Here is a 262,757-nt window from a genome sequence, read left to right on the forward strand (position 1 = left end):
AATTCTGTAAAAATGATTTCTTTGCCAATTTAAAGCCAAATTTTTAAAAAATTGCATTTTGTAAAACCACATTGCAATTACATCAATCCCTAAAAAATAACCAGCAACCCAATTCGCGTTTAAAGCGTAAAACCAAAGTGAATACTAGAAACCGACGCCTCTTTGAGTTTTCTTTGAGTATCAATGCCTGCTTCAACATAGTTTGGAGCAAATAGTACAAAACATTCGAGATGACCAAGGCCAATATTATTTAACTTTTATTTTTGATCAATAGTTAAAGTAAGAATAAGAAGTATAAAGCTTAGTCAGTTAGATATGTTTCTAATAGCACAAGATGAATTATAAAATGGATGAAATGTTTAAAGGACTATTGACAAAAAGTTTGACTTTCAAGTTGAGAGTTTACATGCGATGTGTTTGTAAGAGCGAAACTCGAGTCCATTAATGCTAAGAATAAACTTGTCCGATCAATAGTTCTCGAAAAAATAGAGATCAAAGTTTGAACTTCGATCGTCTTTTGTTCCCTTATGGAAGCAGACTTTTGCATAAAACTCATTTGCCTGATCTAACTTTTGATAAGCAACCTGAAAATGAACTTATTTCAAGAAATAAGATTCTCCATTTTTGTAAAACCGATCAATTCGATTTTCATTTAAAACTGGCCGCATCCTGTGACCGTAATATTTAGAGACCTAAAACTTATTATTCGTCAATAAAGGTTGTTGCTGTACATAATGCACTGAACACTTTTGTCCATTTACCAACAGTTCTCTTGATTTTGGCCTTTTGATGTAAAACTTTGAGTCACGATATTTCGAGAATGGTAGTGTCTAAAGTGATCATTCTGCGAGCATTCATTAGGTTTTGTTATTGGCTTTTATACAATGAGATTTTAGATCATTAAAGGCCCTACTAAAAAGATAGTAGCATTGATTACTTATGTACCAGATTTTATGCTTGATTTAAAAGGTAAATGATTATTCAAACACAAAATCTTATGATGTATTAGCCAAATAGTCTGCTTTGCTTTGCATTTTTTAAAGGCTATTGACAGAAACTTAGACTTTCGCATTAGGAGCTGAGAGCTGAGATATTGTGTGTATGTAGGAACGAAAACTGAGTTAATTAATGCTAAGAATTAACTTCTCCGATCAACAGTGCTCAAGAAAATAGAGATCAAAGTTTAAACTTTGATCGCTTTTTGTCGCCTAATGGAAGCAGATTTCTGCGTGAAACTCATTTGGCTGATGAAACTGTTGATGAGCAACCAGACAATGCACTTGTTTTAAGTTTTAAAATTTTCTGTTTCTATATAACAGATCAATTCCATTTTCGATTAAAACTGACCGCATTCTTTAATCGTGATAGTTAGAAAGTTTAAATTTATGATTCCTGGATAAAAGTTATTGGTGTACATCAGTGTGCGATAACATTGTTCAATTTACTAACAGTTGCGTTGATTTTGACCATAAGCATTAAAATTTCGAAGCTTGATATCTCGAGAAAGACAGTACCTAAAATTATTGTTCTTTGACCAATAAATAGGTTTTGTTATGGACTATAATACAATCAGATTTTAGATCATTGAGGATTCTAAAGAAAAGGTTATAGCATTCATTACTTACGATACCAGATTTTATGCTTTATTTATGAAGGTAAATGGTTTTAAACACAAAGCAAATGGTGCTTTAGTCAAATAGTCTGCTTTGCAAGCTTCTTCATGAATCAAATGTTTAAAGGATCATTTACAGAAATTTTGGCTTTCAAGTTAAGAGTTTTAGTATGGAATGTTTGTAGGAACAAAAACTGCATCCATTAATGTTATGAATAAACTTCTCCGATGCACAGTTCTCGAGAAAATAGAGATCGAAGCTTAAACTTCGATTGGCTTTTATTCAACTGTTGAAGCAGATTTTTGCGTGAAACTCATTTGCCTGGTGTAACTGTGGACCAGCAACCAGAATATTCACTTATTTTAAGTAATAAAATTTGCCATTTCTGTATAACAGATCATTTCGATTTTTGACTAAAACTGGCCTCTATCATTGGACATAAAATTTAGAGAACTAAAAGTTATTATTCTACGATAAATTTTGTTGGTGCACGTCATGGCTGGAATACTTATTTCAAATTATCAACAGATCTCTTGATTTTGGGCTATCGGCCTTAAAACTTTTAGTGTTAATATCTCGAAAACCATATTACCTGAAAGCACCATTTTTTGCTCAATTATTAGATTTTAATAAATAATATTGGCCTGTAACATAATATTACTGAACAAAGAGACGATCTGACTTAATTCACTCAATAACGAATATCATTCTAAGACATCATAAAATTTGTGTTTGGAAAACCATTTATCTGCAAAAATCAAACATAGAATCTGGTAACATATGTATTCAGTGCTATAACTCTTTATGTAGGAGCTTTAATGATTCAAAATTTCTACATGTTTTAGCGTCTAAAAAAATCTATTGATTGCTCAAAGAATGGTGAATTTAGGTAATATAATTCTCGAAATGTCGAGATTCAAAGTTTTTAGACCAATGGCCGAAAATCAAGAGATCTTTTGAAATTTTGAAAAAAGTGTTCTAACCATCATGTGTACCCACAAATTTTAGCGTAGAATAATAACTTTCAGTTCACTAACATTCACGGTCAATGAGAAAGGCCAGTTTTAATCGAAAATCGAATTGATCTGTTATTCAGAGACAGAAAATTCTATTACTTAAAATAAGGGAATTTTCTGGTTACTTATTCACAGTTAGGTCAGGGAAATGAGTTTCACGCAAAGATCTGCTTCCATAAGGGAACAAAAGCCAATCGAAGTTAAAACTTTGACCTCGATTTCCTCGAGAACTGTTGATCGGAGAAGTTGATTCTTAGCAATAATGGAGACAGTTTTTGTTCCTAAAAACACCACACATCTTAACTTTCAGCTCGGAAGTCAAAGTTTCTGCCGATGATCTTCTAAACATTTCATTTATGTAAAAAGTTGAAAACCATTTGCATTTGACTAACATATCATAAGATTTTGTGTTTAAAACCATTTACCTTCATAAATAAAGCATAGAATCTGGTAACGTAAGTAATCAATGCTATAACTACATCCTTAGAGTTCTCAATGATCTAAAATCTCATTTTATTATAGTCCATAACAAAACCTAATTATTGGTCAAAGAATAATGATTTTAGGCACTGTCTTTCTCGAGATATCAAGCTTCGAAATTTTAATGCTTATGGTCAAAATCAACGCAACTGTTAGTAAATTGAGCAAAGTTATCGCTCACTGATGTACACCAATAACTTTTATCCAGGAATCCTAAATTTGACCTTTCTAACTATCATGATTAAAGAATTCGGCCAGTTTTAATCGAAAATGGAATTGATCTGTTGTACGGAAACAGAGGGTTTTTATTCTTGGAACTAGTGCATTTTCAGGTTGCTCATCAATGGTTACATCTAGTACATGAGTTTTGTGCAAAAATCTGCCTCCATGAGGCGACAAAAAGCGATCGAAGTTTAAACTTCGATCTCTATTTTCTTGAGTACTGTTGATCGGAGAAGTTAATTCTTAGCGTTAATGGACTCGGTTTTCGTTCTACATACACAAAACATTTCAGCTCTCAACTCGAAAGTCAAAATTTCAGTCAATGATCTTTTAAACATTTCATATGTGCATCAAAAGTTGCAAAGCAAACTATTTGACTAAAACATTGAAAGATTTGTGTTTTAAAACCATATACCTTTATAAATAAAGCATAGAATCTGGTAACATAAGTAATTAATGTTTCAAATTTTCTGTGGGAACTTTAGTGATCTAAATATCATTTTGTTTAGTCCATAATGCACCCTAATGATTGTCAAAAAATAATGATTTTAGGTACTATCATTCTCGCAATATCGAGATTCAAAGTTTGCAGATCAATAGCCAAAAACAAGAGATCTGTTGGTAGATTGACCAAAGTGTTTACTTACTAACATATGCCAACAACTCTTGTCGACGAATAATAAATTTTAGCTTGCTAACTATCACGGTCATATAATGCAGCCAATTTTAAAGGAAAATCGAATTGATCTGTTCTGCAGAGACAGAAAATTTTCTTATGTAAAATAGTTGAATTTTCTGGTTGCTCATCAAATTCCAAATCAAGTAAATGAGTTTCACGCAAAGATCTGCTTCAATAATCGAGTAAAAGCCAATCGAAGTTAAAACTTTGACCTCAACTTTCTCGAGAATTACTGATCGGAGAAGCTAAATCATAGCATTGATGGACTAATTTTTTGTTGCTACAAACACAACATATCTCAACTCTCAACTCGAAAGTCAAAGTTTCTGTCAATGATCTTTTAACCATCCACTAACTTTAAAACTTCAAAAACTTACTATTATGCTATTATAATACCTGACTAAGCTTTCCAGTTGCTACTATTGATCAATAATAAAAGTTGAATTGCTTAATATTGGGAGAAAATTTAATTCAATAGATTTTTATGCAATTATTGATAGATCGTTTGAACAGACAGAAGACTTTCTCAGCAAAATCTTTGCAATCAAGTGAATCTATTGAGTTATTAAATGTTAAAAATGACTGAATGGACAAAAGCTTCACCTTGACTATCAATAAAACATTGAAAAGCATCATTTAATTGAAAATACTTGACTCTAGTTACCTGCTCATTCCAAAAGTTTCATCTTTTTCGAAGTTAATCACTCAAAAAGATGTTAATCATGTTCAAATGTTACCAAACTTTGAATTAAACTCAACCATAATCAGTCTCTTCATCAACTTGTCCCTTGTGCAAAGTGTAAGTAATTAACTTCAAGTCATTTATTGTTACCAAGTGTAATTTGCAATTGATGTACAAGTCAAGGTAAATATATAATACATTTTGTATGAAACACAAAAAAAGAAACGAAAAAAAGGCGAAAAGTTCAAAAAAAAATCTCACATCAACTTGGCCTTTGAAGGCAAAACAACAATGTTGATATTAAATACAGAAGGAAAAAAAAGTTATAAACAAATAACATAATGAACATTTGAAATAAGATTATTTTCACTGAGAATGAATAAAAACATGGAATGAAGAGAATACGATTTATATTATTCTCAGCCAACTAATATTCAACTCCAAGCCTTTCATCACCTTCCAGACACTTGAGAATTGAAACTTTTCCTTCTATTACAAGCTTCTTCATCATCATCATCATTTTGTTTTTTACTTCTTCTTATCATCATTTTCATGGTTAGTAAAGCTGAGCATTTCAATATAACACTATAAATTTCACTGGAGACTTTACTGGATTATGTCTTCATGTTATCTGCTTTCTTTGTCTCGAGATTTTCAATAGATTCAAGAACCAGAACCTAATCTGGATATCAATTTCAATCAGTCAAAAGAGTATCAAATTTACCCACAAAAGTGATTATTTTACCGTTAAAAGGCAACAACAATTGACCAGTTTTCTTGCCTTTAACCATTCATTATGTCGTTTCCATTTTTCTGGTATCAACTTATTCCATTGAAATATATTTATTATTTAACCTTATATTGAGCTTTTGTTCAGTTATTGGTATTGGATTTAGCTTATTAAAAGGTTTATATTTTCAACTGTCGACTTATTGATTAATCAATTAAGATGGCTGAGAAAAAATCAATTGTTCAAATTGGGTTTATGAAAACACTTGATTGTAAATATTTCCGCAGCTCATTCATCACAATCATCATTAGCATACAACCATGATCATGATAATGATGGTTACCAGTTGGATTTGAGGAAAATTTGTATAAAGTTAACATCTTTGGACTGTTAAATGAGACAAACCAGAAGCCATTTAACCCAAAATGAATTAACTTACCAGACTAGATTGTAAGGCTGTAGCGACCATCAAATATTCAAAATACGGTTGGACAGTAATTTAATAATAGTAATTATACCAGAATCAAATTTAGTCAAAGTAGTCAACCAAATGTCTGGTTTAACCAGAAAATGTCTTCATACAATAGCAATAATTATACATTTTAATCGCCAATAATCAGTGTTTAAACATAATAATTTGATCGGAAAGCCAACAATAAGACCAAAATATAACAATATAATCCCATTTTATTGGGTTAGGCAAACAAAAGCAACTTTTGAACCAGAAAAAAAGCCAACTTTTCTGGTTATTAATTTGTATTTTTGTTTACTTTTTTTGTTTTTACCAGATTGTTGTTACTTGTTATTAACAATTGTAATTTATTTAATTATTTATGTTATCACATGAATTAATTATTAGCAATTTGGTGGTCAGTAAAGGTGAAAAGTAAATTAATTTAATTGCTTTGTTATCCATTCAAGTTCATTTGTAATTGGGGTAAAAAGGGATTGTTTCAAGTATGAAAAAAAGGAATCAACTTTTTTTAGTTTAATCATCAAGCTAATTGTAATTACATTGAAAATGGGTTGGAGAAGGGAAAAAATAACAATCAATAAATTTGGTGAAACATGAAACATCTATCAATTAACTGGTAAAACTCAAATTAACAATTTCAATGTAACTGTTTCACCTTTCTTTTTGTTATATTAATAGCTTATTTTGTTATAGAAATAAAAATTGATCAAATTAACGTGTAAATAGTCATTATTAACATTGATTTTTTGGGTTCTTTCGCAGATTCAATAGCAATTGCTGGACAATTGGTTAACTGAACCTTCCACCATTATTATCAAGAGGATCACAAGATGTTTCAATTTCAGTCTTTGTTAATTGTCCTAAATTATTGTGTTGATCAATTTTGTTGAGTTTAGTTTATTTCTTGAATCCAACAATTCAAGATTTTAAGCATTCCTTGTCGGATAAAATAACTGGTATTGAATGTTGTTGAACAAACTTGAATCTAAGATTAATTATTAGTATTATTTTGAATTGATTCATTTTTTTTTTGGTAGCTGATGGGATTAGAAGAGGTTAAATCAAGGTTTAATAGTAAATGTATTAAATTAATGAGATTAAATTGGAGGGAATTTTGGGTGAAAAGAAAAGAATGCGAAATGATTGAATCAGAGAGGAAAATGTATTATCAAGATTAAGAAGAAATCATTTTCACTATTTTCAATGTCTTTTCTGGGAGGTTTTTGTTGTTGGAAATTTTTATTGTGCTTTAGCTTTGCATTATTGATAACTTTAACGTTTCCTTCCAGGTCCACCAGCAAACTCAGCATTAGCCAATCCAACAAGATGTTTGGCTGCTCTTTGGCCTGATAATCCTCGTCTTAAGCCAAGATCTAATCCACGTTTTTCACTAAGCAAAAGGAGAAACCAGAGAAAAAGATAAATCAAAATGTAATTCACCAAAATCAAGGCAAGGTAAAACAAAACTGTTGACGTAAAAAAATCTCAATCTTTCATCTTAAGCTCTATTGATTCAAAATTATCATATCGTTCAAATTATTATTGATATTTTGAAAATAAAACTTGATAATCTTTGTTTTCCAGCTTCAACAGCAAAAAAACTTCATTGCAATGAGAATTTCTGAAATAAAGAATTCTAAAATCTGTAAACTTCCTCAATTGTCTTGATTCTCAAGAAATATTGGTTTCAACCAAATTTAGCTTCTTGTTCAACAAATGAAAGATTATTTCTCAAATTGTATACTTGAAGTTCATCAGTATTGACCATGAATATTAGAATGATTGAGAATATCTTTGGTTAGTAAATATGATGCTTGATATAAATCAGATTTTTCTCATCTTGGAAGCTTAAGAAACCACTTTTCGAAATGTTCAACGACAAATTGTTTCTTTTGAGCCTAAAATTGTAAAATTTTAGCCTTAGATTTACAATAAGGTGCTTTATCGATGTAATTTCATTGTTATTGTTATTTCCAAAGGCTATTTACATGGTTGGGAGTTTTTTTTTGTCTTATTCTCCACAATTTATTAATTCTGATCAAGGTTGTGATCATGTTTTTGTTTGTCTCTTCAAAGTTTCATCAATTATTCATTAATCTGAATTTGCTTCGATCAGAATTGAAGACTACTTTCCTAGTGATTGAATACTTCGATAATATGCAGTAATACAGTTTAATATTGTTTTACAATTCCTATGAGCTTTCAATAACTATTAAAATGCTATTCATATTGTTATTACATTATAACTATAACACAATAAGCTAACAATTTTATTAACTTATCAGGAAATCGAAGCGTCAAGAGTTGAACTAAATTTATAAATTAATTGTAATCAAGTGATAATGGTTGCCAGTCATTGATTTACTCGTCAAAGTTAACCATTAACCTTTCCAATGATTAACCATCTTAAAATGTCAACTTATTGAATGATTTATCGTTGAATTTATATCGATATTAGCAATCAAATTAACTTTAATGATCAGGTTACACGCTAAAGTTGAATGTTATTGATTTGCTTTTTTTAATCATTTTCATCTTCTTTTTTTGCATTTTCATAAATAACTCTTGATTAATTTAATGTTTCAATCAACATTAATTGCTATTGAAGTTAATTTTGCGTTGAAAGAAGACGCAAAAGTTGCTGTTTAATTAAAGCTAAGGTTTCAAAGCAATTTATTGCTGCTAAATGAGACAAAACTCTGAATTATTGATCAATATGTTGAAACAATTAGAAGCTGTGAAATCAAAACAGGGAATTGAAATAATAAACAAATTAACAAATTCATTGAAAATGAAGATTAAGTTTTTGCTTTTGTTTCCATTAATGAAGTAAAATGAAAATAATTAAATGTATTAATGAGCAAACAATTACTGTTATTGAGATGCAAAACAAACATCTGACAAGGTAAAGTATAAATTTTTTAAGGTTTATCCTTTAATTTGGATGAAATTTAGATGCAATTTGTGCAATTTGAATTTGACTTGAATTATTTAGAAGAGAATCTTTTTTAACATTTATTTTCTTTCTTGGACCATTAATATTCAGATTATTATGAAGGATAATAACAAAATTACAATTTAAACTGATATGGAATCTTGTTTTGTTTGAAATATTATAAACTAAATTATTGTTGCTGGGAGAGGAAAGGATTGTATTGTTGCATGGGAAATGTAATCTAAATCATTTGGAATGGAATGAATTCTCAAGTTTTTTTCAATTTTTGCTTTCTTGAATAAGTTCATTGGGAACGACCTTTAAATCAATAATAGTGAATAAATCAAAAAGTGTGTTTTATAATACAATTGACTGTGTTAGTCTGCATGTCAAATAGATTTTGTCTGTTTCTTTATTAATTTCATCGCTATTTCAATCCATTTGCAATTCATAATTTAACGATAAATCATTCAAATTTTACATTCGAAGCTCTTTTGAGGTCTTTTTTGTGTACAAATTTGACCATTTCAAGACTTTGATTGCTCATTAAATCTGTAAATTGCTTGCAATTAAAACTTTCTCAAGATGTTTATGATTATGAGAATTTATTTGCATCTTGAGTTTCTAAAGCAATAAGACTTTGATTGTTTTGTGTGACAATTTCGAGCTAATTTATGCGCAAATTATAAAGATATCAATGATTATTCCTATTATGATTTATAATATTTATGGAATACGATTAAATATTGAAAGGTTGAGTTGAATCAAAGCTGGCCAATCCTCATTAGTAGCTACAAATGTCTTCCTTCGGGGTAACTCTTATTCAGAGACAAGATTCAAGCGGTTATTAAGATGTATTGAAAATACTAATGATGCAGGTTCAGGAGCGGAATATATGGTTAATAATTCAATGAGATACATTGAATTGGGTAAACAAGCAACGACGGAATGTTAATGAAATGGAAAGCCGTCTATAAAACTATCAAAGGAATCTCGAAAAGAAATTGATGAATTGCTGGAGGAAATCGAGGAAAGTGAAGAAAAATCTAAGAATAAGAAATTATGAATAGTGGATAGTAGAAGAGCTTCAGGGTCAATATGGGAAGAATATGAAATTGAAACACAAGAGAAAAGCTGGAAAGTTACGTAGATTATTATATACTTAGTAAATGTACGCATGGAACGATATTTTGAGAAACTTTATGAATGATGCAAAGATTTATGAGCACTGAGCCGAAATTAAAACAATGGAAGACCTTATGAAATGTTTAATTGCTTGAGAAAACAAATCTTGCCATTGTTCAACTTTGATGCGTAAAAAAGGCTTTCAAAAAAGGCTTTTTTCTTATTTAAACTTCAAAAAGCTTGAATTATTTGTTTCTAAGGGCGAATCGAGTGAGCAAGAGTGTCTACATTGGCCCATGATGGAGTATAAACCACTCTCATTGATTGTAATTGTTCCAATGAAGTTCAATCCTCTTGTAAATTACTTTAAACATTGACCTGTAACATTTATTTGTTAGTTAAAGAGTTAACTTGAAATCAATGAAATGATGAACATAATGATATTCTCGCAATTCTAGGTTTATTATAATATCTACACATTCAAAGCGTTTAAAGTCATACATGCTGATGAATGTTAGATGACATATAATATGTTAATGTTTAAGTTGCAATTGAATATCAAATGCGAGACAGCAATATTATAAGATCTGTTGCTTTTTCATAGTAACTTCGATGTGGAAGGCAGGAAGGAAAAGGAAGAGTCTTCTTCCAAGTCTCATGATTTATTGATTCACTTTCGGCAAAGAATAGGAAACCCTTCGCAACCGTTTGACGTCTTTACTTGTCTACTGCTTTTAATTGCATCGCAATTTTCTATTATTTTACCAAGAAAGACATTCCTTAGATCAGATAATAGATATTAGTACCTGAAGCAACAAGATAAATGAAAATAAGGTGGTTAAATGCTAGGGAATCAGCTCAATCTCTTTATATGGACTTCTGTAGCTGGCTCGTCTGAAAACTAACTTATTTCTGTAGAAAGGAATATTTCTTCGTGAGCATCGCTTTTTTGAATAACTTTTGTGCTCACAATTTGATCTTAACTAAACTTACAGAGCTCATCAGAACTCTTTCCTCCTTGCAATGAATATGTTTTCACATCAATAATGTGCAGCCAACTATCAACTGTGTGCTAACTGTGTGTGTTACAATATTTTAAAGAGACAAGATCATGAATACAACAAGTAGGACGCTTGTTCAGTATCAACTCATGTATTCAATGTGTAATTAACAATCTGTAAGAGAGTGGCACACAACAAAGTTATCATTGTTAATGTTACTCCAAACAGCTCCAAACTTAAAGCTTTTTACATTTTCCTTGTTCATTTTACGATTTCACGGATTTTACGAGACTTTAATCTTTCAGATCGTGAAAGTTTCTCAAGATTTATAAACCTAAATCAACTTCTCTTCATCTGTAAATCTTTCCTTTAAAAATTGTGGTCTTTGAGATCAAAATTTTAATCACATAGTTCTAACATAGTTATTCAGTTTAATCTTCACGATTTCTTTACTAGTTTTCAGCATTTATCTCGGAATGATTCGAATCCAGGACTTTTAATTGTAAATGCACCAGTTAATGTTGAGTTTATCTTATTTCTAATCCCAAATCTGAACCAATCCATCCTGAATCTTCCACAAAAATTGAATTCTATTTCATGTCCATTAATCTAAATAGACAGCCATGGAAGCAAGTGCATCCAATGAAATCAAATTTCGTTTCTTAAAGTTCTAAGTTCTTATATTCCTCAAATTCTTAAACTACTGATATAATATATAAAAGATGAGACGCGATTCATCATTCGCAGCAATATAAATATTAACTTACGATTGCAAAGTTGACAATTACTAGACTGCGTGTGAGAAACTGAATTCGTAAAAAATGTAAGTTATCGAAGGTTGAAGCATTTCTAAATGATAAATTCCCAGAATTTTGAAGCAATATTTCACGAAAATGCTTTAAATCTTTATCAAGGAGTGAAAGAAATAATATGATTATCATGATTTCAGGATATGACAATGGAAAGAGTTGCTTTGTTCATTGGCAATGGCAAAATAAATAGCGTTTTGTTTGCTTTTCGTGGGCAAAAGAAATGGATTCAATTTTTCATTCTGTAAAATGAATAGTTTTCAATTTGAAAGACGATCAAGATGGTGAAGTAAGTAGCAGTTGACTAAGATCATCAGAATTCTGGTTTGGTGTTCTATCCTCATCTTTCATCATTTTGTCTAGCACTTCAATAATACAGAAAGTAAACACTGAAAAGCTTTTGAATATGTGAAGCACACACACATTGATAACTTTAAACATGTTATCTTTAATATATTATGTATTTTGTATATAAAATAGTTTCCATCTGACAAGTTGTCATTCATTTGATTGATTTGATTGATGAGATAAATCTTTACATATTATTAACATTATCACCGAGCATTTAAAACTCCCTGAAGTTGGAGGTGAAAAGGTTAATGGTGTTTACACCAAATCAATTCAATTTATAGCCATTCAATATTTCAATGAAATAAGTAGCCATCAACAGGGAATCTTTCAAAACAAGGTTTCAATTTTAGATTCTGGATAACATTCAAAAGACTAAAAATATTGTAAATTTGATAAAATTAAGCTTAACAAGGATTGATTAAGTTGGTGAATATTCAATTTAGTTGATAAAAATTACAAGTTGAATAAACTTATTAATAGTAACCAAATTGGTTCCAAAGTTGAATGTTAACATTTCTATCTGATAAAGTGCGATTTAAAAGCTGAATAACCTTAAAATTGTTCAGTGGGTTCAGTTAATTGCACTAATTTATTGGGTTAACTCTAGTTGATTGACCAATTTGATTGACCTTTGAAAAGGTTTCAAGGGAAGCGTTCATTGTTAATCCTTTTTCATGTTGTTGTTGAAAACTGTAAAAATGATGATTGTTTTAATGATGATGTATTGACAAGTTTCATACAATTTTCAACTCAACGTCTAGTCCATCGACTGAAACCAAAGCAAATAACCAAAATTGCTTTTAAATCCCTTTAATCTGACCGTATTTTAGGTTTCAAAATATTACAGGATTATGTTAAACGAAAACATTAAATTGTTCAATTGATCTTTCAAGATAAATGGTCAATCTCTTGCCAACAAATGATTTATTTATGAAAACAAAGTAACTATTGACTTGAAGTTCAATGATCAAATCTGTTGGACTTGAAATTTTTGCCAACCATCAAAGAACGATTGAAAGAAGTAAAGAAGATTTAATTTTACTTGTAATTACTTTAATATTCAACAATTACTCAGCAAATTGCTTGGCTGTTCCTAAGAATCGTTAAATTATCTTATAAAAAGGAAAGGAAATGAAAATTGTTTCCTGATTATCCCTTTGATTTGTGTACTTTAATATCATTATTTGAAAGGTTGGCTGAACTGAGAATCAATATTAATAGATAATTTGTATTACAAATTGTAAACTGTTTCAATTGTGACGATCAAAGTAAATTTTGATTCTCTTGAGATGCTTTATAATAAACTGATGATTGTAATGGTAATAAGATTGAGAGTTTATCGGGATTTGCTTTTTCTTATATTCATTTCAATGTTTACAGTTGACTGAATTGTTAATATAATTTAACTTACTTTGGAATTGAATCCAAATTTGATTGTCGTTGTTTTTCCAGTTCATTCAGCATATTTCTCCATTGAATCCATTCCTTACTGATTGATTCCAGGTTGTAATTGGAAGGTGAAACTCGATCATCACCGTTTGATTGAAAGGTAAGATCATTTGAATTTGGTAACCAACGGAGAGATGAACAACCAACTAAACTAATGGAAGCAATGAGATACAGGCAAAGTGTTAGGTTGATCAAATTTAACCAACAAATGGTTGATAATTTGCAAGTTGAGATCATTCTTGATGCGCTTTGATCTTTGGATGTTGAGATGATTTCAGTCGGTATCAATGGTTAACCAAGGGTAAAACAAATGAACAAAATTGAAACAAATGAGACCAAAAACTCAGCCAAAGGTAAAGTCACAAATACAATTTGAAGTCACAGTTTGTTTGGTTATAGCTTGGGATTGAGGTTAGTTGAAATAGCCAAAAAAAGATAGGATTTGATTGTTAGGACTGCAACTCTGAAAGTAAACTGAAAACTTGAACATTTATCTGTTAACTAAATAAGCTGTAATTCCTAAGTTATCAAAGACTTACTTTATTATAATAAAAGGTGGGACTTTGATGAGTTATTTTATTCGGCTTTGCGCAATTCCGATTAATATAATCATCTTAAATCAATGGTATAGGTTGAAATAGTTTAAGTTTATACGTAGTTGCAACTGGGCTATAACTGAATACCAATGACCACTTTCACCAGAAGTGCAGTAAAAAGATGTCCAAATGATACTTCGATTTGAGTCAATTGCCTAATTTCCTGAGTGACTTAATGAAATCAAAGAGTTTCACTGAAAGTTTACTTGGTTTACTGTGGTACAATCCTTCGGTGATCTGCAGGCCAATATTTAAAGCACATTGAAACGCAAAGATTGATCGATTCAAAATATTAACTTAACGATAAGATTTAACTTGTAAAGTTGTATTTCGATGATATCAAGAAACCGATTGCTTGATGATAGCGTGTTGATTGTTACTTAACAATGATACTTATTTGGAAATCTTAATTTAATTATTGCTTGGATTAAAACACGATAATCAAAACTTAAAATATTAATTCATTTTAAAAGGTTAAATTAAAAATTTACTATTTGACACCAGTGTTTTCATCAAAAGATGGCGTTAGCTTGGCTACCATTGTTTCATTTTTGATTTAAAACTTTCAATTAGTGTTTATTATTACACAATTGTTGTAATTATTGAATTTCATTTCCATTGACTTTAGCTAATTGATTATGTGATTGCTCATTTCATCGTTTACATCAAATTTTCAACAGAATCTTTTTTAAAAGTCATTTTGATCAAAATATTCTGACTTAGCAGATTGTTAAAGATGAATGGTTTTTTAGTTAATGCTTTTAATTTAATGATCTTTGATTGTAATTTCCTGGTAAAATTATTAAAATATTTGATTTGATTCATGTGATTCTGATTGAGATTTTTTATTCCCGGATTTTTAAAAATGATTGCAAAGAAGGTCAAAATTCAGAATTGAAAATTGTAATTATTGACGATTATAGTGCGAAAAATGATTATTCAATCATTTTTCTTGATTTTTAAATATTAAAGGAGCAAATGAATTGAGAAAAATATAATTTTATTGCTTGTTTAAAGTAAAATTAACATTAAATTCAATAAAATAAATTGAGCTTCAAGTTGTTCAAATTCAAATTGGGCGGTATCATTTCTATCACCTTGGTTACTTTCTGGAAACGGAAATTTAAGTCGGTCTTCAAGTAAGCAACTTCTTACTAGTGAATTAAAGAGGTATTTTAGTTTTGGTTTTGTTATTTAATTTAATAAAATAATCAATTCTATTTGATTAATTAATTTAGGTAAGTGTTATATTCATTTTTGGTGTTTTTAATCTATCAATACTAATGTTATTTCTATTGTGAATGTGTTCCTTTTAGTGCAGAATGGAAAAGAAAGTCGCAGAGAAACCAACCAAACCAACCAAACCAGCAAGTACTGTTGCGGTTAAACGTAAACGGATTGCAGCCAAGCCAGGTCGATTGTATTCAAAGGCCATCTTCTTAGGATACAAGAGAAGCTTAAGAAATCAGACCGAACACACTGCCTTGTTGAAAATTGACGGTGTTACCAAACGAATTGACTCTAGATTCTACGTTGGAAAGAAGTGCTGCTTCATGTATCAAGCAAAGAATAAGACAACCGTTCCTTTGAGGAAAGGAAAATATTCAAAGGTTAGAGTTATCTGGGGTAAAGTCACTCGAGAGCATGGTAACTCAGGAGTTGTTCGTGCTAAATTCCAGAAAAATTTACCTGCTAAAGCAATGGGAAGACGAGTAAGAATCATGCTTTGGCCAAGTTTAATTTAGATTTCACTATTTCACTTGAATTAAATCTCTTGTTTAATTTAAACTACTCGAATTTTACTTGCTTCCGCGTTTATTTCTTCAATATTCAAATCCATAGTGTGTTTGATATTATTAATGTTTCTCCTTGATTGTGACTCGGCTGGCATAAACAGATAAGTCAGGTAACTTCAAAGTTAAGTTAATGCTACATATGTGCTACGTTCTAGACTTACATGATTATGTTCGTTAACTTTCTGGTAAATCGAGTATAATTTAAGTACCCAGAAAAAGATTCTTGAGTTGAAGGATTGGAAACAGATATATGTTTAGTGTAGCTTTGAAAAATCAAGAAATAAATTCAGTATGCATACTAATACACATCGGTTCTGTCGATATTGTTTATTTAAATCAACCACTTCTATTTGAGATTATCACAGTGCATCGTTTAATGACTGAATTCAAAGATAAATCACAGTGTTTATATTAAAAGTGTTTTCTTTCAAAACATATGTAAAAAAATTGGTACGAATCATATGCGGAACATTTTTCCGTGAAGTCTTTACGAATTTTTCAAACATTTCTTTCTCAGTTTTACGATGTCTCATTCTCAAAGTTCCGAGTTGCTTGTAGATGGCTTCGCTTATTAACCATTTTATAAAATTTAATGTAAATGGACAATCGATTAAACCTCTCGCAATCCATTTTTCTTTTATGGCAAATAAATGCTTTGCAAAACCGGTTGCAAATTTTATCCAATACTTGGGTACCTGCAGAGAACGGTATTTTGGCGAAGAAACAAGATAACAGGATAATCTGGACGACTGTAATAAAGCTCTCTGGTAAATGTTCAGTGCAACGGATTTATCATCATTCATACTGCAGTCGAGATCCCAGGGTAACATCGATAAATTAAGCTGATCTGTGAAGAGAGAAAAGCTGAAATTGAATAAACGAATTCAGGAACATAATGGATACTTACTTATTAAACTTTTGCGAAGCTCATTCTTCGGAGTAAAAGGGTTACAATTAAAGAAATATTGGCAGCTCTCAGTTTGATATTTGTCATAATTAGAAAGAACTTTTTTGGAATTCAAATAGATATCTCGACCGAAAAATGTGAAAAATTCTGATTGGCAAAGACCGTTTGTTGGAAAATCAAAGTTGAATTGTAATTTCTTGGTGTTTATCTCCAAACCATGCTTCGGAAAATCATTCAACATTAAAGACAAGTATCGTTGTGCTCTTTCAAGCGAAGAAGTAACAAAGACTATATCGTCTTCAATTATTAAACGAGCTTCTTCATTCTGTAAGCCAAAATCATCAATCACTCGATCTAATACGTGACTGATGAAAAACGAGCACAAATCGCTCGATAATGCTCCTCCTTGACGAATTCCTTTGAGAAGTTGATAATAGCGATTCGGTCCAAGACGCAGATAAGGTGTTAAAATGTAACTCCGAAATAAAGCTCGTATATCTTGCAGAAAATAATTAGTTAATGAACGCTTGGGAACAACCACACAATTATTTTGGTTAGATGAAAGTCGATTTATTAGTTCGGTGAATTGTGTCCTGCTTTCATTACTAAAATGGTGTTTTTTGACAGCTAATTTAGTAACACATGATTTAACCAAATCAAATTCTTTAATTTTCAATGGATCTTTCGTTGTTGCATAGGAAAACTGCTGTTCGAGTTGATTGCAGACTAAGTCAAACAATTTTCCTTGATCGATGGAAGGGTAACAATTGACGATATCGACACGAACAAAGTAAAGTTTTTTACTTTCAGACAACTTCATCATTGTTTGAAGTTTAGCAATATTTTGTCGATGCCTTTGTGATGCTGAGGAACAAACCATTCGACCGAGAAAATAAGATAACACCTGAAGACAAGTACGAGTCTCATTTTTACCAGCTATTCGTAATCTGTTGATTATTCTTAATTTACGAGATCGAGGTATAAATCGAAGATTCGAGCTTCTTAATAAAAGCTTGTCCATGTGAGTTTCTTGTTTAATCTCTTGAATTTCAACAGGTTTAAGTTTACCTTCTTTGACTAGTTTATTGATGTATTTGTCCTGGATACTATTCCAAACAGGATAAGTGTAAAAATATAATTTTGAGCTTGTTGACTCAGTAATATAAAAATGATTCTTCAGCAGATTAATGAAATATTCGACCAACCAGAAAAGAAAGAAATCAAAAATGTAAATTTTTTTGTGTATACATTTTAAATTGTTCATCCAACCACAAGAGTCTAGATCTAGAGATGGTGGTCTGAAGTTAGAGACAATGAACCGCACTTTACTCCCAGTGGTCACCAATAATTTCAATCTTTCAAAAATGCCTTGACAATTAGAACGAGATCCAAAAATTTTTTGAGGAAACAAATGATGATAAACACTGTACATGAAAGAGATGACTTGATTGTGATCATTGTAACTTTTTAGTGAGCTTTGCGTTGCTTCTGATGAATCCAAAGATATCGTTGTGTCAACAGCAGGACAGAATTTGTGCAAAAGATTTATAAATTTACAACGTTTGCTGAGTTTCAAGGTTTGATCTAAAGTACTTGTCAGTGGTTCCAATGGTAGTTGATCTTTTACTTCAGTGTCAACTGAACTGAAAATTCTTGAGGTGAGATTTCGAGGTGTGACATCAAGGTAACTATTAAAATAACGATAATTTTGTTTACCGTACAACATTTTCTTCTTGGTAATTGGAGGTAGACTGTGACGATCTAAACTTTTAAATTTGTTACACCAATTATCGCAGGCTGGATAAAGTTTCTTGCGCGGCAAGTCATCTGTTTCAATCTGTCTTTTGGCACTGTCTTTGTTGGGATTTATAAATCGCGATGATTCCAATCTGAGTAAAGAAAAAAGATTAGTAGGCTTTTACTTTTTTGATGATCATTAATAGGTTAATATCTTACAACTTACATTGGAGGATCTTTATTCCATACGAAATCGCAAAAATAAGGGCCAGTTCTTTGCAAAATAAATGAATCATCGATAAATTCGAAGAATGAGCAAGCACGAATCAGGTAATTTGTAGAAACTGGATCAAGCATTCTTATAAATTTACTGAATGGTGGACTCGAATAGTAACTAAGAACATAATCTAGCCTAATGGAGTTGCTAGAAACATTTTGAGAATGGTAATATGCTCCAAGACGTTCTTTCAAGTTTTCTTTTAACCTTGACTGATCAATAGGCTTGATTAATTTGAGCCTCTTGATATCAAAAACTGATTTGGATGTCAATATAATTCGATTGAAGACACAATGGTAAGATTGATTAAAGTTACTTTCCAAATTAAGTTCAGAAATCACTTGACTAAATGGAGTCACTGTTGAATAATACATGTGAAAATGTTCAAGATTCAAATTAAGATGAGAGACGATACTGTTGGACATTTCGAATCTTTCAAAATTAAAATACGAGTTTAATTAAGAGAAGAATGCTGAAAACATAAACTGTAGCTACACTCAATTCGTTGAGAAAATTTCAAATTGAGTTACAGTCATCCCTCTCAAAGTTAGCTGTCGTGAGAATAGCTAGTGCTCTATTTTGCGGTCAAGTACGCGTATTTTAGTCAAAGGTTAATTTATTTGGTAAACCAGAAAGTTTTAAACCTCTGACCGCAATTATATTTCAAAAGGACAATCAACATGATAAAATTTATTTAACTGTTAATAATTGATCGATATTTGCTCTTTGATTTACTCTTAATTTCAAACTGCAAAATGAAAAGCATGCAAGTCTTACCTGGTAATACACCGATTTGAACACGGTTTTTTGGATTAAGGCTCTTTCTAGGTTGTTAAGGAATAATTTAATGTATAGACTATAGATAATTAAGTTAATTAATTAGAGTTAATTAGAAAAAAATTAAATGCACATTTTTATGTTTACATTTACAACGCCATCTCTTGTCAATATCATCAAAATCATATGATCGCATCTTATTTGTGCTTTTCTCAGTTTCTTAAATAAATGTTAGTTTACTAGCAGATTATTTAAAATTATACCATCGTAATTAACTTAATAATATCACTTCTGATAGAGCTGTATTAATGAAAAGATAATTAAAACAACTCAAGTGATTCTAAAGATATTTACATACATCTTGTTTCTACTCCCCATCTTGACTACCGTTGACAAGATCTTTATTTCGAAATGGATAGTTTTATTTTGAATGTGTCTTAACAAATTACAAATCTATTTTTTGTTATTGTTTACTGATGGCTTTTATATTGGTCAGTTTATTTAGAAATGATTTGTTCAAATAAACAACTTGTCTTGGTAAGTTTTACAAGTAACAACAACATCGATAGATGTCTTACATTTTTATTTATCAATTCAGTTGGTATAAACAGTAATATTCAAATTCATAGTCATGTTATTACATAGGTTATTACATTAGATTATTTCAACTGTTATATGCTTTCTACAGTCATTTGTCCTAATTAAATTAATTGGGCAGTTCACTGAGAGAATGTCGAAGTTTGGTTTTGATGGTTTTTCTTCTTTTCTCCTGCAGGCTTTTTTAATCTATTAATAATAAGTAGAACGGATGGTATTCATGGTGGTATCGTTTGATTGGTTCATCAAGTGATGTTTTTCTTGCTCTTTAATCGTTGGATCGACTAAAATTATCGACTGTGAATTTATCATTTGAATCTGATATCATATGTAAGATGGGTGATAAACATGATCTTGCTAATCCATCAACTTCATCAACCTCCGCAACATCAGCCGCAACGAATGTACCTGTTGGTGAAATTAACCATATCACTTGTTTAGCTGATAACTTAGGCCATCTTTACATGAATGATGAATACTCAGATATTGTCCTTGTTGTTGCTGGTGAAAAAATTCCGGCTCATAAAGTTATACTTGCCTCCAGAAGTGATTATTTTCGAGCTATGTTGTTTGGTGGAATGAAAGAAAGCCAGGAGAAAGTGATTGAACTCAAATCAACCTCATTAACCGCTTTCAAGCACCTTTTAAAATATATTTACAGTGGTCGTATGTCATTAACATATTTTCGTGAAGATGGATTATTAGAGCTGTTAGGTTTAGCCCATAAATATGGTTTTATTCAACTCCAAGATTCGATTGCAAAATTCATGGAAGCTGTTTTAAATGTTAAGAATGCTTGTCTGTTTTATGAGGCTTCTGTTCTTTATGGTCTCTCATCACTTGCTGAAGTTTGCTCCAGTTTTATCGACCAACATGCTCTCACTATCATTCAAAATGAAACTTTTTTAACTTTAACTCCAACCACAGTTAAAGCAATCCTAAGCAGAGACTCATTCTGCGCCGATGAAATTATTATTTTCAAAGCTGTGAAATCTTGGTTTGAGGCTAATCCAGATGCACCTATAAATGATATTATTTCGTGTATTAGACTGCCTCTTATCAAATTGAACGATTTATTAACCATTGTTAGACCCAGTAGCCTTGTTTCAGCTGATGCTATTTTAGATGCCATACAACAATACCAGTTATCTCGTAATACCGATTTAAGATATCGAGGTCTCCTCAGGCCTGAAGAAAATGTCGCCAAGCCTAAATTAAAAGCACAAGTTCTCACTGGAGACAATAAATCAGCTTTGTTGGATGGTGATATTTCAAACTACGATACTGAGAAAGGATTCACTCGACATTTAATTGATGACGCAGATGGTCAAGGTATTGTGATTGAATTGGGCGTTCAGTGTATAATCAACCATATCAAGATGTTACTTTGGGACAAAGAATTGCGAGCTTACTCGTATCATATTGAAGTTTCTATGGATCGCGTTGATTGGGTTCGAATAATAGACCATACTCAATATTTATGTCGTTCTTGGCAGCAAGTTTACTTTGAACCTAGAGTGGTTAAATATATTCGTATTCGAGGTACTCAAAGTACGGTTAATAGGTTCTTTTTACTCGTTTCTTTTGAATGTATGTTTACCAATCGACCCTTCCTGTTGGATTCTAATGGACTTGTTATTCCTGATCATAATGTTGCCACCATTGAAAACTCCGCCCTAGTCATTGAAGGAGTGAGCAGAAGTCGCAATGCTTTAATAAACGGAAAGTACAACGAATATGATTGGGAAACTGGTTATACGTGTCATCAAATTGGCAGTGGAGCAATCGTAATACAATTAGCTCAACCTTATGTGGTTGATTCAATGAAGCTTCTGCTTTGGGATATAGATAAGCGAACTTATAGTTACTACATCGAAGTTTCAGTTGACTATCTTAATTGGCAAATGGTTGCTGATCGTCGTGATGTGCTTTGTAAATCATGGCAACTTATTTCATTCTCTAAGCGTCCAGTCGTTTATATAAGAATTACTGGAACTTATAACTCAGCAAACGAAGTATTTCACTGTGTGCATTTTGAATGCCCGGCCTCTGATTTCACTCCAAGTCCGGCATCAGACTCATTAAGGGAATCGAATCTCCTTCCACCTCCCGCTATTGCGTCATCACTACTTCGACTATGAACTAACAATTTAAATCAAACTTTATCGCCACATTCATATGACAATCAATTGTCAATAATCTTTCACTTTTTTCGTCACAAATTACGCTTAATTTGCTTTACTACATTCGTCTTAAATTTTTATTTGTTTTCAATTTAAAAGCGAAAATATTACATAGAAAGGCACAATGCCTCTTAATACATGAAATCTAATGTAATTGGGTTTTCAGTTATTTTTGTTAATTCTGTTTTTGTTGATTTAAATAATAATAAATGAAAATTTCAAGGTTTCGAAATTCCTCTTTTAATTTTTATTCACACTTTTATTCAGTTGATTCAACATCTGATTCAATTCAAGAAATATCTCAGTTCCAGAGCGAAAAGTCAAGCCAGTCATCAAACAGGTGATAATATAATACATCAGTATAACTTTGAGTTAAAGCTGGTTCATCTATACAAACTAGATTGATGTCAAATTGACTTTCTGGGTGCTTATATTTTGTTAAAGTACAAATAGATTCAATAGAATTCGTAATTTTGAGGTAGATTTAGTCATTTTAATTATTATTCAAACATCTATCTATTCAAATAATGACAAATGGAAAATCTCTTGAACCATAAATGCCTGAAAAGAGAAACAGGAAATTAAATATTTTTGATTGTTGAATTATTATATTATGATAATCGACTATCTCAAGCTCTTGAGATTCAATAAAGTCTTCCTCTCAACTCAATAAAGATTGATTTTGATGGCGATAAGTCAACTATAGTTGAAATAACAGTTGGATAAAGTTAAGAGAAAATATTGCACTTCTGTATTTTATATATTGTTGAGCATATCATAATAGTTTAAAAGCAAATTAAAATATGTAATTTTAAACAAAAGGCTATCAATAATAATGTCATAATAGTCTGTTTGGCCTATTTGCCATCTGGATAGATTAATGCATGATTTTAATCTGTTAAGATACTGAACCGTAACTTGGAAATAGTAACGGTTTAGGGATAAAACAAGGTAAACATTTGACTGAAATGTAACATTCAGTAATCAGGTAATTTCCCTCATCCATTTCCTCAGAATATTTAACGATTCAACGAAAAAATCAGAAAAAAATGAAACAGAAATAATGATTTCTCACCAATATATTTAATGTAAATATATACACTTGTTAATTTCATGATGGGAAAACAAACACCGTTAAAGTAATAAATAATAAAATGTGAGCAATGAAACACAAACAAATTAGAGAAAGAGAAAGAATGAGACATAATATGGGATGACAAAGATCTTCTTTAGCTACCAGTAGACATTATTACATTAATGAGAAAATCAAGATACAGATTAATTATAGATGTTTGATTCTCTTGTCCCATTATCAAGAGATTTTCTTTCACTTCTTTTTTGTATGCTTTATGTGCGTGATTCTCTTACTGCACTTTCGGGGTTGATTTGTTTGAGCCTTGTAGTTTGAAGCAGTTAAAAAATGAAGGTGATCCGAAATTGGGTTATTAATTTAAGAATCGCTGATAGAAAAAGAACCTTAAAGGAAAAAGAGGATTATTAATTATCTTATTATATAATTGTTATTGATCAAGAATGGTTTTCAATAAAAAAGGTTTGAATATTCAACCAAGTTTTGGTGGTTTACATTTACTCGCTATTTAGGTGAATTATGTCCTTTGATTTTTGAGACGAATGATTAAATGCAAGAAAAATGAGGAAAATAAACTGATCATAGACAGATCACGAAAAAGGATACAGAGAAAAGTGCAAAAAGACGAGAGGGAAAGTAAGGATGAAGGTGGAGGGTAAGGGTGAGAGATTAAGACAGACGGATGTCAGGTAATACATGAAAAAGGTTGGTACAAGTATTAACTTGATGATTAGACCACTTCATAGTCTTGTTTGATAGAATGAGCAAAAGCGCAAGATAAAATGCATCCAAGTAATTGAATTACAGCCACTCCAATCAAGATACCACCGATGGGACCGTAATATTTATACATCAAATCCCAAAGTTTGTGAGCGCAACCTTCCGTGAAAGCTTCATTTGGAAGGCAAGTCTCATTGCGATCAGAAGCTCCAACAGTTCTGGAGTTGTAGGGAAAGAATTGAGAGCCAGTGGTGTTTGTTTCCAGATCGGTGATTGGCTTGAGTGCTGATACAGCTCTGAGCTTACCACAACAAGATAAGGGCAGTTTATCAAATCTACTTAGGAAATCGGTATAATTATAAACTCCGCAGCATTTAACATTCTTCTGTAAATCATCGATAAGCCTGGTAGATGTTGAATTTTCATCATCCATAACATACGAAGACATGGTTTTATTCATTGCTTGGTAAGCAAGCTCCTCTACTTTGTTACTATAAAGGAAGGCTAGGGTTCCCACAGCAACCTCTACTAAAATAATGATGAGAAGAAGAACTCCATAAGAAACCAGCATACAATGGTTTTCTCGAAGCGCACCCCAACAGCCAAGGAAAGATATGATTAAGAGGACGACAGAAGCTGCTACCATAACAATCAAGTGGCGATTATCAACATCCAAAATCTTTTCTGCTGATTCAGGCATCCCTATGGATCGGACACACAATGTGATGATACCAATAGATGACAAGAAAAAGGCAAAATTGAAAACACCAAGGAGGTATTTAACACAGGACATACCGCCTTGAACCATTTTTAAATGCGTTGAGATTAACAAAATTTAAAATGACACTAGAAAGATTAATTTAAGATGATCAATAATTAACCAATAGACATAAAACTCTAATGAAAGCGAAAACAAAATAATAATAATAATAAAACTTGGGCGTCTTTTTATTTAGCATCAGCTCCTCTGATTGAGAGAAAAAGTAACTTGAATGGCGCAATGTTTAAATTCTATAATACATTCAATAGCTTTCCGTAATTCACTCCAAATAGATTAATGTATGTAACCAAATATGAATCAGAAGAATTGCCTCTGATGGAGGTTCCCATGCTAGAACAAGTTTTTCTAGAAGATTTAAGGCGATTTCTGCTCTAATTTCGTTTTTTATTGAGATTCATATGAATCTCGATGTTGATTGACCAGCCATTAGCATTTAATTTAATCAAACATGGCCAGGACTAAAGAATAAACATTTATTTAGATTTAGTATTTAGATTGCAAATATTTAGTGAAGAAAGTGTCGAAGTTTGGTCTTAAGGGTATTTCCTTTCTTCTTTCCTACAGACTTAAAGATCGACGACTTAATGAGTAGAGCGGATGGCATCTACGGTGATATTTTTTTTGCTCTTAAATTGTTGGAGTGACTAAAATGATGTATTTTTCATTTGAATCTGATATCATATGCAAGATGGGTGATAAACATGATCTTGCTAATCTATCAACTTCATCAACCTCCGCAACATCAGCCGCGACGAATGTACCTGTTGGTGAAATCAACCATATCACTTGTTTAGCTGATAACTTAGGCCATCTTTACATGAGTGATGAATACTCAGATATTGTCCTTGCTGTTGCTGATGAATCAATTACGGCTCATAAAGTTTCACTTGCCTCCAGAAGTGATAATTAATAAATGAAATTTTGCAAGGTTTCAAATTTATTTCTCATTTATTCACACTTTATATTAATAGTTTATTTCTTTATTCATAACTATTATCTCAGGCACAGATTAAACATTTTAACATTACATTTAGTTAAATCAACATCGGATTCAATTCAAGAAATCTCCCATTTCAAGAACGAAAGTCAACTCAAACGAGTGATAATTAGATCAGTATAACTCGGAGTTACGTAAATAATATTTACGTTTGAATAGTTAGCTAGGTATTTTGAATAAGCAAAGATCAAATGAAACGATCTGTGTTTTATCGAAACTGTTAATGGATGATTACTGTGCACTAACAAAGATAGTAATTCTAGTAGTTAGCTTATTATATTTGGATACCGTCGGGATTTGATCATTTCAAGATTTGTTTAACCACTATTACGGTCCGAATAAAACAAAAATTAACTATTCAGGGATCAGAATAAAGCTCAATCAGGAATTGAAGCTGTTAGTAAAGCTTTAATATGAAATAAAGTCTCTGATTTTTTTCTCGAATCAAAAGAGGTTTTCATAATTTCAAGTTAGAGTATTAACTTTCTCGAATTGAAATTAAAAGTAAATAAAAAAAACTGAAGGAATGAAAAAGGCAAAAAAGAGAAATTCTTTTCGTTTAGACGGACATTGCATCTAATGATATGGAAACAGTATTTCCTCATTGAAAAAATGGGGAAAGAGAAAAGTTTAGTTGATAGTTGAAAGATGATGAGAAAACTTTGAATTATCAAATAGTTCAAGGGTAACAATATTGGTGGTTAAGTAAAGTTGAAATGAGTTGTCTCAGCTAATGTCGGTTTTGGAGTGTTTTCTTTTGTGTTGTTTTGTTCTTGCGTTCATTTTTAGTGGAGGCTCAATTAAGAGAGAAAAAATGGAATATAATTTGTTTTTCTAATCAACAATTTAATCCTAGAAATAACCTCAGGATTTGTAATTATCCATCAGCCAGGTTAAACCTTCATATAATCCATCTCCACTTGTCGCACAAGATGATTGAACATGCCAGCTTCTTTTGGTTAAAGCTGTCAACCCTAATCTATCTTGAATTTCTTGAGGTTTCATAGCTGTAATAGAGAAGAGAATGAAAAAAGAGTTATTAAAGTACAAATAAAATAATGAAATCAATAAAAAGTAACAGACAGAAAAAAATTTAGTTTTAAACTGATCAGCTCTTTCAACCGATAAGACGGTGCTGAAAATTTTTCAAATAAGTATGCAGTTAAATCTATCTATTATCGTCGTATTTTGAAGGATATTTCTATTAAAATTAACTTGTTAGAGATAGAATTGGAAAATTATGAAGGATACTGTGCTTGACACATTATTGTAAGAATGAAAAAATACAATATAACAACTTAAAGTCTATCAAGATAAAAGTGTAATAGCTGAATCAGTCAAAGAAGGACTTGTAATTAAATTAAGAAAAGTTTCTTGCGAATATAAGATAGTAATAAATAGCATGCACGATGAGATAAAATGAGATAAACTAAAGCTAGAGACGACAATAAACGAGAGCAAACATAAAGATCTAATGATGAATGAATAAATAAACTACAATTATTTCACCATCTGAGGGAAAACAATCGAAATGTGTAAATCGGTTAGAGGAAATTGATATGTATTGTTGAATTTGATACATTACCTTCTGGGAGATCCTGTTTATTGGCAAAAATTAAAATAATAACATCCCTCATTTCTCTATCGTTTACAATTCGGTATAGTTCTTGTCTTGCTTCTTCTATTCTGTCGCGATCAGATGAATCGACTACAAAAATTAAAGCTTGAGCTCCTATATAATAATGCCTCCAAAGAGGTCTAATTTTTTCTTGGCCACCAACATCCTGCGAAGAAAAGTAAATAGAAAAAAATTAGAAAAAAAATTATTGAACTGGTAACGACAAAAGAATGAAACGAAAAAAACAGCAGGAGATTATGAAGTTTAATTATCAGTTGCACAAAAAAAGTTGATCAGATTTAGTATTACTACAGGCTTCACTCGGATTCAATTAACTGAATGAATGAAGCTTGATTAACAATTGTTCAATAATGAACACAAATAGAACATAAAACAAGAGAAACTAAAGAGAGCTAAAAAAGGAAGATCAAATTATTGGTAGCTTGAAATGTGGTGTAATATATTCTGTTTCGATAATGAAATGTGATTTTAGATAATCTCAGGTAACTTAAACGTAAAGAATCTGGTCTACATTAATGTTTCTTCATTTATAAATAACTAATCAAAAGTTCGCAATCTTTACAAAGCTCATTATGTTTATCATTTCCGGCAAAATATCAGACTACTGTATCTTAGAATCTGGTATTTATTCTGTATTTTTCCAAAAATGAAGCGCAAAAGAGTTTTTGATAACTTTCCAACTAGCTTAACAAACCAAAGAGGTTGGCAAAAAATTAAAATAAACCAAAAAACGAGAAGAGAAGCAAGATTATTAAATATACATACCCATACACTGAATTTAACTTTTTTATAAGTCACAGTTTCTACATTGAAGCCGACAGTTGGAATGGTTGTTACAGATTGATTTAACTTTAATTTATACAGGATAGCTGAAAGAAGAGAAAAGAGATAAAATTAACACAAATTAGGGTGGAAAATGAAAATTTAGTCATAACAACAACAAAAACACTAGATCAGTAGCAATAATTATTTTATAGTTGATAGACAATTGAGTATAACAAGAAAGAGTAATTCAATTTAACGTACTGGTTTTACCGGCAGCGTCCAAACCAAGCATTAATATTCTCATTTCTTTGTTGCCAAAAATTTTTGACAAAAATTTTCCCATGATGATTAATAAAAATAATACACTTAATTAGTAAACATTTAGATTAAATTTACAACAAATATTTCTGTTGAAAGATTTCAATAAATTGACATTTTCAAACAGCTGAATGTTTTACTATTTTTAAACCCATAGATGGCGTTATTTCATTCCTGTAATTTAACGCACAGTATTCAGAGCCATCTAGGTGAAAGTTAAATATCAATAAAAATAATTATACTTTTTCAAATACATTATTTGAATAATTAAGTAAATAATGACCAACTTAGCGTCGAAACGACAAGCTCATGGAAAATAAATGAATACTATTAACAATTCAAAAATATTGAATCGAAGTTTTGTTGAAAACTAATACACGTCTAATTCTTGATGGTAATAGATAGCAAAATAAGGCAAAAGAGTTAAAAATACTCGACAAATAACTTCATGTTGATAAGGGTCGATTCGACAGATTTTAACTAAAATGTCGCTCAATAATGATTAAATATCTGTTTTTATAAAACATTGTAAGTGGTCAAAATATAATTAAAATTATCAATTTTGATCTATGGTTAATATTTACCAGATTAATGCATATCAATCTATGGACACTTGTGAATTGAATGACCCTTAAGTTCAAGTTCAATTTCAATATAGATGGATTAGCAATGGTTGACTTGTTACGGAGAAGAGTCATTTCAACTCTTTGAGAAGAGTGCTTTTAAAATAAGAAATCGAAATAATGAAGATAAAGAACAAGATAGCATGTTAAAGCGGGTTGAATTCAAATAAAATGATTGTTGAGAAATACAACAGAAGATTAATGATTTACAAATAACGACATTTTATTTGAAAGACGTTTTCCAATAATATCAAAATGAGCTTCTCATTGGTCAAAGATAAGAGTAATTTCTAGAAAATTAAATTTATTCTCCCTATTTAAGCTTTGATTTTCTCTCCTTTACTCATTGTGTCTAATACTTTATTGACCTGACTTGTTCTAATTTTCAACTCTTGTTACTTTTTCTGTGATATTTTTCTCTGTTTTTACTGTTAACCTTCAACCTACGACAACAAAGATGACTTTAATCAAAGAGTTAGATGTTGAAAAGTGCAATGGATCTGACCAGGATGTCCTGAAGCCAGGGACAAACAGTAATCTCAAATTAAATACTAACTTTGTTCGATCAGTCATTGAAAAATATAAAAACTTCAGCTTTATTGGAAAGGCATTGAAAAGTGACGATTCGCCTGTTATTGTTAAATCTCCTGTTGGTCAAACGAAAATCTCTACCAAAATAACCCCAGAAATGAGTGATGTGATTCGATCTTATATTGAGGAGGACTGTTTATTAACCATGGAAGAAATTAATTCTAAACTGGATTCACATTATAATATTCGTTATGACCTGGAAAGGATTGCTGGTTGCTTGCATAGCTTTCATTATTCGGTTGGACGTGTACCCGATCTTACTCCCAGTAACCCGGTCGTAAAATATATACCAGTGATAAGGCAATTATTTGCCAGGCGACTTAAACCACTTGCTGACGAACCTGATCTCTATTTTCTTGGTTATACTAAATTAAACATTAATACTAGAGTACATCATGGAAAGAAAGTTTCACCTCGTTGGTCAATCAAAAGTAAAACATTCACAATTTGTGTTGCAATGCAAGCAGATGGCTTATTTATGTACGAAGCAGAGGAAGACCCATCACCATTCTCGTCTTCCCCAAATGTATCACCAGCCAGTTCACCTGAAGTAAAGAAAGAACCTTATAAATTTATCGACTTTTTCAAGAAGTTTTTGGTTCGCATTGGACAGAAAAACGCAAAGAAATTCTACTGCGTGCTGGATGGACACAAGCTTGGTGAGCTCCGAGAAGACCCCACCATGGAATCTATCAGCAACAAAGTATTTGTCAGTTATCCTTGCGAATCTACCTTTTTCAGTCCAACCGAACTGTTTTTTGATCAAATGCGATCTTACATTGCCAAATTTAACCCAGCTACACCACAAGATGTTTTCACAGCAGTCAAAAATATTCCTTCAGTTATCGATGAAGTCGACTGTTCATTATATTTCGATGACATTATGAACCATGTTGACGTTTGGAGTTCAATGGATTTTGAATATGCTCTAGCAAATGTGTCTTCTCTGAAATGATCTATTCATTTTATCCATTAATCAGTTCATTTAGATTTATAATGAATTTTAATTTGTTTTTTATCTGTACAAGCATTGTCAATAAGTGGCTTTGCTATCAAATAATTCTAATAGTTCTTTTGTTAAACACCAACATTCGAATCTTTTTGACGGAAATTTAATGTTGTAATCGTTCAGTTTTATTAAAACTTATATCACCTTAAAATCTTTTCAATGTAATTGTATCCTTAATCGTATTAAAATTCATTTGATTATTTAAATTTGAATTCAATTTGTTTGAAAGTCAATCTTTCCTGACTGAGCTCTACTATGAAAACTTGATTGGATTAGAGATTTTGAATTGGTAGAGTAATACATAAATTTATGCAATAAGTCGCCGTTTCTTTGACCAATAGGTCAGCATAGAAATAGCTTTTATCTTAATACAGCACAGATTGGCTAACAATTGTAAGATCTTTGAGATTCTCTGCATAGCGTAGCTCAGGATTGGTTAATCTTCAAAAAGGGAACTTCATGAGATGTAAACAGATAATTTCAACAATTGAGAGACAATTTCAACAGATGAATAGTCATAACCTTTATGTTTGCTGAAAAGTTAAAATACACATTATTCCGGAGATTGATATGAGACACTTCAAAAAAATAAGATTCAGATAACGAATAATGTACATACAACAATGAATGATAACTCATTGGGGTGTCATTGCACAAAGATAATTTCCATGTAAGTGGGGAAACTTGAATTGATTTCAACATGTAAAAATAAAAGTTTATAATTTGAGTTTACCAGATCAAAATTTCGTAAATTAAATGTAGATTAGAAAAAATTTAACAGACTATTGCAACTCAATTGATAGCTTAGCATTTATGATCAATATTAGAGTTGATAAAATAGGATGCAAGGAAACATGGGGAAGATGAAAACAGGAAAAAAAACAAAATTTGTAAACGAAAAAAATTGAGTTAAAATAGTGACTAAAATTGTCAGAATTAAAATGGCTAGTGTTGAATATCACTTGGTAAACTTGTTGACCATTAATTTGTTGCATTTTTGTAAAATAAAGATCGATAAGGAAAACGTGTCTCAAAACACGATAGTTCGGAGGATGTACACATGTTGAAGACCCAAAACAAGACCAGAAACACAAAAAAAATGAAATGGAGATAAGCTTGTTGATTTTTAATCTCGTGATTAAAGTCCAACTTGTTTTCCAGCAACTCCAAGAATATATTTTCCATAAGCTTGATTCATTTGTTCGAGGAAGATGAAAGTCAATACAGTGTGAGGGCCAAGTCTTAGATAGTATGGAGTAAACCCTTTCCATAATGCGAAGAATCCTTCATTTTTGGCAACCTTGGCAAGAACATCCTAAAATAAAAAGAAAGATAAGCAATTGATGAATGGTGAAATTAGTTAATCTGAAAGTGAAGAAAAATCAAAAGAAACTTACGATTGCTCCCTTGTATTCGGGTTTACCATCAATTGTTTTCATATTTTGTATACGAGTCTTGGCAATATCAACAGGCATACTGGCAGCTGTTGTGATTAATCCTGAGATCATTGAGGCGACAAAATGGCAGAAAATGTTATCATTGAAATATTTTGTCGACAGTAAGGACTGTTTAGCTTGTGAATATGAAGCTAACTGAGCAGCGTTAACAACCATAGCTCGACCAATAGTGGGTACACAACCTCTCCATAAAGTTAGAACACCTTCTTCCTTTGAGATTCTCAAAAGAGCATCAAAAACATTGCGATAATTCCTTCTTTCGGCAATAGGTAATCTCCCATCTGAGGTCATACGAATCAAAGAAACCTCGGCTGGAGTACCAAAGAAAGCTCCAACAGCTCCAGCAGTCATACCAATAGCAGCTTTGGTCAAGAAACCTGGAGGTTTATCAGATGAGGAAAATTTTTCAAATAAACTAGAATATACACCTAATCTAACAGTCGTATAACATGCTTGGCGGAAGAGACCAGCTGAAAGTCCAGTATAAAGAGCTGGGATTCCCTCATTTTTGATGACCGATCTGAACACATGAAAGCTTGTCTTGTGTTCTTTTGGTTTTCCACCTTCACCTGAAATAGAAAGCGATACAATAATCAATGAAAATTATTCCTCAAACCTTGATTTAACATACCTGTCAATTGCATACGATTTTTTATCAAATCAAATGGTTGAACAAACATTGTTGCAGCCATTCTGTAAAAAATAAATAGTTTGATTAAATTATATGACCATAAATCATAAGTAAATAACAAGTAATCATAGTTAAAGTTATTACCCAGCGGTTCCTCCAATTACAAATTTCATTGCTTTTGGTATGGTTTGTGTTGGCTTTTGATTGTCTTTAGATGCCATGATGTGTTTGTATGGAAAATTTGATGAATAGTTTGTAGAACTGAAAGCTTCAAAAACTGTGATTGCAGGGTTGATGAATTAACGGCAATGAAAATTTCTAAAGGTAGATCACTCAAAGACAGAAACGGTTACCTCCAGTGAGTAAATTATTTGTGATGTATGTTGGAGAGTAAAATGAAACCAAGATAAAGATTCAATGGTGGTGGAATGGTGATTGATATCCACAAGAACACAGCCTGCTGATGATAAAAAACAACTCAATATTATTGCCAAGTTGACAAGTTGGTGAGTGAGAATGAATTAAAAGACAGAAACATGAAAGACTTAATTGTCAACTAAATGAAAACCATAAAAATTGTTACTAAGTTAATGAATGAATAAGAATTGATAAAATAAATTTCACATGTAAAAAACCATCTTTAAAAAATAGTCAAAAATTGATTGAACACATGAGGTAAAAAACAAATCAGAGGACAAATTAAAAGTTGAACAGCTGAAAGGAAGGTGGCGTTGAGTTTAAAATTTAATCTGCCAATTGAATTAAATCTTGGTTAGGCTATAATTTAAAATTAATCAGAGTAACAAGAGCACTGTCTAGTTATTTTTACAAGCTGAATATTGAGATATCATTACAAGCTGCATGGAAATGACAGTTACCTACCACGTGAGCTCGTAATAAATCAAGCAAAAAATGAAAAATATGAATCGAAGGATTGCTTTCAATGCTTGATATTGTGCTATTTTGATTCAATGTAAATCTTGTTGGCACATAATTTTAAATCGACATGGTTAACAAATTTACTGCTAATGAAAAGAGGAAACAATCTGGTAATAAAGCGGGTAAATTTAATATCAATTAAAAGCTACAATCTGATGTACTTGCATTTTGAATCACGTACGCACCCAGTGACTAACTGTAACTCGTGAGTTAGAGGGTTAATGGAAGTTATATTTCCATAGGTTATTTAATAAAAAAATTACCATAATTACATGTATCAAAGATTAAAGATTGTTGAATCGCAATAAGAAATTCTCATAGTTAGAATAGTCTTTGAGGTAAGCTGCTAAATTCAGATCCAACTGAATTCAATCGCTTATTACAAATATTGTTGAGTCCAGAAAAGTTCAAAATTTCATCCAGTCACGGCGAAATTCTGGAAATTCTCATATTGGATACAGCAAAGTCAGCTGAGAATGAAGCATCAAGACAACATTAACTTTAAAGATTAGTGCTGTGATTACAATTATACAGGATGCTATGTATTATGAATGACCATCTTTTCATTATAAACTCAGAGCACCGCAGAAATAGTCGCCCAAGTGCTGGTCTTTTGCCGTTATTATAACTTAATACAAATATTGCAAATGGCACTGCAAGGAAAAGATCATTCTGCATCAAGAATACATGTAAATGATAGCTATGATTTTTAATTTATTTGTTACAAATGCAATGACCATTACATTTGTTTGGCTACAAAATTGTCGTTTATTATTTTAAAAGTAGTTTTTCCGGGAGTTTCAGTGCAATTTCACATTGACTAGAAAAGTATCAACACAAGAAATTGCCTCAACAATATTAATTTGGCTTTAAATTAGAGTAGCTGAAAACTTGTAGTCGCCTATGAATCGTATGTTTGTTATTAAAGTTTACAGAAATATAATGCAAAGTGATAGCATCTTTGTTGGACAAAACAAAAGAGCCTAAACAATACAATAATATTTAATATTATGTAGTCTATCTGATCATTTTTCAAAATCTAATGCCTCATAGGCTTTAAGGTCATTCATAACTGTAAGAACAGCTGATAAAATTTTAGCATCTCTACTGCATTATATTTCAATTCTTGTTCTTTCTATTTCAACCTGAGAATAGTTTTTACATTTTTAAGCAAAAAGAGAGGAAATTTATCTAGTTCTGACAGCTGATTTAACACAAGGTTGGCAATGAGGATTGATACGTGGACAAAATTATAAGGAACACAAAAAACAGTCACTTACCTTTGAAGTGAATTACAGATATTATCACTTACGTTTTGAAGATTAGGTGAACAAAGATCTGTAAATTCAGTAATGTTTATTTTAGATTGTCAGAATGATGATGGAAATCAGGTTCATCAATGAATTAATATTTAAATAAGGATCAAAACGCATTAAAGGCATAAGCTGAAGAGGATTTTGAATGTCAAGCAAAACAAATATAAAACACAACTATATTATATTATTGAATGGTGGAGTTGACACTTGAATTATTTTTAACAATCATTAAAATTTAATTGAATGTTGAAAGGTTGATCATATCAATAGGTAAAACAACAATTGATTGAGATGTTAAAATAATGTTACTTTGTTGATATCGTTATTGTTGTTGAGGAACAACTGTTCAGAAGTGAGAGCTTGAAAGCCTTGGAAGTTTGGCAAATTCAAATATTTTTTGTGTACAGTACATGATTTGTGCATCAAGTAGAAGCTGAAAGCCAGATTAATACCTGAATTAACCCTTTAATTAGTCCTATTCTCTTTTACTTACATCGCTACAAAGGATATTTTGATATTTGAGACATCACAATCAATTGGTCTAACACTAATCCAATAGACCAGTCAATAGTTTGCAAGTAAAACTGGTAATCCAAATTAAGTTCAACTTAATTGACTTTTTAAGAATGTAAAGTGAATTTATCATTTATCTAAACGAGTCATAATCTGCTTCTAATAATAAAAGAAACAAGGTTAACAGTCACAATTATTCTGATGCTTATTATTAAACTGGATCCAAGCCAGTAACAAATCTCAATTAAGTTATTGTCAGTCAAGATTACACTATGAGAAATAAAGTTAATTCAGTTCAAAAAATTGATACTCAGTTTGGGGTTGGTCGAAATCAAGATTATCGTGCAAATAGTCCCATAATAAAAATTATTAGATAATCAAAAACGTGAAGAAACGCATAAACCGTTTATGGTTAACGTAATAAATTGTAGCAATAAAGAATTGATTGAGTTTGTAATTAATTACCAAAAAATTGACTGTAATGTATTGAAAGTTGTTTTAGGTCTGATTTTCTAATTCGGAATTTATTTTTGAGATTAAGTGAACAAAAATTACATTTGCTTAAATTGTTATTAACTAACTACAAATTGTAATCTGTCTACAACTCATGTAATTATGTTAGAAAATTAAATTTGATACTGGATGGCGCTTTCATCAGTGGTGGAACTTAAGAACACTTTAGAAATTCTTAATTAGAATTATTTTAACGCCATTAATTTTTTTTGATTTTTCTTGTTTATTAGCGTTATTACATTTGATTTGATTAATCTCGACCAATTGGTTGTACAGTTAATTGGTAAGTGAATTTATTATTGTATCTTTTAAACTCAAATGAGACAAAACTAATGTTTTTGTTGTGTTCGTTTATTTTGTTACTGCAGCGTAATCATGTTTCCAAATGAGCCTAAAGAAGACACAAGAAATAAAGTGGCAATATTCATGCTGAAAGCTCAAACCAAAATTACGGAAGATGCGATAATATTAGTGAATAGTGAATATGAAAAACTGACAGGAAATTTAACAAATTGTGAACAACGATTAACAGAATTAAGAAGCAAGTTTGCAGATAAAGTAAACAATTTTTTCGAAAAATATCATTACAATGAAGATTATCGAGAAAGATTGGAAGCCACCCGAGAGATGAAATTGAAAGAGATCGATAAAATTGAATGTGAAATACAACTAAATGAAAGTATATTCAATGAATTGGCCCAAGAGAAGGCAAAACTTACCGAAACAATCGATAAGCTGAAAAGGTCAGGAGAACATGCAAAGTTGCAGACTAGGATAAACAAGTTGCATATGTCAATCGAACATTCTACTTCAGATGTTAAAAGACTTGAAAAGTGAGTAGAAAAAAATTATTTTATTTAAATGTACATGTTTATTAATATAAAATTTGATATTTACTTTTATTCAAAGAGAGCTGCAAAAAACGACAGACAAATTAAACACCAGATGATGATCGGGAAAAACCAATGTTGACAAAGCTTTGATAATCTTCATCATCACTAGTCGAAAGAGAAGAAACGTCTGAGTCATGTTGACCTGTTTTGGTAACTTGGAAGGATGCTGAAAGTGGACAAGAATTGATATTTTTAGTCGAACTATTAGGTTCAACTGTTTCCATTGGAGATCCTTTAATTGCACTTGTATCCAAATCTTTTGTAATCGATGAAGCTTCAGAAATTAAACTGTGAGCACAACTTTCTCTGTTTGAATCACTCTCACTTGTTTTTGGTATTTTAGCATCAACGTGAGATTTCAATCCTTTTCCAAATTTTCTCTTTCCTTTTCTATTTTTTCTTTTATTGTTCTGATACCGTCCCTTGCCATTTGAATTTTGTCCGTTGACTAATTTAGATCCATCTTCATTGGCAACTATCTTTTCTTCGTTTGTCTCAATTGGAAATAGATCTTTGAATTCGGTCAAAGTTACCACAAAAGTTGGATATTCAACAATAGTTTTGCATTCAAGAATTTTGGCCAAATTCTGGTTCATGTCAACTTCGTGAAATTTCTTTCCATTAGATAATAAAACCACAATCGATGAAGGATCAGTTAAACGATATGATGTCAGGAATTTCCATAAATTTATTCTTTCCATTATGTCTGTAGGATTTAGTATACTTTGAATAATTTCACTCAAAGTTTTCTTTTCACTCATTCGGTTGAGAGTAATTGACGAAGGTTTTTCGATAAGATTTCCTTTAACGGTGATATGAGTGAAGATTAATTCGATATCCCATAGTATTTCTTTTTTATCATACATAAATGTTGTTTTGCTTTTGTTTCGTTTCTCAAAACCAGCAGGTAATATCTTGAGACGCGTTCCCCTGCAACGAGCTTCATAGACCAACTTTTTCAACCAAGGTGGCAACTGATCCTTACTTTTTATGATATTTTGACGATCTCTCTTCAGGCAATCTAATAGTCTTGAGCCTTCTTCCAAAAAATTAAAGTCTATAAATACAGAGAAAAAGTTATTAATCATAATTTATAGTCAGAATTAGAAAATAAATATTGCTGAGAAAATTGGTTTACCTTTGAAAAATTGTTTATCATCAAAATCTTCAATCTTCTTGAAGGGAATTTTAACTTGTTTACCATCACAATCAAGCTCATTTTTATGAACCTTGACACACTCGATTGAACAGGTTTTTGTTAAACAACCAGGGCATTTGTATTTAAAAATTTTTTCATTACATACAGCACATAATTTCGATTCATCACAATTTTTAGTAGGCAAATTAAAATTTGCTCCGCCAATTGGCAAGTCCATCATTCAAATTTAGTTAAAACTAATAAATTTTTATCAATAAAATAACAAAGGTAAATGGCATGTTGAAATTATAAACTATTGTTTGAAATCCATAAATCAAAGTTTGATAATCAAACTAACGAGGAAAACATGTGAAAAAACAGCTGAGCCAAAGTTATTAGCTGGTTACTATGAGATGGCAGCACAAATCTATTTAAAAACTAGTTTTTAGGTCCGCCTTAAAGTTGCATTGCTATGCAATTTAAATTTTGATTATTCAATATTTAAAGTGAATTAATGAATATCGGCATTATTAAAGTACCAAACGAAGAGAGTTTTTTACAAAATACAATAAATTTGAATAATCATCAAAACTCAAGTTATTGACTCAATTGAAAGGAAGACAAAAAAATCAATCGCATGTAAAGGTAATTCAATTGAATTTAGACAATGTTATGAGCGATTGTGATGTGAATAAGACTATCAAAAGCAGTCAAAACAGAAACATAAACCTGTGGCTTTAGTAAAATCTTTGCAAGTTCGAAATAATCCGATTGAAATCGTAACTATCGATTATTTGTTGAACAGTACAAAATGTAATCTGAAGTTGATTTAAAGTAAGAAACAGTATTTGCTGGAGAAAATCCGCAAAAATTTTGAAGTTGAATGGATGAAATTCTGTCAAAATGGTGGAACTGCATCTATTAATAATACCTTGGAGAAAATATTTGCTGAATCTTTGATTCAGAAATTTCGAAATTTCATTGAAAAAATTACATCACATAGCTGTTAGCGCCATCTGCAGCTACTTGCTATATGAAAGATTGGATGACTGAAGTTGTTTGTTGTTATATCATCGGGCAAATTCCTTCTCACTTTAATTATTTGTAGCATTTTTCTACATCTAGTCTCAATTATTGCCTTATTATTACCTTATCTATTACTACCCTTTGACTAATAATGCAAAGTAATCTTGCTAAAAGTTTTCTCTCTCGTGGGCTTTTTGCCAACCCATTTCTCAGGTCATCTTTTCATGATTATTCACCTGAACCTTGTTACCCAATTCCAAATCGTAAACCCAAAAAACTGACCGCTGAAGAAGCTGTATCTGTTGTGAAATCTGGTAAATTTATTTTTATTAATCTTTATGTTTTTCAAGTTATTTGTTTATTGATTTTTATATCCTTCATTTCCTTCATGATTTTCTTCTTGTTTTCTGAAAACTGCTAATTTTCTCCCTCTGAATATTTGGTGTTATGAAAATTTTTGTTACCCGGTCATTTTTTGTTTTTATTTAGGTGATACTGTTTTTATTCAGGGTGCAGCTGCTACTCCAAGAGGCTTAATACCTGCACTAGCTGAGCATGGACGTAAGAGCAGTTTAAAAGGTGTCAAAATCCATCATATTCACACCGAGGGCGAAGCTGAATATAATGCACCTGATTTAACTGATGTTTTCCGATCCAACTCTTTATTTACTGGAGCTAATTGTAGAACACCAATTGCTGAAGGTCGGGCTGATTTCACTCCTATCTTTCTCGGTGAAATCCCTCAACTCTTCTTCAGAGGAATCATCAAACCTGATGTGAGCTTGGTCCAAGTTAGTCCAGCGGACTCCCATGGTAATCATTCATTGGGAACTTCGGTTGACTGTGTGCGGGCTGCCTTAATCCACTCTAAGTACATCATTGCTCAAGTTAATTCACGAATGCCTCGCACCAATGGAGATGCTGTTATTCATGAATCCCATTTTGATGCTGTAGTTCATTGTGACAAAGAGTTACCAGAACATAAACCCAAACCTCTTTCTGACATTGAAAAAATGATTGGAAAACATATAGCCGAGAATCTGGTTGAAAATGGAGCAACAATGCAAATGGGTATTGGTGCCATTCCAGACGCTGTTCTTGCTCTTTGTGGTAACCACAAAGATCTAGGCATTCACTCTGAAATGTTTTCAGACGGTGTCGTAGATTTGGTAGAGAGAGGAGTAGTTACTAACAGGCTGAAGAATATAGAACAAGGACGAATAGTAGTTAGTTTTATCATTGGTTCTCGACGTTTATTCGACTTTGTTGATGATAATCCTTTTATTAGTAAGTTTTCTATTAATTTCCAGCGTTTTCTGTTCATTTTTATTATTTGAAGTAGAGTCAATTTCCTTTATGCTGTCACAATGCATAATAAGAAATTTCCTAACTTCATCTTATCTTTTCTCTCAATATTTTCAACTCAATAATCTCTGAGATAATCCTTCTTATCTTATTTTACCGATCTTTTTTAGCTATGAGGACCATAGACTTTGTCAATAGAGAATCAGTAATCGCACAAAATCCCAAGGTTACTGCTATCAATTCTTGCATTGAAGTTGATATTTGTGGGCAAGTCTGTTCAGATTCAATTGGAACTCGAGTTTACTCCGGTAAATATTCCCTTCGATTGTAATTATATTGAATTTACAGCTAATTACTTCTTTATTTACTAGGATTTGGAGGTCAAGTTGACTTCTTACGAGGAGCTGCTCTTGGATATGATGGCAAAGGTAAACCAATTTTGGCTATGCCTTCAACAACCAAAAAAGGAGAAAGCAAGATTGTGCCATTCTTGAAACAAGGTGCTGGAGTTGTAACAACCAGAGCTCATGCACATTATATTGTTACTGAACACGGTATCGCTTATCTCTTCGGTAAAACATTAAGACAACGAGCCTATGAGCTGATCAACATTGCTCATCCTAACCATAGAGAAAGCTTGGAGAAAGCTGCATTCGAAAGACTTAAATGTATGCCATCCAGAGATTAAAATTCAGGTGTTAAATGACGATAAACAAACCAACTGTGCAACTAAGATTACTCAAAGAACTGGGCAAGGGTGATATTCTTGATTTAATCGAATCGAGGAAAATTCAAGACCCATGACATTCTCTTTATCTACGATTCATTCATTCGCAAGTGAATAATTGTCAAAGTCATGATTAGATCATAAATTTAAAAACTTTATCAGAGAATAATAGCATCTATATATCTACTAAGCTTCTAACATTACTTAGTAAACTTTTCATGATTATCTCTTCCTCGAATGACTCAGAATTATTGCAAAATAAGTTAAAAATTTGTACTCGTACGAAGCAATAAGCATCAGCAGCACTTTAAGTTTATCGTAAAATAACCACAAAACCGGGTGAATGACTGAAAGAACCAAGTCATTTTAATAATTATTGTCCGTTTCATTTGTTTGGTATTGCAGATAAAAATAGTCCATTTAAAGAATTTATTAGAACTTATGTAAATTCGAATCTTTAATAACTTTAAGCATAATTTCATAACAAGATATGATAAAATGTTCTTAATGACTAATCAGACTGTAATCAGCAAGGCATAATAAAAGTAATTATATCGCAATTATGATGGAAAATGATAAATTATCTGAATGAATCAGACGGTAAACTATTGAATTAAATCAGAATTATTCAGTGTAAAGGTTAAATTGTAAGTTATTACGCCACAATTTAATTTACTTCGTGTAAAACAGATTGTGCCACAGGACTTACAATAATAAAAATTTTAATATTTAATATTTAATAGACAAAAATACAAAGAGTAACTCTATTACTCTTTGCAAAAATAGTAGTTTATTCTGCGACTGCGCACTACGCTCTGACTGATTTGAAGTCTAATTCTGTTTACATCGTGTTTGTGTATTTGTTATTGTGTTTATAAATTTGTTTTTTTCAGAAAATTGAATCTCCATCATGGCAAACCGATTGATTGCTCAGAAAAACATCAAGCGAGCTCTGGAAGAAGATCCATCAATCTTCGAATATGATGAAATTTATAGTGATATAAAAAAGGATAAAGAGGAAGAACAGAGTAAGAAACCTAAAACGGAAAACAAATCAAAGTATATTTCAAATTTACTCAAAACAGCTGATAAAAGGAAACAAGAAATGGAAAGGAGATTTGAACGTAAAGTGCAAGCTGAAAGAGATGCCGAAGGTGATCAATTTGCTGATAAGCCAACGTTCATAACATCAGCTTACAAGGAGAAACTGGAATTGCGAAGAGCTGCCGAGGCGAAAGCAAAATATGAAGAAGCTTTAGAAGAAGCAATGGATGTGAAAAAGCAAAAAGATCTCAGTGGATTTTATAAATATTTTTTTAATTCTGTTACCGATGGGAAAAACAAAAATGAGAAAACAGAGGACGATAAACCAAAAGATAGAAAAGTCGAAGATAAAAGACGAAAAGATAGAAAAGTGGAAGACGAAAAACGAAAAGATAGAAAAGCGGAAGACAAAGAATCGGAAGATGAAGAGGAAGAAACAGAATTGGTAAACACAGAATTGGAAAACACGAAATCACAAGATTCTAAGTCAAAAAATATGAAATTGGATGGTTCGAAATCCGATGATAGCAAATTGGATAACGAAAGATTAGAAGATGAAAAATTGGTTGATGGAAAATTAGATGATGGCGAACCGGAAGACAAAAGAACAAAAGAGGAAAAATTGGAAGCCATTTTCAAGAAAAGAACAGTTGCAGAAGTTTTTACAGAAGCTCGAAATAGATATTTAGAAAGGCTTAAAAATCGTTCAACTATAAATAGTTGATTTGTACCAATTTTGAGCACAGAAATGTAAAAATTTTTGTTTATTTTTTAATTGATTAAAATTCAAATATTTATATTGATAATTTCGTTGCCCGTGGATTAGAAATTTTTTTATAACTTCACAGTCATATAAATAAACGAATTTAATGATTAATATTCAGAAATTTGGTGTTTATTAACGAAATCTCATATCTGCTAATTAAATTGGATGTAAGAAAAATATGAAGATCGTGAAGAGAAATTAATTGTAAGTCATATATCTTGGGGTAGCACTGAATTTAGCATTATTTTTTATGACTTTGTTGATGGCTTCTAAAAAGTCTTTTTCCGTTGCTACTTTACGCCTAGATCGAATTGCAAACATACCAGCTTCCGTACAGACACTCCTAATTTCAGCACCAGTGCTGTTAGGGCAAAGTCGAGCTAAGAGCTCGAATCTTATATCTCTTTCAACGCTCATTGATCGAGCATGAATTTTGAATATATGAGTACGACCCTGTAAAAAATAAAAAATTGTTACAAATTGTGAAAAAATTCTCAAAACAATAAATAAATTACACACCTCTAGATCTGGTAAACCGAATTCAACTTTACGATCTAACCTTCCAGGTCGCATCAATGCTGGATCTAGAATATCTGGTCTATTAGTAGCCATAAGAACTTTAATATTACCACGAGGGTCGAAACCATCAAGTTGATTAATAAGTTCCAACATAGTTCTCTGAACTTCATTATCCCCACCAGCTCCATCATCGAAACGAGCACCACCAATAGCATCAATTTCATCAAAGAAAATAAGACAGGCTTTTTTACTTCGTGCCATTTCGAAAAGCTCACGAACCATTCTAGCACCCTAAAAAAGAAAAGGCCCAATTTTTATTAGCTTGATGAATATATATAGTTTTTAAAAGCAATAAACTGACCTCTCCCACGTATTTTTGAACCAATTCAGACCCAATTACTCTTATGAAACAGGCGTCAGTACGATTTGCAACAGCCCGTGCACATAAAGTTTTACCAGTTCCAGGTGGACCAAACAATAAAACTCCTTTTGGAGGCTCTATTCCTAATTTTACAAATCTTTCCGGCTATGAAAAAAATAATAAATTTAAATTTTGACTCGAAGCAAGACATAATAGATAGCGATGTAAGGATACTCACGTGTAATAAAGGTGTCTCAACGACTTCCCTGAGTTTCTCAATTTGTTCTTTACAACCACCTACATCACTATAAGTTACATCGGGTTTCTCTTCCACTTGCATCATAGTGACAGTAGGATCAATCTTCGGAGGCAACGGTAAATGAATCTGATATTTGTTTCTGTCAACACCAACTCTCATTCCTTCTTCAATATCTGCTGCTGCAACATTCTCAGCCAGATCTACAACAAATTTAGCGAATTGCTTCACATTGATAATGTATTTTGGACTATCTGAATCAGGATTGATGATTTTAGTGCACCGGGCAACTTGTAAAGGCTGTTCATTCTGTAAAGTTTGCTTATCAGCTGCTAAGTCCCATAGAGCAGGAGGTGCAAGTCCTGTGTCTGATTCTTTAATTCCTGTTAATTCATTTACTCGTTTAAGTATCGTTTGGATATCATCTTCAACTTTCTTAATGGCCCGGCTATATTGACCAGTACCCTATAAGAAATTAGAAAAAAATTAGCAAAAAGTAAACACTAGATGACCAAAAATGTTATCCAATACATGGGCTTGAGGTTGAATTAAAAATTTCACGATACTTACATATGTTTTTAGAAGCTGTATATCGACTTCATCCAAAACTAAATTTTTAAAATGAATGACATGAATCAACAATAATTTGAATAAGAAATGAGTATAAACAATATAGACAGAGTAAAGATTTTATAGTTAAGACAATAACAAACCTTTAATGTCTTTCTCTTTGTCATCATCGTCTTTTTTAACTTTTCTTTGATCAGCTCCTAGATAATCCATTTTAATTATTTCAATAACAAGATTGATTTACTTAAAACTAGATCACAATTAATAGAAAAATTAAACGTAATGGGATTTAAAGAGTAGGATAGATTAAAACAAAATTTATAAGGTGAGTTTGCTATTACAGAGTGAGTATGCGAGCGCCACACTCAAAAATTCTCAAGTCATCATTTAGCACAAAATTGTGTTTCCATTTAATCAGAGATGGCAGGATCAGCGATTTTCAAGCTCGATCTTCGGATCGAAAAAATTAAAATATCGACTCAGAGATCGATCCAAGATCGATCTTTCAATGTTTTGATTTCAGTTTGAATACAAAGTAGTTGGAATAATAATTAGATAATAATTGAAAAGAAAAGTTAGAAAATGAAAAAATGAGTATAAGAATAGATAGAATGAAGAAAAGTATGTAAAGTGATGAGAAAAAAAGATATTCTGGTTAATTTGAATCTTTGATGTGAAAAATCATTGATACTATTTCACTCAGGAATTCAAAACAAAAGTCTAGGTCTTTTTATGATGAAAGTACTAAATTTCATCTTGAACTTTCCAGCTATGTATTTAACTGGACGTCTGGGATGTTACATATATTTGCAGTTAAATATCAAATGAATATTAGTCGGGCTTATAGAAACCAATATCAGATTGATTTACCGTTGCCTCCGAAGATTGACCATACTGTCACTATGGTGCAAGTGGAAGAAAAACCCGATGTAACTTATAGTGATGTTGGTGATTGTAAAGAACAAATTGAGAAACTCATTATCGTTGAGACATCTTTATTACATGTGAGTATCCTTGCATTGCTATCTATTATGTCTATTATCTATGTCTAGTTTCGAGTCAAAATGTTAACTTTATTATTTTATTTTCATAGCCGGAAAGATTTGTAAAATTAGGAATAGAGCCTCCAAAAGGAGTTTTATTGTTTGGTCCACCTGGAACTGGTAAAACTTTATGTGCACTGGCTGTTGCAATTCGTACTGACGCCTGTTTCATAAGAGTAATTGGGTCTGAATTGGTTCAAAAATATGTGGGAGAGGTCAGTTTATTGCTTTTTAAAAACTATATACAGCCTTTTTCTTTTAAATTAGTCACTTTTAACAACTGAAAAGAGTGTTAGGGTTCGCTCAGATGTAAGCTTCTTCAAATGGAAGCTGCCATTGGTTTTCAAAAATAAAAATTTCTTTCACTATTGAAAAAGCTCGGTGTCCTGTAAAATGTCTAGATAGCAATTCTTTTTCGAACTGATACAACAAGTTACCAAAATTAGGAAACTTGATTAATTCAGTTTGAGCTTGATCGCTGTGCACGAATTTTTTAACCAAAATTGATAATTTACTTGCCAAAGCAGCAAATAATTAGTGACGAGTTTGCTTTAAAGTTGTAAAAGTTTTGAACTCTCTGTTTGTCTTAAAGCTTAAATGAGTTTAAGCGAGTTTACAGGTACCCTTCATAGCCTCAGCTCTTTAAGATACCTAAGAGATAAGCAGTTAAGTGTCTGAACCTTTGCTTTGAGTAAAACTATCTCAAAAGTTGTTTCAGAGACAGGCTTTTTCATTAGTGAAATTTTTTTTTTAAAAACCAATGGAAGGTTGAACTTGAAGAAGCTTAAATCTGGACGAAGACTAACAATTTTTCATTTTTTAAAGTTTCCAATTCAAAAGAAAAAGACATAGTATGTATTAATATATTGTAATATATTGCGTAGCAAAATTTTTAACATCAAGGTTGCTGAATCAATCTAGAAATAAAACTTTTAGCGCTAACGCCCTGTATATTCGAAACTGGGAAAAGGTAAGCAAAGGTTTAATTATCCGAGAAAAATCAGAAAAACTAAACCGACTACTGTTTTATTGCATGTTGGCTCATTTTAGGACATTTCAAAGATCTTCGATGTAGATCAAGCTCATGAGCGGTCAAGAATCGATCACGGTCAAATACAACAAGAACACGTTTCACGTAGAAGTATGGGAGCTGGAGTTGGCTCGCAAAAGATAAATTGTTTTGTTCTTGAAATGAACCAAAATTCATCAATTTTTTGATCAAATGAATTTAGATCATTCACGTTTGAATAAAGGCTTTCATCTGAACGAAATCAACATTCAAAAGAGTGAAATGGAACGATTGTTAAGACTTAGTTTCCATTAATCCACTTGCTTGCTTTGATGTTGGCGATCGATCGTCTGACCTAGTTAAGGTTAAGCGTTCATACCCAGCCTCTTTACTATAAGGGGTGTAAGTTGTAAGAATTCCGGTTCTGCTGTTCTGGCATGGACGCCATCTTGCCAGTTCTGGATACCTGCTCCAGTACACCTAAATCTTCTCTCTCTCTCTCTCTCGCTTTCGTGTGCGTTTTTGTTTACCATCATTTTTTTGATTGAGATTAGTCGTCACCAATAATCAAATTTGGATCATCTTTAATTATTGCCGTAAAAGTAAAAGTAAAAGCCCCATCGACCGGAGGTGTTAAAAGACTTTTTATTTACCGGGTCTTTTTATCTCAATGGCTCGTGAAACAGTTAAAAAGTGGGATGTTTTTGTTGAATCGCCCCCACCAGATGACGATGAAACTTCAAGCTCCGAATGGATTGATGTGATACTCAAAATATTAAAATTATGTGCCTATGTGATTACTTTCATAGTTGTTCTTGCTTGTTCTGTCCTATCCAAAGGATTAGTCTTATTTATGACCTCAATCATCAAACCAAATCGAACGGGATTAATCATTTGCAGCCATGGAATACCAAGTTTGGATCGAGATAAAAAATATGAAGTAGTGCTTAATTTGTCCGATCCAGAAAGGGTCGCTTGGATCTGGGCTTTAATAGGAGTTCTTATAGTTCCAGAGTTAATGACACTTTTTCGAGCTGCCAGAATATGTACCTTTAAATCAATTAGAAGACCAAGCAAAGCCGTTTTTTCATTAGTAAGTTTTGCTATTTTGATGCATTTTTAAATATTTTTGTTTCTATTTCTAAATTTTGATTTCATTCTTTCTCCAGATTTTTATTGTTGAAACATTACATACCATTGGAATTGTAATGCTTGTTTTCCTGATACTGCCATCATTAGATGTTACCAAAGGTGTTATTTTAACAAATTGTTTCTGTTTCATTCCTGGTTGTTTGAGCTTATTTTCTCGTCATTCTGGTGAAGCTGGACGTGGATACAAAACTCTTCTTGATCTTCTTTCCGTTGGAGCTCAACTTTCTGGTTTAATACTTTGGTCCGTTGCTGAGTCAACAGACAATCCAGTTGCAATTTACATTCCTATCACTTCATTGTTAATTTCAATTGGATGGTGGGAAAACTACATTGATAAGAAATCTCCTTTCCGTGCTATCCAAAGACTGGCTCAGATCAAAGAAGGCCTTCAAAAATCTCGTTATTTCATCTATATTTTCATTTCAGCATGGAAAATTATACTCATCTTCATCGCAACAATAATTTTACGACTTTTAGTCGATGGATCAGCTTTATATTTATTCACTCAATTTAAATCTGCCTTCACTTCTCACAAAATACTCATTATACGCGACCGATCTGATCTTTCTAAATCTCTATCTGATTCAAATGTTGGCATTGAATCTGAATGGCTTGAGATGCCTGCATCAACCTCAGCACCAATCTGGATGCTCATCTTACAAATTAGTGCCTCATGGTTTTGTTATGTTTTTGGTAAATTTGCTTGTAAAATTTGTATTCAACGTATTTCTTTTGCCTCTCCGTTGATTCTCTCAGTTCCCGTTACTGCCATGACTTTAGCCCAGTTTTGTGTTCTCAATTTTGAAAACAGTTGTTCTCTTAATCGTTTCCTTCCTCGTTATCTATTTTGGTCATGTCCAAGTGCAGATACGTTCTTTACAGATGGTGTCTTTTACAATCTACACGGAATAATTTGGGTCATCATGTACATCAGTCAATTTTGGATTACTTTCCATATATTCAACCCTAAATGTGAACGTTTGGCGACAACTGAGAAACTGTTTGTAAATCCTATGTACTGTGGTTTACTAATTGACGCATCAATGATACTTAATCGACGACGGGATGATAAAGAAGTAATCAAGGCAGGAGACATTGACAAATCCGTGAGAGATCCTGACAATGTACAAGACCCATCTCTACATTATGAAACGATTTCAGAGCATCCAGATGACAAAAAATCAACAGTCCAATCGACAGATTTCATAACAAAAATTTTGGTTTGTGCTACAATGTGGCATGAAACCTCTGAAGAAATGATCCAAATGTTGAAATCAGTTTTTAGAATGGACTTTGATCAATCAGCTCGTCATAAAGCTCAGAAATATCTTCGAGTTGTTGACCCAGACTATTATGAATTTGAAGTTCACATTCTTTTTGACGATGCTTTTGAATTGAGCGATGACAATGATGATTATCAAGTGGTAAATCGTTTCGTTAAACAGTTTATCGAAGTTATTGATACAGCTGCAAGTAACATTCACCAATGTGAGATCAGATTAAAATCACCAGCAAAATATCCAACTCCTTACGGTGGTAAACTGGAATACGTTTTGCCCGGAGGTAATAAATTGCATGTCCATTTGAAAGATAAAATGAAAATTCGTCACAGAAAACGATGGAGTCAAGTAATGTACATGTACTATCTGCTTGGACATCGTTTGATGGAATTACCAATTGATGTTAATCGAAAGGCTACAATGGCTGAGAATACCTATATTTTAACTTTGGATGGAGACATTAATTTCCGTCCTGAAGCAGTGCAACTTCTTGTAGATTTAATGAAGAAAAATAAGAATCTTGGAGCTGCCTGTGGACGTATTCATCCAGTTGGTAGCGGTCTCATGGCTTGGTATCAGAAATTTGAATATGCTGTTGGTCATTGGCTTCAAAAGGCGACTGAACACATGATTGGATGTGTACTTTGTAGTCCAGGTTGTTTCTCACTTTTCCGTGCTAAAGCATTGATGGATGATAATGTCATGAGAAAGTATACGACAAGATCCGATGAGGCCTTACATTATGTACAATACGATCAAGGTGAAGATCGATGGCTTTGTACACTTCTTTTACAACGAGGTTATCGTGTTGAATATTCAGCTGCTGCTGATGCTTATACACATTGTCCAGAAGGTTTTGGTGAATTTTATACTCAACGACGTCGATGGGCTCCATCCACAATGGCTAATATTCTTGATCTTCTTGGTGATTACAAGCGAACTGTGGCAGTAAATGATCACATCTCTTTACTTTATATTGTTTATCAAGGAATGTTGATGGTTGGAACGATTCTTGAACCAGGAACCATTTTTCTTATGTTGGTCGGAGCTATGGTTGCTGTCTTTCGTATATCCAATTGGGACTCGTTTCTTTTCAATTTGATACCAATACTCATATTCATCGTTATCTGTTTCACATGTAAAAATGATATACAGATTCTGGTTGCACAAATAATGTCCGCTTGTTATGCACTACTCATGATGGCTGTCTTTGTTGGTACCGCTATTCAAATGGCTGAAGATGGTGTTACTTCACCGTCTGCCGTATTTTTCATAGCTTTATCTGGGTCTTTTGTAGTGGCGGCACTGCTTCATCCACAAGAGTTTCACTGTTTATATCCATGTTTACTTTATTTCCTTTCGATTCCATGCATGTACCTTCTACTTATGATCTATTCTCTGGTCAACTTGAACGTTGTTACTTGGGGAACACGTGAAGTTCAGTCTAAAAAGACCAAGGCTGAGCTGGAAGAGGAAAAGAAAGCTGTTGAAGAAATCAAAAAGGGCAACTTATTGAGTTTCTTGAATCTTAATCCAAACGCTAAAGAAGAAGAAGGATCTATTGAATTTAGTCTGGCAAACTTGTTCAGGTGCTCTTTCTGTACATATCCCAAACCAAACGACGAAAAGATTCATCTACTTAAAATTGAACAACATCTTAGTGAAATGACTGACAAACTTGGTGCTCTTGAAAAGTATCTTGACCCACTTGGTGGCCCCAGACGTAAAGGATCTTCGATTGGACGTAATGCTAGATTTTCAGATAATTTATCTACTGTAACAGAAAATGAAGAACATGAAGACATGGATTCAATTGGCTCAGAATCACAAACTGATGATATGTCAATTAAGGATAATGAAGAAGTTGCTCCACGATTTGATGAAGACCATCCATACTGGATTGAAGATGAAGATTTGAGAGATGGTGAAATCAAGCAGCTTGCAGAAAATGAAATCGCATTTTGGAAGGAACTGATTTCCAAATATCTCTATCCAATCGACCAAAATAAAGATCATCAAGCTCGTGTAGCTGTTGAATTGAAAGAGCTGCGAAATAGAGTAGTTTTCTCATTTTTCATGTTAAATGCTCTATTTGTTTTGGTTGTGCTGATACTTCAATTGAATAAGGACATTCTTCATGTAGATTGGCCTTACGGTATTAGAGAAAACATTACATTTATACCAGAAACTAATGAAATCCGTATTGATAAGGAATATCTTGAAATGGAACCAATTGGATTGGTCTTTGTTGGTTTCTTTGGTCTTATTTTGCTCATCCAATTGATTGGTATGCTGTTTCATCGATTCGGAACTTTATCTCACATGTTAGCCTCAGTTAATCTATTCCAAAGTAAACGTGATGACATTTCTGGTGAAGATGATCTTAAACGAAATGCTATTGATATTGCTCGTCAACTCCAGAAATTGCAAGGTTTCAATGATGGTGAAAGCTCGGAAGACAATACTTATGGAATCGCAGCTAGAAAGACTATCCAAAAATTAGAGATGCGTGGCAGACAAACAATTAAAACCGGCACTTTGGATGTTGCGTTCAGAGAGAAGTTTATGGCGATTTTGGAAGCTCAAGAAGAAGGAAGTAAGTATTTTTTAAATATTCAACAAATTTTAATGTAATATTGAATTGACATGATAATTAACGTTTATTTTCATTATTAAAACAGCTACAACTCCTGTTCTTGGTGGTAAACGAAACAGAGAAACTATTACTGCTCTCATAAAGCGCAGTAAAAATATTTTAGGATATGATGATCATGTTGGAATGCAGACGCTTGGAATAAAAAATGAGTTTGTTCGTAATCCTGCAAGATCAACACTAGACTCAAAACAAAGACGACCACCAAATCCTTATGGCACTAATGGTATGGTAAATCAAGCTTTTGATGGTTTATCTTCAGACGAAGAATTAGAGCCTCCCGAAGTACCTATGTCCACTTACAGGGGAATTAATCGAAAAAATTTGAATGGGAACTCAAGTCAACAATTATAATAAATTAAATCGTTAAATTTTAACTTTCCTTGAATAACATTGCCATATTTATAGTCGAGAGCGTCAACATCTTCAAAGAGACATCGACTTTTCACCTAAAAATAACGCAACGCTTTTTTTTATGAAAAATACAAATTTTAAACTCTTTATGTAAATTTTACGTTTATGTCAAAATTTTAACTTAACAATAAAGATGCTTGTTATACAAGCATATCTACTTAACTGCCCAAAAATGTCTATTATAATTGTCTTTTTAAAACCTCTTTTTTGTCTTTAATTGTTGAGTTAACCCATATGGAGACTGGTATTGATTTGGTTTGAATTTCAGTTAAACAACAAATCAAAGATTCAAGCTCTAATTCATGACTTATCATCCAATTGCATTCTCAGATTAACTCAGCACTGATTAGTTTCTGATTTAATCCATTACATAGGTAAAATGAATGAGAGCTTCAAATTGTATTAAGTAATTATTAAATCATAATCTCCTTGGGGTTTACCTTTAAACAGCCTTGCAATAAACGTAATCTTGATCTTAATCAATGTTATTGAATGAAATAATGAAAAGGCATAAAAATGTATCGCTATTTTAATAATTTATCAAAGTCTAAACGACGTTGGTAACTTGGATTAAACAATCTTATCTTAAGACTGTTTATTGAATTATAAAAGATAATATTAAGAGACTCTTCAGAATGGACTGATTGGTGGAAGCTGAGATCTCTGATCAACTCAGAATAGACAACTTTAAATTGTAAAGGTATAATGAGTGTTAATAAGAAACGAATTGCTTTTAGTGGCCTTATTTGTTGTGACGCTCTTTTTACAGTTGAAGGTTACCCACAAGAAGACGCTGGAATACCGTAAGTAAATCAATTAAAAGTCATCTAATTAAACAAGATGTGTGTTGATAACGATATTTTTGTTGAGAACAGATGTGATAATTTTCGATGGAATTTAGGCGGCAATGCTTCGAATAATTCAGTCGTTTTCTCAAAGCTTCGCAATTGGCACCTGAAAAAGTGTAAAAATGGCAATTCTAAGGATGAGGAGATTGAAATTGAACTTTTAGGTACCTTGGGCAATGATTTTCCTGCAAAGTAAGCTTTTTTTAATGGTACAATACGAAGGTAACTCAGCATTTTTATTCAACTTTTTTTCTGATTCTTACAGCTTTCTTCGAGAGATTTTTGACCGGGAAAATATTCGTCACGATCGCATGTTTTTTGATCCATCTGTGAAGACGCCAGTTACTGCCGTTATCCTCAATGCATTGAATGGCTCTAGATCCTACTTTCATTATACTGAGTAAGTATGTTTTATTTTGCGTTTGATTGTTGAGTAAATCTTGAAATATTGATTTGTTTATTTTCAGTCACTATCCTGACTTGTCGTTGGAAAAATATGTGAAATATGATTTGGTTAATTATGACTGGATTCATGTTGAAAGCCGAAACAATATCAAAGGTATCATTGATATGGTACGTTATGTAAGAAGCAAACAAACAGCTGGTTCATCTAAGCCAGTTATATCGGTTGAATTGGAAACAGATCATGAAGGATTGTCTCAAGTGTTTGATGAGAAAATTGATTATTATTTTGTGGAACGAGATTTTGGACATTTGAAAGGCTGGAAAGATCTGGATGAGACTATCCAAGAAACATGTAAACTGGTTAAAAATGAGGCTTATGTGATCTTCGTTTGGGGTGATGAAGGTTCAAGAATAGCCAAGGTATCTAATGGTAAAATAATTGGACCCGTCGGATCAACACCCATTTTTAACCCAAAATCAAAGGTCGTAGACACATGTGGAGCTGGTGATACCTTTCTGGCTGCTACAGTTTTTGATATTTTGATTAGAGGATCCAAGCCTGAGGATGCCATTGTTTTTGGCAGTAAAATTGCTGGTGCCAAAGTTGCTATGCAAGGTTATCATGATTTGGAAAATTGGGAATCTTACATCAACCATTGACCATCAAAATAATGGTAACAGTCTCGATATAAGGACAAAGGTTGGGCTTTTACACATGTTTTATATTTCACACTCTGAATAACTAAACAAATCAACTCAAATCAACAGCAATTGTTATCCAAGTAATTGATTGTTTTTCATATATTTTAACGTTTAGTTTTTCCGAATTCGGATTACTTAAATTGTCTATTAGTCTGGGCCTAAAAATATGTAAATTGCATTCAAGTCTAATAAATGTACTATAAATATCTTTTTACAGCTATTATCTAATATTAATATTAATTGATGCGTTTGTTTGGGATAAAATATTATTAGTAAAAGTTGAAGAGTAACATTGAATCAGCAAAAAAAATTGCGATTAGAATGAATTGAAACTAGTTATTGAGTGAGTTTGTATTAAATTAACCGGGTCACTGACTTGATTGACCAACTGGTCTTTACCAAAATAATCAATTTACCCTTGGAAATACCCATAAATCAGTTTCACTTGTGTTGATATTTTTACCTCTGCTCACCTCTTTACCATGGTGGAATCAGCAACAATCAAACTTCATAAGATACAATACATTTCAATAATTAGTCCACTGCCAATACGGAAGTTCAGTTAACTGCGTGAACACCGTTGATGGGCCTAGAAACAGAGAGGAGGGAAAGGTATAACTCGGCATTGTTTTGATGAGCAAACATATTAATTTAATAATTATCATACCAAATAACGAGTAAACGAAGCAACAACGGTTATATAAATATGAACAAAAATGAAAAGGTAATGATAATTTGATGAAAGGCTTTGTCCAATCAAGTCGACAAAATGTTTCGTTCTCAGGTTAAATCAATGTTTCTCGTTTTAATATGGACTTTACTCTGTACTTCACTGAATTCACTGTCGATCCCATCCTCATCTGATTCCCTTTCAATGCCTCCAATGTTATCAAATCAAGTCCAGAGTCTGGTCATGTCCTCATTTGAAGCATACAGACGATTACTCCGAGACTCAGGAGAAATTCAAGACTTTTTGCGTGAAAAAATGTGTCTTCCTCAAATGACTCCAGTTTCTCGATTAGATCCACTTCCATTGACGGATGTACTTACCTTAGAAGACTGTGATCCCATTACACCCGAAGTAGGTCGTCTAGTGACAACAATAAACAACATTCGCTTCTATGGATTGTCTGATTTTCGGGTTGAAACCGTGGAAACATCAGGCTCATATCTTCACTTTCGCCACAAGGTTCCCAAACTTGATTCACGAGCTAACTACACTGTTGACTATCATCTGTTTGGATCAATACCTTTACGCATTTCTCAGGGTGAAATCAGATCAACCATTGTCAATGCTCATATCAATGGTACTTTTCAAATGTTTCCCGATGTCTTCCGTTCATGGTTTAGGGTTTCCCATTTGGGCATTCAAACGGCTTGCCATGAACCAATGGACTTGACTGTTTATCCTGAATATACAATCACTGATCGATTTGTCGTTGATCGCCAGAAAATTGATAAATTTTCAGATGCTATGAGGTCCATTTTACCCAAAGTTGGTGATTACCTTAAATTTACTTACTCCAAAGCAGCTGAACTTAAATCTAAAGCTTAAATATCGTAAAATATGGTATCGATTACATTGAAATTAAAATAATTGTATTTAAACTCTTGACAAGAGAATGGAATGAGAATAAATGGTTGATTTAATGTAAATTTCATGTTAAATTAAAATGCTAAAAAGTTGAAATGAAATATGAAAACGAAAAGATCTTTTTGCAAGAATAAAACATTTTATTTAATGAATAAAAATCACGTTTATTTCAATCAATTCAATAAAAAGATGGAATTAAATTATGAAAAATATTTTAAAATTATATAAATTTAATTTCATTATTCCACTTTGTTTCCATCAAAAACAAAAGTGTCGTCAATTGCAGTCTAAATTAAAATGGAAAAGATTCAAGCACAATGAATAGGTAAAATTTTGACAGATACAAATTATCTGTCAAGGTAAACAATATCTATTTTCGGATATTCACAGCTCTTTAGCAATCAACCACAACTATAAATAAAATCGAGATTGCATCTTAAACTGTAATAATCAATAGATAAATTGTTAAAAGATTAAACACTACGAATGAATCTGATTTCACGAAAGTCCATATAAAATAGGAATCAAAGCATTTATAATCACCAACTTACTTGCCATCCATGCATCAATAAAGCTTGATGAACAGGCTTTAAATCAGTTTTCAATGAGACTCGACTGTCTTCAATCAACTAGAGAGGCTAAAGAATTTGCTTTATTGGATTTAACTCCATGGCTTTTATTTGTTAAAAATCTATTCAGATGTAAGGCTCCATTAGCACCATATTTTAATTGAAAATTTGGTGGAAGCAGAGTGATATCGGTTGTACCGGGTTGAAGGTCGCAATTGTTGACAGACAAGTTATCTTCGAGGATGAGATGCGACAGAAAGATCATCTTGGTAGGATTGTTACCAAGTATTGTTTTTGCTTGATTACGAATATCACCGATGGTTCTATCCAGTTTAACAGAGTCAGTCATGAAAGTAGCACTTTCAGATTGAAGAATTAATTTGATTCGATTAGCACCTGGTTGAGGTGACATGTTATTTGAATAGAAGTTGATTAAATTATTCTGTTTAGCGTCATCATTCTTTGCTTTTTGAGGCGATTTAGGCGAGAAAAGGTGCAACTTGTAGCCCGGTTCACTATAATTTGGGGCTTCATTGGGAATTATTGTGATGACATTGTTACCTGGTTGGAATCCACAAAATTTGACGACATCTTTATCCTGAAGAACTCTGTGTCGAATCAGTAACATAAGACCGGGTTCATGGCCCATCATGTCAGTTAGAAGAGAGCGGAATGTTCTGAAGGTTAGCGTTACTTGGGCCTCATCAAAGTTGAAAGACTTGTCACCATAATGAAAGATTAAATTGATTCCAGACGAGCCAGGTTTGTTGAGGTAATTATTGGAAAAGAAAGTTACTGTGAACTTTTGCTCCTTAATGGTTGTACTGGTTTTATCAAGAGCTTTAGTTCCACCGGTGGGTTGATTATCCGACGATCCTGATGTTGAGGTATTTTTTGCTGGCTTTTTATCCTTTTTACCATCCTTCAACTTTTCACCAGACTTTTCAATTTTAGTTTGCTGATTGCCTTTGGTTCCAGCCTTTTTGCTTTGCTTATTGTCATTGCTCTCCACATGGTCAGACGATACTCCTTTAGCGTTGGACTCTTTCCTGCTAATCTCTAAATCTCGGCGTAGCTGGTCAATTACACCATTAAGTTTTACCACTTTGTTATTTAATGATTCAATTTTTTGCCTCATCTCGTTGAAAACGATTCTACAGTCATGGACTCCAATTGGATTGGTTTTTGTAGACTTGCAAATTTTGCACAGATTGGCTGGATTAGCGGGACATTGGACTCGATGAGATAGATAAATGTAGTCAGAATAAGCAAACGTCGATCCACATGAGAATGGGCATTTCATCTTTAGACCATTCAATCGGGTAGTATCTCGAGAGCCAATTTCCCTGAATGCAGACTCATCAAAACCAGATGTTAAGCACCCTGGTGATGGGCAGTAACTTTTACCTGATTTAATCCAAGAAAGTATACAATTGTAACAAAACAGCGAAGTACAAGTGTAAACAGCACCGGTATTGTGTTCCCTTGGATCAACCACGATGAATTGGCAAATTTTACAAACATAATCTTGGGCTAAAGATTGATCCTCGAAATAATCCAATTTTAACTTGTCTTCATCTTTGTTTTTGGTCTCAATTTTTTCAGCTTTTACATCGGCACTGGTTAGACCTCCATCGTCATCTTGATCAAACACAATTAATGGATTACTATTATTTGATTGAAAATCTTGAAAAATATCCATACTTTCAAAATAGTGGTTCAATAATGACTTTCAAAGCTAAACTATAGATGTTATTGAGCCTTAAAATAAAAATTTGCAACAGTTTATCAACAAGTGTATCTTTGAACGATAAATATAATTACAACAAGTAGTATCAGATGGCAGTATAAAGTAGGCTGCCACAAAATTTGAAAATTGATTTTTATTAATTAAAAATAAGATTCTTGACCCAGAATGTAACAGTCGCATTACGAAGTTATGAAGAATCATGATATTCAGAGATAAAGAGGTAAATAAGATGCTAACAATTGTAAGCAATGAATATAAAATGACTTTACTTCAATTTTCAAGAATCTTTATTTTGATAGACCTAAATAAATACATTGATAATACCGTATTTCCGAACATATAAGCACTGTGCTTATGAACAGAAATTCCTCACTGCGAAGTCCATGTTTATCTTCATAAATAAGAACACTGATAAGCAATTACATAGAAGTACATACAAAAAACCTGTTTTTTAACGAGTGTGGAAGCACATAGTGCTAATCTAAAGTGAGGAAAAATGCGCTTTTAAGTGAACGTTTCATTAATAAGCCTCGGCTTATATGTTCGGAAATACGGTACATTATTTTGGTCAATGGAACCGTCAAATATCAATTACAGAATGTAATAATAATAGTAAAATTGAGATTTTCGTCGTAGTTTATCAAAAGTATCGCATTTTGATGCAAATAGATTGAAATTAGTATAAAGTCGATTTTTTAATGACTTCAGGTTCAATTATTTGAATTACCTTGTTTTAAGCATCTTGCTAGCATCAGACTTTGATAGTCTTGATGTGATTTATTGTGATATATTAAGAGTTGTGGTTACGTGTAAATTTATCAATGAATCACGAGAAACGATCTATCATGGAAGATATCGATTTGTCAATGATTGTGAATGAAATATGCCTTGTTAATAGATTGAAAGCGGATGTAATTTTTCAAAGGTAGAACGAGAAAGGTGACCCATAGAGTAATTAATTGCATGAAGTACAGATAACTAATCATATGATGTTATTGACTGCCATTTTAATTAATAGACATGACAAATTCAACAAAATTCATTTCTGATGAACAATTGAAAACAAAATTCAGTTCTATTTTTTAAAAAAATTTAAGAGTATAAAAGATTAATTTGATTAATTAGCGGAAATTGGTTGAACATCAATGATCTGCAAGTAGAATGATTATTAACCTGGATTTAATTCAATTAAACAATTGATCATCCAATCAATAGTGTATAGTAGAAAATGAAAGACAAAAACATTGGTGATTTATTATTAACTGAAAATTAATTGCATTTTGCTTGAATCATCTTCAGGTGCATCCTAAGAATCATGGAAAGTAAAGGTTAAAGATGATTGAAACGTAGCATCAGAAATCGTATAAAAGAGATGAAAATTGTTCAATTAAATCATTCAATTCTTGCTATCAAACTAGTAAACAACTCTAATAAACTAACTTTCAATTAACTTGTGTTAATCACCAACCCAACAAACAAAACAATGGAAGCCCGAACCATCATCGTTTACATCGCCGCTCTTGCCTCAGTTGTCGCCATGGCTTACGGTGAGTATTCATTGCTAGACAATATTCAAGTAATTAACTAATTGATATGTATTTTGTCGTTTTATTTACAGCTGATCCTGAACCAAAACCAGAACCAATCATTGGCGGCCTTCTTAACAGTGTTCTTGGTGGACGATGATTCAAAGGCTTGGTTGGTTTATCAGTTTTGTTAACCATCCATAGTTAATAATTGAATCATGACTGATATTGAATCAAAAATGAATTAAATAAAGCATTGAAAAAGCAAATTATTGTCTTTTATATTTATTATATTTATAATATTTATCATCAATCTGGTTAACCATTTGCTTATAAGTTTAGAGTCGTGTATTCCTCTTTTGCATTTTTTTGCGTTCAACGCAATAATTTTCATCTGCAGTTAAAACTATTAATGCTTGCTTCCATAATGCTATTGATAAATTAAAAAATAATTTGTTTAATTTTTCGAATCGATTTCTAGTTAAATGGATAAAGAGTTGTCAAAATTAAAAAGGACACATTAAAGGAGCGGGATTGGATGATTAATCCTTTTGCTATTATTAATAGAAATTTAAATGAACTTATAACGTGGATAAATTTTTTAAAACGCAAAATTTGCTGAACATTCGACCCTTCCCTTATGTGCTCGTTTTTATAACGACTTCAACTTCTGGCTGGGTCGACTTTGAAAAAAAACTTAGCTTATGAATGAAAAGAAAGCTTAAATTCAAATATTTGAAATAAACAAGTTACCGATAGACGGACTGCAATTGCTAATGCTTGTTTCTCAATGACTGGGTCATCTAACGAAGGAACCCTACGAATTGACAAATCGATATCCAGATTTGATTAGCAGCTATTGATAAATCAGATCTTTCGGAAGACGAATACAGCTGCGAAAATGGAGTTAGACCTCGATACCATATCTTTGGCGCATTGGTTGGTATCCAAGCATACCGATAGTCAATTTTTTGAGATAAATTAAGCACAATCAACATTGATTCAATGCCTTGACTAATGAGTCTTGAGTTGATGTTGATTAGCAAAAATTTATCTCAAAAAATTGACTATCGATATGCTTGGATACCAAACAATGCGCCAAAGATATGGTATCGAGGTCTAACTCCATTTTCGCAGCTGTATAATGGAACTTTTTTCTTGAAAATATGTTCGCATTTCTATGGTGATTATTATCGCTTTTTGTGAAATAAAGAGTACGAGTTTGTTGTTTCAACATGTTACAAATGAAAAATAATGAACTTACAGATTCCTCTAATTTTTACTCCACCCACAAATACAAGAATATCAAACTCACCCAAATAGAAAAAAATGCAAATATTATTATTATTTATAATAAAACCTGAATATGTCACACACTATTTGACTAAAATAAGTGCATTTTCTGATTGACGATCAGAAGTGGCATCAATAAAATGAGTTTCATGAAAAAATCCGCTCTCATAATTGTACAAAAGTTTAAACCACGATTTTCTCGAAAACTGTAGATCAAAGAAACTTTTAAATTGCTAAAATGGACTTAGTTTACTGTCCCTACAAAACGTTTAGGCTCAGAACCGAGAAGAACAAAACAGCGAAAGACAAAATAGAGAAAGTCAAATGTGCGAAAAATATCGATGCGTATATTGCTGTATATCAGTTTAATTATTTAGATTCTTTATTTTACCCTTCGCTATTTCGCCTTTCTCTGTTTAGACCTTCTCGTTTTTGGCTTCCGCTGTTTTGACCCTTTACCAACACAAGGTCAGCCTTTTCTCTGGTCGATTTTGAGTCAGTTTGGACAAAATTCCCACAACTTTGATGATAGCATCAGCTTGAAAGATATTTAACGAGATTTAAATGATTAACACTAATCGTCACAACCAGATTTCGACCAAAACTTCACCAAAATTAGAAATCAAAAGAAAAAGAATCACATTTTACTATTTCAATGTCCACCATTGAAAGATTAATGTAAAATCAATGGAAACCTGTTCCAATTTGCTTTCATACATACTCAAAATATGTGTAGCAAAAAAGTCATTCAATGGATAGTTCAACTACCAAAGAGTTTCCCTGACAGATTGCATGACAGTCATTGGCTAACAAGGCAGACATCAATGATCGTCTCCAGATATCATTATTTCACTTAATGCAACGAATTTAATTTAATTAAACGATTGATCATCCAACTGATAGTGCAATATAGTAGGACATGGAAAACAAAGTTAAACAATTGGTGATTAATTATTAACTGAAAATTAATTGCATTTTGCTTGAATCATCTTCAGGTGCATCCCAAGAATCATGGAAAGTAAAGGTTAAAGATGATTGAAACGTAGCATCAGAAATCGTATAAAAGAGATAAAAATTGTTCAATTAAATCATTCAATTCTTGCTATCAAACTAGTAAACAACTCTAATAAACTAACTTTCAATTAACTTGTGTTAATCACCAACCCAACAAACAAAACAATGGAAGCCCGAACCATCATCGTTTACATCGCCGCTCTTGCCTCAGTTGTCGCCATGGCTTACGGTGAGTATTCATTGCTAGACAATATTCAAGTAATTAACTAATTGATATGTATTTTGTCGTTTTATTTACAGCTGATCCTGAACCAAAACCAGAACCAATCATTGGCGGCCTTCTTAACAGTGTTCTTGGTGGACGATGATTCAAAGGCTTGGTTGGTTTATCAGTTTTGTTAACCATCCATAGTTAATAATTGAATCATGACTGATATTGAATCAAAAATGAATTAAATAAAGCATTGAAAAAGCAAATTATTGTCTTTTATATTTATTATATTTATAATATTTATCATCAATCTGGTTAACCATTTGCTTATAAGTTTAGAGTCGTGTATTCCTCTTTTGCATTTTTTTGCGTTCAACACAATAATTTTGATATAAGCAAAAGTATTAATGCTTGCTTCATGCATGCTCAAGGTATTAATTTTAACAAACTCTAACGTTTGAGTTGAGATTTAGTGAGTTTGTAGGGACTTTGGGGCTATTAAATAATTCATCCGATAGAAAGTTTTCGACAAAATCGAGTTCAAATTTGAAACTTCGATCGCCTGTGTTCAGCAATGGAAACAGCTTTAGTCATGAAACTTATTTTACTGATGTAACTTTTGATGACCATCCAGAAAATGCTCTTATTTTTGGAAATAACATTCTCAGTCTCTGTAAAACCGATCAAGTTCAATTTTCAGTTAAACCGACCGCATTCTGTGATATTAAGAGCTATCAAGCTGAAACTTGTCATTTTTCCATAAAAATTGTTGGTAGACATCATTGATTAAATATAATACTTTTTTTAATTTAAGAACATTTCTCTTGATTTTGGGGATTGCCTCAAAGTTTTGAGCCTCAATATTTTAAGAATGGTTTCATCTATTATAAAATCACAATTCTTGGCCAAACTTTAGATTGTGGGCTATGATAAGTTGAAGCATTCAAGATCCTAGTAAAAAGGTGTAGCATTTTTTTCTTAATACTGGTAGTCAGATTTGAGACTTTATTTATGAAGTTGAATGGTTACCAAACACAAATCTTATGCGTTAGAAGAATCTTCATTATTAAATAGATCAGCTCAGATTTTATTCAGTATTCAGTCAAATACTGTAATAGTCCACAATAAAATCTAATGTTTGGTGAATGAATGACGATTGTAGGTGTCACCATCCTCGAAATATCGAGGCTCAAAGTTTTAAGGCCAATGGCTAAAATCAAGAGAACTGGTGATAAATTGATAAAATTACTCAATCCATGATGTGAGCCAACAATTTTTATGGGCAAATGCTAAGTTCCAGCTCTCTAAATCTCATGGTCATAGAAAACGATCGGCTTGACTAAAAATCGATCTTATCTGTTTTACAGAAAACATGAAATTTTATTTCTCAAAATAAGTGCATTTTCTGATTGACAATCAAAAGTCAATGAAAAAATCTGCTCACATAATAGTACCCAAGGCGATCGAAGTTTCAACTTTGACCTTGATTTTCTCGAAAACTGTCCATCAGAGGAATCTTTAAATCGCACAAATGGACTCAGTTATTATGTCCCAACAACCAGTCTAAATGTTACAGAAATTAATATCAACCATTTTTGCTCATTTGTCTTTCAGTATTTGGGCAGAAATGTAAAAATTGTGTCTTGAGTAACAACCATATTTACCTGTCTGAAGGTGTCTTAAACTATTAGGCTCCAATACATTGATTTTCATATATTAACAGGTTTTGCGTGAAATTATAGGCAAAGTTTGTTTAAAATAAAAGTATGAAAAAAATTCATTTAATGGACAGTTCAATTACCATATGATAATTTCCCTGACAGATTGCATGACAATCATTGACTAACAAGGCAGACACAAACTCGAAGAAATATTTTACAAATTTGATTAATTTGCGGAAGACATCAATGATCTGCTTCTAGTATCATTATTAACCTGAATTTAATTCAATTAAACAATTGATCATCCAATTGATAGTGCAATATAGTAAAATATGAAAACACATTGGTAATTTATTATTAACTGAAAATTAATTGCATTTTGCTTGAATCATCTTCAGGTGCATCCTAAGAATCATGGAAAGTAAAGGTTAAAGATGATTGAAACGTAGCATCAGAAATCGTATAAAAGAGATGAAAATTGTTCAATTAAATCATTCAATTCTTGCTATCAAACTAGTAAACAACTCTAATAAACTAACTTTCAATTAACTTGTGTTAATCACCAACCCAACAAACAAAACAATGGAAGCCCGAACCATCATCGTTTACATCGCCGCTCTTGCCTCAGTTGTCGCCATGGCTTACGGTGAGTATTCATTGCTAGACAATATTCAAGTAATTAACTAATTGATATGTATTTTGTCGTTTTATTTACAGCTGATCCTGAACCAAAACCAGAACCAATCATTGGCGGCCTTCTTAACAGTGTTCTTGGTGGACGATGATTCAAAGGCTTGGTTGGTTTATCAGTTTTGTTAACCATCCATAGTTAATAATTGAATCATGACTGATATTGAATCAAAAATGAATTAAATAAAGCATTGAAAAAGCAAATTATTGTCTTTTATATTTATTTATCATTAATTCGGCTAACCATTAACGGGATAAGAAATTATGAATATGAATATGAAAATGAAGTTGAATTGCGACTCGAGGTTTTCATCAGAAAAGCCTGATTCATACTATACTATGATCCATAATTATTTGAAGCTATTGAGGGACGAATGATACTGTGCTTTGATTGAGGCATTATGAACACTAGATGTCCAGTAATAAAGTGTATCAAAAATCACAATTTTCATTGACATGCTATGGATATCACAAATATCAGAAAACATTCAAATTCCGAAATACAGTTTCGAACAGTGGATGAACTTTGGGACTGCGTTCAAGAAATCTGGTACAACATGGATCCAAGTTACCTACAAACACTTATTAGGTCTATGGACACAAGAATTTTTGAAGTGATTAAGGCTAATGGATCGCAAATCGATTATTAATTGCTTTTAATTTCTGTCCTCATAATTTTTGCCATGCGCAAAATTAATTTTCTCAAATTTTTTTATCTAATTTATTTTTTTTTCTCTAATTTTTTTAACTTAAAATACGTAATTTTGCATCGACTTCCAATTGATACTAACCAGTAAACAAGCAATCATTTCACAGAAAAATTATTCAAAAAAAACTACTGTCCTCATACTTATTGCCAGCAGTGTATTTTCAGCACTGTTGGTACTATTGAATTTCATTGATGAACATCGTTCTTCAAGTCTTAAGGCAAAACTCTTATTAATATTACTTTATGTACTTTTTATTAGTGAAACCAACAGATGGAGTTGCTTTGCTTTCAATTTTTTCGTGTTTCAAGTAAAATTGAATCTGTTTGAATAATGTTTTGTGTTAACATGACGAGTTTTATTTCTGCGAATACACAATAAAGCTTTATACACAGTCGATCCAAGTCTTGTAGCTAATCGAAGAGAAAGTAAATCAGCGCATAAAATGAAACCCGCAAAATCGTTTGACTCTTTGCGTTTTTTGCGTTTAACGCAACAATTTTCATTCAACAGTAAAAGTATCAATGTTTGCTTCCACAATACTATTGATGAATTTTGCTCGACTTTTTTTAAATCAATTGCTATTAAAGAGTTGACAGAGTTAAAAAGCATTTATTAGAGGAGTGAGAAAGGGCGATTAATCCTTTTGCTATCAGAAATTCAAATGAACATGAAACTTTTATAAACTTTATCAAACGCAAAGTTTGCGAAAAATTGGACCCTTATCTAATGCACTCGTGTTTATAACTCGTCTGAGTGCGTAGACTTTGAATAAATACTTAATCCACGAATGAAAAGAAAGCAAAAAGCCAAATATTGGAAACAAACAAGTTACCGATAGATGGACTGAAATTGAAAATCTTTTACTCTCAATGACTTTATCCATCTGAATGATTTACAGTTAAGATGAAAATTGCAAGTTATAGATTGACTAGCTTTGTAAGCTTTGGCTGAATGAAATTTATAATACTTTTACGCTTAAAACACAGAATAAATGTTTTCAATTGAATTTCAAAAACTAAAATGAAGCAAAAGACTGAAAAATCTCAATCCTAAACATTCTCAACCCATTCAACCCACTGAATTGTTTAATTTGTCCAACTCTTTCCTCTCAAAAAATGAGCATTTATTTTTTTGATTTTTCTGAAACTTTTACACTTTTCAATTCCACCCACAAACACATATCAAAGCTCGGCTTATCATGAAAAAGAGAAATGTAAATATTATAAACACTGTATACAGTATACTGTATAGTCAGTTATAAGGTTTAACAAAAAGATGAATATTTTCTAGAATTTGTTTTTCATCGAATATTAGCCGTTGAGAATTGTGAATCCTAGAACGAAGTAAAAGGAAATAAAAGTTTACCTTTAAAGTGATTGTTGAAGAGGTTATTGCTCTTTGCCAGTCTCAATGTGTCTTAGCCTATTGGACTCCAACACATTTACCTTCATCTATTTAACACAAGGTCAGCCTTTCTCTGGTCGATTTTGAGTCAGCTTTGACCTTGGTCTTATCAATAGGACCTTTGTTACTGTTGTGGTTTGGCCAGGTTATTGGTTCAAAAACAGGTAATTCCTCATCATCTTCAAGACCTTTTGTGCTTCTTTATTTACATCTTGTTGTGACCTCTTTTGACCAATTTGTAACCGCTCAGAAAATGAAATTTCAATCCATGTTAATTTTTTACATTTAATAGTTGATAAAATTTCCGGTAATCATAAAAATCTTGTTAAACAATTTGAGTCCAAGAAATTTCATTCAATTTTTCTTACTAACAGATGTGTAAAGGCAATAGAAATGGATTTCAATTTTTCATGCTGTAAAACTTAGGTTTTTATTTAGATTTAATGGCCATTTTATTATTCTGATCCAGAGGATAGGGTTAATAATTTGGTATTTGGGATTGTTTAATGGATTCTGTACTGGGAAATGGCTGTGCATGATAAACAAAAGCACTGAAATCTTTTGATTGTAATCATTTGATCTTCCTCGTTCTGCATAAGAAAGAATCTTATTCCTGTTTAGACAATTGGATTTCCATGCTTACATGATGTTACAGTTGATTGTGACTCAAATTTTCCAGTAAACTCTCAATCCTGTTATGGAAGGTGATTTAAAAGTTGATCATTATTTTCACCATTTTATTACTTATTTCAAGTTTATTTCAAATACTTGACTTCTCTTCAATCATTTGATAAAATTTACACAACTTTGATGATCATTAGTTTGAAAGATATTAACGAGATTTCAACGATTAACACTAACAATCACAACCAGATTTTGACCAGAATTTTGATTAATTAGCGGAAATTGGTTGAACATCAATGATCTGCAAGTAGAATGATTATTAACCTGGATTTAATTCAATTAAACAATTGATCATCCAATCAATAGTGTATAGTAGAAAATGAAAGACAAAAACATTGGTGATTTATTATTAACTGAAAATGAATTGCATTTTGCTTGAATCATCTTCAGGTGCATCCTAAGAATCATGGAAAGTAAAGGTTAAAGATGATTGAAACGTAGCATCAGAAATCGTATAAAAGAGATAAAAATTGTTCAATTAAATCATTCAATTCTTGCTATCAAACTAGTAAACAACTCTAATAAACTAACTTTCAATTAACTTGTGTTAATCACCAACAACCCAACAAACAAAACAATGGAAGCCCGAACCATCATCGTTTACATCGCCGCTCTTGCCTCAGTTGTCGCCATGGCTTACGGTTAGTATTCATTGCTAGACAATATTCAAGTAATTAACTAATTGATATGTATTTTATCGTTTTATTTACAGCTGATCCAGAACCAAAACCAGAACCAATCATTGGCGGCCTTCTTAACAGTGTTCTTGGTGGACGATGATTCAAAGGCTTGGTTGGTTTACCAGTTTTGTTAACCATCCATAGTTAATAATTGAATCATGACTGATATTGAATCAAAAATGAATTAAATAAAGCATTGAAAAAGCAAATTATTGTCTTTTATATTTATTTATCATCAATCTGGTTAACTGTTTGTTTGAAGCTTCGGGATTTGGGTTTTGTCAATTTACATTGTAAATGGTGAAAAATGAAAATTGATTATCTTTTTGTTTGACCTGATTTTTTGGGTTATTACTATTGGTTTTATTGTTTGGTCGCTGTGATTAGGGCTTATTTGGTAATCTGAATAGGATCTTGTGTTGGTTGAAACCAAAATTAATCAACCTGTTTAAGTTACTCGGGCAACTTGGGAACTCGTTTTTGCAATTTTTCACTTGCAAAGTTTCCATGAGAACTGAACGGGTTGATTGAAAACAAGATTTAATCAACCCAAAAGATGGGTCACTTGCGCATTTTTGCACCATTCATTGGTTCAACAATTACAAAATTAACTTTACCTAATCAACCAATTTTGTCTCATTTTCAATAATCAACTCAATGTTATACCTTGAATTTGATTAGCGATTAAACATGATAAATGAAAGGTTGTTTACAGTTGTAAAAGCCCAATTATATCATTTACAGTTGACAATCAGGTTAATGTATTATAAATGACAAAGTTAATAAACTGATTGAGCAGCAATAACATTGTCCTGTTAGCATATGATTGAGCAGTTGAAAGCCAAACCAAACAACCAAATGAAACGGAAATCAACATTTTCCAACCTTTTCAGGTAATTTTATAATTATTCAATGAGATGTGACATTTAATTGAAAAAAAGCAGAAGCAGAAGAAGAAAGGTTTTAAAAGGTGATTGAATAGGATTGGAAAAAAATGGTTGAATTGGAATCATCAATTGGCATGAAAGACACAATACAGTAAATGCACTTAATATCATATCTTAAACTGTACTTTGCAAGTTTACCAAAATATGCATACAAAATGAAGGATAAAAAGGGTCCGAGTTTAAAGTGAAAGATATCAACAAGAAAAGGTAAAAGAGTCACAATTTTTACCCATTTGCTTCCAGGTGAACCCAACTGCATATAAATATAATCACAAGACATTTCCCAAGATATTATTTGTGTTCCCTTCACCTTGTTCAATGTTTTTTTAACCTCATCATCTTAACCATCTTCAAGAAAAAGGTCTTCCTGTAACCTTTTTAACTCCTTTTTCCTCTTCCCTACTCTATGGGCACCTCTTTACTTTTGGGGTGAAAAACTAGACAAAATAATAGTTGACAGCAAGGAATGATAAAATAGGCAGATTTGAGTATTGAAAAGACCCAAAAATAAGAAAAGTTTGTGACCTCCGAAAATAAGGAAACACGGAAATCCTTTGGACAAAAAAGTTGGAAGGGCAAGAAGGATGAGAACGAAGGTGAGGAAAGAGGCAAAAAAGAAAGAGATGAAGATGACGAGGAAACCCTTCGAGAGGAAAAAAGGAGAAGAAGAAGTAAAAGAATGGAAAAAAAGTATAATAAAAGAAAGAGAAGGATAAAGGAACAAAAAGAGCATAAAGAAGAAGGAAGAAAAGGACAAGAAAAAAGATGAAGAGGAAAGATGATGAACGGATGGGGTGGATTTGACCTGAGAAGTTGCATATTTTTTTGTGAGAGTTTGTACTTGGTACCAAGATGTACACAAGACAACAACAACACCAACATGAAGAGTATTAACAAGCTTCGATCACGGAACTTACCTGGCCTAAGAAAAGAAATGATCAGGGAGAAGAAGAAGAAGAAGATGGTAAAGAAGATGAAGAAGAAGAAGATGAAAAAAAGGAAAAGAACGAGAAGAGAGGAAAAAAGAAAGAGAAATACGAGTGAGTTTACCGACGGTACCAAAAAGTACCAGCCGCAAAAAAATACCTTGACACTAACCACTATCCAGGTCAACTCCACCTTTTAATTTCCCCAAAATTCATTCCCTTTTCTCCCTCTCATTCATTCATTCTTGCCACTCTCCACCCCATGAGTCTCCTTCATCTTCATTCCTTCATCCTTCTCACTGGAAACACACACTTCACACTGAGTTGAAATGCTCACAACTCACTCTTCTCTCACCCAAATCTCCTTCTCTTCTCTTTCTTCTTTTCTCTCTCTCTCTCTCTTTCTATCTCTTCTTCTTTCTCCTCTTTCTTGTTCATCTTCTTCTTATCTTCTTCTGTCTCTCTTCTGGTTACAAAATTTTCTCTTTCTCTTCTCTCGCCATTTAATGTTGGGCTTCAATACAACGAACTTAAAATAAACCATGGATTAGATTATTTCGCCTCTCTTTTTATCTTCTTCTTGTCTTCTTGTCTTCATTTTGTTTTTTAAATGAAACGTTCGTACAATTTTCTCTTTCTTTTTTCTTTCCTTCCTTTCTCTTCTCTTCTCTCTTTCTTACCTTCAACATCTTTTACCTCTCATCATCTTTACCAACAACCTCATCTTAACTCTCCTTCGATAACGACGACCACGACGACGAAAACGTAGTCTTCTTTTTTCCTTTCTTTTTCTTTCTTTTTATTCCCTTCTTCTTCTTCAATTTATCTTCTTCTTCTTTTTTTGCCTCTCTCTCTCTTTCTCTGGTCAACACCGTTGCCTTTGATTTTTCACCTTTCATCATCATCATCATCATCATTTTCATCATCTTTTACCTTCGATTACCATCGACATAAGCATCTTTAAACGCATCTTTTAATGCATCTTTACAAAGTCAACCTTTAAATGAATCTTTATATGAATAAATCATAACAACATTACTGTAAATCGTCGCTTTAATTGTTGTTGTTATTATTGTTGTTATTGTTTTTTGCCTCTGGAGTTGTAATTTTTACATCATTTCAACAATATTTTTATGTTTTTATGGAAACAACTTTACCAACGTCAACTTCATCTTCATCAACCTCATCCCATTCATCAACATCATTAACTTAATTTAAATTAATACACACACACAACAATATACAAGAGTTACCGGAGACTTACAACACTTATTTTCACTTCTAAACGTTTCATGATTTAATTTCAACCCAATCGTTCATCGACAAATTGTGCTTATTTTTGTGCATATGTGTGTCTGTGTTTTATTAATCACTCACTAACAATTGTGATCCCAATATACAGTCAAATTTTTACACCAATACCTTTTGATTACAACAATTAACCAACACAAATACAAACCATTTTGTAGTTACAATGTTTGGGAATTACTCTAAAATAGAGTCACCTCACAGTGGCTCAATAAAAGGTGAGAATCAACAATTTACCCAAAAAATCCTGAAAAAAACCAAAAAATGAAAATGCCATTTCCTATTCAACCAAACCCAAACCCAATCCATGAAAAAACCCAAAAAACCCAAAATTCATTGCAAGTCCATCGACATTTAATCAGCCATAACCAAGACCATCCTCAACAAGATAATCAAATTGTAATCCAATAACACTAACCAGGAAAACCTATGAAACCCAAAATTGAAAATAATAAAAAAGCCAAAAATAAAAGCCAAAATGTAAATCCTTTGAATGTCAAAAGACCAGAAAAAATTAGTAAACAAATGCGTTAAGATGAAAACAATTAAATTTTGACATTTTTCCCTAATCATTGCAATTATAATCAATAAATGTTAAATTGTTAGAATAGTCAGAACGCCAAAAGACAATTCGCAATTGACAATTAACGATGAAAAAAACGGTACTGTAAGTAGTTGTAAAAAACAACCGTATATATGGTCAATAGTGTTACTTGGATCAGAGTAAATGTTGAGACTTCTTCTTCCGGGTTTTTCTTCCGTGTTTAAACTCTCCTACAACTGGGTCAACCTATATAAGTGCATTGACCTCGTATTTCTGCTTCTCTCTCTCTCTCTCTTTCTCATCCTTATCATCATTATCTCTCTCTCTCTTTGCTCAGACTCACTCCTACCTTATCATCTTCTCTTTCTTTTTCTCTCTTTCTCGGTTTGTTCATCTTTCTCTTTCCATTCTTTACCCAATATTACAACATTTTTTTCCCCATCGATTCCTATGGTTATTGGATAATGATTTGTATTGATATTGTTGTTGTTAATCAATCAAATGGGTAATAATTGTTGTAATTATACAAACAATTTTAACCTTTAAAAATGCATTTTTCAATTGAAACTGCTTCGGTTTACTCCAGTTCAATGTTTAACATCCTTTTCGGTTTCTCTGGTTTTTTGGGTTTTCCTCTTTCGGCAACCTCTTTCTTTGGGTTTCATAATCTTTCCATTTCCCATTTCATTTTATATCATCATCATCATCATCATCTCTCTCTTTTCAACCAAAAATCGTTGCATTTGTTGCGACGCAAACTCAATCTACGAATTACTTCATCTGAACTCTTTTCATCGTTCGTTAGCTTTTTACTTCTTTTTTTTCTCATCATCTCTTTTTTTTCCTCGTCATTTTACCATCTTCATCTTGCATCAAATTTTGCTTCACTCTTCATCTGGTAAATGCTAATATTGAGATTCTTATGTTTCATTTTTGGACAATTTTTGCATCTTGAAATGTAATTTGGCTTTAATTGCATTTAGATCACCTTGAACATTAAATTTAATACAATTTTTTTCCGCATTTATAAATACATTTTTTGTTGTTTTATTTAGTTGATGCTATTTTTATTCTCAGTGATTTAATATTAATCAAAGTTATATTACAAAATAAATCACCAGTAAAGATAAAAGGCAAACAGTGAAATGGCAATATAATAGTAATTATTTTGATACGGAAATCATCTTTTAGCCATTATTTTCTTACCAATTCTTTGTTCTTCATCTTATTCTTTCTTTTTCTTCTTCTTCTTCTTCTTCTTCCTACTTCGTTCTCATCCGCTTTTCAAATCATTTATCTTCCATTTTGTTTCTTCTTCTTCTTCTTATCATCATCATCATCATCATCATCATCATTCCAATAAAACATATTGAAACTCCTGTTTGAAGTTACCTCTCTTCGTTTACCCAATGGCCTTATTTCCGGTTGAATTTCATCTTTTTTTCCCTGACTCAACCACCCACATCAACTTCCTGCATCCCTTGAACACCATGACTGGGGAAACCCTTTCTTTCTCTCTCTTTCTTTTTCCATCTTCCTTATCATCACTTCTCTTTCTTTTCCAATTTACTCACGCATTCGTGACGTGCTAACACAACTCAACCCTAGCTAAACCTGATTTTTTTGTGAAATCAAAAGCTCCTCTATTCTTGAATAACCATGTAAACAGCTTAATGGCACGTTCTGACACTAAATATAATTATTATTATTACTATTATTATAACGATAACTATTATTTTCTTTTCTTTTTCTTCTTTATTTCTTCCTTCTTCCTTCTTCTTCTTCTTCTTCACCATCTTAACCATCTTCTTATTAGCCCAAATTGAGATAATCCCATGTAAAGTTTGTGGCGATAAATCATCTGGAGTTCATTATGGTGTAATTACGTGTGAAGGTTGTAAAGGTTTTTTCCGTCGAAGTCAATCATCATCCGTTAATTATCAATGTCCAAGGCAAAAGAATTGCGTTGTCGACCGAATAAATCGAAACCGTTGTCAATATTGTCGTCTTAAAAAATGTCTCACTCTGGGAATGTCCAGAGATGCAGTAAAATTTGGACGAATGTCCAAAAAGCAGCGAGAAAAGGTTGAAGATGAGGTTCGCTTCCATCAGGCTCAAATGGTACGAACACCGGGATCCGGTGGAGGCGGTGGTCCAGGAGGTGGTGGCAATGGACCAGGGTCAACGATAGGAGGTCAAACACCTTCCCATTCAATGCCATCCTCAAATACACCAACCCAATCATATCAAGCTGCTGAACCTTCACCCGATTCATCAGTATTTGATCAACAACCTCCTCAACAGCCATCTTCATCCTCCAATCCTCAACCCATCGTTTCCTTCCCATCAAATGGTGTCTACCATTACCAGACCACAATGAGTTCACCTTACGATCAACTATCCAATGGTTATTATACACCAAACATGGTGGGATTAGATTTAGTTGGATCTGCTGGTGGACCTTCAACAACCGAACCTGGGTCAACATTAAATGGTTCAACAAATGGTTCCAATAATGGAGGTGGAGGATCCAATGGTACAGCCAGTGATTATGCTGATTCAACAACCTTTACTGATCAGAAACCTTGCCTTGATGTAGTGCCCGATAGTTCACCATTAAATAACAATGGACTTATAATTGATTTAGAGAAGCCTTTGGCTTCCCTTGAATTGGATAAAGTGATACAAATAATCTCAAATGCCTATCGCAATGCCAATGGTTGCTCTTTTACCTCGGAAGAGATTGGTATCTCATGGGATATGGATGAAGAGGTTGTTGATTTTAAGAAATTGAAACATGAAGAGAAATGGTTTAAATGTGCTAATAAATTGACCGAAGTGATACGAAGAGTTATTGAATTTGCTAAATGGATTCCCAATTTTCACAATCTGCCTCAAGATGATAAAATTATCCTCCTTAAGACTGGTTCATTTGAGCTTTGCTGCCTCCAGATTAGCCGTTGTTATGACCTTAACACGGGCCGGGTCATTTTTAACAATCGTTCAATGTCGCTACAAGATTTTTTGACCGATGATAACATTGAAAATCGTTTGGTAACAAAGGCTTTTAATTTAGCTGAAAGTATTGCTTCAATGGAGCTACGTGAAGAAGAGTTAGCGCTATTTTCAGCCTTTACTTTATTATCTCCAGGTAAACCTTTTTTCTTAACAAATTACCATTACAATAGACTATTAGCCATCAAATTAAACAATTACCATCATAAATTAAAACTCCTTATAGCATTGATACATGTTAAATTCACAATTTTCAATTGTATTGTTAAATTGAGTTTAACTTGCGAGATACTTTTAAAGCATAATTCAAATAGAAACTATTATTTGATGGCTAATAATCAATTTAACGGCATTAAATTGAATAACAGTTTTCAAAGCTCAATTGTCCGACTAAATAATGGCAATCAATGAGTTTACTTAAAAACTGTTAATCAATTGTGATTTTTTTGCTATTCCTTCATTGGACTTGATTTGATGAGTTTGTATTTCTTTTTCCGTACCATGTTCAACAAATTCAAATGACCACCACCATGATAACAATGAAATGATCGCTCCACCAATATCAACCATTAAAATGTAAAAATTAAATTCTGGACTCAATGGATAAACTTAAAATCATCTGGAATCAACATTAATCCATTGGAATTATTGTTTCTATTGTTAAATTGTTAAATCTTGTTGCACGTGAATTTGTCAATCCTTGGTCACATGTGATTCCTTGGATATTTCATTGCTTCTCATTGATTGGAAATTGTGATTAATCGTGCTTCCTTGATACTTTCTTGATGTTTTCTTGGTGTTTCCTGGTTCGGTTTATCATCCCATAACCGATTGTTGGCATATTTGGCTTCCTCATCACCGTGTTGATCATCAGAACGTCCTGGTCTTGGTAGTATACATCGTATTTCACAGATGAACAAGAACCTGAAAGAGGCATTAAGAATGCTATTAAAAGAGAATCAACATGACTCGATAATGCCTGATTTAACAGCCAAGACCCAAGAGTTGACAATGTTAAATAAACTTCACATGGATGCTTTGGTTAATTTCACCCAAACCTGCCTAAAATCATCCATAGATATACAATTCCCAGCGTTATATAAAGAATTGTTTTCTTAAGTATTTTGTATCTAAAAAATCATCTCTTTTTCCTCTCTTTCTCTCAGTTTTCATCGCTTTCTTCCTCTCATCTTTCTCTTTTCCTCCTCTTCTTCTTCATCTCCTTCATCCTCTTCTGCATCTTTTTTCTTCTTCTTCTTCTTCCTATTTCCTTTTTACCTTTTTCGCGACAAACTTCAACAAACATACATTTACTAAGCATACTTACACATTAGTTGGCAAGACACAAAAAAAACAGCAACCAGAAAACACTAAACTATACAGTAATGATGATAATAATGTTAAATTAATAGTTAATTGAGAAAGATAAATTATACAAGCAAAAAAGTGAATCAATAGATCATATATTTAGTTACAAAATGATGTACCATTGGTTAACTTTTTTTTCAGCTTCTCGCTACTAAACACATTCATTTTTGGTGTGTAACTTTTTTTGTATGCCATTGTTTGTTTGTTTCAATTGTTTGTCTGTTGATTATTATTATTGATTAAATTAACACAAAAAACAAAATTAAGAATGAAATTAAGATACTAAATACTTAAGAAAACAGCATCCTTAAGCTATTTATATATATATAAGATTTTTAAGACACCTTTTCTTCTTCCTCTTCCTTCTTAATTTTTCTTCTCCTTCTTCCCTAAGATCTTCCTTTCTCACCTTACCATCTTCCCTCTTCTTCATCTTCTATCTTCCCTAACCTTCTTTATTCTCACTATCGCTCTATTTCCAAAATCTTATGTTATTTATTGAAATCTAAGTTATTTGAAACAACAGAGCAACGCATAAAAAAGCATTCACAAAAAACTATTGTTGTCAAACTAACATTATTTCATTTTACGGTAATCATCATCATCATGATCAAGTTACATTGTATCAAGTTGGTAAAATTGAAATTTTTGTCACAAACAGATATTTCAATTCTAAACTTATCAATTCTCATTCAATGAGAATTTCTTTATTTTCCTTTTCTTTTTGAGGCTTTATCATGGTTGATAAGCAAATGCCGCAAAAAAGTATATAACCAACAAGAACATTGTCTTTAAACTTTTGACCACAATTACGAGGATTGTTGATGTCAAGAGTTCGAGTGATGGACAAAAGTCTAAGACTAGCTAAGATGAGGGAAACGTAGAAAGGCCATGTTTGTTCAGTCATGAATCCGGCAAGAGCTAAGTTAGACATCATTGCTCCATGGAAGACGTTTAACCAGGTTTTCGTGTTCTCTCCAAATTTGATTGCAGTCGATTTAAGGCCTATGGAAAGGTCATTGAGTCGATCCTGGTGAGCATAAATAGTATCATACAAAAGCGTCCAAGACAAACAGGCAAGATATAACGGGATTGCGCCAGGTAAGTAAATATTACCTTGGGTAACCACAGACCAACCCAAAAGAGCTCCCCAATTGAAGGTTAGCCCAAGGACAAGTTGAGGCCAATAAGTGAACCTTTTAGCAAACGGATATATACAGACAAGACCAACTGAACTTAAACCTAAAATTATACTGTAAAAAATAGAGAAATAAAAATGTGATTAAAATTTTGATAAATAAAAACCTTGATTGTTATAAGCATTGATCAAATGACTTTTTACTCGGGTTTAGACGAAATGATATCCACATCTACAACAATTGATATATCAATATTACATCAAATCAATGTTATTGTTTTCATTTTCAATTAATTAAGGCTAATCAAATCGTGAAAATAATCATAATAATTGGTTTTCCCAGAAGTTGAAGAGGGAAAAGCCAATATAAAGGTCAATCATCTGATGAAACTAGCTGGGTCAAATACATATTGAAATACAAACATAGCGGGAATGTTGAGCAAGGTTTATTAAATTTTTCACCATTATTTATGGGTTAGTGAAATGTAATGATCAGGAGTCATCAAAAAAATGAACCAATAGGATAAAAAAATGTCATGATAAAGGCAAAAGAAGATGAAGAAGATGAAGCGAAAAAAAATCTATTTCCAGAGTTAATTTAATTTACTTTCTTGGATCAATACAATTAACTTTTCAATCAACGAAAATGATAAGGAAAGTTTGGTCACCTCAACATAGATTGAGAGAGGTAAGATGGAGATAAATATTTTTGGCAATAACTAGCTTTAAGTTTGGTATTTTTTTGTGGCCTACATTCATTTGGCTTACACCGTTGTTGATGAAACCCTTTTATTATCATCGAGAATTGACTAGTTCATCTCTTTTACTTCATCACCGTCAAGTCTTCATCAACATGATCATCCTTTGAGCAATCTATGGATCGATGCCAGTAGGCTTTTGGGTTTATAAGAAAGAATAGTATTGAAGAGTTCTTTGTATCTCAACTGAACCAGGAATGTTTTATGTCTTCATATTAATCTAAAGTAATAATCAAAATAATATACATCATAACAATCGTCCTCATCATCATCATGAGTTCAACGAGCTATATTGTAATTAAGGCGAGTATGAACAGAGGCAAAAAAAGAGTGAATAAAAAAAGTAAATAAATATGCGAGAAGCAAAAGAAACAATAAAGTGAAATATCAATAGAGTAACATTGGATAAAAAATGTACAAACAAAATTGTTATTCTCTGAAAATGATAACACCGTCATCATCATTATCATTATACATAATTACAACGTAACAATTATCAACATCATCATCAACTCACTGCAATCAAAATGTTTGTCCTCGTTGAATGACCCTAAGAAATAAGCTATCAACATAAGTAGATAATGCTGTTTATGATCATGTATATGTATACACACATTCACATAATCACAAAGTCAGATACATTTTAATGGTGAAAAACAGAAAATTAGGTCAATTTAAGTTCCCTTCACCATTTGTCCCCCTCATCATCACTTATCATCACTTATCATCGTCATTCAAAAGCGAGAAAAGAGCAACAACTTTTGTCAAGTGAGTTTACCTGAGTAAAAAAGTGATCAGCATCTTCACGATTCCGACTAGACTAGAGTTATATCATTTAAATAATGATGGTAATGATAGGCAAAAAGAGACCATTTGAGGTAAAACAAAAATTGTGATTCTGTTAGCATTGAAAGTTATTCAGTGATCTAGTCATGATATTGGTTCATCGACCGAGAAAAAAGTGACATCTCAAGGACCTTTTTGCACTTCATCTTTATCAGATGATGTAGTTTCTTTTGCTTTCCTTTCAACTTTCAAAGTTTCCTTGAAGTACATGATGATGAGGCTGATGAACAAGACGATAAATGAAATAAAGATGATAAATTATATCAATTGATGATATAATAATGGTCGTTGTTAAGCAACATTAGCAGCAAAAAAAACGGATTCATAAGGATAACGTTGGTTGTCAAGGGTAACTCAATTTGACCCAGTCTCTTGTTTTTTTGGTTGTTTTTTATGGTTCCTTGTTTACAGTTATTTCAACTTGTTAACTGTTTACTAATTTACACTTACGGAATTTTTAAGTTCGACCTTTTCTTTGTATTGCAAATATTTCAAGAATGTGAATATTTGCACTTGGCAGTTCAATGATCTGTTTCATTAAAGTTGTCACAATAATTGTCACTATTAACATATTATGCTGGTTAGTATAATTTAGGTTTTTTTTTGCTTCTGGTTTTGGGTAATGAGAAAGAGTTAATCTGAATTTTGCTGAATTTTGGCAATAGCTTTTGAGACAAATTACTGTCATGAACATTTTAAAACCACCAACCAGCATTATCATTATTACCAGCATCATGATTGGGTTAATCTTAATATATCAAGTGAATATTTTGCTGTGTTTAGTGAGAGTACCTTTTAATCAAGTAAACCTTTTCCTTAAGCTTATTTAAATTGATTGTTGATTGAATTTTGTTGTTGCATTTTGATTAAACGCCAACTTACACGTTAAGTTGAGTTGTTTTTTTCTGGTAAAACTGTAAGTCAGTCAATCTGTCTAATAATGATGACAATTAACTAACATCAAATAGGAAGAAGAAGAAGATTGAAATTGATTTTAGGCAATATTATAAAGTGAAAAGGGTGATTGGTAAGAAAATTTATATTAACAGAAAAATTCTGACAGCCATTCATTGATTTTCACGTGAATAGCAAGGAAGATACTGATCAAGATGATTTGGGGAAGAGGGAGAGTCGATAATAAATCATGATGAAATTCAAACGTTTACACCTTGCAATTGGATAATAATAGCGACAGGACAAGACGGACACTTTAAGGCAATAAATATTGTCAATATGACAGTGAAATGAAATGATAACATTTAAATTACTGAGGGAAACACCGGGATATTGAAATAGGTCAGATAAGAAAGAGTGATATTTATCACTCTTTTTTCTTCTTGTAAAATCTTCTTCTCATTCTTGGGTTCCACCGGAAGAACGAAAGTTTAAAAATAAGAAAAAGAAAGAAAAAAAATGGGAAGGAAAAAAAAGGAGAGGCTTAAGCATTAAATCAAAATGTTGGAATCAACATGAATGGATAATGGATGAATGATTGTCAAGTGAGTTTAAAACGTTTCTCATCATCTGGATATTCATCTTCATTTTCATCGATCGTCAGCTTAAAAAATAGTCACAAAGTGAAGATGAATCCAAGTTGAATCAATGATGCGGCTAGTTTAACATGGTTAGTCTATGGTGGGATCGTTACTGTGTCTAGGTGTCAATGGACTCTATGGTTACTATGGTAAATGGTTACATTTTTACCCCACATTTTTTTCCCTGTCATCATCATTTATCATCATTCAGCTCTCATGCATGAGCAGATCAGTTGGGTGGGTTAATCAAAGTTTAGATCAATGGTTTCCACGAAGTTTTTTTGTTTTATAAAACATGATATAAAACAATTGATCTGCTTGTGTGTGTGTGTTTTTTTTCACTTGCACTGTTAAAATAGTTTAGCTTTTTTTTATGAGTTTTTATCATAATCAAATCCGAATCGATTTATGTTTAGCTTAAGGTGTGAGTTACTTTTATATGGTTAATTTGATTGCTGCCTAGTTGATTACCATGACAATGAGGAAACTTTCTGCTCTTTGTGTTATAATATTGAGTGAAAGTGAACACAGTTGTATTGATAACGGTGACATGATACCTTGTGATGTTTAAGGGTATTTGGGATAACACAAGTAAACATAAAATATTATCAATTAGATGATTGAAGGGATTAGAAACTTGACTGATCACAACGATCACTTTCATTAATTAGGCTTGTTGACATTTTGATACGAGTGTTTGGTAAAATATTGTTGAGGTATTTTGTCAAGTAAACATTATCAATTGCAGAGTAAAATAACAAATATAATTGAAATAACAATTGAATTAAGAGTTGACAGCATAAGAATATGGATTATGGAATCGATGGGAACTTTGAAGCTCAGGCTATAAATACTGTGGTCGCAATCTATTTCTAGAAATATTAGGACTGATTAAATACTATAAATTAATTCAATACCATACTGAAAGACAAATTATGGAAAAGGAAAAATAAGAAATTCAAAATAAAAGCAATTATTAATAGCTAAGAAACATTAATAGCAATCAAGTTGAAAATGAAAAACTAGAGCACTCAAGAGACATCTGTTGGACACGAAATACACCAAAAAGGTAAACCCATTTTAATTTTTTGTTATTCTTAATTTTACTTCATCCCCATCAAGGGTTTGATGTAATCAGTCAAATGAAGGGTGCTTTATAGCAACTCGACACGGCAATTCGACACGCACGCTGGTCCGAAAAATCTGCTAACTACCGCCAAAGTTTTGATCAGAGTCTTGGGAGATGTATACAATCGATTTGAAGGATTGTCTGCTTTATCACCCAGGATGATTGATGCTTTAGCTCATAATTCGATAACTTTTAGGAAGCCTCAACAATTATAAACTCTTCATTTGGCCTTTTACAGCTTTTGGCTGGTGTAGTATTTTCGCCGGGATCTACAGATAGTTCAGACCCTTATTTGCTCATTTGTATTTCAAATTGCTTATTTATAAGACAAACTTGGTTAATTGCATGGACATAACTTACCTAGTTGTATCAAATTTTAACAAAATAGATAAAGCTAAACTGGATTGAAGAGCTAGAAAGGCCATTGCTTTTGGAACAGTAATCTCTCCACTCGCTAAGGGTCGATTTTTCGTCCTTTCAACATTTTTATCAATCTTACGGTCAACAATGTCATTTATGGTGCAACCAACACCTCTCATTAAAATAGTACCAACGCCAAACAAAGCAAGGTGAGTTGGATTTGGATATCGCATTGCGTCAGTTGCAAAAGCTGTACAAGGAAAAAGAAAACAAATCGGTAAATATTCTATATGAGCTATTGATTATCAATGATTAATAAACAACAAACCTAAACCAAAATAACCTGGCCACAAAAGTAATAATCCACCAGTTGGTGAATGTAATCTCATCAATTTCAGGTAAGGTTGTACACTATTAGGAAACTTGGCAACAATACGTTCAGCTTGTGTTGGGACTGGGACATATTCTTCGATGACTTGTTCTCGTTTGATTTGAATAATATTAGGGCTTTGTTTTCTTGTACTTTGATTACTAAAAGTTGCACTGAGATGAGAAGTTAAAAAAGATGTCCAAGGTGAGCTTGAATGGCGATAGCATTTAAAAAGCAGTGGACGAGAAGTGATGTTGATCATACTGACAATAGAAAACCAGAACAATTTGATAAATTTATCGCAGATATCACCCGAATCAATAAATACTAGAAATCTTAACATGGAAAAAAAGGTAGTTAATAATATTGTTTACATTTTTTACAGTCACCTACCAGAAATTGCAACAATGTGGAAATAGCTTATTCTCACTATTCATCGAGTAACTCAATCTCATGATTTTCAATCTTGTTTAATGAACCAAGTTTCTTTCAGGTTTTGATATTAAATTGGTTTTATGAGTTTTTGGTTGATATTTCACTAATAAAAATTAAATTATGTCCACTAGGAATTAAATAAATTGAAATTAAAGATGTAACTCCTCCTCAAAAGGGACCATTGATAAAATTTTGTGCACTTTCTTACTGTAATGTTTGCTTGATTCCAATGTGATTCAAGCTGATTATGCCAAGTTTGAAAGGACATGCTTTTTATGCTTTCTCTGTATCCTAGGCTGCAGTCAACAAAACTGAAGCCCAGTCTTAAAGCTCTCAAATCCTGAAATATCTTTTTTTCAGTGTTTTTTCTTGCCCATCATATTTTTTAATCCAGTGATTTATTCAGTGATCAATTAGTTTCTAATATTTTTGATTTAAATTCATCATGGAAGACTCAGGAGATGATCTACCTAAAGGGTGGCAACAAAGGAAAAGTCGGTCAACTGGACAAGTATATTACTTGAACATTTACACAAAAGAAAGTCAATGGGAAAAACCAACATGTGAAGCAAGTACAAAAGACGATGAAAAGATTCGCTGTAGCCATTTACTGGTCAAACACACGGAAAGTCGTCGACCCTCGTCTTGGAGAGAGGATACTATTACTCGGTCCAAAGAGGAAGCTCGTGAGATGGCTGAAAAATATCGCGAACAGATTGTTTCTGGTGAAAAGGACATTGAAGAGTTAGCCTCCAAATACTCAGATTGCTCTTCTGCCCGTAAAAAAGGAGATCTTGGATATTTCACCCGAGGAGCCATGCAAAAACAATTTGAAGAAGCATCCTTTGCTCTTCAAGTTGGTGAAATTTCTGATCTTGTAGAAAGTGATTCTGGTATTCACATTATCAAGCGAACTGGTTAAATAGCAGAACATTGTCCAGGATAAAGAAGTGTTTAGTGTTTCGTTGATATTTTTCTGAATAAAAGTATCGATACTTTAATTTGAGTACTCAGTACCTAAAAACGCGTAATCTTATGAAATTATCCCATAAATTATAACAGAATTGAGAAAAAAATATAAGCTTTCAGTTGTTTCTAGAGACCCTGAGAGTGACGCACAAACCCATTCTTTAATTGTACTCATTAAATCCTCGATACCTTTATGATTGATACTGATTCTTTCTAACAATACCTTTTTTTCAATATCACGAAACACTAGTAGTGATGTTTGATATTAATAGCATCATGTTATATCATCAACAGACCAGATTCATCCTAAAAATTTATTGTAAACTGATTGCGCGATTTTTTTTTGAAATTTTACGAAGAGCAAAGTAATCTGGTCAATCTTGTCTCCAAATCTCAAATGGTTTTCGTAAATTCAGCATTATGTCCTGGCACTTTTGACGCTTGTGTATACAGTCTTGCTTTATGCAAAAAAGCAAATTGTGCTTCAACAATCATTTATTTTTCACTCTTATTTTCCAGAATATTATTATTCAGTGCTCATATTCAATACTTCCAACACTTCCAAAATTTCAATTTCAATATTAATTCAATATTAGATAAGACTAATTGTTTTTCTTGAAAAGCATTAAGCTTTGATCTCAACATTTCTTTTTATTTCCATTTTACTAAAATATTGTTCCTTTGTTGAATCTTGCCACAATCAATCTGTTCAATAGCATGTAGCTCAACTATTGAATTTCTATTTCTGTTTATTTGCTAATAAAATTAATATCAATTTAACCAGCTTACCTGGTTGACCAATGTTCCAACTTCAATAGACAAAATTTTGCCAAACAATCAAAAAGTAGTTTGTATTAGTTTGATGGATTGTTATAAAAATATGCATCTTCCAAATCGATCTAAGGTTGTATTCAAATTTCCATAGAAATAAAATAAATCTGAACTTCCTCACGTTAATTATTGTGACTTTTATTTTCTACTCCAAGGAATCCTATTTTATTAATTATAATGTACTTTCTCTTAAATCTAAAACATGAGTTTCAGCTCATTTGCCTGATCTAACTTTTGATAAGCAACCTGAAAATGAACTTATTTTGGGAAATAAGATCCTCTATTTCTGTATAACCGATCAATTCGATTTTCATTTAAAACTGGCCGCATCCTGCGTCCGTACTATTTAGAGACCTAAAACTTGTTATCCGTCAATAAAAGTTGTTGGTGTACATCATGCATTGAATACTTTTGTCCATTTATCAACAGTCTTCTTGATTTTGGCCTTTTGACGTAAAACTTTGAGTCTCGATATTTCGAGAATGGTAGTATCTAAATTGATCATTCTTCGAGCATGCATTAGGTTTTGTTATTGGCTTTTATACAATGACATTTTAGATCATTAAAGACCTTTAAAGAAAGTTATACATTGTTAAAGGTGGAGCATTGATTACTTATGTTACCAGATTGATTTATGAAGGTAAATAATTTTAAAACATAAAATCTTATGATTTGTTAGCCAAATAGTTTGCTTTACAAATTTTCACATAAATTGAATGTTTAAAAGATCATTGACAGAAACTTTGAATTTCGAGTTAGTAGTTTAGATATTTTATGTTTGTAGGAACAAAAACTGTGTCCATTAATGCTATAAAACAACTTCTTCGATCAATAGTTCTCGAGAAAATTAAGGTTAAAGTTTGAACTTCGATTGGCTTTTATTCGATTATTGAAGCAGATCTTTGCGTGAAACTCATTCTCCTGATCTAACTGTGAATAAGTAACCAGAAAATTCACTTATTTTAAGTAATAAAATTTTCTGTCTCTGAATAACAGATCAATTCGATTTTCGATTAAAACTGGCCTTTCTCATTGACCGTGAATGTTAGTGAACTGAAAGTTATTATTCTACACTAAAATTTGTTGGTATACATGATGGTTAGAACACTTTTTTCAAATTATCAAAAGATCTCTTGATTTTTGGCTATTGGTATAAAAACTTTGAATCGCGACATTTCGAGAATTATATTACATAAATTGACCATTCTTTGAGCAATCAATAGATTTTGTTAGACGCTAAAACATGTAGAAATTTTCGATCATTAAAGCTCCTACATAAAAAGTTATACACTGAATACATATGTTACCAGATTTTATGTTTGATTTTTGCAGATAAATGGTTTTCCGAACACAAATTTTATGATGTCTTAGAATCAAATTGATTATTGAGTGACTTAAGTCAGATCGACTCTTTGTTCAGTCATATTATGTTACAGGCCAATATTGTGTATTAAAATCTAATAATTGAGCAAAGAATGGTGCTTTCAGGTATTATGGTTTTCGAGATATTAACACTAAAAGTTTTAAGGCCAATAGCCCAAAATCAAGAGATCTGTTGATAATTAGAAATAAGTATTCCAGCCATGACGTGCACCAACAAAATTTATCGTAGAATAATAACTTTTAGTTCTCTAACTTTTATGTCCAATGATAGAGGCCAGTTTTAGTCAAAAATCGAAATGATCTGTTATACAGAAATAGAAAATTTTATTACTTAAAATAAGTGAATATTCTGGTTGCTGATCCACAGTTACACCAAGCAAATGAATTTCACGCAAAAATCTGCTTCAACAATTGAATAAAAGCCGATCGAAGTTTAAGCTTCGATCTCTATTTTCTCGAGAACTGTTTATCAGAGAAGTTTATTCATAACATTAATGGATGCAGTTTTTGTTCCTACAAACATTCAATACTAAAACTCTTAACTTGAAAGCCAAAATTTCTGTAAATGATCCTTTAAACATTTGATTCATGAAGGAGCTTGCAAAGCAGACTATTTGACTAAAGCACCATTTGCTTTGTGTTTAAAACCATTTACCTCCATAAATAAAGCATAAAATCTGGTAACGTAAGTAATTAATGCTATAACTTTATCCTTAGAGTTCTCAATGACCTAAAATCTCATTGTATTATAGTCCATAACAAAACCTAATTATTGGTCAAAGAATAATGATTTTAGGTACTTTCGTTCTCGAGATATCAAGATTCGAAATTTTTAATGCTTATGGTCAAAATCAACGGAACTGTTAGTAAATTAAACACAGTTTTCGCTAACTGATGTACACCAATAACTTTTATCCAGGAATCATAAATTTGAGCTTTCTAACTATCATGATTAAAGAATTCGGCCAGTTTTAATCGAAAATGGAATTGATCTGTTGTACGGAAACAGAAAATTTTATAACTTAAAACAAGTGAATTGTCTGGCTGCTCATCAACAGTTTCATCAGTCAAATGAGTTTCACGCAGAAATCTGCTTCCATAAGGCGACAAAAAGCGATCGAAGTTTAAACTTCGATCTCTATTTTCTTGAGCACTGTTGATCGGAGAAGTTAATTCTTAGCGTTAATGGACTCGGTTTTCGTTCCTACATACACAAAACATCTCAGCTCTCAGCTCTAATGCGAAAGTCTAAGTTTCTGTCAATAGTGCAAAGCAAAGCAGACTATTTGGCTAATACATCATAAGATTTTGTGTTTTAATAACTATTTACCTTTGTAAATCAAGCATAAAATCTGGTACATAAGTAATCAATGCTACTATTTTTTTAGTAGGGTCTAAAATGTCATTGTATAAAAGCCAATAACAAAACCTAGTGAATGTTCGAAGAATGATCAATTTAGACACTACCATTCTCGAATTATCGAGACTCAAAGTTTTACATCAAAAGGCCAAAATCAAGAGAACTGTTGGTAAATGGACAAAAGTGTTCAGTGCACGATGTAAAGCAACAACCTTTATTGACGAATAATAAGTTTTAGGTCTCTAAATATTACGGTCACAGGATGCGGCCAGTTTTAAATGAAAATCGAAATGATCGGTTTTACAAAAATGGAGAATCTTATTTCTTAAAATGAGTTCATTTTCAGGTTGCTTATCAAAAGTTAGATCAGGCAAATGAGTTTCATGCAAAAGTCTGCTTCCATAAGGGAACAAAAGACGATCGAAGTTCAAACTTTGATCTCTATTTTTTCGAGAATTATTGATCGGACAAGTTTATTCTTAGCATTAATGGACTCAGGTTTCGCTCTTGCAAACACATCGCATGTAAACTCTCAACTTGAAAGTCAAACTTTTTGTCAATAGTCCTTCAAACGTTTCATCCATACATAAGGTATATGCTTTAAAAGACAAATCTTTTAATGTTTTAGTCAAATGCAACTACTTTGCAAGCTTTTTGCATAAATGAAAGTTTAAAAGATCATTGACAGAAATTTTGGCTTTCATGCCAAGAGTTTAGATATTATGTGTTTGTAGGAACAAAAACTGAGTCCATTAATGCTGTGAATTAACTTCTCCGATCAATAGTTCTCTAGAAAATCGAGTTCAAACTTTAAACTTCGATCGGCTTTTATTCGACTGTTTAAAGAAATCTTCTCGTCAAACTCATTTGCCTGGTGTAACTGTGGATCAGCAATCAGAAAATTCACTTATTTTAAGCAATGAAATTTGCTGTTTCTGTATAACAGATCAATTCGATTTTCGGTTAAAACTGGCCTCTCTCATTGAACATAAAAGTTAGAGAACTGCAGCTTATTATTCTGCGATAAAATTCGTCTGTATTCATGAGTGAACCAACACTTTTTTCAAATAGACAACGGTTCTCTTGATTTTGGCCATTGGCCTTAAAACTTTTAGTGTTAGTATCTCGAGAACGCTAGTACCTAAAAGCACCATTCTTTGGTCAATTATTAGATTTTAATACATAATATTGGCCTGTAACAAAATATGACTGAACAAAGTGACGATCTGAGTTAATTCACGCAATAATGAATATCATTCTAAGACATCAGAAAATTGCTGTTTGGAAAATCATTTATCTTCAAAAATCAAACATAAAATCTGGTAACATATGTATTCAGTACTATAAATTTTTTTTAGGAACTTTAATGCTCTAAAATTTCTACATGTTTTAGCGTCTAATAAAATCTATTGGTTGATTAAAGAATGATCAATTTAGGTAATATAATTCTCGAAATGTCGAGTTTCAAAGTTTTTAGACCGATGGCCAAATTTCAAAGAGATCTGTTGATAATTTGAAAAAAGTGTTAAAACCATCAGATGCCACAACAAATTTTATCGCAGAATAATAAGCTGCAGTTCTCTAACTTTTAAGTTCAATGAGAGAGGCCAGTTTTAACCGAAAATCGAATTGATCTGTTATACAGAAACAGCAAATTTCATTGCTTAAAATAAGTAAATTTTCTGATTGCTGATCGACAGTTACACCAGTCAAATGAGTTTGACGAGAAGATTTCCTTAAACAGTCGAATAAAAGCCGATCGAAGTTTAAAGTTTGAACTCGATTTTCTAGAGAACTATTGATCGGAGAAGTTAATTCAAAGCATTAATGGACTCAGTTTTTGTTCCTACAAACGCATAATATCTAAACTCTTAACATGAAAGCCAAAATTTCTGTCAATGATCTTTTAAACATTTCATTTATGCAAAAAGCTTGCAAAGTAGTTGCATTTGACTAAAACATTAAAAGATTTGTCTCTTAAAGCATATACCTTTATAAATAAAGCATAAAATCTGGTAACATAAGTAATTAATGCTATAGCTTTTTTCGGTAGAAACTTTAATGATCTGAAATTTCATTTACCGGGTTACAAATAATCATATGAAACGTTTTCAAAATGGAATAACATTTCAAGTTTGGATTTTTTGATTAAATTTTTTTCATACAGTAGAAACAGTTACAAGTAGAAATTCAGTTTTTTGTCTTTCATTTGGTACTACAATCGTAGTTTTGGGACACACAGATAGTTTATTTGACAGTAAATTGCAAGACAGTTTACATGACACTACAAAAGCCAACTATTTTAAGTTTCTTCGCCTTCTGGCAAGTGATCGCACTCATTGCAATCATTTGGTTTATCCCACAAGCCACTTGGATTGGCTTTCTTTATGTCATAGTCACAGTCTTATGTACTTCCGTTTATAGTGATTTACAGACATCATTATCCTGCATAATGTAACCATGAGTTAGTTACCAAATAAACAATTGATTCACAAAATGTCCTTAACAAGAACTCAACTTTCAATGTTTTACTGGAAAATGTCATTGGTGTGAAATTTATTTACACTGTTCTAATTTATTCTATTTTCCAGGAACACTCTACTCAATTGTTTGTGAAGGTATAAATTGATTAAATAATGAAACATGAACCCATTTCGGTGAGCTGAACCAGTTAAACCTTCATCGTTAGCTCATGGGACATCTTACAAGAAAAGGTCATCTTGAAAGGTTTCATGTAGCTTCAATTCATCAATATCAATTTATCCACTCAGAATAGCAAAAAAAGAACAGAATGATCCTGAATAATCTCAATTTATAATAAATTATGAACAATGTGTTTATTTGACGGAAAGACAAGAACACAAAAAGGTTGACATTTAACATAAAAACAAACAACCGGTTCATTTGTAAACGCATTGAAGAAATGAATTGATGAGATCCACAATGTGTAAAAACATCAGATGACTTATACGAATATTGATTCTCACTCTGAGTGGATACATAATAGCTAGATGAACAGATAGATAAATTAGGCAGTTAATTGGCACTGAATAAATCAATTGTGAGTAATTAGGGGCGATCGTATTTATTTTAGCTACAGTCATTCACTCGATGTTTGAAGAAACTAAATAAAATGCATAACCTGAATCAACTCATGGACATATAAAAGGAATCGATTCTGTTACATAAACTCGATCGTTTTTTTCTTCTTCATCAATCGCCTAGTTTTTAATATTACTATAAGTTTATAAAATGTCTTTTTCTTCATTCCCAGTAATAATCTTCGTGTTCATTATCATCTTCTCAGATGTATGTTACTCTCAAACTAAAGGCCCGAACAAATGCAGTAAGACCAAAGGTTCGCCGAGTAAATGCAAAGGTGGTAGAACTGTGACTGATATGCAACTTGAAGATACTTGCGCTAATGCTATTGGTCAAGGACTAGGCTTTGATCCACAAACTGTGATTAAAATGAGATGTAAAGATATCTTCGACGCACGAGGACAAAGATATTGTAATTTGGTGGATAAATATTGCTCAAGTAAGGCTTGAAAAATTTAAGTCTGAAATTCTGTACCAGTAAAACTTTAACATTGTTATATCATGAATTTCTGTAATGATGTTAGAATAAAAAAATTTGATTCTGCAATAAAGCAAAATAAGAAAGTCTAAACTATTTTTTTCAAATTTTCGTGATTTCTATTGAAAAACTACAATTCAGAACTGATGACAGCTTGATGACAATATTCATAATATTGTGCACCTTCTTAGAAGGATTTCATTCAATGAAGCACATATCAGGTCAGCCTTTTCAAGTGAATTGTGTTTGTTTAGTTCGATGTTTCGAGAAAAATATTATTTACTGTAATATTTAACATCAAAATTTGTGCTTTAAACACGATTTCTACACGAATATGATACAAAATTTGAGGCTCTAACATGTTTTGTTCACGAGATATTGATGAAGATAACTTTGTAGCGCCTTGTAACCAAACGTTGAGATCTAAAGAAAATTAAAATCCGCGAAACTCAACAGCGTTTTAACTTTATATGAATTGAGAGGAAAAACAATTTGACATTTGACATTAACACAAACGTGGTAATGCAATATAATCATGAGATCCACAATGTGTTAAAACATTAATATACATAACAATAGATTGAAATTGACGCCATTGAAATTCAGTTTGAAATTAAATTTTGAACTTCTTTTATTCTCAATATTTTACATTGCAATTTCGTTTTAGGGCGACGATGGAGGACCACTTAAAGGGCGATCTGTTAGTGAAGTTCTCATAGAGATTAAGCGATTTCAGTTCATTATGTATGTGATAGAGGGATAATTGGTGCACTATTGTAAGGAGGAGGACAGAAAGAATAGGGAAAAATGCCTAAAAATAGATTTATTTCAAACTGAATTTTTTAAATGTAAAATGGCATGAAAAATATAATAGTGTTAACCGTTTTTTTATATTCGAAGCCGTTTTCGAGATAATGGCCTTAAAAAATTTTTCACATGAAACAAATCATTTCTTATAGAACTTAACATGCTGATTATGAATATGAAATCTTCTGAATGGTTTTTTGATGCGACGTGTAGTTGCTGAATTAAAGCGAAAAAAGTGACAAAAAGTAGAGACAGAAGCTATTTTATTTCAAAGAACACTCAATATTGTGGAACCACGATCAAAACCCATTTTTCCTATGCAGTTTTTGATTCTGTATTCATTGATGTTGATATGGTGTGATTTTCATCCTGATAAGTACATTCAAAATGGATTCTAATATTGTTCTATCGGGATTTATTGCTAATGGTTTATGGAACACTCGATATTGTGGAACCACGATCAAAACCCATTTTTCCTATGTAGTTTTTGATTCTGTATCCATTGATGTTGATATGATTCGATTTTCATCCTGATGAGTACATTCAAAATGGATTGTTATATTGTTCTATGGGGATTTATTGCAATGGTTTATGGAACACTCGATATTGTGGAACCACGATCAAAACCCATTTTTCCTATGCAGTTTTTTATTCTGTATTCATTGATGTTGATATAGTGTGCTTTTCATCCTGATGAGTACATTCAAACTGGATTCTTATATTGTTCTATGAGGATTTATTGCTAATGGTTTATGGAACACTCGATATTGTGGAACCACGATCAAAACCCATTCATCCTATGCAGTTTTTGATTCTGTATCCATTGATGTTGATATGATTCGATTTTCATCCTGATGAGTACATTCAAAATGGATTCTAATATTGTTCTATGGGGATTTATTGCTAATGGTTTATGGAACACTCGATATTGTGGAACCACGATCAAAACCCATTTTTCCTATGTAGTTTTTGATTCTGTATCCATTGATGTTGATATGATTCGATTTTCATCCTGATGAGTACATGCAAAATGGATTCTTATATTGTTCTATGGGGATTTATTGCAATGGTTTATGGAACACTCGATATTGTGGAACCACGATCAAAACCCATTTTTCCTATGCAGTTTTTTATTCTGTATTCATTGATGTTGATATAGTGTGCTTTTCATCCTGATAAGTACATTCAAAATGGATTCTTATATTGTTCTATGGGGATTTATTGCAATGGTTTATGGAACACTCGATATTGTGGAACCACGATCAAAACCCATTTTTCCTATGCAGTTTTTTATTCTGTATTCATTGATGTTGATATAGTGTGCTTTTCATCCTGATGAGTACATTCAAAATGGATTCTAATATTGTTCTATGGGGATTTATTGCAATGGTTTATGGAACACTCGATATTGTGGAACCACGATCAAAACCCATTTTTCCTATGCAGTTTTTGATTCTGTATTCATTGATGTTGATATGGTGTGATTTTCATCCTGATAAGTACATTCAAAATGGATTCTAATATTGTTCTATGGGGATTTATTGCTAATGGTTTATGGAACACTCGATATTGTGGAACCACGATCAAAACCCATTCATCCTATGCAGTTTTTGATTCTGTATCCATTGATGTTGATATGATTCGATTTTCATCCTGATGAGTACATTCAAAATGGATTCTAATATTGTTCTATGGGGATTTATTGCTAATGGTTTATGGAACACTCGATATTGTGGAACCACGATCAAAACCCATTTTTCCTATGCAGTTTTTTATTCTGTATTCATTGATGTTGATATAGTGTGCTTTTCATCCTGATAAGTACATTCAGTAACTTGAAGCAAAATAGAAATGCTCATAGAATTCATTTCAACAGCTGTGAAATCAGTCTCTTGTTAAACTTACTGGGGAACCTTAAAACCAAACGGAAAATCCAAATTAAACAGCAGGAAAGATCCAAATCAAGCGTGAAATTCTGTTAAATTTGACCGAAAAAGATGAATTATTCTTAACATATTCAAATAATGCATAACAAAATATTAATTATTATATTTAATTTCAATAATCGTTACCTTTTAAATTCAAAGAGAAGAATTCGCTTGTAAATTCGATTTTAATGTGGCCATGATTTTCTATTAAAGTTGCAAAAAATCTGAAAAGAGATGAGAGATAAAATAAAGAATTAATAAACATAAAAAGCCGATAAGTCTAATCTAATCTGAATCAATCCTATTTCCTCAAATCTGAATTGATAATTTCAAAAATGCACGAAGTACATTTTCTTCACCTCAATTCGATTTTGAAGGAAAGCCCTAATTCCAGCTTACACCCATCGCACTGGGTTTCCCCAGTCGCGGTGGACTGCAAGCTGGTCTTTATGATCGCCAAAAATGCCAAACAGCCAAAAAAGCAAAAAATGCAAAAAAAATCGACCTTACCTGGTCGAAGTCCAAAACGATAATGAGCGTGACATACAGAGAATAGCTTAACCCTTTTTCAAAAAAACAACTTCGTAGAAGACAAGTCCTTAATCAAATTTTGAATACATCAATCTCTAACGATGCCATATGTCACATGACACACCTACCTAACCATATGCGTTTATTAGTTAGCGGCCCATTTATGCAAAATCTCGCTGAAACAGAAATTGAAATATTTTAAAAACGCATATTGGTTTGACTAATAAGGTGAAAGGTTTAAAGAGAGAATGGTCAATTGATATCATTGATGTTATTTGTATGTGACTTCCATTGTGATATGTATGCCCAAAAAAAAAATATCAAAAAATCAGAAAAATTGAAATATTTTAAAAACGCATATTGGTTTGACTAATAAGGTGAAAGGTTTAAAGAGAGAATGGTCAATTGATATCATTGATGTTATTTGTATGTGACTTCCATTGTGATCAGTTTGCGTTAAAACATTCGCTTTATTAAGCATTCAATCAAAACAAATATCTTTCAGCTTTACATATTAAATTATCTTTATTCAAATATTTTATATAACAAATCATGGCTTACTGTTCCAATTGTAATCTTGCTTTCAGCACTTTCAAAAAAGGGTTGCTAAAAGGACCAAAAAGAATTAGAAAATACAGCATCAGCAATGCTGAAATGCTGAATTTTCTTAATTCTATGCACGGTACAAGGGGTTGCGAAAAAAAGAATCTTATTGGTTCTGTTATTTGCAACCGCTGCTACCAAGTGTATTACAAACATAGGAAGAAAAGGACAATGGAAATCGTTGATTTTTGTGAAAAGTTCAAACTTTGTTTGAACATTAAAAATTAGGATTTCCATTGTCCTTTTCCAAACTGGAGGCGAGGGTAACCAGTATAAAAAACTACCCAAAACTCACAAAAGGAACTACCTTCACGTGGTGTGAGTTGTTTTGACCAAAGTTCCTCATATAGTATTGTATTCATATTTTACTCACTTGCATTTTGTCATATTGATTGTTATACTATTGATACTTATACATTTCTAATACTGTTAACTTCACTGATAATATCTCAACTGTTATTTATATCTTCCATATTAATATGTCTAGCTCAAGTCATTGCGCATTCTGTAAACTTTGTTTTTCCATTAGGGAAAAAGCAAGATCTGGTCGAAAGAAAAAATCTTGCAGAAGATATCCTTTAACGGATGCCTCAATGTTTCAGTTTTTCGAAAGAAAATTAATTGAGAAAAACTGTAAGTGTTGTGCTCCAACAGGGATTTCTCAAGAATCTGTTGTTTGCCATAAATGTTATATGCTTTTTAAGATAAACCAAAAGAAAATTGAAAATTTCTTTCAAGATTTCGCAAAAAGCATATAACATCGATTGGCAAAACTGGAAGCGAGGGTAACCAGTATAAAAAACTACCCAAAACTCACAAAAGGAACTACCTTCACGTGGTGTGAGTTGTTTTGACCAAAGTTCCTCATATAGTATTGTATTCATATTATGCTTACTTGTATTTCTCATAACTGATTGTTTTTTACTCTCATTTCATTCTTTTCATTTCAACTTGATCTTTCAGTTTCGATTCGGGCTTACATTTTCAATTTTCAATTCAATTCTACAGTTTATCACACAATTTAACACAAATTAGCTTTGTGTTTAGTTAAAAATGGATGCACAAAAAGAAATTCCTAAAAAAATATGGCGGAAAAATCAGAGGGAGAGGAAAAAAGAAAGGGACAAAAATGTTCAAGCGAGTTTAACTGCGAAAGGCGAAGCTGATCCCTATGTAGCAAAGGATATGGCGAGAAAAGCGCGTAAAGAAAAAAATAGAGCCGCCAAAAAATTCAAAAAAAGTCTTGAGATGTTCAAGCAAAATTCATCTGTCGAAGGCTACAAAGCTGAGGAAACTTGTCTCGGTAGAATAGCAGCTGAATCGCTGAGAAATGAGGCTATAAAGGATTTCCAGGTAGCTCAAGAAACACTTGCTGTTGCTGAAACGCTTCAGGGCAAGAAAACTAATGAGCCTGGAAGTTCTCATAGTGACCTTCTGAAGCATATTTACCAATAACTTCAATCATGATTATTGATCTCCATCTTGGAGTGCGAAGCAGCTTTTCAGTACCACTTCAAGATCAAAATCAATAACCACGATTGTAGTTATTGGTAAATCAAACTGGAGGCGAGGGTAACCAGTATAAAAAACTACCCAAGACTCACAAAAGGAACTACCTTCACGTGGTGTGAGTTGTTTTGACCAAAGTTCCCAATCATATCGTTTGACATTTGTTTTTGTTAGCACAAATATGTTTAAATGCAATAATCAATTTCTATTTTTAGCTAACATTGAAATCCAACCGCCAAAATATGCTATAAAAACAATTCAATTGAACTTCTGCAAAAGTTAAAGTTCAAAGGTCAGTATCTCGAAAAGTATAGGTCACAGAATAAAATGCATTTAATATTTGGATTTTTTAACATGAAAACATTCTATAAAAACAATTGAAATGAATTTCTGCAAAAGTCAAAGTTCAAAGGTCATTATCTCGAAAAGTATAGGTCACAGAATAAAATGGATTCGATAAATGGATTTCTCAACATGGAAATACTCTAGAAAATATGTCAAATGAGCATTTGCGCATGGTGCAGTTTTTAAGGCCATTTTCTCGAAAACTATTGGTCGCAGAAAAAAATGAGTTTTAGATTCATTCTTTTCACGTAAAAATACATTAGAATTATTATTCTCATCAAATTTTAATTTTTAGGCGAATTTCGTCCTCCTCCTTTAAATGTTCAAATTGATAATTCAGCGTAATTAAACGAGGCATCTTTTCTTGAATGGTTTTTATACTTATAATACTATTATACTTAATATTATAAAATTAGTTAGTAATATAAGCTGCTTTTAAAAAAGTTTGGACAATCCTAACTTTAATTTGTGCTGAAACTTTATGAAAAGTATCCAATCTCTATCCAATAGATTTGGTTGACTAAGGTTGACATTTAACATAAAAACAAACAACCGGTTCATTTGTACAAGCATTGATGAAATGAATTCATGAGATCTGCAATGTGTGAAAATGGTAGATTACGCATTTGAATATTGATTCTTACTCTGTGTGAATATATTGACAATAGATGCATTAGTTAGTTTTTTGACTAAATAAATGAATTTTTAGTGGTTGAGGATAGTTGAATCACTTTTAGATCCCAGTTATTTATTTAATACTTAATGTTTGAAGAAACTAGATAAAATTCATGTACTGAATAAACTCATGGTATATAAAAGGAATCGATTCTGTAACTGCAATCCACTCGTTTCTTTCTTCTTCATCAGTCAAGTTTATAAAATGTCTTCTTCTTCATTCCCAGCAATCATCTTCGTGTTCATCATCATCTTCTCAGATGTATGTTACTCTCAAACTCAAGGCCAGAACACATGCAGTAAGACCAAAGGTTCGCCGAGTAAATGCAGCGATGGTACAAAAGTGACTGATGAACAACTTGGAGACACTTGTGTTAATTATGCCAGCCAAGGACTGAAATTGGACTGGAATGGACCTTCTGGATTGCAGGCTGATATGATTCAAGTACGATGCCAAAATATCTTCAACGAACGAGGTCAAGAATATTGCAATTTGGTGAATAAATATTGCTCAAGTAAGGCTTGAAAAATTTAAATCTGAAATTCTGTACCAGTGAAACTTTAACATTGTTATATCATGAATTTCTGTAATAAAGAAAAATAAAAATGTCTCAATGATTTTTCTGTGATGTCTATTGATTAATAACTGCAATCACTAAACAAAAGATCCCAAATACGAACTAAATTTTCAATGTTTTACTCGAAAATGTCATTGGTGTGAAATTTATTTACATTGTTCTAATTTATTCTATTTTTCAGAAACATTCTACTCAATTGTTTGTGAAGGTATAAATCTGAAACAAGAGAAGGTGCCTAACGAAAGAGGTACGTTTCGGTTCGGGAGATTCTATGATAAATCGATGAAAAAATGTCTGAGAAATGTCAAGACTTGAAAATATTCGCTTTAATTTTTATTCCGCTTTATTTCGTTAAACTTGAATAAAATAAATATAGCTAGTCAAAATAGCGGGTCAAGTCAGGGTAGTCAAGTCAATGGGTTCAAAACAGCGAAAAATGATATAGTTGAACCAATTCAGTTTATGACAATCAAAGCATTGTGTTTAATTTTCAAAAAAAAACTTTAATCAGTTTAATTATTTATCCTCTTTATTTTACCCTCCGCTATTTCGCCTTTCTCTGTTTTGGCTTTCGCTGTTTTGACCCTTTACCGTATTTTCAAACCATCTGATCTTTGGGCTTTCCTCAAAAACTCAGCATATTCACGGACATTCTCTGCCCTGCATAAATTTTACAACTTGAACTGAGGTTTTATGGGTTTTCATTAAGAATCTGAGGTGAAATTTGACTCTTTTAGGGTCATAGAGTCTTTTCAACGGATTAATATCTCGCACATGTCTGAAGAATTAAATGAAATCACAGAATCCAGTAATGAGTTGGACCAAATCTTTCGTCTTTTTAAAACCAATCAATGGTTAAGTTAGATGAGATGACAGTAGATCATGATTGTCATTTAAGATCCAGCTAGGAATTTTAAGAGGGTTCAAACAATCTCTTATTTTACGGAATCGAGGTAAATCTGCATAATGTTCGGGCTGATCAGGATTGATTTCATTAGCTGCACTATTATTAGCTGTTCCATTAGCATCAGGGTTATCAGCTTGACCATTTATAGTACCGTTAGCGTTATCTGCAGTTGGCTTCCACCAAGATGCAGCTTGTAAAAAAGCCTTTTCATCTTCATTTCTCACCAATTCAACCATCTCACGAACATTTGTCATAAGAGAAAGAGCTATGGCCGCTTCTTTTTCTTGAAGTTTGAAAGGAAATCTTCTGTTTAATATTTCATTGAAGAAAGAATAGATAACATTGTAGTCGATCTTTTCTCCATTTCTATTTTCAAAAGTATCATTTCCCTTTAGATTTACTTCGCTATTTTCCCTTTCTTCTTCATTATCAAGCATGTCTTCGTCGCCCTCATCGTCTTCATCATCTTCACCAGCATCATCATCTTTATCGTCCTCTTTATCTTCGCCATTCTCTCTGTCGTAATAGTTACTCATCGTATATTCAGAAAACTGGGTGAAAATATCCAACAAAACACGAGAGAAATCGTCCTTTTTAGCGGGAAAAGGAACACAGTTCGAAATAACTGATAACCACTTATTTATATTCTTCATCTCGATGAAACGATCCATGTAATTTTGTTTGAGACTGAGATCTTTACCTTTCTTCTCATAAGAAGCGACCAGAAATCTGTTCAAATGAAAAATAGTTAAAATATGGCTGAAAGTAAAATTTAAGCTTATTTATCTTACTTTAATTGGGCATCGGATTTGGAAGGAAAATACGTCCTCAAAAGCTCAAAATCGTAGATCACACAAGGTCCATGATCATCTAGAGCTCTGAGTAAACTCTCTTTATCTAGAGATCTATCCTCAGTCTCTCTTTCTTCATTTGTCTTTGTAGTTTTGCTTCTGTTGGTCATGTTGTTTCTCTGTTCAGTTTAAAAAGATTGCGTTCTGTCAATCATTAAAGTATCGAAATGAATTCAATGTAAAGTTCATAAAAAGCCAAACTTCAAGTTTGAAACTTGATGTTAGGGTTAACCCGGTTAACGTTAGATGGGGCTACATAATTTTAGTCCATTTAACTGATAGATACGTATCGAGTCGAGGATCTGCTCCTATTTCTGATTGGTTTGGCTTGCTACTTGTTTTTCTTACAAAATTTCAATTTAAATCGGATCAGTTTTGTGTTTTGAATTGTTTTGTTTTGCTAACAAAATGCACGAAAAAGGACGACGCAATAATCGTGGCAACTTTCATCGACACTCTGGAGGCTATCATAATCTCCCAAGGCCACCCTTTGACATTTACATGGTTGAGGATTATTTTCCTAAAGTGTCATCACCTAAAGAGATCGATAGTGCTTTGACTCAAGTAAGCTTGAAATAATTGTTTATAATTCCAATTCCATTCTTATTTATAATGTTTTCTTCTTGTTTTTGAATAGGCGATCTTAAAGCGGAACAGTGATCTAACTCCATCCCCAGAGGAACAAACTAATCTGGTCAATCTTGTCTCCAAAACTCAAATGGTTTTAGAAAATTTGGCATTGTGTCCTGGCACTTTTGACGCTTGTGTAAGTAGTCATATTTTATGCTGAATATGCATCAACAATCATTTTTCCCACTTTTAATTTGTTTCTGATTATTTACATCAGCTTATCGAAGAGGTGAGATGCATTGGCTCATTTAAAAAAGGCACGATGCTGGCTGGGAGGAATCTTGCCGATCTCGTTGTTATTCTCAAAACTCTTCCAGTTCTAGAAGCCATTAAATCATTAGGAGTGAAAGTTGTCGATGAGTTGATGAAAATGGAAAGTGGTATGGTATTTCGGTCTGAAGTTGTCGATGGAGGGTTCGATATAATCAGTCAAATGAATGGAGCTGCAGTACGATGTTTGATAGCAACTATTCCTCCAAATATGAGAAAAATTGACCCTTCTATTCATCTATCAATTAAAATTTTACAAAGACATATGGCGGCAATACGACACGTACGCTGGTTCGAAGAATCTGCTAATTTAACCACCGTCAAAGTTTTGATCAGAGTCTTGCGAGATGTATGCAATCGATTCGAAGGATTATCTGCTTTATCACCCTGGATGATTGATGTCTTAGCTCATTATTCAGTAACTTTTAGAAATCCTCAACAATTATTACCTCTCAACTCTGCATTTAAACGAGTTTTACAGCTTTTGGCTGGTGGAGTATTTTTGCCTGGATCTACAGGTATTCCTGATCCTTGTGAAAATGGCAATCCACTCCATGCTGGTCTTACTTTAGTTCAACAAGATGCCATTTGCATGACAGCTCAAACTTTACTCAGAATTCTTTGCTATGGAGAAGGCTATAAAGTTATCCTTGGTTTAGAACCCGATGTATATGGTATCACAGTGAATATGTCTGTGTGGGATTCTGTTGTTGTGGCACCTAGCAATGCGGCATTCGAGTTACCATCTAAAGAGGACGAAACAGAAACTGAAATGACAGAAGTTCAAGCAGAAAATAAACCTAAGTCAGCTTCACCAACTCCAACATGAGTTAACTTTAGCGAATTCATTTTTGTCATTATGTGAAAGCTTTCATTAATCCATCTTTATAACTATTCAATTCCTTAATTTATCTTTTGTTTTTCTCAAAAGTTCATCGATTTCCAGTATATTGAATAAACATTTTCATTCTAAATGATGAAAATTCTAACGTCATTTAATTAAATTCTGTAATTTTAATTTATGAATTATCATTTGATCTTTGATAACTGAATTTTTTATAATTGAAGATTTTAAAGGGTGTTAAGGTTTATTTCTTGCAGAATAGAAAAAGGTAAAAGCGATCTTATCTGAAAATAAAGATGAAAATGGTGATAACATGGCGATAAATATGAATCGGTCACTTTCATTTGCTTGGGTATTTTGATTAACCTTTTATCTTTGTGATTTCATCTCTATCTTCAGATAAGATCTTTTTTCTTTCCCCTGTTTTTGCAAGAAATAAACCTTAACACCCTTTACAACAAAATGAATAGGACGAGATTGATACACACAATGCTAATCTAAGATGAGAAAAATCTTTCATTTCATTTTCTTTTCTTGTCTAGCTTTCCATTCATAATATGACTCTGGTGGAGCAATATCTTTACCAGGCGTTTTTCCGAACTCACGGAGGAAAGGTTTCTCAATATCAGGTAGATTTTCTATAACAGGTTTAGCATGTGGAGGGAACCAATGGAACTTTGTCTGCTTTTGTTTTTCCGTCAAATAAGGAGCATCTAAATCTTGATTCCATTTTTCCAGTTCTTCGGGTTTATATTGATTATAATATCCTAAATACTTTTTAGGCAACTCGCAAGTTCCTGGACACGGCACCTGACCTAAAAGATGAGATGTAAATTAGTGTTAATAAATTATAGAGGCTAAAACTTCCAGGAAAAACGAATCATTCAAAAAACCTACCTGGAACTTCGCAAATACAAAATTGTTTCTTGTTGAATCCAAAATGAGCTGGGTTGTCATAGTCTTGAGCATCTTTAGCTCTATCACTTTCCATTTTCAATCGTTCTTTAGATTTTCCTAACGTCTTTGCTAGTTGAAGTAAAATTTCGTATCTAGTTTTTTCATAACAATCAAACAATACATTTTTACCACTGTCTAACCAGCACCTGATGAATGGATTGGGTGTCATGTCGAGGAATCTAATAATTTGAACATCAGGATTTTGATACTGAATTTGAGGAACATTCCAAAAATGAAATGAATTTAAACCTTCATGTGCATTACCATATTTAACTAAATGTTCAACGGCATGTCTTCTAGGATACCAATTACAATGAATCTCCATGATTTTAACTCTGTCTTTGAAGATGAGCGTTCCAGATTTTAAATAAGGAAGAGTCCTCCTAATGGGACCTGGACCTTGAAGAAAAGGCATTTAAAATGAGGGATGTTGTTTCCACCGAAAACTAATCAAATGCACAATAAAATCAGATCAAAACAAGAAATATATAAACAACATAAAATCAGAACAAAAAATGAAAATAAACCAAGCTTATTTATCAAAACTCTACCTAGAGGGCAGTAGCTATAGTTACTCTTTGAAATTAATTGCAATGATTAATTTAAATCAATGAGCGTACAGCTAGTTAATTAGTCCCTTCCTAAGAATAATATCATCTAGACTTCAAATTTAGTCTAATTTCGTTATTGAATGTCGTACAATTAACAGATGCAGCTACGGTAACATTTTTGTGCCCTGAATCGTTACAGTTACTCAAAAAACTCAGGAAAACTCCGTCTTCATTTTTAACTTTCAATTGATTACTCTGAGCACAATGGACAAAGTAGTAAATTTTAGGTTTAAATAACTGATTGACTGATTTATGCAAATAGCAACACTAAATTTCACTTAATCAAAAAACTCTTCGTATCTAATTTCCTTCAAATATCATGCTTAATGATCAATCTTAATGCCTTTATTTAAGACATCAATTCAAAAAAGGACGCCATCTTCTTTTGTTTTCATGGTTTCGAACCATGTGACTGATCGGACATCATTTTAAATTTTAAAAGATTGATTTACCGCTTCTTTTTATTTTTTTATTTGTTTGTTATCGTAACAACTATTTTTGATTTCTTGATTGATTTTGGTGATTATTTGTAGTTCATTATTCCAATGTATTGTGGGTAACATTTATGATGCACCGTTCTTAAATAGTTACCGATTTCTTTTAAATTTCATGTCATTTCACATTTCATTACATAATTTTTATACAATTATAACGTAAGTCCTAAGTCTTGTTTTCTATTTTACTCAATTATTAAGAATACTTTTTAAAATTGATCCAACAATATAAACTACTGTGCAACAATACTAGGCATTAAAATCTCACAATAATCATGTTAAAAGAAAACATTTTACGACAAATCATGGTGCGAAGCATCAGCAAGGTTGATTCTTTTGCATCTTCGTCTGACCAAGTTGATATTGTCTCCGGAATAGTGTTGAGCAATTTAACTTGCTTTAACACCTTTCAACCATTTTCAAATCGTTTATGTTGCATAAGATGGATTCCAAAGCGTCCTAATAGTCTTTTAGTAGGTGGTAAACATGGAGAACTGTGTCTTATTCCTGATGTAAATCGATATACCATTTCGGGCAATGATGTAAAGAATCTTGATATGATTTCTGAAGGAATTGGTCCCGGAGGCGAAATAAGAGAGATAATTCCTGATGTAACTGATAATAGAAATTTCTATTCGTTAAATGTATCAGGAGAGTTGGTTAAAGTCGATATGTCTACTCATGATATAAATGTACTTCAGCCTCAAGGTGACTTCAATGTTTGGTATGCCGGTTTAAATGTCAACTTCGATAAACGAGTCATTATGTTGGGAGACAACAAAGGAAATGTTCATATGCTTCCTGATTCCACGCGCTCAGGAGAGGTACTAAAATAGAGAGTGTTGCTCTAAAATCCGTCAGCAGCAAAAAGGTAAATGAGAAGATCCAAGAAGAAACTGATTCGGTTTATCGAAAAAATATTTGATCAACCTTTGTGACAGCTTGTTGTTGGTATTGTCCATCCATGGACTAACAAGTTGTAAGTTTAACTAAGAAGAGTTATTGATTAGTCTGAGCGAAGCAAAGACTTATAATTTCCCTCCCTATACTACCAAAATTTCACCTTTTTTAAACATTATCACAGCAACCATCCAACTCACTACATTCAAACTTACGATAGCTGATCACACAAATCTGAAGAATTTCTGAAAGAATTTTTTTCGTGAAAAAAAATGCCCAGCAGGTTTTATAGGCTAAAAAGGGTTTTTTACGAAAATCATCAAGGAGTGCGTAGATTCGCGTTGACGACTTGCGTACTTCCACTGTGTGAACAACACATGGTCTTCTTCACCATCGATACTAAATTTCCGGTTTCGAAACATCCGTTTCCGAAAAAACTGCATAAAAGTCGTTTTTTCTGGAAGTCTGTAACACTTCATTCTACATTTTTGTTCAAGTCTTTTTCTTATAAAGCTCTTAATTTTACTATGAAAACTTGAAATAAAAATCGGTTTAGCTGACCAAGTTTATGGTAGAACAAGTAAAACCTATTTTTACGAAAATTTTCAAAACTTTTTTGTTACAACTTTAAACCATTTGCTTACATTAAAAACAGTGATAATAAGTGATGATAAAGGTATTCCATCAATCGGAATTTTCTATGTTATATTGCCATTTAGCATGCGGACTAATCAAATTTCTCAAACCCTCATAATTCAGTCTCCTTATTCCTCTGCACGCTCGCTCAGACTACGCCGCTTCACGGCTGGCCTAGTTTAATCACAAAGGTCAATTAGTGGTTGACCAAATTTTTCTTATCACCGAAACTAGTTTTTGTCTTGGATCTTCTCATTAACCTTTTTTGCTACTGACGGATTTTAGAGCAACACCCTTTATCTTTCAAACATAAAAACGCCGAACTAATTTAATTATTTAATTTTCATTGATAGGGCGAGCGTACAAAAATAAAATGTCACAAACCTGGAAAGATCAATCACATTGATTTTCATCCCAGAGATTCTAACATTATGAGCACAGCCGCTACAGCAGACATGTGTGTGAAATTATGGGATATTAGAATGCTGGACGATTTTAGAGAACTGGAAGTTCTACCGCACACTCGCGGGGTTAACTCATGTTATTTTAATCGAACTGGACATAAAATGGTTACTACGGACCAGGAAAACGAATTGCGAATATATTCATCTGGCGATTGGAGTCATATTGCTACTATTATTCATCCTCATCGACATTTCCAATTTATTACCAATATTAGAGCTGAATGGCATCCTTTAACCGACTTAATTGCCGTCGGAAATTTTCCTAAACTTATGAACGAAACAAAACTTGTTAATTTTTTCGATGGTCGCGATGGCAGAGAGATTATGGTACTTGAAAATCCAAATAATAAAATTTGCTCTCTCAATCGATTCAACTACACTGGTGACATTCTTGCGTCTATGTATCAAACGGAGATTGTTATTTGGAAACAAAAGGGATCTCCAGATGAAAAAGCTTATAAGAAGAAAATTATACGATTTAGACGCAATAGGAGAAACAATCAAAGTGACAGTGACAACGACAAAGATAGTGAAAGTGGCAGTGACAGTGACAGTAGCAGTGACGACGATGATGATGATCTTGGTAAAACAAAAGGTAAAGGTAAAGGCAAAGGAAAAAGTCAAGGAAAAAGTCAGGGAAAAAGCCAAGGAAAAAGTCAAGGAAAAGTTCAAAGAAAAGTTGAAGGGAAAGGAACAAAAAAAGTTCAAGAAGCAGCCACAAAAACCAAAAAAACTCCACCGAAGAAAGAAACGAGAAAACTTCCTCCACGAAATGCAAAGAGAAAGAGCTGATTTCTGTCACATTTTATTACTTCAGAATATATTTTAAATATTTTTTTAAAACAATAAGTAGTCCCTCGATGTTTTTTGCAAAAAAAATGGTTAAGAAAAATGGGGCTTTTTCTCCTAGACTCACTTTTGAAATTGAAGATTTTAATTTTCTATTGTTAATTTGATCTTTTATAACCAGTTTAGTGATTGTTTGATCAGCAAATTTCAAACGGTTATTTTAAGATAAGCACCAGCTTTTCCAATTCCTTTTGCAAAAGTCGAGGGACTAAATTAACTGCATGTTCAAAATTTTCCATTTATATTTTTTCACATTCGTTGTATATTGCTTGTTATCTATTCATGATAAAAATTTATTTCATTGACAATTTGGAATACTCTCTGTTTGATTAAGACTGAAAAATTGTTTGCTTTACATGCATTATTTTATGTTCCATCGTTTTGTACAGAAACATGAAAATAAGTTGAATTATAATAAACCCCTCAAAGGTTCATCTTGCGAGTGAACCGAGAACAAAATAACTATATTCTGGTAATTCAATTCGTGCGTCTTGTTTCGATCTCATTTTTGTATTTTTTAGTTATATTTTTTTGATAATTTGATTTATTCTTAATTTTCAACCGACATTGTGAATAATAAAGTTTTTTATGACAAAAATTAATTTCAAAAATATATGAGTTCATAAAAAGACTGGTAGATGGCGTTATTCATTGCATGCTTTAGGAAGTAGTTTCCGGATCCGTTAGAGTAAATTTGGTTTCTTGCGTATTGTTAAGTGTTGTGTTGTTTAATCTAGTTAAATTAATCAATTCTGTTTGACCCATTGAATTAGGTAAGTTAATTAAATTAACTTTTAATGAGCCCTTTGTGTTGTCACAATCTCAATCTTCAATATTTTCATGATTTTCTTTATCTGTTTCCTCTTTTAGGATGGCCAAGAAAGGTAAAGAAAGACCAGCCAAATCAGCTATTAATGATGTGATCCAACGGGAATATACAATCAACATTCACAAAAGGATTCACGGCAAAGGTTTCAAGAAACGAGCTCCAAGAGCCATCAAAGAAATTAAGAAGTTTGCTTTCAAACAAATGGGAACCTCAGATGTCCGAGTTGATACTCGATTGAATAAATTCATCTGGTCCAAAGGAATCCGTAATGTACCTTTCAGAGTAAGAGTTAGACTATCAAGGAAACGTAATGAAGATGAGGATAGTCCAAACAAGTTATATACTTTGGTCACCTATGTTAATGTTGCCACTTTCAAGGGTCTTCAAACAGAGAATGTGGATGAAGCATAAACAAACCTAAATTAATAAAGTCTCTTTTGATGAATGTTAATAGTTTCAGTGTGTTATTCGCTCTGCATATGCAAAAATTCAACACATCAATGAACTCGTGTATCCTTAACAAGTGAAATATTGTTGATCTCGGTTTCTAACATGCTAATTTATACTTTGAAAAGCAAACCTAATTTACCTTCATTACTAGAAGGTACACAGTAATAGAAGAAAGCTTTAATGAGTCGAGGACAGTTGAAAAATATCTAACCACGCTTGCCATTGGCGGATTTCCTCACAGATGTGAGCTCAGTTTGATTATTACTAATAACTTGCTAATGATAAGTAGCATTCGGAAATACTCCTTCAGTGTTGAAACTTCTCCATTCAGATTTGCATTAGTCGGAATTTCGTTCACCTATGATTGCTTGGAGAATTAATAAATTCAAGCTATTATGGTTCATCTTGATCATAATTATTTTTATCTCGCCGCTAATTTGAAAGAAATGCTTTAACTTTTTATTAAAACCTACATTGCTCGATAAATAAACAGCTATTTTCACGCTGTTGCACTAGAAGAAATTCAGAGTCTGAATGACTGTACTCCCATTATCTGATCAGTGTCTATGAATTACCTTCAAGTTGTTATTTACTTGATTATTGATATGTTGATATGATATCTCTTTATCATTAATTAGATATCGCAATGATTAAGATATTTGCTCGTATCTTTCCAGTTGCATTTTTGTTTTGTTCACATTGAAAAAAAGTAATTGGTGTTTTGTGAGTTTCAATTATCTCATCTTTTTCATTTAAAAACATCCAAGTGCCATGGCTAATTTTTTACACCGAATAAAGCCCCTTTTAAACAACAGTTCGACATTATCATATGGTAAAGTGTTTTCAAATCGTAATATGTCGACTTCTAAAACTCTCGGTGCAAAATTTGATCATGCTGATCCTCTAAATATGGACGAATTTTTGACCCAAGACGAGATTTTGATTAGAGACCAATTTCGCTCTTATTGTCAAGAAAAGTTGATGCCAAGAATTTTGAAAGCTAACCGTGATGAGGTGTTCGACAAGAATATTATGAAAGAAATGGGATCTTTAGGTGCCATAGGGCCAACATTGAAAGGATATGGTTGTTCCGGTGTATCTTACGTTGCCTATGGATTACTTACTCGTGAAGTAGAAATGGTTGATAGTGCTTACAGATCAGCTTTGAGTGTTCAATCATCTCTAGTTATGGGGGCAATTTATGAGTTCGGAAGTGACCAACAGAAGGACAAGTATTTGGAAAAATTAAGATCTGGTGAAATGATTGGTTGTTTTGGTCTCACTGAGCCAGATTTTGGAAGCGATGCTGGTGGTTTAACGACCAAGGTAACAATAACAGTTATCAATGATCTACTTATTCATTCAAAAAACCGTGAATAGGATGAATATGATCTAAGTCCAAAGGCTAATAATTTTTCTATATACTTTCATAGGCCACTTATGATGCATCTACAAAAAGCTATTATCTTACTGGATCCAAAACATGGATAACTAACTCACCGATTGCTGACATTTGTGTCGTCTGGGCTAAAAGTGAAGCTCATAAGGGAAAAGTCAGAGGATTCATTTTGGAACGAGGAATGAAAGGCTTGGAAACACCTAAATTAGAGGGCAAATTATCTTTAAGAGCTTCAACAACTGGAATGATATTGATGGAAAATGTTCAAGTTCCCGAAGAGAACATGCTTCCTGAAGTCGAAGGAATGAGAGGTCCGTTTTCATGTCTAAATAATGCCAGATACGGTATTGCATGGGGAGCATTAGGAGCCGCACAGTTTTGTTATGAAGCTGCTCGACAATACACAATGGATCGTAAACAATTTGACCGTCCGTTAGCAGCTAACCAATTGATACAGAAAAAATTAGCCGATATGGCTTCTGAAATTTCTATTGGATTAGCAGCTTGCTTGCAAGTAGGTCGTTTGAAAGACAAAGGCTTAGCTGCTCCTGAAATGATTTCTTTGATTAAACGAAACTCCTGTGGTAAATCCTTGAAGATTGCTCGAATGGCTCGTGATATGCTTGGTGGAAACGGTATCTCTGATGAATATCACGTAATGCGCCATGCAAACAATTTAGAAGCTGTTAATACCTATGAAGGAACGCATGACATTCATGCTTTAATACTAGGAAAAGCTATAACAGGAATACAAGCATTCTTTTGAATGAAATTCAATTGAAAACTTGAGCTTACAATGTTAATATGTAGAGACTCAAATACACTATATTTTTACCTTCTTTCGGGTTGAGTTTGGTTTTCTTATTTTTATTTTGTTTCATACAATTGAAATATTACTTGTAAATTTATTGTTTCTCGGAACGAATAAAGTTCATGAATCTGATTGATAATTCTTTTGAAATTTTTCTGTGGGTTGGATTGTAATTTTAGTAGAGATCTAACAAGCTCTTGTTAAGTTACAGTTTAAAAATGTTATACTCTTACAGCTAATTTTACAGCAATCTTGAAGTCAACAATACGATGGATTCTGACATTCGGAGATTTGATGAAGCTAAACAGCTACAAAAAAAATAATTTCATTTTTTTGAGCTGCTACTCAATTAATTTCAGTCCTTATCTTTTCAATTGCTGGCAATTTTTTATTAAATCGCGTACTTTGTTTAAATATGATGAATGATGAAAAAATTTTGAACATTTAATGAAGAAAGTTGATAGAAAAGGAAAAACTTTTAGTTTGCCGTGATAATCGCAAATTTGATTGATTTGCACTAAATGACTATGGAAAGTGATTGTAACCTTCTTCCAATTCAGTCTAATTAATGTTTCAAACGACAATTGAGTTAGAAACAATGAACTGATTGACAATTAATGTCGCCTTGTTAACCGCAATCTTAATGGTGATTAATGTAAAAATAAATGTATTCCGCAAATAATGTCTAATGTCTATATGCCAATAATGAGAGGAAAGTTTCTCTTTTTTGAATTTCTTTGTGATTGAAATGATATTCTTTAAAATTTTTTAGTTTTTTAATAAATTATTGGAAATATAATTTTTGTAATTTATAAAAATATTTTCAAAGGGCTTCAAAGTACAGAAATCACTTGAGGTTTGGAGATAATGGCCACAACGCCAATCATAAAAAGAAAGATGTTATTTTCCTCTGCAAAAATGCTAGCAGGAGCAACGATTGGATGCTTGAATAAGTTTCAACTAATTTACAGATATTCCAAATGAATTTCTCGTCTTTGATGAAAATATCAAACAATCAGTCCATTAGATTTAAATGTACAAGTGTAGAATGAAATCTTATTGACATCAAGTTTATCACTTCACCTTTTCTTTGAATTATTGCTTAATGATGATGTTTCACTGTCAAAAGAGAAGGTAAAAGTGATCCACCGACTAGCGTTAAGAGTTCACTTAATTTAAGTGCTTGATGATGGATAATCTCCGGTAGAACATGTACTGTCGCTACATAGAGGAATGTACCACCGCTAAAAAGCATTGCAACACCCGTGGCATTATAATCAGAAAGGGTCTCTTGTGCGGATTCATTTATAGCAAAATATGTTACAAAAGCTCCGACTGGTGCAGCCAAAGAAAACGCCAAGAGATGATTACGAAGTTTTTTTCGATCTACACCTTCATGCATCAAGAAGGTAATTAAACCAAAAGCTGCTGGAGCCTTGTGCAGCATGATGGCAAAAAATACAATCATTTCCACATCGGTGTGAGATGTGGTTGCTGCGGCACCGAGTGCAACACCATCTGCAGCAGCATGGACAACGAGACCAATAGTTGCTGTTATCTTGGACGATGAGGCCTTTCTAGATGGTCTAATTACATGAGAGTTATCACTTCCAACTCCCCCAGTCTCTAAATTGTTATCACTGGTGGTTGATAGGGTTGAATAACTAGCAGAGCTGGTATGTCGGGTGGCAAATTGGTCAATGACAAGCATAAAAGCAAAACCAATCAACAATGATAGACCAATAACAGAATGAGGTAAATCTTCAACTTCCTTTAAAGTTGATGACGCTGATGCTTTTAGATGGTTCTTATAAGCAGAGGCATATATTGTATTGACCCCTTCTGGAATGATAACTGACAAAGCTGTGCCAACCAGAATACCAGAGCCTAAAATTGTTAGAAATCTTATTTTTTCCTCTGAAAAGTTAAATACCAAAGGAACTGTACCAGCAAAATAGCTGCCAAAAAGCATGGAAAAGGCAAGCAGGGTCAGCATGGTCAGTTGCTCCATTTTCTTGCTTTATTTTGAAGGCTTGTCAACAATACGAATCACTATTTGAGAATATCACATTTAAGCACAATAACCAGACTTTGTTGGCATAATCAAAACCATCTTCAAACGATTAATCAGATATACAGGTGAACATCCTTGAGATCTTAGTGGAAGAAGAAATAGATACCAGATTGGATGTTCTGTGAAATTCAAGAAATAAAATTATTGATATATTTTATTAAAGACCATCAAGTAACAAAATATTTCGAAATTCTTACCTTTATTAATCTAGAAGGAAGATTAAAAATGTTATCATTTATCAATGCTGATCAGATGACTTTAAGATAATGGAGAGAAAGTAATGAATCTGATAAAATAATGGATAATTGGTTATACACTCTTCCCTAGTTTCATTATTCTTATCGTCATCTTAAACAACACTAAACGGTAAAAAAACTCGGAAGACTAAATAGTGTGTTGATTCAGTGACAACGTCACAACAATTAAAGAGAAAAAGTGATGATGCTTTGTAACCAGCTTCAAGTCAAGATACGGTTCATGTCATCTGATTGGGTTAACTGAGAATCACTCAATGTTGATCCGTTGCATGAAAGTGTTTGAAGGCATTTGGTTATAGTTTATTAATTATACAACTTTCATGAAAAAAAATTATCGACAAAATCATGCAGTCCGCAATAATACATGGAGATCATTTATTAGCAACTAGATAATTGAAACAAGATAACAAACCCTGGTGATGGAGCGCGAAACATGAAACTCATGTTTCGATTGTCTCATATTTTTCATTTAAAAATGTTTAACATCAAGTGTCATGACTAATTTTTTGCACCGAATAAAGCCCCTTTTCAACAACAGTTCGACATTATCATATGGTAAAGTGTTTTCAAATCGTAATATGTCGACTACTAAAACTCTGTGCAAAATTTGATTATGCTGATCCTCTAAATGCTGATCTTCCGTTACCTATGGATTGCTTACTCGTGTAGTAGAAATGGTTGATGGTGCTTTTAATTTAATGCGGCTAAAGATTTTTTCTATATACTTTCATAGGCCACTTATGATGCATCTACAAAAAGTTATTATCTTACTGGATCCAAACATGGATGCTGAAGGTATGAGAGGTCCGTTTTCATGTCTAAATAATGCCAGATACGGCATTGCATGGGGAGCATTAGGAGCTGCACAGTTTTGTTATGAAGCTGCTCGACAATACACAATGGATCGTAAACAATTTGACCGTCCGTTAGCAGCTAACCAATTGATACAGAAAAAATTAGCCGATATGGCTTCTGAAATTTCTATTGTATTATCAGCTTGCTTGCAAGTAGGTCGTTTGATGGCTCGTGATATCGGAATCATGTTATGCGCTATGCAAACAATTTAGAAACTGTTAATACCTATGAAGGAACGAATAAAGTTCATGAATCTGAATGATAATTCTCCTGAAATTTTTCTGTGGATTGGATTGTAATTTTAGTAGAGAGCTAACAAGCTCATGTTAAGTTACAGTCTAAAAATGTTATACTCTTACAGCTATTTTTACAGATATTTTTGAATCTTAAAGTCAGCATTGAGATGGATTCTGAAAATTCAGAGATCTGATGAAGTTAAACAGCTTCAAAAAAAATAATTTCATGGTTTTTTGCACTGCTACTCAATTAATTACATTCCTTACATTTTTAATTGTTGACAATTTTTCATTAAATTGCGTACTTAGTTTAAATATCCCGCAAATAAATGGTTCAACAAGTTGCTTCTCAAGAGCCACTGAGCTTGTATCAGGTGAAGCCAATTCCATTTGAAATTACTTTTATTCAACGTTATTAAAGTTTGTCTTTTTGATATATTTTATTAAATCTCACTTTTTTACTGTAAGTCTGTTTATCAGTTGAAAAAATGACCGAACATCAATCAGCGTTACTTTTAAGAAAACAATTAAACGGTAAGTCTTGTTGTCTAATAGATGAATGACGTATAAATTTATTTTGGTTCTCTTGTCCTTTCTTTTACCTTTTTCATTTACGCTTATTTTTCAATAATTAACCTTTTTTACATTTTATTTCATATCTTTTCATTTTGTTTGGTTTCGTTCGTATATTGCTTAACTATCATAATCGTGGTCTTTGGATATTATCACCCTAAAAAGATTTGAAAAAAAATCCAGTCGAAGGATTCTCTGCTGGATTGGCTGATGATTCCGATATTTATTTATGGGAAGTGCTCATCATAGGACCACCAGATACTCTATAGTAATTGTCGTGTTCTAATCAGAATAAGTTTCGAGCTTAATTAATGTTCGTTTCTAACGTGTTTTATCTTTCTCTTTACAGCGAGGGTGGATTTTTCAAATGTCACTTATGCTTCCCTAAAGATTATCCACTTAGGCCTCCGAAGATGAAGTTTCTAACAGATATTTGGCATCCAAATAGTAAATATTCAACTAATCACCGCATTTTTTTCTGATCAACTTTAGGTGGTTCGGATAAGCTAGATCAAGGATTTCAACATTTTGTTACGCAATCTTGAGATGACATAATTAGCTCAACCTACACATAAGCACAAACTTGCTTTTATAAACTGATACGCATTTTTGGTTTCCAACTTTATTCAAAATAATAATTTGTATTACCACATCGTTAAATATCTAGGCTAGACTAATTTAATTTGATAATTTTAAATCTTGTCAATTCATTTTCATGTGGAATACTCACTGTTATTTATGTTACTCACTTATATACTGCGACAAATTATCCCTTTGAACTATCCTAAGTTGTGTGGAAATCAAATTCGAATCAATCATTTTAATTATAATTCTACTTTGTTTTCAGTTGATAAAAATGGAACGGTGTGTATATCAATTTTACACGAACCCGGTGATGATAAATATGGATATGAAAAAGCATCTGAGCGTTGGTTACCTGTACATACGGTGGAAACTATAATGATATCTGTTATTTCAATGCTAGCTGATCCAAATGATGAGTCACCTGCTAATGTTGATGCTGCTGTAAGTTGATTATTCATTTAAATTTTTCATTTTAATTATTTAAAAAGCTATTATACTCAAAACAATAATCTTATTCTCTTTTCTCTCAATCACAGAAAGAATGGCGAGAAAATCCAGCTGAATTCAAAAGGAAGGTAGCTCGTTGTGTTAGGAAAAGCCAAGAAATGTTATAACAAATAACTCGACTCAAATTTTTCCTTTCGCGTTTCCGCAATCTTCTCTATCACTTTCTATTCTTTTTTCTTTAACTTGAACCCTTCTGCTTTTTCTCCTATTTCTGTCAATATTATTTCCCTTCATACCTGTGTAAGAAATGAAAATCTTTTTTTATTCTGGGCACATTAAGATTGAAAAGTTGATGAATTGTTTTACTCAATCTCATTACAATCATGTTTAACTCAAACTTCACATGTTGGCTTGAAATTATCTGAGTTCCACAGTGCAGCGAGATTAAATATTGTGTAAAGAAAACTTAATTATATCAACAATCTACCTCTACCGTATGGAAGTGAATGTATATGGTGGTCAGCAACTTTATGCAATTATCTCTATGCTCTTATGCTACTTTCTATGGATTTTTTTTTTCATGTCAAAATCAATAATCTAAATTCAAGTATTTAAATTGCAAAGAAATTGCGTAAAACGTTTCTTTTATTGTAATCCAAAGAAACTCAACCTAAACTGGCATCATTGTGATTATGATTCGGAGGAAATTAATTAAAGATTTAAAAAAATAAGCGCATTATGATATTTGTTCAAGCTATTTTTGATTTAGGTTGAACGCCTTTTGTCGGTATCAGTCAGCCTGCATGTGTTTCAACCACATGAGCATTAGACAATGAATTAGGCGAGATAAATTAATTAAGCTTATCATGCAATCAATCGGTTCCATTTACATCGTGATTCCTATTGTTTTATCTTAATTGATAAAAATATTGTTTAGCTCCAAGGTGAAGTTGAGCTCAATTAGCTTATTAATTCCTCATCGTTGTTTTATTTAACAAATGTAACATTTTAAAATTAGCAAAGATGGTTCAGTTAGATCGTACATCGAAATGTACATTGAAAAACACATAGATTCATTGAAATAATCATGAACTTCCAAAATAATCGGGAAAACTTACATGTTATTGAGAAAGGATAACGAACCCGAGATAGGACAGATAAATGTTGGTGAGATCACACCTTGTGATGAAAAATTGACGACGAGCGAAGCAAATGCATCACACTCTAATCCATTCACAGATTAATCTTCATCATCATTGCCATTGTTACTCTAGAATCAGCTAATTATAATTTAAACAATCACTTCATTGACCCAACTCAATCGACCTTTGGTCGCATTTAAATGTTAACCTTGAGGGAGATGCAAATTGCCTTCGATTTTGATGCTCAAAAAAGAGGAAAAAGTATGGATAAAAAAATTAACAAAAAAAATACAATTTACTGCACAAATGATCAAAATCCTTTAGTTGATTCTTCATAATTTAATCTTTACCCTAATCAACCAATCGCAGTGTTAACTATTTTTACTACATTTGTACTCAACACTAATGTTATTTATCGGAGTGTAATGAGATCTTTCAAGCTCCTCTTCTTGGTACTTTGATTATCTAGATTATCCTCTCAGTAACTTTGCCTTTTGCCATCACTTTTTCACCATTTGTCCCTCCAATTGTAATCAAATTTGCACGTTTTCTCTACTTTTTGATTCTCCATTTTCTTGTCTTCTTCTAACCACCACCTTTGCTCTGTTTTGTTATTAATCTTCATAGGAAATATCATCAACTGAGAGCGTGTTTAAATTGTCAATCTTTCATCGGATACAATAAAATTTTCTCTGTGCTCATTAAAGTGTTCGTGTTTCGACTTCTTTCACTGTTTGTGTGTTAATGGAAAAACAAAAATAACAAGGAACCACATAATTAGTGCCAAAAATTATCCAATGTTTGACTGATGATAACTTCCTCACCAACAGTAAATTAATTATTTTTGATTTTTTTGTTCAAATATCATCCAATGGTTTTCGAATTGTTGACCAATTGATTCTATTGATTTATAAACGTACACCCTTTTCCTCTTTCCATTTTTTTCATGATTCAGCACTAAAGTTCTTTTTCTTTTTTATTAATTGCTTGAAAATTCAACTGCCATTAGCTCGATGTCAATGAAAAACAATCAAAAGATGTTTCAATCAACCATAGAGAAAACCTTTGAAAGCTCAAGAATAAGTATTCACGGTAGCTCGACAAGATACGGAGGATCTACGTATGCATACAACAGTGGTTCAACTCGTTTGCGGTTAGGCCGTGATTCTAGCTCTTTTATTCACGACAGTTATAACTCAAGCCTCGATTTCCCGGCTTATATTCCTTGGCAGACTTTATCCAGTGATGTTTCCGATAAATTGAAAACGGGTTCAATCAAGATTAACAAATGGTAAGCTTTAATGAAAAACGATTTTAAAGATGAAAGATTACATATTGATCCAAATTTCTTTCATAGTAATTGTGTTGAGTGGACAACCATTGCGGAAGAAAATGAACGACTACCTTTGTTAGATCGCAAGGCATCAAGTTTCGATGATATTCCAGGAGTATCCGAAGCTACGGCTGGAGGTGAGTTTATAAAAATTAAAATTTCAATAAATATGCAATTTTGATTGGATGCACAAAAAATAAGAAAATATCACAATCTTAGAACGGGATATAACGCAGTATTTTGAGAGCCATGAGAGCCATTAATGTTTACTAGAGTCAATCTCGAGATCTTTGATATCATTGGATACTTTTAACTTTTCATATCTGTCTTCAATAAATGCTTGATTGGCAGCTTCTTCTATGAGTTCTAGGTCAAGATTTATCATATCCTTAGTTATTTGGATTCTCTCAAAAGCATCAGCTAGTGAGATAAAGGTTTTTTCTTTGACATGCTGCAACCAAATGCAATAATCAGTGATATAAAGATCATTAAGGATGTAACGAAGATCTCCAGATTCGTTAAAAATTTTGTGAATATCTAAAAGGCATTTGATCACGCAAGTTCGTCCATTTTTAAGTATCTTTTTAACATCAGAGATCAATTTATTGCACAAACTCCAATTTCGATATAGCGGATAGGTCAAGGATCGCTGAACACATGTAGAAAGAACTTCAGGCAATGTTGAAAATTGTTCAAACCACGAAAGAGTAGATGAAAGCTTTGATATCGTCCAACCCGATTCGCAAGAATGTTCTCCGTCAGTAGTTCTTACATCATAAGCGTAGGCAAACAAAATATCTACTAAACCAAGAAGTAGATGAAATTTTTCTTTTCTAGATAACAGATACTCTCTTCTGGGTAAACTTTTCAATCTGAATATCTCGTCATCATCAAATTGGATTGTATCAGTTGAAGCCAGTTCCCAGTGAGCTTTAAAACAAATTAGGTTCTCAATTGTTTCTGATAATTCAAACATATCAAACCAATAGTGTTCTTCATCAAAGGCCTTAATATCTTGTTCTATCCTCTGTTTTTTACGATCTTGATTATTAGTTTTCTCTGGTTTTTTGACGTCCAAAAGATCCCAAATTTCATCCTCTAATCGTTCTATAATGCCAGTATATCGATTTGCAAATCCATACTTTTCCCCTAGAATTGATTGCTGATCGTTTTCTGTCCATTCACTTTGATCAATATACCAATCGATCTCTTCTTCATTTTCATCGTCACCCTCGATATTAGACTCTTGATCTAAAATCTCAATTTGAGCTATCATTGGTTTTTCCTTTTTGGGTTGAGTTAACAGTTTGGTTAACATATCAAGTCCTTCAAAATACTCGCCCTCATTTTCTTTTAACACACTAATAACAAATCTATTTTCCTCTGCGACCCAATCAATCTTTTCAGAACCATCCTGTGCGGACAAATTACCAGGTAAATGCAATCTGTTTAAATAATGAGACCAAATTAAGTTATTCGTATCTAAGTAACTGGTAACGTTAATGTATATCACAATTATGAGACAAAATTGCACGAAATCTGTCACTTAATCTGAATATAACACATACAAACTAACAAGAATAAATCAAGTCAAGAAAACCAAACGAATTAAAAAAAACTTCAAACTAACCTGAGGTAATAAGGTTTACTAGAAAAATGAAACATATCTCCTTCGAAATCAATTTGTGTTTCCTTTAATTTAGCCATAGGAGCTTTGATAGTAATATAAACATATTTATCATCTTGTTTCAACATAAAATTCGGAGTAATCATTTTTAATTAACTTTTGGATACTGCTAATTTAAACCCAATGTGATGAACACAACTTAAAAACATGTGACAGACTGTTTTTTTATAAGATAATACAATAGATGGCGTTTGTTTGCTTACATGTTCACTGCAACTTGTAACTTTACCGGATTACAATTTCAACAAAAGGCTTCTCTATTAAAAGATTTGTCGTAATTAAAATTCACTTGATTCGTGAACATCAACTTTACGAAACAAAAATAAAGTAATTAACCTTACTAACGTATTGTTTGACAACATACCCTTAATAAGGAAAATGATTATCTACCAACAACGTGATGGTTCAGCCTTTAATCTTATCTGGTTCCTTTTATTCTCAACATTGCCATTAATGTTGATCTTTATTCTCCTTCAATTTTAATTGTTTTATTAATTGATGACCACTGAATGGTCAACCACTAACCAGACTCGAGGACAGTCATCATTGCATTGTACTCGAAATACTAGTCTTATATTCAGTTTGATTAGTTAATATGGATTTAGCCAAAATTTGTGTCCTCTTGGATTTGATTATCAATTTGTACCTCAGAAAATTGAATTTCAATATTTTTTTCCTCAACAAATTTAAACCTGTTTAGTGTTTAATAACCGAAAAACAATAAGCCAACAACTTATAAGATATTGAAATATTACTTCTCAACTAGTCTCGATTTTGTTAACATGGTTTAGAATAGTTAATTTATTTTCCAATCAATCAATGCATTATATTTTACTGTCATGTCCTTGACTTTACCGTTAGATTTCTTCCAATCTTCAGGCCTTAATCAAGAATTAAATTTAATGTGAATTATGCAACATCTAAATGATTAATAGAGTTAAGTGGCAGTCAATCAAAAATGTCCATTCAATCAACGAACAGTCAAAAGAAGTGAGTTTGCATCTAAAATACTTAAAATGTTAACATGCAGTCCAATTATTTGAAAGGTTAATCACAGATTAAATCCATCTTTTGCTTTGTATTTGTTAACTTGAAACAATGGTGAAGATAGTTTGCTATTTTTTTTGTCCAGGCTTTACATAGACAAAGGATAACGTTAAGACTTGTAAAGGAATCAAAAATATCAGAAGACAAAGGCAAAAATAATGGAAAACAAACGGCTTAGAGTGAAACTGTGTAAAAATAGTCCATAGTTAATCATCATTTCTATTAATTAGTAATTACATTTGTTACATTCGGATTATCTCATGTTTGGTGATTGTCATGGAAAAATATCATTTTCAGTTGACATTCAATTAAAAAAAATTATTGTTAGCTTACTCGTCATTAGGTCATAATGGAAATAAACGTTTGGTTGTCTCATCTTTGTTTACTTTCCCTCAACCCTTGCCTTGTTTTGATCCTTAGATTTGTTCATTCTTTTTGTCCATAAAAATGTATTGTCTCTGTATCTGGTTATTATACTGAAATTGCTTTAACACCTAGTCAACTGTATTTTCCAATGCTTTAACCTTAAATGTGCGGTAAAACTAACTGTCGCAGTTCAAAATAATCAGCTATTAATATTTGTGTATCTAGTTTCTAGTCTGTTTTGCATTTTGTACCATTGCTTTCTCAAACCTCGTATGATAGAGTAGCCTCTGTCTTGGGTTTAATTGATTTAATTATTCTATTATGCTTTTCTGATCACCAATCTGTGTTTATCTCTCCTGAACCATGAAAATGAAAAAAGGAATCTCGTGGCCTGTGGCAGCTTTTTTACTGGTAAATTGTGCTCTCGGAGCTGGTGTCTTAAATTACCCAGCAGCATACGATCGTCTAGGTGGTGTTACAATTGCCACTGTGATTCAAATTGTAAGTTATTATATCATGTTTCAGGCAACTTTTGGTGTTAATTCTGCATTCATAAGTTATTAAAAATGTCTTCTGTCAGCTTCAATGGCTTGTTTTTACATACCTTACTTACCGCCGGTTTTTTTCTCCTACAATTTTAGTTCATGATGGCTATTTTAGCATCTACAATGATCATTCTGGTTTATGCTTCTGACCTAAACAAGGATGACACCTATCACGATGTACTTTTATCGTTATGTGGAAAAAGAGCTCAACAATTGTCTGCCATTTCAATCCTTTTAACCTGTTACGGTGTCTGTGTGACTTTTCTGATTATCATTGGAGATCAATTTGATAGAGGTGCGTCTAATCAAATTCTGATAGTTAATCAAAGATTTACTCAGGATAACTCAATCATTTAATCTGTCGCCTGTCCTGGTTTATTTAATCTCAATTATTGTATGTAAATTAACTGTACCTTAAACGTCTAACTCTTTCTCTTCCTCTTCCAGTTTTTGCTTCTCATCTTACAGAATGTATTTGGTACATTGATCGTCGTTTCACTATCTCAGTGACGTCCACTTTTCTCATCTTACCAATGTGTTACTTCCGTCGACTTGACTTTCTCAGATATGCTGGGTAAGTTTACAACCTTGACCAAAGTCGAAGAAAAATCTTGTTGATTATCAAATTATTTTCATTAAAATCTCTTCTTTCATCTTATACAGGACTTTAGGCGTATTTGCTATGCTCTACGTGGTCTTTTTAAATGTTTACGAATACTTCAAATTGGATATTCCTGATCCACCGATAAGGACCAAGTAAATTCAAGCAGCTATTGTTCAAGTTCAATATCATAACGATTCTTTCTTATTTTTAGGCCAAGCTCACTCACATCAATGGTTGCAGTTTTTCCCGTTATTTGTTTCGCATATCAGGTAAACTATACTATAGCTTCAACCAACAAACTCAAGTTTTTCTGATTCTCGTTTCATTTGTAAACTTATTCTTTGTCTATTGTCTTTTATCTTCTAGTCCCATGAAATATCGGTTCCTGTGTATGCTTGCATGGCTAAACGTAATATCGCCAATTTCACCAAAGCAACCATATTGTCACTGGCAATACTTTTCTTACTGTGCTCAGCTGCAGGCACAACAGGTTATCTTACTTTTGGTAGTAACGTAACACCCGATATCATGGCTTTGTACAGTGCAAAAGATCCTGTCGTAATGATTGGTATTTTGGCGCTGGTAGTCAAGATGATAACAACTTATCCATCAATGATTTTATGTGGAAGGTAAAACTTTTCACCCAAAACTAATTAAGATTTTATCAGGATTAATATATTTTTTTGCTGATACTTATCTTGAAAATTTCTTTCAACACTAAATAAGTTCAATGTTTACACTCACAAAATGGCAACTTGGTCTGTCATTTGCATTTCATCTGCTTAGACAGATTAAATTTCATTTCATTTACTCTCAATTCATGAAATGTATCAATGCTAACCTTTTCACGGATAACCATGCATAAAATTTGATGCATCGTCCAAATCTGTCCATCAAAGATAATTTTTACTGGTCAAGAAACATTGATCTAGAACAAGTTATCCATTATTTTATGGAAATTCATAAAAGAACTTCTGAATGATATCAAATAACTGATTTTTATCATTTTCTTTCTTCCATTTTAGAGGTGCTTTGGATGGATTGTATGCAGAATTTTTTAAACTATCAGCCGCTGATTTTATGGAAGGTGAACCTCGACGCCGAATAGTTATAACCACAATTTGGTTTGTAACCTCACTTTTAGCAGCTATTTTAACACCTAATATTGGTATTTTAATTCAATTACTTGGTTCACTTGCATCAGCCAACGTTTTCATCTTTCCAAGCCTTTGTCTATTAGCCATAGCTCGTCGTGAGAAGGGTCGTTTCAAGAAAAGCACTCGAATTTTCTTCTTTTTCTTCTCCATCATTCTCATCATCACTGGCTTCATTATGTTCCTACTCGTCCTTTACCAGGTTTATGACGATTTGAAAAGCGAAACTACTCCTTCCCATGAAGTTCTGTGCAAATGGTGAAAAAGCTCTAAATGGGAATCAAATTTACACACCGAGTTCGCCTATTTACCTCACTATTTTGTTCAATTTTTTTGCTCTTCATCAAAGTCACTCATCACAGGTCATTAATTCATCCAAATGAAATTTGCTCAAATTTTTTAATTCCCACCAAATTGAAATTACCCTCCGCTTGTCACCCAAATCACCTCTCAACCCTTGCCCACCACCTTCATCCATTTCTGTTTCCATTTTTTAATTTTTTGTAATTTCTCACCATTTTTCGTCTTCATTGTTAAAAATCTTACACTTTGTAATAAAACAATCTAAACACTTTTATATTCTCACCGAGGGAAGAAAAAAAAATCTTTAGACCTACCATTGTTTTTAAATACCAAATGAACATTTGATTTATACAATACATTTACCTCAACCTGTAACCATTTTAATTCAACCCAATCAACTTTGATACAAAGTGTATTTAAATCCTTACCAATTTTTAGCTAAACAACCAACTTGTCCCTTACCTGACAATCAACCCAAACCTACCCGAACTTGTAAAAACAAATAATATAAAGCAAAGTATTATTTTAATTTTCAAATCAACAACAAAAACCAACACTTCTCTTTCCCTAAACAATTTAAATTTAACTTCTACCCAATTAACTGGTTAACTGACCTTAAAACAGGAAACCTAAACCACAATTAAGAAGAAAAAGTTGAAGAGCTGTCTAAAAGATTAACAATTTATCCATCATCATGAAGCTTCTCATGATTCTCATTGAACATTTATTTCAATGACTATCATTCTCACCTTATTAAATTAACAATATCAAATGATTATGAACAGAAAAGCACAGGCAAAACAGTTCAAGGATAATTTTAAATTATCATCAGCAACATCATCATTATCATTGTATTTTAATTGACAAACAATTTAAGCTAAAAAATGCAAGAGAAGCAAATGCGAAAGCTTTAATAACTTTTTCCTCACAAAATTTCCAACCGATAACATTGAACTCTCATCATTATCTGAATTAAAGTAATACAATTTCAATGAGATGTTGATCAAGACAAAGCCTACAATTGTTTGATTCAATTTATGAATTCATTTTCTAATCTCATCAGGTTAGGGTCAACTTTGAAGATTACATTTGACCTTAAATTTATTCAAATGTTGCAAGATTACATTAATTAGCAATTTTACCGTATTAACAACAAAGAAAAGTGAAAAAAATGTTAATTTGATCAAAAAACAAATCGATTGGACTTGATCCATCAGCAGTCCATTGAAAGGTAACAAATTAAAAAGGTTAACCTTGATAAACTGTCAAGATTGATTGTAACCAATTAAAATCTGGAAAAAGTTAATCTCACAATTTTTCCTTTCTTTTCAATTCTCATTTATTTTTATATCAATAACCGCAGCAAAAATGCCTGCAAGCCAAATCTCCACCCAATCATTGATTCCAATGGACAAAGACGGTAAAAAATGATGACTCTGATTACCATCATGATTATCATGATGATGATCATGAGTGATGATAAAAGCCTGATAAATGGTTTTCCCTTTTACGAACAGTGAACAAGTAAAAAAACAAGTAAAAGTGAAAATCTTGCAATTAGTAAATCAACATTTCGTGTTAACATTGATCATCAAGATAATCTTAACCAGTATTAAATCGCTATTAAACCTCTCATCTATTAACATTGATATATCAGAAGAAGAAGAAAACAAATTAACCAAATTTCCATTGATTAATAAATTGTAATCTATCCTTGAACAGCTTTTGTTGTCAAATGTTTTGAAGCTTCAATTGCAATATTAAAGCAACATCTATGAGAATGAGAATTGTGGCTCTTTTAAGGATAATCTGTTCACGATTTCTTGTAAAAATCATGATTAATCAATAATTAACATAACATGCAATTTGTATTGGTCATCATTCCATGATGTTCATTACAATTTACAAAAAGTATTCATTAAAAAAACGCCAAATGAAAGAAACAGTGTTTTGTTTTCGCTGGCTTTTTGCATCACAATGTGATTATTGTTATTAATGAATGTACACTTTTTGTGGTCAAATGTTTGTTGCATTCACTTTACCTCTTTCACTCAATAACGCTTGATTTTTTGGACACAAGATGATTTAATAAATTGCTTTTACAGTTTAAAATCCTTTTTGATTAGTCAAAGAAAATGATTGATTATTAATAATAAGGAAGGTTAAATAGCAGTTATCATTTGTAAGTTCATGTTTGGCTAATGAAACCACAACAAGGTAACAATTGATTTTTGCTGGTTTTTACTTATTTTTCATCAAATAACGAGTTGTGTTTATAAAACTAAACCATTCAAGCCTTGACTTACAATGTTGATGATAATGATAATCAACTTGATAATAATAATGATGATGATGAACCTTCAACCTAAACAAAAAAGTGTAATGTAACAATAGACTTGTCCATAATTAGCTAAGTAAATTAATGTTGACCATTGAAGATGAACATTTTTGAACATCTCCATTTTGGAGAGATCAAGTTGACCCAAATAGCCAAATTAACAATTTAATCAAAATATCAAATTAAAATGTTACTTTTTTGGATTTAGTCTAACTCTTGATTTGGATTTTTTGGTAACAAAAGGTAAAACCTATTTGCTTGCTGTTGGAATGGTGAATATGACCTTTTCGAGATTTTTGGCGATCACAATTGTCGATTGTAAATTAATGGCGATTATTGGTGATTAGTAATAGATATAAACAGGTTAAAAGTGAGAGGTTGAAGAATCTACAGTTAACAGGATTAAATGAACATTATCTGATTGATTAAGGGAAAAATTTTGCTTTTTTAAAAAGCCAATTGGAAAGGTAAAAGTCGGTGGTTTATTAAGAAGTGAATCACGGAGAGAATCAACAGGATTTCAGTGATCAACAGTGAACAGCAGACTGAATAGATAAATTGATAGGTGGATAATGAAAGTGAAATGATAAAATCAAATGCTGTTAAAAATCGCAATTTTAATCCATCATTCAAGACCTAATCCAACAACCAACTAACCGCTCCTTTTTTTCAAATTTTGATTTTCACGTTGTTTTGACTGTTTTATGCATCAATTCAATCCAAATACAAATTGTGATTATTATTATTATTATTAATACGGAGAAAGCAAAAGAATGGAAAAATAAATGAAAAGTAAAAGTCGAACTCGACCTTGATTTATCCTTGAGTAGTTTATCGTGATTCATGTTAATTCAGTTGGATTAATGTAAAGCCAACGCATTTCCATCAAGGTAATAGGAAAGAAATGAGAAGAAAAGAAGAAGATGAAAAGCAAAAATTGACCGATTCAATTTTAAATGAAAGTTAGATGAACATTTGTTCATGAAAACAGAATGAAAGGGGCGGAAGATTGAAAGACTGAGAATGAGAGAGAGAGAAGAGGACGAGGAAGATGAGGAAGAAGAGAAAGTAAAAGTGAAAGTGAAAGTGAATAGCCAAGGTGGAGTTGGGATAGGCTCGGCGAGAGTGGCTTATATTTCAACATTTAAAGTACTCATTGAGTTTCGATGTAATAATCGCTCTTAATCTACCTCCACCTTTCTTGATCTTCTTTCTTCTCTCTTTTTTCCTCTTTCTTGTTGATCATCCATTCTTTATCTTCTCTTTCTTTCCTAATTCCACTTTCACTTTTCCTTTCTTTCGCTCACTTTTACCTATCTATTACATGCTTTAGCCAAACACTGACCGAGTTTCAAGGTTTCAAAATTTTTGTATAAAAGTGCCGAGAATTGGTTGGAAAGAATCATTCGAATCTTCATCTCCATTCAACTCACTTGAATAACTTTATCATTTTTGCTTTTGCAACTCAAACCCCAAACTCTCAACTCAAACTCAAAATGAACACCTTCACCGTTGTCGCTCTTTTCGCCCTCATCGCCGTCTCCCACGCTGGTTACTTAGCTGCCCCAGCTGCCATTGCTGCTGCTCCAGCTTTCGCTTACCCAGCAGCCGCATATGCTGCTCCAGCATACGCTGCACCTCTTGCTGCCACTTACAGTCACACCAGTGAGTTTCCCCTTTGGATTGATTCAGTGAATTCCAGTGATTCCATTATTCAGTGATTATTAATCTTTCATTTTTTTTCTCTTTTTCTTTCCACAGTCCACGCTGCTCCAGCATACGCTGCCCCAATCGCCAGCTACGCCGCTCCTTATGCTGCTGCTCCTTATGCCGCTAAAGTTCTTGCCCCCGCATACGCTCCATACGCCGCATACGCCGCACCAGCTTTCGCTCCATACGCTAAGGTCTTATCTGCTCCAGCTCTTGGTGCAATCTACGGTGCCCCCGTCGCCACCATCCTCAAGAAGTAAATGCATTGATTCGATCAATTCAAACAAGTGTTAATGGATCTAGGAATTTATACAAAATATAAATGCTAGAAGTGTCAACACAAACCAAAACTACTGTGAACCAAATCAGCTTTACATTTTCCCGATATTCATTGAATCGTTTGTGATTCGCCATTATGAACGATCTCCTAGGATATCTTTTTTCATGTACTGCCATTCAAATGCTTAGTTTACCTCTGGATTCCTGATTACTGCAAATACACACTCAAACAGTTAGACAACACTTTTTGTATTTAGACACTGTACCAAAAACGCCTCTGTAACATACTGCCAAACGGTCTTTGTACCATAATAACAATCAATATGTAGACAAAAATTTATCTTCTCATTTTATTTTACTCGCGATTCTCAAGTTGATCTAATCTGAGATTGAATGATTGATTCTTCAATTACAAAAATTGAGTTCTGAGTTGAAACAAAAACATCTTGAATGCAGCAATTATAATATTTTGTGGGCTAAAAACTGATGATTGGCTTATAGCTACTTAAATATTAATTGTTTGCATTCAAGATCCTAGAAATGAAGGAAAAGACTCTTTCCATCACTTTTCAGAAATGGTCAATTGAACTTTCCAATCATTAAGAATTGAGTTCAGAAAAGTGATGGAGGAAAAGTCTGTATCAAATGAACTATTTCTTGATGAAAATTGCATGGTCAAATAATGTTTTGCAATTTCATTTTATTTAACTCAATATTTAACTTTTAAATCGGTTAATTAATTTTTCTTTCAATTATTGAGTGATTAAGGAAATCTTTTTTTTAATGCAAATTGATAATGATGTAGATTTGATGTAGATTTGATGTTCATTTGTAAATTGGCAGATTTAAAAGCGAAAGCTTGGACCAGATTCAGTCAATTACGAAAATTAAGCTTGAGATGTGATTTGAAAATAGATTTATTCTTGATTTTTAAATTAAATTATTTCATTAAAGTTGAATGATTTTACAAACTTTTTTCATTTTTTCGATCCGTATTTTGCTATTGATATTTATAGTTTTTTCATTGGCTGTGATTGAGATGGATAAGTGTGTGAAATAATTTACCGCAACTTTCACATCATGAACACAAAAAACTTTTGTTTACATCCAATGAGAAGCATTTAGGCTTAAAGTGTTTTAGTTTAAGTTGATTTTGTTTCAATTTTAATTTCAAAAATGGAAGGTGAAAGTATCGCTAATTCAACATTGGAGGAGAGTTTAGAAGGTCCATACTTGATTCGTGTGGAACAACCAGTTAATGGTAAGTCAAAATTTATAATCTTTTATTTAAAATTTGTTCGTTAATATTTTTCTTTGTTCATTTTCTTATTATACTTATTCACTTATGTAGCTGAAAAGACGTTCATTGCTCCATCTAAAACATTATCACAACCAGTGGATGATGAAGAAGAGGAATTCTCTTTAGACTCACTGGACTTTAATTTTACTTCCTATGGAGATGCTAACTGTAATCGGCGTAGCATTATTGGCCAATTGAATAGTGCTAACAATTTATCCGCTATAGCAGCCGAGTATGCCTCAACCTCAATTGAAGAAAGTGTTGATGATGCTGAAGAATCTGAAGTAAAGGAACCATCAGCTGATGTTAGTGATGAATTTGATCCTTTTGACCTTTTGGAAACAAAAAAGGTGTTCAATTTTAAAGACCTAACTGCCAAACAAGCTCTTACAACAATGAATAAGCTGAATAGTAAAGTGGAAACCTGTAAAAAAATGTATCCGACCATGATAAAGGACAATGTAAAGAAGAATTTAGAGAATCTGGAGGCTCAATTAAGATCTAAGGTCCAAGATCTTGAAGAGGAAAGAAAAAAGCCGATTACCATCGATGAAGACGAAGAGAATGGCCTGCTGGTCAAGATTATCCATCAATTGGAACATAAGTTGAACTCACTCAATGAACATTTAAAAATTGCTTCGGATCTCATGAAGTCATATGCAACCGAATGATTTCCGCTCTTCTCTATTTTCTTATCCATGTCCTTGCAAATCTGTAGAGGCACCATGATAATACAGCATTTGTTTTATGAGCTTCCTTTTATTGTGAATCTGGTTTTATTCTCTTAAATGATCTTATTCTTACATGGTCCAAGCCGATAATTTTCAAAGTATACTTTTATCTGGACAAGCCTCAAGTGATATTAAAGTAAAGTTACAAAAATGTCATCATAAGGTGCATTATATAAAGATGAGATCAAAAAAGGTTCCCAGATGAAATAATAAAAATACCCATTTGTCTAGAACTTGTTAATGTGTCTTTTATTTCATCAAATATACTTTAATTTTTGATATTGATTACCTCAAATATTTCAGTTAATTTGAATTGACTAAGATTTATTAATATTTTTTGGTGTGAAAGTTTCATATTGATGCAATAAACAATGAAACATGGAAATTACACTGATCTTACTCAAATGATGATCATATTCGAGTGTCTCGAGGCTATTTCAATTATTTGAGTTTACACAATACTGAGTGGCTCAAAATTTACGAGAAAAATTTCTATTGGTAGCATACAACAATAATGAATTCATCGACATGAGTAATATTCAAATTACAAAGTTCAAATGTACTTTCCTATCTAACAAACATTGAATTATTAGTAACAAACAGTATTTACTGCATGTTTTAAATTTTTATTATCATTATAATATAAAATTTCAATGCTTTCATCTTTTTGGTGGGAAGTATTCCTCTTCGGCTTCTGACGCTTTAAGTTCGTCTAATTTCTTTTTAGCTTCCACGTATTCCATTTCAATCTTATTGAAATTTTCAAAGAAGAACAGTTTTCTTTCTTTTAGCTCCAATTCTTTTTTCCTCTCCTTGATTTCTTTTATTTTTTCTTCTCTAACGTACTTTTCCAATTGCTCCTGAAGCGCCTTCGCTCTATCATCGGACCATTTCAAAAATTTTTCTTTCAATAAGGAACAATCTTTTGACTCCAGTTCGGACAATGAATTGAATTCTTTCTTGATTAGTTCAACAATGTTTTCTCCTTTCATCAAATTTTCATTGGATTTGAGTTTCTCTATAAATGTTGTTTCTTCTGCATCTGGTTCAGAACTAACAAAATCATTTATCAATTCAATAGTTCCTTTAGCAAAATAACTATTAGGTTGATCAGCAATAACTTTTTCCAACAATTGTTGAGCCAAGGACCATTTTTTCCAAAGTGCAAGTCCTATTAGTTGCGAGGTTAGTCCAATAACACCATTATATCGTAAACCAATGAGATAGAGAGTTTTACCGCTGAGTAAGATAGGATCTTTCAGATCAAAATGATCATCAAAGTGAGGATTTCTGACGAATGGTACTCTGACATATTCAACTTCATCCTCGTCTCCTTGGTTATCTTTTTCCTCTTCAGATACTGGTTTCTCCTCAGATTTACATAGAGCTTCTTTCTGTGCAGGATCCGTCAAACATCCATAAACAGAATACAAAGCTAAAACGTTGGTTAATTTTGAGAAGTCCTCTTGCAACATATAAAGGTGTGCAACTTTACAGGCACTTGTGAAATCTGACTTTTCTAAAAAGTGGTCCATTATCATATTAAATGCAAAATTGTCAGGAAACACTCCGTACTTCAAGCGATCTTGAAGAATCGGTAATAATTTGTCCGCAGCATCAGCATTCAGAAATAAACGGCATACGGCATGATGTGTAGATTCTAAAGTGAATGCAGTTCGTCTATTTTCTCGCAGCAGTGTCAAAAAATAAATACATTCTTCAAGATTTTCATGACCACTGACATTTGCAAATATATCGACATCTATTGGCTCGATGGGTACCTTTGACTTGGCTCTTTCTTTCATTTTGAAGAAAAATTCATCTGTAAGAGACATGAAATCAATTAGAACAGCAGTAATATTAGCATTAAGAATAATAATAAAGATAGTAAACAAACCTGCATTAACACCAGCAAAAACTGGCTCTTGTAACCTTTTTGTCCATTCCTCTTGGCACGCATAACTTGACGAAAGAATAGTTCTTGCATGTAACAGTCGTCCTAATCGCAAAAACTGTCGATTAAAGCCGAAAAGGGACATTATCATTTAATTAAATAGTCACATGGAAAGAATAGTCACTTTGTTTACAAAAAAATCATGTTTGGCTATTTTCACAGCAAGTTTAATGCTGCTTAAATAAGACTATTTTCACAGAAAATCAGAGGCTATTAATTTATGTTTCTTTATTTATTCCTGATTTAATCAATTTAATTGATGAATTTCAACTGACAAAGCTATTTCGGCATAACCATCAAGTCTATCTAACCAACTGTTAGTTTGATTTTCAAGAATATTGACCAACCGTTCACTGATTGATGGAAGATTCAATTTACTTTTTGCACTTTAAATATTTGAATCGCTTGATTTTCATTAACATTAACCAACAAAAATCATGATCAAGATAATGTTAGTGCATTGATTTACTTATTTGTCTTGTACTCAGACGAAGCTTAATTGGAAGTGATGGGATTCAAATGGGCGAACATTTATCCCATTTTTCCGTGGGTTTTTAATAAAAATTTATTCAACAAAATCAAAAATTAGTTCAGTAACTCTACACTTCAATTGGAAATTAAGTTATATTAAGTTAATTACTGTTATGTTATATTTAGAGTACATAATTTAATATACAATCCATCCTGATAATTGGTATTTGAATAATAATCTTGTACATATAAATCTAACGAAATCTCTGCAGAGATATTATTCGTAAAAATACTGTTATAAATATTGGAACAGATTCTCTCGTATGTACAATAACAATAAGAAGTATATTATGATCAAACAAACTGAGAATTACTGTAAAAAATCAAAATCAATATGCTTTTTTGCTTTCGTTTGAATTTCCCTCTCACAATTGTCAATCAAAAGTAACCAGCAGACCAGCACTGTTTTCGTTTCTATTCTTTTGTTTAATTCACTCTATTTTACTAGACATTGATAGCTCTAAATTTCAAAGGTTTATTGATTTGATTCTTGAAGTGCGATATTCTATCGTAAGTCACGTCTGTCTGAGTTGGTGTAAACGAGTGAATTAAACATAGCATCTAACTGTAAGTTAGTTCATTTTGTGTGTTTTGATACCAATTGACTCGAGGTATCTACCGGTTAAGCTGGTTTCAATACAATGGATATTCAAATTGTTGATGGTTCATCGCAAGACTCAAATAATGTTATAACTTTGGAGGACGGAGATGATTGTGAATCCACCAAAATGGAGGAACCAGATGAGTTTACTTTAATAACATGGAATATTGATGGATTATCTGATAAGAATCTCAGCATAAGGACCAAAGGAGCCTGTGACATTGTCAATAAAATTAAAACTGATGTGGTTTTCTTCCAAGAAGTTGTCCCTGAGAGTGAATCTATAATTTCAAGAATGCTGACCGATTACAAATTGATATATGGAAGAACCGGTGATCAGTATATTGGAGAGTATTATACTGTTACTTGTCTTCGCGAGAAGACTGTCAAACACCTTGATCACAAAATAATTGATTTTGAATACACAGATATGGGCAGGAATATCATTGATGTCAATGTGAGTTTTCTGGCTACTACAGAAATTCTTATTAATAATAGCAGTAACTCTGAATGATATTGATTAGTTGATATTTTCGTTTATTTTTTTCTGCCAGGCGATAATCAGCGGGACTAAATTACGATTCCTGAATACTCACCTAGAAAGCACACGAGAAGGAGCCATCAATCGTCAGAGACAATTACAAAAATGTTTCCAACTCGTAAATTCATCTCCTCAAGATGTTTCGGTTTTATTTGGAGGGGACTTAAACTTACGCGATACTGAGGTACCAGATTCTTAATTTTTTGCCCAATTCAAGATTATCGCTTTGCTAATCATTATTTGACTTGATTTTCATAGGTCACTAGCTTAGGAGGTCCTAACTCAAAAATTAAAGATGTATGGCAGTTAACTGGATCACGTAAAGAATGTCAATTTACTTGGGATATGACACGAAATGATAACCTGAAACTCGAAGCCATGGGAAGAAACGGTTTCAAACCTCGTTTTCGTTTTGATCGACTATACTTCAGGGATTCCATTCCGAGCGAAATAGCTCCTGAATACTTTGGTCTGATTGGTATTGAACGCTTGAAGCCTCATGTTTGTTTTCCAAGCGATCATTGGGGAATTTTAGCAGCTTTCAAGTTTCTTAAGTAAACTCAGATTTCTCAGATAGACTGGATCTCAAACTAAACTTTGATGAATATTAAAATTTATATATTTTCTGTGTTTCTCCAAACAACTTTTATAGATTATTCAATTTGTATCATTTTCATATATAATTTCCATATCGAAAACTTATGAAATTAAAATTGTTTTAAATACATTAAACTTGTCTTTGCTATTTTTATTTCTAAATTTTCTTTGCAAATGTTTGATTTCTGATGATGATCTCAGTTGTACAAGAAATTGAGAGATTATTTTACTGAAAATGGATTTTCCAAAAATTTAGAAGCCAATAATTATTGTGAAGAGAGTAAAATTTGAAAATGAGTTTTAATAAAATGCAGCTAACAGGATATTTAACTCATCTCGGAATCTTAATTCAACAATAATGCTTAAAATATTACTTTTTTCATTTTAAAATCCACTTATTTTATATTTTTGACCTCATTGTTAGCGAAATTGTGATCACAGCTTTGCCTTAATGAACATGCTACTTCAACCATTGAGATGAAAATCGCTTTGAGCAATTTTAACCAATCCTTTCTGTTTGAATCTAATTTTCTCAATGATTGTGTCAAAAAAATTAATAGATTTTTCGTCATTGTAATTTCCATCCAACGATTAAGCTCTTCAAATCCATTAACAAACCTGTAATACTTTAGTACTTTTCCAATTTGAACCTTTTCGAGAGGAAGAAAAAGGAAACAAACAGTTGATTTGATTTTTGCAATTCACTGACTATTGAAGGGATTGTTGAGAAATGAATTTGGTAACACCGATTAGTAATGTGTAAATATCAATGTACCAGTAGAGTTATCATGACCATCTACAAGTTTGTAAACAGTTTTGTTTGAAGGGCAAAAAAGGCTGGAAACTGGAAGGTAAAAAAGACTGGACGGTTGAAATGGTCCGTTGAAGAGTCCACTTGAAGTCCATTGGATGGAAACATTAAACAAAACAAAACTGGCTACCTGGATCAACTTGATAAGCTTTACTCGACAATCAATCTTGATCAATGAATGTACTCCTTTTTTTTGTAGCTTCTTATCACCGAATCATTGAATTGTTCCTCAAGCCTTTTAACACACTCAAACTTGATTTTATTCCATGATATTAGTGATTGATTTGACTCCTTTTATTATTGTTATATACATTTCTATCAAAATCAAGTCTAGTGTCCAATTGAAGATGAAGAAGGAACAAGAGTGAAAGAAATGAAAGAGTCCAATGCGATCATCCAATATATTATAATAATATACAGTAAAACTCTTGAGCAACTCAAAGGGAATTGTCTTAATTGTTCACTATTTGATAAGAGGAAACAAACCCGGGGCAAGATTTTTTCAAGTGATTTCATCTCCTATGAGAAGGCCACTTAAAGGACATTCACAAAAATATCATTCATGATTAGTTGAAAAGCTGAACCTAAAGAAGAAGAAGAAGAAGAAAAGTAAAAAGAATAAGAAAGGAGAAGCAAAAATCATTGGAGTGTTTTTACCTTTAAAACCACAAAAACATGTTTACCAATTGATGATAAGTCCAGAAGAAAGATGAAAAGAGATGAAAAGAAGAAAAGGGTAGTTTTCTTCACCTTCTGACTTTCACGGGTTACCTGCATCATCAAATTGTCACCAAAGCAAATGTTTCCTTGATCATCATCAGGAGCATCGATGATCCATCATATCTTTCATTTCACTTCGCATTGTAGTCACAATCCATAGGAAGAGATAAAAAAAATAATATTCATCTTTTTTTTCCTGGTGACTTTGCATTGTTAATTTTATTCACCCAAACAATCAACTCATCTTCTTGATCGTCTTCATCTTCTTTATCCTTAAATCAACAGGATTCAACAATCAATGGCATTTATTTATTGTCAATTTACCTTGTTTCCCGTTTTCATTTTGCTTAAGCTTACTTCCTACCAAAGTATTGTAGCATTAAAAACTGATAGGCTCCAAGTGATGAGCTTTGTTTTCAATTTTAGTGTCCAGAACAATTTTATTTGATTGTAAAACTTCTGAAAAACATCTCCTAGAAGATTTTAATACATGGATTCATGATAAATACATAATTATCTTTTTCCATTTAACTTGTGCATAAAAAAGAAACCGGCAATTACTCAAACTATTTCATTTTTATGGCTCATTGTCATCATCCAATCTCATAATTCAGCAACATTCATCTGAAAACTTTGCCATTTAAATGATGAATAAAAGCGATCTTTTTTCTTCACATTCTGTTCAAGTTTTCGAGTATCATTGCCATTGTATTCATTAGGAGCGGTAGTTGGACACACTCCTTCATGTACGGCCTTTACTTCCAACATTGGGTGACCTGGGCTTGGCTAGAGATCGCATTTTAGAGTAACTATGGAGCTCGGTTCGTATTTTTCCTCTTTTTCATTGAGGCCTTATTTTAATGTCTGGGGAAAGATTAATTCTCAAAATGAAATGAATTGAAAACGTTGGACCAAACTAAAACCGGTTATCTGGACCAAGTTGACCAAGCTTCCATTGATAAGTTAGTTTACTTTCGCAGGTTACCATTATCAAATTATCACCGGGAAAATGGTCCCTTACAGTGAAGATGATCATTATTAGCAACACCAGCTTCGATGATCCATCATACCTTTCATTTAGCTTTTTATTGTAATGAAAATCCATAGGAAGAGATAAAATATAATATTCATCTTTCTTTTTCCTGGTGACTTTGCATTGTTAATGTTATTCGTCCAAACAATCAGCTCGTCTTCATCTTCTGCTTTCTTGGACCAACAGGATTCACCAGTCATTGTCAATTTACCTTGTTTCCCGTTTTCATTTTACTTGAGCTTATTTTTTGTTTGCCTAAAAGTAGTATTAATAAAAAAATACATCAGCATTAGCATCGGCGCTATCAACAAGTGGGAAAAGTAAACTTAGGATATTCGTGTTTACTCTTCATTCTCATTCTCATCTTCCATATTATCATAGTTATTATCAATAAACCTGATAAATATTAACAAATTTTACTTAACCTTCTTTCATCTGAAATTTATTTTGCATAAGCGACCTTTTCACCACCTTTATAATAAATTACTATCTGTTGAGTTTGGGGAAAAGGTTGAATCGCTTAGGTTTCCTTTATCAAATACACATTGGTAGGAATTAAGAATAAGATATTTTTGGAAATATCAAGTGAGAAAAGAATTAGATTAAACTAGAATCAAATAAACTAGCTCGTCAGGTTGGGACCAACAATTGACAAAACACTAACTTGACATTCAGTAAATTTAATGCTGAAACCAATTTAATGTTGAATATTTTGTGTTTATGTTGCCCTCAAATAGCAAACAACAGATTCATTATTATTATATTGAGTTACCAATGGATTGTTATAAAGTCAAAACTGATTTATTCGCCATTCTTGAATGCCATTTTAATCTGATCACAATATTGTTATACCAAAATAAAAAATAGATCGATACTATCTCCTTCAGTAGCGCAAAAAAGTGGACTCCAAAATACTATCAGGTTGCTGTAATCAGAGAGGCAATGCAAGACCAAGAAAGAAAAAGAAATATTAATAATAGTTATCAAAATGAAAATTTTACATTGCAAATGAATAACTCCAAGTATTAATAATACACATGTAATTCAAATCTAGGTAACATGTTTAACTGAATAACAACAACAACAATCAACAGATTACTGCATCATCCGTTTTTCAATGGAAATTTGATCATCAACAGTTTATAAAAAAGTGCTTCAAGACACTTACATTCAAATAAATCTTCATAGTTAATTAAGAGAGCTTAATAATCTGTCTGGATGCAAAGCTAACTCATTTCCAAGAATTGTTGATTTTTATGCTTCTCTCGATATTTTCACACTAACATCAATGTAGATACATCAATGCAGATCTATTGCAAGTTGATTGCTCAAAATAATCATAAACAGGGTGGAAGATTGAAAGTTTAGTAAGAACTGGAAGCAAGATCAAGATCATATTCAGCCCGACGTCGCTAACATGCTCAATGGTCCAACAAAAGAAATGTTTCAACATTCAAAATTTTAAAACACTTGAAATTACGCGTCTCTGTGCACCTAAGCAAAAGGAGAAAAGAGAAAGATATTCAATTAATTTGGAAGTAAAATTTTTGTTCAAAAGAGACTGAACAAGAATAGAGGAAAAAATGAGAAAGAAAAGTCTTGTAAATAGTTTTCTTTAAGACATTTTCTTTTACACAATAATAAGAATCAAAGGTGAACAAAAGAAATGTGTTTGTCATGTCAATTGAAGTCAATGAGAGAGTGAGAGAAAAAAATATTGTTTGTTGTTGATATTTCTGCCTATTTGTAAAGTTAAATAATAAAAGCAAAAAGTACTGACCAGATAATGTGAAATATCAAATTATATGAAACTGAGGTGCACAAAAAAAGCTAACACAAAATGAGCGTTAAGCTTATTATGAACAATGGATTATTTCAAGAGTTAAAATATTTGATACTTAAAGATTCCCCAAGAATTCATTTTCACCTTCATCTTCGTAACAAAAAAAAGTGGACTCACATTAATATTTAAAGATGAAACATTCAGATGATTATTATTATGGCTTGATTGTTAACAACGATTTGTCAATCTTACTTACTGTATTTTTAAAATTTAAGCTATTTGTGTTTCTATAACAACTCTTAACGGTCAAATTAAGTCTGATTGATTGGCTGAAAAATTGTCTAACAAGATGTAAGATGGCGATGAAGCGCCAAAGTCAAAACACTTTGTTATTGATGCAAAAATTATATTTATCTTGAAATTAATGATTAAAAACGATATTTAAGCAAGTTTTGATTATCTTTATTATGCTTTGTGTCCTAATAATTTGCATTCCGGTCTAACCAAATAACATGGGATTGTTTGTTGCAAAGGCAACAATCGTACAGAAAAAAAAGGTCAAGCTTTGACCTCAAAGTTAAAAGCTCATCTCCGGTTCTCAATCATTTTCACAACATAACACAATTGATATTTGCTGGTTGTTTATTGTGCATTATTCAGTGAAAATTATTTGACAGTTTAAATGAATTGAATGATATCATGTGAATCTCATTATGACATTGTGATAAAGCTCAAGTATTGATAAAAAATATGCATAAAATGAGCATTGAAGGACAAAATACCAAGAAAGTTGTCTATTAAATTGAACAATCAATATTGTTGTTTTATTTTCCCTTCAATGTGATTGATTACGTTACTCAATCAAACTCGATCAGCTTTGAGTCGTTTTACATTCAAGTTATAGAGGATTGATCAAATCTATTCAATATAAACAAGCAGACTATTGAATTTTACATGAAGAAAAAATATCAACAAGACCGAGATTGTCTTGAGACCAAAAAACACACATTGTTTTACTAGATTATTGTCATTTTGTCGTTTAAGGCACTGATTAAAAGTAAACATTGATACTTACCGATGTAAGATGAAGGTTTAATCGGCAAAAATCCTGGTTTGTTGTTTAGCTTTATCCCTCGGATGAAGAGTTGTTTCATCGTTTCCCTTGATTCTTGGAAGGACAGATTTTTCCTAGTAACTAGTTTTTCTTACATTTACTTTACACCATCATTTATCAACAATATAATCAATACCAGTTAATAGAAATGGCGTTAAACATTATTATTGAAAATAGAAATGTTAAAAGATGAAAGCCAGGTAAAAATCAGGTCGGAAGTCTTAAGATTGACTTGAGAAGAGTGAAAAATGGAAAGCAAAAGCGTATTTCAATGAAAAGTGTTTTTCGTGTCAATGATTGTTCATAATGAGATTGTATTAGACCAAAATACATTTACATGTAAGATTATATTGAAAGTGATTTGTATTAAAAATTGATTTAAATGGAGAAAGAAAGATGAATCAAGTTATAAATTTGGTGATAATGATCAAGAGATGTTCTGATAAACATAAACTGAATGGTAATAAGAGTGGGAAAAAAGGTGTGGATTGGTGTCAAACATTTAATTCCGATCGATTCAAATTGTAACATTCAATGTCCCAAATTGTTCAACTTGTTGCTATTCAATTGATTTAATACAGAGTAAAATCATTTAACATTAACATCCCTTTCACTTCAATTTAAATATGGAAATAATGGATATTTAAAAGTGGCGGCAGTACAAGTAACTTGATAATTAAACATTTTTGACACCAGATTGGGTTGAAAGAGTTTTAAAAATTTTCAATAATTTTTTCTTCTTTAGTTAAAGATTATGTTTGATGGACAAGTTGATTCTGGTGTAATTTATGGTTGATTAGACTGTTCAAAAGGACAGTCTGGTAAGTATTATCTATCAATATTTGGTGGCAATAGCGATGCTCTGATTGTCATTTTTGTCACTTAAAGAGACAATTTTTAAGCCCATTGGTGTCATTGATAGCTCCTTTAAGTGATTTAATCACTCAGTTTGGTGTAGTCCAGAAGAGTACAAAAAAAACAAATTGTTCTGTATTCTCATTTATAATGATATGTTGCTTTATAACGTTTAATCTTTCAAGTTAATCTGAATTCAACTCAACTCATTAATCTGTTGTTAACAGGATTGTACCTTTAGGCTATTGACCATCTATTGGTTGGCGTTTGGTAAAACCTTTGGTCTGTATTTAACTCACTCCTACCTAATAACAATGTCTTGTCCAGTTAATCCTAGCGAGAGAGAATCAACAAGAAAGAGGTAAGTTCTAAGTAAAAGATACTTTTCCCTTTACAATTCTTGCTCATCATTCCTTTTGATCAATTACAAAATGGTAACTTTTCTAGCTTTCGATATTGTAACAATTTTGTCTCATTTTACAGATGAATCAACTCAATGAAAGGGATGAGTTTAAAGATGGGTCGAAAGGATAAATCCTAATATGACAACATTTAAGATGATGCCAATTCTGAAGTATGTTGAATGTCTTGTCTTGTATTATCATTATTTTGCAGACTCTATTGTGAATTGTCATTAATTTTGTCTTCTCCTTCTTTCTTCTCGGTATCATCTTTTGTATTCATCTTTGAAAGCATAAAAGCACCATTTCCCATTAACGGCCTTTAATGGAACCTGCTTTGTTCAAAATTCCTCATCATGTTGGTGCCTTGATGGTTATGACGATGATGAAGATTATTATTGGAATCACTGTGATCTTGATGATGTAGATGATGGTCCATTTATATGCTTTTATTGGAAGAAAAAGAAATCTCTTTTCATCAGACATTTTAAGATATCTTTACCTTTTCATCACTTCAATCAACTGACCATTGAAAAAATGGAAATATACAAAGCTTAAAAATGAACCGTTATCTTCTTAGTCAATCAGTTTTTTGTCAATTCATTGACTAAATCAGTGCAATATAATGAAATTACATTAGACTTTTCCTTTATCAATAGATTTCTTAATGTTACACTTAAACCATTAACCATTTAGACTCAGTAGTTGGCATTGAAATTTTTTATACCATTGACCAAATCAATTCATTAATGCATTGAAAACAAATCAACAACCAAATGTGTTAAATATATAGTAGTTTGAATCATAAATTGCTGGATTAATTCATTACTGAATTTTTCCAAAGGTCTAACAGAGACTTGGATATATTCAACTTGGTTGGCTTAACGATCCTTGTGAGCTTCACAAGCTTCAATAAAAAAAGCGCTCAAGTTAATCTCAATACAGTATTGTACAATTGTGGTTTACATTCAAATCTATGAGTTATTCAAATTGTTTCGCCGTCATGGATTTATCTTTACCAATCTAAATGATGATGACAAGAAGAAGATACCAAAGATGTGTACAACAAAAGGTTGACTTCCTTTTCATCTTTTTTTTCCTTATCATCATCAATGTTTTTTTGCATATTAACTTTCCATTTGATTTCAACTTCTTGAGTTTGAATTTCTTTTCGCTTCTTATGTTCTGCTTTTTATTACCTTTTTATAACTTTCCTTTTCATCATCGTCATCGGCATCTTCGTCGTCATCATCTTCTCCATCTTCATCTAGTTGACATCCAAGGGATAGAAAAAAATGTTTTCCAGTGACATTTCCTTTCTTTCTTGTGAACCAATTTGAAAAGAGACGAAATCAGCTTTGACTCTCAACATGATTCTCAATCAGTTTAACATGTTGATCAGAGTCATCCAATGTCAACCGATCCCTTTTGCTTTATCCTTTAACTGTTGATAGAAAGTTGATTGACAATAATTTTGATTATGGTTAAATAAGATGATTTTCCAGTTATTGTTGATCCACTTTGTTACTCTAGTCATTTTGGGTTTCCTTTTTTCCACTAATGTCTTTTTGTTCTTTACCTTGTTTCAATTTTCGAGTCCAATTCGTGAATTTTACGTTCCAGTTCCAGGAAACCAATCCTGTTCTGATTAGTAAACAAACTCATAATTTAGTTTCTATCAAAAAGCAAACAATAATTATAGGAATCACAGGTAAAAGGTCAATACAAAAAAACACAAGCAAAAAAGTTAGGTAAACAAAATTATTGAGGAAACCGATTGCATTTCTAATGATTAAATAATGATTAGCTTGATACCATAACCTATCCCATGAATTGTGGAGCGAATTAATCCAAACGTTTCCCATAAAAATTGGTAAATAAGTTGATGATTGCGCCAAACCGTGATTATGATACAATAATCTGAAAAATACAACAAAAAAATGTGAGAGTTGAGATTCCCTGATTGTAGCGTTATGGTACAAAAAATCTTGATTAGTATGCTTTTTATTTGATCAATTTTATGGTTAATTAGTGATTATTTCTCACGAGTCTGTATCTTCATTAATAGAATGAAATCAATCTATCTTGAAGTAAATTGTGTGCTCCATCTATTTTAATAGTCCATTTGATAATACTAATACAATAGTTGGAGTTGTTGATGAATTTGATTCCCTCAATTTAGAGGATTAAGTATCACACGCTTGGTACCCAATTAGCCCCAGCGAGACTAATTGTGTTGGCTTAGGTTAATCACGATACACATTCAGAAATGCAGTTTAATACGATACAATACAAACCAGATTTGACCTCTTTCCAATAATTTAAAAATGTTAACGATCGATTAAGCTTTGTTTTTTCATCACAGGATTGGCGCCCTTTCATTTTGCCATTTTTGGTGATTCTTTGACTTAATGGCTATTTGGTGACATCTTGATTATTTCCTTGAGCCCCTGAAGCCACGTGGAAGCTTTTATAGACACAATTGTTTTGTGGTTACCAATTGCTGTTTAATTTGTCTGATATCGACACGTTTATCCAGTTATAAAGTAAAAACCGCTACACGTGTCTTCTTATTGATCCTTTATTCTGTATCTTTGCTCCACTGAGTCAATCATTACCCAATTCAGGAAAAGCCGGTACTCAATTGATTGGTATCACATAACAATTATTTAAACTCACAAAATCACAAAAAGTCAAGTTGAAACTCGTGGCGTTAATCACAATAGCAAATTGTCTTGAAATCAACAGTAAAGGAGAAACAAGTGTTTACCGCTTGTAAACATAATCCAACCAATGAAATGCAACCGACTGAAAAAAGGCGCTCACATTGAAACTGAAAAATCAAACAAACTAGAAAAGCAATTTCAATCAAACTGATTATTTTACACAATTTTTTCCATCAATATTGACATTACCAAACAATTTTACCAAACATAATCAACATAATTAACCTTTATCCAAATTAATTCACTTTGTATAGACACAAAAGAAAGCTTAAAAGCATTGGAAGAAATGGAAAAAGAAAAATTGTTGAAACGGAAATATTGAAATATTCAATTCTTGCCTCCTCAGGAGAGTTAATTTCATCCCTTCCAATCCATATGGAGGTAACAGAATCCATTTCAATTTTTCATCATCAAATCTTAATAGTTTACAATTAAAGCCAAGCCCATTATAAAAACCCTTTTTGCTAACCAAATCAACCTTCAATCTGGTAAAAAAAGCCTAAGATTATCTGTTTGAATGCGAAGCCAAAAAGGGTTATCATCTTTAAAAATGACAGTCAAGCTAACCTTTAACAACCAAGGTAAACTTAATCAAGCATAATTTATTAACAATAACAAAAGACGAGCAATTTGAAAGGGTTAAAGCAAGAAAAAACGGAAATCACTAACAAAGTAAAGAGTTGAAAGGCACAGGTAAAGCAAAGAAGCACAAAAAAATTGTTTTTCATTGATACACAAATACACAACATAAGGAAACTCAGGGAATGAAATTTAAACATAATCATTGTTAACAACAAAAGCAAATTCAGCATTCAAATGAAATAAATGATAAGTAAAAATAATGAATGAAAAGTCAGCCCACCTTTTTTGATCCTTAAATCGTTTCTTCAATCAAATAATGATATTAAAGGAAATGATGTAAACGAGTAAAAATCTTACCTTTTGTAATACCTTTTAAGATGTTTAAGAGACAATAAAAGTAACGGTAATCTGACCTTGAGTCCACTTTGAATCACCCTTTTACACCAATTGTAAGAAAGTGAAATGATAATGAAAAGTATTGATCGGGTGAAAAAAGGTTGACTGTTGAAGGGACGGAGAGAGACTGTTGGCTTGACAAGATTCATATCTTTAAGGCTTAACCAGGCCTTTACTTAAATGATGAAAATAATGAAAGTAATGTTAATAATGATGATGAGGAGGATGAGAAGGATGAAGATGATATTAGAGAGTGAATATTGAATGACCACTTCAATGTATACGATTAGCTGATTTATGAAAAGCTAAATATTAAGATAAAAGTATTTCTCTTTTGTCATTGAAAGCCGTTTACGTGAGTTAACAATGAATAAGGTGCGCTGAGATGGCGGATCAAAGATGAAGGTGTTTAATGTTTAAACATTTAATGTTCTTGTCCTTGGTCGGGACCTGAAAAGGGTTACAATAATGGTACATTACTCTGTACTTATTACATGAGAAAATGTTGGCCCATCATTTTCTCTTAAACACAATATCGTACGCCTTCCAATTGTTGCTATAAAAAGCTATTCACCTGCTTCTAACCCAAAAAATAAAAGTAACGATTATGGTTCAGGTAAAGGTTTAATCCGCTTAAAATGTAATTAAAAGCAATGTTAATGTTTTTTCCCAATTTTTCCTCCTTTTCGCCATTTTTATGGCCCATTTTTGCCTTCCTTTTTGCTTTCCAGCGTAACATTGTAATGCTTTTTCAGTGTATTTTCATGTAAATTTAAATTTGTAAATTTAAGACAAATCAAAGTGTGACCAAGTCCAATGCTTTTGTGATTTACTTTGCTTCTGTAAATGGTTCAGTTGAATGTAATTAAGTTAATTGTTGATCAATTGAAGGTGATGATGGAATGATATTGAAAGCATCTTTTTTTGTACCAACAAAAGGTGTTTATTAATGAAGCAAGAAAATGACCGAACATAATATTCATGATAAATTGAAAAGTATTCAGAGAAATTTTGTTCGTTTTTCTCTTCTTCTTCTCTATTCTTCAATTTTACATGGAAAAGGTGTAAACTGAATTTGGTGTCTTCCATCTTTGTGTCTTGGTTTGCACAATGACGATTATGTCCAGTGTCCAGTCCATTAACAATGGACTTGGCAAGTTGCTGTAAACACACAAAAGCTGTAGACCTTACAAGGCAAAGAGAAGTAATAAAAGAGGTAAAAAAAGGATAAACTTGAATAGGGTTTTGGGGCAACAAAAGGACACTTTTATGAACTTTCGTTGACAGTTAATAGTTTCAGTTTCAGGTTGAAGGTAAAGAAAGAAAATGTTGAAGGTAAGAAATTTGGTGAAAACAATGGTCAAGGAAAAGAAAGAAAAGTTGAGTTTATAAAAAGTTAAAAGACACAATACAGAGACTATAAAGTTGACCCTTTTCATCTTTTCAATCCTTTTCTTCTTCTTCTTCTTCTTCTTCTTCTTAGGAGTTACTTTTTATTATTATATTTACTTCTTACTGTTCATTGGGTTGGATTCAGTCTGTTTGACAAATTTCCGTTACACGGAAGAAAATGGACTTTCTTTTCATTCAAGCTTGGACATTGCAATTTCCAGGTCGATAATTCAGTGCACTTTTTTGTCCACAATTGAAAGGCACAGAAATGAGCAACCAATGATGTGAAGGAAGATGGACAAGGAAAGATGAGGAGGAGGATGAAGAGGGTGGAGATGAATCCTGATCTTATTGTCACTCGATTCTGTGGAGAGAAAGGTGGAGTTTTAAAGGCGTTCAGTGTCACTCCAATGGATTTGGAAAACATTATTTTTCCGTCTTCCTTTCGCTTCTTCTTCATATTTTTGTTCAATTCCAACACTTTATTTCTTTAGATTTTCTGTAAAAATGAAAGTGCAACTTTGCCTTGTTTATTTGGACTGCGAAAAGGTTCACGTTTTCAGGTCACAACAAAAAAAAGAGCAACTTTCAGTTTCTTTATTATTAAACTTTCTCTTTTTGCTCTCTTTCTTGCGCTTGGACAAGATGGACACTGTTTAGGGCTTCTCTTTGGTCAACTCTTTTCTTTGGGTTAAAATGAAAAGTTATACTTTTCATCAAACATGTTTCTTTACATGTCAACTGTTCACACAGTTTTAACACTTTTATTGTCATATCTTTGAAACAAACATGAAACTGGAAATGAACAAAACTCAATATTAAGTTGACTTTATTCAGTTGTCGCTTTAAGCCATTAGACATACAATGGGACAAAAAAATGCTTCCATTCAAGTCAAAGGTCAACTTGTAAATTCTGAATTCATTGATTCAACCGAAGATGAACAGTTTCTCAAGCTATGAAAGCCCAATCAAGTAATGAAAGCAATTTAGTTGCTTCAACATTTACTTTCCGTTTTCAACTTCTCAATGAAGCAATTTAAACGCAAAATATTGAAACTAAACCTTAACTTCGTCTGAAAGAAAAGGTGAAAAAATGAGCTTCTTTTAAAATTAACTTTCCTTTTTCTTGGAAATCAAAATCAAATTTATTCAAAAAACGAAGTAAAATTTAGAACCAAAAATAACCCAAAAAATGAGAAAAAACGAAATGAATTGAAAAGACTTTCACTCGACATGAAAGTGACCAAAGACCAGATATCTCAACACGTTCAGCAACTATTATTAAAAATTTACTAGAAAAGATCTGAACACTTGAAATGCCTGAATTCCTGGAAGACAATCCAACAAAAGACAATATTAACGTTAACAGTTTCTTTAGCAGTTTTGATTCTGATAAACATTGAATAACTTGTGAAATGGGCATTTCTCATTGCCCAAAGTTGACGACAAGATGAAAAGGCTCAAGTTTAGCCTAAAAATGAGGTTATCATTTGTTGTTTTGAAAACACAATTGATGAACAACCATTGGAAATGTAATATAACCATGATATTAATCTCTTTTTTTGTTCAACTCAACTCTCCTTTCAGATCACATAAGCACCCAATGCAAACATCCCAATGTCTTTAAGCGAGAAAATAAAAAACGTAAAAATAATAAAGGCAAACATTTCCAACTAAGACCTTCATCTTCGTCTTGTTATTTAATCACAAGATTTTCTTGTTCGCCATCTTCTTCTTGTTCAGACAAAGAAAAGGCCTGCGAAAGTAAAGCGCAACCCAAAATTGAATAAAAGCACTCCTTAAAAGTAAAGGTAAAAGCAGCAAAAAAAATCTTATCACAGAGTAAAGGTTGTAATATCAGAGTCTAGCCTGAAGCAAGACTAAAAAATAGTCTAAAGATGAATACAAGGAATAAGGATAATAAGTTGAAAAAAGAAGCATTTCTTAATCATTTTTACACAAGAAAAGGTTACGAAGGATAATCTTCATCTTCGCATCTTCATCTTTAAATCTTCAAACTTACCTTTTCTTCATTCCATGTTTATATACACCTTTAAGCAAATTGTTTTGACCAGCAAAAATGATTTCACAGAAAAAAATGGACTTTCTTATAAATATCATTTTTCTTATCCAATATTTGTTTTGGTCTTCATAATATTTTCCAGTCTTTGTGTCCATCTTTTTTCCATCCTTAATCTTTTTCAATGAATTCTTGAACAGTTTTTCAGATCAGTTTTACCTAGTTTATTGTCACCTTAATATTCACTCTTTAATCCTGATCTGACCATTGAAAAGCACCTAATCCATCTCAAGATTAACTCAATTAACATTCACTCTTCACTGGGAGTTTATGATAATAACGAGAAATGTGAAAATAAAAATGAGGAAAGAAAAAAGTAAATATGAAAATCTTTTAATCACAATAACATTGTTTGAATCGGTTTGTCAAATTATCATTATAATGCCTTTTTTCACCAAGTAACTTGTATGTTTATTGAACCCAAGTAAAGCCGATTAATTGACAATTGAATTAATGAATGGCAATCAACTGAAGATGCAAAAATGTTTCTCAAAACGTTGACATTAGAATGTCTTGAAAAAAAAATTCATTTTTCCATCTCAACTTGTTCGTAAAGGAAACATTTGACAACTGAAGACACAATTGAAGCACAACTGATTGGCATTATTTCAAGTGTCCAGAGTTTCCTCGGTTCACTGGTCATTTGGATAACATTGCCTGACTTGCCTTGCTAATCAACGGCATCATTTACATGATGTAACAATCATCTGATTATCATGTTAACATGCTTCAATTGTTGGACCAATGTTAACAATGAAAAGTGTCTCTTGCTTGAAATCAATCATAATCCAGTTTATCATTTCTTTCACATTATTAAGGTTACATTTGTCCGTGTAAAATCGGTCAATTTGTTTTGTCTCCAAGATTCCATTTTCTTACCTTTGCATATCAACATTGAAGAGAAATTGAACAACTTTACCTGTAAAAATTGCTGGTAAAATTGGTACAAGTTTTGCGTATTTTCCATGTTTGTAATGTTCCTTCTATCATGTCTTTCATCCTCTTATCTTCCTATTTTTCATCTCATTTTTTCTCTTCTCTTCTTTTTCCACTCTTTTCTCGGCTTCTCTCGGGTGATTTATGTCTAACCATTTAGTCTGAAAGGTTATCCCAATCATCAAAAGGCTATTTTTATGGGTCAATATCTAATTTTTGATTCTTTTCTTTCCATTTCCATTTATCTTATTGTTGTATAATATTTCGGGAATTCAATTGCTTCCATAATATAAACATTGAGCAAAAGTTTGTCTGTATTCATCAAAGAGCATTGTTGTTTAATTTATCAGCAATTAATTTTAAAGATAAATTGCTCTCATTCAAAATTGACCTTTTAATGTTTATTGCCAACAAAACTTGGAGTAAAAGTTATCTACAAAATTTACTTTTTTTAGTCATTTTCCTATTTACCTCAATCAATACTCAATTTAACATTATTTATTAACAAATTATCAGTTTAATCAACATTTGATCAAAAAGGGAGAATCAAAGTTACAATTAATAAACTATCGAAACAGCAATTGCAGATTTTTAATATCAAAATAAAGAAGCCAATTTTCAAGTTTCAATTATTTTTATTGAAATAGCTTCGGGTTTATTTCGCTTGAAATTTATTGAGATTGTACAGCAAATAACCAGAGAGATTCATTTGAAAAGTTTGATTATAATGATAAGTCTGACGATGCTGTGATTGTCAAGCTAAATAAGATTTATATCGAGTTTGGAATGGATTTGGAAACTGAATAAAATGATGTTTTAATTTTTCAAATTAGTTGAACAAAGTTATCAATTTCTGTTCTTATTATGGAATGCGTTTTGATTTGTCTTTTATTCTGATCTGTTATTTAAAAAGTAGCTTCTTTGATGTCCACCTGAACTGCTGAACAATTTCTTAGAATTTCTGTCTTAAGTTTGTCAATGGAAGATAAATATATTTGTACATTTGTTTAGTTTCTTCTGGAACATGGAATTCGATTGGAAAGGTAGCAAAGAAAGGTAACAGGTAACTGTTAAAGGTTATCACACCTTACACTTTTTGATAATGATGATGGTGGTGATGATGATGATGATCAGAAGATCTCCTTTTTCGATTCATTTTTCTTCTCTTCTTTTAACCTGACAATTGTATTCTCTTTCTTGGTAATATATTTGATTATGATGGATCAGGTTTGAATGTTTAAAAGTTGGGTTCGCATAGCTAAACGTTTCTTTTACCTTTTCTCTTGCTTACCTCATAGTTGCTCCTGTTTTGCTTTATGAGAAAAATAGTTTACCCTAAATATATATATATCTTTATAAGACATAGAGATGAATACAATGAATGTCTTTAAGAAATGTAAAGAAGGAGCAAAATGAAGATGAAGAAGAAGAAAACTACCTTACAGAGAGATCTTCTTCTTCCCTCTTTCAGTAAAAAGTCCATTGTTAAACAGAGAGCAAAGTGAATTTGAAAGAAAGTTTTTGACTTTTTTTTACTTCTTCTTCCCATTCAAATTGTCCATTACACAGGTTGTTTAATGTAAGGTAAAGCAACCCTCAAGTCAAACTGCAGTCACACAGATCTAGCAATCAGTTTAGAGACCAAATAATCTTAAAGGTTAGAGTGCAAATCAGAGTTGGGTTGGGTTACGTCAGGTTAGGCTGACATGAAACAAAAAACAATGGAAAATGTAGCAACTCTTTGAATTGAAATGAAATTGAATAACCGCAAAACTGGTCAAGCAATGAGCGAAATAACTGTTAATTTCAATATCAATCAACCTTAGTAATTCAACAAAATAATTACATTTAGTGGAGCATTAAACTGAAGTCAAAGACATCGATGATGTATTTAAACAGTTCAAGGCTCCCGTTTCTTGTTATTGTATTCAAGCCATCTTTCATTTCATTTGGTATTTTAATAAAATAATAAAGATTTTCAAGTCTTTCAGAAATTGATAAAAGTTTGAAATCTGATCAAAATATTGAACTCGAATCAATGAAAGGTGTTCTAATGATGAAAACTCTTTTAGATTCTTTCATTATATTCAAATAAAACATGAGTTTTTCAAAATTTACAAAGATTTCATCAAAATTGTTCATCGAAACCACTTTGGTCTATCTTTTTGTCCAAATGCAAACAAAACTATTGATATTGGGATATAATTATAGCGAAAGAAAAGTTTCACTTGTTGAATGGATGAAAGTTGAAGAAAAAGGCAATCAATTGAGTATTTCACGGTAAATATTATTAATCAAGTTGATGATTACAATTGAGAGGGAATTACAATTTGCTCAACTCATTATAATCTTTGACTATTTATCCTACAACTTTTTGACTATGGATCATTTCATTTTACTGTATTAGTGATTATCGTACAAAAAGCGTTTGTTATAAAGGGAATGAAGAAGATAAAGAGTTTGAAAAATAATAATAAAATGGTGAACAATAATATTGTATAAATTTGCTTTCCCTTTCAAAAGTATCAAAAAAAGAGACCACAGATTATCATCCTTCATTCATCTTCTCTTCCTACTTTTTATCCTCATCTTCCACCTTCATTTAGCTTTCCTTCATTTCTTCCTCTCTGTCTTTTCCCTCCAATACTTTGTCCCATTTGTTTGTCAACTTGTCATTTGTAAATCCACTGGATTCGATGTCATTTACTTGGACCAACTTTTTTACTCCCAACCAGTCTCTATTGTCCTCGCATTTTGATCACTTGTTGATCAATGTGTTTCAATTAATTAATCATTATACAACACTTACGATGCAAAATCTGTAACCGCAACCAAAGCAACTTGTTGAATGTTTTCACGGTTTCCATTGGAAAAGCATTTGCAATGACTTTCCATTTAAACTGCAAACCCAATCAAATTCACAGTTGATTCTGGATTCACTAAATTCAGTCCATTAAAGAAAATAGAGTTTTGTTCGTTCTGTGTTTGTATTGACATTTTATTTTTAAAATTTGGGTAAAAATAATGATAAATCAACAATGGGTCACAATTGAGAATTGATTGCAAATTGAAAGACAAAATGAATGATGAATGAAGAAGAAATGCTTTTCTCGGTTCGAATGCGAAAATAGATTTTTCTTGTTCCTCAATAGGAATCAAAGGGTGATCTTTGGGTGCTAAGAATTACATTATTTATTGAATAACTGATAACTTGTATTATCATTATTTTAAAGTCAAAACTCTTTTTACATTGTCTATTCACTGATCGCAATCCTTTTGTGCCCAACTTTGAAAGGTTAAAAGTAAAATGAAGCAAAACGCTTTCAAGTTGATCGTAAGCACAGGCAGCAAACGGAGTCGCATTTATAAACAAAATGTTGGTGGGTGGTGGGTGGGTGTGGATTGATGTGCCAACCGTTGTGTACCTGGTGACATTGAACGAGATCTGATAAACAATGGAATCGGAATAAAGGTGAAAAGAATGAAGAACAAGAAGAAAAAAAGTTTTCAATGTGAATATAAAATGGAAAGAGTAGAGAGAAAAGTTTATTTGACAAAAAAAAGGTTAAATGTTATCAATACAATTGTTGTTTTCTATAATAAATGTCACTTGGACAAGGTTAACCCGAGCGTTTCAGAAGGCAGCCCAGGGGTCAGTAACAGACTTTTGACCAGGATCCAGTAAAGGGTCAAACGGACATAACGGTGACACCCAATGTAAATCACAAGGTAAACTCATTATTGTTATCACGAAATAATTACAAATCAAATTCTCAATTGGGTGTCTTTCGTTTCAAACGTCTTTTACCATCGCCAGTTTTGCGACTAAAATCAACAGATTAACAATTGAATTTTACATTTTACGCACAATAAAGTACTTTGATTTAATCAATCGAACAAGTGATTAGCATTTCACCAAAACGTAGCTAAGCTTCTGAGCTTTTTATTTCAGAATAATCTCTTAGAATATCAGCAATTTAATTTCTTTTTCAAAAGGCTTTTAATCCATGAAAAATCATTTTTTATTAAAAGTCCATGCAATTTAATTTCGATAATGACCTAAACCGGTCTTTCGGCCTATGTTGAGTTATATCGGGCATCTTTTTTAACGACTTTGAGAGCGAACTTTGCCATTTTTCGATTCTTCAAAACATTGATATAAAGTTGAAAATATATGGTTTTCGACGAAAGGTAAAATCACAATAAACTTGCTACCTTGTCGAATGAAATGCTTAAGATTTCGGCACTTTCATTGCCTTCATTTCATTCAAAAGCAAAATGAGGTCATTTAATAGTTCAAGCTTAAAAGAGTTATGAAAATCCATTACATTCCATACATTGGCATATCAATGGCTTAATGTTTAAATCTTGCAATAATTTTGAATTCTAAACTTGTTATTTCAAGAACTGGCTCCGCGCTGGAATCAAGAAATTTTCAAAAGACCATTTCTATAGCCGAAAGACTGCAATATCAAAATTATTTCCTGTAAACTTGCGAAACTGCCCAAAATTGAAACGAATCCTGTAAACCTAACTCGATAGTCTTTCCTTTTGAAAGGAACTTTCTCACTTTCTCACTTTCGATCGTTTATTTTGGTAAACTTTTCTAAATCCAGTCTAAATATACCCTTTGATCCAACAATTGTGATACAAAATTTTTCGTTTCAATATTTGATTTCGGTCAAGATTGTTTATTTAAACGTGAACCAAATCAACTTAAAATTAAGTGAAAGTAACGAAAGTAGCAATGTACATATAAACGTTCACAAATATATGGATGGTAAATATTTTGATATTTTTATGGATTAGAGTTGTGTCCCTTCATTCAATGGGTTAACCTTAGTTAAATATGTAAATAGCGATAGTATTTGAATAAACGTACAATAACAGTTGAAACAAACAGAAACGTAACTCGTAACATTCACACCTTTCATTGGCCAACTTTCATCGGCAGTTTAAATATTTGAATTAGTATTTTCACTGTTTTCATTGTTTCCATCAACCAAAGTCGAAAACAATTTGATTCACAATTTAGACGCGACAAGAAGATAAGCTTTTGTCAATAATAATGATGAGCTGTTTTAATCGGCCATTCAACTGATTACTGACCATTGGCCTAAGAAGATGAACAAACAGATGAAAGTTGAATTTCAATTCTTTACCTTGTTTACCTTTACCAGGAAAGACGTCTTTCGAGTACAAATTGATTACCATTGAATCGTTGACCGAACATAATGACAAAGTTATACAATCGAAACACTAATGGTTATCCGTCTTTGCTCCATTGATCGCAAGTTAATTGTTTTCGGGTTAACTTGATAGGTTAGCATTTCCTCCGCCCAAAAGCAATTTGTATCAATGGTTAAGTTAATCAAGTGATTTTAATGATTCCACCGAGAGATGATGATGATGGCTGATGAGGATGATTGAAAAGATTGAGACAAAATTGAATGGAAAGATGAAAAGAGGTTATTGTTTGATAAAGATGAAGATAATTTTATTGTATTATTGTGCGCTTTTTGAGGGCAAACCGATGATGAAAATATTGAACATGTTATTTGATATGCTGTGTTAAGGCTGAAAAAAACTTTCTCTTCCTCATCACCCTCATCCTCATCCCAATTGGGAGTTGCTTTTATCAATATAATGAGTATCACTTTTCGCTGCATCTTTTTCATGTTATTTCATTTTCATTTTTCATTGTTTGCTCAACTACCAAACTTTGTGTATTCAATGAAAAAAAACAGTCAAGAGATGTCAATGAATGAAACTTTTCTTCTTCCAGTTTTGTAATTTTGCTGTGTTAATGGTTTGCCATAATTGGATTAACATTGAAAAATTAAACAATATGAAGCTTTAATGTTTCAACTGGAATCGCAACTCTCGACATTATTTATACTCTACTTGGGCTGGATATAATGTTTTAAATGAAATTTAAATTTAATCAACTTTTCCAATGAAACTTTGGACAAAAGGTCGCAATGAAAAACAGATCAATCTATTGATTCGTTTCATTGTTATTAAAGAATAATTTTATACAAATTTTGACTTTATTTCAACAAATATTTTTGTCCTTTTCGATAATTTAATAAATTGAATAAAATGAAATTTTAAAATATCATTCCGATTGTTGATATGAAATCGAGAAATTTTTCAATTGAAGTTTTCAATTGTTTTTGGCCTTATAAGAACCAAACAGAAAACTAAATTTTTAATGTTCATCTTTTCCTGACTTTGACTATTCAATCAAATTGGATTGTATTGGAGTGATGGAGTTGATTGTGGAAGCATTTGTTCATTTTAATGTTGACTTTTTGTTTTTGTTCAATTTAAAAAATTGTCTAAAAATTTCGGTTGAAAATTCGATATTAAATATTGTTCGAGACCTTCAGTCACACTTTCTCGGCTTTTGATTGATAAAGATTTAACTTGTAAATTAAATTGTAAACTTGATTGCAACCCAAATCAGGTCATTGATGTTGATGTAAAGCAAAGGAATAAAAATGCCGATTCCACCATCATTAATCAACCTTCCCTGAATATCTTGAATACCTTTGAACCGTTTGTGTTTACCAGAAAAGTCCGTCAATTGTAACTCTCAGCGTGTCCCTTTTAGCCTGTGCCTTTAGTTATCATAATCTGTTTACTTGAATCTTTACACATCTTTTGATTTGAGCTTTTGTCACCTTTAAAAAGTGAAAACAATGAATATTCTGAATGAGGATGATAATGATGCTGATAATGATGATGGGATAAGAGTGAAAGGTTAAAGAGTCCAGATGAAAGGTAAAGATAGTGGCAATCAATGAATCCCTTGACTTGTTTCCCCACTTTACCCTTACAACTGAATCTTGTCTGACCATCTTCTTGCCCTTTTTGGCTTCCCTTTTATCCTGAAAACTGTTAGATGGTGATGATGATAAACTTATATTCACTGTAAATAGAACGGCCTTTCAACCTTTACTTTCCATTCAATTATATATTCCGCTGATTATCATCATCATTTCATTGTCCATTGACATTCACCTTGATCAGTATCTTAATTCAATTCACCAATGATGAGCAATAATAAGTTGACCTTTTTTTTATTTCTTGATATAAACCATTTTAAATATATCAGATGAAAGATACAAATCACAACCTTTTCATTGTCAAACTTATTTCGCGTTCAAACTGAGACTTTATGAAAATGAACAAAACATCGAAAAAAATGAACAATCAAAGACTATTCAGTTCTCTACAGAATTGTATTATTCAATGAAAAGGAAAATAAAACAAGCAAAAATCATCAAACCCAATGTCAATAAACAATGTCCACTATCAACTGATCAAAGTTAAAGGTTTAACTACAAACAATTTAAGGGCAAAACTCTTTTCGTTTCAAATTTCAATGTTTGACTTTAAATTGAAACATTTAAACACTTGTTCAATTGTGATAAATTGACTTTACCTGGAAGGCTATTGAGGCCTTTAGCTTCACTGGACATGTTAAGTGGACAAGAAGAAACAAAATGTAATTCCAACAAATTGTTGCTTTAATGATTACAGTTGAATGAAAATTTAGGTCAAAATTTAGATTCTTGGAAATTCTTGTCAACTTTCGGTTCATTTAATCTTTTTAATCGTCAATATTCAATGGTTAAAATCATGTTTATTAGACTGGGAGTAAAAGTTATTCCAAGCTGAATAACGCTTTTCTTAACGTTTTTAAATGAAAAATGTTTATAAGCAAAATAGCAAACTGAGAATAAGAATAAGAAAAATGACTCTTTTTGCTTTTCCTTATGAAAAGAGAGGAAGAAAGAAGAAGATGAAGGAAGAAGAGAGGAAAAAATTAACATTTGAAAGAGAATGATAATGTTTCTCTGGAAGATGAAGATGAATGGAGAAGAAGAAGAAGAAAGGATTTAAAGGTAAACACTCGTAGGAAATGAGCTCAAATGAGGCGCACGTACTTTTCGTGCCATTGAATAATGTACGTGCAAAAATACGTGCCACGCTTTGTTCATCATCAACCTCATCATTCTTCACTTTTTATCGTCACTTTTATCCTGTTTTGCAGTTCACTTTCTCAGTTCATCTTCTATTATCAATCGTTTCAAATTTCAAATATTACAAGTTTGATTAGTTGTCTTGATCAAAGTGGTTCATCATTGTACTTGCAAATGATTGTGAATGTTAAAACATGAGTATGAGTTTGAATAGTAATTTTGTTTTGTTTTTGTTGGTTAAATTATTAGCCAGTCTAACCTTGGTTTGGTTCACTCTTCATTTCCACTGTTCATTTGAATCCACAAACAAAATCATTGGTTTCAGGGTTGAGAGCCTTTTGCTTTGCAAAGTTGTTTTCAGACTCATGTTGTACCATTTATGATACAATTAAGTCTTCCAAGGCGAGTGTGGCCACACACATTGAGCACACTTTGACAATTAGCTTGTTCCTATGTGCGTAGGGTCACAGTCTTAATGTGGTTGTCAAAATAATGCAAATGAGCGTTACAAGTTGGATGGTCACTCAAGGCATTTTCCTTTATTTTACCATATTAACTTCATTTTTCAACATATTAATTATCAAGTTAAACGTTTAAACGCTTTTAATGGTTTGTCAAATGCGAGTATTGAGTATTTATCGTTTTGTAAACCTTTTTACCTTCGAGATTTTATTTGATTTTACAAAGTTTGCTTGAAACACCATTAAACGATCTGTAAATGTAAATCGACCGCAAAATGTAAGCCAAAGATCAACATTATCTTTTAGCAAAACTTAACATCAATTGATCATTGCTAATGATAAGCCACAGAAGCAGTTCAACAAATGCTATTTGAAACAAAACTTGATTTTTGGACAAAATTAGAGCAAAACTTAAACTGCAAACTTAATTGTGCTTTTAACTTTGATTTGGAAGTGGATCTTTGGGCTGAATATGTTGAGTGAATGTTGGAAGCAGCTCGGAAGGATGAAGAAATTTTTGATACCAATTAAGCTCTGAGATGAATAAATTTAGTCTAATTTTTAAGACTATTAACCTTTCCTTTTTTTTGGTCTTTTTGCATCCTTATTGATGTTGCTTTATTTGATTCTTTATTTGTTTGGATGCACAAAACGATGACAATATAAATCCATATGAAATTGAGACAAACAATTATCATTTATTGCAAGAAATAAAAAAGATACAAATAACAAACAAAATCGACAATCTTTTTACTTCTATTTCATATCAACTGTCAACCTTACAATTTGATTCATTTCCTTCACCGTATTGTAATACTAGAGACACTTAGCTCTTTGCAATGGGCAACAATAGGATGAGACGTAAACATTTGTGAATCCCATTCTTCATCCCTAACTTCCGATCCTTTGCACTCACTAATCTTCATCAGAGTCATCATCATTATCATCCCTTCACAGTATGACTGTCACACAATCCCAAAAAAACTTGATATCTTTTAACCCAAAAAAAGGTCTCAACTAGAAGATCGAAACCAAAAGCAAAAGAAGCAAAAGTCGGCCGAAAATTGCTTCTCCAAAGACAATCAAGCAAATAATCATTACAGATCACCCAAAATTATCTGGCTAAATAAGATCAATTAAGGTTTGATCACAACAATCGGTAACAAAAAGAGTTTTGACTAAACTAAACTAAACTAATTAGATTGAACATTTAATGGACAAAACGATTAAACCAAGTGAAACCATTAAATAGCCATTGTGTAATGGGCAAAACAGCACCACTTTGAGGGTGATTTTTCATTCCAAGTCTTGATTTACCTTTCAATGTTGGATAAGGAAAGGAAACAAAATACTAAAGGTAAGAAGACGAAGAAATATTTAACCGAAAAATAATATGAGCGAAGCAAGAAGAAGAAGAAGAAAAATAAAAGCGAATGAAGCGAAAACTAGAAAAAAAAGAAGAAAGTCGAAGACGAAGAGAAGCAAAAAAAGAAGCGGAAGAAGATGATGATGATGATGGCGATGCTGGCGATGTAAGGAGAAGAAGCCAAGCAAGAAGAAGAAGAAGAAAGGTAAAATAAAAAGTAACAAAAGCATATTGTTCAACTGGTAAAATGGTTACGTATTGTTGCACCAAAAATTGGAACCAATATTATTCAATATTCAAAGACTCAAATTATATTTTTTTCAACCTTTCATTGTTTGATTCCTGTGCTTTAGGACAGACACATTACACGTTATTATTACTTGATACAAGCCCGCAAGGCTTCCAGGGAAGGCTATAAGATTCAAATTTGTCTTTCTCTTCTCTTCTTCTCTCTCTCTCTATCCATAACGAATGTCATCAAGTAAAATGCAACTTTTAAGCTTCATCTTTACATCGTGATCATCCTCATCATTCTCATCATCATCATTATCATTATCATCATTTCTTTTCATTTCTTTTGCTTGTAACTATTTTTCGGTTCAACGATTTACTCTATGCCATTGACCAAGCAAATGGTAAAGGACCACAAATTTATTGGATTCAAGACAATTTTATGTCTTCTTTCAAACACACTCGTACTTGTTCAACACTAACACAAACCCAATACCAATATTTGTATTTGTTGTGTTCAATTTCACCTTTTCTCTTCCTCTCTGTTCTTGCGTTTGGATTCAAGTTGCAACAGGTAAATGACCAACTCTGTAATCAAATGACCATCCACTGTGATTAACTGTCAATTATTTTTGATTGTTGCAATTCACAATTAACCAATATTCTGTTGTTGGACATTTGATCGTTTACCCAAGTTTACCTTAAATATATCATATTTCCGGGCCAAAAGCAGCCTTCAAATTTCAACCTTTTTTTAGCTTTGCTTTTTGTTGCTTCAAAGAAAACTTTAGAAAATTTTTAACCAGAAAAATTATTCTTTGCTTCTTTTACAATTTGCTTAAATTTAGTCAAATTTTGCATTCTCATAACTCGTTTTGTATTCATAACTTGTTGATTATTTGATCATGTATAAGGCATTCAAAGCCAAGTATTGAAATTTGTTGATGCAAAAACGGCAAATTATTGGAAATAACTTTTACATTTGCAAACCTTTTTCACTTGAATTGATTAAAAATGTCGACAATTGGAAAGACTTTCAATTTTCATTTAGATATCCAATTAAATGGCTTTCAATTGTAATTTGTATTGAAAATTTCATTTAAATGTAAATAAATTTTCAAAAGGTGTTAATAATAAAACTTTATTCGTCTTTAAAGTCGCTTCTCGGTAACTCAATTATTGGATATTTTATCAACATTCAGCCTTAGACTCAGAGGATAAATATAATAACAAGTAAACAAAAGATGGAACTTGTAATGATTTTATTCCCGACTATCTTCAAAAGGTATTGATTCAGCTGAAATTTGATGGATTAAACTCATAAAAAAGACTAAAGGTGCACAAAAAGGCATCAGTTTATTACGAGAACAATAAATTATTATATTAATATAATATTAATATTTACAGTTTTGCTTGAAACAAAGTCAAGGTAAAGTAAACTAAGCTATTGATGGTAAATCACTGCAAATTGGACTCGCAATTGTAAAAAAGGTGAAAACACGAGTGTTAATTGTTCAATAATAAAGTTTGCCGATTGTTTAACCAAACTAATTGCAAAAAGAAGCTCTAAAATATTGAAAAACAATTTCGACTACAAGTTAGCCAAAGATCAAAATCCAACTTTGCAAACTTGTACAAAGCAAATAAGCACAAACAAAGCCAAACAACTTTAATGTAAAATAAATCGAGTCGGACCATTTCAGTGCATTTGTCGACAACAAATTTACAACGATTGATTTATGCTTTCAAGAAATGAGTGGAAAACGCAACTTTTGGTGAAAGGTGAAGAAATGGACATCATAACAGAACTGATTTTTCCATGAAAATAGTCTTGAAAATCATCTTCTATCTTGATCTTGAAAAGGTTGCTAATTCCCGTGCAAATGTTAGTCATTAGAGTTTGTCGTAAAGTTTAATAATCGATTGTCTCGCGTCTCTAAACTTGGATATGCTTAAGGTATTGATATCGACGTTAGTTTTATAGTTTTTTAATAGTCGGTAAACTGGATGAATCTGACGACTGAAATAAAGGTCAACTGAAACAAGGTTGACTTTTTATTACAAAAACACAAAAGGTTATGATAATCATTTGCAATTTGTTATTCCTGTTTGAATCATCTTCTTATTATCATTCTTCTTCATTTCTTTTTACACTGATTTGCATCATTTAAACATATGTTATTCATGGGTTTCCTCTTTTCCTCTTTTTTTGCATCTTCATCACTTGAATTTTTAGCTTCCCTTTGATCATTGAACAAGACAAAATAAAATGGTGAATGACCTTTCCTGGTTTACTTTGGATGAAAAGAGGAAAGAAAATAAATTGTCGATACTCTTTATTATTATAATTAATAACTGGGAGTGAATCTGTATCTGTATAACTTTATGATTGTTGTTGCCATCAAAAAGTGTAGGAGTTTTGCGTAAACAACAAATGTAATTTATTTGCATGGTTAAATGGTCAGTTTATGGTTACTCTACATTTCAAATGCATGGTCACATTTTACATTCATCTAAAATTGATCTTTTGTTTGTTATTCCTTTCGATGAAAGGACAACAAACTTTTCCTATTTTTCAACCTTTTATTATTTACTTTATAAACAATCTTTGATACTTGTTTACTTTGAACAGTTTAAAAATGAATATTGAAAACACTGGACATTGAAACCCCAAAATTCATAACTTGAAACTGTTACAAAAACAATCTTAAGAAAGCAAATCAAGAATGATCGATCAATATCGAACAACGATTGTTTCGAAATCTGAAGCGCTAATTTTTCTTCTAAGCTAAGCAGTTTGAAAACATTTTTGGAAAACAGCATTTCATCATTTCACTATTCCGTCCAATTTCGAGTCGATTGTTTTGAAATTGCAAGTTTGTCTGAATGTTGTGATAAAAATACAGTTAATGTTAACCGAATGATATTTTGTCCGAAACTAGGCAAAGTTTTTGACATTTTGATGGAAAAATGAAAGTCGATTGGAATCGATGATGACAATTGACTGATTGTTTTGATAATTAATTTAAATTTCTCCTTTTGCTGCTCAACTGATCAGGTTGATATTCACAGTTGGCTTGTGCCACTCCTAACGTGATTTGCCTTCATTTTTTATTCCTTTTGTCACAACCATTAAATCAGTCGAAATGATGGAATCTTCAATCTTGAGATTTAAATTTTTCTCGCTCCTAGTTTTTTTTCTATTCCCTACTTTATCATTCAACTTGCTCTTGACGAGCCAAGGCCCTTTTCATCTTTCGCTCTCTTTTTTTTCATCATTTTTCTCTTTCTTCTTCACGTTGGATAAAAAAAACACAAATCTTACAGGATAGGCAAATGTTTCTGAAAATCTTCAAGATTTAAGGTAAGAAGAAGAAAAACAAACTTGATGTAATCAAGCGAAAAGCGTCACTGAACGATGTGACCTTTTTTTATCGCTATTGACATTGTTCTTGGTTTTTGATCTGGCGATCAAGATGAAGCCAAGCCTATGGTAACCAAATAACAAAAAACACACACATAGCTAACCCAAAGGCCACCCTTAACGACATTCAAGTTTACTTGTTTTTTTACCTTTTTTTCATGGTAACGCAATTTTTTAACTCGACTCATGAAAGTGCCAAACCTTTAAAAAAATGAATCAAGAAACAAAAGTTTTTTATCTAGAAGCAAAAAATCCCTTTTGGATCGCATAAGCTTCACACTTGACTGTCAATTTTGTCATTTACTTTGGTTCAAATGATTTACTATTTGATTTACGAAGTTAATTTTTACAACAATTGCGTTCTAAATCGAAACCAAGCTTCAAAATTCAACTTTACATCAAAAGTATTAAATCGCTTGAGGTGAACTGAGAAAACATTTTTTCACGAAAAATTTGCAATCAACTGTTTGTTTCGATTTCGGTAAAATATTGATTCATCAATTTTCTTCTTTTCTTGCAAATTGCTGATTCGAAACAAAATTTTGACCCTTTGATCTCGAAAAGACAAAATAGTCTCAATAGTCTTACGGTTCTTTTCCGTTTTGTCCAAAATTTCGATTTTTAAATTATCTTTCATTTGGATACACTTTTATCAAACCTTATTTGTCCGTCATTCAACTTGTTGCACTTTTTCATTTTGTTTCCTGTTCTGTTTCAAAGATATTACCTTTTGTCCTTTACAATTTTCGGTAATTTTATTTTTGGCCTTTTCACACAAGCAAACAGGTTACAATGGTTATTATTATTATTGTTATTTGATAATTTTCACTCCCAAGGTTTACTTATGTGAACCATTAGTGAATATTTAGACTGCATATAATTGATGATAATGCAAATGGAAATGTAAAAAAATAGTATTTAGTTTGACACCAAGAAATCATTTCTTCTGAATATTTTATGTTCAATTAATCACAGAAATGTATTGCAATGAAGGAAAGGAAATGGCGCAAGTCGCCATGATAAAGATGTGAATATAAAGATGATGATGGCGATGATGATGAAAGAGAAATGCGAACAAGAAGAAAGAGAAAGAAACATTTTTCATTCTTTCAGTCTTTTATTGTCAATATAAATGGCCTTTAACCCTTTGTATTGCTTCTTGCACACTCACACTGTTTAACCTTTAACCTCGTTTAACTTTCAGTTTTTGTTTCCCTTTTTAACCTTTGCATCACATTGTTTCAATTGATGAACCTTCAACCAGTTTAGTTTATGATCATTAATCAATGAAAAGATGACCGTAAATGTTGAGCAAACCAATTGTTTCGCATCAACTATTCAATCTCAATTCATGATTAACATCAATTACCATTGACAGATGTCAAACACGTTAATTGTCCGAACGACAACAATTTAACCATAATTGTTTTCAAGCCGTTTTTTCCTGTTAAAACTAACACTTTAACCGATAATTATGAAAAGTCAAAACAAAATGTTGAACATTTCAAATGATAAATCAACAGTTTTGCTGGTCAAAGAGTAAGTATTAATACGAAAAATTTTTCTTTCGAGTTTGGAGTTTGTAAGTTTACTTTGTAAGTTTTTAGGAACTTAAAACTGAGTCCATTATTGCAATAAAAAATTTATGTGATCGACAGTTTTCGAGAAAATCGAGGTCAAAGTTCAAACTGGGATCACCTTTTGCACAGTTATTGGAATAGATTTTTTCTTCAAAATCAAAGATTTTTTTCTGATATAACTTTGGATGGTCAACCAGAAAATGCAATTATTTTGTTAAACAATATTTTCTGTTTCTATTCAACAGATCAGTTCGACTTTCGGTTAAACCTGCCGCTTCAAGTGACCGTAAGAGTTAGAAAGTTCATTTTTCGTCGGTTAAAGTTATTGCTACACATCAACGATTGAACACTTTTTTCAATTTATTAACAGTTCCTTTGATTCTCAGTTTTCCATTTGTCTTAAACTTGAACATCGATATCTCGAGAATTGCAAAACTAACAACGAAAATCTTTCTTTCGTCAATTATTACATTCTACCATGAGCTGTGTTATATTGACATATTAGATGGTTCAAGATGATACAAAACGATTGATTTATAAAGGTAAATGGTTATTCAAACACAAATCTCTTCATAAGTTGGAAGGATTTTGGTTATTACAGGAACTAGGTCAGATTTTCTCTGATATTCAGTCATATTATATTGTATTATCGATATTTATTCACGAGAAAATATCAATATCGGTTACAATATAAAAAATATATAATTCATTCACAAAGCTTGATAAGTTTTGTAATTTTGAACATGAAAAAAGTGACCGATGAGAAAATATTTATTATCATAAAAAATGTTTAGGCACGCAATTTAGAGTAGACTGTAGGCACGAGCGATAAAAGCGTGTTTATCAATATGAGTAATTCAACAAAATCAAAACTTAAAGAAAAGCTTATTTCCATCCAAAATGCAGGGAAAACTATATTTGGCATTTTATGACTTCTTTTGAATGCCTGTGAGCGAGTTATTCCGATGTTTAATTGGAGGCGAATAGCGGCTGCTGCTGTGGACCCAGAAGTTGGTTCAATTTCAAACCAAGCTAAATGATCAGTTTCATTTGGTGATAACCCGTTTACCTTAGTTAAATAATAAGGATCAGCTCCCAAGAAATGAGATAAAGATTAGAATATTGGAAATCCATAATTAACTGAGAATACGTGAAAAACTCCAGAAAACAAGGTTCCATTGGATGAATGAAAAGAGCAACAAAAATGTTGTCAGTATCACATTGAAAGCCTTTACATTAAACAAAGTCAATTGAATAAAGACGATGAAAAATGAGATTTAATCAGCGTTTTGATGGATGGTGAAAAAATGATGAAAAGCAATTAAAGTTTATCAAGTAAACAAATAAGAATCTGTAAATATGTACTTTAACTGTTATATAAATGATAACAATAATAATAATGAAAGATAACTTTGATTATCCCAAATAAATAAACCAATAACGGTTCATGATAATGATCATGATAAAGGTAAATGCTGTGGAAAAAAGGTTCATCTCAAGTTTTTTGTTTAACAACAAATCGCTAATTCGCCAACATTCAATATTGATAAATTAATACTTTCAATAATCTTTCTCTTTTCTCTTCATCATCATCTTCCTTCTCTTCCCTCATCTTCATCTTTCACCTTTCAAATGTTATCGTGATTCGTCCTTTTGTCAATGTTTTCTCTTTCTTTTTTCTTCCATCTTCTCTTTCTCTTTATCTTCCCTTTCAGTCGCACGTTATGCGCACAAAAGACCGTAAAACCGTATTATTATTGAATAGCTTATCATCTTTTACTGGCCCCAAAAGGGACGGACCCACACAGCCAAAGCATAGTCTAGGAGGCGATCAAAAAGTGTCCCAAAAGTAAAGCTCGAGCTCATTTCAATTTGAACAACAGTTTGGGACATTTTACAACAAACATTGTCAAAGTTACCAAAAATAAGTGAAAAACTTTCAAGCAACTTTCAGTGTTGAAGCGGACTAAATCCAAATCCAAAACGGACTAAATTGTGCTAATCAACAGTATATCATCAACGTCGATAGAACAACAAAATCTCAATCTTATTCAACCTAAAAAGGTAAGAGTTGAAACTTTACATTACAACTTTGATTCAAGATTGAAACTTGCAACAGTTAAACTTGATGGTTAAAAGTCCGTGTTTTGGTGACAAAATGTTGATGAAAATAAAATGAAAGTTTCTTTCAATCTATTCTTCTTTATTGGTCTAACATTAATTTCATATTATAATACACTTTTTGTTCTTGTTATCATCTATTCATCATTATCATCATCATCATTATTATTAGCCATCCTAGCTTGAGTTAACATTTTTCCCTCCCTTCAATAAAAAACTATAAATATATTTTATGCTTGAGCTTCAGTTGACAGCTTTGTTCAATGTTACAGTTTTCAATCTCTTCTTTTTTTTATATTATTATTATACATGAATAGTGACATTTTGCTAATATTATTGATGATCATTGAGATGATTACGAGTTGCTGTTAATCAAGAGAGTTGGTCATGAACATTGAATGGCAATGTCCTCTCTTCCTCTTCCTTCATCATCATTATAATCAAACCTAAATCCAATTTGTTTGGTTTGCTCAAATTTACACAGATTAATGGACCATCAATAGATTATCAGGAGAAAAAGTAAAAAATAGAAAAACAAAATCGAATCCTTTTCTTTCACTAAACATTTCCTATTTTGCCGATTAAAACCTAATCCCGTTTTATTGATATACTAACCACTAAGTGAATGAAAAACCAGCAATTATTTACATTTGGATATTTAATGCAACATTGAACGTTTCAACTGAAGTTGACATTTGAAGGGAAAAAACAAAAAACGAATTGAAAGGCGAAATAAAATGGTCTAATTGGTCACAATGATCGAAGGCCGTTGGCAACTCATTGTCATCTTTCAAGTGCATATCTTAGGTCGGACAATTATTCGTTATTATTGTTATTATCCACCCTCTCAACGGTCACATTCACCGATACTTTCAAATTGATTTTCCAGGTTGATTCATTCCACTCTGTTTAACCCTTTCAAGAGGTTTCAAGAAAAGTTTCTTTATTTTCTTTCTTCTTCTCTGTTTTCACCTTTGCATGAAAGATCACTTTATTGTAACATTGAAAGGTCATTTCGAGAGAGTCTTGAAGGACTTCACACTTTGGTTACACTTTAAAATTGGTAAAGAATGTTTCAATTAGAAAAAAAAAACATTTCCATCAAAAATCACTGGCAACTTTATTGTCACCTCTTTCTTGACCTGTTGTAACCTTTCTTCCTCTTTTTTCATCCTTTCATCTTTAATGCTTGACCCTTTCTGATTAACACACTTACGGTCCAGTGCGATTTACAGTTTTACTTTTCTTAAAACTTTTTCTTCTCTTTTTGTCATCCATTTTGCCTTCGCACTTTACCTTTTTTGTTTCATGGGTCAACATTTTGTCTCGCTTTTTACAATTTACCATTTAACCCTTTTCCTTTTGCCTTTTTGCTTCTTTTGTTGAAATCAATTTGTTGACCAATTCAGGTTCGCACTTTTGAAATAAAAGCTTTTCTCTCTTCTTTTTTTATACAATTTATTACAATTTCATTCAACTTTACATTGAACTTGTTCAAGTAAAAGAAAAGCCTTTCAAAGGTAAAGATTGTCATCAAGTAAAAGTGAAACTTAAAATTGATTCTGATCATCTTAACCAATTTTAATTCAATGAAAGGTGAAAAACCATCAAAGGTGTTGAGAAATAAAGAAATTATTTTTTGCCAATTTCCTTGCAAGTTGGACAAAAAGAGCCAAACCTAAGCAAGGTGTTAATCTTGAATCAAAGGGTTTAAAGGTGTTGATGTTATTGATTAAAGTTCATTGTTTAATATCGACTTTTTTCTCGTTTTTTTCACTTTTCCTCAGATTTCCAATCAAAATGCAATAGTTGTAATAATGGTAATGATGGAGTTGATCCGAGAGGAGAGAAGGTTGAAATCATAATCGAAAGAGAAAAAAAATTTGTGGAAAGATCAACAAAAGAAACTCGAAAAAGAGAATAAAGTATTTCTATTTTGGACACTTTTTTATTGAAAATTGATTTTCCTTTAACCTTATCCAAGTGACATTTAAAATGCATTCACTTCGACTTTCAACTGAACCATTTAATCAAATGTTGAACCCAATGACTACAATCTTACCAGCAACCATAACACCAGCCTCGTTGGGGTCAACAACGGGAACAACAACCGTAACAGCGACAACTGTTATCGAACCTTTTGGTGACTTTTTCACTCAAATTCACGGAAAATCTTCACCTTATCATCCCAATCATCATCCCTCTTTTGTACATTCATCTCATCAACCTAATCACTTTCACCAACTCAACATGAACTCTGTTAACTTGAAAAGTCCGGTTCTCATTGAATCAACCGACTTGATGGATGAACCAAGTGTGCATTTAATCTCATCTACAACCTCTTCCATATCCAACTTGTCACCTTTACCTTCAGCCTCACCAAGTCTACATTCATCGCCTTGCTCACCTTTATCATCTTGCTCATCGCCATCTTCTTCATCGCATGCATCCAATGCAACAGCCATAACTTCATCTTTAACCTCATCCCTGACCTCATCATCTTCCTCAATGGCACCAACTCGACCCTTCCGTAACCTATCCTTGACTCCTTTAATGCCCTGTACACCGTCGCCTCTGACCACAAGCTCATTAAACCATCAACCCTTGACACCTTCATCCTCAATGTTTGACTCTATGATGGATGATGACGAGGATGATGAAGATGATGATGATCTTGACGAGGACATTTCGATCATGGTTAAAGAAGAGCAACAAAAATCATTCAATAACATCATTAACAATAATAACAATAAGAACGACCATGGTAATAACAATAATAATAAACGATCCAAAGGAACGAAAACTCGACGAACTAGAGCAAGAAGTCCAACCTTGGTAAACAAATTGAAGCGTAATCGTCGGGTAAAAGCAAATGACCGGGAACGTAATCGTATGCACAATTTAAATCAAGCACTTGAACGTCTTCGCAAGATTTTACCGACAGCCTCGGAAGAAACTAAATTAACCAAAATTGAGACACTTCGATATGCTCATAACTACATTTGGGCGCTTTCAGAGACGATAAGGCTTCTTGACTCGACGAGACCTTGAATAACTTTTTGATTATTTTGATTAATATTGTAATAATGAATATATTTTATCATCAACTTCATCCCTGCTAATAATAAATATTGATAAACTTTTTCTTTTTTAATTGTAACAGTTATATAATACTATCAATAATAATGACTTTTATTGCAATTTATAATGGCATCAATTTATTTATAATTCAATGTTTACTTTCAAGAGTAAATTGAAAACAATCAATTTCAAATTGCGCTTCTCGGAACGATAAATATTATTAATAATAGCAAATTTTCATCGCACCCTAGCATGAAACTAGTTGAAAAGTCAACTTTTGTTTCACAAATTACTTTCAACATTTTATATTTACTATTTATTAATAACATGAAGTCTAACAGAAAAGATTTTTGGACGAAAATAATCTTGAAACTCGATATTTATCTTGATCTTGGACACTGCCGATCAAATGTATTGACATTGGAGTTTCTCGTAAAGTCTAATAATCTATTTTAAATGTGACCCTAAATTTTTGGTTGATATCGAGGTTTACAATTTTTATAGTTATCTAATAGTCGATGAAACGGTAATTCAAGCAACTTCAAACTGACGGGCGACTGCGAATAAAGGTCAACTGAAACAAAGTTGACTTATTATTATTATAAATACACAAAAGGTTATGATAATTGCGACCTGTTGGAATCATCTTCTTATCATTATCATTTTTCTTGTTCGCCATTTCTTTTATACTAATTTGCATTATTTAAACATGTGTCATAGCTTATTGAACAAGACTAAAGTAAATGGTGAATAATATTTCCTGATTTACTTTGATGCAAAGAGGAAAGAAAATAAAGTATCGATACTCTTTATTATTTCAATTAATAACTGGGAGTGAATCTGTATCTTTATAACTTGTATGATTGCTGTTGTCTTCAAAAAGTTTGAGAGTTTTGCATAAACAACAAATGTAATTTATTTGTATGGTTAAATGGTCAGTTTATGGTTACTCTCCATTTTAAGCAAATGCATGGTCACATTTTACGTTCATCTAAAATTGATCTTTTTGTTATTCCTTCGATGGAAGGACAACAAACTTTTCCTATTTTTTCACCTTTTATAAGCAATCTTTTAATAATTTTGAACGTAATTTTATAAATGAATATAAATTGAAAACACTGAACACTCAAAACTTGTCATTACTTGGAACAGTTGACAAAACAATCTCAAGGAAGTAAATCGCCAAATCATTGAACAACAATCATTTGATTTCAATTTTTTGGTTAACATTTTTCTTGATTTTTGCAAAGAACAGCATTTTTCCCTTTCACTATTCAGTCCAATTTAAGGTTGATTGTTTTGAAATTGGTCGAAAGCTTTGGTCTAAATGTTAGGATAAAAATTTAGTTCAATTTTATGAGACAAGAGCAATTCATATTTTGTCCTAAACTGTACAAAGCTTGCGACAATTTGGTAGAAAAAGGAAAATTGATTGGAATCGATGACAATGTTTTCGATTTCATAATTAATTGAAATTTTTCTTGTTTTTCGCTCAACAACTGATCAGGTAGATATTGACAGTGCCACTTGTGCCACTCCTAATGTGATTTGCCTTCAGTTTCATTCCTTTTGTCCCAACCATTAAATCTTTTTGGTTTTTTCATCTTCCTCTTTTCTCTTCATCTTCCCTTTCAGTCGCACGTTATGCGCACAAAGACCGTATTATTATTGAATAGGTTATCATCTTTTACTTTGCGAGGCGGGGAAATGTGTCTCATAAGGGGCGGACCTACACAGCCAAAGCATAGTCTAGGAGCCGATCAAAGAGTGTCCCATAAGTGAAGCTCATTTCAATTTGAACATCAGTTTGGGACATTTTACTAAACTCATTGTCAACAAAGTGAACCAACTTTCAGTGTTACTTAAAAGCGGACTAAACTTCATATCCAACGGACTTTATCGTGATAAAATTTCAATCAACGGGTTCTTATTGAATCAACCGACTCGATGGCTGAACCAAGTGTGTATTTAATCTCACCTCCAGCCTCTTCCATATCCAACTTTTCACCTTTACCGTCAACCTCACCAAGTCTACTTTCATCGCCTTTCTCGCCTTTATCATCTTGCTCATCTTCATCTTCTTCATCCTACTCATTCCATGGCACAACCATAACTTCATCTTTAAACTCATCATCTTCATCAATGGGACCAACTCGACCCTTCCGTGAACTATCCTTAACTCCTTTAATACCCTACACACAGTCTCCTTTGACCATAAGCTCATTAAACCATCAACCATTGACACCTTCATCAACCTCAATGTTTGACTCTATGATGGGTGATAACGAGGATGATGAAGATGATGATCTTGACGAGGAAATTTCGATCATGGTTAAGGAAGAGCAACACAAATCATTCAATAACATCATTAACAATAATAATAACATTAAGAGTGATCATGGTAATTGCAACAATAGTGATAAACGATCCAAAGGAACTAAAACTCGAAGAACCAGAGCAAGAAGTCCAACTTTGGTAAACAAATTGAAGCGTAATCGTCGGGTAAAAGCAAATGACCGGGAACGTAATCGTATGCACAGTTTAAATCAAGCACTGGAAACTCTTCGCAAGATTTTACCGACAGCCTCGGAAGACACTAAACTAACTAAAATTGAGACACTTCGATATGCTCATAATTACATTTGGGCGCTTTCAGAGACGATAAGGCTTCTTGACTCGACGAGGCCTTAAATAATATTTTGATTATTTTGATTAATATTGTAATAATGAATATAATTTATCATCAACTTCATCCCTGCTAATAATAAATATTGACAAACTTTTTCTTTTTTAATTGTAACAATTATACACTATCAATAATAATGAAATTTATTGCAATTTATAATGGCATTAATTTATTTATAATTAAATGTTTACTTTCAAGAGTAAATTGAAAACAATCAATTCCAAATTGCGCTTCTCGGAACGGTAAATACTCAATACTCGCATTTGACAAACCATTAAAAGCGTTTAAACGTTCAACTTGATAATTAATATGTTGAAAAATGAAGTTAATATGGTAAAATAAAGGGAAATGCCTTGAGTGACCATCCAACTTGTAACGCTCATTTGCATTATTTTGACAACCACATTAAGACTGTGACCCTACGCACATAGGAACAAGCTAATTGTCAAAGTGTGCTCAATGTGTGTGGCCACACTCGCCTTGGAAGACTTAATTGTATCATAAATGGTACAACAAGAGTCTGAAAACAACTTTGCAAAGCAAAAGGCTCTCAACCCTGAAACCAATGATTTTGTTTGTGGATTCAATTGAACAGTGAAAACAAAGCTCACAAGTTCAGACAAGGTTAATCATTTAACTAACAAAAACAAAACAAAATTCACTAGTTAAACTCATGCTCATGTTTTAACATTCACAATCATTTGCAAGTACAATGATGAACCACTTTGATCAAGACAATTAATCAAACTTGTAACATTTGAAATTTGAAACGATTATTACTAGAAGATGAACTGAGAAAGTGAACTGCATAACAGGATAAAAAGTGACGATAAAAAGTGAAGAATGATGAGGTTGATGATGAACAAAGCGTGGCACGTATTTTTGCACGTACATTATTCAATGGCACGAAAAGTACGTGCGCCTCATTTGAGCTCATTTCCTACGAGTATTTGACTTTAAATCCTTTCTTCTTCATCTACATTTTTTTCTTCACCATTCATCTCCATCTTCCAATCAACAGATCTGATATCTTTCATAATTGGTGCTTTATCTTTGCATTTCAATTAAAGCGCCTTCTGATTATCAGTTTGGGCCTCAGAGGTGTCACCTCTTATTACTTTACTGGATTGCTTAGCAACTCTCCGGAAACACGTGCTTTGTTTTCGCTATTTATTAAGGGTTCAGAAAATTTCAAAATTATTTTTAAGTTAACTAATGATCATCATTGTACGTGTTTTGATAAATGTTTTTTAAATACGTTTATTTGGTGCCATGCATTTGAATAATATAACCCTTCAAAGGGCCAGTGAGATTATTCATGCTCTTCATGGGTCTAATTTCATCCTATCGAAGTTTTCGGGATAATACGGTCCATGCTGGCTTTTCGTTTAACTTTGGATCTGAAGATTACTTAGCTCTTGGTACTGGTTGTCATTCTTGAATACAATCCAGCTAAAAATGTTTTCGCTAAGGTAATTTTGGTTATTATTCTTTTGTTCTATTTTATTAATTTGTGTTGCCGCTCTTTAGGTTCACCAAGAAACTAATGGCACATCTGGATGTCGTCGAATTGTCGCCGGACAATATTAAGCTATGGATCCTAAGGGAAGAGCATTAATGATAAGTAAGTTCATGAGCAAATTTTGACTAATTAGAGCATATATTACAATTTTAAATGATGAAAAATTATGCTAATGAACCCTTTGTGATTTTATTTTCCTCTAAGAAGTTCTGATAATTTTGTATTGTAACCAACCTTAGTTAATTGCTTTTGTGTGGCATCAAATTTTAATATTCATTATTCCTGTTCACTTTAGGTGTTGTTGAAACCTTGGGTCTTGTCGAATTGGCACCGGACAATATTTAGCTATTGATGCCAAAAGAAAAGCTTTAATGATATGTAAGTTCATAATTCTGATTAATTAGAGCATACATTACAATTTTGAATGATGAAAAATTATGCTTATGAACCCTTTGTGATTTATTAACCCTCTAAGAAGTTCTGATAAATTTGTAATGAAATTAACCCTTATAAAGTGGTGACGTGTTCCATCAAATTTTAATCTTCATTATTCATTATTCTTGTTCACTTTAGGTGCTGTTGAGAAACAAATAGTCTATATTTTAAACAGAGATAGTCAAGCGCGGTTGACAATTTCTTCTTTCCTAGAAGCCCACAAATCAAATACCTTGGTTTATCATACTGTTGTAATCGATGTTGGGCAGTGGGATTACCCATGCTATTCATGGTAATTTTGCTGGCACCAAACATCAAGAGATCGCCATCTCTAAAGGAAGAGCCTTGGAGCTCATCAGACTTGATATAAATACCGGCAAAATTCATACTCTCGTATCTGTTGCAGTTTTTGGGTATAATACGGTCCATGTTGGCTTTTCGTTTAACTGGAGGATCCAAAGATTATTTATTTAGCTATATGTATTTCTTATGATTCTGGGCGAATTGTCATTCTTGATTACAATCCTCAATCTTTGAGCATAAATGATAAGTAAGTTCATTAGCAATTTTGACTAATCAGAGCATACATTACAATTTTAAATGATGAAAAATTATGCTTATGAACCCTTTGTGATTTATTTTCCTCTAAGAAGTTCTGATAATTTTGTAATGAAGCTAACCCTAGTAAATTGCTATTGTTATCAACCAAACTTTACTAATCTTCATTATTCTTCATCAATTGTACGAAATTATAGTGAGTCTTTGGAAGAACATGGCAACTTTTTCCTATCTGTTCCTGTAGGTGCTGATGGACCGAGTGGTGTTCTGGTTTGCTCAGAAACCTACATTATTAGAACTTCGGAGATCAGCATGATTTTCGTTATCCAATACCTCGTAGGAGAAATGACCTCGATGATCCTGATCGAGGAATGATTTTTGTTTGCTGTTCTACCCACAAAACCAAATCAATGTTTTTCTTTTTAGTCCAGACTAAATAAAGAGAAATTTTAAAATTACTAAAACAGAAGATGAAACTGTCATGGAAATTCGTCTCAAGTATTTTGACACTGTACCCGTTGCAACTGCGATGTGTGTATTGAAAACGGGCTTCCTCTTTGTTGCCTCCGAATTTTTAATCATTATCTGTATCAAATAGCTCATTTGGGTGATGATGATGATGAACCTGAATTAAGTAGCGCTATGCTGCTTGAAGAGGGCGATACATTCTTTTTTAATCCAAGACCTTTAAAAAATTTGGTATTAGTAGATGAACTTGAATTAATATACTGATAGAAAGGATATGGCCTGTGAAGTCATTTGTTTGGCTCTTGGGGCTGTGCCTTCAAGTGAACAAAGATCTCGTTTTCTAGCAATCGGACTAGCTGACAACACTGTTAGAGTTGATTCATTAGATCCTAATGTAAGTACAAATATTTATCTAACTTTGACTCAAAATATAATGATGACTACATTTTATATCCGTGTTTCAGCTGAATTCATTATGTTGACACCTTATTCTGAGATTCTAAGATTGGCTCAAAATTCTATATCTGCTTGCAAGAGTTTAAATTAACTTTCTTTTTTTTATTTTGATCAGGATTGTCTCACACCATTATCGCACAACGCCGTACCTGCACCCCCCGAGTTTTGGCAAATCTTGCTTGGCCTGAAAAATAGATAACCTTAACAAATTCATTTTAACATGATTCTAACTTGTAAATTTCAGGATTCTTATTGATTTTAAATGGCAAAACTGACAAATTTGAATATGATAACATTGATCAAATAATAATCCGATACACCATAAATGTGCCAGTTTTTTCCAAGTTTATGGTTGGGCAAAACTTTTTGATAAAATATAGAAAATCGATCCGCTTCAAAAATCAGTCGAGTACAGATAAAGGATTTGAAGTGATTTTTGAAAAAGAATATGATTCTGAAATTGAACTGAGTCTTGAATTTGAAACATTATGTTGAGCAGTTTGTGTCGAGACGAGTTTAATCTCTAGTCGTTGAACTTTCAGTGAAAAGTGAATGTAAAAAAGCATTGAATTGAAAGAAATGGCATCTTTATTTTCATTTAATGTCTTTGCTTTCAAAGTTGTTACAATAGTCTTTGCCATTCAAGGTTTCAATATTGATTATGATTTTCTGGCTTCGATTTTGTCAATTTATTCTTATGTTTCTGCAAAGATGAGTTGAAAAAAGTCCATAAATTATTGGATTAGCAGCACTGTTTAATGGAGCCATTGATTGAATGAATGTTGATATGGCCACCGTTGTTTGATTAATTGGTATAAATCCATAGACTTGTAAAAGATCCCAAACAAAATAAGGACTCCAACAAAGGATGAAAACTGGTTGAGAAAATGAAAAGTAATGATAAAGAAACAGTAATTTTCAGGCACTTTTCAGTTCAGTGTTTCTTTCTTGGTGACTCTTGAGATACTCATACTGAGTTACATTACCAGTTTTATGGTCACGAAAAATTCAAGTTTAATCTTTAATCATTTTAGTATTCAATATTGACAACTTACCTAAAACAATTACCAAAGTCATTTGAACGCTCTTGATCTTGGCCTTTGGGATAACACCTCTAGAACTGGCTCTTTTCAATCCACTCAAATCATCTTCACTGGCAGTTAAACTCATTCCTGTAAAAACAAAATATTAATTTGTAGAGTTGAATGGCCAATAGTTTGCTGTTTAATAACGACAATTATGATGATTATAACATTAATTTTGTTTGGTATGAAGACATGTAGAAGTAACCAGAAACAATAAAGGATTGCATCAAAATAACAAGTGGTATTAATAGATGTTATTAATTTTTGGTTAAACACTATTCTCTGGTTTTCTCTCCTTTTCTGGTTCGATTTTTTCAGCTTCTTTTTGATTACCATTTAACTGATTACCAAAAGTAAAGATCAATCTTTAGCCCATTTATTGGACGATTTATGAGACAATTTGATGGTAAACTTTTTGCTTCTATCAAATCGCATCCAAATCCATTTACTAAATCTGTAACACAACTTCTTGGTCAGCTATTTTCAGCATTAACATTATTGATAAAAATAATTCCCTGCAAAGCATTTCATGATTCTCTATTATTATTCAATATTTAGCAAGGTCAATGATTTCAACCTTTTCTCCTCCCTAATTTTATTTACCAAATTAATCTCGTTTTTTCGCTAAAAATTTTCTCGTCAAATGCATTTATTCAAGTGATGCTTATGACTGGATGGCTTGATAACTGCCATCTATTGGCTTTCAATCAAACTGTGGCTCTATTTCAATCAATCAGTCAACTATTTTTATGATTGACAATTTTATCACTCTTCTGTATTTACAAGGGTATTGAGCACAATTACAGATTGATTTTTTACTTTGAAACGAGAACTTGCATAGGAATTTCTAAATTGAGAGTTTTATTTCATCTCCGTATTATAACGATAACATAATATGCTGTATACTTGGTCTATAATTAATATAGATGAGTAAAAACTGCAGAGCATTTGATAAAACGGTTCAATGACTTTTATGATAAAAGGTTAATTTTTTGTGTAAAAGTTTGATTCTCCAAAAATAAATAGAAAAGTTTGGTTATTGATCAACCCGAATAAGTAATAATCACTCTAAGCGTCCAGCTATGCCAAGAATAGACTTCAAATGCAGAATTAAATTCTTATTTCCACAGAGTGTTTCATTTTGATCTACTAGCCTGCAAAACTGTCTAATTTATGATGAATGAACTGATATTCAAATTATAATATTATGTTTTCTCTTTCCATCCAGAAAGTGTTTAAATTCGGTTTACTTGGGACATCAATTGAAACAATAGTTTTTCAGCTTATTCTTCCTCAGTTGAAACTGTTCCTGGCTACAGAGTAGCAGTTTTCAATATTATTTATTAGTGAACTTTCAATTATTCCTGATTTATTTAAAAAATCTCAAAAAGTATGAACTGCAGAGTCTAGAAGAGCTGCTTTCATTGTCCTAAAGATAGGTATGTGATAAATGTTTCACAAAGAGATTTTATGTTCACGGGATTTTTTCAGAAGTGCATGAAAGATGGCTCTCACAGCATTTCTGCAAGTCAATGACAATTAAATCGTCAAATGCTACACTTCAGAGACTACATTACAAATCAAATCATTAGTCAAGCTAAACTAGACTATGCCGGACTGGCCCTTAATCAGATTTAATCTGTATTAAAACTGATTAGACTTCTGTTTTCCTGTGATTCAGATTTGAATTTACATCTTTTTTAAATTAAGTCACATAAAATTGTCTTGGATATAGTAATTGAAAAGATATTCACCTTTTTCGCTAGAGCTGAGATATTTTGATTGATCCAAAGAACTGGCCGTTAAAATCTTGTCCATTGATTCCAAACGATTTGAAACTAATTTTCGTATATTATAATCATCTGAAGCCGTGTATGGACTTTTAGTCCAGATGACATGGACAATGGCACAATAGCAAGCAGCAATGATGATTGCGGGAATGAAAAACAGTGTAAATGCAATCAAAGTAATATACAAACGCCAGCCAATTGAACTCAAGTTGATCCAACACTGTATATGGCCTTTAATTTCAGCCTCTTGATTGAGAAAAGCTGCTGGAACAGCAAAGACAAAGCTAAGGACCCATGAAATAACGACCAACCGACGAGCTCTTGACCCTAAAAAAGGCAAAGTCAGATAAAGGATTAGACAGATTTATACTGATTTATACGTCTATCTCAGGTCATTGGACGTTTTAATTTGGATAATTTTGTCTACAATATTACATCTTTATCCATCATGTTTGCACTTGAACAAAATAATAGCTTATGAACAATAATAAATTATCTCAAATATGATTCACTATTTTCAATGAAAAAATGGGTAAAAGGGAAAAATGTATTTCAATTGACAATCAATTAATTTTGGATCATAATTCTGTGATTGTTCAGGTTTGCCATCAGCAAGTGTCAATGTATACAATGAAGGATGAAGAGACAGAAAGGCAACAAAAAAGGTCAAAAATCAATAAAGGAAAAGGTTAATCAATAAAAGTCATTGAATAGTTAATCAATAACATTGACTTACAGCTTGATGAAAAATTGAGCGGATTTGTAACAGCATCGTAACGATCAATTGATACTGAAACTAAAACATAAGTTGATGAGTAAGTAACCAAAACCTGAAAGGTAAATCATTAATCGTTAATCAACTTTTGTGGTTAAAAATTTTCACCAAAATTTTCTTCTCATTTCTTTCCGTTTGCTGAATAAAATTATTCAATGATTGATTGCTGAGTGTAACTTGATTCAATTATCACATTTCAAGGCTATTTTTTTCTTTGCCCATGAAAACCTTTGAAGGTCAATTGTTATGTTATTTGATTACCAATGCTAATCAGAATTGTAAATTTAATAACAAAACAATTTTCATTGATTATCAACTAACAGTTTACTTGGAAGTTGTTGTTTAATCCAAACTGTTTATTCAGTTTAGTTGCAGCAATTGCATGATAAGTTGTGAATGAACTCTCGTGAGATTTCACTTTCACTGGCCATTCGACTGACAATTACTGTTAATATTGATTGCTGGTTAACCATTTGGTCTGTTAATAGAAAACATAATTTACTCATTGAGTTTAGACAATGATTATTGCAAATCAACATTAAATTGTATTATCACCTTTCGTATTCGCTTTACTTGTTGTCCAATACTTGTTACTAAATGATATTGACTGACTCCTTGTTACTGATAAATCTTGAGGCTCACAGGAAACATTGGTTGCTTCAAGTAAAACATGAAAGTTTCATTAGAGGCGAAAACATTAGATGATTGAATTGGACGTCCTAACACAGGAAAGTCTATAGAATCGAAATGTGTTGATATCATTAAAATCACATTGAATGCCTTCGTTATGCTCAATTTTCGTCTGAAACGAATGATCGGCGAAAAACTTGTCTAATGTTTGAAAACATTGCTGATTCAAATTCGATAATAGTTACGAGGGTAATGGTACTAGCGATTCTTCTGAAAGTGTTCATATTTTGAATCCCATTTTAGCTTTAGATAATTCTTTGTTCAAAGGCTTCAGTTCGATGGTTGGTTCTATATCTTAATCCTGGGTTTTGCACTCCTGGTGATGAAAGTTAGCTTATATTATGAGAGAGTGAAATTGAAAGTTTGCCTGAATATTTTTTTCTTAAAATTTTTTGTACTTATTCTTGTAATTGTGCTAGAAGACCATTTACTTTTTGTGCTTTTATTCATTTGATTAAAATGACCCTCAATTTTCAGATAACTTTGGATGCTAAAGTCTGTTCTTCTAATCAAAAATTCCATTCCAAATACATCATAGCGCCCTTTATTCATGATCATTTCTAACATCCCTGGAATATTGTATTTTCCTATGGAATATGGTGAACTAGAAAAGACTATTGAAATACCTGAGAGATTACATCTTAATGTATCTAATACTAAACATTCTTATATTCTTTATTCAACTTCTGTTTACTTTAAATGTTATAAAAACAGTTCTGGTTGTGATTCGCTTTGACGTGTATCATGACAGTGATGTTGTCATGGATCATGATAGTTATTTACAAATTCACACAAAACAAGGCTCTATTGAGGTAAACAACGGGTCATTGTACACAATCGATACACGAGTTTTTAAAAAATAAACCCGTTTCTCTCTTTCAGTTGGAGCAACTTTCACATTTTTTCATTAATAACTAATTTAAATCTTAAGCATGTTTCACTAAATCCTAGATATTAAGTTTTCTTGTTTTTCAATTGTATTTACTATATTGGATGTTATCAATTAAATGAGTGACAATGTTCAATATTAAATGATACATTTTAAAATTTTTGTATATTTTTGAGTTATTAAAGAGTTAGCTTCAATGATCAATGAGTTTATTTTATAAGTTTGCAATATTAACAAAGATTTAGATATTACATATTGAGAGTGATAACTAGTGTATCCATATTTTAATCTGGTTTCAGGAGCTCAATTAAATTTCTGATTACCAATTGATATAATAAATTTTTGATTCTTAAGTTTGCTGCATTTCAATTTAAGAAAATCTAATTTAAAGTTTTAAATAAAATCGTTATTAGATCAATCCCTGTTATTGTTTGATAATTTGATTGAAAATTTTGATCAAGTTTCATGTTTCATTTTAAATAAACTTTAGCAAACTAATCAATTGAAATATGATCATGAAAGTCGACCTAATTTACATCAACATTTTTCGTCAATTCATTTCTAAACAATGTATTATTAGAAAAGAGCTCAAATCCCTTTTTTTGTTTTGAAATCTCGTTTTTCTCAGAAAATGCTTCAATATGAAATAAAATGTCACTGAATGTTGAAACTTTATATTTGATAACATTTTCTTTCATTTATCAAATTGTGAACTATCAATTTATTAACATTTCAAGCAATTAATGTAATCAATCAATTCCAAGGGAAATGAGGTTTTCATTTAAAGGTCTAACAAGAAAAATCTCATTCATTGAAATATTTCTTCTTAACTCTTCCTTTCTCAGCACTGACTGAGTTACTCAAACAATTTCAATCATTTCCATGATTTCCCAGCATATGAGGTGAATCATGAATCATATCGTTTCAATGCAACCCAATGAACGCGTTTTTCATTGCATTCATTGGAAATTCATTGCATCATGGAATGAATTGCGTCTAATGATATTCTCTTACAGATTGAAATATTCGGAGTTTCTTCTCATTACCCTGTATTTTATAGATTTCTTATTCTTCTAGGGGAAGAATGGGCTTTAAAGAGTTGAACAAATGAAATATGAACAGGCAATGTTTGTGTTTGCATTTGTAGGTCAAATTACAATCTTGATGCACTTTTTTAATCAAAAGTTTGCACTAATTTTAATTCAGAAGAAACAAGTTGGAGATATTAGTGAAGTAAAAGCACTTTTGTTGAAACTTACTGATGAAAATTTAACAAGTTTGCACATTAAATCGCCTCCATAAAAGTCAACTGTAAATCGCCAGACAATATCACTGAGAACGTTAATCAATCCAACTAGAAGATCTGGTGATTGGGTAAAACAGAGATTCCAATTAGCTTTGATTAATTGAATGACGTTTAATAGTGACCTGCAATTGCTAAATGCATCATGAAAAAGTTCATCCGACTTTTACGCTTCTTTGAGATGAGTAATGTTATTAAGACTGAAATGTTTCCAACCAAAATCATTATGAATAATATACACAAGAAAGTTAATTGTTCAGTCTGTGAAGAGACAATGAAAGTAAATGAAATTGGTGAATATTAGTGAATAAATATTGGCTCAGTTTTCAGGTAAAATTGTTAGATTTTACAGAATTGAAATTCAATAGTTTAATTTAAACCATTCAATCAACGGTAATGGTTAAAGTTAAATAGAATGAAATAAAAGTAAATAAATTGTTAAATTAAATAGTCTGTGAAATTTAATATAAAAACTCTTAAACCATCTTTTCATTTCATTACCAACATTTCAAACCATTTGGTTTGCTGCAACTCAAAATCGGGTTCAATAATGTTACGGGTTGAATGTGAGTGAGTTAATTGATCAATTTAAGTGTGAATTACCTTAGTGTAGGTATACTAGCATATGAATAGGTTTTAGCGTCAGATTTAATCGTTTTAATCAACGTTCAATTTTTAACCATCCAAGCGCTTTGATTGCATTGTTTAAAACCAAAAATGAAGTGTAAGATGTTTCAAGAGTCTGCTGGATATGTTAGTTACTATCGCAAGATCGAGGTCTTTCGAAGTGACCAGCCTATTTGATCCTTCCTCAGATTAAAGTCATTTTCTGGAAATTATTTTCCGACTTGATGGTGATTACTTGTCGTTACTTTGTTAATATAATTCAAGAAATCAGAAAGCGATTGTAAATTTTTTGCATTGCATGAATTTTGTTTGCTAACAGTTAACTCGTCGATCAAAAACTATGAATTTTCTTGTGAATAAAAATCTTTAATCTTGTTTATCTTGGCAATGGTTCTTAAAGTAATCCCATTCAGTTAATGTCTCAATAAAAAACTGTCTCAAGGTTGGTCGACTTTATCATAATCAATTAAGTAAAGTTTAACGAACCAACGGAATGCTCATGATTAAGAGAAACTTTAAAACCTGATTTGTCAGAATTTCATGTTGAGGTCGATTTAAAAGTTTCTGAATCAATTGTCATATCTAAACTCATCCTAAACAATTTCATTCGACTCGTAAAGTTGGAATTGACGATCTAATATCTAAGTGACAGTGAGAAACGATTGAAACGCAATGACAATGAAACCATCAAATATATTTAGATAAGAGCTGACAATTGTGAGACAATTAAGGTGTGAATTAAGATGAGAAAATTTTGGCATCATAAATTAGCATGATTGATCCATGTTAACTGTCCCTTCAATCAGTTGTACAACCTTTTGACTTATGAGCTTTACTCTGTTGTTGGTTTGTGTCTTTGTTTTCAGGTGAAACCAATTATTGTGACGATTAACTTTGCACTTGAACTTAACAAATTGATGATTAATAGAGTGACTGATGATTAGCTGATTGTCGTTGATCGGGTTAGTTGGGGTTAAATATGTTTGCTGATATAAGTGAAACAATGAGAGTGAAAGTGAAGAGGAAAACAAAGAAAGTCAAACAAAAGGCTTTTCAACGTTAAGAAATGAGGGAAAACAAAAAAACTATCAACAGTGAAACCATTTATTTTGATTCGTTGAATTTGATGTTTAACCAACTCGCATTATTATTTGGTTGATTGATGATTCTGTAAATGTTTTTATCTTTCATCCTGAGAAGGAGAAATGATGATGATAAAGTCTACAGAATTTTCTTCATGTTCATATCAATGGACAGAAAAAAAAAGTATAACATTACGAGGAATGAAGAGGTCAAATGATGAGGAGGATGATGATGATGATGGTGATGACGATTAGTGTGATGATGAGTATGATGAGAAAAGCCAAATATATAATCAAGAATAAGATGAAAAGAAAAGGCTAAAAAATGAAAATGATGAATAAAAATCTATTGTCAACTTGTTTTTTAGATTGTCATTTATTGTTCATTTATCTGAATAACAAGAAAAATATCATTTTGATTCTTCATATAATATCTATTTTTATGTCTTTTTGCCTATTTTTTGCATTATTATCTCATCATTACAATGTTTTTTTATCAATATAAATGTTTATTCAAAATAAAAGTCACTAAAGTGAAACATTTTTAACCCAATATTCAAACCCAATCCAATTACATACTCAATCAAATAGATTCAAAGTTTCCCTATTTTAATCACTAATTACTTTGATTTTTAACTTGTTAACACTTTCTCAGCTTAATTTTAAAACGAATTGTCGAGTTAATTGTAAATTAAATGTGTTTAAATTCAATAATGAAACTTGTTTTTACGTGATTGAATGGCTGTTGAATACAGATGTTTGGTTAACATTTAAAAATTGAAAGTTGCCTTACCTTATAAAAATGGTAATGATAGTTATGTTCAGTTGGTGAAGATTGGTTCATTTGTTGGTTCATTGATTTACTGTTAATTGTTGTCGACATTATTTGGTTGGACAAGATTGAAACACTTTGATTTCACTGGGTTGGTTAAACGATTAAAATTGAGGTAAAGTTTAAATCCATGGTTTTGGGTTCAATGTTGTCAAATGTAAAGATTTTGTTTGTGTGATTAAGTGAATGAAAAACAAAATGTTGCTTATCGGATTCAACTTGAAATGAAAATTGTTGATTAACCATTATTTCAAGTTATGTTGGACTCACTCTGTAATTCAATCTTGCGCTCTGAAGATTCAACGCTCTGAAGACTTAATCACTTATTTTGTATTGTAACTTTACATTCAACTGTAACACATTAATTTTCACATTCAATCCATTATTTATATTTTAATATATTTTTGTATTTACATTCATCTTGTTTTTGCCTTCATTTTAGCTTATAGATCAAGTCAAGGATTATCATGATTTTCAATTCATCGACCTTTAATCTCATTTTGCATGGTAATTTATTGAATGTAATATAAGATGAATTTTGCTTCATTTTGTAAGCCAATAAATCCAATAGATCTTAATTTAGAGCAAGATTAATATCTATTTGTAAAATGTTCATTTGGTTAATATATTGATTTATGGATTAAACAATTCCAAGATTTGGGTTACACTTTCAATCCTTATTAATTAATTTTGAAATAGCATTTAAATTCATTTGATATCAATGAATTAGGTAAGATTATTATTGAGGAAATGTTAGAAATGAAAAATTATTATGAAAAGTAAAATAAAAATGGATTTAAAGATAGCGGTGTAGGAATTTAACGTTCATCGATAGAGGGCATTGCTTACCACATTCGGAAGCGGAAAAGACTTTTTATAATTGTAAGTTGGATTTTTGATAAGTTGTAGTGTTTGTTTATTTCTTTCTTGTTTAAATTAAAGTAATTTATTACAATTAATTAAAATGGTAAGTTTAATGTTTTATTGTTGAATCTGGACCTCTATTTACCTGTGCTCTTTGTTTTCTCGTTTTTCAGGCAAAGCGAACCAAGAAGGTAGGAGTTGTTGGTAAATATGGTACTCGGTACGGTGCTTCTCTCAGGAAAATGGTTAAGAAAATTGAAGTCACACAACACTCAAAGTACACATGTACATTTTGCGGAAAGGTAGGTGTCTTTTAGATTTTACATGTGAATTATTTTCCGTTCTGTGTGTTTCTCGGTCTAATCCATGTGTTATTCGTTTTTTAAAGGAAACAATGAAGCGATCATGTGTAGGAATCTGGTCTTGCCGCGGTTGTGGCAAAACAGTTGCCGGAGGAGCCTATGTCTTTAGCACAACCACTGCAGCTACTGTTCGTGGTGCTGTTAGAAGATTGCGAGAAATGAAAGAATCTTAAGCTATAGTTTTGTTTAAATTCATCAACTCTTCTGTCACTTTTTTGTCTTCATGATCGAAAATAAAGACTTTAAAAAATGAAAAGTGCCTCGTTATCGACTGTGCTTTCTCAGCAGCTTACGCTTCAAAATCTGTTCACCTTGTGATCTAGTTTATCAATTTTATTAACCAATAAATTGATGGCCGGTCACAATTATTCGTAATTTCGTAATTTTGTAACTTATCAAGCCATCATCTAGATTAGACAATTCACTGAGGCTCGTGAAATGCTGCAGAAGAGACAATTTTTTCAAAAATTCAATTCAAATGTTTAATAAAAAAGAAAGTTGAGGTGTTAAGGTTCCATCAATGGAAATATAATTTCACACCAAGCATATCAAGGTTATTTAAGGTAAGTGAAGATTGTAATTTAAGTGTTGCTGTTTGTTGGCCAAATAAAATTGACCTCGAAAGTTTGATTAAAATAGTTTTAAAGCATGCAATTAGTGGCCACGACGGTCAGGGTCACGTTGTCGAGGAGCTGCTTTAATAAAATTATCAACTCGTAAAATAATTAGCTACAGTAGCACTTGAGAATTTGTCTTTTGATTAAAGTTACTTCAATGATGCTCGGTTTAGCTTCATCCTCAACAATTGTACTTTTTAATCGTAACCAAAATAATTGTACGAAGCATTTAAGCTTTGCCCAAAGTTTTCGTAGCAAATTTTTCTTTACTCAGTATCTCTGCATCAAGATTGAATCAGCATTAGCCATTAACGTCTCAGATGTTCCAACTCCGTAAATGATCTTTGAAAACAGCGAAAAGCCTTCAATCACTATCACTTCCAGACTCACTTAGTTGTAAGTCTTCACCTGAAAAAGAGCAAAATAAAAAATTAAATACATGGTAAATAGATTTGTAAATAGAAAGTAAATTGTACTTGATCGACTTACTTAATTGCGTAAATTTGGGCATACTCAACATGCTAGGCATACTTGGAAGAATTGCACTGGAAGAGGAACCATTGTTCGGACTTTGTTTGATTTTAGAATTATTGGTCATCATTGGTGTTGGCGTTGCAGGGCCAGTTTCATCATCAGAATCAGAACTACTATCTGATCCAGATGATGAAGATGAACCTGCTCTCGAATAGTTATCATCATTCAAACTTTTCGAGGCTTCTACAACTTCTTGCTTGATCTCATCATCTTCATCACTAGAGCTATCACTGTTATCACTGCTAGATGAACCATGTTCACTAGAATCACTTGATGATTCTGAGAGAATACCAATCATCTCATCATCAGGTTTAATGTGATTTGAGGTTAATAAATCATTAGTTGGCATAGATGGTTGACTGGACTGCACAAGAGGACTACGATGTAACCCGAATGCAACATTTGGTGAAGATCGATTGGATTTAGGTGTAAAGGATGAAGGCGATCCTCCTTGTGACAAACTACCATGATGTCCACCAACAGTTAAAGAAGAGGAAGAAACTTTCGGAGAAATAGGACGGCCGCCATTAATAGAGCCATTGATCATTGGTGGTGAAAGTTTCCGCTGGTTATAATTATTGTTGGAATTATTGTTATAACTACTATTGTTCCCATTGCCATTGTTACCATTGCTGTTAGATGATGATCCACTTTTTTCATTCTGAGTCTCAAATGATGGAGTGATAGGCCTAGGTAAACCAGCTCGAGAACTTCCTTCAGCTCGAGTCTTTTTCACAGTAATATTATGGGCCAACCTTTCCAATGTTAATTCTCCGGTTTCGTTGTCAATAATAAGAACACATTCTTTGAGATGTGGTTTCCTTGAGCCTTTAAAGACCGTCTGTGAAAATCCAGCTGATTCAACATTAGGCATAGTCACGGTAACTTTATTGTTTTCGCCAAATTCTATATCACCCACTTTGGTAGTATCAACTGAAGCAGGCTTGAAATCATACCGAACAGTGTGTAGGCCTTTAGGGCCACGATTGCACCGATAATTACGAAAACTATCACCCAACACTAACTGACGAGTTTCACCACCAAGTCCAATACCATTGGTTAGCTTTGCCTTGATTGTGAAAACAATGAGATTTGTTAAACAGTTGATCAAGAAAAGAAAGTAAAAAATGACTAACCATTTTAATTAATTGGAATAAATCAATTTGGACCAACAAGAAAGACGTAAACAAATAACCAAAATTAAAGAGACCAACTTATAAACAATGGAGAGAGACCTCTGAAAACTGAATAGTTGGGTGTACAAACCGAAAGTGAGCTCTGAAAAGAGGTCAATTGGTTAGTCCAAGTTTTTTATTTTAAGACCAAACTAAAGCGCTTTCTTTTTCAAAATATGAGAATCCATTTTACACTAAAATGATATTAAGCTTCTTAATATTAAGATTCTTAAGATATTTGCAAACGTCTCTTGCACTTCCTAATGTAGAATCATATTGCCCTCTGGCGGTAGAAATTAACACCGCTACCTTTAAATAAAAATAAATTGTCTTTTATTCACCAATTTGCAGTTGTTTAATTTGATTTGGACCAGATCTAAGAATTTATTGAATAGCTTGAAGTTCGGGCAGGACATGCCTGAATACTTAATCTGGTTTAAGTCCAAAGAAGATTAAAATTGAAACATTTTAAAGTATGAAGAAATCATTTCGATTTTGAAACAATATTGCAATTAAATTGTCTCAAGCACTTTGTTGGTTCAGTGAATTTGTCTGAAATTTGATCATATAATTCAAATTTAGCTGTTTAAACATAACATTTCCTGAAATTTACAGAGCGCATAGTTTGAGATCCGTCCGGATAATTTCAACTAGATCCTGTAAATTTTTGATTAGCGCAAGAATTGTCCCATAATTTATGGTCGATTTACGGAAAGATTTTACATTTATGAGACTAGATGTATTCGTAATGGCTTTGACTAGAATAATTAAGTTAAAGAATCAATGTAAAGGTTATGGACATCAAACAATTCAAAGGCAAATCTGACTGTTGGCAGAATCAAAAACAAATCAGTCACGCTGAAAATTCACAGCTAAAGATTGATTAAAACTCAGGCTAAAATCTAAGTTAGGTGTTTATAGTTAAAGTTGAAATAAATGTCCATATTAGTCTGATGTGATGAAGAGGAAAACGTTAGAATCGGGCCTCGATGAGCAATAATTATTGTATTCAAAACGCCCATTATTATCAGATATTGTAATTTACGGACATTTAATGAGAGATTTACTCGATAAAATTCAAAGAAATTGATTTAAATCGAAAGAATAGAAATTTTCGTGGCTTAAAAATTTGTAAATTGGGCAACAAACCAAATTTAACATTGATTCAATTTTATTTCAACAGAAATTCAAAAAAAGAGGCAAACTTGAAGAAACAGGGAAAAACGAAAAAGATAAAGTGTGAGAGATAGCTTAGGGTGGTGTGCTTTCTCTCAGTTCAACTTTCATTGTTTCTGATTTAAAGAGTGTTTCTTATTCTTGTCATCTTTCTGATTATTATTAATTAATTTAATTGTCTTTCTTTGTCAACCTCTTGTACTACTTTTAAATAATTCAAAATGATGATGATGCCGAACATAACCAACCCCTTGAAACCTATTCAAGTTTTAAAAGCTGGTGCCGATGAGGAGAAAGCTGAAGCAGCTCGAATTAGCTCATTTGTTGGTGCTATTACGGTTGGGGAATTGGTTAAAACAACTCTTGGCCCTAAAGGAATGGACAAAATTTTATTATGTAGTACCAGTAGAAGTAATAAGGTCGAAATTACTAATGATGGTGCAACCATTTTGAAAAGTATTGGAGTCAATAATCCTGCTGCTAAGGTTCTTGTTGATATTTCTAAGGTAAGTAAAAAGCATGGTCTCATCGTAATAATATTGATCGTAAGAAATGTTTGACTCCAATTAATTGTTTCAAAATCACTTATAGACTCAAGATGATGAAGTCGGAGATGGTACAACCAGTGTTACTGTTTTAGCCTCGGAATTACTTAAGGAAGCAGAACAACTGATAAATATGAAAATTCACCCTCAAACCATCATTTCTGGATGGAGACAGGCTGTGGTTGTTGCTCGTAAAGCTTTAGAGGATAATGCTGTCGATGATAGTGCTGATGAGGAAAAATTCAAGTCTCATCTATTAAATATTGCGCGAACAACCCTTAGCTCTAAAATTCTTTCTCAACATAAAGAATTTTTCTCAGAGCTAGCTTTAAAGGCTATTCTTAAGTTAAAAGGGTCAGGAAATCTTGATGCGATTCAAATTATTAAGAAACCTGGTGGTACTTTGACTGATTCTTTCTTAGATGAAGGATTTCTTTTGGATAAGAAACCAGGAGTTAACCAACCAAAGAGAATTGAAAAGGCTAAAATCTTGATCGCCAATACTCCTATGGATACTGATAAAATTAAAGTTTTCGGTTCAAGAGTTAAGGTAGACTCTATTGCCAAAGTAGCTGAGCTCGAGCTGGCAGAAAAAGAAAAAATGAAAGATAAAGTTGACCAAATTCTAGCTCATAACATTAATGTTTTTGTTAATCGTCAATTAATTTATAATTATCCTGAACAATTGTTTGCTGACGCTGGTGTAATGGCCATTGAACATGCTGATTTCGATGGAGTGGAGCGACTTGCTCTTGTAACAGGAGGAGAAATTGTTTCTACTTTCGGTCACCCTGATAAAGTGTGTATTCCTACCTTAATACCTTACCTAAGACTTTTATACAAATTAATTAATCTGTGTTTTTATCTTTATTCAGATAAAACTTGGTCAATGTGACTTGATCGAAGAGGTAATCATCGGTGGAGATACAATGCTCAAGTTCTCTGGCGTTCCTCTTGGTGAAGCTTGTACAATTGTTCTTCGTGGAGCAACTGAGCAAATTATCGATGAAGCCGAGCGATCGCTTCACGATGCCCTTTGTGTATTATCGCAAACTGTTAAATTTCCTAAGATCATTTACGGTGGTGGTTCATCTGAAATGCTGATGGCTAATGCTGTTTCTAAACTTGCTGCAGAAACACCAGGTAAAGAACAGTTTGCTATGGAAGCATTCGCTAAAGCTTTACGACAACTTCCAACAATTATTGCCGATAATGGTGGTTACGATAGTGCTCAACTTATTTCTCAACTCAGAGCAATTCACCAACAGGGTAAACACAGTTACGGATTAGACATGGAGAATGGAGCTGTTGAAGATATGGCTAAATTAAACATTATTGAAGCAGCTGTAGTCAAAAGACAAGTTCTCTTAAGTGCTGCTGAAGCCGCTGAAATGATTTTACGAGTTGATAACATCATTAAAGCAGCTCCTCGACAACGTGACCCTGACCGTCGTGGCCACTAATTTTATGCCTATTGAATCAACCTTTCTTGGTCAGTTTTATTTGGCCAATGAACAGCAACATATAAATAATAGCAACAATCTTCACTTACCTTAAATAACCTTGATATGCTTGGTGTGAAATTATATTTCCACTGATGGAACCTTAACACCTTAATCTTTTTTATTAAACGTTCGAACCAAATTTTGTTGAAGAAAAAAAAATTGCCTCATTCCTTACTCTTTCATAAATCTTAATTACTTTACTCATTCTAAATTAAACCGTCCATTAGATGAATCAAATTATTAAATGATGAAAGCGATTGATTGTGGCCATTAACTTGCTATTAAAATGCAATTTGAATAAACTAAACCATAAAGCTCGGTTGATAAATTTTCAATTGAAAGTTGCTTTAAAAAAGACCAATGATAATAGATCACAGTATTCATCATTTGTGTATTTAAATTGAAAAGAAACCTAATAGTTTCTATTAAACTGACGTGAAATTTCATTGTTAGCCAAAGTCTTTATTATCAATCAAATAGACAGCTGACTAAATCACATTATATTAACAATAAAAAATTATAATAAAATAGTAATTATTTTTGATAATAGCAATGAAATGTAAACTTGGCCAGCCCAATGGCCAGTCTACTTTGATAATTTTAATTGTTATCTTGAAATGGATTCAGGTAAATTATCAAGGTCATTATTTAATATCATTGTTTGATTGTAAAGTCAATTTGCTTACTGATTATCTTTGAGAGAAAAAAAAGCTTCCTGTAAGGGTCACTTTTACAGGTCAGTTTGACTTGTAGCTTTCCATTTCAGGAACACATTTATGTCTGTAGATGATGAAGATGATGTTAATAGTGAGGATAGTTAATGTTCAATCTGAACCGGTTTTTTATTGAGAACAAATTCTCAAGTTATTTGTACGATTCTTTTCTTGGTTTTACTCACTCATTCACATATCATCATCAACATCATCATCACTTTGGTTAACTTGTAAAAGGTTAACCATTAAACTTAATTTGCCTAATTTCATTTACTTTTTTTGGCTCAAATCATTTTTCCCTTCTAATTTTGCACCAAAAATCAAACATTTTCAAGTGAACCATATTTTTTACCGTCTCGTTGAGATTCAATGTATTATTTTTCAATTGAATGGATTCATTAAAGATGTTTAATATTACTTCAATCAACTGATCCAATGAAAGACCAACAATAATGATAACTGAACAATTTGAACCCAATAAGGTGACAATTAGAGGGATTTAAAATAATGATTAAAAAATATGATAATCTACAGTTTTCTGGTAATCACAATTCCAATTACCTTCTCTTTTCTTCTTGAAGCCTTTTGTTGATTTCATTGCTTTTTCATTCCAAACCATTTCAACAATACTTGGAAATTAAAAAGATTCAATTAAATTATCATTATAATGCATAATTGTCCTACCTTTACAAATAATTTGACTCGGACAATTAATCAATAACGTAAAATGCTAATGACTTGACAAACACAATAAAGACGCTGCAAGAAAATGAAAGTAAAGTAATGCCAAATGAAATTGAAAGTGCACCATTATCCGTATTAACATTGTATTATCAGCTATGAAATGAGCTTAAATAAAGCTCTGATTGTAATCATCTATTTAATCTAACTTGTTATGCTTTTGAAATTAAAAGGAGCAAAAAAAAGAGATTGAAAACAGATTAATAGTCGATTAAAAGTTAAACTGTTCAAGAAAAGCGGAAAATCTCGTTAAACTAGTCTTTCAAAGAAGGTTGATAAACATTTTACCATCGAAATGTAAGTTTAACTAAAAAATTGAATGAAAAGACGAAATGATGAAGACAACGACGACAAAGATGAAAAATGATGAAGACGATGAAGATGAAAAAAAAGCATACTCCAGCTGAGTGAGTTGCTCTATATCTTGATTCCCGATAAACACCTTAAAATCAACTTTATTCGTACCTTGATTCAGTTATACAGATTAACACGAAAAAAAACGGTTCCCCTGCTTGTGATCCAGTCATCCACTTTTCTGTTCACTTGAAACCTGTTGACGCGATATTGAACATTCATTTGAATCTTTTCCACTTCTTCTGATTCCCTCCTCCCATCATCTTCCCTCTTTTCATCTTCATCTTCTTCTTCTTCTTCTTTTATTTTTTCTACTCTTGTTTATCGCTTTTTCATACGAATGTTGACTTCGCTCAGTCAGTACCAGTTAACACGAGTAAAAGGTTCACCATGTTTTGTTACCAGTTAAATGAAAAGTGAACCCAAAAGTGGTTGAAATCAATCGCTTTCCAAACCCAATTTACCCGTCAATTTACATACAAAAATATCATTAAAAATGTGTTTCCATCTTTGACATGACTTAACCAAAAACCATTGTTAACCCATGGTTAACTGTCATCTCATCTAATGATCAACACTCTAATTGTGTAAATTGTTTAATTTCAAGTTAACCCAAAAAACCCGAAAAAAGGATTTACTTTGTTTTACTGGTTTTGCCATTGGATAAATCACATGTTAACCGGCAAGTTCAACTCTTTTATTTTCCCTTGTCCTTTAAATTAAAACTACAATTACAATTATCATTACAGTTACTTGTCAACTTTCACATAAGCTGATCCATTAACAGTGTCCAGTTTCAAGAGTCAACATTAACATTGTTAAATCATCCTAATTATCTTGATTCAACTCATCTTGATTGTCATCTTTAAAGCTTAAATAACCATTCTTTCGTTGCTTCCAAGACCGTATTACGTGCATCTTTTTTACATCTCAATAGTTTACATCTCAATACAATTAAAACTAATTTACCGTTTCTCATCATTAAAACAAAAGGAGCGGTCATCGATCTTACTTTGGACCTAAAAGTAGCCAATTGTTAATACATTTTAAATACTCTTCTAATTGCTCATTTAACTCTTAAAGTCTTTCCTTTTTTTTCTGTTGGCTGTTTTGTTTTTGCTCTTCAAGAAGGAGTAATAATCTAAATTAACCTTCTTCCCTTTTATACCTATTATTATCATTATTATTCAGTCGCAATTTGTGCTCATCTTAATTGCTGTTAAATTAGCTATTTTTTGTTCTTCTTACCTTTCACAATCTCAACAAATTTGCTTCATTTACCTTCACTTTCTCTGTTGTTTACAAACTCTTGAAGCCGTTCTCGATCAACGCCATTATCAACATCATCTTCAACAGTCAATTTCAGTGTCATTACCAAATTTAGTGATTGATCATTTGGAAATGATTAATTTGTGTTTCCATTCAAATCAGCACAAAGATTCCATGTTCACCTTTTCTTGGTGTTAACAGTTTGCCAATTTGTTTCCAATCAATTTAACTGGATTATTTGTTTTACCCAAACCAGAATCAGTTGATCAGTTAATCAAGTCAACACACAAGTAATTTACCGGAAAACTTGGATGTTAACCTCCAAGTTGTCCAAATAAGATGAACTTGGTTAATCTTAAAGAAAATTGATTCTGACCTTTCCGTTAATCGAACCCGTAAAGGTATTAAAAAAAAAGTTAAAGCAAATATCATTTGATCATCTTTTCATCTTTTCATCACTCCCATCATCATTAATATCATCATCTTCATCTAAAATATAATTGTGCGTTTGTTCAACATTTGCTAATTTGGTTTTACATTTAAAGCTGGAAACAATTATTATAAAAAATAAATCATGAAATCAAGCAAATCTACTTTATGGATATTGATTACAACAATTATCATCATTAACCTTTGTCAGGTTAATCAAGCAATCAAACCTGGATTAAAAGATAATAGCACTTTGAGCAAAAAAATTGTAAGTTTCAATTTTTTCCTTCCATCAACAATACTTTTCATTTCAACCAACCTCACCTTACATCAAATGTTGAACAATTTAATTCACTTTTAACCACAATTTTTACACTTTAACAAGAAATGTTATAAAAAACAGAATCAACAATTAATCATTGATCTTAATTGCTCCCAAGTAGCAAATGTTTAATCTTTACTAACCACTACAGTTGGGTTCACCTTGACCAGCCCATAATAAATATCATTGGTAATCCTTGAAATTCAATCCATAGCTTTGGTTAAATAACCGAGTTTATAATTTATGTTTCAATTAACAATTTCAATTAATAATTGCTTCAAATTGATTTGATAGAGAAATCAAGTTTTAATAGCAAATGTTTCATTACTTATTGATGAAAGGCAATTGATTGGTTTTGATTCATCAGCTGATGGCTGTACAATCAAATCTATTGCTTTTCATTGATAATGTTAATTAAAAAAAGGTGTAACTTTACCATACTTTTTCGGGTTTATTTCAACCTTTTGCTCGATTTTTTGATTGAACCCAATTTAGATTGTAAACAACTAACTATCTTTCCTGCCATCTTATTTTGATCAACATTATTTAACTTCTTCTTCCACTCCAATCATCTATTTTGGATTATAATTTAAATATATTTTTACTTTGATAGTGGTAACATTTAATACCACCTTGATTGACCATTTAGGAATGAAGATAACAAAAGATGTATTTCAAAATTGACATGAAAATGATTAATGCAACAATTTATCAGCATTTTACGGGTATAATTAACTATTGTAACAGTTATTTCAATGTTAGTCCTGAAATAATATAAGGCCAAACATTATAAAGGGTTTCATTTGAAGATCACTAAAATTTTCATTTTGTTATTTTCACTGTTATCATATGATATTGGTTGTCCATGCAAATAAATTGTTTCAAAATGGTAATAACCAGACAATCAAAGTTGATTTGATTCTATCAATGAAGACATTTAAGGTTCTATACTTAGGATAAGACATGTCTGGTCAAGTTGATAGTTCATTTGTTTTGGGTAAAAGGTATATAAAGCTGCTTAAACGGATAAGATAACTGCATAAATATTGATAAATTTTAATGAACTTCATGGAATGGGTAGACTGAAATTGTATAGCTACAATGTGTAACTGAGCGTCCAGTTTTTGATTGACTTGTAAAGTCTGATCATTGAAGCCTTGGCGCTTTTCGCACAAATTTGTTACAGTGAGTCGACCTTTCGCCGATAATATGCCTATTGATAGTTGAACATTTGGTTTGAGATTTGTAAAGGTTTACATTATTTAAAAACAAATGGCACTTCAACCCGATACTTGTTGGTCTTACTAAACATTTAAGCTCTTAAGAGCTGTTAATAGACTTTGTTTCCATCTAAAGGATTCTTAATTGCTCAAAATAATTAGATGAACTTTAACGAGTGAAGTCTCAACCAGCAAATCAGTTTAGAGATTTACAGAGAGAAAATGAAAGCAAATTTTCCAAATGAATCCAGATAAGTTTATAAGACCAGATTTTCGTCTTTTCATTTAACCAACACCAAACTTACACAATTTACCTAAACTTGGCATTTTTTTAATTCCGGTTAACTCGATTGTTTGGTGATTGATGAACTAAACGTTACCGTTCAGTGCAGCGGTTAACAATGCACCGTGAAATGAATTGATTATTGAAACAATTGAGAAATGATTAGAAAGCCGATATAAATAATAGTGTTGAACATCTAAAGAGAAGCGTTTAGACGATTCATCATTGAAACGTTATCACGTCCATTGAACAATTTTCAGTGCGTTTTTGGACCAAGTAAACTCTTATCCTTTGAGCATCACAATCCTAAAGTCACCATCACAGTCAATCTGTAAGCAAAAAAAGGTGAACAACTGTTTATCGATTGGCATCATTTTACATGAAAATTGTTATCAAAAAATTGACACAAAATTTAATCAATTTGACTTGCAATTGGATTGCCGATTGATTCAGGTTCACTCTGTGAACAATTATAACCTTATTTCAAGTAACATTTTATCATTCAGTTGAACATGCTTTTCTTTTCTCAGGTAAAAGTGCAAAATAATTTCTCATTAGCCTTCAAATATAAAGCAACATTTTATCAGATCTGTCTGTGAATATCTTTTAATGAAATTCGCTGAGAAATTGATGAAAATGTGAAAAATGTTCAAATTCATGTTGGATATTTTTACTGGATTCTACAATAGATATCATTGAATTCAATCGAGTTGAATGTTTTTTATTTGTTTGGATCGGAAAAAGGTTCATTGAAGCGTTTACCTTGTTTTTACAACTCAACAGGTAATGATGAATTTTTGGATAAAGCAAATGAACAAGAGAAGAGGAGAAAAAATTGTCTGATCAAATCATCTTAAACGAGGTCACAAATCACCAAATTGTAATTCACCTTTTCTCTAATCATCATTACAATTAACTTTATTTTCATTTTCTAGTTTCTCTTTTCCTTTCAAACCAATTAATGATTGCCTTTGATTTTCAATTTTTACCTGGAAACATTTTCCTCTACAAAATCATCTTTAAAAGCGCAAGTTTGTTGCATGTTTATGAAATTCAAATTGAATGTTTACCTTCTTTACCTTCTAATTTACTGGTTATTATTTGATTATTATGCTTAATTTGTTGCTTACCTATTTAATGAGATTTTGTTCGTTATCATCTTCTCAGCATCTTTTATTGATTTGCTCTTTTTGCGGTGAAAAGCAAAAAATTAGGAAGTAAAGATGAGGTCAAGTAAAAGTGAGACCAATTTGTTGAGGAAATGAGGTGATGAATTGACCATGAAATTTTTTAGCAACTTTTAAAGGTAACTTTAAATTGAATGAATGCAATTTGGCTAATTGCTTTGAAATGAAACAAATTTTCATTCAACACTGTTGACATTAAGCTAGGTTAATCTTTGTTTATCATGATTACTTTTAATTGTGACCTATTCAAGTGCAAATTCATATTAGGGACAAATGATTAGATAGATAGTCAATTGAAACCAAATTTTGTCCAAATAATCTCGTTTTATCATCATTCCTTATTGTTTAAATTGGCAAAAAACTCCGTGAATATCAATTAAAATTGATAGGAAAATTTTCCACTTGGTACAGGTTAACAAAGCTGCAGTATCCGAAGCACAAAGCTATAATTATTGTAGTAATTAGTAATGGGTTTCAGTGATGAACAGTTGCCAAGCATTTCGGTTAGATTAATCATATTTGGTTAATTTTCTTGTTTAGTCTAATATGGTCAAGTTATTACAATTATTGGATAATTAGATAAAAATGGATGATGGACACGAACAGCAGAGATGGACACGAAATCTTTCCTGCAATGAATGATGGACAGTGAAGCAACTTTGTATTAAATCAACAGGTTCTCGTCGTTCAATTAATAATTGCACATCAGTCTTAATTTAGATAGTAATCCTGAAGATTCACCAAAAAATGTACCTAAAGATGTGGATTTTGTACCAAAAACCCTTGAAAAATTGACCTTTACTTTGACAAATAATGTTGACTTACTTCGTAAAAATACCTTTTTTCATTCGACCTGGAATTTGATATTCGATAATCAAACTCCGATTTTCTCATCTGTTAACATCAAACTGACCTTAAATTCCTTAATTTTCACAGTAGAAAAAGTTATGAGAAAATAAACATAAAATTCACACTGAAAATATACAGAAACAATTGTAATAATGAACCGATTTGCCCTTATTTATCATTTAACTCTTGTTACTCAATTTAATAATGCAATTGAATGGTCTATGAGATGGAGCCACAGATTAAAATAGCCGCATTTTTCAAACTAAACCAAATCAACTAATTTTGATCAAGATCAATAGTTGATTAAGAGGTGATCATCCTTTTTACAGGCTGTTATACTTTTCGAGCAAAACAAAATTCAAGTGAAAGCTTGATTAGTTTACCATTTCATGATTTCCAGCAAATGATAAACTGTAACAATTTATTCAGTCAATTTTCAGGGTTAATCAGAAGAGCTTTAGAACTCGATGAAAGCTTATTCAATGCGATTAATGAAAAAAAGCAGAAATAAAAGATTCTTGAGAAAAATTTAATCATTTTTAGATCAACATTTTTTTGCAATATAAAAGATGAATCTGTTCATTATGATTATTTCACTGATTATTGATGTGAAAATGTGACGATATTATTATATCATCACTTAATGATTGGAAATGTAATGTGAATTAAAAGAAATGTCTGAAGACGAAGCAAAAAATGTTAATCAGGTTAATCAACATTATTTTGGATTGAACAGTTTTCTTGACAAACAATCATTTGATTACCTTGAATGATAATGATGATGACGATGATTATGATTATATTATTATTATTACAATAAATGACATTAGCCTATTTAGGTTTTAACTTTAACAATCAAAATTTTCCTTTGAATTGGTTGATTGTCGTTGAATGTTTCAAACAAAAAAATGGAAACATCAATCACTTTAATCATTAATTGTTTGTCAAATAAGACAATTTAAAGACGGCGAAAATTTATAAATTATTATTATTATTAACCAATAATTAATCGCTTTCACCGTATTTACCAAGTTGATCTCATCGATCCGTCAATTGTTAATCATCATTTCTTGTAATTTACTGTTACAATAACCGCCTACAGATTTGTTAACCTTTCAAATGTTGATTCACTTTTAACTTGAACCCTTTTAATTATAATTGTTGGTATAATTATATTCATGTTCAACTCTTTGTTTCATCAGGATTAACCTGAATAGCAATTGAAAGTGAAAACTCAATTCAAACACTAATCTTAATTATGTTTCAATGAATGAGTTTGGATTTTAAAGTAAATTTCACTTTCAAATTGTCATTAATGGAAAGCTCAATTCATTTCTTGTCTTCATCAAATCAGTGATTTAAATAAAAAGTGATAAAGAATCAAATAATTAGCAGAAAAATCAATGATTAATGATTCGAGTTTATTTCAATTTCCAATTTTTTACACTTGAATCTCAGTGAATGTTGATTTGCGATTTTAATTTTTGTTCATTTATTTTTTGTTGCTTTTACAGATAAAGAGACGTCTTAGTCAAGATCAATTGTTTGAAGATTTAAATGATGATTCTGGTTCAGATGGAACTTCATTCTATTTTCTTCCTGCTAAAACAATTAGAGGAAACACTCGGTATGGTTACATGCAAGATTCAGTTGATTCAAATGGAGGTGACATTTCCTATTTAGAATCTGATGAGGAAATTAAATCTTCCTCGGCTCCTCGATCAGGATCCATTTTACCCAATGGAAGGCCAGGTCGAATGAGAGTCCGTCGAGTTGAACAGTCACCCTCCTTGTTGCCATCTGCTGATCATCTCATTGAATCAAATTCTGAATATAAATTTGACGATTTTATTGTGCCAAACAGTTCATCATCAGCCAAAAGGAATTACAATTCATCTTCAGCTTCCCTATTAGCATCGCCATCATCAGCTTCATCAGCTTCATCCGCATCTCCCTACGAAGCTAATCATGGATCAAGATCCACTTCATTTGGAAGTCGACGTCGAATCAAGATTAAAGAGATTCAATCGGATCCCAACATGGAACCAAGAAGTGATCCAATATCACACTTTATGGAGGTTGACATGAAAGAGAACGAAGAAGGTAAAGAATTGCTTGACCCTGGGTCAAGTGAAATTCGTGATACAATTGAGCCTCGAAGTCCACATTTTAAGCAAAATTTTCGCAACTCGGACTCACTAGACTCAGTCAATTCATTTTCAAGGTTTAAAAGCAATTCAGAGGATTTTGAAGGTACTTTACCTCGACCTCAGTCAAGTTTATTATCGGGTTCAGACGGTAATACCAATAATGGACAGTCTAACCCTCAATATCGACCCAACTATGAACACTACGAGTCACGAGGAGGTTCACCATCAAGAAACAGGGAAACTCTTGGATTGGAAAGTGGGTTCACTGGTATTGTTCCAGGTTCATCATCAGGTCTATCCTCGTCATCCTCTTCTTCTTCCCGTCAACTTCATCCTTCCCTAATACGATCCACTGAAAACTCTGATTCTGTCCGTGGTAATCGAGCTCGCTATTTTAGACCTCAAACTGTTGGTGATTACCGTCAATCAAATCATGCCTACATCAATGCTGCTCGACCTCCGACCATTTTAATTCCCAACCAAGATATTCGTCAGCAACTTCCACGTCCATACTTTGTAACCACATTGCCACCTACTTTAACTTCATCTCTACCTTACACAACCTATTCGGATCTTTCAATGGTCGGCCTGTCCCACTATCAGTCGGGCAACTCTGAGTTTGAATCTCGACCTCAGTCTCATAGAAACTCTCAAACTGGTCGTAGACCATCATCTCACTATCGAACCATGATTGCTGATCATTTGGTTGATGAAGATGAACCAGTTGGTTACAATGGAAGAGGCTTAACAACGGCCTCACCTTTACCCAGTCAACCCACAAGTAGACCTACAAGGGGAACAACAAGTACAACAAGCACAACACGAGCATCAACCGAACTAACCAGAACCAGGCCAATCTCGAGAGATTATCATTACAACTATGATGGTGACAGACAGAGGCAACCCAATTACGATTATCCTGATCAACCAACAACCCGATTAAACAATCCAAACCCAAGATTGAATAATCGCCACTCAAATGATCGATCTCATCGTAATCAATTTTACTCTCAAGCAACTGCAACCACAACTTCAACAACAACAACCACGACAACGCCCAGACCAAGTCACCGCTACCAACACAACAATAATGACGATAATAATTTCGATCGGACAAATGACCGCGGTCAGCCTCAAAATTACAGGTTCGTCTTTAATTTTCCCTCATTTCTTCATTCACTTCCTCATCTCGACTGCAAATACAAAATACTAATGAGAACAGCAAAAATGAAAATTAGTGTTTTAATAAAGTCCATTAGACTTATCAACTTGATAGATATCAATATTATTAGAATTGTTAATCGGATAGATTTTGATATTACTTTAAATTGGCCTGATTTTTGCATGTTTTTCTGTTATTTTCACGCCGGCTATCAACTTCACTTCATTAGTTTACCATTTAAGGTGATTTAAACTATGAATTTAGGTGGAAATAAATGTTGACAATTAAGTTACTTTTTATACCAACAAATGCTTCCAAATTGGAAAGTTTATTTTCATTTGGGTTTACCTTTTTATACATCAATTGGTGTGTAAAATTGTGAAAACAAATTAACTGATTGATCCAATCTAAATTACAATAATCATTATTAAACACACTTTTAAACCTAAAAATTTGGGTTTGTCTTTCGGTTTGTTACAATTTAACTTTCTCATTGCTATTAATACGTCTGATTACTTTTGATATTACATTCACAAATAACCGTATTTGTTGATCAGTTATTATTATTCATATTTGCTCAAAAAATAACATTAAATCATCAAAATTTTCAACTTATACTCAAAATTTGTCCCATTCAGAGTAGCGCTTATTTCCTTTAAAATAATGTTAATCGTTGTTAACAAATGAGCATAAATTTATTTCAATTATTCGCAATTTTAGTTTAACTATTTAGTTCGAACACGATTTTTGGATATAACATGTTTTTAATAGATACATTGATATGTTGGTCAACTTGGTTGATCGGGTCAATGGTTCCGGTCAATCAAGGAATTGGATTGTTTTCCATTTTTTTCTTTTTCTTTATATTTTGTCTCTTTTCATTTATCAGAATCAATTGTTTACCAATTGTTTGATGAACATTAAATTTTATCATGAAACTCATGATTTTGAATCGTGATTTGTTAGACAATTGTATAATAGCGAGTTTTAATGGTAAAGCAAAGAAACATTCAGACGGAATAGAAACATCCATAATCTAATTTTAATCTATTAAATGCTATTTAATCTCATGATTTATTTGAATAAACTCAATCTTGAATCAACATTCATTTATATTTCAATAATAGGTTGAGTCGAGCAAAAAGTACGGAAATTTGATCTGAACTACTCTCAATTTGGTGCGATTTTTCACAAATTAAGTCTAATATACCAGAAACGGAATCAATGTCTGAGGGAAAATTAAGAAAATTGAAATTTTTCGCTTATTTTGAGATCAATTTTGAACCAACGGTGGAATCGAAGTTTTTTGGTGACTAAACATGAGCATTTCACCAATATGTGAGGTTACAGTCGAAGGTGATTAATGAAATTGAAATATCGATGATCAAAGCTCCGTAGTTTTGCTTGACTCAACCCAATAAATTGATTTGTAAACTTTTCATCTTTTTTAAAGGAAAGTTTCAATTGTTTGTTGAACCAGAAAAACGCAAAATTATTGAATTGATTGAAATAAATTGAAAAAATTTCTTTTTCGCTCATCTAATCGAAACCATTTGAACTTTCAATTCAAGATTTAATCAACTTTCTTAATTCTTTTAAATCAAACCTTTAAATCATTTTCAGCTATTTTTTATTCCATTTTCAAAGCTTTTTCAGTGAGAATGGAAAACTTTATTGATTTGTGACAAAAATAAGCATTTGATGGATTTGATTAGAAATTAAATTCTTGTAAAGTTAATAGTTAATTTAATTGATCAAGATTAGGAGATGAGTTTAACAATTTGCTTTAATAATGATTTTTAAAGGAAATTTTGAGATTCAAAGATTTTCGGAAGATTTTGTTTTCCAAATTGAAATTGCGGACAAAATGCAACGTTTTTTATCTTTTTTGAAGGAAAATCATGAAAACCATTTTGTTCATTAATTTTTTTACTTGAATGTATTTGTTCAACTCGAAATTAATTGTACTTTCCTTCTCGGTTAGAAATGATTATGATTCACCTGGACAGACTGGCACAGTTGCACCAACCAGCGAGTCTGACCAACCAAACCAATCGGACCCTGGACCACGACCTTTCCGCATTAGACCTGCTGGTCGACCGGGAGGAGGTCGACGTCGACGTAAACGACCTCGAAATCCATTGGGTTCCAACCAGGCTGCAGGACCAGCAAATAGACCTTCAACAACCACAACCACAACAACGACAACAACAACTGCACCACCACCAGCTCCATACTATTATGATGATTATGACGATAATGATGATTACGAGTATGACTATCCGACAACAACCACAACCACCCATCGTCCTCGAAGGAAGGGACGACGAGGTCAAGGAGGTCGAAGACAGCGAACAAGTACAACTCCGTCAACCACTACGACCACAACTCCAGCCCCAACCACGAAAACCTTATCACCAAATTATAAGCCTCGACCTGACAACAGGATAATTGATTACATGGTTGATCCCAATTTCCCTCATGAATTGAAAGGAGCCGATCTAACTGATTATCCATTCTATATTTCACTGCCAACTGAGATTCATTTCAATTGTGAAGGTCGACATGATGGTTATTATGCTTCCATTGAACACAAGTGTCAGGTAAATTTAATCACTTTACTTTCCTCTCTCAATCATCATTAAAAGCGCTTCACTTTTTTGCTCATCTAAATGGTCTTATAACAAGAAATGGTTAACATTTAATTGGTCAAGTTGACATAATTAAGATTGACGCTTAGAGTTAATTTGTTTGCAATTTTTATGGTCAACTATTGTAACTGAAAAGTAAATTTAAGGTTAACAATTGATCCAAATTGTCTTTTTATGTTTTTTTGCAACAATTTAATGACTAATGGAAAATTCATTTCACATTCATTTTTAATAATCAACTAATTTTGTTCCCTTTTTTTATTTCTTTCAGGTTTATCATCATTGTGCTTTGGGTCATCGATATGACTTTTTGTGTCCAAATTATACTCTGTTTGACCAGACAACCTTTACTTGTCGGTTTGTCAATACAGTTGATTGTCTTAAATCGGAAAATCATTTCAATCGAAATGATGATTTATATGCTGTAACAACTGATAAACCTGAAGATGGAGGTAAATCGTCCAAAAATGAAAAGGAAAGGTCTAAAAGAGATGATAAAGAGGCTATCAAGACAGAGGCCAGTTTAATTAATAAGCAAACATCAAGTGATTTAAACAACAATTTTAATAACAGCAGTAATAGTGATAGTTTTAAGAAGGAAAATATCGCTAAACTGGAATTAAATGGTGAGAAAAGTAATAATAGTGACAATTTGAACAATAAGACAAAAGTGAGAAATAAAGAGACAAATAAGGATGAATCTTACAAAACTTGATTCCATTACTGGTAATAAGGTAATCATTTGGATCGTCTAAATTAGGAAACAATTATTATTGATCAAATTGGATTGAAATGTTAATGATTTTTCATTGTTACTATCGATCACTGTTAAGATGAATGTCATAGGTTGGTAAAATTTAAAATTATCAATTGCTTGATTGGAGGAAATTAATTAATTTTAATAAATTATGTCAATTTATAAAGAAATTTAATTTGTCTGTTTTTATTTCATCAAAACTCTATGATTTTGAAAAAAGCGGTTATTTTTATCTTTCTGTCCTGACTATTGGATTGCTTAGCAACTCTCCGGAAGCACGCGCTTTGTTTTCGGTATTTATAAGGGTTCAGAAAATTTGAATCTGATTCTTAAGTTAAAAAATTATCATTTATTGTAAGTGTTTAGATAAATGTTTTTTTAGAACTTGGTGCCATGCATTTGTACAATATAACCCTTCAAAGGGCCAGTGGGATTACCCATGCTATTCATGGTAATTTTGCTGGCACTAAACATCAAGAGATTGCCATCTCTAAAGGAAGAACCTTGGAGCTCATCAGACCTGATATAAATACCGGCAAAATTCATACTCTCGTATCTGTTGAAGTTTTTGGTATAATACGGTCCATGCTGGCTTTTCGTTTAACTGGAGGATCCAAAGATTATTTAGCTATTGGTTCTGATTCTGGGCGAATTGTCATTCTTGAATACAATCCAACTAAAAATGTTTTCGATAAGGTAATGTTTGGTTATTCTTTTGTTCCATTTTATTAATTTTTGTTGCCGCTTTTTAGGTTCACCAAGAAACTTACGGCAAAACTGGATGTCGTCGAATTGTCCCCGGACAATATTTAGCTATTGACCCCAAAGGAAGGGCATTAATGATAAGTAAGTTCATGAGCAATTTTGACTAATTAGAGCATACATTACAATTTTAAATGATGAAAAATTATGCTAATGAACCCTTTGTGATTTATTAACCCTCTAAGAAGTTCTGATAATTTTGTAATGAAGCTAATCCTAGTAATTTAGTAATGTGGTCTATCAAACTTTAATAATCTTATTATTCTTCATCACTTTAGGTGCTGTTGAGAAACAAAAATTAGTCTATATTTTAAACAGAGATAGTCAAGCGCGGTTGACTATTTCTTCTCCCCTAGAGGCTCACAAATCAAATACCTTGGTTTATCATACTGTTGGTATCGATGTGGGCTTTGATAATCCAATGTTCGCCTGTCTCGAGATGGACTATGAAGAAGCAGATAACGATCCTACTGGCGAAGCTGCTCAAAAAACTCAGCAAACATTAACTTTTTATGAATTAGATTTAGGGCTGAACCATGTTGTACGAAAATATAGTGAGCCTTTGGAAGAACATGGCAACTTTTTAATATCTGTTCCTGGAGGTGCTGATGGACCGAGTGGTGTTCTTGTTTGCTCAGAAAACTACATTACTTATAAGAACTTCGGAGATCAGCATGATATTCGTTGTCCAATACCTCGTAGGAGAAATGACCTCGATGATCCTGATCGAGGAATGATTTTTGTTTGCTGTGCTACCCACAAAACCAAATCAATGTTTTTCTTTTTAGTTCAGACTGAACAAGGAGACATTTTTAAAATTACTCTAGAAACCGAAGACGAAACTGTCATGGAAATTCGTCTCAAGTATTTTGACACTGTACCCGTTGCAACTGCAATGTGTGTATTGAAAACGGGTTTCCTCTTTGTTGCCTCGGAATTTGGTAATCATTATCTGTATCAAATAGCTCATTTGGGTGATGATGATGATGAACCTGAATTAAGTAGCGCTATGCTGCTTGAAGAGGGCGATACATTCTTTTTTAATCCAAGACCTTTAAAAAATTTGGTATTAGTAGATGAACTTGAATCGTTATCCCCAATAATGTCATGTCAAGTTGCAGATATAGCCAATGAAGACACACCTCAACTGCTAATGACCTGTGGTCGAGGACCTAGGTCCACTTTAAGAGTATTAAGGCATGGACTTGAAGTTTCTGAAATGGCGGTATCTGAGTTACCAGGAACCCCCAATGCTGTTTGGACTGTTAAGCGGCGGGCTGACGAGGAGTATGATGCTTACATCATTGTGTCATTTATAAATGCCACATTAGTCCTTTCTATCGGGGAAACCGTAGAAGAAGTGACTGACTCAGGTTTCTTGGGAACAACACCGACCCTTGCTTGTGGTCAAATAGGAACTGATGCACTGGTTCAGGTAAGTTCTATTCCAAACTACAGAAATTTTTTCAATACTCCTGAATAGTAGCTCATCAAGTTCTATTTCTTTTTTAGATCTATCCTGATGGTATCCGTCATATTCGCGCAGATAAGAGAGTTAATGAATGGCGTACTCCCGGTAAAAGGCACATTTTGAAGTGTGCTATTAATCATCGGCAAGTTGTCATTGCTTTAACCGGTGGTGAGTTGGTTTACTTTGAGATGGATGTTAGTGGACAACTCAATGAATATACTGACAGAAAGGATATGGCCTGTGAAGTCATTTGTTTAGCTCTTGGGGCTGTGCCTTCTAGTGAACAAAGATCTCGTTTTCTAGCAATCGGACTAGCTGACAACACTGTTAGAGTTGTTTCATTAGATCCTAATGTAAGTAAAATTAGTTATCTAACTTTAACTCAAAATATCAATGATGAATACATTTTATATCGTCCGTGTTTCAGCTGAATTCACTATGTTGACAACTCATTCTGAGTTTTTAAGATTCGCTTAAAATTCTATATCTGCTTGCAAGAGTTTTAATTAACTGTCTTTTTTTATTTTGATCAGGATTGTCTCACACCATTATCGCACAACGCCGTACCTGCACCCCCCGAATCTCTTTCTATTGTAGAAATGGGCGCTGGAAGTAAGGAGTTGAGAGATGTTTCGAGTGAAAGGCTGTATCTTAACGTTGGTTTGCAAAATGGTGTTCTTTTAAGGTTCATCCTTGACCATGCATCTGGAGATCTGACTGATACTCGAACTCGATATTTGGGAACTCGACCAGTTAAATTATTCCGTATTCAAATGCAAGGCTGTGATGCAGTTCTAGCAATATCCAGTCGTTGTTGGTTACTTTACTATCACCAAAGTCGCTTTCATCTTACTCCTTTGTCATATGAGACACTTGAATTTGCTTCTGGTTTTACCTCTGAACAATGTCCTGAAGGCATTGTTGCTATTTCTGGAAATACTTTAAGAATTTTATCTCTTGAAAAATTAGGAGCAGTATTTAATCATCAATCATTCCCACTTGAGTATACTCCAAGAAAATTCGCAATTCATCCTGAAAGTGGTAACTTGATGATTATTGAAACAGATCACAATGCATATACAGAAGAATCTAAAAAGGCTAGAAAGCAACAACTGGCATTAGAAATGGTCGAGGCTGCAGGTGAAGACGAACAAGAAATAGCAGCGGAAATGGCTGCTGCATTTATCAGTGAAGATCTCCCTGAGAATATCTTTGGTGCTCCTAAGGCTGGAGTAGGTCAATGGGCTTCTTTAATTAGAGTTATTGATCCAATTTCAGGCCAGACTCACCATAAAGTTCCACTTAAGCAAAACGAAGCTGCGCTTAGTATATCTATCGTACGTTTTGCACAACACGGCGATGTTCCTTTTCTTCTTGTTGGTGTTGCTCATGAGCTTCAGCTAAACCCAAAAAAAGTTAAGAGTGGCAGTATAGAAACCTATAGTATCTTAGATGATGGCAAGCGTCTAGAATGGATGCACAGCACTCCAATCGAAGATGTGCCTCATTCAATATGCCCGTTCCAAGGAAGAGTTCTGATCAGCATTGGAAGATTGCTGAGAATTTACGACATTGGAAAGAAAAAACTACTTCGTAAATGCGAAAACAAACATTTTCCTTATTGTATTGTATCAGTTCACGCCATGGGAAATCGTATCTATGTAACTGATATTCAAGAGAGTGTTTTCTTTGTGCGTTATAAGGCTGCAGATAATCAGCTTGTGATTTTTGCTGACGATTCTACTCCTCGTTGGATAACAGCTTCTTGTTTGATTGATTATCAAACTGTTGCCATTGGTGACAAATTTGGTAATTTCAGTGTCCTCAGGTTACCTCACGGTATTACGGATGATGTTGATGAAGATCCTACTGGAGTCAAATCATTATGGGATAGAGGTTGGCTTGGAGGAGCATCTCAAAAAGTAGAGACTATCTGTAATTTCCATGTTGGCGAAATAATTCATTCGCTTCAGAAAACTACACTCATTCCTGGACTCTCTGAACTGATTCTTTATACAACTCTTTTTGGAACTGTTGGAGTCATGGTTCCTTTTTCTTCTCAAGAAGAACATGATTTCTTCCAACATATTGAAATGCACCTTCGTACTGAAGCTGCACCTTTATGTGGTCGAGAGCATCTTTCTTTCCGATCTTACTATTTCCCGGTCAAAAATGTCATTGATGGTGATCTCGTTGAACAATTCAATCTGATTGACTTGAATAAACAAAAAGCCATTGCAGAAGATCTAAACTACTTACCCGCTGAAGTATCCAAGAAACTTGAAGATATGCGAAGTCAATTTGTATTTTAACTACATAATCATGAATTTTCTTTAAAATTAATTGTATTTATTAAATGTATATTCTTTGTATGTAAATTCAAAAGTACAAAAACAAATTGAATAACTTTGTTTGCATTATAAACAAATAATTTAACAAATTATTACAATATATTATTTTGTAGATTTCAAACCATCCTATCATCTTCATATTTTGATTGTTTCTAATCAATTTTGATACATAAAATCTCATTCATATTATGTAAATCTAAACCGATCATTTTTTATTTATTCCAGTTTCATTTAAATTCCTCCGACTCCAGCTAAACCCAAATTTATTCAAACTTTGCTATTTTCGTTATAATTAATCGTTCTAGTCAATTTATGTGATTGATGCATTTAAAGAAAACGTTTATCCTCTAATCACAATTATAAATTAAAATAAGTAAATGAAAAACTAGACAGCGTTATTTTAGATCTAATTAGATCATCAAACAATGATGAAAGAGTACAAATATTTTACTAGAGTACAATGAGAGAAGTGTTCAAATTACAAAGATTTACAGACTCTATGAAATTCAGCTCTTTTCTTTATCGATTTAAAACACTGAATGGTTTTAATTAAAAGTTTTGTTGTTAAATTAAGTCGTTGAGGTAAGTTCAACTGGACGTGGTGCAGTTTGATCACTTTCAGATTTTATTTCCTTAAGTTGGTTTCTAAGATGGAAAATGGTTGACTGTAATCCTTCAACTTCTTCATCAAGCTCGAATAAAAATTCATCAGTTTCTGTGGAGAGATAGAAAACAAAAATATGTAAATTATTCAAAAAACGATAATACCATTTGATACTAAATTTTGAACTATCAATGCCAATTTTCGAATGCTTTGTTAAGTGAACTTCAGTTCTGTAAAACAATAAAATAACATACCCATTTGACTTTTCTTCATCTCTTCGACAAAGCTTCTTTGTAGAGCTAATTCTCCTTCTAATTTACCAATTGCCCCAGATTCAATGGTCTTTCCTAGTTCCTCGTTTTCTTTGTAAAGTGATTGACACTTAGCCATAAGTTGTTTGCCCATATGACTGTGAATAAAATTTTGAAAACAGAATTAAGAGTTGCACAAATCTAATTGGAAACTTAAAAAGCGTGTTCATTGTAAACATTTTTTACCTGTCGGTTGTGAATTTCCAAGCTGCCAATTCGTTTTGCATTTGTTCAACTCGTTCTTTAGAAGATGCAACCTCTGATTTCATCTTTTCAAACATCAAATTAAGTGCAGGGTCTAATAAGGTTGAATTAAGCCTAGAATCGGATGGTATTAATTCTTCTCTCATTGCTTGAATGCGATTCTGGAAAGATAGGATATGATAAGAAATTATTAAGAAATTTAGATACATAAAAATTGTAGACTAATGAAAATTTGGAAAGAAACCATTTGTTGAAAATTACAACAAAAGGACTCAATAATAAACAATAAATTATACCTTGTATTCAGTAATTTCTTGTTCCTTCCGTGTCAATCTCAATAAAAGGTAGTTTTCACGTCTACAAGCTTCATTTTGTTGTTGTTTTAGTCTTTCTTCGTATTCTTTCAAACTACTATGGTCACTCGCAGGCTGCACAATACAATCGCCTTTTCTTTCTAAGAAATCGATGTAACTTTCCTGCTTTTTCCATTTTTCCCATAATTCTTTCTTGTCCAATTGATTGAAGGTGTCTTCGTCTAAGTGGACACGACTTGCAACACCACCAAAGTTAGCTTTATCATCTCCATCAGAATTGATAGATTTGGTCTCACAATCCATCTGATTTTTCTTTGAGTCTTTGCAGATCATGAAGAACAGCAGCTCGAACACGACGCTTTTCTAAATCTTGGGCGACATTAACACCGATAAATATGGAAGCAGTAACAGTTATTGAAGCTAATAGAGCTAATTTTGACTTGGATACCATTAAGTCGAAAAGAAGCAAAGTAGCAAACGGTAAATTGGAATCCAACAAATAACAATCGGCTAAAATTATAAAATTTATTGTACACAAAAAAGCTATGTTTACCAAATAAAATGATTTGTATAACCAGTAACCGTGGTTAGTTTCTCCCTGGTTACAAGTAACCAGTTACTTCAAAGAGTATACTCTTTGAGTTACTTGATGACTTCAAAATTTGAAGCGCCAAGATTTGTAAGATCAAATTGCTGTAACCAACTTTCAATTCCTTTCATTTATTGAACAATAAACTCGCAATTCACTTAAATCACTTTTTTAGATTTTATCATGCAGTATGGAATTGACTTTCTTAATGATCAAAGTAGCCGGCTTGAGTTAACAATATTTGCTATTTTTTTCCTTCTTATCAAGTAATCGGTTACTAGTAACCAGAGCATCTCTTGTTACGACATTAATATCAAAATACATCTGAGTATCGATGAATCAACGATAAAGTGAGGTTGTTACGATAATTTTCACCCTTCAGCCGAAAGGCTAATTGCCAAGAAAATTCTGGTTTGTTAGCTAAATCCAATGATAACTAAAAGAACTCGGGAATGTATTTCAATAGACCAGTTTCTATTGGTAAATTTGTTGGCGTATTTTTCAAATTTCAATGCCATGCAGATTACTCGAAGCCTTTCTAAACAATTCAAGTCATCTAAATAAAAGGTTTTGGATTCTTGAACACCATACTTAAAACAACAATCTCTTGAAACGTTATGATTAACACTAACCCCAAAATTAAATAAATTTTCATAGAGTTGATTTTTACATTCATCACTGTAACTAAACAATTATTTCAATCAGCTGTTGAAAATGTCTAGCTATGAAGTAATCTTCAGAGGTCTTTATTGTGCCGCCTGTTTTATGGTCGGATCGTCTATTGTCCATGAATATTATCGACCATTTGATGTAAGTCAACAATCACTTATTTCATTTAATTTTTCAAATTCTAATGACAATTATTTTCTCAGGGATTAAAAGAAGAAATTCAAAGAAGGATTGAAGATGCTGAAGCCAAGAGACTTTCGCTTGAAAATCAAAGTGATTCAAGCCAGAAAAGCTAAAACAAATTACGTTGCTCCATTCAAGATATTTACATGTAATGATTAATCTTTTGTGTACATAAAATTAAATTAAAATTGAGCCAATGAAATTAGAATAAAATGCCTGTTTAGAATAATAAAAAGTTAAAGAGTTTTGTAAGCAAATGAAAATAAATTAAATTACAATGCAATCAATTTTTTTGTATCAAAAAAGAGTTATAAAAAAAAGATGAAATTGGTTAAGAGAGGTGGCACCATAAGCAGTTTCCCTGATTGTGTTCAATAGCCATTAAACTCAATCAATGTTGTGTCATTTTGAATCACCAGTTTACCCTTCTTGGTTTTGTTTGTTGCTTTGATATTTCTCAACTGTTGACCCTCCGAGTTTTATTGTCCTTTAATTTTAGTTTGTCTTTTTATATTAATTTGAAGAAATCATGAGTCTCAATTGGATTCCTTTAGAATCAAATCCAGATGTATTGAACAGTTTTATTGAAAACTTGGGCGTTACGACGGATTGGAAGTTTGTCGATGTTTACGGGTTTGATGACGAATCGATACAATTTATCCCTAGTCCTACAGTCGTTTCTATAATCCTTTTGTATCCTCTGAGTGAAGTCGAGGATGGTATCCCAGTCGGTGATTCGTCGCCTGTCACTGATAAGGACGTCTATTTTATGAAGCAAACTATTGGAAATGCTTGTGGTGCCATGGCAATATTACATGCTGTTGCTAATAATACCAACACGGTTACTTTCACTGAAGACTCTAGTCTTAAAAAGTTCATCGATAAAACAAAAGACTTGTCTCCTTACGATAAAGCCGATCTATTGGTTAACTCTACTGAAATCAACAATACTCATCATGATTGTGCCCAGACTGGTCAAACTGTTGCTCCAGATCCCACCTCTCATGTTGATTGTCATTTCATTGCTTTAGTCCAAGTTAATGGAGTTTTATACGAGATGGATGGTCGCAAACAGGGCCCAGTCGCCCATGGCCCATCTAGTGCAGACACTTTCGTTAGTGATGCAATCAAAGTTTGCCGTAAATATGTTGATAAGAACCCTCAATGTCTTAGATTCACTGCCGTTGCTCTATGTAAAGACCCTTTCTAACCATTTGAACAGTCACCTTGTTATCCTACCATGGTCAACCAATCAACCAATCAATTTTTCATTGTCAAATTTTGTTTTGCCTGGATTTGTTTCAATCGAGATTAATTTGAGGCAAAGTCTGTCAAAACATTATTTTCTTATTGTGTAATACATTGTGTAATTTTACATTAAAATCAAAATCAATTTCAGTAGACATTTTGATAGACAATCCTTTTAACGAAAATTCGCCACTTATTGATAAGTAGATTCTAGTAATCTTTCAATTAGGTTCACCAGCTCAAGTTCATCAATATCATTACATGTCTGCATTTTAATTATGATGTTTTGGTTTATTTTTTAGTTTGTTTGGAGGTCATTTGTCTCAATTTTTCTGATTTTTGGTTCAACTCTTCCAGTTTGGCCACCATTTCTTGTTCACGTTTAATACTCATTTCCCGAGTTCGAGCAATTTCTGCCTCCATTTCAGCAAATTTTCTTTGTTTTTCTTGATCTACTGCTTCCATTTGTTCCTCGAGTGTCATTAACTACAGAAAAAAAATCAATGTTAACTGGTTATCTTATACTAAACCAAATATTGATTGTCAATCTTAGCATAGCCAAAAAATTTCCAATAATTTTTGACTTTGACTATCTAAGACGTTGCTAATAGATATATTTTTGAGAGTCCTACATTACCTCTTTTTGAGCCGCCTTTAAAGTTTCAGATTTGGCTTCAAGCACACTTATAGCTGACGATAAAGATACCGTCTGTGATTGTATCTAAATAGGTGAAAAATAAACATTATTTACAAATTATCTCACAATTTTAGTCATAAATTCAAGTTTACCGTTTCTATACGATTTTTCTTGTTTCTTATCTCTTCCATTGTTTTCTCTTGAATTTCCTTGGCTTTCTTGAGCTTTTCCTCCATAGCCAGTAACCTTTCTTTGAGATTCCTTGCTTTATCTTCAGCCTGTCAATGAAACAAAACACCAATTAATATCCATAAAAATTATACTTTAGATCAATTGATTTGAATAATTACATTTTCTGCTCTTGCTTGGGCAATGGCAGTCAATTCCTCAGCTGTTAGCGCTCTATCCAAAGCCTGTTGCTTATCTTTTTCCATTTGTTCCATGGATTTTTCAATTGTGTCTTTCATGATTTTAAGTTCTGTTTACTCAAATCTATTCAGTTAAAGATTAAGAAATTTTCTGTCTTTGAACGTCACTGTTGAAAAAATTTAAAATTATTAAATCAAAGTACAAATAAATGAGTGATTATTTTATTCAACCAATCTCAACAATCGTTACCAGTGTAAGGTTGTTTATTTTCACCCACCTTTCAACCAGTCGAGATTAATTTATTAAGATTTTTTGATACTGGAAGTGTCACCAATAAATGAATCAATAATTGTCGAGCTTGGTTCATGCTATAAAGTACTATAAAGCTTGGCATACTCACCAAATCAGTTGGACAAAATGAATTTAATCAACAGTGGTAAGTTAACAGTGGATTGTGAATTCACTTCTTCAAATTATCTTTCAGATAAAGTAGATAGACTTACTACGAGTCTGCTAATAAACCAAGTTGCTTTAAATAGATCAAAATGAATCTTGGAACTAATCCAGTTTTTTTCCTTTCTTCATTTCAGCATTTTCTGGCAAAACATTGTCAATTTATTATTTTGAACAATTTTTGGGGAGTTTGAATAGTCAATCGAACTACTCAAAAAGATTGAATCTGGTGGCACAAAAACAAAGACATCTGACCTTACATAATTCTGGTACTTTGGTTTTGTTTGATAAAAATTGCTAAAATGATATCCAAGCAAATCTTTGACAATCGTCATGGATATTAAAACAAGATGAGAACAGGTATCTTGATATGATTTAATAGCGGCCAAAATCCAAGCCTGGAGTCTTGATTGCAACTTGAAATTATCATTGATTTAATTTTTACCCAAAATTTTCCTCAAACATCTGACTTATCTATGGTAAACAACAAGGTAAACTCTGGCCATCAAGAGCAAGAAGAAAACTGATCAAACCTTGGCATGTTGAATATGACGTCTGGATGTAAAGATGACGTCTCAAGAAAATGCCTCGCTCAATGTTTTGTCTCCAGTTTTCCTTGAAGGCAAACAACATTTCAAAAGCGCTCTTTCTCCTTCTCTTGATAATTTGTTGATAATTTTCATAGTAAACATTGTTGTCAATCTGTTTTGTTTCAATCATCGTCCAGTGATCTTTGGAAATAACTTAAACATGAGATTGTGTTTTACAAGAGTCTCTTAAAGTCCTATGTGAAATCAACCGTTAAACATTAACTTTACCATTGTGCCAAATATTGATAATAGGTAAGAAATTTACATTAATTATTGTTCAATTTTTGTGATACCATTTCAAATTGAATGAAAGTATTATAATCAAGGAATCGTTTGAATTCTGATTTTTCATTCCGGCTGTTGAGTATAACTTATTTTCAAGTTTGGATAACTTTGTTTAGCAAATAATTGTTAGATTTATTGCTTAAAAAATTTGTTACAATCATATAATTGAACTGAAACTCAATGGCCAACTAACCACTTCTCAAAGATTGAGTACCCATAGTCGCTCCGATTATAGTACAGTAGTGGTTAGGGTTGAGTTAACAAAATCGAAGATTTTCTTCATAGTCATAGCTAATGTACAGAATCGAACTTTATTTTGTTCAGTTTTCTTATCTCGAGTAATTAAAAATGCTCGAGGTGTTGATACCTAAAAATTAACTTAAGGCTGACCTGCTGCAAGTGTATTGTTTATTCATCCGCAAGTCCATCTAAATATTACATCTCAATATATATATCGCAAAATTGTCCGATGAAAACTGAAATTTTTGTTATTTTTGCTTCGGCATGAAGGCTCGAGATGTTTCTAATAGGCATTTAAATAAAGATAAATGGTAAAATTTTGTTAGATATAATATCAGTTATAATATTGGGTAGTTGATACAAAATTATAGCTTAGATGAGTTTGTGATTAGCTAAAAACCACGGTCATTAGGTTTGGTCTTGATTTGAAGGTTCATTTGTTAATGAAGGTCGATATGACTTTTTGTTCGGATGTGTTTTCTTATAAACTTTATTGCAGAGTTTGCTTTAAAACAAAGTAACATGATCATGCAAATAACATTGAGAGATGTTAATGATCAATGAAACTTTACATTCAAGGTAAAATGAATTAATATTATAACAATCTTGTGTTAAATTGAACCCAATTTCCGTAAAAAGCCCTCCTTTTTATAAGTATTTCTTAATCAAAATCTTGAAATCTTTTAATTTACTTAGAAAAACCATTTGCAAGCTTAAATATGAACTGTTGAAAGAGTCTTTATCCTTCAATCAGAAAAAGGCAAGAAAGCTAACAAGGAAGATGATCACATTGTGTTTATGTATGGACGAGAAAGATGGAAAGAGAAAGTGAAATCTACATTTCTAACGTATTTTGTTTCTTGTAAACAAACATGAGACATAAATGTAACCTAATAATTTTTTTCAATTTTCCTGTGAATTGTGCTAAACTTCGGATGTCAGATAATTAACTATTACCATCGCCATCATCGGAAACACCAGAGTCATTGGTACAAATCTTTCTCTAAATATATTGTCTCCTCTATTTTCTGGTGATGGGCAAGCTTACTGGTCTTCCTTTGTTTGCTATTATTTTTGGTGCAATTGGTTTCACTGGATTTTTCCTTCTCCCACCAATTACCAGAAAGATTATTAATCAGGTAAGATATTACTGTGAATTTGAAACTCTGGTGTTGACAGATTCTACTATTTTTGGTTTCAGAAAATCGTGCTAAGCAATGGATCAGCTTTGTTTACTTTTTGGAAAGATATGCCTTTGCCTGTGTTTCATAAATTTTATTTTTACAACATTACCAATCCATCTGAAGTGGAAAATGATGGTGCCAAACCTAATCTAGTTGAACTTGGACCTTTTACTTATCGTCTCAAAACTCATAATACTCCAGTCATCAACCCAAATGGTACTATAAGCTTTTACCGGAATCGAACCTGGATTTTTGATAGAGAAGCCTCTGTTATGGATGAGAATGTTACTGTCTATACAATCAATGCTCCTCTAGTGATAACTTTAACTTGGATTGAAAAAGTATCATTTACTATGCGTAAATTGATTGAAGAATTTTTAGCTTCCGTTGATCATGGTTTCATTATCGAAAAAAGCATCAAAGAATTGACTTTTCTTGGTTATCCTGATATGTTAATGGAACTTGGCTCCATAGTTGCGCCTAAAGCTACAGCTGGCTATAATGGCAAATTTGCCTATTTTCACCATAGAAACGGTACTAGTGATTATTTGTACACAATTTATTCCGGAGTTAATGATATCAACAAGATTAACCTACTGACTCGTATTAATGGCCAGGATAAGCTTGGTATCTGGGCTGATGAACCGGGTGAAAATGAAGCTTGCAACCGGTTTAATGATAGTACCCTGGGAGAAATGTTTCCTTCATTGAGGAATAACCCGACTCAAACCATCAAGTTATTTACTCCAGACTTGTCTCGTACTCTCTCTTTTACCTATCAAAAGAGTCACTTTCTTTTTAAAAGACTTGAAACATGGAAATACTTATTTGCAGATCACAATTTTGCTAGTCCTTCAATTTATCCTCCAAATAAGTGTTACAATAGTTTGCTAACTAGCTACTCTTTTGACGGATCCAATGAAACCTTGCCTTCTGGAGTTTTTGATGCATCCACACCTAATTATGGCTTTCCAATATTCTTATCTTTACCTCATTTCTTGGGAGCTGATCCTTATTATTTAACTAAGGTAAACGGGTTATCACCAAACGAAACTGATCATTTAGCTTGGTTTGAAATTGAACCAACTTCTGGGTCCACAGCAGCAGCCGCTATTCGCCTCCAATTAAATATCGGAATAACTCGCTCACAGGCATTCAAAAGAAGTCATAAAATGCCAAATATAGTTTTCCCTGCTTTTTGGATGGAAATCAGCTTTTCTTTAAGTTCTGATTTTGTTGGATTACTCATATTGATAAACACGCTTTTATCGCTGGTGCCTACATTGTTTTTAGCAATAGGTGTTGGCTTAGCTGGTTTATTCTTGTTCATTGCCTCTCTTCAACTGATCATTCCTAAAAGAAGAATCAGAATCAATGGCTGCCTGAATATATTAACTTGTCATCTTTATCAAATTGTAAAGGTACTTGATCACATTACCAAATTACCGCCTGATATTTAAATTAACATTTTCATTTTTTTCTTTTATCTTTAGGACGATGAACAGAAGATACTTGATCCAGAGGAAATGAATGATGATCGCAACTAAATTATCACCCATTGTGATCAAGTCAATGTCTTTGTTTCTGAAAAAAATAGACGAAACTATCTGTGATAAATAGTTTGATCTTAGCTGGACTTTTTAATTTCAAACTCCACATAGTCCATGAACGATGAAACTTCACATAATTCAACGTTTTTATTCAAAATTCATCTCATTTTTTCTAGTGACTTGAAGATTGCGTCTAATCACTTTTGCAATCATTTTTGCACTACACCAAAAGACAAAGTATTCACCAACCTTGATATTTTTAATTTCTCCTCATCCATTAAAGTCTACTCTAAATTGCGTGCCTAAACATTTTCTAATAAATATTTTCTCATCACTTTTTTCATGTAAAGAATTACAAAATTTATCAAGATTTGTGCATGAATTTGAATAAAATAAATGGTTTCTTTCATCATCAAATCATGAAATCATCATTACAATAAGAGATTTGGATTTACTTTTTAAGTTACACAGTGAAACGATAAAAGAAGATACAATTTTAGATATTGTGTCAAAATGAAACAATCTTTATTCAAAATTATCAAGTTAAATAGATAACAGTGTCCAAATCTGATTCTTCATTCTGAAGACATAATACATTTTTATGAGATTTCTATCAGTACTTATAGAATTATAAAAATTAAAAATTTCGGTTTTTTCAATCACCTGAAGGCTTCAAAAAATCATGAGTTAATTCACCTCTTACTGTGAAAGTTTCGGTAATCCAGTAATCACATTATCTTCGAATCCACATTCATCATTTCCTCGTCTGATCTTAAAGAAACCTGTAAAAATATACATTTTATTAAATTCTATTACCATAAATGCTGTGTAAACTCACCTTTATCGCCCCAATATTCGTTCCAAGAGTTTGCAGCTAACCAGTAATCGACGCCATTCTCAGTTCCCCAACCAATTATCTTAACTGCATGACCACCAAGCACATCGTCAGTAGTCTTTTGATAAACTCCTAGATGATAGAAGTATGAGAAAGTATGTTAATAGATGCATTTTGACGCAAAAAGCTAGTTAATTCACCAGATGAAACCCGAAAAGTAATCTTTTTTAAACAAAAATTCAACAAACTAATGAAATGATAAAATTTGAAACTCGAATTCACACAAAAGTGCAACAAAAAGTGTATTTCAAAACTAACCTGACTTATAACTAGGGAAATCAGCATACACAGTAAAACCAGTAGTAACTGGACCATTTGTCATGATTTCCTTCATGATTTGCTTTGGATCGGATGAAATGGTATAAGGTTCCTGTCCATAATGTTTATCCTCGGCAAATGTCTTCTCATAACCTGCAACACATTTCCTTGAGCATGGAGGTGCTGGTAAATAAGTTTTTGGACAAATTGGCAAAACTTCGTTAACTGAATGGTTACAAGGTGGTAAAGTGTAAGGCAAACAGCCACCACCATGATAGAGGCCACCAGTAACGATACCATCAGTCTGATAATAATCGTAGGAAGTTTCTAGGTATCCACCTTCACAACCCCCAGGTTCACCACAAGTCACCATTTCTTGTGTTGATAATGATACTTGAAGTGCACCATGAGAGGCGATACAAATACGGTCAGACATAGTTTCGACTGTGCTAAAAGCCCAACAACCTCCACAGTTTCCTTGGTCTCTGATTGTTCTGATTTGGGTACAGTTGGGCCAAGCTTCACGAGCATCAAAACTTTCTGGTAACTCTTCATTGATTTCGTGATGAACTTGTCTCAGCTTTCTTAGTGAACTTCCTTTAAATCCCAAAAGTCTTTTAACATGTGGTAATGAAGCTTGATCAAAGTTACGTCCAGCCTGAAAGAAAATCAAAAAAGGATGAAATTTCACTCTTTGTGACCTGATAAATTACTGGACAAAAATATTACCTTCCAAGTTGTTCCAATAGAGTTGATTCGATCAATCATCTCATCAGACAATGGATGAACATTTCGTTGAGTGAATACTCTTGCTCCATAAGCAAGGCTTACTGAGAGAACTAGAAATATTAAAGATTTCATGGTAAGAATGGTTTGAACGATAGTAATAAATGATTTTTGATGAATCTCAATAAATAGCAAAAAGTTATCGCATAAATCGAAAGTGTGGGAGTTACACTACACGTATCTTATTCCGCATTATTTTGATTTGATCGTTTCACCACAGATAAATATCTAAAATAAAAATCTATTAATACAATTCTGTGTCCAAAATCTCCACAATTCCACCTACAATCCACAAATCTATTAGATACATCTTTAAAATAGTCCTTTCTATTATATTTTTATCTTCACGCGTTGTGATCTGACTTAAAGAAATTAACAAATTTATATTTTTGATTAACATGATCTCCTAAATATTAGTCTTAAAGTTAAATAATATGGTTACATATTCAACTCATTTTCTTACTCCTTTGCATTGAAGCGATTGACAACTAATTGTGGCAGTCTCGATGATTTAACGCCAATGTTTTATGAAGCTGAAGTGAAGTAACAAAATAAAAGTAGATTATTTGATCTTTGTTATTGCATGCAATTTAGGGCTTTAAATCTGAGCCTTGTAATGAGTTAACATGTTTTCATGCTAAACACGACTTATTCAGATCGCTATCAGATCTGTCAAATTCAATGGCCTCGCAAAATTCAAGGGTTTAGAGTATGGATTACCTCAATAATCGATTCAAGCATAGCAAACTCATTAGAAAAGCTTCCTTTGCATTCAAAAAACCATTTTCAGGAATTCTGTGCGAACAAGATTGGGTATTTCCTTTTTGCCATGGCTGTCTTTGGGAATTGCATGATTGAGAGTAATATTGCTATGCTGTTTTGCCTTTGCGTATAAATGGATATAATGCTATTCATTTGGCATTTAGTGTTTTCCTGATTGGGGATTCGAGGATTAGACTAATGAAATTTCACATTTTTGGTCACTTTCTTGAGACAAATCAGCCCAAAGTTGAAGTGTGTCTCAAAACAAACGACTTTAGACATTCAGGGCTGTAAATTCACGCCATTTTATCTCAAATACGTGAACGTATTACAACTTAATATTGATTTCAATGTGAATAGATGCTAAAAATGCGTAAAACTGCATTTTCTGTGCTTTGTTACCAAGAATCTCTTTTCTCATGGGCAAAAACGAGTGCAAATGAATTTCTTTCAAATTCAAACTCTCTTGGTTTGTAGCCACATAAAAACTGAGTCCGTTTGTGCTATCAAGAAATCTCTCTTATCAATAGTTTTCGAGAAAATCGAGTTCGAAGTTGAAACTTTGATCGCCTTTTGTACAACTATGGAAGCAAATTTTTGCTTAGAACTCATTTCTTTGATGTAACTTTTGATGGCAAATCAGAAAATGTATCTCATTACATTAAATAAAAATTTATCTTTCTTTAAAACAGATCATTTCGATTTTTAGTTAAATCGACAGTCCGTTGTGACCATAAGAGTTAGACAGTTTAAACTTGATATTTATCCATAAAAGTTGTTTTTACACTTCACGGATTGAATACTTTTTTCAGTTTATCGATTGATCGCTTGATTTCGGCAATGAACCTAAAAACTTTGAGCCTCGATATTTCGAGAATGGAATCACCTACAATCATGGTTTTTCAACACATTATTAGATTTCATTATGGGACATAACATGATATGATTTAACATCCAAGAAATCTGATCTAACTCATTTTATAATAAATATATTTCCAACACATCAAAAGTAACCATTTACCTTTGTTAATCTGGTATCAAATCTGGTATCTAAGTAATGAAACGCTATAACTTTTTTCACAGCTTCTTGAACTATCCGAAAATTTCAACATAGCATATCCCATAATGAAATCTAGTGCTGTGTCGAAAAATCATGATTGTAGGTGATTCCATTCTCGAAATATCGAGGCTCAAAGTTTTTAGGTTCATTGCCGAAATCAAGCGATCAATCGATAAACTGAAAAAAGTATTCAATCCGTGAAGTGTAAAAACAACTTTTATGGACAAATATTAAGTTTAAACTGTCTAACTCTTATGGTCACAAAGGACTGTCGATTTAACTAAAAATCGAATTGATCTGTTTTAAAGAAACATAAATTTTTATTTAATTTAATGAGGTACATTTTCTGATTTGCCATCAAAAGTTACATTAATGAAATGAGTTCTAAGCAAAAATTTGCTTCCATAGGTGTACAAAAGGCAATCAAAGTTTCCACTTCGAACTCGATTTTCTCGAAAAATATTGATAAGAGAGATTTCTTGATAGCACAAACGGACTCAGTTTTTATGAAACTACAAACCAACAGAGTTTGAATTTGAAAGAAATTCATTTTTACTCGTTTTTGCCCATTTGCCTTTTAGTATTTGTTTCAATTTGTTACATAAATGTGACAATTGTGTCTTTTTAGCAGCAAACCTTCAGTTAGTAAAGCTTTGGATCTAAAGACTATTTCTGGTTTAGTCCATGGTGGTGGAACCAATTCATTCAATGAAACAGAATAAGAGGAATTGGTTGATGACCGAAGTCTATTTACACTACTTTTTACGAAAAGGAAATAATAATAAAGAGAAGACGAAATTAGCATTTTACATTTAACTTAAAAACAAACACCTTTTAATGAAATGGATTCGAGAACGAAAACATCAGTATTTACACTTTCTATGAATATTGATTCTTATTCAGAGTAGAGACATGGACAATAGATTGGTACACGCACCAATTAATTATTCAGAAATACAGCTAATCAATTAATAGATTGCTGCGTGGATGTTATTAGTTAAACTAATTTTAATTTATGTCGAATTAATTCAAACATTTTTTACAATTCTCTCAAGAAAGCTGAATAAACACATGTGTATATATTAAAAGGAATCAATTCTGTAACTGCAATTTACTTGTTTCTTTCTTCTTCATCAGTCAATTTAACTTTTAGTTAGACTCAATTTAAGTTTTCCACTTTCATTATTATTTTATAAAACGCATTCTCCTTCATTTTCAGTGATTCTTCTTTTGTTCATCATGATATCTTCAGATATTAACGATGAACAAAGAGTTATACCGTCATGCAGTACTTTGAACGAGTGTATGTTCTGATCAGTCAGTGGGAAGTGATGTTACACTTGGACAAATTTGTCCACAGTTCTTGAAACAACACGGAATCCAGTCAGTCAATGGAGTGCTATCCAGCATGCAAAAGGCTGAGAAGTGTAATGCAATGAAAGAGATGTAAATTAGTGAATTACTGTTCACCAATTAAAAGCTACAAAAATTCGTTGCATCCGAAGAACACCAACTAACCCGAAACGTATCATCTCATCGAAAAATGAAGAGCCAGCTTAATGGACGAAGGTAAGTCTAAAAGACATTCATTTTTACTCGAGATATTTCATATCTCATAGTTTTAATTTTATTGCATAAAATAATTGCATAAGTTATCAAGATTTTATTTGTTTTTATTGCAGAGTAATAACATCTTGATGCATGTTAAGCTGTTTGTGGTCAGAGCTTACTAACGGTTGATGCAGTGCTTTTGTTTGGACAAATTACAGAAGGTTAATGACGATTGTGCACCAGACGTGAGACATTGATGATTCCGATTGCATTTCATTAAACTAGACTGGACAATAGCTCTGGACAATTTGTCCAGAGTAACATCACTCACCACAGATGATCAATACATACACTTGCTCTAAGAACTACATGCCTGTATAACTCTTTGTTCATCGTTAATGTAATCAAAACCTGAAGAGATCATGAGTAAAACAAGAAGAATTACTGAAAATGAAGGAAAATTCATTTTATAAACTGATAATGATAGTGGAAAACTTGAAATTAAATAAACAAGAAACTAATGCGATCATGGCTGATCGCAAGTTTCTTTTAACAACCCATGCTAACCGTCTTTTCACGGTGATGTCCACCATCCAATCTAACACATCCGCCAAATCAACTAAATCAAACATCACTTTTCGTCCACCACTTTCATTAACCACTTTAGAGTATTCAGAAACACTTTTTCTTATAAGATTATCCACCACCCAATTTGACCACTTTTTGAGATATGATGGCGATTAATAGTGGACATGCTAGATGGTGGTGGACAATTTTGTTGAGAAGAGTTTTTTTAAAAATTGATGTTGTTTTGGTTGATTTAGTGGATGTGTTGGATTGAGTGGTAGAAAATATGGTGAAAAAAGCTTCTCTGTACTCTTTACTCAAATGACAAAGTTTTAAATAAAATCCTGGCCCAACAATGAACCATAAACCTGAATAACAAAAAAGTTTTTCCCCCTTTTTCAATGTTATTGAATACGGATTCTACACTTTTTCCCCCAACCTCTATTTTCATGAATTTCTCAGAGATCTGAATTCTGAGGTGAGGTTTCCTATTTTTCGTGGATGTAGTTGAATTCGGGCTTTGACGCTGTGTAGTTTTTTTTCTTAAAACCCGCTCAGTTTGACCACAATCTTGACACAAAAATTTGATACATTGACTTTATATATTGTGTAGATTGACTAATAAAGAAGAAAGAAACAAGTGATTTGCGTTTAAAGAACCGATTTCTTCTATACCCATGAATTTATTCAGCTTTCTTGAGCCCATTGTAAAAAGTTGTTAAATCCATTCAATTATGGTGTGTTAAAAGGATATTACAGGAATCAGGTCAGATTCTCTAATATTATGTTTACATTCACAAGCTTTTTAGACACAAATTTTGTGTTTGAATAATCGTTTATTACCTTTAAACCAAGTATCAAATCTGGCAACATAAGTATTACAATCCTTTAACATCTAGCTGTATGATCTTGAATCTAATATTTCAATATATTAGATGGTCGAATAACATAGCTCATGATAGAATATTGATGAAAGAGAGAATTTCGTTGTAAGTTTTGCCATTCTCGAGATATCGATGTTCAAGTTTTAAGGCCAATGAGCGAAATCAAGAGAACTGTCCATAAATTGAAAGAAGTAGTCGGTCGTTGAGGAATTCCTACAACTTTCACGACGAAAAATGAGCTGACAATTTTCTAACTCTCACACTCTCTTCAAAATGAAGAGATCTGTTGCACAGAAAAAAATTCTTATTCATCAAAACAAGTGCTTTTTCTGACTTATTATAAATAACAAAAGTTACAGCAGAAAAAGGATTTCGATAAAAAATCTGATAAAAAAACTATCCAAAAGTTTATCAAAGTTTAAACTTCGACTTCTTTAACAGCGCTAATATAAATACACTGTGATGCATAACATTAGAGAAACTGGTGAATTCTGGTTTATTTATGATAATAGGCTAATAATTTGTTGCTTTTTTAGCAAATCTGTGGTGCTTTTATGCTTTTATTAATAAACATACACTCTAAAATATACTAATAAACCAACTCTTTCCTCGAAGTTCATAATCTTTGTATTTAAATATTTACCTCTTTTTATTTTATTGATTGACAACTAATTGTGATAATCACAATGACTTAATGCCAATTTTTTATTACCGAGGTAAAGTAACAAAATAAAAGTAGATTATTTTATCTTTGCTATTGCATGTAGGCCATGCAAGTTGGAGATAAAAATATTTTGGAAAATTTTCATGAATAATAAACATTGTAACATAACTTCTCGGAAAACAATCAAATCTAAGCAAAAACTAATAAGATAAGTGTAACTCCCACAGTTATAATCATTGACCAAATGACTCGAAAGATTTTGCCTGCTATTCTCTTAACCTATTAATAGTTTATCTGGAAATTGTCTAAAACTGAATAGTCTCAAAATGACCCGGTGTTGTATCTAACAAACAAAAAGTTGAACCCTGAATTCGATTGTGTTTATCTCCATTCTGTAAAATTGTACGTTGAGGGTCTTTTTGGCGCTACAATTTGATCGAACCGGACCGAAGAGATTAGCAGTTAGATTTTATTAGAAAGATTGACCCTCAACATTATCTGCTCATTATTGCGGGTCTCCAACACACCTTTCACCTTCGGTGAACTACTTCTGGTTTAGTCCATGGAATCAATTCAGTGAATGTAGAAAAATAAGATGGATTGGCCATAACAACAAGATTGGGGATAACAAGAGCAGATGAATGATGCCTGTTTAGACTATTTTTAACGAAAAGAGAATAGTAATAGACGCATTTCAAAAGTTTGGTTCAAAAGTTCATTTCAAAATTTGCTTATTAAAAATTTTATAAAATGAAAATGTTTTTCATGTTTTATAGTTTAAATTGGACTGTATATGATAGTCCAATAGAAGATAAAATGCTATTAAAAACTTTATTGTAACTTCTACGAATCGGATAGAGTGCAAGCTTTCAGTCAATTGCGCGATAAGAATAAACTCTTCTTAAAGTCTCGGCAATCCAGCAATAATATCACTTTCAATGTAACATTCATCATTTCCTCATCTGATCTTGAAGGAAAGGATCTAATTGAGGAAAGAAAATTTTTGATTGTAAGTGTTGCCATTCTCGAGATATCGATGTTCAAGTTTTAAGGCCAATGAGCGAAATCAAGAGAACTGTCCATAAATTAAAAGAAGTGATCCATCGTTGAGGTGTGCCAACTTTCACTTACGGAAAATGAGCTGACAGTTTTCTAACTCTTACAGAACTCATACGGTTACCTGTTGCATGTAAGTCATGCAAGTTGAAGATAAAAATATTGGAAAGTTTTTATCAACAAGGAACAAAGTAACGCAACTTCTCGAAAACAAAATTTGAGCCAAATGATATTATTAAAATAAGATAATATTAATATAATAAGATAAGTGCAACTCCCATAGTTATAATCATTGACCAAATGACTCGAAAGATTTTGCCTGCTATTCTCTTAATCTATCAATAGTTTATCTGGAAATTGTCTGAAACTGAATAATCTCAAAATGACCCGGTGTCGTATCTAAACAAAATACATGTAGACTGGATTTAGACTATTTTTATGTGTATTCTGATGGAAATAAATTATGTACTTTTATGTTCACAAAGAAAAAGATTTACTCTCTTGAATGGCGAGTTGTGTGTATTTTTAAGGCAAATATTTAATCAAAACAAAACAAAAGGGTAAGCGCAACTCATTCAGTTATAATTTCATTTGAAATTTCACGAGTCTAGTTAGCCGGAATATGTTATTATATCCGGTAAGGGAATAAGTTGCCAATTTTTTTCAGAAAAGGTTGTGAATAGCTTGAAAGAGAGGTAAATGTGCTGAAACATTCAAAGTAAGTGATATCTGAAGATGAGACTTTGGTGTATCTTTGGATTTGGGTTTGACGTCAATGAGACCTTAAGCGCAAAATTCATGCACTTGAAGATTAGATTTGATTTCAAAAATGATATTTTCTGTGCTGAAACAATCAGAAATAATACGAAATAAGGTAAGTGTAACTCCCACAATTATGATACATGTGATTACTTTATGCTATTTATTGGAATAACTTCTTCGAAAATTATGTATTACTATTCTAACAATGAAATCTTTAATATTTCTAGTTCTCTCAGTAAGCCTTGCTTATGGAGCAAGATTATTTACTCAACGAAATGTTCATCCATTGTCTGATGAGATGATTGATCGAATCAACTCTATTGGAACAACTTGGAAGGTAATGTTTTGTCGAATAATCAATCAGGTCACAAAGAGAAAAATTTCATCCTTTTTTGATTTTCTTTTAGGCTGGACGAAACTTTGATGAATCTTCATTACCATATGTTAAGAGACTTTTAGGAGCTAAAAGAGGTTCAGGCAAAAAGCTGAGACAAGTGCATCACGAAATAAATGAAGAGTTACCAGAAAGTTTTGATGCTCGTGAAGCTTGGCCCAACTGTACACAAATCAGAACAATCAGAGACCAAGGAAACTGTGGAAGTTGTTGGGCTTTTAGTTCAGTCGAAGCTATGTCTGATCGTATTTGTATCGCCTCTCATGGTGCACTTCAAGTATCATTATCAGCACAAGAAATGGTTGCTTGTGCTGATCTCGGTGGTTGTGGTGGAGGTAACCCAGAATCTGCCTATGAATATTATCAAAATGAAGGTCTTGTTACTGGTGGCCTTTATCATGGCGATGGTTGTTTGCCTTACGTTTTCGAGCCTTGCATGCATCACATTAAAGGGCCCATCCCAACTTGTCCTGAAACTTATAAACCAACACCTCGATGCTCAAGGAAATGTGCTGCTGGTTATAAGAAAACATTTGAAGAGGATAAACATTATGGCCAGGAACCTTATACCATTTCATCCGATCCAAAGCAAATCATGAAGGAAATCATGACAAATGGTCCAGTTACTGTAGATTTCATCGTCTATGCTGATTTCCCTAGTTATAAGTCAGGTAAGTTTTGAAATACACTTTTTTGTTGCACATTTGTACGAACACGAGTTTCATATTTCTACCATTTATTAGTTCGTAATATATGTATGTTTGATTCACAGAGGTTACTTTTTGTAGTTTTGTGCAGAAGCGAATGCATAATTTACGCTCAATACAATTTTTCCACTTTTTGTTTCAAAATGTATTTGCTCACTTGACTAGAACACTAATGTATATTTTCATCATTGCCCAGGAGTTTATCAAAAGACTACTGACGATGTGCTTGGTGGTCATGCAGTTAAGATGATTGGTTGGGGAACTGAGAATGGCGTCGATTACTGGTTAGTTGCAAACTCCTGGAACGAATATTTTGGTGATGAAGGTGAGTTTATACATCATTTACGTTGATATTATTTATTTAATAAAAATATATGTATTTACAGGTTACTTTAAAATCAGGCGAGGAAATGATGAATGCGGCATTGAAGAAGATGTCGTTGCTGGATTACCCAAACTCAGAAAAGTTTGAATGAAACTTGTACTATAATCAATTTGTCAAGTTGTTATTAGCATAATGTTCGATCTTCTATTGGATTTTAAATATCATTTATCAGTCTCTGATTTTTAGTCTCACTAATGGTAATATTATACAAGATTCTGTACGTTGCATAATTAATTTATTATTAATAAAACAAATGAAGCCTAAAAGCTGACCAAACCTTTATACTATCAGATCAGACGATCACTCGATTAGCATGAGAGCCCGAAAGATTTCGGAAAAAACAATAATAAACTCGTAAATTAAGAGCATTAAGTCAAGGTTTAGTTGTTGCATGCATTGGATTAGACCTGAAATAGGTCCTAGTGCACGCACCAGTAAATTATTAAGTAAATAAATGTACTACGAGTTAAATAAATAAATAAATTGCCGCGTGGATGTTGATAGTTTAACTAATTTTAAATTACATCGAATTAATTTAACCACTTTTTATGTCAACACAATGTTTTCTGAATGATTACATTTTGACTGAATAAATTCATGTGTATATAAAAAGGATCAATTCTGTAACTGCAATTTACTTGCTTCTTTCTTCTTCATTAGTCAATTTAATTTTAAGTTGGATTCAATTTAAGTTTTCCACTATCATTATAAGTTTACAAAATGCATCTTCTTTTATTTTCAGTGATTCTTCTTGTGTTCATCGTGATCTCTTCAGGTATTAGCGATGCACAAATAGTTTTACAGTTATGTAAAGGAAAAAGTTTATTTTCTGATCAGTCAGTGGTGAGTGATATTACACTTGGACTTTGTCCGCAGTTTTTGAAGCAACACGGAATCCAATCAAACAATGGAGTGCTAATATGTTATGCATTAAGCTCATTAGCCTGAAAGAGATGTAAATTAGTGAATTTACTAATTAAGAGCTACAAACTTCCTCGTTACATCCGAAGAACATTAACTAACCAGAAATGTATCATTTCATCGGAAAATGAAGAACCAGCTTAATGGACGAGGCTGAACGTAAGTCTAAAAACAGACATTTATTTAACTCGAGATATCTCTTACAATCATATCTCTGTAGTTGCAATCTTAAAAGATATTTTTAAAATTAAGTAATGAATATTTTATTACATTTTGCAGAATAATAACATATTTTTGCCTTTTACGCTGTTTGTGGCCAGAGCTTACTTTTCTTTTGAATGCTGGGCTTTTGTTTGGACATTAGTCCTAATAGGTGATTGTGTAACAGACGTGGTCTCATACATTGATAATTCAAATTGCATTCCATTGACTGACTAGATGCCGTTTTGTTTCAAAAAACTCTGGACAAATATTTCCAAGCGTAATGGTGTCAAACAACACAGATGATCAGAACATACGCTTACTCCAAGAACCACATGGCTATATAACTCTTCAGCTTCAATGTAATTCATGCCTAAATATAATAGATCACGATGAACACAAGAAAAATCGCTGAAAATAAAGGAGAATACATTTTATAAACTAAATGAATAGTGGAAAACTTGAAATTAAATAAATTGACTAATAAAGATTAAAGAAACAAGTGATTTGCGTTTAAGAACCGATTTCTTTTATACCCATGAGTTCATTCAGCTTTCTTGAAAGTATTGTAAGTAGTTGTTAAATCCATTCAATTATGATGTGTTAAAAGGATATTCGCTATACCAGGAATCAGGTCAGATTCTCTAATATTATGTTTACATTCACAAGCTTTTTAGACACAAGATTTGTGTTTGAATACTCGTTTATTACCTTTAAACCAAGTAGCAAATCTGACAACATAATTTCAATGCTATAATGAATGCTTAATCGATGTCCAGAAACGGTTTGTTTCTGATATCGTACAATTTCAATATGCTTTTCTCCTAAAGGAAAATATATTTTTTGTTTTTGCTGTCACAAATATTGGGAAAAATTGTGACGAGTTAATCGAATACGGATTTTAGATCAGCAGATATTTTTTATCATATAATATTATTATGGTCGACTTTCGAGCTGTTATTTGATATCTTTAATGAAATCACAAAAGCAATTTCACACCCAAACTGAAACTGTAACTTGTAACTTGTACAAATCGGATAGAGTGCAATGAACTTCCAGGCAATTTAGCGATAGGGATAAACACTGCTTAAAGTTTCGGTAATCCAGCAACGATATCATCTTCAATGTGACATTCATCATTTCCTCGTCTGATCTTAAAGAAACCTGTGAAAAAATATATTTTTTATAAAATAAATGTTATTACCGTAATTGATGTATAAACTCACCTTTATCACCCCAATACTCGTTCCAGGAGTTTGCAACTAACCAGTAATCAACGCCATTCTCAGTTCCCCAGCCAATTATCTTGACAAATTGAGCACCAAGCGAATGGTCCGTAGTCCTTTGATAAACTCCTAAAAGAAATTAAAAGCAAGTTTAATTCAGTGGGGAAGACGAGTAAAGGATTTTGAATGGAAAACTAGTCAATTCACCAGGCGAAAGCAAAAATTAATCTTGTTAGTAGATCAAACATAAAAAAACTAATAAATAGTAGAAATATGAGTTTTCACAAAACTACGAAAAATGTTTCAAAACTAACCTGACTTATAATTAAGGAAATCAGCATACACAGTGATATAACTAGAAATCGGGCCATTTGTCATGATTTCCTTCATCATTTGCTTCGAATCTGATGAAACAACATAAGGAGTCAGTCCGTAGTGTTTATCCTCTTCAAATGTTTTCTCATAACCAGCGACACATTTCTTTGAACATGATGGTGTTGGTATAGGAGTTTCAGGACAAGTCGGAATGCGTCCTTCACCACCATGCATACAAGGTTCGAAATCGTAAGGCATACAACCATCACCATGATAAGAGCTACCAGTAACAATACCTTCAGTTGCATAATAGATATAGACGGCTACTTGTAATCCTTGATCACAGCCACCGAGATTAGAACAAGCAACAATTTCTTGTGCTGATAATGATATTTGAAGTGCACCATGAGAGGCGATACAAATACGATCAGACATAACTTCAACTGGACTAAAAGCCCAACTGCTTCCACAGTTTCCTTGATCTCTGATTGTTTTGATTTGTGTACAGTTGGGCCAAGCTTCACGAGCATCAAAACTTTCAGGCAACTCTTCATTGATTTCGTGATGAACTTGTCTCAGCTTGCTTGGTGAACCTCTTTTAGCTCCTAAAAGTCTCTTAACATATGGTAATGAAGCTTGATCAAAGTTTCGCCCAGCCTGAAAGTAAATCAAAAAGGATAAAAGTTGTGACCTGATAAATTATTCGACAAAACATTACCTTCCAAGTTGTTCCAATAGAGTTGATTCGATCAATCATCTCATCAGACAATGGATGAACATCAGGTTGAGTAAATACTTTTGCTCCATAAGCAAGGCTTACTGAGAGAACTAGAACTATTACGAATAGTCCTATCTATTTTTATCTTGACACATTTATTCTGGTTTCAGTCTTCAACCTGTTTTATTTTTGACACCCTTTATTCACAAAACAAGCTTTCTCTTCAATTGCGTATTTTTGCAGTAACAATCCTAACCCAAACAAAACATAAATGCTAAGTGTAATTGTAATTTGATTAATATTTCACGAGTCCGGTTAGCCGGAATGTTCTACTGTATCCAGTATGAACATAATTTTCAAATTTTGCCAGAAAAGTTTGCGATTCACCTGAATTAGAGCCGAATGACTCATTCGTAGTAAGTGATATCTGTAGATGAGACTTTGGTGTATCTTTTGCATTTGATTTGACGTCAATGAGACCTTACGAGCAAAATTCATGCACTTGAAGATTAGATTTGATTTCAAAAGTGACATTTTCTGTGCTGAAACAATCAGATCAAAATAATGCGAAATAAGGTACGTGTAACTCCCACAATTACGATACATGCGATTACTTTAAAATATTTATTGAATCAAATTAATCGCAAATTATATATTACTATCATTTGAGCCATGAAATCGTTAATATTTTTACAGAGTTGGGTTCCAAGGTAATTCAATGATGCTGTTTATGAGTATGACGACTAATCAAGATAATAAAAGAAGACCATAAAAAGGCCAAATGGTGAAACATAGTTATTCTTTAATAAATCTATAGTATTATAATAGATCATACTGTAAATTACATAAGGCTACAAACACTTTATTTAAACATCAGCACCAAAAGATGAATTTCACCAAACTAAGGTATGGTTGGTAAAGTTTGTCAGTAAATTTTAGAATCTTTCTTGGCAGCTCAATGTCTGAACAATTCGCACAAAATTTGGCTTAATTTAACGAAAATTTTCTTAGCTTAATAAGTCAAAAGACAAATGAAATATTGGATACAAAAATCAGTCGATTAATCTATGTCCAGAAAACTTGGTTTGTTTCTGATATGGTACAGTTCCAAAATGATTTTCTCCCGGAGGGAATATACTTTTTGTTTTTGTTGTCACAAATATTGGAGAAAATTGTGGCTAGTTAATTGAATATGGATTTTAGATCATAAGATATTTTTATTGTTTTATCACGGTCAGCTTATACGTGCGGTTATATGAAATCTTTAGTAAATTCACAAATCATAATTTAATAAATGATAATTCAATAAAATATAAAAAAATATGCTAACAACTTTATTGTAACTTTTACAAATCGGATATAGTGCACTGAACTTCCAGGCAATTTAGCGACACTGCTTAAAGTCTCGGTAATCCAGCAATGATATCACTTTCAATGTAACATTCATTATTTCCTCGTCTGATCTTAAAGAAGCCTGTAAAAATAGATTGAATTTTTATTGAATGAATGCTATTACGGTAAATGATGTATAATATAAACTCACCTTTATCTCCCCAATACTCGTTCCAGGAGTTTGCAACTAACCAGTAATCGACACCATTCTCAGTTCCCCAACCAATTATCTTAACGCCTTGAGCCCCAAGGGAATGGTCAGTAGTCTTTTGATAAACTCCTAAATGAAATTAAAAGCAAGTTTAATTCAATGGGGAAGATGCGTAAAAGATTTTGAGTGGAAAACTATTCAATTCACCAGGCGAAAGCAAAAACTAATCTTGTTAGTAGATCAAACAAGAAACTAATAAATATATTTGTCGAAATATGAGTTTTCACAAAACTACGAAAAATGTTTCAAAACTAACCTGACTTATAATTAAGGAAATCAGCATACACAGTGATATAACTAGAAATCGGGCCATTTGTCATGATTTCCTTCATCATTTGCTTCGAATCTGATGAAACAATATAAGGAGTCAGTCCGTAGTGTTTATCCTCTTCAAATGTTTTCTCATAACCAGCGACACATTTCTTTGAACATGATGGTGTTGGTATAGGAGTTTCAGGACAAGTCGGAATGCGTCCTTCACCACCATGCATACAAGGTTCGAAATCGTAAGGCATACAACCATCACCATGATAAGAGCTACCAGTAACAATACCTTCAGTTGCATAATAGATATAGACGGCTACTTGTAATCCTTGATCACAGCCACCGAGATTAGAACAAGCAACAATTTCTTGTGCTGATAATGATATTTGAAGTGCACCATGAGAGGCGATACAAATACGATCAGACATAACTTCAACTGGACTAAAAGCCCAACTGCTTCCACAGTTTCCTTGATCTCTGATTGTTTTGATTTGTGTACAGTTGGGCCAAGCTTCACGAGCATCAAAACTTTCAGGCAACTCTTCATTGATTTCGTGATGAACTTGTCTCAGCTTGCTTGGTGAACCTCTTTTAGCTCCTAAAAGTCTCTTAACATATGGTAATGAAGCTTGATCAAAGTTTCGCCCAGCCTGAAAGTAAATCAAAAAGGATAAAAGTTGTGACCTGATAAATTATTCGACAAAACATTACCTTCCAAGTTGTTCCAATAGAGTTGATTCGATCAATCATCTCATCAGACAATGGATGAACATCAGGTTGAGTAAATACTTTTGCTCCATAAGCAAGGCTTACTGAGAGAACTAGAAATATTAAAGATTTCATGGTAAGAATGGTTTAAATGATAGCAATGCATAATTTTGTTCAATAAATAGCATAAAGTAATCGCATAAATCGTGAGTGTGGGAGTTGCACGTATCTGATTTCGCATTAAGTCGATCTGATTGTTCCACAGATAAAGCTAACTATAAACCAAATATACAATTATGTGTCCAAAACCCTTCCAATACCTGCTACAATCCGCAAATCAATAACATACATCTACAGACGTATATTATATTTAGTTATAACAAATGGTCGTTTTTTGTAGCAAATCATTACCTTAAAAGGGATTATTTGTAAAAATCTGACCTTCAAGTTAAGATTTAAGACTTTGTGTGTTTGTAGGGACGTTAAAACATAATCCATTAGTGTTAATAAAAATTTCTCCAATCGACTTTTTTCGAGAAAATAGTTCAATTATTGGACCAGATTTTTCCATAAAACTCATTTTACTGGTGAGAATTTTGATGGTCAATCAGAAAAGGCACTTATTTTGTGAAATAGAATTCATTGTTTCTGTACAGTTCAGCTCGATTTTCAATTACAACTCCATTCTGTGAGTTAAGCGTTAGAGAGCTTATACTTGCTCCCTTCTGCTTATACCAACAGTTCTCTTGATATTCGCTATTTCAGGAATCAGGTCAAATTCTCTGATATTCAGTTTGCATTCAGACATAAGATTTGAATTAGAATAGCCGTTTATTGCCTTTATAAATCAAATCTGACAGCATTAGTACAGTGCTAGAACATCTACTTGCATGATCTAGAATGGTCTTCTAATTTATGAAAGAAAGATTTTGATTGTAAGTGGTTTCATTCTCGTGTATCGAAGTTCGAAGTTATCAGGCCAATGGGTAAAGTCAAGAAAACTGTCGATAAATTGAAAGAAGTTGACGATCGTTGAGGTGCACAATTTTCTCTCACAAAAAAAGTAAGTTTCAGCTTTCGGACTCTAACGGTCACTCATATCATAACTTATTGCATGTAATTCATGAAAGTTGGAGATAAAAATATTATATATTGGAAAATTTTTAACAAACAACAAAGTAGCATGACTTCTGGAAAATAAAATTTAAGCCAAAAAATAATGCGATAACTGCAACTCCCACAGTTATAATTATTGAACCAAATGAGTCAAAGATTTTGCCCTTTATTCTTCTAGTCTAGTTTATTTGAACTTTTTCTAAAGCTGAATAATCTCAAAATGTCCCAGTGTCGCATCTTATCAATATAGACCAGAGTTAGACTATGCAAATCTAAATTCTGATAAAAATAAATTTTTATATTCAAAAAACATAAATGTTCTCTTCTCTCGCATTTTTGCGGTAACAATCCTAACAAAACAAAACAAAAATGGCAAGTGTAATTGTAATTTAATTTGATATTTCACGAGTCCGGTTAGTCGAAATATTCTATTGTATCCAGTATGAACATAATTTTCAAATTTTGCCAGAAAAATTTGCGATTCATCTGAATTAGAGCCGAATGACTCATTCGTAGTAAGTGATATCTGTAGATGAGACTTTGGTGTACCTTTTGCATTTGATTTGACGTCAATGAGACCTTACATTGATTTAGAAGTATAATGAAATACAAAGATATAATTAGAAACGATTAAATTGAAAAAGATACATGATAAGTGATACATGCAAATCGAACAAATATAATTATGAATGGGAATCTATTACTAAAAACATATCAAGCATTATGTCTATAAGTTCAGTTGAATGTGAGTTCATGTCTCATGATCGAACAATGTTGATTAAAATTTTTCATTTTATGTATTTTGAATCTACAGTTGATAAACCAATTAGTAAGTTGTCGAACTCTGGGGCATTTGTTTCCATTTGCAAATATACATAAGGTCTTTGAATTTACTTTTAATGTTTGCCTATTAATTTTTTGTCTATCAATATTTCTAATTGTTCTAGAATTATTACATGATTGACAATGATTTGATTTATATGTGAGTTTTTTATGCAACTTTTCTAAATACTTGACATACTGTGAAGCTAAACAAGGGTTCTTGGAATTTTCAGTCACACAGACTACATCTTTATGAAATTTTGGTGAATGAACAAGTTCCGAGGTTGGTTGATTTTTCCAAAAGGAGTCGTTCTTCAACGGAATACAATTGTTTTTCCCTGAGCTGGTTGATGAAATTGTGGTCGAAATAATCTTCATAATTTGCTGAAATCAAATAAAAACAATTCATGCTCAATTGTAAATATAATGATATATAATTATATATAATTTAATGAATGTGCTTATCAAAAATATAATATTATGCAGGGGAATTACATAATTGTAACCCACCCAATTTAATGTAATTAGATTTAGCTATCTTTTGAGGGGTAACACCCTAATCGATATTTATGTATATCATAGCAAGTTAAATATTAGATGGAATATACAATAAAGTTCAGTTCACATAGAATTCCCAATGAGTAAAGTTGAAACTCTTTACAATTGGTGCCCGAAGTGAGGCGAAATCAGCCTCTTGCCTTTTCTATGTAAAAGTGAAAGTCAATTTTACCCATCTTTAAGATCTTAAAAAACAAACAGTTAAGTTAAACATCAATTTGAACATTAGTTGTGATAATCAATTTGGTTTCCATTTTGGAGGTTCTGGTTATTGTTTTGTCAACAAATTTCATCACTATGAAACAACTAATTTAATAAAATTTACTAATTGTGTTTTAACTGTTATCGTAACCCATTTAAATATTGAACATCAGAACATCATTTAAATATTGAAACAGTTAATTTGATATTTCATTGATTGTGTATCATTCTTATATTGACCAGTATAAGAACATCACATAAATAGTGAAATCAAAGTTAACTTTGGTTTGGTGTGAAATTTCTTTTCTTCTCCAATCAACATATATAATCTCCGTTCGATCAAATTGTACATTCATAATACTATCAAGAATCTCATCTTTGTTTTCATCACCTAACCAACATAATACCAAAAAAACCCAATCTACTAACCATAATAATCAACCATTCAACTATTGACAATTAACATTCAACAATCTTATAAAAGTGACTGTAGTAATCTTTCAACATCTTCTTCGATAATTTCTTATCCAGTTTGATTCAGACTTTAAATTTACAACAAAACTCGGTTTCGATTAAAAATCGTCTCATGAACTAACAATAAAGTGATAAATAAAATCATCAACATCATAACCCAAGCAATCAATACATTTCAGCTCACCAACATAACCTTCAGTGATTTCATGGTAAATTGTTTGCTTTTGCTAGATGTGTGACATTTTCTTCACTGTACATTTTAACCAATTGTCATCTTTTATCATTGGATCGTTTGGTTCAACCGAATGACTAGAAATTGACTAGAATTATTATCATCTTTACATCCATAATAACATTGTCTTATCAAAATAAAGAATCTCATATTATACTAAGCATAAGTAAGTAACATATAAAAATTTCCTTAACTAGTTCTACGTTAGAAAATAGTGTTTAGTATTACTTAATATTACTTTATTGGATTGTGAACTAATTTATTTACCATTATTATTAATATTGTTAATTCTAAGTAATATTGTTCTAAGATATTCGGATTGTATCGATTCATGGTTCAAGAACTTTCAGTTCGCCATCTTCCATACATTTCCAATCTTTATTCCTCATTTCCTGAAAATAATTTCATCCTAATACTTAAATTGTATCGATTCATCGTTTAAGAGCTTCCAGCTCGCCATCTTTCATACATTTCCAATCTATATTCCCAATTTACCTAGAACTATTTTATCTTAGTACCTTAATTGTATCGATTCATGGTTTAAGAGCTTCCAGTTCGCCATCTTTCATACATTTCTATATTCCTAATTTGCCTGAAAATAATTTCATCTTAATACCTAAACTGTATCGATTCATAAACCTTGCATTTTTGCAAATCTATTGATCAGAAGATAATATAATAATAATCAAATCAGATACTAATAATAATAAAATCTTACCATAAGTCCTAGTGATTCTACAATATACAGCAATAATAGTCAGTTTTATCTGAAAATAATAAATCAAACCCAAAAAGGTTACACCATAATCATAAATACAATAGATTATTAAAGTCCAGAGTGACTACACCTTAAATTGCTAGAAAGTTATCTTAGTCAAAATAGATAATAAATCACTTAATTAGATTTAGTCTCAAGAGACAACACCTTACTAGAATAATAAGTTTCGAAGAAACTACACCACAAAACGATTAAACATTATATACAATAATCATAACTTACCTAGATTAATAAACAAAGAATAATCTAACTATACCATAGATAAAGAGGAATTATAAAAGAATTGATAACAATAATTCGTTACAATAATTGCATATTTCAACTTTAATATCGAATAGAAATACTTTGCTTGATTAAAAAATTAATTAAAAATTTAAATTACGATTACTTTAAAACCTTAAGAAAATTTTATTAAATTAGATACTAGATAAGCAGATTAAAGATTAAATACTTAACGAATAAAGAATGAAAGAAGAAGATAACTTATTCTACGTGACCGAAATTAAACTCGTAAATCAATTACTCAAAATAGGTACAACAAAAGAAAAATTAATTAAATTGTACGACATCTTGTATGCTGACAGCCCAAGGGCAAACGTCGACGCAAATAATGAAGAAGAATGGAAGAATGACGCTCTTGTAGGCCTTAGTCCCATTCATTACAAAGCTAAACTAGCACAAGAATTACAGGCAAACAAATAACAAGTTGGTCAATCTAACCTCGCTTTTATTTACCAAATATATGGATTATGTAAAATCATAGATAGAACAACGCCTGAGAGTTTTATCGTCAGTCTAATAAAAGGAAAATTCCTACCACAAATCAAATATGAGATTGTTTTGAGAAATCCAAAAACAATTAATGAATTAATTATAGCAGCTAGATTGGCCGAACAAGAAGTCAACAGCTACTCTTCACTTCTCGAAACCGTAAATGAATCAGTTAAAGAAACGAACAAATAGAAAGATTAAAACTCATTTAAAACATAGCAATTAGAGAACCTTAAAAAGACAAAAGAAATAAAAATCACAAAACTAATAGAGTTTAGTATAAAATTTTGAGTTAGTATAAAACATAGGAAACAAATAATAATTTATTGCAGATTAACACCCAAATTGAAACCATGGATGGTAGCCTATCACCTTAAATTGAGTGGTCACAAATAATGTAACTGAACAGAGACTGTTCAGAATGGTGGCCGGTATATTATATTAGACCCATTTACACAAAACCTGATCCTATTCCTCATTCCTAAAATATTTTGAGTGATTCGATCAATGGTTTAAGAAAACTTAGTTTTCGCCATCCTTCATTCATCTCTATTAACTCTTTATTATCTTTTATTGTAATTCTAACAATCCTGAATCTTGAAAATCTGTTTGAGTCCCGAAATGACGGATAAACCTTGCAACGCCCTCATCCCATTTTGTAGCCGAAATAGACAAAGCGTAGTATTCTGGCAATATAATACACTATGCTAGTAACTTGCGTGTCAAGAATACAGTTTGGGACGGAATTATCCAGTATGTTGGCATTATTGGTGGTGCCTCCTATTCCTTTTGTATTCCTTTTCGAGGTGGACTTAAGAAAATTTCTTACGAAGAATTTGCAGATAATGCGGACTTCGCTGCTTTAGGACTCTTCGTTAGTATGGACCATGCAATTGATGGTTCATCCCATGATGCTAATGAGTCTGCATTTGCCCGATCCATACGATCCCAGTGCTATGTCAAACAGGCATACGTCGAACCTGAATACGACTATCTTGAAAATTACAGTGACCCACCGGAGCCTTATAACTTTGCTCTCATCGATGTTGTTCCCTTCTCTCCAGTCAGTATGTTTGAGAAATCGTGGATAAAATCTTCCATGGCAAAAATTTCTTGTCATAGAGGTACTCCGACAAGTCATAATCAGAGGCAGTGCATTATGGCAAGTGACGCAAAGATAAGCGAATTTTATAAATATTACTCACAAATTCCTCGTACTGCTGTCTCAATAAACTGTCTTAATTTTGAAGAATATCCCACCTCTTTTGAACTACGGCATAGTCCATTCTATCGGCTTCGTAGTCAGTTTTTAATCATATGTAAATGGTGCTGTGAAGAGTGGAACAATGAATATAACTGTATAGCAAACCACAAGTCCGATTACAAGGGATGCGTAAAAAATTCCGACCAGACAACCCTACAAGAAACAAAGGATGTTGTTTTGGTCCTCCCCTCACAGAGGAAGAAATTTGTCAACCTGAATTCTGTGGGATTGGACCCAACTGCTGCCGTAATTGCGGGAGCGACAACCCTAGAAGTTTAAGACAAATAATGCTCCATAGTAAATCTTCTAACGGTCAAATATCATATACTGAGGGGCTGAAATGGAATCTCCTCTTAAAGAGATTGAAGGATGGAACATATCTTCGAAAATAAGAACCAGCTTGACTTAAATTTACCCGACAAGTGAACTAATGGCTGAAAGAAAATTGATATCTTATTAATTAATTCCACATTCCTTTAAACTTATTCAATATTATATCATGTTTACAAACCTGTTATTACTAAATATGATCTAAAATCTGAATCAAACAACTAAAACACAACAAATAAAAATTCTAGTCCTAATTCTATTTCTACATTACCGTCTATTATAAAGTTATATAGAACTAATGTATCTCTAGACCTAAGACATTACTTACTGTTCTAACTGTCCACTCTAATCAATTCGCAGGTTCATCAGTAAGCAAGTCCAGAAAATGACACGAGCACAGGAAGAAGAATTCAAAAGAGATTGGGTCGACCAAGAAGCAACAAGGGATTTTGAATGTATATCATGCTTAAAACTTATCCCAGACCATTTCCAAAACCACACTTGTAAACATTGTAAACATTGCATGTGCCAAATTGTCAAGTAATGTACGCATTAACGTATAAACTAAAAAAATCCCATCCATTAGAATGCCAAGCATGTAGAAAACCATGGAGTTATGGTTGTAGACGCCAAAATGGCATAAAGTCAGTAAAAATATGGGACCAATTGAAAGTATATTGTAAGTTACCATCCTGCAGGAAAATTATAACTAATGAAGACTACAAATGGCATACAAATATCTGCCCACATAATGTTAACAATTGTTCCATAAATTACCGCAAGAATTTCATTCAAGATTTTGCATGACCCTTAGTTCTACCCAGAAAGAACTACAATTGAAAACCTGAGAACTAAGAAGAATGGCTTCGGAATTGGAAGATAATAAAGAAATGTTAAAAGAAACTGAAAATAAGCTGAAAGCTTTGGAAAACCAATAAAATCAATCAACCCATCGCAAAATATAAGCTGCACATCATCGGAAATCACGTAATTATTGTAACTGAACAGTGGCTGTTCAGAATGGCGGCCGGTATATGTAACCCACCCAATTCAATGTAATTAGATTTAGCTATCTTTTGAGGGGTAACACCCTGATCGATATTTATGTATATCATAGCAAGTTAAATATTAGATGGAATATACAATAAAGTTCAGTTCACATAGAACTCCCAATGAGTAAAGTTGAAATTCTTTACATAATTTTTAAGGTTCGCTCTCTAGTTCTCTCAAAGTTGCAAGGTAATTTCTCCTTGAAATGTACAATCCAGATTTAGCTGTGTCTACATATTTGATGCATGACATCATTTGATGAGCATATTTCTGTGGCAATAGAGCTAAAATTGACAGAAATTCATGCATTGAAATCATGAAGTCAGCAAAGTTAATAACACCATTTCCTTCTTCTTCAAATAAATCTTGTTCAGTAACTTGGGTTGCCTCGTCCTGAACTTTTAAAATCTACAATGAAATGGAGTTTGGGACTTTTCTCTATCGATACATGTTCTGGAAAGAAATAGCAAACAATGGATCAATTGGATACGAAAAAGATTTGTTCTCTCAACAACTACCTGTGTGAAAAGAAATTGAGATAACTTCATTTGTATCATTATATTGAAAAACAGAAGGTTTGAAATTATCATTAAGCTGCCAACGATGTATAAGTTATCATACAAGAAATATTCACCAGACAAATTTGTAAAATGTGAACTCTACCGTGAAAGAAATCTACACATAAAGAGATACACATGGAGATGCTTTCTAGATTCAAAAAAGTCTGCTTTCAGTTACGTAGAAACAAGATACAGTCATGTAAAGATAAAGCAAAGTTGCTAAAATAACTGAGTTATAATGAGTTGCAGATTTAGCTAAGAAATAGGTAGAGGTAGAGGAGGAGGTAGAGGTAAGCAAAATGTACATTAAAATGCATGCGTATAAGTAAAGTTATCTTTACCATTACATATTGAGGTACATGTACATGTATTAGTAATTACCTTTACCTATTCATGTAGAGGTACATGTACATGTACATGTATAAACAAAGTAATCTTTACCTTTACATGTAGAGGCTAATGTACATGTATATGTATATGTGAAGGTATCTTTATTCGTACATGTACATTTAAGATAACTTAAGATAAAGGTAAAGATACATGTAAAGGTACCTTTACCTCTACATGTAAATCATGTACAGTATTGATGTACATGTACAGTACAATGTGTAGTATTGAAGCTGACGAATTAAAAGAAGAATACTTAATTCACTTCCCCGATTATTGTGACGTATCGAAAGAAGTGGAACTCTGGGAGAAGGAAAACTGTATTGAAGCAACTAAATTTAAAATAAGGAAACCACAGATTAAGATTGTTAATGATTATTATTATGTCTATTGTGTTGGTCATAACTTGACTCAATATGGCAGTACTGGGCCGTGTTCGAATGAGATTACTAAAGTTTCAACGGATCAGAACTTTTCCATCGATGGTCAACTTTATCCATTCAGTGAGCTTGCCACGTTGGAACATTTTGAAATGACACCTATTTCTAATTTGATTAACTGGAAGTTCACAAAAATCAGACCGGTTGTCGAGGAAAAACCATATGATCTTGTGTTGTTGGAAGAACTGATAACACAACATGAAACAGTGATTCAGCGCGATGAATCATGGTTATCTTGGATTAAAAGAAGCCTAATAACAGTTTTATTGGGTGTCATAACCGTATGCATAATGCTACTGATAATATCAAAGTTGTTCAACACGATATTATTTTGCATTAAAAAGCCTGTTATTGCAGTAAATATGGTTCCAGATGCAAATTACCAAGATAACAAAACGCAATTAGCACCGATTTCGATTCCACTGAGCTCTCTGTATTAGCTGAACAATGACTGTTCTTTGCTGTTATACTATTAGGGGCCACAATAAATCCCGGGCTAGGGTCAGATCATAATGTTTTTTTGAGAACTATGCAATTGAATCTCTTTAGGCATCCATGCAGGCTTCTTATTCAAAAGATCATTCATCTACTCCATTCAGGTACAAATCAGGGGACTTCGAAGCAAAAACGGCTCAAAAACGCTCATTTTGATCTTCAAGGCCGTTTCCTCTCTTTCCAGTAATAATCATTTCCAATTTAAGAAGAGAGAAATGTTGCTAGGGTGTATATTCGAAGAATAGGTTGGGTGGGAAACAATGAAATAGCCTAAATTTTTTGTTAGAGCGAAGTTTTCATTAGTTTGATCGAAATCGACTTATGAGTGTTAGTTGACTTATGTAAAGCCTCTGTTGTCGAGAGTTATACAAGGCAATTTGGTCTTGTAATATAGCTTTCATGGTATCATTTGAAAGAATAAACATTGTAGTCTAGGATTTCATTGCAATTGTTTGATCAGACTCAATGACCTTTTGACAAGGCTGGAAAATTCGTATACAGCCGATTTTCTGAGAGTGACCTGCAAAATGGCTCTCAAAAACCTTTTTGCGCTTCGCGAAAATTTTTTTATGGAGCTGATCTATCATTCAGAGCTTAGGCTATCTGTGGTTATGTCCAAACATAAGTTTGAAATTCTCTTCAAGAAGCTACAGCCCTTTCTTTAAAGAGACTATCTCCACTAGTCTGTATTCAGCCGGTTCGGTCGTGACCTTTCCCATATAAAAAATGGGCCAAAAAATTTCAGAACTTCAAAAGTTCATTTTCCAAACCTATGATACTTCAGCTATGCATATACCATAACGAGATCTGTGTGTGACCTCAATGGCACAGCCAGCCCGGGATTTAATGTGGCCCCTAATATAATATTAATTATAAATTTAGACCTAATGGATTTAGCATCTACTTTAGATTATATTAGTTAATAATATCTATTATTCAAACATTTAAATGTGTTATCGCATTCTATCCAAATATAGGTTATTCAACATGTACCACAACCGTCTAAGACCACGGCCACAAAGTCCAGTATTTGTTGACCTAAGTTCAGATCCAGATCCAGGTCCAGTTTCATCCACCTCCCGTTATAATTCAGATCCAGTCCCATCCACTTCTCGTTACAATCCGATGGATTGGCAAGGTCACGCTATTGGTAGAGGTAGACGTATTAATGTTATAAATACTTCTTCCAATCGAAATTCTGGTCCGCTTCCATCCACTTCTCGCTTCAATTCATCGAACTGGCAAAGAAGATTTCACCGTGAGCTAAATTGGCCTAATTGGAATCTCCCAACTTCCGACGCTAACACCGACTCTGACACTGAGGCTGACGCTGACATTGGCGCATTGGACAATAGACCACTAACACCACCAAATCCAGCAATATTATCCATTATGGAACAAGCTCCTGAACCTCAAGTTATGAGAGATTTTGTAGATTCAGAAGCATACAAGGACTTCACTTGCATCATATGCTCAAAATGAATTTCAAATCATTCTAGTGAACATACCTGTAACTTTTGTAGAGTTTGCATGTGCCCCAATACCTGCTTAAGGGCTTATAATCTTACCTTAAAAGCTGGTGAAAAGTTTAAACCATGTCCAAATTGTAGGAAGCCACTTAGATGTATACAGAGGCCCAAGTCGGGTCCTAGATCAATAGAAGAATGGAATAAACTAAAAGTATATTGTGGATTCCTTACATGTAGAGAAATCATAGACAACAAAGAGTTTGATTCACACACAAATACTTGCCCCCATAATGTTAAAAATTGCACGAGATGCACCTCCAAAAATTGGAATCAAGAAATACATTCAAGTTATTGCATGGAGGAGCTCATTTCTAACCAAGCAGAGCTTAAATCTAAAGATGAAGAAATTAAAAAATTAACTTTAGAAAATACCCTCAGAAAACAAATTACAGCAGGAGCAGAAACAAGAATAAAAGAATTAGAAAATAAAGTAATTCAATTAGAATTAGCCAGACCACATAGTGATTCCATGATACCAATACCATCTACATCCAATCCCATGAACAGTGTTAATAACCCGCCTGGAAAGTACACTAAATTTACCATTAAATATCTAGATAAAACATTCCAAATTAATAACCTGTCCCTACTTGAGTCCGGTGCAGTTTTGAGACAAAAGATCGAGGAAAATATTGGTTGTAAAGTTGGTGCGATCTTGAGGTTAGACCATACTCTGTTAGATGATACTAAATTTCTCAGACAGCACTAATATTGATTTAAACCAACTGTTATTACCGTATTACCTATAGATATCCCTGTAAACCAAAAGTCAAAAATTGAGCTAAATATTCTAGGTATTGAACCATCTGAATAATATTGTAACTGAACATTGGATTGTTCAGAATGGCGGCTGGTATATTGTATTAGATCCTTAGAACATAGTTTTATTCCAAAAAAAATTGTGACTCTATAAATGTTGCTCTATAGAACATAATAATAATTGTAATTTCCTTATCCTAAATCTAATTAACAAAATCTCTTTATCTTACAATAAAGGCCCCGAGTTGAATGACAAATCTTACAAGGCATTCATTCCATTCGGCAGCCGAAGTAGACAAAGCGTAGTATTCTGGAAATATATAATACACTATGCTAGTGACTTGGGTCTCAAAAATACAGTTTGGGACGGAACCATCCAGTATTTTGGCATTATTAGAGGTGCCTCCTATTCCTTCTGTTGTCCTTTTCAAGGTGGACTTAATAAAATATCTTATGAAGAATTTGCAGATAATGTGGACTACGCTGCTTTAGGACTCTTTGTCAGTATGGACCATGCAATCGACGGCTCATTCCATGATGCTAATAAGTCTGCATTTGCACAGTCAGTCAAATCCCAATGCCAAGTTAGACATGCACATGTCGAACCCGAGTATGATTATCTTGAAGATTGTAGCGATCCACCAGAACCCTATGATTTTGCTTTCGTCGATGTTGTTCCTTTCTCTCCGGTCAGCAGATTTGAAAAATCTTGGATACAGTCTTCCATGACGAAAATTCCTTGCCATAGAGGTACTCCAACAAATCATAATCAGAAACAGTTTATCCTGGCCAGTGATGCAAAGATAAGCGAGTTCTATGAATACTACTCCGAACTGGCTCGTACTGCTCTCTCAATTCCCCCTTTGGACTTCGAAGAATATCCCACAAGATATGAACTAGATGGTAGTTCATTTAATCGTCTTCGTAGTCAGTTTGTAATCGTTTGCAAATGGTGTTGTGAAGAGTGGAACACTGAGTACGACTGTATACCAATCCACCAGTCCGATTACAAGGGATGCTGTAAGAAATTTCTACCAGATAATCCAACAAAAAACGTAGGATGCTGTCTTGGTCCTCCCCTCACAGAGGAAGAAACTTATCAACCTGAATTCTGTATAGTTGGACCAAATTGTTGTCGCAATTGTGGAAGCGAAGGTCCTGCAAGTTTAAATAAAATCATAATCTGTAGCCAATCTTCTAAAGGTGAAATTTCATATACCATAGTAGCGGAGATAAACTCCCCTCTCATAGAGCTTGAGGGATGGCATTCATCTTCAAAGATTAGGACCAATCAACGAACAACAGATTGACACTTCAGGCACACATTATTAATGTAACTGAACAGTGGCTGTTCAGCATGGCGGCCGGTATATGTAACCCACCCATGATATGTTGAATAATATCTGATATAAGAAATTAGTAAATTAATGTTTAGAAGTGTTCACACCCTATCGATCCTAGTTGTTCTTGGATCGATAGGGACCATTGTAATTCAAATAATAGTAGGTAGTGAAACAAAATAAAGACAGTTCGAGTTAGAACTCCTTCGAGTAAAGTTTAAAACCTTTATACATTGTTAATCCAAGAATAACTAAAACAATTATCTAAACTTACTTTATTTAGCGCAAAAGTATCATTATTTAACCCTTTATTTTAATTATAAAAGCATAAAAACTTTCATGTTCAAACTAATTGCAAACAATTAACCTTAAACTTGAACTTAGATAATTGTTTCAAAAAGTTCAAAAATAGTTCCGCATTAATTACCATGGGCATTGAACTTAATCAATAATTTAATACTCAATTTTATTAATAAAATATCGATTAAAAGTGAGTTATCTGGTGTATGAGTTATGTGTATCTGTACTACTACTCACAAGATTAGATTTTGGTGTATCTTTTGCATTTGATTTGACGTCAATGAGACCTTACGAGCAAAATTCATGCACTTGAAGATTAGATTTGATTTCAAAAGTGACATTTTCTGTGCTGAATCAATCAGATCAAAATAATGCGAAATAAGGTACGTGTAACTCCCACAATTATTATACATGCGATTACTGCATGCTATTTATTGGAATAACACCTTCGAAAATTATGTATTGCTATTCTATTAGAGCGATCCATTGATGATTACCCTCGAGTAGAAACGAAAACTTTTTTGACTTTTAATCGAAGTATTCTCCTTGGGCATTAATACACTTTTCCTACCGAGTGGAAAGTTCAATAAAAACTGACCTGAACCATTAGGTAGGCTTTTCAGCAAAATATGCCTCTACAGTAGCCTTCATCTCTTCGATCGTCTCAAACCTTTGATATCTTTTGAGATTTGCAAATCACTGGGTGCTAGGTCTGGTGAATAGGGCGGGTGCATTATGGGAATCGAGTTCAAAGCCTTTATTCTTGCCACCGTAAGTTCGGTTTTGTGCGGACGAGCATTGTCCTGCAGGAAGAGTGGTCGACGGCTTGACCATTGTTGCCTATCGGCTATTAAAGGTGCGATTTCAGTACATTGCTGTCGGTAAACCTCTCCTGTAAGAGTTGTTCCATCTTCCATCCAGAAAATCTTTATGATGCCTTCGCAGTCCCAGTAAACGCAAGCCATGGATTTTTTGTCTCTCAACGAAGAGGTCGGAACTTTGGAGAGCTCTTGCAGGCGAATAAAGGGAGACCCAAGTCTCGTCTAAAGTAAAAAGGGCCCTCAAAAATATGTTAGGTTGAGCACGTTATTTCTTTAAATTTACCTGACAGGCTTAAACTTGAGCTTGCTTATTTGCTTCATTTAAAACAAGAGAAACCTTCGTTGAAGTTAGCTTTTTATAGCCAAAATTTCCGTTTAAAAGCTCTTTGCATAGTACCATATCCAACTTTAAGCTCTGCAGCAAGATCTCGTAGTGGGATCTTACGATCACTTTTAACAATTCTGTCGGCAGCGGCTTCCAATTTCGAATAATCGATTTGCAGAGGCGCTCCTTTCGTGGGTCGATTGGCCAGATCTTGTCGTCCAAATTTGAATTGTCTAAACCAGTATTTTATAGCATTGACATTGATGTCTCGATCGGGATAAAGTTTATTTAGTTTCGCATGTGTAGCGTCTATTGAGTAGCTTTGCAAAAAGTATGATCGTAACACTGCACGAATTTAATCGTTGACCATTTTGGTTTTTTTGTGCACAACTTAATGTGAACTAATTATGAACAAGCTAAACTTTTTTTTCCTAATTAAATAAGACCTGGAGAGTTAATTGACAGTGTTTTCACCTGTCCCAGTTTATGTTAATTAGGCGAGGGTAACCATCAATGGCTCGCTCTAATAACAATAAAATCTTTAATATTTGCAGTTCTCTCAGTAAGCCTAGCTTACGGAGCAAGAGTATTTACCCAAGAAAATGTTCATCCATTGTCTGATGTGATGATTGATCGAATCAACTCTATTGGAACAACTTGGAAGGTAATGTTTTTTGTCCTTTAATCTATGGGCCACGAAGAGTGAAATTTCTTTGATTTTCTTTTATGCTGGACGTAACTTCGATGAATCTTCATTACCATATGTTAAGAGACTTTTAGGAGCTAAAAGAGGTGCATCCAAAAAGTTGAGACAGGTGCATCGCGAAATAAATGAAGACTTAGGGTCAGATTTGACGGTCTCTGCCTTCTTTGCAGAAAGGGCTTTGCTAAACATTTTCATAGCTCTGCGCTCCTTTTTCTCGGCATCTTTCAATTTCAATTTTTTCCATCTTGGATCAGTTTTACCAAATTTCTTAAATTCTGCTGCTTTTTCAGCCGTCTTTTCCTCTCTTCTCAATCTTTTCCTTTGAATTTTCGTCAACTGCAATGTAGACTGTGGCGTATCCATTGTAAATCAAATCAAAAATTGAATAATTGAAAATTGAAATGAATTAGAATTCACAACTAAGCACTTATAATTCAGAAAAAATACAATTTATTTAAGTTATGAATAGCAAATATTTTTTTTGCAAGCATGACCAAAATTTTCTCTATTTCATCATTAGCGTTGCACTATCGCCATTGCGTTATCATTATCTAATCATCTATTGATTTATCATCATTTAATGACTGTTTCACAGTTAAAAGATCTTCTGACATATTTGCCAGATGATAAACCAATCTGGCTTACCAGACATCTAACAAAACCGATGCTGTGTGTCCTCTAGATGATCGCTTGATCAGTATTTCCGTTTCGAGTCAGTTTTAGTGAACTTGTTAAGAAGTGATTTCCCAGATAAAGCTAGAGCTCTTTTATTGCGCATTATTTTCTTAAAAATTGTGATATCAATGCGTCAAAACGGGAATGGTCAACCTAATCGCATTGAAAAAAACCACCTCGGAACCAAACTATGAACGAGTAAGTGAAAAATTGAAATTTACTCTTACCACTGACGCAAGAGTGTTTTTTGCTTTTTTGATTTTTTCTGCAGAGTGGATGCCTGCATCCGAGAGTGGAATCTTCGTTATGCGGGATAGAATTATGAGTGGTCGAACAAAATGCTCAAGAACCTCTGAAAATATGCAGGCCGCTAAAGAGGTGATCGAGGTAGATTTTAAGGTAATAATGCATTTGAAAAATTACGGGTAATAAATTAGCTCGAATGGTTGCCAACTCCACACGCTCTGTTGGCCGTGAAGGACGATTTAGTACTAAGATTCAGATCAAACAACAACTTAGCCGAGATGCGCCAGAAAAGTGTTATGATTTTGCGCTTGAAAAGAACGCTTGAACCGATTGACTCTGGATAAGTGGATGCGAATAAGATAATTTTAACCAAGAATCTCATTTTTACCTCAACCATGAAGTTTATAACAGAAAAAATTGTCAAATTTAGGGAACAGAAAGACCCAGAACAGCAATTCTTTTCCTCGATAACTTTGCAGATCATACAAGTTATTACACACCACAAAATATTGTCCCTGCTTATCTTCCTCCGAGTACCACTTCAATCACTCAACCTCTAGACGGAGGAATAATCCATTCTATTAAAGCAAGATACAAAAAAAAGCTGTCAGAACTTTACATTGAAAAATATTGTAATGATTGTAATGTAATATAAGTCAAAATACTTCCCGACGAAACAATGATATCGACCTTTACAAGGCAATCACCATAGTTCACCAATGTTTTGTTGATGTTGAGGAGTCAACAATTGTTGGTTGTTGGAGACGATGTGGGTCTCCAGTTTAAATTAAATATTTAATGAAAAATTTTGCAAAAAAAATCGAAGCTAACTTCACTTTCTTTTTCCTCTAAACCAAAACAATGTTTTGTAACATTTTTTTCTGAAATCAGTGATTACGCACTCTAGTAGCCCTCTTTGGCAGCATAACAAAAAAGCAAAAAACTCAAGGGAAAAGTGTAATCAATTAATATTGATATTATCGCTAAATCCGTTTAGTTTGAAAAACGATACAAAACGTCTAATACTTAAAACAATGTGGTAAAGATCGCAAAAAACAAAAAATTTTTAGCATGGAGCTAGTTTCTTCTTTCATTAAGAATGTAACTTGCTTTTGAAAAAAGCCTCTCGCAAGGGACAGAGGTAGCAGTTTTGTTAGGTACTTGATCGTTAATTTATGAAGTTCGTTTCAATTTTTTTTATTCGTTTCAATTGCTTCCAAAAATCAAGTGGATCAGCGTTTAACTTGATATTCGACAGAGATAAGTAGTATTTGAAGCCAGAACTAAGTCCTACTTCTGAATCTATGAGTTGGTTACAACGCTTATCATGTAGCTCTTATAAGCTACCTGTAGGTGATTATGATGATTTGCAAATTTCCTAAGTGAGAGGCACAAATCGCAATGTGTTATGAATTTCAGTAATTGCATGGGCACAGTGTGATGGTAATATGAAATCAATCTTTTGAATCTAGGGTAAAAAGGAATTGTGGCCAAAGAAAATCTTTTCAAACTTTCAATATTTCCAAACCTTGGTTCCGAATTGCGTAAAATTACGTTTTGAAAGTTTTACCTGCTTCACTTATAGTTATATAAGATTTACCGGTAACTGTGATTGGTCGGAATAGTGTGTTAATTAAATGCTCCTCCTTGTGTCTAATAAATTAGACTGTTACCGATTTTACTCAATGCTTAAGTATGTTGATGACAGGTATTACTCTTGTTACAGTTAAGTGAGTTTTCCCGAAATATCAACAGTTGCTTTGAAAAATGATTCTATTATAATAATCCTTTTGTTAAAAATTAACATAATGTTCACTTAAACTAACACTTTTATAAAAAGGTTACTTTTATTAATTTAACGGAGATAAACATTACATATTACCAAGAAAGCAAAACTAAAACTAGCTAGTCCTTATTTTTACATTTTATATTTTTATATTTTGCACATTTCATCTTCATCATCATCATCATCATCATAACCAACATCCTATTTTGTAGCCTAATAAGGCTACATCTTAAAATAAGTGTTAGCCTTGTTTTGAGAGTTGGCAAGATTAGCTTGCCAACTCTCTTATTTTTAGCATTTTCCCCCTCTCCAGCTCCAAAAGGACCCTCTTTTGGTTAACTTGATGATGATTCAGATGAAGATGTTACAATTAAGATTTAAGGATTTTAAAACTACATGACCACCACTTACAACATGTATATTAATCATTTACAATTAATGTTTTAAAGTTTAATTAGCTAAATTAATGTTATTTTCTGCATTGCTAAATTCATTGAAAACTTCTTTAGGAAATAGTGAATAATAGTAAGTCATTTGATACTTATCTAGCAGTTCTTCAAAATCATCTATTAATATACAAATAAGTGTTGTTAGAGTCCGGACTTTTCTTCTACGATTCGCCGTTTTCGCCTGATGGTATCTGCAATAGACTTGGACTATATGAACCATCCGTCCACAAATACCCCTTGCTGCGAGGAAACTTCGTCGTTCGGCTCTGTCGAAATTAATATCTGATTGTAGTAAATCGTTGATGATTCTAATTTGAAGTTCAGCCGATTTTTTCATGGCCAACCATCTATTTAATCTATAATCCATTCTAAAAGAAAATAAGACTTAAATGAATTAAACAAGTTGGACAGAATTCGAAGGTACAATTTGGTTACAAATTTTCCAACTAAATGGTCTCCATTTACAACATATATGGAACCATTTCAACTAATTATTCTAAAGTTTTAATTAACTAAAATCGAACAAAGTTTTTGAACTCTTCTATGTATTCTTTTCTTATTATGGCATAAAAGAAAGTTAAATTGTTACAATTTATATATCGTTCTATCTGGTCTAGAGCGACAAACATATCTCCCACCAGGGCCTGGAATCTCCTGGTTCTACCGTGGCCGTGTAATTTTGTGAAATATAATTTTTTATCAGTGTTGGCGGCCTCCAACATCTGCTCTAGTACAGCTAGATAAAGCATATATCGATAACGCACACGCCTTGCGAGTGGGAATTCTTCATCCTCAAGTTGATCATTGTGAAATTTAATTTTTTCTTCAGCATATTCTTTCACATGCCTCCAATTTGCGAGACTGGATCTATTTTGATCGTCCATTTCTGTAAGATATTTAAAGAAAACAAAGAGATTGGATTAATAAAGATGATCTACATTGTAATTCTTCGGATTTTTGGCCTTAATAATGGTTCCTCTCGTCACCAGGCTGACAAAATTATGTGTTTTCCTATTTGGTTGAACATAAGTCGTTCGTTTATTCCTTATTTTGCAACCAATAAACAAGCAAAGTAGACTAATAAATGACATCAGTCCTGTAACCCCAATCAGTTGAACTAATGGATTAGTACTGTGTCGTCTGACAAAATTTACGGCATCAAATCTTTCAATCACAATTGGTTTTAATTCGAAGCTTGACATGGTCGGATTTAACAAGAGATTAATCTTCAAGGTTTCAGTTGCGTTAATGGTCATTTTTACGTGAGTAACATTGTAAAAAGTTTTTCCAATTGTGAAAACAGTATCCTTAGTTATTCTGAATGGATAAATTGGACAAGGTTTAGTTATATCAAATATCGTAATGTTGGTATTGAAACAATATATATAAAGTTCTTCATTAGCAACTTTAATTTGGACATCGGCTCGTTTAATTTTTTCAGTGCAATTTTCTGTTTTTCAAAATTCATCTAGAGTTTTGTCATCTGAATCGATGCAATCATTATCATCAGGATTTATGATTAGATTGTCCTCGTTTTCAATATCTTCTGGATTGAAAGGACAAATTGAATTATTCCTCCAAATAACGTATTTTGGCCCACGATAAACTTTGTTACAATAATGGGTTTCATCGTGGTGAATTAAACGAAAAGGGTCCGCTCTATAGATAATTTTGGTAGTTTAACATGCAAAAGCTAAAGAAGATCAAAAAGACCATGCATTTATGGTTGACACATTCTTACTTTTGTGTGTTGAGGATGATCTCCAAACTCGTTGGATTCTTTGGTCAACTGGTTTTGATCGGGAATGAACCAACAAAATTTTTATTTGACCAGTCAGTTGTACCAGTGATTACCGGGACACATTAACTAATTTTGCACTCATTAACACTATAAACTATTCACTGTACTGAAAGTACTTTTAATTAAAGTAAAGGTGCAGGCCAGGATCGCTATTCAGCGATCCTGCCAAGGTCGCCACTGTTAAAAATTAACATAATGTTCACTTAAACTAACACTTTTATAAAAAGGTTACTTTTATTAATTTAACGGAGATAAACATTACATATTACCAAGAAAGCAAAACTAAAACTAGCTAGTCCTTATTTTTACATTTTATATTTTATATTTTGCACATTTCATCTTCATCGTCATCATCATCATCATAGCCAACATCCTATTTTGTAGCCTAATAAGGCTACATCTTAAAATAAGTTTTAGCCTTGTTTTGAGAGTTGGCAAGATTAGCTTGCCAACTCTCTTATTTTTAGCACTTTGATATCAGTAATGAGATCCATTTCATAAAAAGTATATCCAGATCTTCTCTCGATGATCTAGACTTCGGACTAACCACACTTTGGATGGCATATTTTAATATAACAGTGAATAACACTTTCAAAAAATAAAAAAACCTAAATACCTAAAAACAGACTAAATTTGGTCAAACATGTGTATGTAATAAGATGAACAAGCGCCTCCAAGGGTTTCCTTTAGTACGATATATCACTGAAATTATCGATATAAAATCGATTTGAAATCATCGATAAATAACGATAGGGTTGATACAATCGCACTTTTCTACTTTGTTGTCAACAGAGTTACGGAATACGAACATTTTCTGTTTAGTGATTCACTGATCTCTTATCCATGGCGAAACATTTACTAGGATTTGTCAGGAAAGAGTTCTTTCATTCATTTTTCAGAGTCACGAAAAATATAAGAATTTTGAAAATACGAACTTTTGATCTTCAGATATTTTTAATTGTAATGCTACGGTTAGTTTTCATGTTTTCTTTGTCATATCAACAATAATATAATATGTAACAATCACGTATAGCTACTTATAATATCACAAATCACAAAATAATAAATGATAATCCAATTGAAGATCCATTATTAAATTAAAAACTTCATGAAATTGAATTTAGTGCAATTCATCCAGGCAGTTCATTCAATTTGAACATTCAAAGCTTCGGTAATCCAGCAACGACATCGTCTTCGATGCCACATTCATCATTTCCTCGCCTGATCTTGAAGTAACCTGTAAAAATATTTGTTTTTGTTAAATAAATAATATCAACGTAAATTATATACAAACTCACCTTTATCACCCCAATATGTGTTCCAAGAATTCGCAACTAACCAGTAATCGACACCATTCTCAGTTCCCCAGCCAATTATCTTAACTGCATGACCACCAAGCGCATCGTCAGTAGTCTTTTGATAAACGCCTGGGCCATGATGAAATATACATTTATATTTTATTCAAGTGGAAAAATATATTTGAAACAAGAATTTAATTAAGAATTGAGTGTAAATTATGCGTTTGCCCAAAGCTACAAGCAAAATATATTTTGAAACTAACCTGACTTATAATTAGGGAAATCAGCATAGACAGTGAAATCTACAGTAACTGGACCATTTGTCATGATTTCCTTCATGATTTGCTTTGGATCGGATGAAATGGTATAAGGTTTCTGGCCATAATGTTTATCCTCTTCAAATGTTTTCTTATAACCAGCAGCACATTTCCTTGAGCATTGAGGTGTTGGTTTATAAGTTTCAGGACAAGTTGGGATGGGCCCTTTAATGTGATGCATGCAAGGCTCGAAAACGTAAGGCAAACAACCATCGCCATGATAAAGGCCACCAGTAACAAGACCTTCAGTTTGATAATATTCATAGGCAGATTCTGGCCATCCACCACCACAACCACCGAGATCAGCACAAGCAACCATTTCTTGTGATGATAATGATACTTGGAGTGCACCATGAGAGGCGATACAAATACGATCAGACATAGCTTCGACTGAACTAAAAGCCCAACAACTTCCACAGTTTCCTTGGTCTCTGATTGTTCTGATTTGTGTACAGTTTGGCCAAGCTTCACGAGCATCAAAACTTTCTGGTAACTCTTCATTGATTTCGTGATGAACTTGTCTCAGCTTTTTGGATGAACCTCTTTTAGCTCCTAAAAGTCTTTTAACATATGGTAATGAAGCTTGATCAAAGTTACGTCCAGCCTAAAAGAAAATCAAAAAATGATAATATTAATATTTAACTCTTCGTGGCCCATAGATTAAAGGATAAAAACATTACCTTCCAAGTTGTTCCAATAGAGTTGATTCGATCGATCATCACATCAGACAATGGATGAACATTTCGTTGAGTAAATACTCTTGCTCCATAAGCAAGGCTTACTGAGAGAACTAGAAATATTAAAGATTTCATGGTAAGAATGGTTTGAATGATAGTAATAAATGATTTTCCATAAATTTAGCTCAATAAATAGCATAAAGTAATCACACGAAATTCCATTGTGGGAGTAACACTTAACTTTTTTTATTGTTTTGATCTGACTATCGTATTAATAATGTTAGGCATGTGGATGTATGTAAGATGGCACTTTTTGATGATCAATGCGTTGTTGATATTTTTGAACGAAAGTGATACAAATTTGATCATCGAAGTCTGCTCTTCTTCAAAGCCTACAAGTTTAAAGCTTTACCTGCTTAGGAAAGCCTTTAGGCCCAACTCATCTTTAACTGGGTAGCTTTACCCGCCCTCACAATTTAATCAAAAGTAAAACCATTTGCAGCAAAACGTCTTGGCAGATATTTTCAAAAGAAACTGGAAAACTTTCTGTTCACTCTGCTTGGTTCGAAAAATATTGAAGCATCCGGAGTTTATTATCTAACACCCCGTATGAAGGAAAGTTGGCTAATATTAACCACGACAATAGATTATTTTGAAACAAAAATGATTCGGGAATTTTAATTGTGTGACATTTAAAAATATCCAGATGAACCAGACTAAATGAAAAAGCAGATAAATTGTTTTTATTTTAATTTTCACATGATGTATTAGTAAATCATTGGCGATAAAAATATCATTTACAATCTTATTGTAATAATAATCAGAATAAAATTGCTATCAAAATTCATGAGTAACGAATGAATTAGAAAAGCTTAATCAATTTTTTGCCTCTTTCAACAGACTTTTTGATGCTTGCTCAAAAGATTGAATAAAATTGGCCATCAACTAGCGAACTTTTTTCTCCATTTTCAACATTTTTCTTGATTTTGGACATACATACGTAGATCTTATAGCAAATTGACTATTACCAGCACTCAAAGTGGTGGATGAGGACCAAAAATCGACCGGCTGTATACAATTTTATTCCCCAATTAAGTACCTTCTCTAATTACAACAGGAAATGAGTTGGTGAATGATGAAAAAACCTGTTTCCGTACCAAGGATGATCGGCGTTCCAACTATAAACTCGCTTTCTCGCAGATTCAAAAACTGATGATCACAGAAATTTTTAACTGCCCATATGGACTTTCATGCTGCTACAAAATCACAGTTTTATTTTTAACTCACGAAAAGTTCTTGAACTCTTTTGTTCATTTAGTTGGCCTGTGAAGGGCGAGGAAAAACTCTATTTCATTACAAAAAAATCATCTATTTTGAATAAAAAAGTGAAGTTGGATAACAAGCTTAACTTGATTTCACATCAAAATCACATGCATATCTTGGAACAATTAGTAATAACTGAAAAACGTTGAATCCAAAATCAGATTCTGTCTTTTCTTCTGATCAAAACTTTAAGTTATCACCAATTTACAGTTATTCTGGTTAATTATCAAAAGTCACTCATGATATCTAATCAACCCATCTCATCATACCAGAATAATTTCTATTTATGTTCGCCAATTCATTTCATCATTAAAATTTTACCCCTTATCAGGGGATCTGATGCACTTGACTTATCTAAGCTCTGAGTTATTCAGCCAAGAGAAAGTGTTGTCCTAACTAGGAAGTTAAAAGTCACTCTATTAACCAAACTGAGCGATAAGATTAAAGCCTATTATTGAACCAGTGATAATGTGGAGTTCAGTGCAAAACTATTAGGAAAATTCATTTCAATTATAAATCAAGAGCTAAAATAAGTGATTTAACTACATGAAGTTTTAGCACACTTCTAAACTGATAACATACTTTACAAATAAGCTATGAAAAGTAAGAAAATTGATCATTAATCAGTGATATTTTCATTTCTCAGTTTCTTTCATTATTTGATTTCCAATACTTTTGCTAGAAGCTTTATGTTATTTTTATAATTATTGACTTTGCCCTGCTTAACTTTTTTCAATTTTGCACGTCTAAAAACAACATTAGAAACGCCATTCTCTGAAGATCACAGCGTTTGATAAATTTGATTGAATTAATCGTTAATTTACTCACTGGCTCTGATAACTTTGTACCTGAAGTTAATTGTTCAGGGGCAAGAGATAACTTTGACAGCGCCCATTTTTTGTTCAATAAAATTGTGCTCAACATGGATCAAGCATTCAGTTCAAGTTGTCCCATCAACACGATTTCACTGGTAAAATGTCTCTTCAATTGTATCACACCACTTTCTCTCCACCATCCAGAGTTGTTCGAATCATAGTAAAACAACTTGGAATCAATGCCGAAGAAAAAGAAGTCAGTTTATTGACTGGTGAACATATGAAACCAGAATTTCTCAGTGTAAGTAAACTTTACTTTACTTCGTCACTTTCATTCCTTTCAGTTTGGAAGAGTTTTAATCATCACAGTCGACAAAATGTTTTAATGTTTTCATCTATTATTATTCGATTGTTTCAATCTCTTTTCGGGTTTCATTATCCATTAGATTAATCCATTCCATTGTGTACCCACTTTGGTTGACGATGGATTCGCGCTTTGGGAAAGGTAAGAATCAGTTGAAAGTTTTTACTTTCGGGAAACTTACCGATTAAATGTCTTGTAATTTTCACGTAGTCGCTCCATCATCACTTACCTTGTGGACAAATTTGCTCCTGGAAACTCAATTTATCCAACTGAATTACAAGCTCGAGCAATAGTCAACCGATGGTTATTCTGGGATGCAGGAACCTTGTTTTCAACTTTAGGTGCTTACTTTGGACCAATTTTCCGTGGTGGCTCAGCTCAACCTGAGATGGCTGAACTCTTCAAGAAAAAGGTTGCTGAACTTGATTCCATATTGGAAAAGACTAAATATCTCGCTGGTGATGAGTTGACCATTGCTGATATTACAATCGCAGTTACAATTACAACGGCTACAGCTGTTGGAGTTGACACAAGTGAACTTAAAAATGTTGAAAAATGGTTGCAACAAGTGGAATCTGATTTATCAGCATCAACCTGGAAAGACTTAGTAATTGATCCAGCCAATTCCCTTGGAACTTTTGTTAAAGCAAAAATCGCTAGTTCATAGATTATCCTAAGAATAATCAATAACAGAAGGAAGCTTCTTAAATTCAATTTGAGAATATAAGTCGCGCAATAAAAATCTGATCTTAAAAAATATTGTCCATGACTGAATTACTGTCCGGTTAATAAAATTGACATCTAGAAAGTTATAGATCTAATCTCATAAACATTTTCATGATGATCGGTACATTTATAAGACTTTTTAAATGCTTGTACGCCCAAATAATCTATTAAACACAAAAGGCGTTATACAATTTGACTGTGATAAAATGGTCATGAATTAAAAAAGTCACAATCAACTCACAAGTTCCAATCGATAGTAGTTTCTATTGATAAAAAGATGGCATCGCTTTTTTTAAATATATTTTCCATTCAATTTATAGTGAAACATGAGTTGCACCACTGTAGTGCTTCAGCACCCTTCATTTTCCAGCCTCAACCACACCTCAAACTGTTTCATTCACTCAAATTGACTTCAACGTCTACAATGCATTCCAATCATTTTTCAATCAATCCCTCGAAAACGAAACAATATCTCGAAAAATGGATTAGACAACGAATTTAGAATGCAATTTTACTTTAAATTGTTGCAAAACTTTCAAACAAAATCAATAATTTTCAGAATCATCAATCGTCAATTCCCTTCAATCCGAACACCATTTGGTTGTTATTAATGAAACTTTAATGGTTAATTGCAAAAAATTTTTCCTTAATAATGTATCATGTAATTAAATCTACGTTTCATCAATGGAAAGAGTTAAATATTGATTTCCAATCAAACAATATAAAAGCCATAATTGAAAAGTGTTACATTACAGTAGCTAAAGGAACAGATTTGAGAAAAAATTTATCATCTAAATTAATGAAACTAATATTTCCATAAACATTGGCATTAATCTATGATACAATTTCAATTGAAGCAAATATGGTTGAAGGAATAACAATAGAAATACAAAAAATTTTAAACTTGTTAGCAATTTATCCATATGTTGATGAATTCAGTGAATACAAAAGTTATCCTAAATGGTTGATAATCATTACTTTAGGAGTTTTATCATTTTTACATGGACTACACAGTTGTTATTGGTCATTTATTTATTTGTGTCACTTTGAATCCAACTTTACATCAATAACCAAATGTCTCTATGATATTCACTATGATTTAATTAGTATCATTAGAGGTTTGGTTGTACTGTTCATGTTTGACTGGGCAGCTCTAGACAATCACGTATCAATCACTCAGAAAGTATGGTTAAAAATGGATCAAAAGAGCCATGAATTTATCATAAAATCAAGACGCTTTAAGCTAATTGTGATGACTTTTTCATCGCTAAACGATTTGATCTGGACCCTTGTTGGTGCTTATCTATTTCCAACTGATTCAGAAGATTTTAAAGATCGACCTTCCATTTACAAATATGTTATTGCTGTTTGTGAATTTGTCACAGTAATGGGTTGGCTATTCATGTTGAACATGATTTCAGAGATTTGCATCAACTTACAAGCCATGTTTGCAATGATTAATCAAAAG

At 32.4% G+C, this 262,757-nt stretch overlaps 51 protein-coding genes and 10 long non-coding RNA genes across 73 annotated transcripts; 35 read left to right on the top strand and 26 right to left on the bottom strand.

Moving 5' to 3' along the window:
* Positions 1–6,395: 6,395 nt before the first annotated feature.
* On the bottom strand, positions 6,396–14,033 carry Dh31 (diuretic hormone class 2). Its single transcript, XM_015925811.2, has 2 exons — positions 13,530–14,033; positions 6,396–7,287 (listed from the first exon to the last, which is right to left on the bottom strand). Exons 1-2 carry the CDS (start codon positions 13,802–13,804, stop codon positions 7,170–7,172), a joined length of 393 nt encoding a protein of 130 aa, XP_015781297.1. The 5' UTR covers positions 13,805–14,033; the 3' UTR covers positions 6,396–7,169.
* A 1,294-nt stretch (positions 14,034–15,327) lies between these two features.
* On the top strand, positions 15,328–15,951 carry RpL35A (ribosomal protein L35A). Of its 2 annotated transcripts, none has more exons than XM_015925752.3 (2): positions 15,328–15,401; positions 15,480–15,951. In XM_015925752.3, exon 2 carries the CDS (start codon positions 15,486–15,488, stop codon positions 15,906–15,908), a length of 423 nt encoding a protein of 140 aa, XP_015781238.1. In that variant the 5' UTR covers positions 15,328–15,401; positions 15,480–15,485; the 3' UTR covers positions 15,909–15,951. The 2 variants fall into 2 exon arrangements, with proteins under 2 accessions (XP_015781238.1, XP_015781239.1); XM_015925753.3 differs by having other exon boundaries at positions 15,485–15,951.
* Positions 15,952–16,267: 316 nt separating this feature from the next.
* Positions 16,268–19,428, bottom strand: LOC107359267 (uncharacterized). Its single transcript, XM_015925750.3, has 3 exons — positions 18,830–19,428; positions 16,867–18,755; positions 16,268–16,806 (listed from the first exon to the last, which is right to left on the bottom strand). The coding sequence occupies exons 1-3, from the start codon at positions 19,303–19,305 to the stop codon at positions 16,346–16,348; spliced, it is 2,826 nt and encodes a 941-aa protein (XP_015781236.1). The 5' UTR covers positions 19,306–19,428; the 3' UTR covers positions 16,268–16,345.
* Positions 19,429–19,839: 411 nt separating this feature from the next.
* Positions 19,840–22,669, top strand: LOC107359271 (BTB/POZ domain-containing protein 9-like). 2 transcript variants are annotated; one of them, XM_015925756.3, is made up of 2 exons: positions 19,840–20,194; positions 20,433–22,669. In XM_015925756.3, exon 2 carries the CDS (start codon positions 20,590–20,592, stop codon positions 22,393–22,395), a length of 1,806 nt encoding a protein of 601 aa, XP_015781242.1. In that variant the 5' UTR covers positions 19,840–20,194; positions 20,433–20,589; the 3' UTR covers positions 22,396–22,669. The 2 variants fall into 2 exon arrangements, with proteins under 2 accessions (XP_015781242.1, XP_015781243.1); XM_015925757.3 differs by having other exon boundaries at positions 20,180–20,302.
* Positions 22,670–23,501: 832 nt separating this feature from the next.
* On the bottom strand, positions 23,502–25,307 carry LOC107372249 (CD63 antigen). The gene has a single exon (XM_015940454.3). The coding sequence runs from the start codon at positions 25,053–25,055 to the stop codon at positions 24,258–24,260; it is 798 nt and encodes a 265-aa protein (XP_015795940.1). The 5' UTR covers positions 25,056–25,307; the 3' UTR covers positions 23,502–24,257.
* A 1,075-nt stretch (positions 25,308–26,382) lies between these two features.
* Positions 26,383–28,845, bottom strand: Arf6 (ADP-ribosylation factor 6). Its single transcript, XM_015940456.3, has 4 exons — positions 28,691–28,845; positions 28,430–28,533; positions 27,611–27,809; positions 26,383–27,032 (listed from the first exon to the last, which is right to left on the bottom strand). Exons 1-4 carry the CDS (start codon positions 28,770–28,772, stop codon positions 26,890–26,892), a joined length of 528 nt encoding a protein of 175 aa, XP_015795942.1. The 5' UTR covers positions 28,773–28,845; the 3' UTR covers positions 26,383–26,889.
* A 2,623-nt stretch (positions 28,846–31,468) lies between these two features.
* On the bottom strand, positions 31,469–35,658 carry LOC107372247 (mitochondrial 2-oxoglutarate/malate carrier protein). 2 transcript variants are annotated; one of them, XM_089266331.1, is made up of 5 exons: positions 35,310–35,658; positions 33,203–33,518; positions 33,059–33,120; positions 32,368–32,996; positions 31,469–32,285 (listed from the first exon to the last, which is right to left on the bottom strand). In XM_089266331.1, exons 2-5 carry the CDS (start codon positions 33,277–33,279, stop codon positions 32,109–32,111), a joined length of 945 nt encoding a protein of 314 aa, XP_089122457.1. In that variant the 5' UTR covers positions 33,280–33,518; positions 35,310–35,658; the 3' UTR covers positions 31,469–32,108. The 2 variants fall into 2 exon arrangements, with proteins under 2 accessions (XP_089122457.1, XP_015795938.1); XM_015940452.2 differs by having other exon boundaries at positions 35,278–35,658.
* Positions 35,659–36,478: 820 nt separating this feature from the next.
* On the top strand, positions 36,479–37,550 carry LOC107372250 (uncharacterized). The gene is made up of 3 exons (XM_015940455.3): positions 36,479–36,622; positions 36,708–37,172; positions 37,249–37,550. The coding sequence occupies exons 2-3, from the start codon at positions 36,715–36,717 to the stop codon at positions 37,286–37,288; spliced, it is 498 nt and encodes a 165-aa protein (XP_015795941.1). The 5' UTR covers positions 36,479–36,622; positions 36,708–36,714; the 3' UTR covers positions 37,289–37,550.
* Positions 37,274–38,730, bottom strand: LOC107372246 (box C/D snoRNA protein 1). Its single transcript, XM_015940450.3, has 2 exons — positions 38,371–38,730; positions 37,274–38,289 (listed from the first exon to the last, which is right to left on the bottom strand). Exons 1-2 carry the CDS (start codon positions 38,609–38,611, stop codon positions 37,274–37,276), a joined length of 1,257 nt encoding a protein of 418 aa, XP_015795936.1. The 5' UTR covers positions 38,612–38,730.
* Positions 38,731–39,471: 741 nt separating this feature from the next.
* Positions 39,472–41,983, top strand: LOC107359225 (succinyl-CoA:acetate/propanoyl-CoA:succinate CoA transferase). The gene is made up of 4 exons (XM_015925701.3): positions 39,472–39,710; positions 39,886–40,683; positions 40,872–41,009; positions 41,073–41,983. Exons 1-4 carry the CDS (start codon positions 39,548–39,550, stop codon positions 41,387–41,389), a joined length of 1,416 nt encoding a protein of 471 aa, XP_015781187.1. The 5' UTR covers positions 39,472–39,547; the 3' UTR covers positions 41,390–41,983.
* A 231-nt stretch (positions 41,984–42,214) lies between these two features.
* On the top strand, positions 42,215–43,278 carry LOC107359086 (uncharacterized). Its single transcript, XM_015925535.3, has one exon. It carries the CDS (start codon positions 42,339–42,341, stop codon positions 43,194–43,196), a length of 858 nt encoding a protein of 285 aa, XP_015781021.1. The 5' UTR covers positions 42,215–42,338; the 3' UTR covers positions 43,197–43,278.
* Positions 43,279–43,345: 67 nt separating this feature from the next.
* Rpt1 (26S proteasome regulatory subunit Rpt1) lies at positions 43,346–45,255 on the bottom strand. The gene is made up of 6 exons (XM_015925534.2): positions 45,088–45,255; positions 44,945–44,982; positions 44,357–44,839; positions 44,119–44,283; positions 43,758–44,048; positions 43,346–43,691 (listed from the first exon to the last, which is right to left on the bottom strand). Exons 1-6 carry the CDS (start codon positions 45,155–45,157, stop codon positions 43,437–43,439), a joined length of 1,302 nt encoding a protein of 433 aa, XP_015781020.1. The 5' UTR covers positions 45,158–45,255; the 3' UTR covers positions 43,346–43,436.
* Positions 45,256–45,429: 174 nt separating this feature from the next.
* kkv (hyaluronan synthase-like protein kkv) lies at positions 45,430–52,668 on the top strand. Of its 2 annotated transcripts, XM_089268689.1 has the most exons (4): positions 45,430–45,948; positions 46,038–48,089; positions 48,166–52,024; positions 52,110–52,668. In XM_089268689.1, exons 2-4 carry the CDS (start codon positions 47,667–47,669, stop codon positions 52,433–52,435), a joined length of 4,608 nt encoding a protein of 1,535 aa, XP_089124815.1. In that variant the 5' UTR covers positions 45,430–45,948; positions 46,038–47,666; the 3' UTR covers positions 52,436–52,668.
* A 469-nt stretch (positions 52,669–53,137) lies between these two features.
* Positions 53,138–54,668, top strand: LOC107371958 (ketohexokinase-like). Its single transcript, XM_015940105.3, has 4 exons — positions 53,138–53,298; positions 53,371–53,535; positions 53,609–53,743; positions 53,811–54,668. The coding sequence occupies exons 1-4, from the start codon at positions 53,201–53,203 to the stop codon at positions 54,406–54,408; spliced, it is 996 nt and encodes a 331-aa protein (XP_015795591.1). The 5' UTR covers positions 53,138–53,200; the 3' UTR covers positions 54,409–54,668.
* A 1,495-nt stretch (positions 54,669–56,163) lies between these two features.
* Positions 56,164–58,420, bottom strand: LOC149094681 (uncharacterized). Its single transcript, XM_089266333.1, has 2 exons — positions 56,596–58,420; positions 56,164–56,331 (listed from the first exon to the last, which is right to left on the bottom strand). Exon 1 carries the CDS (start codon positions 58,313–58,315, stop codon positions 56,666–56,668), a length of 1,650 nt encoding a protein of 549 aa, XP_089122459.1. The 5' UTR covers positions 58,316–58,420; the 3' UTR covers positions 56,164–56,331; positions 56,596–56,665.
* Positions 58,421–59,766: 1,346 nt separating this feature from the next.
* Positions 59,767–60,158, top strand: LOC149094682 (uncharacterized). Its single transcript, XR_016198218.1, has 2 exons — positions 59,767–59,910; positions 59,982–60,158. It is a non-coding gene; the product is annotated as an uncharacterized LOC149094682 (long non-coding RNA).
* Positions 60,159–62,281: 2,123 nt separating this feature from the next.
* Positions 62,282–62,673, top strand: LOC107372032 (uncharacterized). Its single transcript, XR_001570943.3, has 2 exons — positions 62,282–62,425; positions 62,497–62,673. It is a non-coding gene; the product is annotated as an uncharacterized LOC107372032 (long non-coding RNA).
* Positions 62,674–64,570: 1,897 nt separating this feature from the next.
* LOC107372030 (uncharacterized) lies at positions 64,571–64,962 on the top strand. Its single transcript, XR_001570941.3, has 2 exons — positions 64,571–64,714; positions 64,786–64,962. It is a non-coding gene; the product is annotated as an uncharacterized LOC107372030 (long non-coding RNA).
* Positions 64,963–68,050: 3,088 nt separating this feature from the next.
* Positions 68,051–68,445, top strand: LOC107372031 (uncharacterized). The gene is made up of 2 exons (XR_001570942.3): positions 68,051–68,197; positions 68,269–68,445. It is a non-coding gene; the product is annotated as an uncharacterized LOC107372031 (long non-coding RNA).
* A 2,174-nt stretch (positions 68,446–70,619) lies between these two features.
* Positions 70,620–77,097, top strand: Hr3 (nuclear hormone receptor 3 ROR-beta). Of its 2 annotated transcripts, XM_015925554.3 has the most exons (3): positions 70,620–71,635; positions 73,778–75,112; positions 75,851–77,097. In XM_015925554.3, exons 1-3 carry the CDS (start codon positions 71,584–71,586, stop codon positions 76,093–76,095), a joined length of 1,632 nt encoding a protein of 543 aa, XP_015781040.1. In that variant the 5' UTR covers positions 70,620–71,583; the 3' UTR covers positions 76,096–77,097. The 2 variants fall into 2 exon arrangements, with proteins under 2 accessions (XP_015781040.1, XP_089122461.1); XM_089266335.1 differs by having other exon boundaries at positions 73,778–75,852.
* On the bottom strand, positions 77,009–83,087 carry Coq2 (ubiquinone biosynthesis protein COQ2, mitochondrial). The gene is made up of 4 exons (XM_015925555.3): positions 82,874–83,087; positions 82,439–82,815; positions 82,111–82,360; positions 77,009–77,597 (listed from the first exon to the last, which is right to left on the bottom strand). The coding sequence occupies exons 2-4, from the start codon at positions 82,740–82,742 to the stop codon at positions 77,033–77,035; spliced, it is 1,119 nt and encodes a 372-aa protein (XP_015781041.1). The 5' UTR covers positions 82,743–82,815; positions 82,874–83,087; the 3' UTR covers positions 77,009–77,032.
* Positions 83,088–83,246: 159 nt separating this feature from the next.
* On the top strand, positions 83,247–84,664 carry LOC107359109 (peptidyl-prolyl cis-trans isomerase NIMA-interacting 1). The gene has a single exon (XM_015925556.2). The coding sequence runs from the start codon at positions 83,361–83,363 to the stop codon at positions 83,835–83,837; it is 477 nt and encodes a 158-aa protein (XP_015781042.1). The 5' UTR covers positions 83,247–83,360; the 3' UTR covers positions 83,838–84,664.
* Positions 84,665–98,735: 14,071 nt separating this feature from the next.
* On the bottom strand, positions 98,736–100,027 carry LOC107372047 (uncharacterized). Its single transcript, XM_015940188.3, has 2 exons — positions 99,713–100,027; positions 98,736–99,650 (listed from the first exon to the last, which is right to left on the bottom strand). Exons 1-2 carry the CDS (start codon positions 99,880–99,882, stop codon positions 98,870–98,872), a joined length of 951 nt encoding a protein of 316 aa, XP_015795674.2. The 5' UTR covers positions 99,883–100,027; the 3' UTR covers positions 98,736–98,869.
* A 64-nt stretch (positions 100,028–100,091) lies between these two features.
* On the top strand, positions 100,092–101,646 carry LOC107359235 (interleukin enhancer-binding factor 2 homolog). Its single transcript, XM_015925711.3, has 3 exons — positions 100,092–100,336; positions 100,410–100,538; positions 100,620–101,646. Exons 1-3 carry the CDS (start codon positions 100,181–100,183, stop codon positions 101,499–101,501), a joined length of 1,167 nt encoding a protein of 388 aa, XP_015781197.1. The 5' UTR covers positions 100,092–100,180; the 3' UTR covers positions 101,502–101,646.
* A 245-nt stretch (positions 101,647–101,891) lies between these two features.
* Positions 101,892–103,021, bottom strand: mRpS25 (mitochondrial ribosomal protein S25). Its single transcript, XM_015925712.3, has 2 exons — positions 102,414–103,021; positions 101,892–102,331 (listed from the first exon to the last, which is right to left on the bottom strand). The coding sequence occupies exons 1-2, from the start codon at positions 102,886–102,888 to the stop codon at positions 102,033–102,035; spliced, it is 774 nt and encodes a 257-aa protein (XP_015781198.1). The 5' UTR covers positions 102,889–103,021; the 3' UTR covers positions 101,892–102,032.
* A 603-nt stretch (positions 103,022–103,624) lies between these two features.
* LOC107359138 (DNA damage-binding protein 2) lies at positions 103,625–106,732 on the top strand. 2 transcript variants are annotated; one of them, XM_025162893.2, is made up of 3 exons: positions 103,625–103,737; positions 103,832–104,402; positions 105,468–106,732. In XM_025162893.2, exons 2-3 carry the CDS (start codon positions 103,854–103,856, stop codon positions 106,368–106,370), a joined length of 1,452 nt encoding a protein of 483 aa, XP_025018661.1. In that variant the 5' UTR covers positions 103,625–103,737; positions 103,832–103,853; the 3' UTR covers positions 106,371–106,732. The 2 variants fall into 2 exon arrangements, with proteins under 2 accessions (XP_025018661.1, XP_089122465.1); XM_089266339.1 differs by having other exon boundaries at positions 103,625–104,402.
* A 401-nt stretch (positions 106,733–107,133) lies between these two features.
* On the top strand, positions 107,134–107,707 carry RpL31 (ribosomal protein L31). The gene is made up of 2 exons (XM_015925603.2): positions 107,134–107,200; positions 107,298–107,707. The coding sequence occupies exon 2, from the start codon at positions 107,299–107,301 to the stop codon at positions 107,665–107,667; it is 369 nt and encodes a 122-aa protein (XP_015781089.1). The 5' UTR covers positions 107,134–107,200; position 107,298; the 3' UTR covers positions 107,668–107,707.
* A 705-nt stretch (positions 107,708–108,412) lies between these two features.
* LOC107359139 (glutaryl-CoA dehydrogenase, mitochondrial) lies at positions 108,413–110,055 on the top strand. Its single transcript, XM_015925602.3, has 2 exons — positions 108,413–109,032; positions 109,140–110,055. The coding sequence occupies exons 1-2, from the start codon at positions 108,478–108,480 to the stop codon at positions 109,869–109,871; spliced, it is 1,287 nt and encodes a 428-aa protein (XP_015781088.1). The 5' UTR covers positions 108,413–108,477; the 3' UTR covers positions 109,872–110,055.
* Positions 110,056–110,670: 615 nt separating this feature from the next.
* On the bottom strand, positions 110,671–112,405 carry Zip102B (Zinc/iron regulated transporter-related protein 102B). Its single transcript, XM_015940511.3, has 2 exons — positions 112,188–112,405; positions 110,671–112,109 (listed from the first exon to the last, which is right to left on the bottom strand). The coding sequence occupies exon 2, from the start codon at positions 111,925–111,927 to the stop codon at positions 111,019–111,021; it is 909 nt and encodes a 302-aa protein (XP_015795997.1). The 5' UTR covers positions 111,928–112,109; positions 112,188–112,405; the 3' UTR covers positions 110,671–111,018.
* Positions 112,406–113,730: 1,325 nt separating this feature from the next.
* Positions 113,731–115,674, top strand: Ube2g1 (ubiquitin-conjugating enzyme E2G 1). The gene is made up of 5 exons (XM_015940512.2): positions 113,731–113,872; positions 114,077–114,179; positions 114,261–114,358; positions 114,759–114,937; positions 115,033–115,674. Exons 1-5 carry the CDS (start codon positions 113,827–113,829, stop codon positions 115,108–115,110), a joined length of 504 nt encoding a protein of 167 aa, XP_015795998.1. The 5' UTR covers positions 113,731–113,826; the 3' UTR covers positions 115,111–115,674.
* Positions 115,675–116,361: 687 nt separating this feature from the next.
* Positions 116,362–119,278, bottom strand: LOC107372301 (protein SHQ1 homolog). The gene is made up of 2 exons (XM_015940510.3): positions 119,049–119,278; positions 116,362–118,863 (listed from the first exon to the last, which is right to left on the bottom strand). Exons 1-2 carry the CDS (start codon positions 119,189–119,191, stop codon positions 117,678–117,680), a joined length of 1,329 nt encoding a protein of 442 aa, XP_015795996.2. The 5' UTR covers positions 119,192–119,278; the 3' UTR covers positions 116,362–117,677.
* On the top strand, positions 116,701–123,674 carry LOC107372300 (sodium-coupled neutral amino acid transporter 7). Of its 2 annotated transcripts, none has more exons than XM_089266336.1 (10): positions 116,701–116,914; positions 117,041–117,376; positions 117,443–117,555; positions 120,898–121,019; positions 121,160–121,358; positions 121,511–121,637; positions 121,727–121,819; positions 121,879–121,936; positions 122,034–122,296; positions 122,693–123,674. In XM_089266336.1, the coding sequence occupies exons 2-10, from the start codon at positions 117,099–117,101 to the stop codon at positions 123,081–123,083; spliced, it is 1,644 nt and encodes a 547-aa protein (XP_089122462.1). In that variant the 5' UTR covers positions 116,701–116,914; positions 117,041–117,098; the 3' UTR covers positions 123,084–123,674. The 2 variants fall into 2 exon arrangements, with proteins under 2 accessions (XP_089122462.1, XP_015795994.1); XM_015940508.3 differs by having other exon boundaries at positions 117,095–117,376.
* Positions 123,675–126,876: 3,202 nt separating this feature from the next.
* On the top strand, positions 126,877–127,787 carry LOC107359291 (uncharacterized). Its single transcript, XM_015925778.2, has 2 exons — positions 126,877–127,127; positions 127,224–127,787. The coding sequence occupies exons 1-2, from the start codon at positions 126,959–126,961 to the stop codon at positions 127,430–127,432; spliced, it is 378 nt and encodes a 125-aa protein (XP_015781264.1). The 5' UTR covers positions 126,877–126,958; the 3' UTR covers positions 127,433–127,787.
* A 777-nt stretch (positions 127,788–128,564) lies between these two features.
* On the top strand, positions 128,565–129,715 carry LOC107359833 (uncharacterized). Its single transcript, XM_015926412.3, has 2 exons — positions 128,565–128,712; positions 128,803–129,715. The coding sequence occupies exons 1-2, from the start codon at positions 128,628–128,630 to the stop codon at positions 129,420–129,422; spliced, it is 705 nt and encodes a 234-aa protein (XP_015781898.1). The 5' UTR covers positions 128,565–128,627; the 3' UTR covers positions 129,423–129,715.
* A 70-nt stretch (positions 129,716–129,785) lies between these two features.
* LOC107359832 (uncharacterized) lies at positions 129,786–131,575 on the bottom strand. The gene is made up of 2 exons (XM_015926409.3): positions 131,380–131,575; positions 129,786–131,304 (listed from the first exon to the last, which is right to left on the bottom strand). Exons 1-2 carry the CDS (start codon positions 131,525–131,527, stop codon positions 130,142–130,144), a joined length of 1,311 nt encoding a protein of 436 aa, XP_015781895.1. The 5' UTR covers positions 131,528–131,575; the 3' UTR covers positions 129,786–130,141.
* An 807-nt stretch (positions 131,576–132,382) lies between these two features.
* Positions 132,383–133,841, top strand: LOC107359321 (tyrosyl-DNA phosphodiesterase 2). Its single transcript, XM_015925804.3, has 3 exons — positions 132,383–133,025; positions 133,123–133,293; positions 133,368–133,841. The coding sequence occupies exons 1-3, from the start codon at positions 132,609–132,611 to the stop codon at positions 133,665–133,667; spliced, it is 888 nt and encodes a 295-aa protein (XP_015781290.1). The 5' UTR covers positions 132,383–132,608; the 3' UTR covers positions 133,668–133,841.
* Positions 133,842–134,222: 381 nt separating this feature from the next.
* On the bottom strand, positions 134,223–134,601 carry LOC149094683 (uncharacterized). The gene is made up of 2 exons (XR_016198062.1): positions 134,482–134,601; positions 134,223–134,356 (listed from the first exon to the last, which is right to left on the bottom strand). It is a non-coding gene; the product is annotated as an uncharacterized LOC149094683 (long non-coding RNA).
* Positions 134,602–135,675: 1,074 nt separating this feature from the next.
* Positions 135,676–138,319, bottom strand: LOC149094684 (uncharacterized). Of its 3 annotated transcripts, XR_016198059.1 has the most exons (5): positions 138,051–138,319; positions 137,439–137,764; positions 136,935–137,195; positions 136,696–136,799; positions 135,676–136,525 (listed from the first exon to the last, which is right to left on the bottom strand). It is a non-coding gene; the product is annotated as an uncharacterized LOC149094684 (long non-coding RNA). The 3 variants fall into 3 exon arrangements; XR_016198060.1 differs by lacking the exon at positions 136,696–136,799 and having other exon boundaries at positions 137,043–137,195; XR_016198058.1 differs by lacking the exon at positions 136,696–136,799.
* A 1,142-nt stretch (positions 138,320–139,461) lies between these two features.
* LOC107359255 (uncharacterized) lies at positions 139,462–143,161 on the bottom strand. Its single transcript, XR_016198061.1, has 5 exons — positions 142,721–143,161; positions 142,239–142,343; positions 142,003–142,098; positions 141,623–141,867; positions 139,462–140,869 (listed from the first exon to the last, which is right to left on the bottom strand). It is a non-coding gene; the product is annotated as an uncharacterized LOC107359255 (long non-coding RNA).
* LOC149094685 (uncharacterized) lies at positions 139,872–141,232 on the top strand. The gene is made up of 4 exons (XR_016198057.1): positions 139,872–139,988; positions 140,250–140,383; positions 140,506–140,596; positions 140,716–141,232. It is a non-coding gene; the product is annotated as an uncharacterized LOC149094685 (long non-coding RNA).
* Positions 143,162–165,405: 22,244 nt separating the features above from the next.
* LOC107372041 (uncharacterized) lies at positions 165,406–168,914 on the top strand. Its single transcript, XM_015940183.3, has 2 exons — positions 165,406–165,652; positions 167,497–168,914. Exon 2 carries the CDS (start codon positions 167,705–167,707, stop codon positions 168,758–168,760), a length of 1,056 nt encoding a protein of 351 aa, XP_015795669.2. The 5' UTR covers positions 165,406–165,652; positions 167,497–167,704; the 3' UTR covers positions 168,761–168,914.
* A 1,583-nt stretch (positions 168,915–170,497) lies between these two features.
* On the top strand, positions 170,498–171,628 carry LOC107372046 (uncharacterized). The gene has a single exon (XM_015940187.3). It carries the CDS (start codon positions 170,738–170,740, stop codon positions 171,479–171,481), a length of 744 nt encoding a protein of 247 aa, XP_015795673.2. The 5' UTR covers positions 170,498–170,737; the 3' UTR covers positions 171,482–171,628.
* A 1,057-nt stretch (positions 171,629–172,685) lies between these two features.
* LOC107371943 (splicing factor 3B subunit 3-like) lies at positions 172,686–175,241 on the top strand. Its single transcript, XM_089266346.1, has 6 exons — positions 172,686–172,948; positions 173,007–173,100; positions 173,294–173,376; positions 173,572–173,983; positions 174,189–174,853; positions 175,031–175,241. The coding sequence occupies exons 5-6, from the start codon at positions 174,734–174,736 to the stop codon at positions 175,112–175,114; spliced, it is 204 nt and encodes a 67-aa protein (XP_089122472.1). The 5' UTR covers positions 172,686–172,948; positions 173,007–173,100; positions 173,294–173,376; positions 173,572–173,983; positions 174,189–174,733; the 3' UTR covers positions 175,115–175,241.
* A 121-nt stretch (positions 175,242–175,362) lies between these two features.
* On the bottom strand, positions 175,363–184,363 carry LOC107359249 (cardioacceleratory peptide receptor-like). The gene is made up of 7 exons (XM_015925726.3): positions 183,950–184,363; positions 181,573–181,708; positions 181,404–181,507; positions 178,527–178,620; positions 177,755–178,117; positions 175,971–176,087; positions 175,363–175,790 (listed from the first exon to the last, which is right to left on the bottom strand). The coding sequence occupies exons 1-7, from the start codon at positions 184,037–184,039 to the stop codon at positions 175,600–175,602; spliced, it is 1,095 nt and encodes a 364-aa protein (XP_015781212.1). The 5' UTR covers positions 184,040–184,363; the 3' UTR covers positions 175,363–175,599.
* Positions 184,364–184,894: 531 nt separating this feature from the next.
* On the top strand, positions 184,895–185,470 carry RpL37A (ribosomal protein L37A). The gene is made up of 3 exons (XM_015925692.3): positions 184,895–184,955; positions 185,026–185,154; positions 185,241–185,470. Exons 1-3 carry the CDS (start codon positions 184,953–184,955, stop codon positions 185,385–185,387), a joined length of 279 nt encoding a protein of 92 aa, XP_015781178.1. The 5' UTR covers positions 184,895–184,952; the 3' UTR covers positions 185,388–185,470.
* Positions 185,471–185,670: 200 nt separating this feature from the next.
* Positions 185,671–187,761, bottom strand: Eaf (ELL-associated factor). The gene is made up of 3 exons (XM_015925691.3): positions 187,502–187,761; positions 186,321–187,434; positions 185,671–186,239 (listed from the first exon to the last, which is right to left on the bottom strand). The coding sequence occupies exons 1-3, from the start codon at positions 187,502–187,504 to the stop codon at positions 186,196–186,198; spliced, it is 1,161 nt and encodes a 386-aa protein (XP_015781177.2). The 5' UTR covers positions 187,505–187,761; the 3' UTR covers positions 185,671–186,195.
* Positions 187,762–188,828: 1,067 nt separating this feature from the next.
* On the top strand, positions 188,829–191,003 carry CCT2 (chaperonin containing TCP1 subunit 2). Its single transcript, XM_015925680.3, has 3 exons — positions 188,829–189,222; positions 189,308–190,060; positions 190,137–191,003. The coding sequence occupies exons 1-3, from the start codon at positions 188,938–188,940 to the stop codon at positions 190,722–190,724; spliced, it is 1,626 nt and encodes a 541-aa protein (XP_015781166.1). The 5' UTR covers positions 188,829–188,937; the 3' UTR covers positions 190,725–191,003.
* A 1,704-nt stretch (positions 191,004–192,707) lies between these two features.
* LOC107372166 (uncharacterized) lies at positions 192,708–205,023 on the top strand. The gene is made up of 5 exons (XM_089266340.1): positions 192,708–194,244; positions 194,389–194,540; positions 199,648–201,428; positions 203,430–204,048; positions 204,368–205,023. The coding sequence occupies exons 2-5, from the start codon at positions 194,418–194,420 to the stop codon at positions 204,809–204,811; spliced, it is 2,967 nt and encodes a 988-aa protein (XP_089122466.1). The 5' UTR covers positions 192,708–194,244; positions 194,389–194,417; the 3' UTR covers positions 204,812–205,023.
* Positions 196,048–198,311, bottom strand: LOC149094686 (uncharacterized). Its single transcript, XR_016200935.1, has 2 exons — positions 197,228–198,311; positions 196,048–196,426 (listed from the first exon to the last, which is right to left on the bottom strand). It is a non-coding gene; the product is annotated as an uncharacterized LOC149094686 (long non-coding RNA).
* A 161-nt stretch (positions 205,024–205,184) lies between the features above and the next one.
* Positions 205,185–209,529, top strand: Sf3b3 (splicing factor 3b subunit 3). The gene is made up of 5 exons (XM_015940326.3): positions 205,185–205,549; positions 205,606–205,699; positions 205,894–207,050; positions 207,128–207,439; positions 207,620–209,529. Exons 1-5 carry the CDS (start codon positions 205,247–205,249, stop codon positions 209,396–209,398), a joined length of 3,645 nt encoding a protein of 1,214 aa, XP_015795812.1. The 5' UTR covers positions 205,185–205,246; the 3' UTR covers positions 209,399–209,529.
* Positions 209,530–209,866: 337 nt separating this feature from the next.
* LOC107372163 (Pre-mRNA-splicing regulator female-lethal(2)D) lies at positions 209,867–211,432 on the bottom strand. The gene is made up of 4 exons (XM_015940334.3): positions 210,853–211,432; positions 210,539–210,717; positions 210,296–210,450; positions 209,867–210,152 (listed from the first exon to the last, which is right to left on the bottom strand). The coding sequence occupies exons 1-4, from the start codon at positions 211,201–211,203 to the stop codon at positions 210,007–210,009; spliced, it is 831 nt and encodes a 276-aa protein (XP_015795820.1). The 5' UTR covers positions 211,204–211,432; the 3' UTR covers positions 209,867–210,006.
* A 736-nt stretch (positions 211,433–212,168) lies between these two features.
* LOC149094687 (uncharacterized) lies at positions 212,169–212,594 on the top strand. The gene is made up of 2 exons (XR_016197970.1): positions 212,169–212,269; positions 212,332–212,594. It is a non-coding gene; the product is annotated as an uncharacterized LOC149094687 (long non-coding RNA).
* Positions 212,595–212,716: 122 nt separating this feature from the next.
* On the bottom strand, positions 212,717–215,041 carry LOC107372165 (uncharacterized). 2 transcript variants are annotated; one of them, XM_025162890.2, is made up of 6 exons: positions 214,966–215,041; positions 214,843–214,883; positions 214,547–214,731; positions 214,349–214,474; positions 214,197–214,280; positions 212,717–214,045 (listed from the first exon to the last, which is right to left on the bottom strand). In XM_025162890.2, the coding sequence occupies exons 3-6, from the start codon at positions 214,661–214,663 to the stop codon at positions 213,851–213,853; spliced, it is 522 nt and encodes a 173-aa protein (XP_025018658.2). In that variant the 5' UTR covers positions 214,664–214,731; positions 214,843–214,883; positions 214,966–215,041; the 3' UTR covers positions 212,717–213,850. The 2 variants fall into 2 exon arrangements, with proteins under 2 accessions (XP_025018658.2, XP_015795822.2); XM_015940336.3 differs by lacking the exon at positions 214,843–214,883.
* On the top strand, positions 212,726–213,714 carry Uch (Ubiquitin carboxyl-terminal hydrolase). The gene has a single exon (XM_015940335.3). It carries the CDS (start codon positions 212,841–212,843, stop codon positions 213,519–213,521), a length of 681 nt encoding a protein of 226 aa, XP_015795821.1. The 5' UTR covers positions 212,726–212,840; the 3' UTR covers positions 213,522–213,714.
* On the top strand, positions 212,726–219,284 carry LOC107372158 (scavenger receptor class B member 1). Of its 3 annotated transcripts, XM_089266343.1 has the most exons (6): positions 214,727–215,001; positions 215,156–215,378; positions 215,510–215,860; positions 217,076–217,272; positions 217,335–218,738; positions 218,811–219,284. In XM_089266343.1, exons 4-6 carry the CDS (start codon positions 217,168–217,170, stop codon positions 218,862–218,864), a joined length of 1,563 nt encoding a protein of 520 aa, XP_089122469.1. In that variant the 5' UTR covers positions 214,727–215,001; positions 215,156–215,378; positions 215,510–215,860; positions 217,076–217,167; the 3' UTR covers positions 218,865–219,284. The 3 variants fall into 3 exon arrangements, with proteins under 3 accessions (XP_089122467.1, XP_089122469.1, XP_089122468.1); XM_089266341.1 differs by having other exon boundaries at positions 212,726–215,001; positions 215,156–215,860; XM_089266342.1 differs by lacking the exons at positions 214,727–215,001; positions 215,156–215,378; positions 215,510–215,860 and having other exon boundaries at positions 216,934–217,272.
* An 89-nt stretch (positions 219,285–219,373) lies between these two features.
* On the bottom strand, positions 219,374–220,895 carry LOC107372161 (cathepsin B-like). Its single transcript, XM_015940331.3, has 4 exons — positions 220,750–220,895; positions 220,021–220,678; positions 219,706–219,834; positions 219,374–219,649 (listed from the first exon to the last, which is right to left on the bottom strand). Exons 1-4 carry the CDS (start codon positions 220,879–220,881, stop codon positions 219,567–219,569), a joined length of 1,002 nt encoding a protein of 333 aa, XP_015795817.2. The 5' UTR covers positions 220,882–220,895; the 3' UTR covers positions 219,374–219,566.
* Positions 220,896–228,289: 7,394 nt separating this feature from the next.
* LOC107372160 (cathepsin B-like) lies at positions 228,290–229,864 on the top strand. Its single transcript, XM_015940330.3, has 4 exons — positions 228,290–228,449; positions 228,520–229,177; positions 229,410–229,538; positions 229,600–229,864. Exons 1-4 carry the CDS (start codon positions 228,318–228,320, stop codon positions 229,683–229,685), a joined length of 1,005 nt encoding a protein of 334 aa, XP_015795816.2. The 5' UTR covers positions 228,290–228,317; the 3' UTR covers positions 229,686–229,864.
* A 1,759-nt stretch (positions 229,865–231,623) lies between these two features.
* Positions 231,624–233,089, bottom strand: LOC112538523 (cathepsin B). Its single transcript, XM_089266345.1, has 4 exons — positions 232,980–233,089; positions 232,261–232,918; positions 231,947–232,075; positions 231,624–231,884 (listed from the first exon to the last, which is right to left on the bottom strand). The coding sequence occupies exons 1-4, from the start codon at positions 233,016–233,018 to the stop codon at positions 231,808–231,810; spliced, it is 903 nt and encodes a 300-aa protein (XP_089122471.1). The 5' UTR covers positions 233,019–233,089; the 3' UTR covers positions 231,624–231,807.
* Positions 233,090–234,292: 1,203 nt separating this feature from the next.
* On the bottom strand, positions 234,293–235,720 carry LOC107372162 (cathepsin B). The gene is made up of 4 exons (XM_089266344.1): positions 235,558–235,720; positions 234,839–235,496; positions 234,523–234,651; positions 234,293–234,453 (listed from the first exon to the last, which is right to left on the bottom strand). The coding sequence occupies exons 1-4, from the start codon at positions 235,687–235,689 to the stop codon at positions 234,377–234,379; spliced, it is 996 nt and encodes a 331-aa protein (XP_089122470.1). The 5' UTR covers positions 235,690–235,720; the 3' UTR covers positions 234,293–234,376.
* Positions 235,721–256,704: 20,984 nt separating this feature from the next.
* Positions 256,705–258,218, bottom strand: LOC107359293 (cathepsin B). Its single transcript, XM_015925779.3, has 4 exons — positions 258,065–258,218; positions 257,331–257,988; positions 257,068–257,196; positions 256,705–257,006 (listed from the first exon to the last, which is right to left on the bottom strand). Exons 1-4 carry the CDS (start codon positions 258,194–258,196, stop codon positions 256,930–256,932), a joined length of 996 nt encoding a protein of 331 aa, XP_015781265.2. The 5' UTR covers positions 258,197–258,218; the 3' UTR covers positions 256,705–256,929.
* Positions 258,219–260,359: 2,141 nt separating this feature from the next.
* Positions 260,360–261,230, top strand: LOC107359332 (glutathione S-transferase 1). The gene is given in 3 exon segments (NM_001323092.1): positions 260,360–260,500; positions 260,646–260,704; positions 260,774–261,230. Coding segments are annotated over 3 exon segments (657 nt in total).
* The last annotated feature ends 1,527 nt before the right edge of the window (positions 261,231–262,757 follow it).

Source organism: Tetranychus urticae, chromosome 1 (genome assembly GCF_039701765.1).
Source record: "Tetranychus urticae isolate SD_2017Ah chromosome 1, NJAU_TeUrti_SD_1.0, whole genome shotgun sequence".
In the NCBI taxonomy this organism is placed as follows: Eukaryota; Metazoa; Arthropoda; class Arachnida; order Trombidiformes; family Tetranychidae; genus Tetranychus; species Tetranychus urticae.

Bases quoted from the DNA above. Each gene is read 5' to 3' on its own strand.
- LOC107359293 (XM_015925779.3), bottom strand. From the start codon at position 258,196: ATGAAATCTTTAATATTTCTAGTTCTCTCAGTAAGCCTTGCTTATGGA. The intron at 257,989-258,064 runs GTAATGTTTTTA...ATTTTCTTTTAG, and splicing joins CTATTGGAACAACTTGGAAG to GCTGGACGTAACTTTGATCA. The intron at 257,197-257,330 runs GTTAGTTTCAAA...ATCATGGCCCAG, and splicing joins TTTCCCTAATTATAAGTCAG to GCGTTTATCAAAAGACTACT.
- LOC107359139 (XM_015925602.3), top strand. From the start codon at position 108,478: ATGGCTAATTTTTTACACCGAATAAAGCCCCTTTTAAACAACAGTTCG. The intron at 109,033-109,139 runs GTAACAATAACA...ATACTTTCATAG, and splicing joins CTGGTGGTTTAACGACCAAG to GCCACTTATGATGCATCTAC.
- LOC107372163 (XM_015940334.3), bottom strand. From the start codon at position 211,203: ATGATCTGCAAAGACTCAAAGAAAAATCAGATGGATTGTGAGACCAAA. The intron at 210,718-210,852 runs GTATAATTTATT...CTATCTTTCCAG, and splicing joins AAGAAATTACTGAATACAAG to AATCGCATTCAAGCAATGAG. The intron at 210,153-210,295 runs GTATGTTATTTT...ATCTCTCCACAG, and splicing joins GATGAAGAAAAGTCAAATGG to AAACTGATGAATTTTTATTC.
- mRpS25 (XM_015925712.3), bottom strand. From the start codon at position 102,888: ATGCCTTTTCTTCAAGGTCCAGGTCCCATTAGGAGGACTCTTCCTTAT. The intron at 102,332-102,413 runs GTAGGTTTTTTG...CTCATCTTTTAG, and splicing joins TTGTATTTGCGAAGTTCCAG to GTCAGGTGCCGTGTCCAGGA.
- LOC107359267 (XM_015925750.3), bottom strand. From the start codon at position 19,305: ATGTCCAACAGTATCGTCTCTCATCTTAATTTGAATCTTGAACATTTT. The intron at 18,756-18,829 runs GTAAGTTGTAAG...TTCTTTACTCAG, and splicing joins TGGAATAAAGATCCTCCAAT to ATTGGAATCATCGCGATTTA. The intron at 16,807-16,866 runs GTAAGTATCCAT...CTCTCTTCACAG, and splicing joins GCTTCGCAAAAGTTTAATAA to ATCAGCTTAATTTATCGATG.
- LOC107372162 (XM_089266344.1), bottom strand. From the start codon at position 235,689: ATGAAATCTTTAATATTTCTAGTTCTCTCAGTAAGCCTTGCTTATGGA. The intron at 235,497-235,557 runs GTAATGTTTTGT...ATTTACTTTCAG, and splicing joins CTATTGGAACAACTTGGAAG to GCTGGGCGAAACTTTGATCA. The intron at 234,652-234,838 runs GTTAGTTTTGAA...AATTTCATTTAG, and splicing joins TTTCCTTAATTATAAGTCAG to GAGTTTATCAAAAGACTACT.
- Eaf (XM_015925691.3), bottom strand. The intron at 186,240-186,320 runs GTAAGTCGATCA...GCTCTTTTTCAG, and splicing joins GCCCAAATTTACGCAATTAA to GTGAAGACTTACAACTAAGT.
- Zip102B (XM_015940511.3), bottom strand. From the start codon at position 111,927: ATGGAGCAACTGACCATGCTGACCCTGCTTGCCTTTTCCATGCTTTTT.
- LOC107372047 (XM_015940188.3), bottom strand. From the start codon at position 99,882: ATGACCAACAGAAGCAAAACTACAAAGACAAATGAAGAAAGAGAGACT. The intron at 99,651-99,712 runs GTAAGATAAATA...TCATTTGAACAG, and splicing joins AAATCCGATGCCCAATTAAA to ATTTCTGGTCGCTTCTTATG.
- Dh31 (XM_015925811.2), bottom strand. From the start codon at position 13,804: ATGATCTCAACTTGCAAATTATCAACCATTTGTTGGTTAAATTTGATC. The intron at 7,288-13,529 runs GTAAGTTAAATT...CCTTTTGCTTAG, and splicing joins AATTTGGATTCAATTCCAAA to TGAAAAACGTGGATTAGATC.
- LOC107359235 (XM_015925711.3), top strand. From the start codon at position 100,181: ATGCACGAAAAAGGACGACGCAATAATCGTGGCAACTTTCATCGACAC. The intron at 100,337-100,409 runs GTAAGCTTGAAA...GTTTTTGAATAG, and splicing joins TCGATAGTGCTTTGACTCAA to GCGATCTTAAAGCGGAACAG. The intron at 100,539-100,619 runs GTAAGTAGTCAT...TATTTACATCAG, and splicing joins CTGGCACTTTTGACGCTTGT to CTTATCGAAGAGGTGAGATG.
- Hr3 (XM_089266335.1), top strand. From the start codon at position 71,584: ATGTTTGGGAATTACTCTAAAATAGAGTCACCTCACAGTGGCTCAATA. The intron at 71,636-73,777 runs GTGAGAATCAAC...TCTTCTTATTAG, and splicing joins TCACAGTGGCTCAATAAAAG to CCCAAATTGAGATAATCCCA.
- LOC107359271 (XM_015925756.3), top strand. From the start codon at position 20,590: ATGGGTGATAAACATGATCTTGCTAATCCATCAACTTCATCAACCTCC.
- LOC107359833 (XM_015926412.3), top strand. From the start codon at position 128,628: ATGGAAGGTGAAAGTATCGCTAATTCAACATTGGAGGAGAGTTTAGAA. The intron at 128,713-128,802 runs GTAAGTCAAAAT...TCACTTATGTAG, and splicing joins TGTGGAACAACCAGTTAATG to CTGAAAAGACGTTCATTGCT.
- LOC107359138 (XM_089266339.1), top strand. From the start codon at position 103,854: ATGTTAAAAGAAAACATTTTACGACAAATCATGGTGCGAAGCATCAGC. The intron at 104,403-105,467 runs GTACTAAAATAG...TTTCATTGATAG, and splicing joins ATTCCACGCGCTCAGGAGAG to GGCGAGCGTACAAAAATAAA.
- LOC107359291 (XM_015925778.2), top strand. From the start codon at position 126,959: ATGAACACCTTCACCGTTGTCGCTCTTTTCGCCCTCATCGCCGTCTCC. The intron at 127,128-127,223 runs GTGAGTTTCCCC...TTCTTTCCACAG, and splicing joins TGCCACTTACAGTCACACCA to TCCACGCTGCTCCAGCATAC.
- LOC107359086 (XM_015925535.3), top strand. From the start codon at position 42,339: ATGGCAAACCGATTGATTGCTCAGAAAAACATCAAGCGAGCTCTGGAA.
- Rpt1 (XM_015925534.2), bottom strand. From the start codon at position 45,157: ATGGATTATCTAGGAGCTGATCAAAGAAAAGTTAAAAAAGACGATGAT. The intron at 44,983-45,087 runs GTTTGTTATTGT...TTAAAAATTTAG, and splicing joins CAAAGAGAAAGACATTAAAG to TTTTGGATGAAGTCGATATA. The intron at 44,049-44,118 runs GTCAGTTTATTG...TTTCTTTTTTAG, and splicing joins TTCAAAAATACGTGGGAGAG to GGTGCTAGAATGGTTCGTGA.
- RpL31 (XM_015925603.2), top strand. From the start codon at position 107,299: ATGGCCAAGAAAGGTAAAGAAAGACCAGCCAAATCAGCTATTAATGAT.
- LOC107372301 (XM_015940510.3), bottom strand. From the start codon at position 119,191: ATGATTACTCCGAATTTTATGTTGAAACAAGATGATAAATATGTTTAT. The intron at 118,864-119,048 runs GTTAGTTTGAAG...TTATTTAAACAG, and splicing joins AGTAAACCTTATTACCTCAG to ATTGCATTTACCTGGTAATT.
- RpL37A (XM_015925692.3), top strand. The intron at 185,155-185,240 runs GTAGGTGTCTTT...CGTTTTTTAAAG, and splicing joins CATGTACATTTTGCGGAAAG to GAAACAATGAAGCGATCATG.
- LOC107371958 (XM_015940105.3), top strand. From the start codon at position 53,201: ATGAGTGTTAATAAGAAACGAATTGCTTTTAGTGGCCTTATTTGTTGT. The intron at 53,536-53,608 runs GTAAGCTTTTTT...TGATTCTTACAG, and splicing joins GGCAATGATTTTCCTGCAAA to CTTTCTTCGAGAGATTTTTG. The intron at 53,744-53,810 runs GTAAGTATGTTT...GTTTATTTTCAG, and splicing joins TCCTACTTTCATTATACTGA to TCACTATCCTGACTTGTCGT.
- LOC107372041 (XM_015940183.3), top strand. From the start codon at position 167,705: ATGCATTCACTTCGACTTTCAACTGAACCATTTAATCAAATGTTGAAC.
- LOC107359832 (XM_015926409.3), bottom strand. From the start codon at position 131,527: ATGATAATGTCCCTTTTCGGCTTTAATCGACAGTTTTTGCGATTAGGA. The intron at 131,305-131,379 runs GTTTGTTTACTA...TGTCTCTTACAG, and splicing joins TTTTGCTGGTGTTAATGCAG to ATGAATTTTTCTTCAAAATG.
- Coq2 (XM_015925555.3), bottom strand. From the start codon at position 82,742: ATGATCAACATCACTTCTCGTCCACTGCTTTTTAAATGCTATCGCCAT. The intron at 82,361-82,438 runs GTTTGTTGTTTA...TTCCTTGTACAG, and splicing joins GCCAGGTTATTTTGGTTTAG to CTTTTGCAACTGACGCAATG. The intron at 77,598-82,110 runs GTAAGTTATGTC...TATTTTTTACAG, and splicing joins TTAAAATTTGATACAACTAG to TATAATTTTAGGTTTAAGTT.
- Arf6 (XM_015940456.3), bottom strand. From the start codon at position 28,772: ATGGGAAAATTTTTGTCAAAAATTTTTGGCAACAAAGAAATGAGAATA. The intron at 27,810-28,429 runs GTATGTATATTT...TTTTCTTCGCAG, and splicing joins AAGTTAAATTCAGTGTATGG to GATGTTGGTGGCCAAGAAAA. The intron at 27,033-27,610 runs GTAATGTATCAA...TCTCTATTACAG, and splicing joins TAAACAGGATCTCCCAGAAG to CTATGAAACCTCAAGAAATT.
- Uch (XM_015940335.3), top strand. From the start codon at position 212,841: ATGAGTCTCAATTGGATTCCTTTAGAATCAAATCCAGATGTATTGAAC.
- LOC107372250 (XM_015940455.3), top strand. From the start codon at position 36,715: ATGTTTCCAAATGAGCCTAAAGAAGACACAAGAAATAAAGTGGCAATA. The intron at 37,173-37,248 runs GTGAGTAGAAAA...TTTTATTCAAAG, and splicing joins GATGTTAAAAGACTTGAAAA to AGAGCTGCAAAAAACGACAG.
- kkv (XM_089268689.1), top strand. From the start codon at position 47,667: ATGGCTCGTGAAACAGTTAAAAAGTGGGATGTTTTTGTTGAATCGCCC. The intron at 48,090-48,165 runs GTAAGTTTTGCT...TTCTTTCTCCAG, and splicing joins GCAAAGCCGTTTTTTCATTA to ATTTTTATTGTTGAAACATT. The intron at 52,025-52,109 runs GTAAGTATTTTT...TTATTAAAACAG, and splicing joins GGAAGCTCAAGAAGAAGGAA to CTACAACTCCTGTTCTTGGT.
- LOC107372165 (XM_015940336.3), bottom strand. From the start codon at position 214,663: ATGAAAGACACAATTGAAAAATCCATGGAACAAATGGAAAAAGATAAG. The intron at 214,281-214,348 runs GTAAACTTGAAT...TCACCTATTTAG, and splicing joins AGAAAAATCGTATAGAAACG to ATACAATCACAGACGGTATC. The intron at 214,046-214,196 runs GTAATGTAGGAC...TTTTTTCTGTAG, and splicing joins TAAAGGCGGCTCAAAAAGAG to TTAATGACACTCGAGGAACA.
- LOC107372249 (XM_015940454.3), bottom strand. From the start codon at position 25,055: ATGGTTCAAGGCGGTATGTCCTGTGTTAAATACCTCCTTGGTGTTTTC.
- LOC107359109 (XM_015925556.2), top strand. From the start codon at position 83,361: ATGGAAGACTCAGGAGATGATCTACCTAAAGGGTGGCAACAAAGGAAA.
- LOC107371943 (XM_089266346.1), top strand. From the start codon at position 174,734: ATGGCCTGTGAAGTCATTTGTTTGGCTCTTGGGGCTGTGCCTTCAAGT. The intron at 174,854-175,030 runs GTAAGTACAAAT...TATTTTGATCAG, and splicing joins TTGATTCATTAGATCCTAAT to GATTGTCTCACACCATTATC.
- LOC107372161 (XM_015940331.3), bottom strand. From the start codon at position 220,881: ATGAAATCTTTAATATTTCTAGTTCTCTCAGTAAGCCTTGCTTATGGA. The intron at 219,835-220,020 runs GTTAGTTTTGAA...TCTATCATCTAG, and splicing joins TTTCCCTAGTTATAAGTCAG to GAGTTTATCAAAAGACTACT. The intron at 219,650-219,705 runs GTGAGTTTACAC...ATATTTTTACAG, and splicing joins CGAATATTGGGGCGATAAAG to GTTTCTTTAAGATCAGACGA.
- CCT2 (XM_015925680.3), top strand. From the start codon at position 188,938: ATGATGATGATGCCGAACATAACCAACCCCTTGAAACCTATTCAAGTT. The intron at 189,223-189,307 runs GTAAGTAAAAAG...AATCACTTATAG, and splicing joins TTCTTGTTGATATTTCTAAG to ACTCAAGATGATGAAGTCGG. The intron at 190,061-190,136 runs GTGTGTATTCCT...ATCTTTATTCAG, and splicing joins CTTTCGGTCACCCTGATAAA to ATAAAACTTGGTCAATGTGA.
- LOC107359225 (XM_015925701.3), top strand. From the start codon at position 39,548: ATGCAAAGTAATCTTGCTAAAAGTTTTCTCTCTCGTGGGCTTTTTGCC. The intron at 39,711-39,885 runs GTAAATTTATTT...GTTTTTATTTAG, and splicing joins TGTATCTGTTGTGAAATCTG to GTGATACTGTTTTTATTCAG. The intron at 41,010-41,072 runs GTAAATATTCCC...TTTATTTACTAG, and splicing joins TGGAACTCGAGTTTACTCCG to GATTTGGAGGTCAAGTTGAC.
- LOC107372160 (XM_015940330.3), top strand. From the start codon at position 228,318: ATGAAATCTTTAATATTTCTAGTTCTCTCAGTAAGCCTTGCTTATGGA. The intron at 228,450-228,519 runs GTAATGTTTTGT...ATTTTCTTTTAG, and splicing joins CTATTGGAACAACTTGGAAG to GCTGGACGAAACTTTGATGA. The intron at 229,178-229,409 runs GTAAGTTTTGAA...ATCATTGCCCAG, and splicing joins TTTCCCTAGTTATAAGTCAG to GAGTTTATCAAAAGACTACT.
- LOC107372247 (XM_089266331.1), bottom strand. From the start codon at position 33,279: ATGGCATCTAAAGACAATCAAAAGCCAACACAAACCATACCAAAAGCA. The intron at 32,997-33,058 runs GTATGTTAAATC...TTTCTATTTCAG, and splicing joins AAATCGTATGCAATTGACAG to GTGAAGGTGGAAAACCAAAA. The intron at 32,286-32,367 runs GTAAGTTTCTTT...TTTTTATTTTAG, and splicing joins CCGAATACAAGGGAGCAATC to GATGTTCTTGCCAAGGTTGC.
- LOC107372046 (XM_015940187.3), top strand. From the start codon at position 170,738: ATGGCTGAACCAAGTGTGTATTTAATCTCACCTCCAGCCTCTTCCATA.
- LOC107359321 (XM_015925804.3), top strand. From the start codon at position 132,609: ATGGATATTCAAATTGTTGATGGTTCATCGCAAGACTCAAATAATGTT. The intron at 133,026-133,122 runs GTGAGTTTTCTG...TTTTTCTGCCAG, and splicing joins GGAATATCATTGATGTCAAT to GCGATAATCAGCGGGACTAA. The intron at 133,294-133,367 runs GTACCAGATTCT...TGATTTTCATAG, and splicing joins TAAACTTACGCGATACTGAG to GTCACTAGCTTAGGAGGTCC.
- LOC107372300 (XM_089266336.1), top strand. From the start codon at position 117,099: ATGTCAATGAAAAACAATCAAAAGATGTTTCAATCAACCATAGAGAAA. The intron at 121,937-122,033 runs GTAAACTATACT...TTTATCTTCTAG, and splicing joins TTATTTGTTTCGCATATCAG to TCCCATGAAATATCGGTTCC. The intron at 122,297-122,692 runs GTAAAACTTTTC...CTTCCATTTTAG, and splicing joins TCAATGATTTTATGTGGAAG to AGGTGCTTTGGATGGATTGT.
- Ube2g1 (XM_015940512.2), top strand. From the start codon at position 113,827: ATGACCGAACATCAATCAGCGTTACTTTTAAGAAAACAATTAAACG. The intron at 113,873-114,076 runs GTAAGTCTTGTT...CACCCTAAAAAG, and splicing joins TTTAAGAAAACAATTAAACG to ATTTGAAAAAAAATCCAGTC. The intron at 114,180-114,260 runs GTAATTGTCGTG...TTCTCTTTACAG, and splicing joins GGACCACCAGATACTCTATA to CGAGGGTGGATTTTTCAAAT.
- LOC107372158 (XM_089266341.1), top strand. From the start codon at position 217,168: ATGGGCAAGCTTACTGGTCTTCCTTTGTTTGCTATTATTTTTGGTGCA. The intron at 217,273-217,334 runs GTAAGATATTAC...TTTTGGTTTCAG, and splicing joins CCAGAAAGATTATTAATCAG to AAAATCGTGCTAAGCAATGG. The intron at 218,739-218,810 runs GTACTTGATCAC...TTTTATCTTTAG, and splicing joins ATCTTTATCAAATTGTAAAG to GACGATGAACAGAAGATACT.
- LOC149094681 (XM_089266333.1), bottom strand. From the start codon at position 58,315: ATGGATATTTTTCAAGATTTTCAATCAAATAATAGTAATCCATTAATT.
- LOC112538523 (XM_089266345.1), bottom strand. From the start codon at position 233,018: ATGATTGATCGAATCAACTCTATTGGAACAACTTGGAAG. The intron at 232,076-232,260 runs GTTAGTTTTGAA...AATTTCTTTTAG, and splicing joins TTTCCTTAATTATAAGTCAG to GAGTTTATCAAAGGACTACG. The intron at 231,885-231,946 runs GTGAGTTTATAC...ATTTTTTCACAG, and splicing joins CGAGTATTGGGGTGATAAAG to GTTTCTTTAAGATCAGACGA.
- LOC107372246 (XM_015940450.3), bottom strand. From the start codon at position 38,611: ATGATGGACTTGCCAATTGGCGGAGCAAATTTTAATTTGCCTACTAAA. The intron at 38,290-38,370 runs GTAAACCAATTT...CTGTATTTATAG, and splicing joins TGATAAACAATTTTTCAAAG to ACTTTAATTTTTTGGAAGAA.
- Sf3b3 (XM_015940326.3), top strand. From the start codon at position 205,247: ATGCATTTGTACAATATAACCCTTCAAAGGGCCAGTGGGATTACCCAT. The intron at 205,700-205,893 runs GTAAGTTCATGA...TCATCACTTTAG, and splicing joins AGGAAGGGCATTAATGATAA to GTGCTGTTGAGAAACAAAAA. The intron at 207,051-207,127 runs GTAAGTTCTATT...TTTCTTTTTTAG, and splicing joins GAACTGATGCACTGGTTCAG to ATCTATCCTGATGGTATCCG.
- RpL35A (XM_015925752.3), top strand. From the start codon at position 15,486: ATGGAAAAGAAAGTCGCAGAGAAACCAACCAAACCAACCAAACCAGCA.
- LOC107372166 (XM_089266340.1), top strand. From the start codon at position 194,418: ATGAAATCAAGCAAATCTACTTTATGGATATTGATTACAACAATTATC. The intron at 194,541-199,647 runs GTAAGTTTCAAT...TTGCTTTTACAG, and splicing joins GCACTTTGAGCAAAAAAATT to ATAAAGAGACGTCTTAGTCA. The intron at 201,429-203,429 runs GTTCGTCTTTAA...CTTCTCGGTTAG, and splicing joins GGTCAGCCTCAAAATTACAG to AAATGATTATGATTCACCTG.
- LOC107359249 (XM_015925726.3), bottom strand. From the start codon at position 184,039: ATGTCGACAACAATTAACAGTAAATCAATGAACCAACAAATGAACCAA. The intron at 181,508-181,572 runs GTCACTATTAAA...CCCAATCACCAG, and splicing joins GATGCATTTAGCAATTGCAG to ATCTTCTAGTTGGATTGATT. The intron at 176,088-177,754 runs GTGAATATCTTT...TTGTTTTTACAG, and splicing joins TCTCAGCTCTAGCGAAAAAG to GAATGAGTTTAACTGCCAGT.